Source organism: Strigops habroptila, chromosome 16, assembly GCF_004027225.2.
Source record: "Strigops habroptila isolate Jane chromosome 16, bStrHab1.2.pri, whole genome shotgun sequence".
Lineage (NCBI taxonomy): Eukaryota > Metazoa > Chordata > Aves > Psittaciformes > Psittacidae > Strigops > Strigops habroptila.
The window spans coordinates 7,757,473-8,044,831 of NC_044292.2; the positions used below are offsets into that span (position 1 = coordinate 7,757,473).

The 287,359-nt window shown below is 42.3% G+C and overlaps 9 protein-coding genes and 2 long non-coding RNA genes across 25 annotated transcripts; 6 read left to right on the forward strand and 5 right to left on the reverse strand.

The window, feature by feature from the left end:
• The first annotated feature begins 5,700 nt into the window (after positions 1-5,700).
• TTC34 (tetratricopeptide repeat domain 34) lies at positions 5,701-19,662 on the forward strand. Its single transcript, XM_030507792.1, has 7 exons — positions 5,701-7,317; positions 7,918-8,141; positions 10,226-10,418; positions 12,913-13,079; positions 13,940-14,207; positions 14,467-14,681; positions 18,826-19,662. The coding sequence occupies exons 1-7, from the start codon at positions 5,739-5,741 to the stop codon at positions 19,342-19,344; spliced, it is 3,165 nt and encodes a 1,054-aa protein (XP_030363652.1). The 5' UTR covers positions 5,701-5,738; the 3' UTR covers positions 19,345-19,662.
• Positions 19,663-26,932: 7,270 nt separating this feature from the next.
• Positions 26,933-54,927, forward strand: MMEL1 (membrane metalloendopeptidase like 1). Of its 4 annotated transcripts, none has more exons than XM_030507795.1 (23): positions 26,933-27,044; positions 27,991-28,046; positions 33,367-33,530; positions 38,126-38,185; positions 38,630-38,791; positions 39,208-39,288; positions 39,762-39,857; positions 40,120-40,238; positions 40,914-40,979; positions 42,834-42,968; positions 43,146-43,235; positions 43,502-43,638; positions 44,093-44,186; positions 44,424-44,552; positions 44,837-44,935; positions 45,256-45,339; positions 45,610-45,713; positions 47,655-47,713; positions 49,720-49,839; positions 49,972-50,105; positions 52,794-52,889; positions 53,418-53,494; positions 53,884-54,927. In XM_030507795.1, the coding sequence occupies exons 1-23, from the start codon at positions 27,036-27,038 to the stop codon at positions 53,981-53,983; spliced, it is 2,271 nt and encodes a 756-aa protein (XP_030363655.1). In that variant the 5' UTR covers positions 26,933-27,035; the 3' UTR covers positions 53,984-54,927. The 4 variants fall into 4 exon arrangements, with proteins under 4 accessions (XP_030363655.1, XP_030363653.1, XP_030363656.1 ...); XM_030507793.1 differs by lacking the exon at positions 26,933-27,044 and adding an exon at positions 50,630-50,695; XM_030507794.1 differs by lacking the exons at positions 26,933-27,044; positions 27,991-28,046 and adding exons at positions 32,643-33,232; positions 50,630-50,695 and having other exon boundaries at positions 53,884-54,922.
• A 2,540-nt stretch (positions 54,928-57,467) lies between these two features.
• On the reverse strand, positions 57,468-59,978 carry LOC115617536 (transcription factor HES-5-like). Its single transcript, XM_030508176.1, has 3 exons — positions 59,059-59,978; positions 58,704-58,884; positions 57,468-58,577 (listed from the first exon to the last, which is right to left on the reverse strand). The coding sequence occupies exons 1-3, from the start codon at positions 59,302-59,304 to the stop codon at positions 58,336-58,338; spliced, it is 669 nt and encodes a 222-aa protein (XP_030364036.1). The 5' UTR covers positions 59,305-59,978; the 3' UTR covers positions 57,468-58,335.
• A 4,100-nt stretch (positions 59,979-64,078) lies between these two features.
• On the reverse strand, positions 64,079-66,118 carry LOC115617539. The gene is made up of 2 exons (XR_003994626.1): positions 65,291-66,118; positions 64,079-65,174 (listed from the first exon to the last, which is right to left on the reverse strand). It is a non-coding gene; the product is annotated as an uncharacterized LOC115617539 (long non-coding RNA).
• A 3,598-nt stretch (positions 66,119-69,716) lies between these two features.
• Positions 69,717-71,580, forward strand: LOC115617537 (transcription factor HES-5-like). The gene is made up of 3 exons (XM_030508177.1): positions 69,717-69,856; positions 70,164-70,344; positions 70,517-71,580. The coding sequence occupies exons 1-3, from the start codon at positions 69,791-69,793 to the stop codon at positions 70,780-70,782; spliced, it is 513 nt and encodes a 170-aa protein (XP_030364037.1). The 5' UTR covers positions 69,717-69,790; the 3' UTR covers positions 70,783-71,580.
• A 6,624-nt stretch (positions 71,581-78,204) lies between these two features.
• Positions 78,205-79,905, forward strand: LOC115617538. The gene is made up of 3 exons (XR_003994625.2): positions 78,205-78,335; positions 78,466-78,623; positions 78,716-79,905. It is a non-coding gene; the product is annotated as an uncharacterized LOC115617538 (long non-coding RNA).
• A 1,283-nt stretch (positions 79,906-81,188) lies between these two features.
• On the forward strand, positions 81,189-109,626 carry PANK4 (pantothenate kinase 4 (inactive)). Of its 5 annotated transcripts, none has more exons than XR_003994628.1 (19): positions 81,189-81,421; positions 83,775-83,857; positions 84,213-84,421; positions 86,413-86,596; positions 87,101-87,193; positions 88,402-88,555; positions 89,483-89,664; positions 91,188-91,269; positions 92,368-92,468; positions 94,338-94,493; positions 95,270-95,382; positions 95,906-95,993; positions 96,818-96,969; positions 98,074-98,129; positions 98,644-98,693; positions 99,976-100,046; positions 100,493-100,593; positions 101,080-101,148; positions 101,701-104,053. XR_003994628.1 is itself a non-coding variant. In XM_030508183.1 (19 exons), the coding sequence occupies exons 1-19, from the start codon at positions 81,217-81,219 to the stop codon at positions 101,912-101,914; spliced, it is 2,400 nt and encodes a 799-aa protein (XP_030364043.1). In that variant the 5' UTR covers positions 81,190-81,216; the 3' UTR covers positions 101,915-104,053. The 5 variants fall into 5 exon arrangements, 3 of the variants coding, with proteins under 3 accessions (XP_030364046.1, XP_030364043.1, XP_030364045.1); XM_030508183.1 differs by having other exon boundaries at positions 81,190-81,421; positions 99,939-100,046; XM_030508185.1 differs by lacking the exon at positions 99,976-100,046 and having other exon boundaries at positions 81,190-81,421.
• Positions 103,752-115,952, reverse strand: LOC115617543 (probable glutamate receptor). The gene is made up of 12 exons (XM_030508187.1): positions 114,869-115,952; positions 113,594-113,784; positions 111,436-111,543; positions 108,906-108,937; positions 108,284-108,343; positions 107,786-107,965; positions 106,967-107,193; positions 106,270-106,367; positions 105,556-105,773; positions 105,039-105,264; positions 104,385-104,632; positions 103,752-103,856 (listed from the first exon to the last, which is right to left on the reverse strand). The coding sequence occupies exons 3-12, from the start codon at positions 111,506-111,508 to the stop codon at positions 103,755-103,757; spliced, it is 1,464 nt and encodes a 487-aa protein (XP_030364047.1). The 5' UTR covers positions 111,509-111,543; positions 113,594-113,784; positions 114,869-115,952; the 3' UTR covers positions 103,752-103,754.
• A 326-nt stretch (positions 115,953-116,278) lies between these two features.
• Positions 116,279-198,445, reverse strand: PLCH2 (phospholipase C eta 2). 5 transcript variants are annotated; one of them, XM_030508180.1, is made up of 25 exons: positions 198,337-198,445; positions 195,583-196,706; positions 193,923-194,008; positions 186,168-186,647; positions 150,784-150,930; positions 150,195-150,438; positions 149,506-149,635; positions 146,813-146,983; positions 144,654-144,747; positions 141,093-141,296; positions 139,963-140,083; positions 138,036-138,207; positions 137,676-137,783; positions 136,656-136,811; positions 134,708-134,800; positions 134,381-134,481; positions 133,485-133,582; positions 132,959-133,141; positions 132,395-132,502; positions 132,083-132,207; positions 131,160-131,244; positions 130,486-130,632; positions 129,474-129,553; positions 122,936-124,007; positions 116,279-119,395 (listed from the first exon to the last, which is right to left on the reverse strand). In XM_030508180.1, the coding sequence occupies exons 4-25, from the start codon at positions 186,277-186,279 to the stop codon at positions 117,669-117,671; spliced, it is 5,478 nt and encodes a 1,825-aa protein (XP_030364040.1). In that variant the 5' UTR covers positions 186,280-186,647; positions 193,923-194,008; positions 195,583-196,706; positions 198,337-198,445; the 3' UTR covers positions 116,279-117,668. The 5 variants fall into 5 exon arrangements, with proteins under 5 accessions (XP_030364040.1, XP_030364039.1, XP_030364041.1 ...); XM_030508179.1 differs by having other exon boundaries at positions 198,268-198,445; XM_030508181.1 differs by lacking the exon at positions 198,337-198,445 and adding an exon at positions 197,932-198,015.
• A 61-nt stretch (positions 198,446-198,506) lies between these two features.
• Positions 198,507-202,077, forward strand: PEX10 (peroxisomal biogenesis factor 10). Its single transcript, XM_030508189.1, has 6 exons — positions 198,507-198,735; positions 198,916-198,996; positions 199,468-199,874; positions 200,664-200,839; positions 201,140-201,275; positions 201,838-202,077. The coding sequence occupies exons 1-6, from the start codon at positions 198,624-198,626 to the stop codon at positions 201,907-201,909; spliced, it is 984 nt and encodes a 327-aa protein (XP_030364049.1). The 5' UTR covers positions 198,507-198,623; the 3' UTR covers positions 201,910-202,077.
• A 734-nt stretch (positions 202,078-202,811) lies between these two features.
• Positions 202,812-212,301, reverse strand: RER1 (retention in endoplasmic reticulum sorting receptor 1). 4 transcript variants are annotated; one of them, XM_030508191.1, is made up of 8 exons: positions 212,219-212,292; positions 209,446-209,525; positions 209,047-209,132; positions 208,380-208,484; positions 207,153-207,252; positions 206,589-206,667; positions 206,351-206,486; positions 202,812-205,478 (listed from the first exon to the last, which is right to left on the reverse strand). In XM_030508191.1, the coding sequence occupies exons 3-8, from the start codon at positions 209,125-209,127 to the stop codon at positions 205,389-205,391; spliced, it is 591 nt and encodes a 196-aa protein (XP_030364051.1). In that variant the 5' UTR covers positions 209,128-209,132; positions 209,446-209,525; positions 212,219-212,292; the 3' UTR covers positions 202,812-205,388. The 4 variants fall into 4 exon arrangements, with proteins under 4 accessions (XP_030364051.1, XP_030364053.1, XP_030364054.1 ...); XM_030508193.1 differs by having other exon boundaries at positions 209,410-209,525; XM_030508194.1 differs by lacking the exon at positions 212,219-212,292 and adding an exon at positions 209,830-211,000.
• Between the last annotated feature and the right edge of the window lie 75,058 nt (positions 212,302-287,359).

A 287,359-nucleotide genomic window follows, 5' to 3' on the forward strand; every position in this document is an offset into this window, starting at 1 on the left:
AACAGGGTGAGCCTCATCTGGATAGCTTAACCATCAAGGATCTCGGAACAGACACAGAAATCCAAAGTCCACACACATCAGTGCCCGTTTCCACCGCATGCCTGCCGCCAGACATGCTGGGCACCACCAGCTATAAACCACAGTTTGCATTTCTCCCTCTTATAATGATTAAAGGCAGGAAAATATTAATGTCTTTTGTAGTAATAAATGGAATCAGTCTTAACTCCTAAATGTAATAAAAAGAAGTCTTAAAAAAGAAAAGCAAGAAGCCACCTTCAAAATGCATGTGAGCTAGCTAGTACTTATTGTCATGTACATTGGGGAATGGAAGCATAAGCTTAAAAAAAAAAATATCTCAAATTGCACCTAATTTTTCCATTAAATCATCAAAAAGTTTCTGCCAAAAAGAAACAAAACAAAACAAAAAAAAAAAAGCTAAGAAAAAAGAGAAAGCAAATTCTTTTTTTCTTATAAACTTCAGAATCACTTAAGACATTCACAGCGAATGCTGATCAGGAAAACAAGCTTGTGCCTCGACTATAAGCCTAGCCAAAAATGCAAAAGCCCTACCTGGAGTAACACCAGCATCAGCGAGCCTGAACACTTACACTGCTTGAAGCTGGGACCGACTGACACTGCACGGACTACAGGTGGAACCAAATCACAGCAGAAGCCCTAAAACCAACAGGATTAAACAAGAGTTGTTATCAAAACATGCCTCACAGCAGTTTGGTTGATGATGCTGAATCCTAGTGTCTATTTAAGATAACTATTTGCTACCAGACATATGAGAGAAGGGTAGTTCCTTTCAGAACGATGACAGAGCCTTCTGCAGAAGCAATACCCACTTCTACACGGAAGGACAGACACCTGAAGCCTGAGTGTGTGCACACTCCTGTGCACGCATCCGTTAGCCACACAGTGCCCAAGCACAAGCATAGTGCTGCAGCAGGAACAGCACGGAAAAGCCACGCTCATCTGACTTCATTAATCTAACTCTTGCTCATGTATCAAAGTGCAGCACGTTTTCTTGTAAAAATGATTAAGCTGCTAATTAAGCTGTTTATAACTTGTTTCCCTGGTTGCTAATGATAATTAACATGCAAATTAGCTGAGGGAAGAGAGGCGCAGGGGTCCTCAGTTCATTACCAAGTTAATTACTGTTTGCATACTTAAACATAACAGTTATAAATGGTGGCATTTAATGTAATGGCCAAGATGATAATTATACCAACGACATTTTGAAAAGTCATTTCACCGTGTGCTATTTTTCTGGGTGATTAATGTTTCCATGGCTGGTTGATAAACTTAGTTCAAACCAATGAGAGTTGGAAACCAAATAAGTTATCCCTTAACAACATTTTCTTATCCCTGTTTGTTTGAAAAGGGAAGAGGAAATAAAAGCAGTAAGTTTCAATATCAACAGAGGAGGAATAAAGTGGGCTGGTTAACACTGTTTAATTTGAGTTGGCAGCATATCTACTGAGATATTGTAATAGTTTCATTTTTTATACTTCACTGTTTGTTATTCTTCATGTTACAGCACTGCTGGAGATCCCTTTCGAGATTCAGCCCATCACATCGGGCACTATCCCTGGCCTCAAAAGGGCAAATCACATATCCCAAAAAAGAAATCTGATAACGGCCATTTTGCACCGGGAAGAATGGAAGCAGAGAGTGTAACCTGGGGAGGAGGAGGAAGGGGGAGGACAGGACTGCCACTTGCTTGGCATATTGAGGACTTTGTTCAAGTGACCCTGTTCTGACGACTTCCCAAGTGGACACAAAGGTGCTGAGCAAGCTGAAGAGTCAGCCTGGCTGGCTCATTGTTAGGGTGCAAGAGAAATGAAGTTTAAAATGTTGAAATGCCTTCCTAGTTAGAGGCTAGTCTTGCTCTCCAATTATACATGGTGCAACTGCTATTGATTTCAGCAGTCGCCATCTACAGCTGCTTCAGGACAGTCAAACACTCAAGTCCAGAAGCTCTGGTGATGTGCTAAAAAAGCCTGCATCCCAAATAAATAAAAATGGCAAATAATGTATCAGAAAAAAGAACTGATTAAATTATGCAACTGCATTACTGAATCCCACAGTTAAATCACAGACAATGAGCCAGCAAAGGATGTGTGAGGTGACCTCAGTGTTTTCTGCTGTTACTGGTTCAATCTCAAGAATATAAACAAAGGGATTATTTCTTTCTCTAATGGAGCGACAACATTTTTCTTGTAATCTTTCTCAAGTGCATCTTAATCCTGCTGTCCACAAGAGAGCCCTGCAATCCTTTGTGTTATCATTCTCATTCGGGTGAGTGCAGATGAAAATACTCCAGTGCATAAAGTGATCATTTTGGTTCTTCTGGTTTTGATTTAATCACCTTCTAGTTTTCCTAGGACGCGTTATACTTCTGTGATTATCTGGCATGCAGAAAAGTTCGACCAAGCAGCAGTCTATCATATTGCACAAGAGCACATAAAAGGCTGACCGAGAATTTGAATATCCTGAAGTGTTCCATGTACACTTTCCTACCAGACAATGTTAGGAAGTAGATCTGTCAATAACAAAGCTTAGAGGTCTCCATTTGAAATCTGCTGTTCTAACCCAAAGGAACAGCAGCAGCTGTGGTCATGGGGATACAGTGCCAAAGGTGCAATTTTCCTTCATGAGAGAAGGATATCCTAACTCAGTTTGACAACAGTTACAGCAGCCTAACTCTCCTGGCAGACTGCGGGTGTGGAACTAAATATGCCTAGGGATGAAATTTCATCCTGTGGCTTAGCACATCACCAGAGCTTCTTGACTTCAATGCTGCAGACGTTCAGTCACCCAGCCTGTATAATTTAGTACAAGCCACCTTCGTTCCCTGGCCTGCATGCTTACACCAGCCTAAATGAGAGCAAAGTTGGCACTTGCACTCCAAGCCAGGTACAGCTCAGAGTGAAGCAAGTCAGTCAACAAATCAAAGATTTTAAACTTTTGAAGTTGCTAATGCCCCACCCCATTGCACTCCTTTCCATCAAAGAAAGTTAATTTTATTCTCTTTTTTTTTTTTAGCCAAATTTTCTGTACCAAATGCCCGTATTTCTAGTTTCTCACCCTCAGTCCTAGCTACACCTAGCACTTAAAAACCCTGAGGAGAAGAACTTGTTACATGCACTGCAGGCATGGAGAGCCTTTAAAAGAAAGAAAGAAGCGCAAGATTTCTTAGCACATGTTAGTGCACCTCCTGCTTTGCAAAGCCCTCTACTTGTGCTGTGTTTACCCCCTCTCCACCCACCTCCCTTTAAAGATTTATCAGTAATCAGAGACATCATGAGGAGCTACCGTAGGATACTTAATATTTAATGTGTGTAGCACACTTAATATTTAATGTTTAGAAAAACATCTCCACAGGTTTTTTCCTTCCCTGTGCTTTTTTGATCCTAAAAAACAGGGCTTGCCATATCTACCCTACAGACAAACATCAAATTGTCTGTGGCTTGAGAGAACTGTTAGGAGCCTCTAAGTCAAATTGCTGGTTCTACCACTTATAATAACGGGTTTTCACACTGGGCTCTGTTCAGACACCTCACGTATGAAAGGCCACAGTCCCTTCCATCAGAAATGTTCTCTTCTTCCATCAGCATCGAGCTTTTGTAAATGCTGTTTCTCTTATTCCTTTGAGGACCAAAGTTAAGGACCTAAATGAATCTAAGCTTAAGTTTGATGCACAACTTAAAATTGGCTGTATGCATACCACCTATTATATAACCCTAAGTCAAAAAAATAACCTCTTTGTGTTGCTGCTACCTTTCTGGCCAACTCTAGAGGTTTAACAACGTCCCTTAACCCCTACACACATAGCAGTGAGGAAACTGGACTGTGAACTAAACCAGGACGCTTTATGCTAGAAATGATGGATGGAGGACACTGGCATCCTCCACGTTCTTTGTATCTACAAGGCAAAATGTGGCTGGAAGCAACTTCCACACCACTCAGTCATGCAGCAAAGTCAAATTATGGGTAATGATTTTTGCAGCCTGGCCCACAGCCCGTTGAAGGCACCGGGCTCAGCTCTATTCCCACAAGCTGTGCTTGAACCTCGGCGGAGGAGCAAAGAGGCACATGGGTTTGATCAGCCCAGCTCCTTTTAATGGGATTTCTATTTTAGACCTGCTCCTTTTTATGCCCTCAAGTCTTTCTTGGTAATATCACCTGTGGCCTAATGTGACAGCAATGCTAAATTATACCTTGATGGCTAATTAGGGTAATTAAAGTGAAAATAATCAAATCAAAGTAATGGGCAAACTCTTAATAAAATGTCAAAAAATCTCTATTCATCATAGAGAGGTGTTTTTTTTTTCTCTTTTGAATGTCAAAGATGCAGATAAGGGAAAACGTGCAGTTCAGAAATGGCCGCGGCTTAAAGGAACATCATCAGTCTACGCACTCTGGAAAACATAATTGATTTACCACTAAAATATATTTTATTCTTGAACAGTAAGATCAGAAACGTAGACTTCATCCCCGAGCTTGCTGGTTTGCAACTAATTCACTTCATTAGCGCCACCGAGGGCCACGGGCCTGGCACGCTTCTCCTCAGGTAACGGTTTCTGTTCCCGGCCACCCCCCGCCTCAGCCCGCCCAGCGCTCAGAGTAGCGAAACAGAAGCGCAACCCAAAGCGGCACATCCCGCCCTGCTCCGCGAAGCCCGACAGCGGGGCCGGGCCCTGCGCAGCGCCGCGCCCCGGGGCAGAGGCGCGAAAGGGTTGGCAGCCCGGTGCCCTCAGGCAGGCGGCATGGCGGCATGGCGCCCTGCGCTGCGCAGGCCTGCGGCGGCTGCCCGGCCCGCCCGCCAGCGCTTGCGGTCTCCAAGCAACAGGGAGCCCGGCCCCGTTCTCCGTCCCGTCCACGGCTGCCTCGCCTCGCCTCACCTCGGCTCGCTTCTCGTCGCTTCACCTCAGCTCTTGCCTCTCCCCGCCTCGCGTCGCACCGCTGCACCTCAGCTCTCGCCTCACGTCGAGTCGCCGCAGCAGGTTCTGGCGGAAGCAGGCCCCGGCCCCGGCCCCGGCCCCGGTCCAGCTCGCAGCGCCCGGCAGCCGCCCGCTCTCAGGTATTTGTGGTCCCCGCCCTTCGTGGCCGCGCCCCGCACGGGGCTTCCCTCGCCCCTGTAGGCCCCTCGCCTCATGAAGGGCTCGAGGTGTGCGGGGCGGAGCGCCCGGTTGTGGGGTGGGCTCTTTGCACCTTCCCCCGGCTCCTGGGGCAGAAAGATGCGAATTTCCTTCCCCTTTCCTTGCCTCTTCAAGGCAAAGGAGAAAAGGCAAATGGTGGGCAAAGCGTGAGGGTGATCTTGTGTGTCCTCCGTGTCCACCATCAGCACTGACGTACCGTTTGATAACTAAACACTTACCAAAGCGGCATCTCAGCCAGGGAGGACAAAGCCCAGCCCCTCACCCTGGGCAGTCGGTGTAGGGAACCCTGGCACAGTTGTGGGGCTGCTTTTCAGCCAGTGTTTCATGGCTGTGGACTGAGAACCTCTGTCATGTTCCTTCTCGTGGCTGCGCTTCCCAGCAAGCCTGCCAGTGACAAAGCTCTGGCTTTTTACAGCCTGGCTTTTTACTGCTTATGGCTGTCAGTTAGAAAGCTGCCCCTCAAGCAAAAAAACCCTTCTCCGCAGCCCCTCACATTGCTGGTTTTGTGTTTCACAGGCCCTGGCCACATGGCCCATGTGATGCTGCTTGGTGAAGATACAAGCACAGAACATGGCGGCTCAGGAGCTTGCTGCACTGCTCTGCAGAGAAGGGGACCACCATCTCGCCCAGCAAGAGTTACCAACAGCCACTGCTTTCTACATGGCTGCCTTCAGCTGCAGTGCTCCCACAGCAGTACAGAAAGTGAACTCTTTAGACAAAGGCCTCTGGGAGAAAGTGATAGCCACTCTGGAGATGTGGTGCGAAGGCAAGAATCAGATTCCCAAGATCCAGAGCAAGAACTTGGCCGTTGTCTCCCTCAGTGTAGGAATAGCAGCCATCTTCCTCTCCACCCTAAGTCCCAACAATGTTGTATCCTCAATATACAAACTAGAGACCCTGCTCAGGCGAGGATGCTCAGAGGAGGTGGTAAGTAAATGCAATACCCTGCTCAAGGCTAACCCGAAGTACTCAATGGAACTGCTGCTGCTGAGGGCATTGGCATGGGTGCTGTCAGGGACACAAGTCAGGAAGGGAGTTGTGGATTATATCCAAGCCTTTGTGGTTCATCGGGCTGAGGCAGTGGCCTATGTGTGCACTAGGCAAAGGGATCACGTGCCACAGGTCATCCAGGCCTTCCGTAATTATCTCTCAACATACCAGGACGAAAGCCCAGGCAGCAGTTCCTTGGACCAGTGGCTGGGCAACTGCTGTGACTTCCTGTCTGCACTGGCACCGGATGATATTTGGGTGTGCAGGGTGCAGGCAGCTTACCTCTTTAAGAAAAGCAAATTTGAGGAGTGTGTGGCAGTGTGTAGCAAGGGCCTCAAGGGCTTCTCATCTGATGATAATCTCAGAGGTGAGAAAGCTTTGGGTCTGCTCTTGGAACGGGCTGCTGCTTATTTCTTCTTGGGTGGACGGGTGCAAGAAATGGTGCAGGATTTAGCAGAAGCCTTTGCAGCAGCCCCTGCCCAAGCAATGAAACACTTTGAAGAGCTTTTTTCACCACACAACACTGAGAGGATAGAAAGACAGGCTAGAACTGTCCTGGAGGTGAAGTTTGCAGCCTACAGGGAGGCTGTGCGTACTCGGACTGAACTCAGAGACAATCATGGCACTGAACTGCTCCCTTCTGTCATCCAGACAGTCCAGTTCCTCCTTCAGATCTCCCCAGGGTCCAAACGCGAGCTCAGTGTTCGGCTAGCAGACTGCCACTTCCTGCATGGACACATCGGGGCTGCCCGGGATATCTGTGACCACCTCTTGGCAGCAGAGCAGAAAACTTACTACAATACTCTCTTAGCATTGCGAGGATTCTGCTCCCTCCACGCTCATGACCACCAGCAAGCCCTGCAGGACTTTCAGAAGGTCATTGGACATGATTCCCCACATCCTAACAGCTGTATTAAAGCCTTATGCGGGCGTGGACTTACCCGGATTTCTGGTGGCAGCAATTACTTGACAGCCCTGGATTACATCACAGCTTGCCAGTTAAAGCTGGAGGAAACCATCTTCACGATCAAGTCCTATGTGCCGTGGAACCAAAGAGGACTGCTGCTGAAAGTCCTCCAAGAAGAAGGACAGAAGATGCTCCAGATGAAGAGGTACTCAGGAAGTAGTTCAGCCTGCGGGCAGAAAAAAGAACAGGGCTGTGTAGATTCTTAACAAACAGAGAGCAGCTGGAGTAGTAGAGAGAGTACTTGCTTCAGCTGAGAAGAGGATATAGACCCTTTTAAAGTTCCTAACTAACATAACAGGTTGAAATAAAGTTACATGGGTGTGGTTATTCCAGCAAAATATTGTGATAGGATCCACATAGCCAAATCAGCTCAATCTTTCTATGGAAGCTAATCCATGATACACCAATTGGCCTAAGCTAGGAAAGTGCAAAATTCTAGTGGGAATATGACAGATTTCTCCTCCAAAGTTGTAGCTAAACCCATAATAAAACAAGTTTGTTGGTCACTCTCAGCTCTGAACTGAAGGATTTGGTGGCCATGAAGCACCAAGCCCCTAGAAAGTGTCCTTCCAACACAGAGCTGAGATGCTGCTGTGCACATACTTGGTGCTGGCAATCCAAATGCTTTTTTCAGTGCTAACTCTATTAATGTCATATTTAAGGCTGGGAGATCTGAGATGGGAACTCCAAACTATTCCAGCTAAATCCATTAAAGCCTGAGTTTTAAAAATAGTGAGTTTTTTCCTTGAAAGTGACCTTTCCCTTCTTCTTCTTTTGCTTTTTCCTCCAGAGATGCCCCTGGGGTTTACCAGCTGGCTTCTCTCTTGGTGGAGCTGGACACTTCTGATGAAGCATCACGGATCCTTTGTGCTGATGCCCTGTACCAGATGGGCCGTGCAGAAGAAGCTCACAAGCTCCTCTTGGTAGCACTCTCCAGAAATCCACAGCGGTCTCCCATCCTGGCTAGACTCGCACTTCTGCAATTGAAGAAAGGTTTCATGTATGATGGCAACCAGGTAGGGAGCTCCTGGCTAGCAGAGAGAATGACAGAGTGGTGAGTGAGCAGTGAAGAGGGTTAACAACCCTTTTGGCTGATGCAGAAGATGCATGATAGAACTTAAGAGGGATCACTTTAGAGATGTAGTCTTGCCAGAGAGTGTTCCAAGAGCTTTCAGTTGAGCTGAAATGCTCTCACAATGCTCTGCTTGTCTCCTGCTCCTCAGTGTTACATGACAACTGTAAGGCTCCAGGTACAAACTGCACTGTGAGGCCGCCTCATCACATGCTGCAGAGTTGGAACCCACCCCATGACACAACCTGTGATGGGTTTTCCAGGGGCTGTACCTACCCCGAAATGTGCTTCAAAACATTTTTCAGGAATGTTGGTGAACTGGGCAGAGCTCTTTGAAAAGGACAGGAAATGCTGAGAAAATGTGGTCACCCATGGAGGGCTTCACCTTCAGGGTCAAAATAGCTGATTTGACCTGACTTGATACTGCTTTTACCCAGACTGCAATGAAATTACTAATTACACTATCATGCTCAGTGATTCTTATGCATTTCCATCTTAAAACTGAACAGTTTGCTGTTAGAAGCTCCAGGAATAGCAACAGTGAGGGCTGTCGACAGAGTGAAACTTGAAGCTCAGGTGAGGTTCAACCTCTAGCAGAACCTTTAAGATCTAAATACAGGCCACGTAAGTAGGACTTTCTGTCTGTAGCACAGGCCACACAGGACTCCTAGCTAAATACAGCCCATTTATCATATGCTATTTAATGGCACTTTTCATCAGAGACTTTAACTAGGCAAAGCATGACTGAGCATCCTGCCCCTGGTGACAATATTGATGGGATTGGTAATTTTCCCCTAGAGAAAAGAAGGCAGAACTACTCTCTGACTGATTATCCTAATGGAGCATTGTAGAGGAGGGGCGGAGAAAGAAAAAAAACAGAAGCTCAAATATCAGTCTGCAGTTTTCTTTCTTTAGTGCCTAATGACTTGTGCTTCAAACCGTGAAAGAGATTCCGCCCAAGGATTACAAAGCTGAATTACCGGGTTCTGCCATCAGAGGGAACTATTGCATTTTTTAAAATCCCATATCAATTCTGCTGGCACAAATAAAGGTTTTATTGTCACCACTTCACTTCTTTCTGTGAAAAACAAAAGTTCTGTACAATTTGCTGCCTTTGGGAAGGCTGTAAATGGATGATATGACTTTATTAGAGTCCATACATTGCCCCTGGAAGTTGGATTCCTGTCTGCAGCTTCTGCTACAAGTTCTAGATGGAGCATCTGTCACCGAAAATTTGTCTCCAGAACGTTTTTGTGCCACCTGCCTGTCAGCACCCAGACACTTGTCTCTGTTAATAAAAATAATGAGCTCAGTGCATGTGTCTGGTGCATCAAGATAACTTTGTTCTTGTCCTGCTTCAGATTTGAATATTGAGAACCTGCTAAGCACATCTGCTTTACTGGAGGAAACACCTTTTGATTCTTTTCTTTAGGAAATCTAATAAGAAAATGCTTGGTGACTTTCACTCTAGTGAATGGAGACAAAGATACCATATGTCAGGCAAGATTCTTTTCACACTTTCTCCAGGTTCCCCATAGCAATACTAAAAGAAAGGCACAGCACTGGTTTTCCATTATTTCACGGGTTTCAATTTTACAGTCAAAAGGGGTCACTGGAATGCTTCTGTTCCACAGAAACTGTCTCTCTTTGGGGCAATCATCCTGTGGTTCAGGTGTATTTATAAGAGCAGCTAACCGCCAGGCCGGAGCAGATGCTGCCCTAGGTAAGCAAGGCAGCATTCCGTATTTCCCCAGAATGATTTCCACAACTGCAGTGGTGGTAAGAGAAGAGAAGAATTAATCTTTTCTCCAACATGCATTTACACTGGGGCCAGCTGAGACGTTAAGTAAAAGAGATCCATGATCCCTGGCTGGACTGTGGCTGGCTGAAGCCCCAGTGAAAGGTGGGGATGCGTTGGGTAAAAGCATACTTGGCTCACTGGACAGTAATATTTCCAGCTTTAGCATAGCTTAATTTCTCCTTTCATGACAGTCTTTCTCTTCTGCCTTCTTCTCTTCCTTTGTTAAGCTGCTGAAGAAAGTGATCAGAATTGGAGATACCTCCTGCCTCCTGCCAATCATGGACATTTTCAAAGATGAAGACAGGAAGCTGATGCAAACTCACTGCCATTTCAGAGCACTGTCCATCCTGAAGAACAAACAGGAGGATGCTGACCTCAAAGAGGCCATTGCCTACCTTTCCTTTGCCATCATTGCTTCAGGTAGGGTTATCAAGATACTGATAGGAAAAACAATGTATGTCTTCTTTACACTTTACTGCATGTCTTCCCAGAGCTGTTTTATGTGCCATGCTTTCCTTCTTTACTGTGGTTTAAAAAAGACCCTTTTAGGATAAGCAGTGTAATGCTGTTCTTCTGTTGGTAAAGGAAAAGCAGAGTGGCAGGGGGATTCTTCTGTACTTAACGTGGGAAGGCTGTTTATCACAGGAACAGATATGTGCTCAAAATACAGGGAAGAGTCTCAAGAAATTGCTAGAGAATTATTATTCCTTCTATAAAACTTGATTTTTCAGTAAGTGACTGCACACAGATGACTGAGGTAAGCCTGAAGCCTGGTAATGTCAAGATGCTGGTGTCCAACTGCTAGGTTGCACTACTATAACTTTGGAAATGTTTCCCCAGAAAATTAAACTTGGTCTAGAAAGAGATTAAAGCTTCTTTGAAAACACAGTATAATTGTTTCTTAAAGAGATCAAAGCCAAACTGGTGATAAATGAGTGGAGAATTTTGTCCCCTGAAAACCTTCCTACCAATGAAATTCATGTGGTACCTCCTGTTTCATCAGAATGAACATGCTGTAAATACAGTCACTGCAGCAAACAACCTGCATTCTTGTTCCAACATCATGCATCATTATCCTAGCTTTTCCTAAGGAGAGAGATCAGGCTAACATGGAAATGCTCCTGGCATGTTCCAAGTAAAACCATGTTCGTATGGAAATGTGCCTCTCACTCCAAGCAAATGTTATGACAGCAGCATTGAGAAGAAAAAGAGATTGGTTTATGAAAATGGAAAAGAAGCTGTGAATTGCTTTGAGCTGGTTCCATTTCACAGCCCAGGCATTCCAGCTTATCCACTCCCCACCTGCTAGAGCAGATGCTTGTTAAGAAATAGATATTGTCTTTATAGGAGCCAATTGGTGGAGCTCCAGAGTGATAATAACCTGTGGTACAGAAGTTTGGGAGGGAGTAAAAGCCTCATTACTGTAAAAGCATTGCTAGGAGCCTGTCTGCTGGCTCCTCTCTGCAGGCAGCTGTGCAAGAGGCTGCATTTGCTGACCTCCCTCTGAAAAAATATTTACAATGGCACTGATGATTAATCATCCAGTATTGGCATGCCACAGGCACTGACTGCAACCCTGGGCATAGGAAGATCCTTAGCAAATTGCCTTGAAAGGAAGGAGCATGTGGATGGCAGAAAGATGTATGCTCTGCAACCAGTGTCCTTGTGCCTCCATCCTTACGTCTTCCTCTTGGAGCTTTCTTTTCTCATTTGTGCTGTTCCTATTCCATCATAATAAAATCTCCAAGGGTTCCTTCTAACTAACTGGATCCTAATCCAGTTCAGATCCTGAGGTGATGGTCATGTCATTGGTAGGTTGTCTCCAGTTGCACATTAATGATATCTTTGGAGAAAGGTATGGTGGAGGGATAGATGTGGAGATGAGAAAATGTTCCCTCATTTTCCTTTTGCTGCTTTCCAGAGCAGCATCACAACATTGTTTTTTAGAGGTCCCCTAAAATGCATGGAAGACCTTACGGCAGAATCACAAAGGACAAAGCTTTGCAGACCTCAAAAATTCACAGTAGTTTTGTGACAACTGGCAAACAAGGAATTCTCTGCACTGTCAGCTACCTGAGTCAGGTAGGCGAGACTAGGTAGAAGAAGCTGGCCTACAGGGAAAGTTTGAGTGTTTAGCAACTGCATCCCACTCCTTTTGCTTCCGTTGACTGTTCCTGAGGAGACCCACTCTTGCTGAGACCTTGAGGCAATCAGAAAAGCAGTCACGGATGTTTGAGGAGAGAGTGTTGATGGACATATGTATTTGTTTTTATTAGAAACCAGGAAGCTTTAGAGCAATGGGATTTTATGACTTTCATTCTGTTACCTTTTCCACTCATTCAATTTTTTATTACAATGTTCTTTTGGCATGTTTAACTAGACTGAAGACTCTTTGAAGTGGGGCCTGTGTTTTTGGTGTGCCTGGCACAGTATAGTTCCTGTCTGGAAAGTTAGAGTTGAGTCACAGTAGGACAGTTACAGTTATAGTATGCATTAGGAATTCCACTGGCAACAGAAACAAAGGAAACTACCACTCAAGTACTCTCATACACTTCCTTAGGCAAAGTGGCATTTTTCTACAGCTTCATCCGGATAACCTTGGATATCCTCTCCAACACCCTCCTTATTCTTCTTCCTGTCACATCTGTGGACTGTAGTTCCTTACCAGAGCACACTTGCCTCCACCCAGCACATATCTCTTATTCCACCACAGCTCTGAACAAAGTGGTATTTACTTTTCCCTCCTACAGTCACCATAACACAACATGCAAGTCTACCACAGCATTTGCACTTGGCCACTTTGAGGCCCTTCAGTGGGGTTTATAGTTGTCACACACTGGGATTTACTGCGGCCTGGTTTAGAGCAGTAGACTTGAGACCTTCAAGTAAGCATGGCTGCATTTCTCTCCTCCAGGGGGTTATGCTGAAGATTGCCTTCTCATCAGGGCTCGATGTTATGGGCACCTTGGTCAGAAGAAAACTGCTATTTTTGATTTCAATGCCATCCTAAAGGAGGACCCTAGGAATGTGCAAGCTCTGAGTGGACGAGGATTCATATACCTTGCTCTGAAGCAGCAGAAGGTACTATCATGTATTGATTTGATGGTGATATTTCTCATGGTATTAAGCAGTATTAGTGTAAGGTACCACAGGTTTTGTCATGGACTCACTGAAATCAGAAGAGCTTATCACAGACTTTGGGGAGTGAAAGGCTCTTGCTTTGGCTGGTGGATCAGTAGTCCACCTGACATTATTGATTTGCTTTTCCAAGTTTAGAGAGAGGAAGACTAAACCTTAATCATAGCTCTTACTGGCACTACCTTGCATTGATTTGCAATGCAGCAAACTCTCCCTTGTATTTGATATCACATTTTCAGGACATGATGTTGCATTAGATGAAATGTAGCAACAACAAGAGGAAAAAGAAAGAACAGTTTCAAGATTCGCTGAGTCCCTCTCCATCATCTATGAAAACCTTATGTGTACAATTAATTTTACAGCGGACTTTGGAGATTGCAGTATATCACTGCCTGGAAATCATGTCGGATGTCTGCATGGTTTATCTGCTTCTAATATGGTCAACAGCCTTACACTTTACCTTCATATCACACCACTGAGTGTGTGTGTTTGTGCTGGTTTATCCTGGCTGACCCAAATCCTGCACTTATTCACAGCATCTCCTTCTTGTTGCTGTAAGATTTTGTTTCAGTGATAATCTGAGTTCAAAACACTTTGCAAATAGTCATTCAAACCTGTCCTTGTGCTCTTATAGCAGGTTTGCAAATGAAAATGATGCACCACAAGGACAGAGAAGAGCAAGGAGCTTCCAGAGGTGTGCAGATGACTTGTGGGACAACAAAAAACTGGAAACACCTAAAAGAACAAATTATCAAGTCATAGTTATTGCCGCTATTTCATTTTTTGGTCTTGTTTTCACACAGGAAGCAGTGCAAGATTTGCTCTCAGCACTGAAGGTAGAGGCAGGAGCTGTGATCCCAGCAATCCTGGCTTTAAAGCATGAAGCCCAAAGTTTGATCACTCAGTGGCTCCTTCAGCATGGCAGGGCTGTGTTAACTGAGCTTGTCGCTACTAAAGACCTTTCAAAAGAAGAAACCCTCAGGGATCTTCTCATGCTTGCAAAAGCACTCATTAAAATTGGCAAGGATGCACCATATCACATCTTCTACACAGATGTTTTGATTGCAGATGGTAAGTTCCAATTCTTTTACATTGCTGCTCAAAGCAAGGGCATGAGCAGTATATTGAAAGAAAGCCAATGTTAAATAGCGAGAGTACTGCTGTATAGTACTTTTCAAGAGAAGTTTGCAAATGTTTTGGGAAAGGGTATGAAGTAATTAATACCCTTGGATGTGGACAGGCTACTTAAATCCTGCTTTAGTAAGTTTTCTTGATGTCTCTTTCTCCACATGGAATGGCTTATATAGCTTGTGCTGGTGTTAACCCACAGGAAGGTATGAAGAGGCCCTCAATCACCTTCAGGAAGCATTTGGCTGCTCTCTTGCTGATGACTTTGCTAGTGCAAGGCTAGCTGTGCTGCAGCTGAAGAGGAGGAACGTGACAGCAGCAGCTCGCTCACTCAGTGTCCTAGCTAAGAGAGATGAAAGGGAGCTGGGGTTTCTCCTGAACTTCGTAGACACTAAGCAACGGCAGCATCTTGCTCAGGTACAATCCGTTTTTGATGCCACATCAGTGGCTTCAGTGAGGAAAGAAATGGGAAGCAATCCTGCAAGGCTGCAGGGATTTTCCCTGCCTTGTCTTGAACAGAAGTGTGTGGGAAGACCATTTATCAGAGGAACGAGGAACAAATTGGCTTCTTCCTCCAGCCTTCACTCCAGCCAGCTCAGGGAGTTGAATCCAAACTTCTTTCATTGCAGTGACCTTGCTTCAGTCTCTAATAATTCATCATTACCACTTCTTGCCACTTGGGGGAATTTCTCCTTGGTCTCCCTGGTATGAGACCTGGTTAATCCCAACACTGAAATGCAGGGGATGTGAGGGGCAGCAGCTAGACATTTAACACGATCATTGCTCGACTGTTCTCTGGATGAGTTACACAGTGCTCATAGCTGCCTTCTGGGGAAGGGGAATTTATCTTTGTTTATTTTCTTGCTGAAATTAAGCTCAAGGTTCTGATTCAGTCACATTAAATGCTTCAATTCTTTTTGTTCTTTTGTGTAACATTTAGAAATGTAAATATACTCATATTTGTATAAAATGATGACCCTTTGAGGCTGGTATCGGTTTTCTCAGCTGAAACTGTGTCACACAAAAATGGCACATTGTTCTAGCCCACAAAGTATGTATTTTTCAGTATTTTTTTTAAGTTTCTCCCCGAAAGTACATCCAGCTCTGAGAAAACACCTCCAGTAATACAACAGGACAAGGTCAGATTGATGGTGAGGAGTTTTAACATTCACTCAAGCATCTGCAATTCTGATTACTCAGAAGCTCCGTGTTCTGAGAAGCAGTTTGCTTCCTTTTACTCAATTTGTAGATTGTGTGCACCCTGGTGAGAAGCTATATTGTTATGCTTTCTCCCAGGTTATAAAACAAACAACATGCTGCTATACTTAATGTATCTTGAGAGGAGTACTTTGTGAGTATTTTAGCAAAACAGCAGGAGGATATAAGTAAACAAGTATTAATTTGCTGGTCCCTAGATAAACCCCATCACATAGAAAAGAGCCCCTCTCTTCTGAATAATGTAAAAAGTTCAGTCTTATGGGGAAGAGTTTTAAGATTTCGGAGCCAATTTGCAATCTTTCACTACATAAAGTTGATAAAGATACAATCAAGAATGTGTTCAAAGAGGCCCTAAGGAGGTGTCTATAAGTGAAGATACATTTTACAGCTGAATTTCCCTTGCTGCCGCATGACTCGTTCTGTGTGGAAGTCACAGCTCAGTCCATCTGTGCTGCTTTCTGAGCAAACACAGGAGGGATGTTCTTATGCTGTCAGGAAAAAAAAAAAGAGAAGAAAAAGCCCCAAACAAACTAATTTTTGTATGGTTAAACTGCACGGATGGTGCCACAGAGTACTGAAACCTTTAGAAGGGCAGAGGCACTTTATTTCTGTCTTTTCAGCAGCTGTGGAATAGGGTTGGAATAAACCCTTTTGCTGGTGGCTCATTTATCATGACAGATCTCTCTCCTGCTTGGGAGGATAAGGGTGGCTGGAACTCAATACCAGTGCTGGAAGTAAATTAGAGTCATTTTAATTTTTTAATCTTTAATCTTGTGCTTTTGCTCAGCTGAGTAAACACTTGGATTGAGCAGCAGGAGCCTGTTCATGTTCTCTAATCTTTAAAGAGTTAATGGCTGTGATTACTTTTATAGCTGATCAGCCCACAATCACAAATCTCTTTATATGTGTACTTTGTGACCAGGGGATACTTTGTGACCACCATGGACCTTGCTGGGGTGGGGAAGGAATTGGTTAATTCACCTGCCCAGGGTCTCAGAGGATTTCCCAGTAGCACTTCCTTCTGCCTGTGAGGTTGTTCCAGTTTGTGTGCGAAAGGAAGATCTCAGGATCTAAAGGAAGAAAAAGCTTACAGACAGAATTAGTGCCCAAGGATGGCCTGACTGCCAGGGCTCCTGACAACACTCCAGGGGAGGTGGTTCTCTCTGTTCCCTCCAGGTCGCAAATAGGGAGACTGAAGCAAAGAAGAGTTTAGTGGTTTACGCTCAGCCCTTCATCTCAGCACTCCCTGTACAAAAGCATTACTGCCACATTGTTCTAGAGTGTTTGGAGATTACAGGCATTATAGAAATGTGTCATCATTATCCTGGAGTCTGCTCTGAAAAGCTAAAAATAGTTCTCCAAGAGCCGAATAGGAAAGGGTGGAGGAAGGAGAGCTCCTTCATGTACTCACGTTTTTTTCATGAAAAACAAAGCAATGAAACATTTGCATTATTTATAGTTGAAGGGGTCCCATGCTAAGAAATTTGTAAACAACTGGGAGAGCCCCATGGGAATAGGAGTCTGAAAGATTTATTAAGCTGCAAAAGGTCAGAGGAAGGGAGTTTGCTTGCTGCTAGTGCAGCTTCAACCCTTCGGTTTCCTATGTCAGAGGTTAAATGCATGACTGATGGCTAGCTCCTTGCACAGATCCTCAGAGCTGTGCTCTCTCTTGGCTGTTGACATGCCATAGGGTACTCAGAGCTGCTTCCTACAAAAGCTATATATGGTGTGTGACAGAATTAGGCCCTCAGCCCAATGTAGAAGTTGCCATTCCATGTGCCTTCATGGGATGTGGACCCCAAACAAGGTCTGCAGATAAAGAAGGAAAGACTTGCTCCAAACTGTTCTGAAAACATCCAGGCACTTCCAAAGCTCAATGCTTATCAGTCCGTCTTCTGGAATTTACTGCCCAGAGACTAAATCTTGGCCATAATTCCATGTCCATTAAACTCCTCACTCCTCATTCTCTTTCTAAGGAGGTGAACCATGGCCAATTTCAACACAAGATTAGTCACTAGGGACTGGAACCACAAATGCACCAAATAGGGGTATTTTCAGTTCTTGATTACACAGTGAGGTAACTAGATGGTAGAAAGGAACACAGAGACCTAATCCAGGAAGCAGCCCAATGCCCAGTCACTGATGGCCCTTTCCAGATGGCACCAGAATTATTTCAGTCTGGAAGTCATCATCAGTGTGAGGGTGGACTACAGCTCACCCCTGAATGGACTACACAGCCCGCTCTTGGCCTTCCAAAGTCGCCTGCAATGAGGCTGGTGGCAAAGTGCTTCTCAAAAGCCGCATGCAGAGAGCAGCTAAACTCAGTTGTGTAATAACCTTCTGGCTTTCTATGCCCTTCCTATTTTCCTTTCCACAAGTCTTCTGTTCATATTTATCTTTGTTCAGAAGATGATGAGCAAGGAAGATGCTAATTAATCTGTGTTACACACCAGAACTGGGTCCCAGCTCAGTCCCTTTAAATCAGGAATGAGACTGAACTTGAAGTCTTGGCTTGTTTGGCTCAGCCTTCTGCAAGAAGTCTTGGCTTGTTTGGCTCAGCCTTCTGCAAGACCTAAGCTGCTGGTGGCAGCCTTGTTTATAGCTTAAATATTCCCTCTGCTGCAGCATGTTAAAAGCTTTATTTATTACCAATAAAGAGAAATAATGAAAAATCCATTTGAGGCAAATAGTTCTAAGGGAGTTTTCTTTGACCTTCATGAACCTGAATTGTTGTGGCTTTTTCTCCCTTCTCTATTTTCTTGTTGTTTTCCCCTTCAGATAAGGGCAGACAGTTCACTTGCACTTGAGATTCACGATTAGCAAAGCCATCAACTGACTATTTTTTCCTATAGCTTGGGGAAACTTCAGTAGAGACCAGCCTTCATTATCAGCACATGCAAATGTCTGTGGGCAGTACATGGGGCTCACTATCAATGGAGCAGAAGATGCAATTTCCATCTAGTCACCTTTAGAGCAGAGCGTGGCAGAAAGGTGGTTTCATGAAGAGAACACTGCCGACTTTTAGAGTTTGGTGCATTCAGTTTTCAGTTCACATTCAATCCTAAGGAATGATAACTTCAGAATAAAGCACTCTGAGAACCTTTTAGCAAAACATGCACAAAGAGTGGTTCAGAAACTCTTGAGATAAAAGAAAGTGCCCGTAAAGCCAAGAGTTATCTGCATGCAAAGAAATACGCCGATTATATGTTCTCCAACGAGATGGAACTTCAACATTTGAAAAGGTATCCACAATTTCTTAGTGTCTGTCTGTGGCCAGTCCAGACTACACATTTCAGGGAGTTTCACTTTTAGTAACTAATACTAAGTTACTTTCTGTCCACAGGTAGCAGCCCAGCAAGGAAACATGCTGCTTAAAGAACATCGCTATGAGAAGGCTCTTGGTTATTATACCCTTGCTGTCTTGGCAAGCAAAGATAGCCCAAGGTATCTTCGAGAGAGGGCTGCTTGCCTTATGCACCTGAAAAGATATGACAGAGCTTTACAAGACCTGGAGAAAGTGATCCAGCAGCACGGCCGGAGCAGTCTGCAAACACGCGCTGAGGACCACTGCTCCAAAGGACACCTCCTCTTGTCAGTGGCTGAGGAAGAAGCAGCAGTTAAACAGTATATCGAGGCACTGAAGTTGGATGAACCTGTGGCATTATGCAGCATCATGAATGGCCCTGGCAGTGAAACGTTAACCAAAACATTTCATAGGGTTGCCCAAAATCACTTTGAAACGCAGCATTACGAGGTGGCCTGGGAAATCACAGCCTATGGGCTTAAAATTGATAAAAATGCCGAACTGAAGAAGCTGAAAACAAGACTTAAGCGAGAGGCATCAAGTTGTAGAATACATTAATGTGTGTGTTTGGGCATGTGTCTGATTGCTTTCCAGTTTATGAGGCTGCAAGAAGAAGGGAAAGATGCTAAACATGCAATGGACATGCCACTGAACATGGTACAGCAAGATCAGAAGAGAGAGTTTCAGGCAGTGAAATGGAACTGACCAGGAGAGCACTAAGAAAAAGACAAATTGCAGTATTCAGTAGTCTTTAAAACTGCTGTGGGTGTATGTAAAGTCCCCCCTGGGAAGAAAGTGTTTTGTCTAGATAAAGTGATCTAATTCTAACACATGGGTTCCAACCATAGTGAAGGAAAATAAACAGCTTGCAGCTTATGAATAATCACCATGCATTTCCTTGCTATTTGATTCATTTTACACATACTGTTCTATTAAGAATCCCCATTTTTATGGGCCAGTCAAAAAGATCTGTCAAAACTAACTTTTGTAATGTAATTGTGAAGGACCGTATGTGTTACACCACTCAGCTGACCTACTCCTGAATGGAACTGCCCTTGTCATCATCCAGTGGATTTGCAGTGATCAGCACCAATACAGGGGAATGGAGCAGTACAAATGCCAAGTAAACTGTTTTTCTGTCCCAGGGAATGCAGATAATATGAAGGATGAGACTCAGAGATTAAATATCCAATCCAGTGACTAATGCATTGTTATATGGGATATACAAGCAGCTACACTCCAGGCTTCACCTTGGACTTGCAGATCCCTGTGTCTCAGTTACCCTGGTCTCCCAGCAGGGGTGTCTACAAGAGCCTGCCCAATATCATCTGCCCCGTCCTGGATAGTGATGCAGAAAGGACAGCACTGCAGCATGGGCTAATCGAGAAGTGATCAATGTACAAGGAGGAGGTGGGGTTGGAGGCAGCAGCCAAGATGGTAATGTGATTTCTGCAGTGATTCAGCATTCATCCTTCACTATCCATGCTGCACAGCATGGGCATCAGCATCTCATGTGCTCTGGAGGGTTCTGCCTGCCATAGCTTCACCACCTATAAGGACAGTGGGACTCAGGGGGCAGAGAGATGGTGCTGATACACCCATGGGGTTTCATCTGTGCAAAGGGAGCCCACAGCTTCAGTTGGAAGCAGTGTGCCTGTGCTGTGCAAAAAGGAAACAACGAGGTGGGGCCCAGAGCAACAGACTCATATATTTGTTTTGACTGCTCCAACTGAATTCTCCCGATGTTTATGGAGTGTGATAATAGAACCATGGAGAAAAATAGAAACTACTATTGAAAACAAAGATTAAAGCAATGCAGAGAACTGCTCTCCTGCTTTGATTGGGATGAAAAGGAAAGGGAACATTTTCTTTTTTGTTGCATTGTTTTCTGAAAGGCAACATTCCAGAGGGAAACTTCATCCAGCAGCCATGCAGTCAACCCAACAGGCAATGATACCATCTCTACCCTTGCATCTTCTTTCCTTCTCTGCATGCTCCTTTGTTTTTTTCTTCCCTAAGAGCACAGGTAAGGCTGGGCTTCTTTTCCTCTCAAATTCAAGGAAACGTACTCTGATTTAATCCTAGTGACACTGATGCTCCTAACTTCTTCCTTTTTGCTCCTAACTGGCATCAAGATGCTACTAGATAGTTTCTTTCCAAGCATGAAATGTTATCCTTAAACAACTGTTGGCTACATTTACAAGCTGAAAGAAATAACTTTGCTCATTTTTCTTCAAATAGAAATCAACAGATAGAAATGTCTCTGTCTCATGCTGGAACTGTTCAGAAGCAGTTCTTTAGGGCTTTGAATTATGGTTTGGGGTTTCAACCTTCTGTAGCTTTTAAAATGGAGTAGTTACAGTTGGAAGTCCAACTGCCTGACCCCTTCAGGGCTGGTCAAAAGTTAAATCATGTTACAAAGGGCATTGACCAGTTGCCTCTTAAGCACTGACAGACTCAGGGTATCGACCACCTTTAGGAAGATTGTTCCAGTGTTTTACCACCCTCTCAGTAAAGAAACTTTCCTAATATCTAGTCTGAGATATGTAGTCAGAGAAACCATGAATCTGGTTCTCCTTCCACTTGTCCATGCTGATAAATAGGAATAATATCAGTACAAGTGTATGAAGAAAGAACCTGCTGGGTTAGTACTTCTGCTGAGAGCAGCAGCACCAACCTCTTTCTTTTCTTCTCTGTCCTCTTTCTATACCCACGAAACTACTGTGATCAAAGTCCTTATCTTTGCCTGTGCCCAAGCTTCTGATTTTTCTTTATTTTTCCCTTATGTGCTTGCTCCTCCAACTAATTTCTTGGAATATCCAATAGATTTTTGTGATTAGTCACAGAGAGAGGGGTCTGATGAGCAGCATTATGCATGCCTAGCACAATTTCACACTCACCACAACCTGTTCTGACACGCATTTCCCAGAGTCCTGGGGAGCAGACAGGATTAAATGTGACCCATCTACTCCTATTATACCGTGCTTTGCCAGAAGATGGTATCTCCCAAAAAACCAACATGCTGCACTTTGCAGGAATCCTGAGTACCCACCATTTCTAATAGAAGTGGCCAGCACTGGCTTTGGTTATAACTCAGGCTAATTGTGATCTTCCATGCAGTGCCATGAAGACCATCTAAGATGCCTTAACAGGATCACTGCACTTGAGCCTGGCTCTAGCACAGTGCTGCTCTGTGGAACGAGCTATCACAGCAATCAGCAGAGAGGCCATTGCTCTCACTAGGGAGCTTTGGCTGCTTTCCTTTCAGCCTACTCTCCCCTGCCAGCAATAGTTACGCACCAGAGATCTATCAGTATTCATCAACAAACATCTCCCTCCCCTCCAGGCTGATAAATCTCATCCTTATCTGTTGCCATACCCATATCAAGGTCTGGGACCCCTCAGCTGGATCACCTACTTCACTATATACATGCCATTTTCTAACAGGGTATTGTTTCCACTTCTTCCAGATTGAAGAATCTGGGTAGGAAAACTGCAGTGGTTATTTCTGTAGGTTTCTTTAACATTAAGCTGCAATTCATCAAGACTATGGAGCTGTTCCCAACTGCTTTGAGACACATCACTCATTCTGTGCACACAGCCAGCGGTTGAGGTTACTTCAAAAAGGAACTCTCTTGTAATGCTCCTTGCAAGTTTCTTGTGCAATGTGCTTTAGGACATATTCTCGTGGCATGCTGCTGTAAATGTTAGATAACCGTGAAGAATTCAAGTGTGTTTATGTGAATCAACACCAGTGTAATCAAGAAGAGAGTATGGCCTGATAACCTATGTAAATAGTGGAACTGGATACCCCTTTATTTGTAATCCGGATTGAAGCTACATTCATCCCAAGGAAAGATTAAATGTCTTTAGTTTATTCAGCTCTGAGCTGTATCCAGACACTACCGACTACTTCCTTGCTCCCTATGAATTTTGTTCTTTAAAGTATTCTGCAACCTTAGTACCACACATCAGGCTGCGGTCACTGCAGAGCAACCACCTTGATGCACAGTGACCCAGGTGATGAATAATGAAAGAAAACTTTGAAATCACGATTGAGAATGTTTCCACACAAACAGCCACCAGCCAGCCCTGCCTCTGTGAAGTGTTCAACCTTCCTTACAAGAATATAAAGGGAAACATCAGATGTGAGAATATCTACATCACAAATACAGTCACACAAGGGAAGTTTTCTGACCTTATGCTCTGCAGTCCAGCAGGCAAAGAACAGCTTAGAAATGATGGCAAATTGGTTGGAATTAAACAGTCAACTGGAAGCTTTTGCTCAAAGTTCAGACAGAGCTAAACTTTGAACTTCTGTCATCTCAGAAAGTTTTATTTCCTTTACAGCCCTATCACTCCCATTTATTTTTCCTGTCTCAGTTACGTGCTCCCAGGTACTAAGAGAATCTAAACAAACACATCAGCCAACTTCACCAAATGCTCAAATGCATTTCTGAGGCTGACATATTGCCTGGGAAGTCATCTTCCACCTTCCAGTCGAATTCATTGTGCTTCCCAAATTTAGCTCCTGGTGGAAATTTGGCTGTGGCTCACAGCCATGCAAACCCAGTAACTTTAATGAGCTTCCGTGTGCATAAGTGAGGACATTCCACTGCCTTGCAGAGGCAGATGTTTCACTTTAATGACAGCTAATCTAAAAGCCATTTCTTTCACTATCATTCCCCTGCAGAAGATTAACTGTGTTATCATTGTCCTGCTCCTGCATCAAGCAATTGCCAATTTGCCAGCGCTCTGAGGAGTCGCTGTCACCGTACAGTTAATGTGGTACATTAAATTATCACTGGCATTACAGCCAGGACTCAAAGGCAGACTATTCCCATCATGTGCCAGCTAAACTCATCTGCGTTGGAATCTGTTGGTGCAGTCAGCCACTGCTGAATGACACCTTAAGAGACTCATTACTCAGACGGGGCAGCACTCCAAAGCTGGGATCTGGGAGGCTCCTTCACCTCCTGCAGGTTCCAGGAATGACTTTTTCATATTCCTTGGCATCCTACAGACCAAAAGAACACTGCAGACCTGCACCTGCCTCAGAGACGGCTACAACTGACACCCCAAGCACAGGATCAGTGGTTTATTTGGTCACAAGAGTGCTGTGGGGACAGGAGACAAATACCTGATGATGTTGCTGATTGTAGCATTCAGCGCTTCAGAACTTAGAGCGACAAGGAGGGAACAATTCTGAACATTCTGGTCACTGCCATTGCCCAGTCTTGGCCTTCCCTTTTGTCATAGCCTGGTGCCACTGACCCTCTGGGTCCCACACCTCAATACAGAGATAACCTGTGCATCTAAGACAAGTGCAGCTATTTAATTCTCAATTAATTTCATTTCCAAAGTATATTTCAGGCATATGATACATGGCTAAAAGCTCCTTGAGACCTTGGCAAGTATACTCTGTGCTCATGAGAACCACCAAGTACTTGTTCTGCATGTTCTGCACTGTTCTGTGATGCAAGACTGAGTTTAACCTGCCAGATTAGCTGTACCTTTAGATGTCTTGCCATCCAACCCGATCATTTTTCTATTTCTGTGTTTCCTATATGGTTCCAAGAAGTCCAGAGTTACAGAACATAAACTGGCATGAGGATTCCCCCACAGACTGTAAGGGAAATTAAGAACACTATCTGATGATACGTTTGCATGTCTCATTCCTGAACTGCATCACAGTAAATGAGAAAATTTAGCTGTAAAGCCAGAGGGGGAGCGGAGCAGGGAGCAGAACACACAGGGGGACGTTAACAATTCCTTTCCATTCCCAGTTTGCATTTTGTTATGCCCCTCAGTTGCACTTTCATCTCCAGGTCAGTGCTGCATACGTCTAATGCAACCTAGCAAATATGCTTCCTGGGTGTCACATAGCGTGCTGGCTGCGCGCCTGGTGTCACGAGGGAGCCACAGTTTTAGATCCAGTTCAGTAGTGGATGAAATGAGAAACTGACAGTGATTAGTATGTTCCCACTTAAAATGACCATCTCATGGAGCATCTTCATTGCTTGGAAACCTCAGATGTCATATTATTCAAGCACTGGTAAAACACTTGATGTTTTTCTCTAAAAGTCACATTATAATCTTACAATATTAGGAACACTCTGAGTGCTGGTAATGGTGGAGGGTTTGTTCTTCTAGTACAGAGCTTTAACAACAGAAACATTTATTCCTTGCCATTTGCTCTTTATTGCAACCTTGCCAACAGGATTTTTGCAATGCTCTTTCTTTTCTTCTCATGCATCATTTGTCCATTCTTGGGCAATAAAACCTACTTACTGGAGGAAACAGGTAACCAGCCATCTACACAAACTGCCCTGTGTCTACACCATTAATGTGTGTGGATGTTTTAACTGATTGTATTCTCAGCTGGTTTGGATGGCTTCAATGCCAGCTAATGCAATCCAATTCAACCTCCTAATAAACCTGACTGATGCACTGCCATATAATCACACATCAAGTAGAGATATAGAGGGAAATGCCACAGAACTGACGGTTCAGAACAGACCGTGGCATTTTGAAAGACCCAAATCACTTCTCAACAGGGAAACTTGTAATTGAGTGTAGCTGGGGGTGGATTTGGTACCCAAGACCTGATTCAACACACCTTTCAGTGCACACCTAAGTCAGTTCCTACCCACAAAACATTTTTCATAGAATCATTGAACAGCCCAGGTTGAGGGACCTCAAAAGACCACCCGAGCCAACCTCTCATGGGAAGGGGAACCCGGATGAGATCATCTGGCTCCCTGTCCAGCTGCATCTTGAAAACCGCCAGTGGTGGGCACTCTACTGCGTCCTTGGGGAGGCTGTTCCATTACATGTGTGTTACATTACACACAAATAGCAATGCACATAGACCTTATTAAGGAAGGCTCTAATTCTACAAATCCTGGACCACTCATATTACCAAAGGTTCTCATACTACAGGCATTGCAAGAGGGGCAAAGAATTAAAAAAGAGAAGTAAAGCAGACAAGGTGGGAGAGAAGTTAAATATTATGGACACTTCCTAAAATCCATCCATTATCTTCTTACATTTTGAAGAGTCCTGTTCCCTGAAAGAATGAGCTAAGGCCATGTGTAGGCTAAAGGAATACAGACAGTGCTGTTGGCTTGCCCTGGAGAAGGCAGCAGCTTGGGAATCATTAGCAGGTAACAGAATGCAGAGGAGGTTTTAGACAATATAGGGGCAACTTTAAAAAAAATACTGTTCAAACCAAACTAAATGAGGGAGGTAGAAGTTAAACAAACTCATATTGGAATATGATGTGAGCTTCCAATAGTGCCCTGCAGGCGACTCACTTAAAGATGGCAGTGTCTTCATGTCAGCTCTGGAGGTCTTTTTCTAAGCCCAAACAAAGGTTATAGATTTAATGGAGTAATCTGTGTGAAATTCTCTGCTCTGTGCTGCCAGATGCCAGACAAGACATAATAGCTCCTCTGGCATCAATGTCTATTAATCTAATCTTGACTGATGCTCTGTGTGACTTTCTTTCATCTGAAAAGTGGGGCTAATGCTCTCTCTCAGATGCCTGTCAGTGTCGCTTAGTTCTGGGTACAAAGTGCTTTGAAGATGACCTTATTTTTACATTTCACATTATCATAAGAGCTGCGGGTTGTCAGCAAGCCCTTGCCCCAGTCAGTGATGCTGGTAAAGGTCACCCGTCTGTCTGTGCCTGATACCCACTTGTTTATTTGTACAACTGTCTCTGGCACAAGCAAAGGCAGAGTCTCAGCCCTCAGTGGGAGCAAGAAAGCATCCTGGAAGCATCTCGGGCGTCCCACAGTGTGCAGCCCACTGGTACAGGTTGCGTCTTCACTTCTTTGGCAAGGGTTAAGGAACAATAAAAACATTTAGATACCTTCCTCTAGGCATGATGCTGCCTAAGTTGTAGCACCAGAGCCTTTGGTGTGGGTTGGAACCCACATGCCAACCAACAAGTATCTAGTGGGAAACTAACGAGAGGCACATCTAGAATCCAAATCCTTTTCTAGTGGGCAGTCAGGTACCTCTGTGCATCTCCAGAACCCGGGTCCATTTCTAGTGTAAGGCACCTCCAGCAGTTACTACACGAAAGAACTGACCAGACCTCTCTACCTTCTTCTGTCCCGCAGGTCCTGGTATTGCCACAGCCACTTGCCACCAGTGGTTCATTCAGGTTGCAAGTTCAGTGTGTCTTCAGGCTGGAAGATGCAAACCTTCCAGCTTCCACGAGTGTCCTACCATCAGTGAGCATGCAAGAGGTGAGGTGTGGGTGAAAAGGGGAGGTTTGCTAAAAGCTAAGCATATTTATAAGCATTTTGATAATCCAGGACTTTACACCCGGATTGTCTTACCAAAACCATGTAATGATTTGTTGAAGAGGAGCTTATGGTTTGGTCTTCCATGTTCCATTAAATGGGTGGTGTTTAAATGACTATGACTCATTTTTTCAACTGGTCTGAATATCTTTTCTTGGGAAAGTGAACTATCTTCTAGCATTTGTAAGATATAAACAGGACATTTAATGGATATTACAGCTGAAATGTGTTTGTGCTTCATAGCTGAAAATAACTTCAAGTAAAATACCTTAAATTCATTTTGTTTGTAATTCATCTTCCCATGCAGCAAAACAATGCAAAAATACCTTTTAAGTCATGCACATAGAATTTTAAAGCATTGTGTCATTAAAAATGTAATTGCAGCAATCATCACTGTGCTGACATTAAGTGTATGGAAAATGAGACACTGCCTTCCAACAGGAGCCTTCCCGCTACAGATACTTGCAAAATCTCTTGGGAAGTGAAGCATGTTGCATAAAATAAGAACTTTCCTAAGAATTAATTACTGTAATAGGAGAGACCTTTCTAAATGCTTCCAAGCTGGAAATCACCTTGACCACCTCAGGACAGCATTGCTCGTGTTGCTGCACAATCTGCTCTCCAGTCTAGATAGAGAATCAACTGATTTCAGATATGTGGAAGGGGTTAATTCTCCCTGACAAGTCTGAGCAGAGCATTTAATTCATTGGGCATTCTCAGCCACCTGTGGGGGAGAGTGAGTGTGCAGGGGAAAGAGAGAGGGAGATTTAGGCACAGTTCTCAGCAAGAGCATTACTGGGGAGAGCCGGTTACAGACATCAGTGCTGGTAACAGGAATTAGCTTTTGGTTCTGACTGCCAGACAAGGTAAACATGCGAATTCCACCCAGGAACTGCACCAGGCTCCTGACCCCTGCAGCTGGAAAACGTTCTCCACAAGGCAGAGGTAAGACAACTTTACATTTTCACCTGCTTCTCTGTGCAGAGTGCATGCATTTACAGACCACTGCAGCAACCACTGCACACCTTTGATGCAGAATACACTCATGTCTGCTGGGTTTTTTCCTGCTTCTGATGATCAAAAGATCCTTGTCTTTAAAGGGAGGGGGAGTGAAGAGTTCTGAAACATCATCTGAACTTCAAGGTTTTCCCAATTGTTGTGCATCTACCAGGACTTATTGACACTCCACATACCTGGAGCCAACCAGCTATAAGAAGATATTTGAGTAGTGATTTCTGTAATTTTTTAAGCTAGTTGACAGATGACAGGTTTATACTGGCTCCCAAAGACAAACCCATTCTTTTCGAGCACAATGAGTTATCCTCAGTAGTCAGCATCCCTGCTACAATAAATCAAAGGGGAGCATCCAGCCATTGTCCTGGAGTCAGTCATTGTGCTGATTTACTGGGGGCTCTTTGGTGGTTTGGTTTTTTTAATGTCGCCCTATAGCTTCAGATTGTCTTCTGTATTTAATGTGTAATATCAGACTCATTTCTAGCACAGTTTCTTACATACTCCTTTCACTCTTGAGAAAGCGACTGCTTAGACTGGAACATACTGGTTTGGTTACTGAACAAAACTGGTGATGTTGCTAGCAAATCTGGCAGTTTTAGACATGCATTATAAGTCTTGGTTCAGATGAGTTTTCCTATTTAGCTTAGGAAAACTCAGAAGAAATACATCTTTGCATCTGTCTAACCTGCACACTGAAACCCAGGTCACAGCAGAGATTAACTATCTTTACTGCACTAAAGACAAAGAGGTAAGCAACAGATTTAAGCAGCCTCTTGGAAGAGTTTTGAAGCTACTCTCCATACCTCTGCCTTACACATACAAGGAGATGGTAATTTGTAATCTGCACTAAAATCTTTCACATGCAGGTGATTTCAGCTCTGGCACTGCACTCCTGCTGGGATATGGGGACAGATGCAGTTGCTGGGTTGTACCTGTTGAATAAAACTGACTGAAAGAGAGAAAAAGGAAGATTTCTGCTCTTAACTGACCCATCTGAGTGGGAAATACTTGTTATCCATCAGGAGAAGCCAAAGCAATCAACGTGAAATGCAAAGCTGCAGTGCAAGGTAGCATAAGGATGTGCTTTGCCTATTAACACATTCATTTATATTCTTTACTGTGCCCCCACTAGAATTACAGTGTCACCCTAAAACTCTCCTAAGCTAAATAGAACACAATTCCCCATATTGCTGGTTTCCCTCTATTGAAAAAGAGAAAGGCTCAGAAAGAAATTGGAAAGGAAAATTGCAGGCACTTGGGACAAAAAAAGTGTGACTTTCATTGGGGAACTACTTGTCTGTGTTTCCTCACCTATGGATGACTTTTCGAAAAGAGGTGCTTTTGCTGTTTGTATTGGAGACAAGGAAAATACCTTTCCACAGAGCAATTCTTGTTGCTCTTGATTTGTATGTGACTTTCTCCATGGGCAAAGTATTCAGGGCAAAGTACAAGCTCCAGAAGTATGTGGTTTTCTCTCACATCTTGGTACGGATCAGTTTATAAGGAGACACAAAGTGTAACAGATAGAGATGGTTGTTTCCATAGTAACAATATTTCAGACACATCATACTAAAGATGTCAGTACTGTGTCCTGTTTGGTTCCAATTGCTTTAGGACACTAAAGGAGCTGCTTATACATCTGGTGTGGCTGTTTCATACCTGCAGGAGAACCCCAGAGCACTGGCTGGGAAATAACCACCTGGCTGTTCATGCAGCCCCTGATTTTGTTGGAGCATGCAGAGAGCAACCACTAGAACGTCTGTTCAGATGACCCAGCACATCCACTTACATCAACACTAAACACAAGACACTGTCTTAGTGCAACCTGAGTAAGTTGTTGGGAGAAGTTCAGTCAGCACTGAGGAAAGACTGTGCAAAGCCTCAGGATGGCAGGGAACTAGAGCAGGCAATAGATTCCCATATGATCCTAGCACTGGGGTTTTGATGTACACATCACCTCATTTAATCACCTGATTAAAGCAAACATATGCATGGGGGAAAAAAGGTATAACCCTTCACCATTTTTATCTTTAGAATCAGTTCCTTCTAAATGAAGCGTTGAAGGTCAATTTGACATTGTAGGCAACTAAGACACAGCAACCAAACTTCTGAGGAAGGTGGTAGTATCCTTGAATACATCTTCTCCCAGTGCCGTGTCCGAGGTATAGCCAGGGTTATGCCAGCTTCTCCCAGGGAAAAGGAAAGCTCCTAAATTCCTCCCAGACTTGAGAAACTTTCCCAAGAAAAGAGCATTGTATAACAGCTCCAGGGCAGCTCCCTCCCTCTGACCAGCACCGCAGTAGCTGTGGGTGGTTTGGGATGCCTGCGGAAGCACCTCTTCAGTAAAGTCATAGGTGGGGTCTTGAAGTGCACAGTAAAAGCATCCAGAAGAGGCAGCCATCCAGAGTGGCTGCTCAGGTCCCACCCCTCCAGCACCCAGTGTAAAAATCAACCATTTGAGGCTTTTCCAGAGCTGTAACCCTGCCATTGCAAACTCCACAACTCCAAATGCCAGTAACAGAACTTCCTTTAGTTACAGAGCAAGCAAAACAGGGAAAATCCTTTCAAAGCAGCCCAATACAAACAGCAAATGCCTCACTGCTTCATATGGTTTTTGTCTACATTGCTTTGTGGAAAAGGCATGTTTTCCAACAGCTGAAATCCCTACTGAGTCTCAGTTTCTGGAAGAAGAAATCCCCAGATCAGTGATCACCTTCACATTATTGTAAGTAGAGATTACACTTTTTAAGCTAATGTGTAAAATAAGAGTCTAGTGGGTCATGAACTAGACCAGCAGATGGAAGACTGGGGCAGGAAAGTTTCTGCAGTCAGCTATTGCCATTGTAACTCTGACAAGTCACAACACTTCCCTGTGCCTCAGTTTCCCCATTGGAGTATAAAGGAACTGAACTTCTTTTAACACTTTCTGGTTGCAATACACTGCAGAAAGAAAACAGTTTCTGAATAACTTGGTCAAATATGGGATTTAGGGAAAAAGAATAACAAGGAAAAAAACATTTCCACTTTGTATCATCAAATCTCCTTTGCCAGAAATAAAATAGGTCTTTCTCCTTAGAAGCAATGAAGGGAACAGGGACCTCACTGCACTGGTGGGAAGTGTCAGAATGACAGATCACTCTATTTCAGTGAGCACACAGAGTTGCTCAAGACAATCAAAATTAATGATTCTGCAAACGCGTCCTTTACAGCCACTGAAACCGGCCCGAGAATGGACAATGGAAGGACTTTTGTGTAAGCAGTTTATTTCGGAGCTAAACTGCAAGAGTAAAAGAAATACAAACTACTTCTCTCTGCTGACTTTCCAGCCCAATGCTCAGATCAGCCTCAACTGAGCTGCTTTGGGCCACATTCAAACCATTTATTGATTCTCCACCTGTGAAATGGTCACAATAATACCCTGCAGGATCTTACAGCCATATTACAAGAATAACTACATGAAATCCTGTGCAGTGCTTGTTTATGGCAGTATTGTGGACCATAATTAAGTCCTCAGAGCCACACTGTAACACCACCACTCTTCTGCAGTAAGGAACATGGACATACATAGGAAACTAATCTTTCGTGAGCTTCCTGCAAACAGAAATAAGAGATCACTTAACTCATCATTAAAAGTAGAGCTTTGTCCTTAAAAGCAGCCTTCCCTCTGTAGCTAATTTTCACAGATGGACACCAGGATCTGCAAATGCATGCATTTTTTTCAGCTCTTTGTGTTCTTATACTCCTCTTCAGATGGTGGGATGGGAATAGCTGCCTTCACACTTGACAGAGCCTGAGATAACATAACTCGGAGAAATGAGGCAAATCCTCATAGGGGCTTTGAGGCGGAACACAGACTAGAAGAGGAGACTCAGACTCCAGCAGAAGAAACTGGCACTCATTGTTTCCTACCCCATCCACAGAAACAGGTCTGAGTCCCCATTCTTGGAACACTCTGTGTGTACGTTCCCAGTAAACGGGGCTGCCTCAGAGCAATCCCTGCTTTGCTCTCAGCACTTCCTCCTGAGCACACACACAACTTGGAGCGCTGGGGAAGCGCTCGGGTCATAAGAGGTACCAGCCTGAGAATTTATATAGTGTGAACTTTGGCTGCGACTTACACGAGCTCCATAAAGCAGCCTCCGAGGGGAAAAGAACCCAAACAAACCGGCTTCTCTCTCCTTCCAAAGTCAGTTCTGGAAAAGAATAAACCCCAAGGGAAATCACATGCCTATCCTGCCCTTCTCTTACTCTCCTTCCCAGTTGTTACCAGACAGATTTCCAAGCAGGAGCTTAAAATAATTCTGTTCCATAACCTGCAAGAACCTATAAATCAGTGCGTTTCAAACCAGGAGCTGTTCGCACACACTGCACCCGAACGCCGCCAGCACTGCCGGAGCCAGAGGGACTCGGTAGGTTTGCACCTCCTGACTGCACGGGAGCAGCCGCCAAACAACCTGGCGGCAGAGCTCAGGGAAGCTACAGCAAACTCGGGAGAAGCCGCCGCGGAGCCGGTGCTGCCGGTGCGGCGTGGCCAGAGCCGGCTGCGCTGCGCTCCCTCCTCCCGCTGCGGCGCCGGAGCGCTGCCGCGGCGCTGGGAGCCGCACACGGATGAGCGCGGGGCTTGGAGCATGGCCCTGACACACCGGCGGTCACCGACTCCTGCAGACCCGGCTTCTAGGAGGTTTCTACCTGCCAAACTCTCCATCTGTGCCAAAGGCGGAGCAGACAGAGCTCAGAGGCACTCGCACCTGGAAGAAGCTCTGCTTGGATTCTGCTGCTGCTAACAGAGCCCGACAGACCTGCTTACAGCCACTGAAGGAGGAGGAGGAAGATTCTTCGAAACAGCAAGAGACTTTTCCAAATGGGGAGTGGAAGGAGGCAGTTTTTCCCCCTCCTTCCCTGTTTGGGAGAAAGGAGTTGCCCAACCTGGTCATGAGACTTTTCCATACTTCCCAAAGCAGGCTCCTGAAGTTATGACACTGCACCACGGAGAGGCTGGGGTAGTGCAGTCCCGAACGGCCCCCCAGCAGCACACCCCGAGTGCTGGCAGCCTGGCAGGCACAGGAGATGGAGAATGAGGTTGGCAAAGCTGTGGACAATCAGATGGACAAATACATGTAATAATTTGGAAGTTTTCTTTATCTTTGCTTTGATTCTGCTGCCTTTTCCCTCCCTGATTTGTCGTGCATTTATCCCTATATTGCTTTAGCTGTGCTGTTAATTCTTTCTTATCATTCCCTCCTCCATTTAGAGTTACAATAATGGGGAAATCAGAAAGTCAAATGGATATTGTGGAAAAATCAACAAAATCTGGGAAGAAATCATGGAGCTTCGTTTCCATCGGTCTGGCTGTCTCACTGCTCCTCATGACCTGTGCAGTGGTCGCCCTGGTGATCCTCTATGCCAGCAGCAGAGGTAAGGAACCTGGGAATAAAGAATTCCCCTCTTCCCTCTGCAAACAACAGAAAGTGTTTTTGCAGAGCTACAGGGAGACAGCGAGGTCACCCCTGTGAGGGACGTGGCTGCCTCTGCCTTGTGCCAAGTCAGGCACAGAGAGGGTTAGCTTGGATTTTATTTCATTTTTAAATTCTGTGATGTAACATTCTATGTGTTTAATTCATTTTATGCATTTGATTGAGTTCTGCATTGTTTTGACAACAGTTCTTGTGCTGTTTTAGAGGGAAGGCGTGTGTCTGTGTGTTGACATTTCCTTATCTTGTAGAAGCCTAAGTCAAGGTTCATTATTGCCAGGAGTTGTAAAGCTCCAGCTGCTTAGCTGGAGCAGGGAGGATTGATTATTACAATGGTGTGCTGCTGAGGAAAGGGAGACTACTTTAATATCACATCAGGCAGTTTGATCCCTAGGCGAGATTTCAGTGACTTGCATGCAAGAGTCTTGCCAGGAACCTGACAGTGAGGCACATGAAGGTGCTGTGCCTGAATACACCAGCAGCAGAGCATGCTTACTCTCAAAACCAAGTTTCCCCACTAGCACACCAAATGCAGAGTCCTATTTAAAACCCCTGTGAAGCAGAAGTGGTAGCAGCAGCTGCCTCATGTTCCTCATTTCCACCAGTGCCTCTTGGATTCAGAGCTTTGCTAAAACACTAGGGAATAAAACTAAGAAGTATGAATAGCAAAACTGAAGCGAGGCATTGCTTTCTCCTCACCTTGCCACTGCATCCCCTGCCTGCAGTGAACTGCTTTCCTCAGCACTGGTAAGTAAAACACTGCACAATGCTGAATAATATTCATGGGAGAAGCCTTTTTATTGCTTACTCCTTTTGCTGCCAGCAATTCAGTGTTACCAGCACTTGTTCCAGTGTTAGATTAAATCTCAGAGCATTTGGTATTGATAATACTCATCAGTTCCAAAATCCAAATGTTCTGCAGGCTCCTGTCAGCAGCTAAACTTCCATTGGCAATGTTTCCCAGATTCAGACATCCCTGTGCACAATGTGAGTGCAAGGTGATTGCAGAGCTGATGTGCTGCTTGTCCTGTACAGCAGGCAGCCCCTCCAGGCTATTCTCTCTTGCCTGCAAGGAGTGTTTGCAGCACTGACCTAGAGGCAGCTTCTGCCTGTTTATGTTTGGGTGTGCACAGCTGAACTACTTACAGCAGTTAATGCCTGCAATACATGTTAATACTGACTGGGATGTTCAGCTATGTACCTAGCCAACAGACACACTGAAGCTCTCACAGCAATACAGTTACATAGTTCTAGAAGCAGTTTGGGGATTTTTTTGACATCTAGAGAAGTTTCCATACCCATAAAACCTCGTCTAAATAAGCTAAAGGAAAATACAGTAAGAATATCAGAGTAATATTTGGGTGATCATGGAAAGGGAAGCAGACAGAACTGAAGTCATTTGGTTTTGACTCTGAACGCACCATGCTCTCAATCTTTCCATCACACCCACACGTACATCTCTGCAGCCTTTTCACAGCTCTCAGCTCTGTTCTACAAATATTTACTAACCTCCAGGTCTTATCACTTGTTGGAAAGGTTACAGGCTGAAGAGCATTTCTACACGTATTGTAGCTGACACATGTCACCATCAGCACCTTCTCCAGCCAACTTAGTTACACACAACTGCCACTCTCACCTCATTGCTGGTCCTGACTGCTCAAAAGTCATGTTAATGTAACTGATATTTTATTCACTTTCTGGCTTCCAAGTTTGTAGGGTTTCTCAGAAGCAAGATTCACAGATGTTGGGGGTTTGCTTGTGTCTGCATCCCCACGGGTTTGAAGACAGTGACATCTGGTACAGCCCTCAGATGAAGAGCAGCTAAATTTGGCAGTTACATTATTTGTGGCAAACAATTCACTGCTATAATAGCAACAGAGGCAGTCTGCAGTGCTGACAGCACTCATGCAGATGAGATCTGTGTGATAAATGGAGAAGGTGCTGAAAGGTAAAGCTCACACTTGACTGCCTGATGGCAACTGTGGATCTAATTGTTTCAATGTGTGCCATCCCCAGCCATCTGTGGCCCTCAAAATGCAGTGGGAAAACACTAAACACAAACTGTGCTTGTACAGAATGATTTGCTTCACTTTTGTTGTCTAAAAAGGAACTTCAGTAACACTGTGAAAAGCAACTTGTGTTTTAAAAAATGGTCGTGCAAGAGATGAACTGCTGGAGAAGGGCTGCAGGGCTCTACAGAGCTCAGAAATTATTCTTCAGTCCGCAGAGTGCTCAACGATTCTTTTCTACTTACAAGACAATTGACAGAGCAAGAGTGTGACCTCCTTAATGAAGTAAATGCAAGGGTAATGCTGCAGAGGTCCTGAATTTCAAGAGCCAGGAACAAACTTAGTCCTGCACAAAGTAGCTCCAGTGATGGAATATTTCTGTTCCATTTCTGTTCCTTTGACATCCCTCTCTGATTGTTCAAGGTGTACAGGGAGAAAGGTGTCTCAGGAGGAAGAGGCGGGGAAATGGAGTGATTAATTTTAAAAGAGGAAAAAAGCCGATAAGGATCTGGATGAACATGGCTGTGGGAGAAGCCAAGTGGGAGGTGCAGTTTGATGGGAGAAGAGACAAGAATTGATTCCCTGCAAACCCTTCCACTGATGTCTCTACTGCCTCTGCAGCAGGGGGAACATGGGATTCAGAGCTGAACAATCTGTGCCAATCTTCCTCTGCTACAAATCACTATCTTCATGCCTTATATTACTGTCAAACATGAGGCCATGTCCCACTTAAGATCCCACTCACAACTTTGTGTTCAGTAATTTCCCATTACATCCATCTAAATCCTGTTAGACATTTGCTTTGTTTCAACTTTCAGGCTTTGAAGAACGTTAACCCGAGTTGTCCCTCCCACACCTGTATTGCAGCAGCTTTTGTCCATGGATGTCAAAGCAGGAGTCTTTATGTCATAGCTCAACCTGTCAGCAATATTTAACTAGGGAGGAAAAACAAGTGTATAGAGAAATAGAGGTATTTATACTAATATTTGGGCAGTTATTTTTAGCAAAGTAGTTTGAGAAAATGCAGTGCAGAGAGTTGCCTGGCTTGGGCTTCAGAAGGTGTGGTTTATGTTTGTTTCTAGTGGTTTGGAGTTCCAGAGGTGCAGCAGGCAGAGCATCAGTGACGGGAGCAGAGACCAGTGAACACATTGTGAAGTAGAACAGGGCAGTGTTCGTCACCTCTCATACAGAGTCAGGTTGGCTTGGTTCTTTGTCAGGAGTGCTGCTGAGCCATGAGAGAGAATTGATAGAAAAACAAAGGAGCCCCTTTCAGAAGTAAGCTGAGAGCCCCTCCCCAGCCGTTTCTGGGGTTGTGGCAGAGTTTCAGAGCCCTGAGCGTGCAACCAAGGTTTCAGAAGAGATTTGGCTTCCCTGTTACACAGCTCAGTTACATTTCCACAATCACAAGGGCTCTGTGAATGTGGGGAGTTAGAATCTTGTTGAAAGCAGTTGGGTTCCAGAAACTGAAGTGAGACATTGTCAGGTTACATTAAAGCAGCTAACCCCCTCAGTTTGAAGCTTCACATTGTTACCCGTGCTTTGCTCATCCCATGTTCAGATTGCCAGACACTGAACTGTAATAAGGCATGCAGTTATTCTAATGCAGATCTGCTCCCACGCAGCACGACAGCTCGCAGCTGAACCCTGAATGGTACATTCCCAATCACAGTGGGGGCTTTTTATGTTGCTTCCACTGATGAACTTCAAAGCCCTCTTCTCCTCCCCACTGTTTTATTTCTCTCTGAATTACTGTAATCTTGTTTGCTGTCACGTAAAACACTTCCATTGGAAGGATTTTTTAGTAGCTCTTTTCTGCAAACATCCTAGTGTAAGGGTCAAACAAAAGTTTAAAACCACAGCTAATGCTGCTGGAAAGGAAGGGCACCAAGTTTTCCTTTTCCAGTGTGGAATCAAGTAGCTCTCTGTTCAACACCAGGAGGTACTGAGCTAGTCCAGGTTCACAGATGGGAAATGAAACCAGCAAAATTAATTAGTTTGTGCCCAGGGCAAAGGCTGCTTATGAGGGTGGGTGCTTGGATACCCCCTGCTCCAGTGCCACAGTGAACAGCACCGAGTGGCATGACCAGCACCACAAGCACATTCACTCCAGTACTCAGCATGAAAAATTACATGTTCATGTACAAAGGCTTCAGTGTGAGTCGACGGCAGAACTTTGAAGGTCATGAAAGAGCTCAGGTGCCTAAAGCGTCTCAGTCCAGAAAGGGATCTGATATGTTCATATGTGTCAGGAAGACTGTGCAGGCAGTGAATAGGTATTCTCCTTCCAAGAGAGTTAAAACTCACTGTCAGGACTGTTGTAATACTGCTTCCAATAAATTCCTCATAAATCTGCAGGTAAGAGATGTCTTCACAGCTGACAGTTGGTACCATTTACTGGCACTAACATCCACTCACTTGCTCTAAAACTGAACAGGGCTGTCACTGGGGTTGGGCTGCTGGCAAGTGACATTGGCAGCTATTTCTTTCCAAAACAACTAATTTATCCCCTTCCTCATTCCTCTTCCTGCAGGCACTCACTATGGCACCAATTCAGGCAGTATATGCACCACCCCTGGATGTGTTACAGCAGGTAATGATTGTTACTATGAGTGATTATTGCGAACTTTCCCACAAAGAAAATGCATTCTACACATGGGGATATTCACCTGCTTGTTTTTGGCACATGCTTGTACACCTCAAGGCAGCAAAGACTCCAGCACAGATGTTCCCATCACTGCCTTCATTGGTGGGTACCTAAGCAAGGGCCGCCCTAGAGCACCGGAGCACTGGGGGAGAACTGATCTGCCATTCAGAGGCTCCCTCTGGAAAGCAGGACAGTTGCGGTGCAACTGTCAGAGGCTTCCTTGCATTGCATGAGAAAATAGGATCCTTTGAGTCATAATGCACGAGTCTTATCCTCTATAAGCAGCATTAGCAAGGTGGCTTCTTGCCAAGCAGCTTCTTGACAGCTTTTGGTGGTCCCAGAGATTACCGGGCAGCCTCTGGAATTCGCCTCTCCAATTTTGATACCCAGCTGCTAGAATAATCCAGAACATGGACCCAACCGCTGACCCTTGCAAGGATTTCTACCAGTACGCCTGCGGGGGCTGGCTGAACCGGCACATCATCCCAGAGACCAGCTCCAGGTACAGCATTTTTGACATCCTGAGAGACGAGCTGGAGATCATCCTAAAAGGTAGGAATGAGGTTCCTCTCCCCTTGGCTATGCACTTGTGGTTAGCCTCACATGTTATTTACTGCACATTTGACAGAGAAATAAACTGCCATAGAAGGGTTGTGTTGATTGGGATTTTTTCTCTAGTCCTTTAATCTCTACATCTCTTACTACCGCCATTTTGCGGGAACATCCTGTTCCCACTAAAAATTAGCCATAGGTGCTGCGGTACTAACTTCAAAAGGAGCAGGACAAGCTGTAGCATGTCCTTCCTGACACTTTTTCCATTAATAGCCTCTTTAAAAAGCACTCTAGTTGCACAGTGATTGAAGCCTATAATAACAGGTGCTTATCATAGCCCTGAACTCTCAGGGATTTCTATGAAAAGATCAAAGCTCTCCGGAGCAAAACTCTCACTGCAGTGCTTCCTTCCCCAGGTGTGCTGGAGACTTCAGATCAAGGGGACAGAGAAGCATTTCAGAAAGCAAAAATACTTTACAAATCATGCATGAATGAGAGTGAGTCTCTTCTTATTCCATTGAATCTCTTGTTCAATACCAGATGTACAAAAGTACCAACGTACTCTTAAGCAAAAGTCCAGTCAATATCCATCTAATCTGCATGGCTTTGCCTGGAAAGCTAATCTTCAGGTGAAGATGCCTTGGCACATTATTAAGGCTTTAAAGACACATTCTGGGAGGTAGAAAGGACAGATATTGGTTGCCTACCTCTAGTATTAATACAAAGTCTTCCCTTCTGAATGCAAAAATGTGTCCCATTTCATCCTTTCCAAACTAATTCAGTTAAAATCAGTACTGAAGTCAACAGAAGTACTTCCATTAGTTTTCTGAAGACTAATGTAGGATGATTTAATGATATCGCTTATGTTCTGCTATGACAAATACAGTTTCAGATTTAAACTGTCAGGCCTGATACCTGTTTTAATTCATCCCCCATGAAAACAACATAATAGTTGGTTTTCCACTCTCAGGTCTTATAGAGCAACGAGATTCATTGCCTCTGCTAGAAGCCTTAAGGATGGTTGGAGATTGGCCAGTGGCTTCTGCAGACTGGAATAAGACCAAAGGTAATGCTGTGCCTCGAAGAGCTCAGGAGTGTTAAGTCAGAATTAGAACTACTGTCACTGAATTAGATCCTTCATTTTAACTTTTTCTTCATTAATAAAAATCAGGATATCACACATATTGAGGACAGTGTCCTGTACAGGTATTCCCACATCATGTCCACGCTGGTTCTAAACAGTTTCAGCAATAAGCTTGAAACTATACAACTGAATCAGTCCTGATACATACTGATAAATGATGTATATTTTCCCTTTTATCTCCCAGAGGCAAACTGGAGCATGGAAGAAAAACTCTCCATAATGAATTCCAGATTTAACAAACGTGTCCTCATCGACATGTTTGTGTGGAATGACGACCGGGATTCCAGCAGACACATCATTTATGTAAGGAAAACATTGCAGGGAATTATTTACATGCCAGAATCATAATGGATGGTTATTGACACTGCCTAGAGATCAGCTTCCCTTAGTCAGTGGGTGTGCACAATGTTGGCAAAGTCCGTGCACCAGTTCTGAACCCCAAGTGCCAGATCTGCCTCAAAGTCCTGTTGGGAAACATTTGATGGTAGCGTAATTTTTGTTGCAGTTAAAGAAATAAAATAATCAATGGACCTTTGCTGATTTACAGCATTTAAGGGTTGTAAATCCTTGTCTCCTACAAAGTGAGGTTTAATACATGGCAGGAAACCATGGTTTTCAAATACGTAGGTAATATTTCAGAGCCCGCTCATGCAGGCTCATGCAGGAAGCGCAGCCCTCAAGTCAAACAACTTCTTTTCTAAGTTGCTTAAGTTTATTCTTAGATCCCAAAGGTTATTGAAAGATTTGGTTCTGACCTACACCAAGCATCCATCCTGCCCTTATCGAAAATCCAGAGACAAAAGATGTACTTTTCATCTCACCCCAGTTCCTAAAGGTCTTTGATTAAAGAGTGTACTAGTGCCATTCCAACACTGAAAGGATGGCACAGGAAGCATTTTGGGTTGCCTTTCAAGGCTACTTTTGGACAACACCAGTTCCTGTTCACCACTAACTAAAGAAATGTCTGATTTCCTCCAGATTGACCAGCCAAGCTTAGGAATGCCATCCAGGGATTACTACTTCAATGGGGGCAACTATCAAAGAGTAAGTATTCCTTCTAATTTATTTACAGTGTGCTACTAAAACGACTTTATTACTTACCTCTCTGTGTTGGAAACCTCAAACACGTGAATCATTATGACATGTGACAATCAGAATCAGACTGCGATGCTCATTGCTACAGTTTTTCCTAATTACACCAAAGTTTTGGGAGTTTGCTAAAAGACTGAACAAATATGAAATATCAAACCTCCCAGACCTGGCCACTACATACAGATGAGGAGGTTCTGGGAAAATAAAATCATCTTTATGATAGTTTAGACCTTCAAACAGTCTCTAATTTTGAAGGGTAGGTTCATATTTTCAGTGTAGGTTATATTGGATTCACTTATATCTTCTTCTAAAGCCACTAGTTCTGGCTACTACTCTACAAGCTACTGTAAAGATGTACTATAGATATGGGAGAACTATTGTCATATTGGATCATATTTGAACATTTAATACCCCAAAATACATTTAGTTGAACACCAAAATATTCAGATTTTTTATGTGTTCATTTGGGGGAAGAAGAGTTTAAGGACAATGTTTTACTTGAAGCAGCAAAAGCTGTATGAATGGAACAGATCCTCAGCTAGGAAGAATCTGCTGCCATTTACCCCCCCTTCTCTCCCAGATTGCATGAAAATACAAAACAAACTCCATGCAGTTGTGTTGGGAACTGGAGATAGCTGCTGGAACTGGGATTCTGTTCCGCAAGTTTCACCTCTATAGTGCCGGATACAGCAGAAAGAGGGATATTTGTGCATCATCACATGAAAGTCAGACTTAGATTGACTCGTAGGAGGTAGAAAATCAAGTACAGAACATAGACAATCCTAAATTAGCAAAAGAAAACCAGTACTGCTCAATACAGTTTTAATTTGAAGCTATAAAGAAGAAGGACTGGGGCTGTGGTTTTAACCTTCACGAATAAGGAGGAGACACGACCCCTTTCTGTCTGGTATTTAACAGCTCACTTCCCCCAGACAATGAGCCAAACTCTGATGACCCAAACCCCCCCTGTGCTTAGTCCAGCATCTTTTGGCAGAGCTCCTGCTGAGGCCTGTGGGAGCCTGGCCTGATTAAGGCTCAGCATTCAGCCTCAAAACACAAATCATCCTCATCATGGAAGTGCCCAGACTCCATTTCGCAACAGTTCCTGTATTTATCTGGTTTCCAAGGTCTAGGGAGGAGGAAAAGGATGCAAGAATAGGTAGTATTAAGCCTTCCTGTATCAGAGATCAGTACTCCCTCAGCAGCCAAGTATTTTTTCAAGGTCCATTCTGAGGCATAAATCACAGCTATACCCTCCTACTAGAAATAAAGCAAAGGTATCACCAGGAACCATCTGAGACAGAACTTTTCTTTCAGACAATAAAAACAGAGTTTAGAAGATTTATGGTATTACTTTCAGAGAACTTAAAACCCTCCGTGTTTACCCTGGTATTTTGGCTAGTAGGGATCTCTGTTCCCACAGCGTAACTCAAAGCACAGAGCTTTCTTTTTGCTCCAGTAGTAATTCTAACTCAGAATGCCAGAGTTGGATTGCACAGGGAAGCAAAAGTGTTGCTTTCACTGTGTATTTTGAGACTGCAGGCTGCCCTGTAAGGTATTCCAGGATGAACTAAGGTCCTAGGTATTGCAGCAGTATCTATAACAGTGGTGGTTGTGGGGGAAACGGGAAAACTGGAGTGGGGAGGGTTGCACTGGAGGCAAGGGCAAAGGCTGTGACCCTGGGCCCAGCTCTTTCACAGCACACCTTAAAGCTAAAGTAACAAGAAGAGTGGTTGCTGAGTGAGAGATGACAGACGGCAAACCTTTCCTTCACAATGCTACACACGTGCTGTTTCTTGTGTGCAGGTGAGAGAAGCTTACCTGCAGTTCATGATCACCATTGCCAAGATGATCCGGGAAGACAAGAATATGTCTAAAGAAGATTCCTTTGTCCAAGAGGAAATGGCAAAAGTCATGGAGCTTGAAACAGAGATTGCAAATGTGAGTACAGAAATCAGGACCTTCTCTGGATATTGGGGAGGGAACAAGGGGTGAGAGGGAGAATCTGGTTTATTTGCATATTGCCTGAATGTGTGTATGTGCACCTGCATGTGTGTGACTTCAGCCACTGTCACTTGTGCCAGCTGATTCTAGTAATAACCTTGTGAATGTCTTCAGGCAACCACCCCAGCAGAAGAAAGGCATGATGTAACCCTGCTGTACAACAAAATGACCTTAAAAGAACTACAGGAAAAGTTTGCATTGAATGTAAGTGTTTAACGAGCAGTCTGATACTTTCAGCCTCCTGTTATTGCCATGCCCATTGGAAATGGCTTTGTGAATTGATCAGTGATGCCACAAAGAGAGGTAGAAAATCATTCCCATTCTTAATCTTGTCTTCAGAGTCTCTTACAAATCATTTTTCTACTGAACACCACTACAATTACATTGAATCCCGTAGACTGTAATAAGTCCAGACAGCTACTAAGGCACTGAAACATCTGGTATTAGCACATGTCTTTCTGTCTGCCTAGGAATTTAACTGGACCTTCTTCATCCAAGGTGTCATGTCTTCAGTAAGTGTTCAGGTGGACCAAGAAGAAGAGGTTGTTGTATATGGCATGCCCTATTTGCAAAAGCTGAAAGCAATTATCTCCAAGTACTCAGCAAGGTAAAGAAACTGGAGAATATCCAAGGCAAAAGTCATGGAAGTATTGTGGGAATGTAAATGATTGCTAGTTCTGCTAGAGCCTCTGAGAAAAATGACATCACTTCACTGTATAACATGAGTAATGTCTTCAAAGGTCCTCGGGTCCCAAAGTACTGTGGCACTGAGTGTCTCCCTGCTCAGAAAAGGGTAAATGGGAAGAAAAAAATACATCACAGGCTTATAGCTTGTGTTGTACTGTAGAAAGAAAATACTTCATTAATCCTTAACAGACATGGTAGTGCAGTCCTCAGCCTGAAGGCCTCTACAGCAGGTTAGATAAGAACAGTCACCTGCAGGTGACTGGCAGCAATCATTTGCTTTCTTATCTCCCTTCAGAATTAAAATCCTCCTCTGCCTGCCTGCACTAGTGTTGCTCTTTCCAGGGGATTAAGCTCAGCTTTGCTTTCCCACACAGCACCATCCAGAACTACCTCATTTGGCGACTGGTGATTGATCGGGTCAGCAGCTTGAGCCGGCGTTTCAAGGATGCTCGGGCCAGCTACAGGAAGGTATTTCCTCTCTTCCTAAAGAGACCACGGAGCCTAGTACTAGAAGAGAGTCCCAGAGTCACCAGATGAAGTCCTTGTCAACACAATGACATCTTTATGTCAGGTCATCCCCACAGAAATCCAAGAACAACAATCACAGCAATGGAAACCCTTGTCTTAAGTTAGCCTCCTCTTCAGGCAATGCCTTAGGGAAGAGCTGCACAGGCAGAATTAATCCTGTGGTGCTTTGTGTGGCAGGCACTTTACGGGACAACACTGGAGGAAGCCCGCTGGAGGGAGTGTGTGAGTTATGTCAACAACAACATGGAGAACGCAGTGGGAGCAATGTATGTCAGGGAGACATTTGCTGGTGAGAGCAAGAGGATGGTATGTAGTTTACCCTTCATACTACTGTACAACCACAATGTCTGCAGTGCCCATTCCCCTCCACCTGATCTCCCAACCTATTTTGTCTGTTAAAGATGTCAATCAGCCAAGAGTCAGAAGGCACAAGGACTCATTTTTATGATGCTCTTTTAAATGCTGAGTACTATGTTTTAGAGCACAGAATGTGGGGACATCATCTGTCAGTAGGAAGCTTTTCACTCCTCCTTAGCTCTGCCTGGGAAAAGCAGCATGGAAATGATTAGTTTCTTACTGCCTCTCTTTAGGTCCGAGATTTAATAGACAACATTCGTGAAGTGTTCATCGAGACTTTAGATGAGTTACAGTGGATGGATGAGGCATCTAAAGAGAAAGCTCGTGAGAAGGTCAGAGAGAACAAGGAACTTCAGTATTCCATCATGAATATGTAATCTTTGGAATTTTGTAGCATCACTATTCCCAGTTCCTCTACAAATCACAGGAAAAGACTTCGATGTTCACTATCATGTCATCCATTATTCTGTTACATTGTCCTTTTCTTTTTAATCCTTTGTTAGCTCACATACATTTTTATTTCCTTTAACGAGTCTTGTGAACCACGTTAAGTCTCACTAGGCAATAGGGAGCATTTGAACAAGGTCTTTAAATATTTGCTGCCAGTTTCTCACAAACAATTAAGAGGAAACATTAAACTCTTTTCTTCTAGGCAATGGCAATTAAAGAACAAATTGGCTATCCAGATTATATTTTGGAAGATCAGAATGAAAAACTGGATCAGGAATATGCCAACGTAAGAATGCTGTGCATGCCTCTGTGTATGACAGCCTACACTTATTTTCTTGCCACTTGGAATACCTAAACCTGTGCAACTGTCATTTCCAAGTGACTGGACAGCATACAGAATTGATTGTGTTGACCATTCTAACAAATAAATGCATGCAAAAAGCTAACTAGTGATACCTGTAATCAAAACATTCTTTAGGAGATACACTTAGTGGTATGAGGAATCCCTCTTTCCCCACAGCTTACTAATAAATACACTTGGTGTCTGTTTCTTTAGTTAAACTTCAGTGAACACAGTTACTTTGAAAATATTCTGGAAAACCTGAGAGCTGGAGCCCAAAAGAGCTTGAGAAAACTTCGCGAGAGAGTTGACCAGGATATGTAAGTCACAGCCACAACTGACTTCTGAGATAAGGGCGATGGTGGTTAAGTCCTACACTGTGGATAGCAGAGAATGCTTGTGTCTGAGAATGTCTTGAGACAAAAGTATGTCAAACACCTCTTTACAAAACCTAAAATATCACACAGTTATTAATAAGCAAGCAAACAAAAACTCCCCAGAGAGAAGCAGCAGTCAAATTAATTGTTGCAAAGCCTATTCATTTCTTCTGTCCCTCTTCCTGTTAAGTGGTTTTAACTCAAAATGCAAGCACACAATGCAGACACTTTAGAAACCTTCAGGGAATTACTGGTGAATTACCAAGGGAGTCTTCTCATCAGTCAGCTAAATAACAGCATTTTCTGCTTCCTCATTTCTGGAGGAATCAATCATGGTGCTCTTCATAGCAAGAATTCTTGCACAGCACTGATGTCCTTAATCCACACACTGTTATTGATCACTGCTGCCTTTTACAGTCTGCCCGCAGACAGATGGTAGCCCTTCAGCCAGAATTCCCAACACCCCTGCTCATTCAAGGCATGGTTTAAAGCACGTTGGTGGAAACCCTTTCATGGATTCATGAATTAGGCCTTTTTTGCCTGGTAGTTTGACAACGTATTAAATACTTGGCACTTCTTCCATGTAATGAACTACATCTTACTAGTAATCTCTCTCCAGCAGCTTGAAGGGTTTCCCCAAGGAGACATAAAACCACTTATCCCTCCAGATCACCGTTTAATTACACTGAAGGAAAGTATCTAACTACTGGCTGGTATCATTAGCTAATCATTGCAGTTAAGAAAATTAGCCATTCCTCATAGAGCCTTCTGGGGAGGGTGGGGGTTAGTTGCTACAGGCTACCTGGCCAGCCGCAAGCATTTCACGTCAGGCACGCCAAGGAGAAGCTTATGGACCAAGAACACGTTTTCACAACAGACTGGCCTTCAGAGAAAAACTGCTCTGAAAAACTCCAGTACTCCCTTGAATTCAGGAACAGATTCCTCCTCCCTCTTTATGCATGTGTTACACACAGGTTAGTGCCATACCAGCATCTCTACCACTTACTCCTGTTCCCAGGCTGAGATGAGCAGTCCCCTCTATTTCGTTAGTTCAGAATAACCAACTTGTCAAGAACTGGAAGATACAGACACGTGCTGTATTTCTTAAGCAGGAAATTTCATACCATCCCACAGCAGCCCACAAGCAGTTATGTCAAAACACTGGCACCTGGGGCATCACAAGATACTATAAGGACAAGAGCTGTGGGAAGAAGAATATCTCAGGCTGCTGCTGCTGAATACTTGTCATGAGTTTATGGCTTCAGACTGTTACTGCATGGTTCATGACAGCAGTGCATGTCAGAAGTAGAAGAGAAGGGGAGGAGAAAGAAAAATACAAAGACTAAAAAGTTATCAAGGTATCGAAGGAAGTTTCCAGAAGCAGCCTACTCATCAATTCTTCTAAAAGTTAACACTCATTATCTATGAGATACTGGACTCCAAATACAGACATTTAAAACTGAATAATCACAATCCAATATATAATTTTTCAATAAACCAATTTGGCCTTAACTTACTGAGTAACTGCCTTCTGCTGCTCAAAGTGTCCTCTAGATGCCAGTTGTCTTTTGAATGTAAACTGTTAGTTTCTTCTAAAGCTCAGTGTTGAGATGAGCTGGTACCACATTCTGCCCCAATGTGACTGTTCAACACTCAAGAGAAAAAGCATTTCTCACTTTAACTTGGCATTGTTTTGGGTAAAAAGTGCTCATAAATGAGACACCAGTTATTCCTGTATTAGTATTTCTTTAAGCTGTGTTCAATGGCTCCTTTCTTCCTACCTCAATCGTTCCCCTATATGCAGCCTGCATTTTTTAATCAATAACTACTCAATAAAAACGATGCCTAAATCAGGACTAACTTTAGTGCAATGTTTGTTTTCAGATGGATAATTGGAGCTGCAGTGGTCAATGCGTTCTATTCCCCCAACCGGAACCAGATCGGTAGGTTTACAGCAGCTTCAAACAGCTCTGTGGAACTGATTCATCAGTCTGTTATCCAGAGGCAAACCTGCCTGTGTCTGTGTGGGAATTCTGGGCAAGGTAGACAGACTGTTCATTTCAAGCAATCACTTTGTTGATGAATATTCAGCTCCCTGCTTGGCAGACGTAGTTTATAGACTGTAATTGGAACAGCTTTAAGTTTGAAAGCCTGAGACAGTAACTGCTACTATATGAGTGCCAGCTTCAGAGACCAGAGAATGCTCACAGTGTGTGCTGGGCTGTTTGTACTCATGTTTCCACATTCCTGATAAACATATGGGCAGCTCTCCAGTTTGCCATCTGTACAGATGATACTGAAGTCATATCGATAAGAGGCATACCAGGCTAGAGAAACCTGCCCCTGCTTGGAGAATGTCAGAGCTGGGAGCTTTTGCAGAGCTGCTAGGCTGCCCTTCCTTGTTCCTAGCAGAGAAGATCTACAGACTTAAGACACAGCAAATGTGTCTGGCTCCCCATGCTCCCTGAGCTACTGCAGATGGCCTGAAACTCAGGTTAAGCCTGCAGATGCTGTAGAGTCTTTGGTGACTTCTGAGCACCCCAAAAGGGAAAGGAACCAAGTAATTCCTAGAAAGCAGTGCTTATTCAAATTCCCAGGCTGCCAGGAAGATCTGCTATCCAAGTACTGCCAAATACCATACAAGGAAAAATCCATGCCTTTTTTAGGCCAGACACCAACTGCATCCTGCTCACAGGGCAAAGGCCAGAAATGGAAAACAACCCAACCAACAGTCACAAGGGAAAACTTAGATAATTGCTAAAAGCAGAAACATCCAAAGTGCTCGTAACTTAGCACTCCAGCCTCATGAGAAGGAGCCATTTTCCATTTGTGCAGCTTCCACTTACCTGCATACTGCAGTTACAGTAGAAGCTGTGACCAGTCCCATAACCTGTGAGTATGCACCACCCTGTAGCCAAGCTCAGGCTCTCTGTTTTATGCTGATGGTAATCAGCTGTCAGCCAGCTTTGCAGGCAGGGAACTTGGTTCTTAAAGAAGCCTGGTTCCTCTACAACTTTGCCTTTTAAGTAATATGGAAGTTACTGGTTTAAGCAACCTGAAGATGAATATATAAGCCAAAAATCCAAGCACAGCTACCCACAATAGTGTAGATGTCGGTTAAGTGCTGCCTCTTCCTGTCTCTAGTTTGAGTGATTTTCCACACTACTTCAGTTTCCTGCCTCTTACTCCTGTCTTACATATTTCTCCCTGAAATTGTATGGATTAAACTTTCTATATAGTCCAAAAGGGGTTTGTGTCTAAATGAAATACTTGCGATATGATTTCAGTATCTCACTTCTCACAAAGTATCTTACTAGAATTAATTGCTCCTAGAATTCCTCTAGAAGCGTATGTGCTTTTCATCTTACGTAGATGGGACGAAGACTAAATCCCACTGATGCTATACAAGGTTTTTGCCAGTAGACTGGAGAAGGACAGACCTCCCACTGCTCCTACCCCAGACTGGCTTCCAAGTGCACTCGGTGGTCTGCAGGAATTATCACCCAGTGTTGCTGGTAATCAGCATGCGATTGCCAGCCTTTCTTTAACGAAAATAAAGCAATAAAACATCCATTAGTTCCCCTATAAAATGGCTCTATAATACAAACTGTACCTATCTCTAACAGACAGTTACTGAACATGCTGTTCTTGACTTACTGCAGCATACATTATGGCCCAAATTAGGCTAAAGTTGAAATGTAAATGATGCTTGGTTCTCAAACAAGGAGATACTGTAGTTGCAGATGTGCTAAATTAAACCTTCATTAACTTGTCATTTTCCACTTACCAAGAGAGAAACAATTTCACATGAGGAGGCATGATGTTGTTCCTAATCACTTTATATTTTATGTTCCTTCCTGATCCTTAAACCAAGCAAACAATCTGTCTGCAAAGTACCCAGAACTAACTCTGCCTTACAGCATCTCCCTCTCTCCTCCCCTCTGTGCAGTTTTTCCTGCTGGGATTCTACAGCCCCCCTTCTTCAGCAAACGCCAACCACAAGCCCTGAACTTCGGCGGGATTGGGATGGTCATTGGCCATGAAATTACTCACGGGTTTGATGACAATGGTGAGAAGATAACTGGGAACATATTATTCCTTCGGTTGCCCTCATTACCCTGTAAGAAATGAGTTACACACTGCTGTGGTTGCACACAGGATCACACTCAAAACTTTCCTTTTGTCTTGGATTTTCACGCAGGGAGGAATTTTGATAAAGATGGGAATATGTTTGACTGGTGGAGCAATTTCTCAGCTATGCATTTCAAGGAGCAGTCCCGTTGCATGGTTTATCAGTACGGGAACTACACATGGGAGCTCGCGGGGGGACAAAATGTAAGTGAAACCAACCACTGCCATAACATTGGGTTTGATACCAAAATGAATGTAAATGGAGAATCTCTACAGATCATAAGCATAAACCCACATCCTATAGGCTAGTTGTTCTGGAAGCTGGGGATGCTGGTGTAGCCTAGAAAACCAGCAGTATCTGTGCGCAGTGGGTTAATGGTGAGCTGGGCCCGCGTGTGCTTTTGCTTCCAGACCCTACAAGGTGCTTTTAGCAAGGGGAAGGAAATCTGGTGTTTGCTGCTGTGTTTTGCCATCCTGCTAGCATACGTTCTGCCCTGCGGCCCATTCCTGTTATATTCCTGTATATTCTCTCTGTTCTAATCTACAGCTTTTACCTTATTAAGTTTTTATTTCCATTCTCTCCTTTCTTTGCCCTAGCACAAAGTCACTGCTTCCTTCTGTTCCAGACACAACTGTCTGCCTGTGATGTATGACTGTGCTCAGCTCACGGTTCTGAGCTTTGCTAATGCTACTGACTACAGAGTAAATGAATGATTATTCTTTTATAGGTCAGTGGAATAAGCACATTAGGAGAAAATATAGCAGATAATGGAGGAGTCCGACAGGCTTATAAGGTAACCTCCAAATACACTGTGAGGTAACTTTACCCCTGGGCTTCAGCAATGGCATTATTCTGTCAATAAAACATTGACAATTAATGTTATTACCATATTCAAAAACTTAAAGCCTCAATTATATATCTAGCAGCTTACATCCCAGTCACAGTGTGGGACTGCTGCATTCTTGCACCCAGGAGACCACCACCTAATTCTCCTGGCTATACTTTGATGTGCCACAGACGCTGCACGCTTCTGTCTCAGGTAATCAAGGGCTACACTCATCAATAGGCACAGTATCAGCTTGGAAGAAGGTAAAACACCCTCCATTTCTTAAAGCCCTTGGTTCTGAAAATGGCAGCTACAGCTTCAAAGAGCTTCTCACATGGCAACAGAGCACTGATTTCTTGGCAGCACAGTTTGGTGATATTGTGAAGCAGAGCAACTGTTTCTCCCAAGTTCATTTCTCTCACACCTTTCATCTTTGATCTCAACAGTGACATGTCAGGTAGGACAGGAAAAGAACAGATGGAAATACCATGTCTTTCCCAAGAGGGATACAGACCATATCTACCAAAATGCCTGTCTCCGAAAGCCTAGCTCCTTTTGTTGCTTTATGTATTTTATAAACCTCAGGAAAATAACACATAGAAGTCCCTTCAACGTGCTGCTGTTTATTGTCCATGCAGCTAGAAAGCAGACTAAACCAGCAAGGATTGATAATCTCAGAACTGCCTGCCCCTTTCCAAGGTAAAACATGGCTTCAACCAGCCAGTTGTTTTCCAAACTGGTATTTCAGAGCACTACCTCCATGCTGTGGTTGAAAAACTATTTTGTTCAGCATGGTTTAGGTGCTGTTAACACTATTGCACATCACCTTATTTCTCCTGCTCTACCAGGGGAAGTCAGCTTCCAGAATCGGGGAAGTCCAGTGTCTTTAACCCTCCAGGTTCACAAACCATCGTTATGAATAGGACACAGTAGTTACCTGCACAAAGGCTCTTTCCACCTGGAGCTCAGGAACGTTCTTTCCTCTGAATAATCCTAACATGGCATGGTAGAACTTTTTCTCTCTGGTGTTTGGAATCTGGCAGTTAAGGGTGTTTATGGAAGAACATCCTGGATTTTCAGAAGTCTCAGCTGATGATTCTGACTCTGAGGGATACCATTCAAATTAATGACTTGGTTCTAAAAGCTGTCCAAACGTGGCAGGGTGCTGTGGGGTGGCAGGAGCTGCCTGCACACAGAATCCTCCAATGTAAATGTATTTTCACCCTCAGCTCTACCTTTGCCGGTTTGTGTGCTTTGAGACTATCAGCAGCAAAGAGGATCAGGTACTAGAACGTTTGAAGTCAGCCAGTGTGAGGACACATTAACTTGTCTCCATTATGTCAATAGACCTAAAAAAAGAAAATTGGCCAATTAATGTGTAACAATACCAGGTAATGGATTTAACATTGAGCAAGGTTATTATCTTCTATTTTATGAGCAGCTACCTGAAGAGAGAAAAATCGTCACCACAGAACTTAACACTTTATTTCCAGATGCAAATTCCTATAGAATCAGTCAGTGGAAGGTGATGATTTTACTTCGAGCTGCAGTCATGGGTGTTCAGGCTCCGCAGCATGAGTGGTTGTACATGCATCACCAGTGGCATGCCTTTCCCTAAAGCAGCATGTGCCACCTTCCTGGAGAAAGGCAGGGTACATCTCCAGGTGACTCTGCAAAGAACACACACAGCTCCTTGCAGTGACGGTCACCTGGCCAACTGCTACTCTAAAACAACACTTCCATGTAAGAGTCTGCTATTTTTTCCCATTTTATAACAGCTCAGTTCAGAGATTGCTGTACTTGAGAAGCTGAATGCAAATTCTCTTTGTTACATGGTTTTTACCAGAATAGCCAACAGAGTCCTTCTGTGTCAGCTTTGTCATAAAATTAGCTGTACTATTTGTATTAGAAAGATAAAAACTATGAAAATACAGAAGGGCAGATGTGTTGGGTTCATATACATTGTGACTACAATCTCTCACCCCCAAATAACATTCAGAATACCCATCATGCCTGAATAGACCACCCTGCTGCTGCTCTGAACTGCATCTATGATCATTTCTAGGCCTACTTAAAATGGCTGGAACAGGAAGGGAAGGAGCCAAAGTTGCCAGGACTGAATCTGTCCCACAAACAGCTTTTCTTCCTCAACTTTGCCCAGGTAAGAACACTTGGTTGCAGCCACTACATGCCTCATGGAAGTATAAATTAGGTTATCTTAGAGGTTAGGGAGAAGATCCGTCCCAAGCTCCACTTGGACAGTGATTCACCTTTGCACTCATCAAAAGGTCCTCAAGACAGACATGAAAAAGATGGCCTGGATGAGAAACTCCCATGTATTTACACTCTTAGAGTAACACATGTAACGCAGTAGGTCAAATATTTGACAGCGGGCCAACACACTTAGTGGTGTGCTTCAGACTCTGAGCCTCCAGATCATCTGAGGAAACCCATGAGTGAAATCAAGAGCTAATATATCTATCCCGAAGCATCAGATCTTCATCCAAGAACTTGATAACACAGAAAGTAATTAGTTAATAATTATTCTGGTTCCTCTGTACAACATATTCCAACTATACTGTAACAAACTGGGATGGCTCTTAGGAAAAACTTGGAGAACCAGTGAGCAGATCCCCAAACTGAATTCCCTTTAATACTGACCCACTAATGATTAATCCTCCTTCTCTAGGTTTGGTGTGGTTCCTACAGACCAGAATATGCTAGCCAGTCCATAAAGACAGATGTTCACAGCCCTCTGAAATACAGGTGGGTTTTACTAACTGATTTACTAACTGAGAACTGACTTGTTCAACCCATTGTGCCAATACGGCGCAGGAGGAGAGAGAGGCTCATTGCTCTGAGTTATATTCTAACAGACAAGATCAATCTGGACTAACTTTAAGAGCTTCTCCCATAGCTCATAGGACACTGCTGGAGAGCACATTCCTTTGCTTGACCTGGTGAATTTGCCAGTCTGTAGAGAATGGGCCAGAATGCTCTGTCTGTTCCAGCATTTCATGAGTCCTATCAGCTGTATTTTTATTGCATAAAGTATCCTGTCTTCTGAGACTGGAATTCCAACACGGTTTTCCGTTTTCAAAGCAACAATCTCCGTGCACTGTATCCATGTAAATATGTTCCTTCTCTTTGTGTAGGGTGATGGGGTCTTTGCAGAACTTCGAAGCGTTCTCAGAGGTGTTCCACTGTAAGAAAGGCACAGCCATGCATCCTGCAGAGAAGTGCAGGGTCTGGTAACCAAAAAGGACACTGGTGAGAATGTCACATACTCTGTGACACAAACAAACGATGTGCCTGATGTTCTCCCCTTCAGTCACAGCCAAGGCTCATGGTGCAGCTACTGTAGTGAGAATCCAGGAACCTACAGCCCTCGAGCTCTTACAGTCCCACTGGGAAGCACACAGCTATCCCAGTGACTGATGGGCTGTGCTGGAAGCCACGGCATGCTCCAGAACAGGAACAACTGTTTCAATGACATCCTGACTGTTATTAAGATACTGCATCAGGGTTACAAAGACTAATTCTTAGATAAAAGCAAAACCAACAAACAACTATACATCTATTTTTCAGAAAGGAACAATAATTTTAGTATCTCTCACAACCACCCCTTCTGAGACTCAGCAAACCAGTGTGAAATGCTTCACTGAACTGTTTCCCAGTGTTCTGAGCCAGTTTCTGGTGCGTTCTTCCCAAATCCAGGTTAGAGCTAGTTTAAACTCCCATGCTGCCTGTATACTTGCACTCTGATCCCTGCTTTGCTGTAAGAGACACTGCTATTTGTCTTGGTGTGTTACAAAGTGAGCTCTATGTTAAGATGCCTGTCGGCTGCTATCGTAATGCAAAGCTGCACTCTCCTGCTGCACTCGAGTTCCTCTGCTCCAAAGAACAACTGTGACATGACCTTAAAGTGAGGTAAAGAGATCACATTTTTAGGAGTACAAATTCTGGTGTCATGGTTAAAAGTACAGGGTCCCTCCCTTCAGAGATATATTTAAAATTATGCTTATTCTTGTAGAAAGTGTATAAAATACTCTTTGCCAAATAGCAAACATGTATCCATGGAAACAATGAAGCTGGTTTTAATCCTGTGCCTTTTCATTTTGCCATAGGCTATTTTTCAGTATTTACACTTGAAAATGTAACAAAGATGGGGTTTTAATAAAAAAAATAAAACCACAGTGGCCAATGCAGCAGTTTACTATAGGGTGAGGGTTTGGGTGGCTCTCCTCAGTAAGCATGCTAATATAATGATAGTACCTTAAACTGCCAACACTTTATGGTCAATTTTAAATACTCTTCTAGCAAAAGCTTTTCTTTCCAGCACAGAAATCACTGGAAAGCAGGAATGTAACTTAGCTCAGGAAGTGCTTTGGAACATAGCATGACAGCACATAGGTTCTGAAGCACCAACTCACACCATTCATGCGCCTCATGGAGTTCAGCACACCACTAGCAGAAAGTTTGATTATTGAAACAACAGGGAAGGGAATGGAAATCACTCAGCAGAAGCAGCTTTGCCATAGGAGATGACCCAGACTTATTCTGGCCACTTGACAGTCAGAGCTAAATCACTGACTGAACCCGGATCTTTGTGTGATTTCTACCTGCTGAAGTGCTATCACTATATTTCATACTCCTGGTTTTGGTTATCAGATGCAGAGCTCTTCACTGCACTGTAAGGAACACAGAAGTAATTCGGGTTGGGGAGCAGGCGTTCTGCCCAGCACGTTCCCAACTTGCTGGAAAGGTCCCTTGCTCACAGGACAGACCACAGAGTTCCACACAGGAACAGAAGCATGAAATTACAGAAGAGTCAAAGTTGTAAACACCAATTCAGCCCTGTTAACTGTTTTAATTGGACTACAACAACTACAAGTATACTACAAATAGTACAGTCATATTAACTTAGCATGCACTCTGCACATAACATAAGTGGTCCTAGGGCTGGTCAGATTTGCGTATAATCCTTCTCTAAAAGCACCAGTTCCTGTTCTTTGTATTCTGTGCCATATTCCTAGGACAGTTTTGGCCTCGAGAACTGCATTTGTAGGTATTTGCTCAGTGAATCTCAGCAGAGGGACTGTGGGACTGTCTGACTGCTGGGCAGCCGCTGCCTGCTGCGAGGGACCTCGGGGAGGCGGCAGCAGCCTGTGCTGCCAAGGAAGGGGAATGGCACAACCCTGCGAGGTCAGGTGGAGGAGGTTCACAGGGCTGACAGTTTAATAACTGCAAAACCATGAAGCTCTGGAGCTGTGCCATTGGGAGTGCTGGCACATGCAACCGCAAAAGGGATAATTAAAATGTGCCTGGGAGGTTTGATTCCAAGTTATTATTCTAGCACATGGAAGTTACTTTACTTTTTCATGTAAATTTATTACGCCTCCCACCTGCAGAAGCCTCTTTCCATCTGTCACTTTGTGTCTGTACCAGCACAACCCAAGTGCACAGGCTACAACCTCCCTTTGCCGCCCCTCACACGTCCCTGTATCTTATCCCTACGGCATTTGCACCATCCCTGTGCGGTTACAGCCCCCTGCATCGCACTGGTACCAATGACCTTGAGGAAACAAGAACAGAGATAAGAGAGGCTCAAAACAACTAGGAAATGGCACTCCCTACTGAGCACCACATTACTCTTCCACAGTCACTGGCACATTGTCCAGAGAAGCCGTGGTAGTGACAGGGCACAGCTTTACAAGTACCATATATCCGTATGCCTCAGTCAGAGGCTCTGGTGAACAGTCCTGCTACAACAGAACACCTTCATCAGTAACTCAGCAGATAAACACATGGAACCAGACACAACTTAAAAGATGCTGCAGAAAATACTTCAGCCTAGTGGAAGATTCTCTACCCAGAGCTGTTTTGCTGCAGATCTGCTTCCATTTTAGACCTGTAGGCAATTGAGTGTCAGGGAAGCTCTATTACATACTTGGGAAAATAAGAAAGATTCAGGAGTTTCCCAGGATGAGAGGAAAGTGAAGTCTTTCCTTCTCCCATGCTGCCACCTGGTGACAAATCGAGCTACAACTCCTAAATCAGACCAAAAGACATCTGAACATTACTGCTGGCTCAGGCAACCTCCCAGAAACTCTGATGTGCTCGAGGAGTCCTAATTCAGGTAAGTGCAACAGCGGCAAAAGGCCTTACCCAGGTTCGTGTGTCCCCATCAGGGTAGCACTCACCCCTCCACCTCTGCAAGGAGATCTACCACCGCTGCTTCGTGCTGCTGCAGGGAGAGCTGCAGCTTTGTGGGACACTTTATTCACCTCCCTGAGGTCTCAAGAGAAGAAATTGTGGGAAGGCATTAAAGCATACAGAGCACCGCAGTGATTGAGTCTGCTTCCTCTCAGTATGAGCGGCAAAAAAGGTGTGAAAGGAGGACTCAGATTCCAAGTGCTACCTGCAGGGAAACCAGATGGCTGGTTCGAGGCCTTACTACTCAGGTGAGAAGGTTTTGTGTGCGTAGGAGAGGCAGTGACTAAGGACACGCTCAATATGATTCAGCTGAGAGAATCTGTGTGATAGTAGCACTTGCTTAACTCTTGGGGTTAAGGGTGTAAGGTACTCACGTGATAGGAGGCATGAGAATATATAGATGAGAATACAGGCTCCTTTTGCTGTACAAAAAGCCCCAGCTCTTTAGAAGACTGACATGTTAGACTGTTTCAGGGGTGCAGGTGGCTGCATATCCCTCAGAGAGAGAGAACCCAGACAGCAGTTGCACACAAATGCATTTTATTGCTCTCTACAAACACAGAGACGCATACACAGTATGCAGGTAGCCATAGGGCTGTCCCAGTTGTGGGAGAAACACTATCCACCATGAATTAAACCACTCAATACAGACAAAAATCATTATTATAATGAAAATGCTAGAAAAAGCATAGCTTACACACAAAATGTATAACATTGACAAATCAAGCCTTTTACCCACTACCTTTTCTTTAACATAAAGCAGTACCATCCTCTTTTTCTAAATTGAAAAAAGCAGCAAAGTAGTAGAAATATTCCACATAGTTTCCTAGTTTCTGTCCTTTATATACTAGGACTATGAAGGGCCATGGGGGGAAAATCCAAAACCAAACCAAACCCATCTCTGATCCTGTACAAGTTATAAGCAAACAGAGAGAAACTGATTTTAATCAAGCGTGCATGAACCAAAGGGTAGTAAATTTATCCTCTGGGGTGACTGAGCAAACAAGTGTTGCTGGTCAAGCCAGAGCAAAGCTGATGCCTCTTACAAGCAATATTAGAGAAAACTCTCCTACAGCAATTCGTGTCCATCACAACTGTAACACTTACAAAACACCCCCCTTCATTTTGAAGGCATTCACCCCTGGCTGGCAGCACGCTGTGTACTGTTACCAGCAGTGTCTACACAGCTCCAGGAACACACAACAGAATGCCTGAACTTTTGCCAAAGGATCCCAAAGCCAAAAGTATGCCATTCTTTGCACAGATAAATAAAATACACGGGGAAATAACATTCCCTACAGAAGAGAGGATCGGAGCTGGACTATCAGATGCAGTCAGATCCTTCCTCTGGACTGTAAAAGGCAAAGGTCCATGAAATAAGGACTCCTGGACTACCAGGGCCTCCAGAGGGTGCTGGCGTCTTTCGGAGATGCTGGCTTCAGGGTGCTGGGGTTCCCGGGGGAAAAGGGGACCTCCGTGGCAGCCGACTGGCTCTTCTGGAAGTGGCTTAAAAGTTTGGTCTGTGTTTCAGTTCGGACTTTGTGAAGAGAGAGGAAATGGAAAGCTTCTTGCAAACACCTGGAATAGCCCTCTCTGAAGTCAAACTGAGAGCTCTTATGGAAGGGCCCTGCAACTAGAGAAGGGAAGAAAAGAGGAGGGGAAGAAAGAATAGATTAGAGCAGTTGTTCATGGCTAGAGGTTCATACAACTGTCACAGATTTGCAGTAAGCCATAGACCGAAACAAAATTCAATACTCACCCTTCATCTGCAGCTGGCTCTGCTGCTTCAGGTAGCTGACAGTCATCTCCAGGATGTCGGCTTTCTCCAGCTTGGAGTTGGGCTGGTGTCTCTGGAACTCCTTCTCCAGGAGCAGTTTCAGCTGCTCGATGCTGCTGTTAATCCGGTCACGACGCATTTTCTCCACCACCGGCTTCCTCAGCTGTAAAAAGCAAAGGAAAAGAGACCTGTTATGAGAAGGATCCTCTCCCTGCCATTTGACAGCATGTTTGTTGCCCACTGCTGTTCCTAAACAATGTGGACCAGTTTCTCAGGTGGTTTAAACTGCTCTGAGAACAGCTGAGTGTGGCTCAAGCCTTGCTGTGCCTGGACTTACTTTGTTTTTCTCCTTTGGTGTCAGCAGGTTGTCGGGCTCCATGAAAACAGTGCTGGGAGCCATCTGTCCTGGGAAAGGAGGGAAGGTCTCAGAGTGGAAGTCCAAGAGAAGCGTGTCACTGGAGGCTGGCTCTGCCTGGTATTTATACTGTACAACCTCTCTGAGAGTCTGTGGGTCTCCGGCTTGGTGGCGTTTCCCACACTCCACAGCCAATCCGGGAGACGGGCAGCACAATAGGAGAAGCATCTATTCTTGCATGCTCCATTGCCAGTGAATAGCCTGGGGATAATGACCTTCTCCCAGATGAGCAGGTGGGGAGTGTGTGGTACGTGAAAGGCCGGGATCAGAATTACGTGTCAGAAGCTGGGAAAGAGCTGGCCTTCAACGGGAAAAGGCTGCTGACTAATGCCGCCGATCAATAGCATTCCCAGCGCAGCCTGGCGCTCCCACGGGGCAGGAAGGAGCAGGTCAGCTGCCGGTGGCGGGAAAGGACCCGCTGCGGGCGGCGGCGCGGGGACACGGGAGGCACACGCTGGAGCACGCACCGAGGCACACGCACAGCCCAGCACGTTCTGCCTGCCCGGGCACAGAGCAGGGGCTCTGCAACTCCGCTCACCCTGTTTTCTCTCTAGGCCGGAGCCAGTTGTTCTCCCCCAGGGACTGTGACACCAGCCCTGCCCGTGTGAAACAGAACACAGCGCTTGCCATTTGGCTTACCGCAAATCAATACATTCAATTGCAAGTGCACAGTTATTGAAAAAGTTTCCTGTTTTGTTCTCTTCCCTTGGTATCTTATGCACCTCTGCAGAATGCTCTCAAGCCCTGTCACAAGCACTTTATGTGTCTGTTTTCAAATACCTGCAAGATAAATCCAGGAGGAGAAGGATTTGGGAGTTCAGTCTCACCTGCCGCTTGCTCACTTCCTCCCAAGAACGCAATTTACTCTCCTTGTTTTCATTTAGGCTACGCACAAAGGAAAACTGAGTGCAAAAGGAATCTGTATGGCCATAAACTTATTAGAAATCAAATTCCTGATTGCTCATTAATCTCCACTGGGCCAATAGCTCTTGCTATTTGTATCCTATAAACACATGGTGGAGATGCATGATGGAAAACTTGAACCAGATCTGCCTGCATTTATCCTGCCTTCTGCCCATGCAAGTACTGCCTTCTTTTATGGGCTCTAAAAGAAGGACACGGCAGCAGAGAGTTTTCTGCATCCCCTGGACACACACCCTGGACCATGTGGAGCAAGGCTGGCAGCGATGTTGTTGCCCTGTTATACTACAGGCAGGGCACAGTGGGCAGGCAGCAGCACTAACCCCATGTCTAGAACCACATGTTCTGGTCCCAGGTTTACCCCAAATGGGCTGTGACCTAATCAATTCAACGCTCTTGTCCGTGAGCATCGGTATCTCCCTCTGCAAGATTCAATACAGAAGTAATAATAATAGTAGTAATAAATTAGTGTCAAGTAATGTTAGGCCTTATGTTTGGGCATCTCTTCCTGTAGTAATTAACTACTGTTTGTGTTTACATTAATGAATGTGCATTTATGTGTATATTAACACTTGTGCGTGGTCACACATGTCTTTCAATGTGAATACATATACCCATGGACACACTTCTCTCTCCCTCTGCAACGCCTTCTTCGTAAGAGCAGGTAAGGTTTAAATGACCTCTTCCAGGATCTGCTTTTCCATCCCTATTGTACTGCTCTTGAATAGGCTCCTTCTTTTTGTACAGAGCAGCAGCTGTTGAGCTCGGAGTCTTTTATGTCAAGTTGTGGGAAAGCTTTTGTGACACCATTTCACATGTTCTCCTCAAAGCTTGTGGATTATCTTTGACCCCATGTAATGCCACCTCTGAAACCAATCTTTTGCTCTGTGCATCCCTCTTGGGGAGATTCTCTGAAACAGAAACTCCTGAGTAGTAACTCATTTCTTGAGCTCGTTAATCAAGTGCATGAAGAAGAAATGTGCCAGTCCCGTGATCAGCAGGGCCCGCTGGCACTTTTACTAGAGAGTTTCTGGTTCCCAGACTAACTCACTAATAAGCAGCCATAAGAACAGCAATGATTTCCCCTTCCAGAACAATTCTCATCAACAGGTACGCCAGGTTTAGTCCAACAGAGCTGTTTAAAGTCTCAGATGCCTCCCCTGGAATTACCCACAGTACACAACAAGAAGCTAAGTCTAATTCTCAGGAATCTGTGCATTATTGCATTCCTGCATCATAGGACTTTTATCTGGGAGGAGGACTAACTTTCCATGATAAAGCTGTAGCAGAGCCGACGCATGACTTGAGCGACTTGGTCTGCCTTTGGCTTTCTTCTGTCACATCTGTGGGCTCTGGCTGGGTCTGGGCTTTGCCCAGTGGTCCTGCAGATGTGCAGGAGGGAGGAAAGAGCTCGGCGTGGTGGTTGCTGCAGCCCCTCAGCTGCTCCAGAGCAGGCTCAGCCCATCACCTCCTACACATCTGCCACCGCTCATTCCGCCTGGGAGCTCTGCAGCAGGATTTTACACACGAACCTCTTATTTCTCTACTCAGTACCCAGGGGATTACTGAGTTAACTCCACAGGAATAGTCATGCTAGCTGAAATAAAAACATAGTTAAAATAGCTTTTTCTTTTCTCTTTGGTTTCATAGTCTGTAAGGGGAAAAATGAGCCAATTACTGACTATCTTGGAAGAGTTACTCAGATTAGATGCTCAATTATCCAAAATAGATGCTTTGCTTCTGCTTTGGTTGGAAATCCTAAAGGAAACTGGTAACAAAAATTCTTCCCCATTATAAAGTTAGCAGAGTCACTGGACTTTACACTAAGGATAATGAATTCTGAATTACACACCTTCTACTATAGTTCCAAATATACACAATATTGCACAGAAAACTTAATAGGATCCCAAGATACTGGATGTGGATAACATGTTTGAGCTATGGCATTAGCAATAGCCTCCCGCCAGAATCTCTGCCAGATGTTAGCTCTTTAGGAAGACATAAAGATGCTGCTGCTTTCCCAAGTCTTGAGAGATGCTCATTGCTCCCGTTGCTTCTCTCCCGATATGTGCTGCCCAGATGGCCTTTTGGGAGCAGGGTTTCCCACTGAACACAATGCAGAGGCAAGCACCGTTGCTAATGTGGTTTGTAGTCAGGCACACTTCCTTTGTGACAGGAATGAATATAGTTAAGAAATGGTGTGGGAAACTCAGAAGTACACAAACTTCCATAGCCTTACGTTAGTAAGTCATGCAGAAAGCTAAAAAGCTTGGGAGCAGGGACAGAGCAAAGCTTTGAAATAGAAAATGGGAAAGACAGCAAGATGTAGGAGACTCAATTACTGCCGAGTCCTAGAGACCATCCTGAGGTGACAAATAAAATGGGTCCAACTCTACAGGCGTTACTTGGGTCTTCACTGAAACCAGCAGGAACTTTGGATTCCATGAAGAGTGGAGCAGGCTGCTGGATTTGGCCTGCAGCTTTTGTACCTCCAGAGCTACCTCCTGACCTCCTGTAAACTGGCCTAAATACAAATTCCCTCTACACCTCCTGTGGAGTTTATCAAAATCCTAACCAGCAAAATCTGAACCTGGATTTTCTCCTGCCAAATACCAATACCAGAATCTAGGCTAGTGTTTTCCATTTCTTTCATGCAAGCAGCAGAGAATAGTTTAGAAGTATTAATGAAGAGAAAGGCTTTCCCAGAGCATTACTAGTACAAAATCTGATCTAATTTTCTTAAAAGCCGAGCTCAGCATGTATAGGTCTATATGGGTTATACAAAAATATCATGATACCTTCACAGACCATAGGAGTTATCTTTTCTCTTAGCATTGTGCAGCAAAGAGGCACAAAACTCCCATTGCAAAACTATAATGAATGCTGCCCTAACGTGGCCTTTGCTGGTTGTGTTTTAAAGCTTGGTATTTCCAAGTTTCCCAAGGAAAGCTCAGCAACTGACATGTAGAGCTAGGGAATCAATGCCCTCCTGTACCATTACAGGTGATGTGCCACAATGGTTGCCATCATATTTGGGCAGGTCAGCCTTAGATATAAAGAACAGCAAGAATGAGGTACTGAGCAACATGGGGTACAGGCACTCTGACACCTGGGAGCAAAGTCTCTCAGTGTCTGTCAGTGTCTCTCCTCATGGAGAGTTCTAGCAAAACCCCAGCTATGCTGCTGGGCAAAGCTGAGCTGAGCAATGCCTCACCTGCAGCAGAGCATCTCCAACCTGGCAGGAGGAAATCAGTCCTGTATTTAGCCCCCATGTTTAAATTACAGCAAACAGCAATTCAGGTTAACACACCTGGGCAATTAAGGGTTGGAGAAGCTTCTGTATCTGTTTGCAACAGTTTGCATAAGCTTACAGCAGCTTGACTAATATCCGGGGTCTGTGTTTCCCAGGACAGACTAATCAAATCTGGGGAATTAAAGAAGCAAACAGAATACATGGCTCAGAAGTCTTCATGTGGGCTGAAACCACCTCTGCCACCTTCACTGGGACAATTTTCTTTGGCCTTTCTGGTGGATGAGCAGGATTCTGCTGCTGCAGCTCCATTCCCTGTCATTTCCTCCTAGCTCTTCCTTGCTCTGCTGCTGGTTTGAGCCTGGTGCAATTTCTGTATGCCTGCAGAGCTTCCTTCACTTCTTCCTTTTTACCCGGGGTCCATCTTCTCTTCATGCAGTTTTTATAATCTGATTTTTCGTTCTGTCACTCTTTTCCCTCTGTCTGTCACAGGCAGATGTGGCTGGAGGACAGGAGTGTCTCACAGCCCCGCACACTCTGTGAGTTTGGAGTTCCTTCCAGTTTCCCACACTGCTCTCCTATTCACTGCATTCAGGCAGAGGATAAAGGAAGTGTGCCATGCTACAAGCTGAATTAGAAATGGTGTTTGACTTCCCTTTGTACTTCACAGAAACCTTGCTCTGGGCAGACCATCTGCATAGCACTCACTGTGGAGAAAACCATTGATCAAGGCCTGTCAGCCCAGCTGGGGGAACTTGGGAAAGTAATTCCTTGTGCCACTTCAGTTCTTTAGGGCTTAACATCTGGCTGGAGGGGGAGGCGACAGTTGATGGTTTAACAGTCTTGCTTCCTTTCAAGTTTGGGATGCTGTTTTGATCCCCGATAAGCCTTTCTGAAATCCTGATTTTAATAACGTGGAAAGCATCCAGAAGACTAGGAATAATGCACTGGCTTTGCATTTTCAAAGTGCTTTACAAATACAGCTAATGAATTCTCAGCAACCTCCTCTCTGAGATAAGGACGTATTATTAGCAATGTTTTACAAAGGAAGAAAAACGAGGCAGACAGGGGAAACCCCAAATTTCAGTATTTCCAATAGCCTACTGGGTACAGTGCTCCTATTGCAAGTGCCTGTTTGAGACATCTGGTTTACAATGATGCTCAGCACCCACTTTTCTTTTAATCAGCTTTGGCATCTGTGAAAGGAGCCACCTCCCCAGCTTGTGGGAGAATGTGGATTACCAGCCTGGACCACACTCGCAGCCAGGCACCACCCAGATAAGCAGATGCCAAAGTTCTCCTTTGTACATAAGTTCAGCAGTGGGTTTTGAAAATGCTATTTAGTACAATTTTAAGCCCATGAAATGGCTACAAAGGAAGATGCACTCAAATCCTTGGTCAGGAAATACACAGTGATCTACTCAACAGAAAATAACTTGATCTTTCCAGAAAGTAAACCAAATTTTAACTTGTTTATTCATGTTACTACCCAAACCTCAGGCTTAGCAGCTGTCATTACTCCTTGTGCACATCTGTCTGTCAGCACCATCGAATTCGTGTCAGCTGCCTCCCAGTGGTTATGGTTATTCTGGGATTGGAGCTCTTAGGAGGGGAGGATGCAGTGTGCCCTGAATTACGTGAACTCTGAGTTTCTAAGGGAATTTCAGGCCCTAGACTCTTGGCTTGGATAAAACCAGTGACTCAGAAATGAGGAAGGAGCCATACTGGTCCAAGGTAGGGAACAATCAGATGAGGCTCAGGGGATGCCAGGCAAGTCTGTCACTATTACCTCCCCTCTCCACCGCTGCCCTCGTTAGAGCTGAGAGATTCAATATCTGATACCTGCAGATAAGATCAATTGCTGCTCCTGTAAGGGAAGAGGTGACTTCGCTCCTATCTGGCACGAACACTCCATTCCCATCCTGTCAATGATAGCAAGTGGCTGTTGGGGCCAGACCTCGGGAACCACACTCCCAACTCAACCTGCTATTCTCTCCGCAGGACACCTTCCCCTTGGCCAAAATGCTTGGCAGCACTAGTTGGTAAGTCTTGTGATTTTTATCATGAGACACACAGTACTTATGGCCTTCATTAAGACTTCATGTCCAAGCCTCATGGTTCTATAGAGAAAATGAAAAGTATCAACCTGAACAAAGTCCAAATGCTCAATAATCAAAAAGTAAGGAAAAAAGGCATCACTATAGAGCATGGTGTAGCCAAGTCCCCTAGCAAAAGCAGGAGAGGATATATTCTGTGGTTGGTTTATACAGGTTTTTGAAGGAGGAGGGTGGTAAACACATAACATGGTGGTTCCTGCAAAGCCTGCTCCCAGGGCAATGTGTTCCTTTGAGACATAATTGATTCCTGCCATCAGGCACCAGCCTGCTCTCCCCCAGGGTCAGCGCTTTCCCACATCCAACCCCATTATCCCACAGACCATGCCTTTTGTACAACACACTCCAGCTATTCATGTGCAAAGCAGCTGTAATCCCCAGACCTTTCAGAGTCAATATACCAGGAAATAATAAATCCCTCTTGTGCACTCCTGAATATGCTGAGAGGTGACTTGTGGGAATTTCAGCTGGGCAGAAAAATAATAAATTCTCCTTAATTTTTAATTATTTGTAATACTCACTGTAGGAAGGCTGTGTCAGTGGTGCATGACTATTTCTGGGTCACCCACACAAGCAGCTATAGAAATTGCTTTGGCCTCTAACAAATGCAGATCAAATTGTCTCATATGTTTCTTAATGATCAAAGTCCACTTGCCTGCAGTTGGGCACCTGGGAATGGCAGTACATGGAGCATTCTGGATCTAAAGAAAACTAATTAAAAAAGGTTCAACCTGTGAAGAATGTATTTTACAATAATAAAAGAGCCCTTTCTGCCAGGGTGCTAGTGTCCAAAGGACGCAAGATAATGCCACGCTAATGACATTTAATGGAATATTTTATACAAAAGCCTAACAACACAACCCTTTCCCCTGAGAGAGGCAGATTGCACTACACTTCCCCTCCATCGGTTCACTTGGCTTGTGCGAGCGGGAGAGGCTAATCCCGAATAGCAAGTTTTGCAGGATAATTTCTTTATAGATTTCCTCCCATGCCAAGCAATTTTTTAAAGTATGTACTGTGTAGAATGCAATAGCACTGAAACACCTGAGCAGAACAGGGTGCACGTGTGGGCTGGGAGAAGGGATTGTCATCTGGGACACCAAAGGAAGCAGTTGCTTGTAAATTACAACCACCAGAGGCTCATTGGGGTTCACCTCAGGCAGCACTCTGCCTTTTGAAACCTTACCCAGAAACCTCCACAGAGCAAGTCATAAGAGCATGAGGATGATGAAGGGATGTGGTAATACTGCCAGGATTTGTGGTGCTATATTTCAGGAATCTGAAACACTAGGACATGTCCCCCCAGCAGCAGTATGGTGTGTGGCACAGGATGCAGAGCCAATAGCTTCACCAAGCATTCGAAGATAGCTATTCCCATGCAGATGTGTCAGCACTTGGGACCAGATGGGTGTTCTCATTGCTACTGTCTTCCTCAGGGATGCTGCCACTAGCCCATTACCCACGAAAGTGAGACCAGAGCTAGCTTGGTCCTAAAAAGCCTTCTATTTTATCTGTGTAAGTAAGCCTTTAGCAATGCTAGAGCTGGGAATCCATGGGCTGGCCTGAGGAAGAGACAAAAGCCAACAGGAGATCAGACTGCACGCAGGACAGACCTGCTGGTCCTGCTCTCCAGGCAGCTGTGATGACAAGGGGTGTCCAAGGGAAGAAGCGTCACTGCCAGGCTCCCAACAAATGGAGGGAAAAGAAACTCCTCTGCAGGACAGCAAGAGGAGGCCACCCTCTGAGTTTACAAGGGAGCCCAGCTCTTCAATTTGTTGTCATGGACGCTGAGCAGTACCCCCATGTGCTGCCAGAAAGGCATGAGGACCACTTCAGCCCTGTCCCTACTGCCACCACAGACACAGGCTCAGCTCCTGATTCTAAAAGGTCTCCAAAAGAGTTTAGCAACACCGCTCCCATTTCCCAGCAGAGCAAACTGAGGCAAGGTGAAGCAAACAGCAGCCCCCAGGCCAGCCGGTGCTACTGCTGAGCTGGGTATTCCTGCCAGGCACCCCCTTGTTGCCCCTTCCTCCTATAAACACACACCTCTGAGAAGCCTCCCGCACAGCGAAACACGTGCTTTTCAGCCTCGCTTTCTGCAAGAGCCATGTGAGTTCATCGTGCCTTGACAGAAGCGCAGGCTCCACAAAGGGGTTATTAGCACCAGGCTCTGTGGGTTTGAATTTCCCTGCCTTTCCCATACTTTTCCCCTATTGATAACATTTCTTGTTGGGACAATAGAAGTGTGCCTTGCAACTACTCACAACATTAGTGACGGTGCTTGAGCCTGAATAATTTAAAGGGAAAGAATCCAACTCCCAAAAGACCATCTGGCTATCAGTTATAATACAGCAATAAAGGTCAGGGCTGCTTCTCTGGAGTTGGGAAAAAGATGGTTTTTGACACTGAAGAGCCTCTTCAACCAGCTTGGTACATGCCTACCTGTCAGCTCCTAGCTTCTGCCACCATTGCTCCCTTGCTAGAAAAGGGATAATGCAGGATACCAACTTCTGGAAGGAAGGCCAGCCAAAGAACAGAGGAGAAAGGGCAACACCTTATTATAGCTGGAAAAAGCTAGGGCATGGTGTCTGAGCTGTATCTTATTTTGTATCATAATCTTTTGACTGCTTCAAAGTGTTCATGAGATGTCTTGTCTCCTGGCTTTCCCACAACGCAGGGAATAAAAGGGCTCCAAGGACAACATCTGCCCTTCACAAAGAGTTAAGCCCATTCAGGCCCATACAATGAAAACCACGATGCTGGCTGGTTCAGCGACACCTCCCTCCTTCCTGTCAACTGCCCATTAAACTCAGGCTTCACTTCAGGATTTCCAAGTAAGAAATTGTCTTTGGCTTTCTTACCTCACTGCACACTTCCCTCCGCCATTTCCATTCCAAGATTCCCAGCCACACTCCCGTGCACAAGCAGTGCAGCGGGAAAAGACGAGCACACGTCTGCCTTGGGCACAACAGGCTAGACCCTTGGATGGCAGGATGCAGCACAGCTCTTCTCAGGTAGGTTCTGGCTACTTTTGGTGCTGCCTCAAGGGCTGTATCCAGGCAGAGATTTGTCTCATAAGACAAAATGACAACTGACCTAAAATGTCCACCTAAAATGTCATGCTTTTTCTTGCCTTTACCACAAAAGAAATAATGTTTGCTTAATTTTTATTGAAATTTTACTGTAAATGCAAGCAAGCAGCACTATCCCCATGTTCTGGATAAGAACAGTGTACACAGGGACGCAGTTATGGTCTCTGAGATCTCATGTTTGCTCTCTGAGATCCCAAACTGTGGCAGGTCCTGTCTGCAGTGGGACAGTGTCTGCAGTGTGCTGCTCCTTGGTCAGATGGGAACAGAGCACACCAGAAATCTCAGGCACTAAATCCCGTTCACGACCCACCTCTGACTTCCCAAGGCCTAAGGCTTCTGGGTTGAATCTGATGCTATTCTTTAGCTCATCTTAACCATCATTCTCATAAATGTCTGTATGAAAGAGAGTAGAAAAGGGAAAAGAAAGAGCTACAGGGGTCACGAGGCATGGGCCCAGTTCTGCTAGGAGGTGTGTGCTGTCCTTAATGAAGGCAATGGGAATACTGGTGCAACGGCCTCACAGACCCCACTGTGTTAAGGGGAAGAGAGAAACAGAGGTTATCATTTTCATTTGCTTCGTATTCCCTATTTATTCACCCTGTCTATCCAATATCCCGCCATCCTGACTGTCAGTTCTCCACAGCATTCAGAAGTGTCATGAAACAAGCCTGTCCTTTCACACTGATAACACTTTGCCTCACCTATTAGAAGTGTAATAACTGCATGGACCAACACAAATACACCCACACTCTGGCAAAGGGCACCCAGGATGCTGGCTGTGAAGTGCCCTCTCCAGCAAGAGCAGAGATGTCCTTGGTGCTGTTGATTTTAACCCTAACAGTGCTCCCTTCTTCTTTTCCCGCCTTCCCCCAAAAGCGTGCCTCCTCCACGCTGCAAATGTGACTGGCACATGCAGGGACTCAGGAATGCCATTGATCCCAGACAACCAGCTGGAGGGTCAGTGTTTTCCCAGATCCCTGGGCAGCCCTGAAGAGCCACGCTGCACACTCCACCAGTCAGCGTGGGCAGAAGGTTATTCTCTGCAGGGCATTTGCAATCAATGTACCATGCACTAATAGATGCTTCCTCTATTGTTCGGCTGTGCGCCTGGATTGGCTGCATGGCTGTGGGAAACACCAGTGATCCCGAGACTCACGTATCTGCTGAAGCTCCCTGATGTATAAATAGAGGCAGCTGATAGCTGCCAAAGCATAGCCTGAATACTCAGCACAGCAGCCCAGCCTGGGGGTCTGTGCCCAGGACTCAGAGCGCTAAGAATGGCTCCCAGTAACACTCTCATGATGCACATGGAGGAGAAGCTGCTGCCAAAAGAAAAGAATAAAGTAAGTAAGGCCCTTGACAGGATTGGAAAGGCTGCCCTGTGCTCTGTGCAATGAGCTGCCTCTATCAAGTAAATACTACATGGGAAAATGTGAGATAAAGAAGGAGAAAGTGGTCTGGGGCGAGGCAAATAGGTTAAAGAGAGACAGAGGAGACTACATAGGTTTTTGTTAAATGAAACTGAGTAGGGAATAGGCAGGCAGCATCACAAAGCTCTCCTACCAAAAGAAAGTGTCTTTGAACATGTGCGAGGGGAGATTAGGTCAGGTCTCAGAAAATCCCTAACTCTCTGCTCCATCTCTGTCACAGCTGAGGAAGCCGGTGGTGGAGAAAATGCGTCGTGACCGGATTAACAGCAGCATCGAGCAGCTGAAACTGCTCCTGGAGAAGGAGTTCCAGAGACACCAGCCCAACTCCAAGCTGGAGAAAGCCGACATCCTGGAAGTGGCTGTCAGCTACCTGAAGCAGCAGAACCAGCTGCAAGACCATGGTGAGTGCAGAGCATGTCTTGCACACCCCTAAAGTCCACTCCTGCAGGCCTTTGCCCTCCTGTATAGCCCTGGTCCTGAAGCAAGCAGGGGCTGTAGCAAAAAAGTCACCACTGTCCCATGTTTTGGTCATGATCTTAACCCTTTGCATTTGCTTCTTTCTTTCTTTTCTAGCATTCATGCACAAGAACCTAGAGCAGGACTTCAATAGTGGATACCTGCGGTGCCTCAAGGAAGCTATGCATTTTCTGTCCTATTATGAACCCAAGAAGGAAACTCAGGTGCAGCTGATCAAGCACTTCTGCAAAGCTCAGATGGGTGCAGATGTCGTGTACTCTCCTGCCCCGCGCAGTTCGCCTCTATCACCATGTCTGTTTGCTAGAAAGCAGCCTGCCCAGAAGACTGTGGCTGCTGCTCCTACCATCTGGAGACCCTGGTAGACCTGCTGAACTTTGGTTTATTCCTCTGTTTTGCTACAAAAACTAGAGGGACCTGTGCTTGAATAGTTCCTCTTTAAAGTAGGAAACATTGCTTTCCAAAGGTGGGAGGGGGCGGTTATTGTTTTTCTGTCACAAGAAATGAGGGTTGCTGAGTAGTTTCCCTTCATAGTGAAGGACCGTGTGTGTAACTTGCAGCAAATTTGCTGCTTTTATTGGTGGCTCTTAGCCAAAGAGAGGACCAAGTTCTGAGGTGATTTAGAGAGCCAAAGGCCCTTCAGTTTCCATCACACTTTTGCTTGGCAAGCCTGTCAGTGCAAATCTTTCTACTAATTCCCTGGGTCACTGGTGCAAGTGCTCCATTGTCTCCTGACGATGTACTGACCTTCCTGAAGAAGGAGCACTTTGAAGAATGTATTTTGTATCATAAAGAGAGTATTGAGCCTTTATCTTTTGCATTAAAGCTGTTATTAAGAAATGCTGATTCTTCTGCGGTTCCTACGCTATTGTTAGTCTATCTTCTTTCAGAGTTATGATGACAACAGAGAGCTCTAGGGAAAATTCTCTTCATGTCAGCATGTGCTGCTCTCAGCTGAGGGATAATTGATGCCTTTTGTAAAGGAAATACCTGTGATATACCTTAAGGAAGAAGGGGAGGAAGGGAGGCAATAAGTGCTTTATAATCATTCACTGAACATGCTAAAGAGCTTAAAAAGCTTTTATAAAGTTGTGTTGTATTCATCCTGTGTGATGTTCAACTCTGGCATCTTTACTACACAATAAAATGGTTTTAGTCATTAATCCTTTGGTTTGAAATGATTAAACTGGCTGGACTGAGTGTTGCATGTAGACTCCTTCTGCAGTGGGGGAGCTTCAGGTCATGTCATATTTTTGAGCCCTTCATTCCACTACATAGCTGATATTTGTGAAATTTATTTGGCAGAACGGGATTTCAGATCCTGCCAAGAAGCAACCTCTGGAAAAGTTATCAACAATTAAAATGGAGGTGAAACTAAAGTGAGATGCTGAGAGGTGTAGGCCCAGATACTTCATAGCAACCTATTCAGACCTCAACAAATCACTGATTTCACAGCGAGTTTATTTCACCCCACTCCCCATTCATTTGCCCGCCAGCCTGAGGTCAGCCGTATGCTTTCTGACAATTTAGGGGGCAGCAACATGCAGAACTCCTAATAACTTCCAAAGAGTTTGGCACCTGACTCTGCTTGGGGAATCTCACCCTCTTCTGTGAAACTAGTTTTTGTGAACTAGTTTTTGTTGTCTTTTAATTTAGCACCTTCTGTTACTGAAACGTGAATTCTGTTAGGCAGGAACAGAATTTCTTTACTGACGTGAAATATGCCTGTATATGGCTAAAAGTCTACATAATTTGATAGTAAACAGATTGAAAAAGCATTTTCTCTCCTAAATTATTTCCCTTTTTTTTGTCAAACATTTTATTCTTTTTCTCTGACATCCACCTAAGGGTCCAAAACGTGCCCTGAATAGGACCTGTGCCTCAGAGTTGACAAGCCACCACACTCCACCAGACTTTGAAGGTTGTTGCAGAGACGGTCTCTCTGCCAAGCATCTTTTAAATGATCCTCCCTTGATTTTTTCACCCCACCTCAACTCAGAAAACAGATCTAGCAATCCTCTTATGTGGGGATTTACAGCAGCCTACCTGGCCTGCACCAGCTGAGGAAGAGAAGTGTGAGAAGGGGATCTTAAAGCCACCTTAAATACCAAGTCTCTCAAAAGGCAGCACTTTCCCCAATAACATTCACTCACTTTTCCTTAGAAGAATTCTCATTCCTTGCTAAGCAGGGACTATTCACTTTTTATTTTCCCTTCTCTTCAAAGTAAAATAAGTCTGCACAAATAATCAGTTCACAAAAGTATTATCTAATCACAGTAACACACTGATTTGGATATATGCATAACCTCTCATTCTTCCAGAGATACAGTAACAGTGTGAAACACCACTGGTCAACAGTTCCAACTCTCCTCAGATATCCTGGGAGAGACGCCCTGGAAAAGCTTTGTTTCTACCTTATGCTTTTCTTCCTTAAACAAAAGGAACCCTGGAATATCTGATCTTGTCAAATGGCTGCCTATTTAAGCACTAAGCAAACCCAGATCTGCTAAACTGGCAAGATCAAATGTCATTCAGGCACTGCCAGTGGTACCTGGCCAGTCCTCGCTTGATTTGTGACTAAACCCTCTGCTACACATATGGAAACAACCAAAAAGCCATCTACCTGGGTCAAGAACATATTCCTCTACCTCGTCACAGTTGCATGGATCATTTTGCTTATTATTTTACCCTGAATGCACAAGCTGATGGAGTGCTCTTCATCTATCTGCCAGTGCAATACAAGGTGGGGTTTTGGTACAGTTCTGCAATTCATCAGGAGCTGATACCAATGCTGCAGATGAAGTTGTTCCTCCTAATGAACCACTAAATAATTCAGAGAAGATATTTTTAGGTTTTGTGGTTGCTTAGTGATCTTGCAAAAGTCACTTCACCTTGCTGTGCTCAACTTGTCTGCATCAGTTAGTACAAGCTTCTGAATCCCAGCAGAATGCAAGCTGTGCATTGTTCAATCAAGCCTAATCAAGGCAGTTGCAGATAGGAAGTTTGGTTTGGGGGGAGCTCAGACTCAGTCAAAATGCAACGTGCCCCAACGTGCCCCAACCTGACCGTGCACCACAGGGAATGGGAATGGAGTCACACATGGCGTGGAGAAGTGTGGATGGGCATCCTCTGCAGCTAACATTTTACCACCCAAGTAAACCCCATTGTGAGTGTCACAGTTGGCAGCATCCCTGCAGTTTGTTTAAAACTGACAGCATCAATGGAAAAGAGAAAAAGAAACCAGAGAAGAGCTGCACAAACTGGAGATGACTGCTGGAGTTGAACCCAGCCCCTCTAGTTCTAGCCTAACACAGGAACACACTGTAGAAATGATAACTGTGCAAAACTCATGTGAGATTACAGCCAGACTTCCAAGCCCAAAACTCCTACCACCCATGTTGGCATAAATCTGGAGACATGGCTCCTGTCATTCGAACCACAAGCTCTGATTCTCATTTACACTGAGGCGATATTATATTGCTCTGGCTGCAGCAGGGGAGGGGGTTGATCGTGTGTAGCTGTCAGTGTACCTGAGAATCAGACCTACCGTTTGCAGAGTGGTGTAAAGGAGAGAAAGAGTAAGCACCTCCTTTCTGGGCAGGGGGAAGAAACCAAACCCCACCAGAACGCCTCCCCTTGCTCCAGGGATGCGTGGCTGATGCAATTGCACTGCTTCTGGTTTTTGCCAGCCAAAGTCTTGGCCTCTGGGCTTTAGTGTAGCGATTACCTGAATGCTAAAAGCCAGACCTCTGGTTTCCTCAGTCCCAGCACAGCAAAGGTTATGTTTACAATTTATTAATTATTATCACTTATAATAATTGAACGCAAAGCTTCTTATTGCTCCTGTGTCCCCTGGGGTGACTCTCCCCTGCTCCAACACATTCCCACCCTTAGGGAAGATGTTGTTTATTATGCTGATCCCACAGCCCAGGAATACTCTCCTGACAAAGCCCCTATTAACCTCAGAGTGTGGGCCTGAGTTTCTCAGAGTTTCCCACACTTTCTTCCCTATTTATGACATTCAAAGGGACCACAAAGGAAGCGTGCCTCACAACAGCCCACATTAGTGACGCTCTTTGGCTCTGCATTGTGATGACCAGCAATTCCTGTCCCGATAGACCATCTGGAGAGCTATTTTCCCAAGGAGTGCATTGATCGATCAGTATTATGCCAGAGTCCTTTTAAAACTTGGGAACGTTATGCTCTTTGACACTAAATAGGTGTCTCGAGAAGCGTTGTCAGAAAGATTTTAAACCATTTAAGGAAGGCACACAGAAAAAATAAAAATCATAATTACTTCTTTAAAAACACCATCAATAGCATTTGTGAGAGAAGCTGACGTGAATGTAGGAATTGGTCTCAAATAAAAATGCTCTGAAAGTGATACAAAATGCTTTAAGCCATCATGTTGTGTGCTTTAAGTACAGCCATAGACATACAGGAGCACTGCTTTTTAAATCTGCATAACATAGACAATGAAATTCTGGATTTCTGTACTCTCTTCTGTCAGCCCACCTTCCGCCAGGCCTGTTGCTACACTGCAATATGCTGGGTTCCCCTTGATGGAAAGCTAAGTATCAGATGGGTTAAGGAAGCTGTCAATTGGTATTACAAGTAGTAGCATCTTTTGTGGAAACAGTGTGTAGTAAGCTTGCCCTTGGGCTGAGATCACCACCTACAAACCAGCAGCAGAAAGCTCCATGGCCCAGTACCCATTCCCTATGCTAGCAGTCCTCCAGCTGATTTATGGACTGTAATGAACACAAGCCTAGTGATGATAGCCTTGGTGTGGGTTGGTTGGTTTGCTACCTTTCCCGGATCCTTTGTGGTTGTCTCTCAACTCAAAGCAAGCTATGGTGCACAGCTTGCACACCATAGCACGGGGTCAAATGGTGAGCATCTGCAGTTGGAGACAATTAATCCTCAGGAAAAGCCAGGACTCCTGCCTGACAGCAAGTCTGCAAGTACAGCCACTGACAATTGTTTGCAGATTTCTGTTTCCCCTTACACTCTTCAATATCCACAGCAAGTGAGAGTGGAGACATATCCTTGTTTTCATGCATGATTTTGAAGGCTGCATCTTCACAAGGCAGCTCATGGGTGATGTGATCTACAGAGAAACAAGGCCACTGAGAAAGCAAGCCTCTGTCCACAGCAGAGCTGTCATCTCTCAGGAGCAGGGCCAGATTTCTCACCATCCTCCAAAGAAGGGAATTATTGTGTCCCATCATATAGTCAACACCACATGTTTGGCAATTTTGGGAGTTTGTTTCTTTTAACCAGGGAAATCCTTGCTTCTGAGCCTAGACAATCAATCTTTCCCTTCATTCCGGCTCTGCAGTGACAGCCAGAGAGGCACAAACTCCTCCCGTGGAGATGATGCACAGTGACAAGGATTTGGATCACAAATGTGTCTCAGTGGGACAGATGATTGTGCTACCAGCTGAATTCCTAAAAAAGCCCAAATTGAGCAAACTAGTTACAGACTTTTAACAAAGAGCAACTGGACTGCTTACCACACAGGATTTTTTTCCTTACTGAAATCCTTGCAGAAAGTGCACACTGTGCCCAGTTCCATAAGGAATATACACCACGGACTGCCTAAACCTAGGCAATTTATTATCCTGAAGCAATTGGGAAATATCATTGCCGTTAAGTTTTCAGGCGTTAATAATCAAAATGTCTTTCTCTTTTATCCATCAACATTCTACAGAGGGGAGGTGAAGCAGGCACAGGGGGACCTGAGGATTTGCTAACTAACAGAGAGGGGGAGAGAAGCTGGGAGTTGGTGAGCACAGAGGGCTGTGGGATTTGTGCTGGCTGCCTGGTTCACCATTCACATCAGATGGTGCGAGGCTGTAGTTCCGAGGATTTCCCACATTGCCCCATTCACAGTGTTAAACTGCCAACAAAAGAAGTGTGCCTCTGTGGGTCCTGCGAAGAAAGCTGGCGCCTGCTGCACCATCTGCCCAGCACTTAAAGGAAGGGATAATGCTTTAATCAGTGGGAGTTGGTTTAGCTCTTTGGAGTCCAGGGCCATTGTGCCGGGATAGGATGGCATTATTTAAAACCACTCATTTCATATTTCCAGGGCTGAAAATTGGGTCAAAGCTTCCCTCCCATCTCCCTGTGCCCACTGCTGCCGCTAACATACTCCTTCCCATACGGTGCGTGGCAGGACCTGCTGTCCGTTCCATCCCACGTGACCCCAGGGAGAGATCCCGGAGGGAGATCCACAAAGCCCTGTGCTTGGCCTCAAGCTCCAATAGCAGCACAAGTACATGCAGCAAGTAACACTGCTGGTAACGAGCTGACAAAGTAACTCAGGGAACTGATTCTGAGCAGGACTCTTACTCCCTGTTCAACTACAGATTTTTGACAACCCTTAACAATTAAAATTGCTACAATTAAAATTGTCTAGATGGATCCCTAAGTGCTTCATCTAAATGTAAAACATCCTTGGGCTGGGAAGGGAGAATGGCTGACCTATGAGGAGCACCACCATGAGAAGCCTATTAAAAGGAAGTTAAAAGGGGCTTTGTAAGCTTCAGGTTAACTAGTTACAGGATCATCCTTTGCAGGATCATATCCTTTTATGCAATAGCCCTACGTGTGCTGGAACATGTTGCTGTCTGTGTACTCAGAGACACAGATTTGCAGAAAAATAAAATTATGCCCATGCATGATTCCCCTTAAACCTGTGAAGCTCCACCTAGGGCTGAAGAAGATGCACCATATAGCGCAGCTGGGAATCTGTCAATACAAGGCCTCACGTGCCTGACTGACAGATCTTAAATGTGACTAGCTTTGGATTGGATTGTGCTTGGGATATCTCAGGAAGGTGGCTTTAATCTTGGACCCTATCTGGTCCTTTCCACTTCATTACCTGTGTTCATGGCACATATACTGAGAAAACCTGAGACTGAACAGTCACAGGATATCGTAGGACCTGTATTTACATTCTGCAAGTGGATAATAAAAAGTAATAGGCAAGAATTGACTTTCCCCTGCATCTCAGTTGTCTGTAAAGGGAAAATACATTTAGGTGCTTTACATGGAGACTCAGGACCAAGGGAACAGCGAGGCATTTACACAGTGGCATCAAATTAGATAGGACGTGTTTGAGAAAGGCATCATAATCGTTACATGCCACGGGCTGCCACAGGAAAGCATAGATTACCCAAACAAAAGTAAGGAAGAGCTCTGAATATAACTTATAGAGGGACTTTAAGTATTTAAACAACGGAGAGGGAAACATCTCAAGCTAACTGTTTAGCACAAATTGTTTTAAGGGTTTTTCCCCTCGATTTTAGCCTCTAGCTGCCCAAAAATTATCTGGTACTGTATTCATCTAAGCATGGTTTAATGTCATTGAAAGGGTTTAGTCCCTCTAATTCTGCATTTTTTCCTTTTCAAGCTCTCTTTCGGTCATGGGCACAGAGCATTATCTTTTCCTGGGATCAGTCTCCTATGCTTAATTTCCCCACAGCCTGGGAAAAGGCAGCACATTGAGGTGTTGACATTCCCAACATCAGGCAGAAGTTTGATTATAATGTGGGCGAACGCTTTCCCACGTCCCTACCCCAGCGCCGCAATGCCGAGCCCCATTGTGTCACACACTCCCCAGTCCACCTGCTCCTTTGGGAGCAGGGTATTATCCCCAGGCAATTCACAGTCAATTTGCCATGCTGTAATAGATGCTTTCCCTATTGTCCCGGGGCACACATGGATTGGCTACCGACTGTGGGAAACTCAGAGTCGCTTAGGACCCATACATTTGTATGCAGCCACTGTGTATAAATACAGCGACTCCTGCTCCCTTCTCCACTCGCTAACCAGCAAGTGCCGAGCTGAAACCAGCACTTGGGTTAATGGCACCCAGTGCCTGGAAATCCCAACACTCAAAGAGAAGAATAGAGTAAGTATCTGCTGTCTGTGACCACAAGGGCAAAGAGCTGAGAAGGGCTGAACTCCTGTAGCAGCAGTTATATAGAGATGGGGAAGGAAAGCCTCACTGCTAACCGTCCTCTTCCCATTTTATGTTACAGCTCAGGAAACCCATTGCAGAGAAACTGTCATGATCGGAATAACCGCAGCATTGAGTAGCTGAAACTGCTCCTGGGGAAGGAGTTTCAGAGACACCAGCCCAACTCCAAGCTGGAGGAGTCAACAACCTGGAGATGTCAGCTACCGAAATATAGCCGAGGTGAGTACATCACACTTGCTGCCCTTACTTTTAGACAAACCCTCAGCCCGAGTCTCCCTGTGTAACACTTCTCTCCTTCTCTGCCCTTTCAGCTTTTGCAGCATCTGCCAAAAGCCTACAGCAGGATATTTGTGAAGGGGATGCCTGTTGCCTGAGAAGGAGCTCTGCAATTCCTGAATCTCCACGCAGCAAACATTGAAACCCGGCTGAAGCTGATCTGCTGTTTCCAGAGGTCACAAGTGGTGCCTAAGGACTCTGGTGCTTCTTCTGCACCTGCTTCCAGCAGCACCGAAACCCTCCTGCAGCCTCGGGAGGCCTTGGTAGACCAAGAGTACCTGTATGTGCTTCCTGGACATTTGCTCGTATTCCAGAGGAGATCGTGACTTGCTGTACAAGTCCCCCCACTCCTCTCATGAGTAGGAAGAATGTTTTCCTTTAGCAGAGCGTTACTATGCTCGGATGTCTGCTTCCCTTCTTCCAGAAGGACTGAAATGATCCCACCATGTGGAGAGAAAGTTATTCTAAAAGAATGTGAGCTGTAATCCTCCTGCGAGGATGGCTGAGGAGTTGTTCAGAGAGGAACACCGACTGTTCTTAACCTTAGTGAGGTTGTACGTGTAGATCTGTTGAGAAAGCAGTAACTTCTAAGATGTTCAGGCTAGCTTTTTCAAAAGTGTCCATTCAGGAGGAGCCTATTCCTCTGACCTGCTCCACTTGAGACTCCCATATCCCAGGCTACTGCGCCGCCTGGTTGTGGGGACCCAAGGTGGCTCAAGCAGAGCAGCAGGTCTAACTGGACACCTTTGAAAACCTAGCTTCCCTACGGGGGCCATAATGGGCTCTACAATATTTGTAGACTGTACTGAGCATGCTCTGGAAAGGGTTAAACCATAACTCAAACTATGTAGAGGAAATTCCTCAGGATGTCTTGCTCACAGAGTCAGAGTACTGCTTGTGAGATGCAGGATATGTGCGCCTTTTATAAAGGCAAAAGCTCATTTATATCCTTGTAGGAAAGAAAGTTATGGCTGTGTTGTCGATTTTACAAGATATGTTTATCAAAGTCTTTCATTAAAGGCAGGTGTACAAATTGTATTTACTCTGTGGTACCCTACCCCCAGGGGAGAATATGAATCATTACTGTCCTTGGAGGATGCTGTGACATGTTATGTGTGAGCTGCACCAAGTGTATATAACCTGTGCCAGGAACTACCTTGGATTTCAGAAACTGCAGAAACTTTTACCAGTACAAAAATAAATAAAAATCTAGTTAACAAATACAGCAAGTTATTATTTCTTGAGTAGTTCACATAGCTGATTTCCCTGGGGTCCCTGGGTTAAAGGGCACGAGACAAAGACTTCAGTAATAGCAAGGATATTCCAAGTTGGTATTTCATTGCCTCGCCAGTTTCGCGTCCACTTGGAACCCCTGCAATGCTGCTTTTCACAGCAATACCAAACCTTCACTGTCCCCATGTGAGACAAAGCCAGAGGTGTGCCTTAGCCACAAGTTATTTGGAAATTTAGAGCCAAGAGACTTGGCAGCAGAGGTCACCATGAGGGTGAACTCTGAATTGATGCTGACTCCCAAATATAGGAAGTAGTTTTGATTAATGAAGTTTGCCAAGGCCCTTAGAATCATGGAATCCCAGACTGGTTTGGGTTGGAAAGGCCTTAAAGCTCATTCAGTTCCAACCCCCTGCCACGCGCAGGGACACCTTCCACCAGAGCAGGTTGCTCCAAGCCCCTGTGTCCAACCTGGCCTTGAACACTGCCAGGGATGGGGCAGCCACAGCTTCTCTGGGCACCCTGTGCCAGCGCCTCAGCACCCTCACAGGGAAGAGCTTCTGCCTCAGAGCTCATCTCAGTCTCCCCTCTGGCAGGTTAAAGCCATTCCCCTTGGCCTGACCCTAGATGGTCTTATAAAAAGTACCTCTCCAGGTTTCCTGTAGCCCCTTTAGGCACTGGAGCTGCTCTAAGGTCTAAGTCGTCTCTTCTCCAGGCTGCCCCAGCCCAGCTCTCTCAGCCTGGCTCCAGAGCAGAGCTGCTCCAGCCCTCGCAGCAGCTCCGTGACCTCCTCTGCACTTGCTCCAGCGGCTCCACGTCCCTCTTGTGTCGTGTTCATGTTACATTTCGTGTTCCTGTGGCGTGCATCAAGTTTCTAAACCCCGTGAAACGCCGGGGAACCCAGCTCTACGGGTTTGCCCCGCGGGGACACACGTTCGAGGGCTCTGCTGCAGGGGTGCGTGAGGCGGGAGCCAGCGCAGCGCATGTCACAGCGGCGGGTGCGGGGGTATGAGGCAGCCCCAGCGGGTGTGGCAGGCCCTGAGCTGCCCGGTGGGGCGCGATACTGTCCAAGCCCCGGACGGTGGGTGCCCACGGGCCGCGCCGGTACCCTCCTGCCGCCGCTCTGGATCCGCTCTTCCCTCGGGCACACCCCGGCCCCGCTCCCTGCGCGCCACCGCCTCTCACCGCCCATCGCTGTGGTAACGCCTCGCGCCGGTGGGCGGGGCCCGCGCGCGCAAGGCGGGGGGGTGGGGTGGGGCGAGGCCCCCGCAGGCGCCTGCCGGCTCGCTCCTCATCCGCATAATCTATGCGGCGGCCTCGTTATCATGCAAATTTATGCGCATACGTTTGCATACCGATGAGGCCGGGCGAGGAGTGGGTCGCGTTCAAAATGGCGGAGCGGGGCGGGCGAGGTAGCGGCGGTCACGGCAGTTTGGACAAGAGCATCACCCTCCCGCCAGACGAAATCTTCCGCAACCTGGAGAACGCCAAGCGCTTCGCCATAGACATCGGTAACCGGCCGGGAGACGGCGGGGAACGGCGGGTGGGGGGCGATGGTCGAGGAACGGGCGGCGGCTCTCGCCTGCTGAGGGGACTCGCGGGCCGGGCTGCCGGCGGGCGCGGGGCACGCTGGGAGATGGAGTCCCCTGAGGCGGACGGGTCGGTGCGGGTCGCGGCGGCCGAACTACAGCTACCGGCGGGCAGCGCGGCGAGCGGGCGGCGCGGGGCACGACGGGACCGGGAGTCCCGGCGGGCGGCGGCGGCACGGCGGAGGCGCGGAGCGGCACTACAAGGCCCAGCATGCCGGCCGGCGGCGGGGCAGGGGCAGCCGGGGCTGTCCTTGGCGGCCCCGGGAGAGGCAACGCCGGCGGGCCGGGGCGGCCGCCCTGAAGGAGCGATGCGCTGTCCTGTCAGAAGGGCAACGGGGCCCCGAGCTGGCGGCCCTGGTGCGGACCGCCTGTGGACCTCGCTGCTGGCCGCGGCGAGCAGGGCCCGTCACACGTTCCTCCGTGCTCCCGAAACACACCTTGAAGAAGGAGCTGGCAAAGCCGGGCGGCTGCGGAGCGGGTTGGGGGCTGTGACAGGAGCTGTCTGCACTTGGTCCTTCAGTCACCCCCTGAAGCACCCCATGTCCTGTGCATAACCGAAGAGCACAGTGCTCCTGGTGTACAACAACCTGCACCAAGGGACAGCTGGAGAAATGCACATCCGAGCGACACCCCAGCACCGCAGCAGGGAGCTGTGCTGGGGTGGGGGCTGGCCTGGCCACCCTGAGCTAAGCCTCTTAAGAAATTTCACCTGTGTAGGGATTAGCATTCGTTCTGTGGAGAGCTGCAAAGCCAGGTTCAGTTTTTTTGCTTCTGTTTTACACTTACTCGGTTTGTGGAGCTATTTACTAGGAAAGCCAGAAAAGTGCTTTTCAGCCGCAGTACACTGTGGTACTGCTGTGAGCCTCCATTAGTCCTCCAATTAACATTGCTCTGGGTGGTGTAGACTTACTGTATAGTGGGAAGAATATATTCAACATAATATACTATCTTATATCACAAGTCTACCAGCTCCTTCAAAAGCTACTTGTTTCATGCCTGAATAAAATAACAGCTGGAATTGGTCCTTTCTGTGGGTCAGAGTGGAATTAGAGTTGTGGGATTAGTTATAAAGCCTAGTCACATCTCTCAGCTGGTGTTGGGAAGGGATTTAAATGTTCAAAAACTGCAAGAGGAAGGGGAGGATGTGTAAAGCTGTGCTTTACATAGCATTTACCTGGTAATAAATAAATACTGATGCACCTGCATCATTATCAGTGTTGTACAGTGAGACATTCCAGCACAAGCTTCACAATTCCTATAGTTAGAGGTTTGGAAGGAAGTTTTTTCTCATATCACAGAGCTATTTAGTTTTCTTAAAAAACAAGCTAAGAAAACCCTCACCCTCAAGCAATGACCTAGAACAGAGTTTGGATTTTGTTAACCACAGTCTTTAAAGCATTGGCTAGTACGCTGATGTAAGATCTGAGATCAGGAAAGCTTTACTGCTTTTCATGCTATCAGTGTCTGTCAGTAATCACTCTTAAGTTGACCTCACTTAAATTTTGCTGGAGAAAGCCACCTGCTTTTCTCCTACAGAATGCAGAAATTTGTGTTTATTTGAGCGCTATGTAAGAGCTGAGAGTACTGTTAAGGGCAAAGCTATAAGCACTATCTGATTGTCAACATGCCCATGCTGCATTTCTTGATGGCACTTGTCTACAAGGCAGTGTTGGGCCACTGAATTTACTCATCATATTATGATGTTATTTACTGTTGGGACTTCAATTTTAACCCAGTGATTGGTCATAATTACTTCGTGTCTTGTACAAAGCATGTTCTACAAGATGCATGGCAAACTTGCCAGGAGGGGTAACATGCCAAAGACTTGGCAAGAGACAAGTAATGCACACAGACTTAAATGCAACTACAAGTTAGGCCTGTAACACCAAGAGATATGGACTGCCTGACTGCCTTGTGCTCCTGTTCCAAGAGCAGAGATGCCAAGTTAGAACTGACTTTCTGTACAGATAAGGGTGGTTATGGTCTAGCAGCCTGGGGTATTTTTTATGCAGAGTTAAAATTAAGGGCTTTTCTCCAACAGAGGAAAAAGCAGAGCTTTTCCCATAGGAAGTGCATTCAGAGTTAACCATGCCAAATCAATTTCTAGACCGGGGTTCTTTGGCTCACTGCATTATGCATTTAGCTTAATTATATCTGGCTTTAGCTGATGAGATTTTTAGAACCAAGAACCCTTAGGTAAGGCAAACAAACATAAATTATATTGTTTGCTCTGAGGTGAGGCATTAATCATAACTTGTCATCTTCTTATTGACAGGTGGCTCATTAACCAAATTGGCTTATTATTCAACAGTGCAGCACAAAGTGGCAAGAGTGAGATCCTTTGATCATTCTGGAAAGGTGAGAACTGTATCATTCATCAGTTGCATGGGGTTGGATCATGCGAGTGAAGTACTGGACTGGCTTCTCACAGTAGAATACAAGTTTCGTCTGAAACTCATCCTGTAACTTGCTCTGTATGAAGCTTTATCTAGAACTTTCTTATGGTTTAAGTATGGTCTTTCATAATGTTTGTTATTTAGCTTAAGGAGAATTAATCTCTGTTGAAACAGCTTGGGATGTTATGGTTTTAATAGCATTAGCAGTTTCAAGACAAAGGAAGTACAGGAATTGATGTTCAGTAGTTTATCATATAACCTTGTTTCTCAAGGAAAGCTTCTGAATGGTCTATAATAAACTTTTTTCTCTCTTAAAGGACATAGAAAATGAACCTTTGTATGAAATAACTGTTCAGGAGGAAATTACAGCTCGACTTCACTTCATTAAATTTGAAAACACTTATATTGAAACCTGCCTAGATTTCATCAAAGACCATCTTGTCAATACAGAGACAAAAGTCATCAAAGCTACAGGTGGTGGTGCCTATAAATTCAAAGATCTTATTGAGAAGAAATTGGGGTTGAAGTAAGTGGAACTATCTAAACTTAGTTATAGGAGTGTATGATTTCTTTGAGTTTTTAGAAGGCTAACTTGCCACTTTCCCATCCACCCTCAGAAGCCACCCGCGCCACAAGATAACTCTATCACGAGCTGACACAGCAGAGGTGCAGGCAGAGAGCCAACAGGCAGGAGCACAGGGTTCAGGAAAAAGTAAAAACAGGAAAGCAGGTTCTTATCATAGCTTTTTTTCTATAAAGAATCCATTTTTAAGTTAGTCTATTCTGATAACAGTTTTTAGTTGTCACCTCTTAACTTTAGTAGCATTTCATTGATAGTATCCTGACTATCAGGTGTATGCTTTGGACATGCTGTTAGACTCTAATGGAGTAGAGGTCCAAATACACAAAGCTCACAATGGTATACAAACCGGAGTAATACTGGAAATCAAGTAGTTAGTAAACTTACTAGTAACAAGAATTTTCACTGGGAATCCCTGATCCGTTACTGAAGTTTAAGTGTGTCAGCCCTTCTACTTAAATTTTAAGGATGAAATCCACTTGATAGCTATTACCACAAGCCAAAATATTACTAGCAAACACTTCTTTTTTCCCCTCATATACCTAATCTCTGTAGTTGCCTAAGATCTCAGGTTAAGAGTTCCAAAAGCTTCTAACACTTTTCTGTGCATGCTCAGAAGTAATTAATAGATATAGCAACTTACTACATAGCTCCTAAGATAAACTTCTTGCAGAAGCATAGGCTTGCAGGAGACTAAAGGGCAGTCTCATGAATCTACAACCTCATAAATTTACTGTTCACACAACTTTATCAAACACCACATGCTAAAAAGGTACTGTGGGTACAGATAAAAATGTCATTAATTTGTGCCAATATAAAACATTACCTGATGGTACTAGAGAGATCTCCAAGGCCCCTCTCCTGCTGCAAGTCTTTGAGGTACTATGGTCATCTTCTTTTATACTACTTTCCCAAATCACTTTCTTCTGATAGGCAGGATTCTGTTAACTCTTTCTCAAACCAGCCTACATCAGTACCTTACTGGCTGGTGCTAAGTATCAGCTAATCAAGACAAGGAGGCAGTTCCCACTTCTCATGTCTTGCACCTGGTCTTTGTTTCTTTGGTTTTTGTTTGATTATGGCATACTTAATTGCTCCACAGACACAAAAAGCAGTATCTTCTCCATTCTGACAAACATTCTGTATTAGTTGAGGTGTATACCTGTGCTTGGTTTGTGTTTTCAACAAGTCTTATGATATTTCACGTAAGAAATTTAGCCAATTTCATGTAAGAAATTTACCATAAATCAGTAACAATACATAAGATATAGAACTTTACTGAAGTCAGTAAGTGTTAGCTGACTTAACTACATCATTCATCTTACCTAAATTATGTATCATGTTCCCAGGCTCCATATGCAGGATATATACTGTTGTGTATCCTATTATTCTTGAGAGAAGTCCTTTTTTCCTGTGTTCAGCAGTCCCAATAGTAGGCCCCTCACAGTCACTTCAATCTGTCACAGACAAGTGCTGAAATGTTTTTTCCTCTATTGAGAAGGCGGAGGAAGAGTGATAGAAAATTATTCTGTGTTAGGAAATCGTTTTGTTAGGCTAATTTCCAGATAAGTCTCCTGACCTACTTTATTGCAGGGGTGCAAATATGCTTGTGCTAGCACCAGGGCACTAAGGAGGCGGTGTAAACAAGCAAACAGGGGAGCAGGATTATTTTTAATGACAGCATGATTAATGTAAGATTGCAGTTACTGTGTAACTACAGTCTAACTTTGGCCTGTGTGTTCTGGCATGGAGGATGAACATCAGAATGTATGCAGAAGTGCGTTTCATGTTTTAAGAGAGCTGGACTTTTGCCATGCAGTGTGGGTTACTATCTCCTCTTTGTAAAGCCTTTAAAAACTGCTGTTCTAAAAGCAGACTTCCTTATCAACAGGACTGTGACATGTATGTAAGGGTTTTTTTCTCCCCTTTCCCCTCAGAGTAGATAAAGAAGATGTAATGACCTGCCTAATTAAAGGATGCAACTTCGTGCTAAGGAACATACCCCACGAAGTGTTTGCATACCAGAAAGATTCAGATACAGAATTCCGATTTCAGACGAATGACCCAAACATTTTCCCTTATTTACTGGTGAATATTGGCTCTGGGGTTTCTATAGTGAAGGTGAGTGGTTGCTAAAATGTTTTATTGTAGAATTTGATAAACGTGATCTGAAACATCTCACTTTTTTAGAGCAGTAGTTGTTTCTAACAAAGTTTAGAAAGAAAATTTCCCAATTTCCCTTTCTTACAGATTTATGAATGCTTTTTCACTCACTCCCATAGTTTCTTTTTAATCACATGTAATTTGGTGTTTAAAGAAGTTGTTACATTAACTGATGAGGACAAAGGCTGTCAGATCAAAGTGGGTTTAATATTTGTTTGGTTTGGTACACTATGGAGAGGATCAAGTTTCTTTCCTGTATTTAGGATTATTGGCCAAGAATTAGATACAGAGATTTCAGAAACTGCTTGGGGTATGAGAAACATGCACTTCTCACCTGATAGTTACACAGTTAAAGAGTTCCACCTACATGAATTCCACTGTTCAAAAAAACCCACGTGTTCTCATATCTAACTGTGTTTATAGTTAGACTTTCTAGACAAATCTGCCTTGTTTTATTAACAGGTAGAAACAGAAGACAAATTTGAATGGATCGGAGGGAGCTCAATTGGAGGTGGAACCTTCTGGGGTCTTGGAGCACTGCTCACAAAAACAAAGGTATCAAAGTGTCAGTTGTAAGGGGCGTGGGATTAAATGAGATACTAAGAGGAAGCTTGAAATGTTGGAATGCCAACCTCTTTAAATAGGGAGAAATAATTATTTTAAGTTATGTTTCTGTGGGAAACCAGAAGTCCAACATTGGAGTACTTACTAAAAGATGAAAAAGATTATGTTTGTCTCTTGGGGTGTTTTACTTTTTATTCAAAGATTTGCTGTCTTGGTGCAGAAACAGAGCAGGCAGCTCTGCAACCTCAGGACAATTTCAATACTCCATAGGTGCTTGTGGTCCCATACTGTTAGATAACAAGGCTGAGTCCTTGACTTATGTTCATATTTTCAACACTTCTGATGCATAAAAGGAACTTTTAAATGCAAAAAGCTACTAGTAGAATGAAGGGACAAAAATGATATGATCATCAGTGGCAAAATAATTATTCTGTTTGGGACTCAGGGAGTTTGCAAGGATGAACACTGCAGGGATGAACACTGTCTGTAGTGCAGAGAATAGCCTCCTCAGAGTGGCCTGTCAATTTTCTGTGCTCTTTTTTGACATGAAATGCCCACCTGGTTCCTTCCACATGATCTGCAGAAGCAAAGCAGAGAGGACCCAATTACTGCAAAATGTCTGGGAACAGGGAGAAGGAATTCTAACTCTCTGTTTCATATTACGGTTTCAGGGGTTCATCACTTAAATCCCAGGTTGGTGATCTGCCAGAATAAGGCCTGGTTTAGTACTGCTCCACCTAACTCAGCTCTTAAATCATGCTGCTTTCTCCTGTCTCAAAGATCCATGTGGTTTAAATAGGTGTTCCTAAATGTCAGCAGTGTACAAAAAGCTAGAGTTACATACGCACCAAATAAGAAAATGTCAAAGGGAAGACCCATATTTGTAATATTTTGTTTGGTGCTTTTAAAAATTAGTCTTAGAACATGACAATGTGTGCTCTTAATGCTTCCTGATTTTGTAGAAGAAGAGGACAGTTATGCTTTTCATCATTAAAGGAGCTTCACTTAAGACCAGTCTGTCTGATAAGATATGGACTTAATTATTATTAGAAATAAGGCATCTTTTGTTGCCAGATTGATTCTAAGACAAGCCCAAACCCTCAGTTTTGGTCAGTAAAGATGCTGCAGAACTTTGGGTTTATGGGCAAGGTTCTCTGTCTGTCCAGGAATGCTGGTGTAACTCTGCTTCTCATCCTCAGAAATTTGATGAATTGCTGCAACTTGCTTCAAAGGGACAGCACACAAATGTAGACATGCTGGTGAAAGATGTGTATGGAGGAGCCTACCAGACCCTGGGCCTAAGTGGAAATCTGATCGCTAGCAGCTTTGGGAAATCTACCACAGCAGATAAAGGTATTGGTGTATAAAAGATCTACCCAAGATTTGCTATAGATTTATTACTTTATATTTCCTGTCAGCATGGATTTGCTGCTTGTGCTAGGTTCGACACTTAAATGGACGGAAAAATAGTTGCCAGCTTCGTCAGCATAAACATAACTTGCCTCAGCCATTTCCTCATGCTGGGCTGAGAGGGGACTTGGAGCACTGCTTGAGTTGCTCCAGTTACTTGGAGTCATTGTTCGAAACTAATGAGGAGAAGAAATGCCACCATCTCCTCTGGCCCTTGGGAATCTGCTGTTTATAATGATCTAACAAGTAGAGCTGGGAAATAACCACCACTCCTTTTCATCATCTTGCCTACATGTGTTTTGCCTGCACAATATTTTATTGGCTAAAAATATTATATAATGCAGGCATTCACATTTCAGTTTGGGATTGCATAATTTTAGGCAAACAAGAAAAATAGATGTCTAGTTAGCTCAATGTGAATTCATTCCTGTGGGAAATATATATGGCTTTCTTGGTCCAGAAAAGGACCCATGGCAGTGATTTACTATAATTTGCAATTTTATCTGCAGTATTATATGCTGCAGTGCATCTCAGGTCAAGCTGGATGGATGAACCATCATCTGTGGTTCCTAGAGAGAAGAAATGCCATTTGCTGTTGGCCTTCCAAGCAGGTTTCTTTCAAGCAATATTTAACAGAGGCTTAGAGAGAGTCTTTTTCGTTATATCTTTGCTCAAATACACACTCCTTGTTGTTTGCAGTACTTCTTAATAAGAGGTTTTTTGGGCACAGGAACATCTTTCTTCTACACACATAGAGACTGGTCACACTGGATATTTTTTTCTCTAGCTGTAGGCTGTCTGTTAGAGAAGCACAGTCTACCTGAGGATTCTTCATCTGTTTCAATTGGTTTACTATTTCTTTCCTTTAAGAATTTTCCAAAGAAGATATGGCAAAAAGTTTACTACATATGATCAGCAATGACATCGGTCAGCTCGCCTGCCTCTATGCCAAACTCCATAACTTAGAGAAGATATATTTTGGAGGATTCTTTATTCGAGGTCATCCTGTTACCATGCGCACAATAACCTACAGTATCAACTTCTTCTCCAAGGTAATGAAGCAGAGATTTACCTGATAGCAAAGTCACGTGTTTAGTTATCTTTCCAGGTTGTTGGGGGACTTTAGTAAATGTAATTGCACATAAAGTAAGCTTAGAGGGCTGCTGGTTAGGTAGGCAAGGCAGGGCTATAAAGATCTGTTGTGGGAGGGGTAAAATCAATGTGAAATGTCTGGGAGTTCTGTCTGGCCTCTCTTTCTCTCTCCCTCGCTCCCTCCCTCCCTCCCTCCCTCCCTCCCTCCCTCCCTCTCTTTATTATTAGTTTTTGATTGACATTCTGTCTTGTAGCTGCCAAGTAGTGAGTTTTCACTATTCTCGTGGAAAGCTACCATTGTTATTCAATTCCTCTTGCTGACTTGCATCTATTTCTTTTCACCCTCTAGGCTATGCAATGTGGGATTGTTCTGCTGAGATAGTAGCGGGGGTGGGGGGGTGTTTGTTGTTTAAAAAAATACCCCAAACCCCCCAGAACAACCAAGCTGTAGTTCTTTGCAGGTTTTGAAGCTGTGGAAAATACTGAAGATTTTTCACTAGAAAAACTGTCAAGTGCAAAAGCTCACTTAGTGGTTGTTACAGGGAGATTAGTTCTGCACTTTTGTAATTTTATAGAATAGGCAGCACCATTGTTTTTCTCTTCTCAATGCTTTGGGCAAGAGACTCCTTTATGCTGCTTCCCCCCTGCCTTTATTTTACCGTTGTGGTCCCTTTCTGTAAAACTGTTGGGTTTCAAGAAAACTATTGCAAAACTGCAGCTCTAGGTTCTTGTAAGAATAGCTTTATCTATTTAGTGATTCAAATCCCAGTCTCTCCATGAATTGTAGCTGACCTCAGTGTGAGCTGTTGTTAAGGTGGCTGCTGCAGATGTAGGTGGCTCTACTGTAGAGAAGACAATGCCTCACCCAGCCCTGTCTTCGAAAGCTAAGGGACCCTGCTGCTAGGATGAAGGGTGTTCTTATTCTCCCTAGCATTCATGTATTATATTAACAATTAAATGAATTTGATGGGGGAAATGCTTCTCTATGGATAATATACAGAGTGTCTGCATGTTGTTGAACAGCAGTGTAATGAAACCAAGGTAATGAGCAATGTCTCGAATGCGTAGGGTGCACAGTGGCACACACTTAGGTTGGTGACCTAGGAATCAGATGACCTTATATTGCCAGCCTGTTCAAGCAAGAGGAGTTGAATATTCATGGAATGATGCAGTGGTCTTTTCTAGTGAAGGCCCTGGCTTCCCTCTGCTTCTGTGGTTGTGCAGGCTTAGAATACACACCACTTCTGCATGTATTTTTTTTTCCCCAGCTGTTTAATAACTGTGGAATGATGTTTGTAAGCAGTTCCTCCTGAAGCTGTGTTTCAGAAGCACCATTAAAGTTACTGAATGTATTAGAATGTAGCACAAATGAATATTACCATCTTCTAGTTGTTTCTGTTAAATTTAAGTGTAAAACTAGTGACAAAGAAGTACATACTAGCCAGCAGGGACCATCCAATTGCAATGTTTCATATTGTGGCAGGGAGAGGTTCAGGCATTGTTCCTGAGACATGAAGGCTACCTGGGAGCCATTGGGGCATTTTTAAAAGGAGCTGAACAAGACAGTAAGTACAGCACTGCTCTGTTCTGTATATGCTGTGTTCTGAAATGTCAGTGTAATGTCCAAGTATCTCTTAAGAGGCTGCATGTAAGTTGTTGCCCAAATAAATACATTTGGCACTAATAAACACAGATGCTGGGCTTTGGTTTTATGTATTCTGGCAGGGACATCTTAATTTCTCACCGTTTTTCCTGCTCAGCTTTGAGAAGCCAGCGGGATTTCTGCAAAGAGCACGCATAACTCTAAATCAAATTGGGGAAGTGTGGTTTCTGAGAACTTTCCTCCTCTTTAAGAAGCCAGCTTCTGAATTCAGTTAATGTGCTGAAGAAGACTGTGTTCCTTTGGGAGAGAAAATCCTCACACATTTATGAAGGATGAGACACTTCTGTCCAGCATTCTTTGGGTGTAGGGTGGTTTGGTTGAATTCTGCTATTTGTCTTTTCTTTTATTCTTGCTGATGCTCAAGCAAGCCAGCCAGTCTATTAGTTAGAGTGAAACACATAGAGAGGTTGTTAATGGTACTTAGTAAGTATCAAATATACCTTAGAATAATGGATGTGGAATCATTTTCATACCCATTTCGTAGATATGGGCAAGGAACCAGCTACTGAGGAATTGCAGACGTTGCTTCTGCAGCATGTACTGTACATCTCAACTTGATTAAACTTTTTCTCATTTCTAGAAACTTTCTAGAAGTAACTTTAGTGTTTATTTGGAACTTAGATTGTGCTTTAGTCATTATGTTTTGTTAATACTGGATCTAGATTTAGAAATAAGAAGTCATGATCAGTGATAGCGCTTTGCAGGCAAGCTGGTTATAGCCCTTAATGGGAAGGGAAGGGGGTTAAAAAAGAGAATGATTTTACAACTATTGTCTTATGTCTCATTCAGGTTGAAGCTCTTCAGAGATAAGTAATTCCCTGAGTGGTTGAAATGTTTCTTTTGGGGGTTAGAGGGGAAACTGTTTACTTACAAAGACAAGGGAAGATGGTTTTGGTAGTGAAGCACCTTCTCTGAAGGGATGCTAACTCTAGGCTCGCTCAAGGGAGTATTCTCAGTTTTATTTTCAGATTATGTGTGTCTCTGTCTTTCTCTTTTCTAGATCCAAATCAGTATAGCTGGGGAGAGAATTATGCTGGGAGTTCTGGTCTTATGAGCACATCCCCTGATGTTTACCCTATGCAGAGAACAAGGAGTGGTACAGTATGTGGTTGTCTTTTCTAGAACTAAAAGTGCCTTCTCTTAGTAATGGTGATCTGAAAACAGACGGTTATTCTCAAGCTGGTTGCTTCCTGCCCCTGGGACTCCTGCTTACCAAAAGAAGTGATTAATAGGGTGTCTTGTGTTGTGTGATGTTGTCTTGTGTCCTGTGTCTTGTGTGATGGTTTGATGTAATGTCTCATAAAAACAGATGGTGGCTGCTACTTTGTCTTAGTGTCCTTCAGCAAAGTGGGGTGGGGGGAACATACATCTCTTACTGTTTCTCTGAAGTAGCTGAAATATTGTGCTTCAGAATTTTGAATCCAATGTTCCCCTGTCTTTAAGCAGCATTTATTTACTGCCTATGAGAAGAGAAATATCTAATTGGACAGAAGAGCATGAGCCCAGTCATCTCTTAAATACACTGACAATACAGTAATTCCGATTGCACAGTGAAACTGGCATCCAGTAAGCACCCAGAAAATACCCTCAGGTTCTTAAACTATTCTAATACTGCATCTACTGAAGTGCTTTCGAAAAAAGCTAGAATAGTGGAGCTCATTATGTTTTACTGTGTTAACCAGTCTGCATGTCAGTGTTTTTCATGTCAAGTTTGCTTAAATCTCCTCCATCATTGATTTATCTCCTTCCAGTTTTCAGGAATTGGTTTCCTTGCTATAGGGAATGGGGTGGGAGAGGCAGGTCTTGGCTTTGGTTCATTGTTTTCTGTTGGTTGCTCAGCTTTTTTAGGCCTGAAGATGAGGTGCAGAGCTCCTACTGAGTGGTTTCCCATATAAGCCCACTATGAGGTGCAGATGATGGATTTCGTGGGTTGTGGCTCTATGTAAAAAGCATCTAATTTTCAGCTCTGCCGTAACTGAAATTGGGTGAATGAAATTGTGGATTAGAAGTGTGACCAAAAAATAACACCACCATCCCCCTTAATCAGAAAATGTATTAAAGATTTTAAAAGCATTTATGCAGATGTAATGATCTGTTGTTTGTCAACCTTTTACTCTGTGTGAGATAATCTTTTTTCATGCTGGCAGTGGTACAAGAGTGTCAAACCAGCTGTAATGTGCTGTCCACAGCTGCTCCATTTTGAATTCTTCTATTGCTCAGCACTCACTTTGTTCACATGAAGTGAGATCTCTTTGCAACAGTCACAGTTCAGAAATGTCCACTTTACAGCAGTGGAATTAATACTGAAGACACTTGTTCTATAACAGCCACTTTAGTTTGTGTGTGCAAAGACCTGTCACTTTGTGGGCTTTAATCTTTACTTAGGCTGAGCGTTTCTGTTGGCAGATGCAATGTGATTAGGTATTTGTACAAAATACAGATAAACGTGCTCAGGTTTTTTCAGGCACAAGAAATAAGGCACACTTTATGTACAGAGCTGTGTAACTACACATATTTCACATTAATTTAATCTCTGTCCTTAGAAATCTGAGCCCAAGCGTTGTTTTCACAAGACATGAGGAAAAGTTTTGGAGACTTGATCAGGACTCTAAAAGGGAAGTTGTGAAGCAACATAGCAGCATTCCTTTACAAATAATCCTGTGCTCAACTCTTTGTGCTCCTTGAACCTGATAGCCCAGCAGATCTGGGGAGGAAGGGAAGGAAAATAATAAACTAGAGGGCCTGTAGTAAGTTTTCAACATGAAGCTTTGATAATCTCCATCTGCAGGATGGGTGCAGATAAATAATCCATGCAGGGGAGTGGATTATTTATGGTGACATAAAGTTGTCTGCAAACTTGTCACTCTCAGCTCTGGATGGAATTCTGTAGCCCTTTTACTAGTTTAATCTGTTATGAGTCACTTTCTGAGTAAGTAAGTCCTAACAAATCTGTTTCATTTTTTCACCTAGTTTGACATGCTTGAAATGGATAGGTTGGAGAGACCGCTTGTGAACCTGCCACTGCTGAAAGACCCATCAACTTATATTCCGGACACTGTTGACCTCACAGATGATGCCATGGCCAGAAAATACTGGCTCACCTGCTTTGAGGAGGCTCTGGATGGGGTAAATGTCACAAACAGTCATATGTGTGAGTGACACAAATATTTATTACATAAATCTTCCGTGGACCAACAAGTTAACCCTACAAAATACACCTGCTGTGTCAAACCTGTTGTGTATAGGTTTGTATTCTCTGGTGGTGCTCTTAAAGCATCTTCTCTCTTAAATGGCACTTGCCACCTCTTCATACAGAGTGGGCAAGCAGGATGGTCAGACCATCAAACGCCAGAAAGGCCAAGGGTCAGGGTTTAATCAGACATGAGCTATTTCTTCTGCACTGTAAAACAGATTCAGTCAGTGCCTGCTAGAATTTAAGAGCTGTGTATACTTAGCAAGCAAATCCAAATCAGAAACTTCATGAGTGAGTGTAAGGAGGAAAAGAGCTGGGAAAAACACAGGGGCCACACATTGGCTTGACTGTAGCATAGTAAAGAAGAAGAACACAATGGGCTGATGCAGACTGTTAAATTCCTGCCTGGATTTCTCCTTTTATGTATGGGTGCACATGTTATTTTTCCCCCCCCTCATGTAAGTAGTTGCGTTTAATTTCTGAAAGTACAGTCTTGAAGATAAAGTTGAAATCCTTTGGGAAGACAGGAGGTATTTAAAATTAATTGAGTAAAGAAAAGCTGGGAGATGCTGTGTGGGAGGGACTAGATATAAGCAGGCACTGAAGAGCATAGCAGATGGAGGTGTTCTTTCTCAGGATGAACTTCAGATCAGTTACATGGAAGAAGAATTCATGTGGTAACTTGTGTCTTGCCTCGTTCCCCTACCAGGTGGCAAAGCGTGCTGCAGCCAGCCAGCCAGACTCCATGGATGCTCTGGAGAGAGCGGAAAAGTTCCGGCAGAAGTACTGGAACAAGCTGCAGACGCTCAGGCAGCAGCCCTTGTAAGTGTCTCTGTGTTCTCTTTTCATCACTTGCTGCTTGTGTTGAGCAGAGCGAACTAAAAGCTAATTGAAAACTAACTGAAACCTAACTGAAAGCTGATCAGGTTACGAAGCAGAGCAAGCTGAAAGCTGGGTAGGCTGAAGGCTTTAGCAAGGTGATGTGCCAAATGTCAAGTCCTCTGCACAGAACTTTTGGGTCTTGTGTACTGGAATGTAATGGGGAAATTATATGGTTTTATATCTAAAACTTATTGTTTATTATTTAAAATTGTTACCTGCTTATTGAACATGGCAGCATGTTAATTCAAGTATCCAGCTTTCCTCTGAACATCTTCCCTCTCTGTATTTAAATAAACTGTACAGTAGATTTGCCACTTAGAGGCAGTGTTTAGCACGTGTGGAATGTAAAGACTTTTGTGCTTGTGTGATATGCTGTGACTTATGGAGGAAAGAGAAGGGAAAATAACTTCTTTCTGTATAAGTAGTTGATCTCTTTTTTCCCTCCCCTTCTCCCCTTTTAAAGTGCATATGGTACCTTAACAGTTAGAAGCCTTTTGGACACAAGGGAACACTGTTTAAATGAGTTCAATTTTCCGGATCCCTATTCAAAGGTAAGTTGTTCCTGCTTTACAGGGTGGACAACATATGAGTTCAAGACACTTTTTCCATACTCCGAAACTTTGTCTAAGTCATGGTTTGTGGGGGGGGTCAGTAACTGGCTACCTTGCAGCAGCAGCTTCAATCAGTTGGTGATTGTCATTGAGGAGAAGCAATGGTAATGGGATATAACACCCTGGGCTTCCAATATGCGCATGGTGAGGGTAAATAAATATTACCAGCTTCCATTGTCTGACACTTCTGAAAAGAATTGGTGTTGGTGCTGTTCTGATGAGTGTGTGGTGTCTGTCAGCTACCAGTGTAAGCAGCTCCTCCCAGAGGAGGTGTTTCCATCAGTTTAGAACTGGGGAAGCTGGGAAGGTAACTGGCTGTGTAACCCTGATCCCACTGGAGGAAAAATGCAAGAGCTTCTTAACATCTGGGATGATGAAACTCTTGATGCAGAAATCAAAGAGATCAGCCATTGCTGAGCCTGCTCGTGATAATTACCTGGGTTTGATGGGTCATGGCACTACCAAAAATCCCTTGTGTGCCCACTCTCCCAGTCCCCAACCTGCTCAAGATCTATTGCACCTGTACTTATTAAGCAAAGTAATTTATGGGCTGCAGATCATATCCTAGCACTAACAAAGCTTTTTATTAGAATCCCAGGAAACTTTTTTCTTGATACTAAGCATGCTGATAACAGTAACTTGTTGGTCCATTAGAGGCCATGATCGTAGAAGAGAATGCTTGAACGTGGTCTTGGGACTGAGACAACCAGTGATGGGTAAGAAGTTCTTGTCTATAAAGCCACTGTTTCCTGTCTTTCTTACAGATAAAGCAGAAAGAAAATGGCATAGCCTTAAAATGTTTCCACAGCGTAATCGAGTCTTTGGATTCATTAGACTGGGAGGAGAGGCAGTTTGCTCTGGTGAAAGGACTTCTTGCAGGGAATGTCTTTGACTGGGGAGCAAAAGCAGTCTCAGAGTAGGTGTTCAATGTTTTAAAATGTCTTAAAAGCACCCTTTAAGATACAGAATATCCAATTGTTCTTTTTTTGATAAAGAGTTAAGTGCACCAGTCTAATTGTAGCTTGTATTTCACCTGCATCAAGTGTTGGCTGTTTCTTTACAAGCATTGTTGTGTGAGGAATTTCACATTTCCACGCTTTAAATGTGGCAGAGATGTCCCTGTGAATGTTTGGCAGCATTTGCTGGTCTGGCTGCTTTGCTGTAGCTCTGTTACTAGCACTGCGTTTGGGGATGTGTGGTACCATGTTCCTAGAGTGGATAATAGGTGATTTTTCTGCACCCTCCAGTTATCCTGCTACCACAGCACATACTCATTTGTTCCTTATATCTTCTCAGCAGCCATGAACTCATGTAAGGATATTAATGCCAACAGGCTGCAAATACATTTTTAAATTCTAGAACTTTCCTTTTGGAGGGCTGGTAGTGCAGATCCAAGAGCCTTTAAGGAAAGAATCAAGAGATACAGACCGAGTTAAATGTCACTTAGTGCTGGATTTAAGGAACTTTTTGAGACTCAACTGAGAAGCAATGCCCACGTGCTGTAAGGTTTGTATTGACAGCTTAGAACCCAGCCACCTCACTGTGTAAATCCTCCTCACCACCCACACGTCTGGGGCCACTTTACTATCAGTTATTGGCAGTAACTTTGAAAACCTGTATCTGGTTATTCCAATGCCTTTTTGTGCCACACAGGTACAACTTCAAGAAACTTCTGTAGTCCAACCTTCAAGTGAGACTGTTTCACTGGTATTTTAGACCATGACTCCGTTTTATGGTGGTCTGCAGACCAAAAGGCGTCTTTTGTGCCTGTAGTCTAGTGCCTGCAGGCATCTGTGTGCTAAATTAGAGTTCTTATGCCAAAAGAAAACAGCTTCAGTAATATACATCTGAGCCTTGTGTTTTTAACCCAAGCACAAACTATCTGTTTCTCACTCACTGGACCTGTCCACGGTCCCCATTATAACCAGTAAGATTGCTGACCACCTGCTAAAGAAATGTTTGAGCTATACTTGAGATGAAGCTGCTTAACTGTGTACCCTTTATTTCTCCTCTGATGCAGCGTTCTGGAATCTGAGCCACAGTTTGGATTTGAAGAAGCCAAGTCAAAACTACAAGGTAAGGGGAGATGTGTGGTGGTGGCTGGGACTGGATATTGTGTGAACTGTGTGGCAGGAAACCATCAGCACTCGCTGGGGTGACCTGAAGTACAGGCTGCAGAGTGTAACATTCCTGTCTGTGTTCCAAAGGAATTGCAATCTGAAAAGCTCTCCTTGAACAGAGGTCTGAGCTGCGCAGATACTCAGAATGTCTCGCTATTTTCATAACTGTTCTAACCCACTCGAGGGGATGGTGTCCTGGGAGGCACAACACCATCCATCTGGGATGAGTCCTTACATAGCCAACTTGCGTGACTTCATTGCTTTGTTATGAGAATTCCCTTTCAAGACTGCTCTAATTGAGCTATTCCCTTAATTCAGAGCTCTGGAACTCTTTGTTTAACATTCAGAAGCCTGAGCTCAAATGCTTTAATGCTTAAACACCTGGAAAGAGCCACCTCCTGCTTTTCATAGCATACAGAATTCCTCTTTGCCTGAAAGCCCGCACTAACATGATCTTGTCTGTGACACAGAACGTCCCTGGCTACAAGATTCCTACAACCAGTGGCTGGAGCGACTGAAGGTACAACCCACAATTGTTACTAACCATGAGTAATTAAATACATTCATCATAAACCCGCCTTATTAATCTTGGGCTTTAACAGAACTCTCTTCAGACAACTCAGAATACATTCAGGTAACCCAGTACCAGTAACTCAGCAGCCATTACCATAAAGAAAGGAATAAAAGGAATTATTCTGACACTTTATCACTTACCAAGTTTCTTAGCTGAATTCCTTCAGGATCTGCAGCATTTGGAACCCAGCTGCTCCACAGGAACCATATTGTGCCCCTGCTTTATAAAGACATTTATTTCTATACAACTAGACCCAAAACTTGGAACACTGGGCCCAAAGGTAACATTTGGCTTGTTCCAGCCTAAAGCCAACAGTAATGTAGGAGCTTGCTGAAGGCAGTTAACTTGCCAATTAGCAAAGCTCTTTCTGCCCTGTGTGATCTCTATTGGTACTTCATTAAGGTTAATTGAAAAGCTTTTGTGTCTTTGTGTAAATGCCTGTTGGCAGTGGGAGCCAAAGCTTTGCTGTGAGTAGATCATTCAAACTCATTACATCTTAACCCAGAGCCTGTCAGCTCATCCCGTGTAACAGTGATCACTGAGGAATGTCAGGCACTGTCCTGACAACGTTTTAGTAAGAATTAAGCATTGTTCACTATAAAACTTCTGCTGCTGGTGTGGAGGGAGCCGAGTTTCATAACATCAGATTTAGAACAAATGAAAAGGTTAATGGAGAGGAGGAAATCTCTTCATTTTAGGATGTCACTGCCCCCAGCAGCCCATCCTGCTTTTTCCTGGCAGAGGGAATCCTGTTCACCTACAGCAGGCTAGCTTAAAACAGCCACCGAGCTAGGTGCACCCTGATGACCACCATGCTCACACCAGCAGCTGCCCATGCTGCTGCTCCTCCTCGAGCCTCCAAGGATGCTCCTGTTCAGAGCTGCTGGTCAGGCCTGTATTTAATTCCCACAGCAGGTTTTCTTAATGGAGTTTGAAGGGTCTCAAAGAAAGCAAAGTCACTAAAGGCTGCTTTAAATAACTGTGCAGAGACAACATCAGGGAACTTAATTTCCCCTAAGACTGAAGGTAGGTGGTGTTCTGATGAGTTGTGCTGCTACTAGAGAACTAAAATGGCCAAGTGTTTGAGGCTATAAAATGCGGGGTCTTAAAGTGAGTAGTTGTAAATAACACAAACTGTGCACTGAAATGAACTGCGAACTCAATCCTGAATACATTGGTTTTCTCTTACAGGAGGGTCCCCCTCATAAATGTGCCTTAATTTTCACAGATAACAGTGGAATAGACATAATTTTAGGAGTCTTTCCTTTTGTCAGAGAGCTCCTTTCTAGAGGGACAGAGGTAAGCGGGTTTCATTGTGAATTCACTGTGTAACGGAGCTTTGGTAATTGCTAACTATCCACCTGCGGTACCCTTGACCAGACTGGCTCCTGGCATCAAAACGGGGAGTAATCCCAACCCCTGGAACTCCAAAGCCTACAAGAAAGCAGGAGAGGGGCTTTGGACAAGGGCCTGTAGGGACAGGACAAGGGGAGTGGCTTTAACCTGCCAGAGGGGAGATTGAGGTGAGCTCTGAGGAAGAAGTTCTTTCCTGTGCGGGTGTGGAGGGTCATAAGACCCAGAATAGCAGTTAATGAGGGAGAATGAGCACTGGGCCTCCAGCCTTCCTCTTTGCATTTTTTCCCTCTATAAAGTAAGTCAGGGCATGGTGATTTAAACAGACAAGCAGCTCTGCCACCACACGTGCACTGCATGAACCAGTGGACTCTTTTGTACCTTTACCACAGGTTATATTGGCCTGTAACTCTGGCCCTGCCCTGAACGACGTCACCTACAGTGAATCCCTGATCGTGACTGAGCGGATAGCAGCCATGGATCCCATCATTCAGTAAGCATATTCCCAGTCTTCATCATGTATTGTACAGTACAGAGAAGGAAAAGGCAACTTCCTTGTTACATATTTAACTGTGTTTATTAGTGTCTGAAATCTGGAACCTGGAAGCAAGCTAAGGCAGATCATGTACTTTCATTAAGGTGAATGATTTACAGATGAGATCTTTATTAACAATCCATAATTGTATTTGTTTTCTGTGTCTTCCCTGATGAGCACTCGAGCTGCTGAAACATAAAGCTATGTTCGAAAGAACAGAGGAAAATACAGAGATGTCACATACAGAGTAGCCCTGGGGAGGACATGCAGCTGACCAAATAATGCTTTTGTTGAAGGAAGCGTTGTGTTCCCTGGTGGAATCCTAGTAGGAAAAAAAGCCTTTGCAAAGCAGACGTAGATAGTTGTTGTCATTGGTTTAGTGCCAGATTTACATGACCCTAAAGAAGCCGTTTAATGTTTTTGTCTTTTTCTTTCTTTTTCAAGATCTGCACTGAAGGAGGAGAAGCTGCTCTTGGTTCAGACGGGTTCGAGTTCTCCATGTCTAGATCTCAGGTATGTTGGCACAGTACCCATCTGTTCTTTGTCTCCATCAGCCGCGGAATGTTTTGACAGCACTGGAGGATCTCAGCCACCCTTCCTGATAGGAATCATTTCCACGTAACCAGTAATGTTGCTTAGTCTGGATTTACAGACTTGTGATACTCATCAGCCCTTCCTCATTGTTGGGTGTCTGCCTTATCAAGGTGTGTTGAGCAGTGACGCTGCCATGGTCAGGAGCAGCTTAGTTAAATCCTGCACGTGACCAGGAAATCCCCTTGAGCCCAGGCAGCGTTTCATGTTGTTAACCTGGATATTCTTACTTCAGTTCCCTGGTGGAACAGAACTTACCCGCGTGTTTCCTGGGAAATCCCAAGTGTGCTCGGGATGGAGATTCTGAAACTGCAATTCAATGTCATTTCCTTTAAGTGTTCCTGTTTACTGGCATCAGTGATTCCAGCTGAAAAGCCGTATCCCACCACATTTTATGTCCAAAGCCCTTAGAACCACCCATCTTTCACCTGTGGCATGTGTAAGGACTGTTCCTAACCAGAGCTCTCCTTCCAGCCGTCTGGACAAAGGCTTGGCTGTGCTGGTGCGGGAGCGGAAGACAGACCTGGTCATCATCGAGGGCATGGGCCGCGCCATCCACACCAACTACTACGCGGCTTTCAAGTGCGAGAGCCTCAAGCTGGCTGTGATCAAGAACTCGTGGCTCGCTGACCGCCTGGGGGGGAAGATCTTCAGCGTCATCTTTAAGTATGAAGTGCCGTGTCAATGATGGGAGCTGGCCCGCAGGGGGAGCAGCAGCAGCAGAACGGACTTGCACTAGTTTTACTTTAACTGTAAAGAATGTATTTTTATTACAACAGGGAAAAGAGTTCACAGGAAATTCCGTATTTATATTGTGCTTTTGTGACTTAAAAAGCAACAATATGATTCACTCTATAGTATACACACCCAAATATATATATGTATATCACTCATTGTTTATTTTGGTAAGTGTTTATTTTAATGCTGCAGTATTTGTGATGAAAAGACTTTATTTTTTTGTTCTGTGAGACATTCATATAGAAATATATTTAAATGTCAATGAAACCTTTTTTTATACATCTCTGCCTACTCTGCCAGCAAGGACATGGCACATACTAAATAGTTCTAAAGTGCTAAGTCAGTCTGACACTGCATTTTCTATGTCAGCTTTTAAACTTACCTAAAGTGTTTCATGCTCTTTGCAGTTAATTTGATTGAAGGACTGATCCACCTTCTAACCTAAGAAGCATCACTTAAGCTGTGTCTAAAACAGAACTGTCCTGATCTGGGCTAACTGGACAGCACTGGTTTACCAGCAGTTGGAAGAACCCGTAACTCCTGTTGCTTTCCCTGTTTGTTCTTGTTACCAGTTGGGTTGGGAGAGGATTGCTTCAACTATATGAAATTACTCAGCCATAGTTTGAAGTTGAGTCTTACTAAGTTACTCTCAAAGTGAACGTGAAGTGCTCTGTTGAGGAGCACCCAGCTATTCTCCTGTTGCAGGCATGTTAGGTTCTGTTGCCTTCAGTTATTTAATGCTGGGATGGGTAGGAGTTAGTCTCTTGGTTCCTGCAGTGCAGTTAAAGCCATTCCCAAGTAACTGAATTTGCCTTTTGATGTGCAGTACCAAAATGGAGTAATTTAACCATGAACTTTGCATCAGTCATTCCAGCTCTGAAATGAAAAACAGCTCAAGTGGAGAACTGGTTAATACACAGCTGAGCCACCTGCTCCCCTTGAGTCCCAAAGATTCTTCTTTGCAAGCAAGAGGCTAATGCCCAGTGCCCGCAGCCTCACCCTTGCCTGGTGAACTAGACCCATAACCAGACTTCACACTCTGGTACTGCTGGACTTCAACCTTCAATCTTCCTCCTCAGTAGTTCTTGATCAGGTTAACTATTAACCCTCTATGGCTGAGCGGTGAGACCTGTCCCTGATGGGAACCTGGCAAGGACAAGTCCACATCTTGCATTTCTTATGTCCAGTAATTCCTTAGTTGCATGGGCTCCCCGTCAGGTCTCAGGGCACTGCAGGGGATTCAGTTAAGTCCTACAGTTGGGGGTTTACGCCTCAGCACCGTCATTCCTGATTCAGAACCAATCTTCCTGGTGACCAGCATCTGCTCAGAATGGGGGGAGTTTGTAACTGGCACGTTTCAGCAGCAGTTCTTGATGAGAACAGTCAGCTGAGAGAGAGCTTTACGTTTTCAAGGTTGTACCTCAGACTGTCACTAGTAAGCAGAGGCTCCATATTAACTGTCCCAAGTCACTTACTCCTACAGGCGTTCATGTACTTACACAGTGAACTTCTAAACTAAACACAGACTCACCACTGTAGCCATCTCAGCTGTATTTCCCCATTGTTAACCTCCCTTATTGTTCAGTTACACTTATGGATTTAATTTCTTCCAAGTCACTTAATTTTCTTCTGCATCCAGCTCCACCAATCCAGAAGTGCTCTGTGTGTGTTTGTAATTAGAAAACTAACACTCTAGACTTGCAGAAAAACATCTTTCTACATCGATGTAGTTCCTATGAAATACATGTGGTATGAACCTAACACAGGCCCGTTCCTTAAGGACAGAACTGTTAAGCGTTAGCCCTCCCCAAGGTCTCCTGGCTCTGTCTTGTGTTTTTCTTTATATGCAGACGAGTGCAGATTTCTTCTGTGAAAACAGCACAGCAAGATTTCTGGAAGACAAAACAGGAGGAAACACAGGGATGAGTCTTTCTGTGTCATGGAAAAGGGTGCACAATCCACCCCTGGAACAGGTGGGAAACAGGGACACACACTCAGATTCTAGCGCAGTTTCATTTACATATGTTTTCCTGCTTGTCAAATGACTTGAGAAGAGCCATACTTGAGAATAAACTTGCTATTGATGATCTATTGTCCTCTGTACACACTCAGCACACCGCCATGCAGTTTGGCTGCTCAGGATTCGAGTAGATGTTTCTACTTAATATTTTGGCGGGGGGGGTGTGTGTGTGTGTGTGTGTGTGTGTGTTATTTTATTATTGTTGCCCTGTCCAGGCTAGAAAACTGTCACCCAGCCCAAGCTATGAAATTCCAGCTCTTTAAAGAGTAAATAGGTAGGATGGCCTCCCCTGTCACTGCACTGCTTTCCTTAGAAAAAGCAGGATCAGGCTGGTACTGAGCTTGTCCATGCTAATCCGGTGGGATACAGGGACACAGGACGAGATAAAACCATCACCCACCTTGGCATGTCCAGCAGCGTGTCTGCTCTTATTTGAGAGCTCGGCCACAGCTGCGATCACGCCCAGGGCCAGGCCGATGGCCAGGGTGAGGAAGAGGCCCCCCAGTGCCTGGGGCTGCAGCGGGCTCCACCGCTCCCTGCTCCTGTGGAGGCAGCTGCTCTCCCACCACTTGTTGCGCAGGTAGTCGAGGTCTCCAGACTCGCGCAGCTTGAGGACGGCGACTGAGAGCTGCTTCGTCCACGGGGATGCTGGTGGGGGCAGAATGAGAGCGTGAGGAGACACGGGACAGCTCACAGCACATCTGAGCAATCCTCTGCTATGCGCCAAGAAACCCTTGGGTCTGAAGCAGGAGATTGACAGGACGAGGGGTGATGGTTTGAAACTAAAAAAAGGGAGATTCAAGCTGGACGTGAGGAAGAAATATTTTACACTGAGGGTGGTAAAACACTGGCACAGGTTGCCCAGAGAGGTGGTGGATGCCCCATCCCTGGCCATTCCAGGCCGGGCTGGATGTGGTTCTGAGCAACCTGGTCTGGTTGAAGATGTCCCTGCCCATTGCAGGGGTCTGCTGGGTGAGCTGTGAAGGTCCCTTCCAACTCAAACCATTCCATGATTCCAAGTGGAGAGTGGGGCAGGAGCAGCGCACACACTAACCCTGGGTGGTGGCGATGCCAAATCCTCTGGCTCCGATAACTTCGGGGGCCCTGATGAGGTTGCAGTGCCGGGCGGCGGCGAGGTCCTGGGAGATGGATTCCCCAATGAAGGCGTAGTTCGACTCCATCACCCGCTGAACTGCCTCTTGGTAGGTCTTGACTAAAACGTGGTCTCGTCTCTTGTCCATGTATTCATAGATCATCTGATGGATGGGATTCTTGGAGTTCTGCAGCCCAAAAATCCAAGTGTCAACTGAAGTGCAAAACCATCACATAAAATCTGCCTCTATGTGCAGTGGATGCAAAATAATTTGGAGACTAAGAGTACTTACACCACTGTCTGTCTAGTTAATGTATCCAGACATGACCTACATCAACCCTGTGTTCAAGGCACACAAGGACAACCCCTGCAGACTAGACTGCTTGCTTGTAAAGGAATGCACTGTAAAAACACAGTCCTCTACATGCTTTTCTCTCTGAGAAATGGTGGAGGAAGAGACGAACAAAATAACAGATACCTTGAAGAAGTAGAAGGTAGAGGAGCCCTCCAGTGTCCCAAACTCCAGCTTCCTTTGCTTCACAAGATCCTCAAAGGTCTGGATGGGGAGCTGCTCGCTGCCGGAGCTCAGCAGGGCGGTGAAGTTGGCGATGTAGGCAGCCAGCAGGGAAATGGTGAAGAGCCACCAGACAGCAGCAACGACCCGCACAGAGAGAGCCTTGGGTCGAGGGGTGACACCTGCATGAGCGGGGCCGATAAAACACATGGGAGGGATGCACAGAGACACAAAGAACTTTAGACCATGAGCCTGAGTTAAAGGCTGCCCTTTACGTAAAGGCCAAACTGCAAAACTTGCCCTGCAGCTACTGAATGCGTGAGCCTGAATAGAGCTGCGATGGCTGGTCTGACCTGCACCAACATGCAGAGCAGAGCTGGAGCAACATCAGCAGCCAAAAGCAACAACAAAACACTCCCCACTACAAAGCACCAGTGCAGTGGTTACCTTGACATTCCCCAGAAAACACACATTCCTCGAGTGAAGCCAGCCATCTGTACAGTTTCAACAGGTCTGTAGCCAGAACTCCCCAAACCGGGAGTTTTAGTGCTGCCAAGTGTCCCTATTGGAACATCCTTTCCCCAGCAGGGTGGCACAGCAGTATCACAGACAGACCAGAGCTGGATATATAGACCCATACCCCTGCCAGAGCCCCTTCGTGGCTGTTTTCCAGCTCACCTTGCAGGGCAAGGGCTCCTGCTCCAAACCAGAGGCTGTTTAAGAAGGTGAAGTGGTTCTCTTCATTCTTTGGCTCATTCCATTCACAGGGGCTCAGCCTGTGGGAAAATGACAGGATAAAAAAAGACATTTGGGGGGGGAAACAGATATAAACCATCCTGCAGCATGAGTGCAGCAGTGCTGATTAGCCTGAAAATGACCCTTCTGTGCATGGTAGCTCCTCTTGAGATTGAGGAGGACAGTGCTCCAGCAACACAGCTCCTGTTCAAAACTGCAGCTGCAAAGAGCATTGGTGCAGCCTAAGCAGTGGTGGGAAGCTGAATCCCCTGGGAAGGAGTGGAGGGGTGGCAGAGAGAATCTTCCTCCAGTCAGTGTAGGGGACAGAGCATAAAAATACAGGAGATGTGCACATAGGAGCATGGTCACAGTTCAAAACAAGCTATGATAAAGGTGAGAAAGCAGAGCTGAAGTACAAACACACAGTCCTTTTAGCAACCCTACGTAGCCCACATCAAGAGATCTCGTGCTCCTCATGCTGTCTTAACCTGACATAAGCTTTGTTCGCCCTGGTTCTGGACCTGGCCAGAAGATTCCTCAAAGCAAAATGCACCCGGGGACTTCCTTTAGAACTGAGATCTCTCCACAGCTGAGAAAGGAGCTGACTTGAACAAAATCTGGGAAACAAATTCATTCATACCTGGCAACAAGAAAGAGGCAGAAGCACGTCAGCACGTAGGCAAATAAAAGGCCGGTCCAGGTCTCCTTGCTGAAGGGAGCCAGGAAGTGGAAGAATGACATCTCCTGAGAGAAGGTTTCTTTGCGGAGCAAGATTCCGATCCCAGTCTGCAGGAATGGAGTGGTGAAGGAGACCACCTCTTCCCTCGCTGATGTGACGGTCAGTGGAGCCACCGCAATGTCTGCTTCCTGAGAGGGGGGGAGGAAAAACAATCGGCCCTCAACCTACCTGAAGATCCTGCAACTGAGAGACCTTCTGAAGCTGAGCAGCAGATCCGCAGCGCAGGTCACGGCTCTGTGCCACAGACAGCTCTGACAAACAGCTTTCCATTTTGCACTGATCACTGCAGGGTGTGGGTCGGAATCTGGGGCTTCTGGTTTCCTACATCACACACAGGCTGAGGCCCAAGTTTCATTCAGGGCTTAGGTTCAAGGTAAGTTTTCCTGACAGCCGTTACCTTTGTTTCATTAGTAAGCTGAGGTGTCTGTGCAGCCTCACACCTCAAAGAAACTCTGGGTGGCCTCTGAGACAAGACCAGCACTGCACCAGGAGTGCCTCATTGTAACAGTGAGTTCTCGCTGACCATCATCTCCTTGTTCCTTAGTTTCCGTGCACACAGGCCAAACCCAGTCATAAGCCTTACTATTCATTAGCTCTATGCCACAGGCAGGATGACCCTGAGCTGCTCAGTCCCTGCGCAGATCCCAACAGATCCCAGAGCTGCCAGCGCTGCTCTGCCCTCCTGAAGCCCACTTTGGAACAGCACAAATGGAAAATTACCCGTCTCAGGACTTCACCGATCATCCCGGTCCAGTTCCCGCTGGGAGAGACGGCTCCGTACTGCCCATCGCCCACCACCTTCACCCTGTAGCGGAACCGGAGCATTGCAGCCAGAGCCCTCAGCAGGTCGATGCAGTACCCCTCCAGTTCTGCGCTCCTCACCATGACGTAAGGATCTTCCTGCATGTTGGGGGAGAAACACACAGTTCCGGGCTCCCAGAGCCTGCAGAGACCTTGGAACAGTCTTTCAGTGCCTAAAGGGGCTACAGGAAACCTGGAGAGGGGCTTTGGACAAGGGCCTGTAGGGACAGGACAAGGGGAATGGCTTTAACCTGCCAGAGGGGAGATTGAGATGAGCTCTGAGGCAGAAGTTCTTCCCTGTGAAGGGGATGAGGTGCCGTCACAAAAACCCACTTGCAAATATATGGGTGGAAAGAAAAGGCAAAGTGTGACCCCAGCTACCCCCCAGCCACCGCCAGAGCTGTGCCACTGCCTCACCAGGATCGTTGTGACAGTCAGAGTTGGAAGAGCCTCTTCCGGTCCCCTCGAGTCAATGCCCTGCAAATTAAGAAATGGAGAAGAAACAAGTGGATTGCTAAATCCCAGACAGGGCCCTCAGCTGGGGGAGAAGGGGTCGGTGTCGGGGGCCTTGTGTGTTAAACCAGCTGTAAATCTGTCCCTGTGAGCTGCAGCAATCCCACCACCGTGGTTCCCCAACAGGAACTGAGCCATCACAAGCATCTCCCTTTATTGCCTGTTCTCAGGATTCTTTGCCTGAATAAAAGTCACTTTAAATGTTGTCACAAGTCACACAGTGCACACAGGCTCCCAAAGAAATCAGTGCGTGTTGCAGACAAAACAGTCAGTGGCTGGAGGCAGGTTCTTCCCTGGGGCATGGCTGAGTTTTGAATTCTGGACAAAAGATAAGTAAAAACCCAGCACAGACACACACAGACTCAGACATGGCCAGCACCAGCCATGACAATATATTTAAAACGATAATCCTTCACAGATTAAAAGCATTGCACACTGTGACCACGTCTGTTTCTGAGGTTAAAATGTAAGATCTTTTGCACATACACCTTCACTGGCAGCTCTGCTCCAGGGAACTCAAACATACCTGACTCAGAGCGTCGTCATTCCTTGAAGTTCCTGAAAAAATACAACATCATCAGCTTCTTGCAGGGCTTTTATTTACAGCTCCTCAAAAGTGACGTTTCACACCCTCATTCATATTGCACTTCAATAGCAGAATGACTGTCCTGGACTCACCAGCTCACGGTGCAGTTGACCTGCAGCAGTTCAAGTTTGTTTCCTCAGTCACCGCACAGTGTTAGTGTGAAACAGAAGCAGGAACAGCCACAGCCAGGTTCAGGCTACAAAAGGTTCTAATTGTAACTCGGTGATGAGGGCTGTCGCTCACACACTGAGCAACGGATTCTGCAGAATCGGCTGCCTTATTTCCTTACTGCCCTCCCCGATGAGGTGAAAAGCCAGTTCTGCTGCATCACACAACTGAGATTTCCCTCTAACTCCAGCAAACCCCTGTCTCTATCCCTAAGCAAAAGCCGTGTAAACAGCCAGCAGTTCATTGCTATCAAGTTCCAAGACATGAGGAGTTGCACCCACTGGGATACAAACCTTTCTCCACTATGTCCTGCTCTGTTCCACCCTCAAATTCTAAGCACCCTGACTTTTCAATCCTCTGAAAACTAAAGCCTCCAAAAGGGCCACGTCCAAAACCAGGAATCTACAATGGCAGTGCTGCAGGAAGAGGGACCAGGAAGCCTGTCTGGGGTTGCCTGTTCTCTGTGTCCCATCAAGGAACAGAAAGCAAGGGAAGTCCACAAAACTTACAGACTTTAAGTATGATGGGAGCCAGGAACAACCCTGTGAACAGCACAGAGTGAAGACCAAATGCCAAATCCACTATTGACCTTTTTGGTATTACTTCTTCTTCCTCTACCTTAGTTTCCCATTTGTAAAACCAAGGTAATACTCCTCTCTTTGGTAAAAACACCAAGTACTTTTACTGGGGTTAGTCTTGCTTCTGGGTTCTACTCTCTGCTCTGCTGGGTGACTTTCAACAAGTCCTGTTCAATTATTTGATCCACAGCTTCTCTTTCACAATACTCAGGAGAATCCCCCAATCTCAACCCAGCTGCAAAAGAGCAAAACTACAGTGACTGAGACGCAGAACTAAAACCACAGTTGTGTCAATATACAACTCACTAATTGCCCAGGACGCTTTTTCTAGAACATGCACAGCTTTGCTCCTGGGAATCAAAGCATTCACAGTGGAAAAGCCAAAAATCCCTCAAAATAATGCCAAAAATTGAGGGTGTTTTCACTCTTTCAAGCAAAAGCTGTGAGTTTTTCATTAAATATAACAACATATTCATTCATTATGTATTCTTCATCCTTTGGTTTTGCAATTTTTGGCCTTGTGCTGAACTCTACATTATGGTGAAACAAAACCTGTTTTTTCCCTCTCCACTACAGTTCTCCATGGGAGCTGGAAATCTTCACAAAGGAGTTCTCTTGTCTCCCTTTAGAAACTCATTAAAGCCACTAAAGGCTTTTTGAGGCTTCTTTTTGAAGACCTGCTAGGGTTTCTTGGAAGAAAACAGCTTGTACTGAGGGCCTCAGCTCCCCCACAGTGGCACTGGATGCAGCTGTTCAAAGCCCCATTGTAAGAACTCCTGAAAGGACCATAAGTAACCAAGTTGGAGCACTTGCTCACAGTTCATGGCAGTGACACTTCCCAGAAGCCAAGTCCTCACTGTGAGAGTCTGTGAAAAACAGAAGACAAAGAGAAGAGGCTCATCCCTCCACTCTTGTTCCGCACAGGCTGGTGGCTGCAGGAAATGACTGCAGTGGCAAAAGTCAGCCTCATCCTTATCCCTTCTCCTCTGACACGCCCAGCCTTCCAGTGGGAGCTGGCTGCCTGCTTAGCTTCCTGTGGAAAAGCTCGTAGCACTGTTAAGCACTGGCCACCTCACCTCAGTTTTCCACCCCATGCTCTTTCTAGGCTGGAAGCATTGCCTTTGCATCCTTTCCCAGCATTTATCTCCCCTCCTGCAGGTTGTGACCAGGAGGGACAGCCGGACTAAAAGAAGAAGTGATGGGTCAGATGGATTCCAGTTCCGGAGCACACTGGCACGTTCAGGATGAGAGAATTCTCAGTGTGAGCGATTTTGACCATTGTCACAGAAGCAAATTGCTTAAGCATCTGGCTTTAAGAACAAGTTAATCTTGCAATTCAAGGGGCCATAGACTCAAAAGAGTGCAGCTTTAACCACAATAATGGTGTTCAAGAACACCTAAACACCCTTTTTCCAGGCTTTTTAACCTTCCCTTGTCTCTGTCATCTGATTTATAACTGCAGCACCAAAGGTACTAAGAGCACCCATAACATGATACAGGCACAATCACAAGCTGCAACAACAAGTTAGGCCCTGGTGGTATCTTAATAACCAGTTCAAAAGCAAAATCGTATGCTGATATAACCAGCAGAATAAGCTGATGAAGAATAAGAAAAATCAGGCCAAATAAACACTAGCAGTTAAAGACTGAAAGAATTAACACTCTGTAAGGAACAATGAACCCAGATTTGGATGCAAGCAGCAGTTTTGAACCATTTTTCTCACCTGTCCGGCTTGATTCTCCCAGGAGCAGCATGGCTGTAATCACACAGAGCAGGAAGGGAAGACCTTTGTCCATTGTAGCACAAATATCTTCTGTCTAAAGAAGACTTCCTGCTGGAGATGAAAGGCAAGTAGTTAAAGTTGGGTTTAGAGATCCTCACTGCTGGGTTAAAATCAGTATATCCTGGATTTTCTGCAACCCATTCTGAAGAGTCCCAAGCCAAGCAAAGGTCTCCAGGTGAAAACAGAGTCACCTCTGAGACCAGCCATACAAGTATTAGAGGAAAGAGTCTGGTGAGCAGCGTACTGCAGCAAAAAGGATGTGACCAACCTGTAGAGTGGATTTATCACAGATGGTGTGCTGTGTCTCTGCTGACCAGCTCTCCATGAAGGAGAGGTGTGCCACCATGAGCGTGCAGGCTCTGGAGAGGGGCAGATGTAGGTGTGTGCCCTGGCAGTGGACACAAACCCATGGATGTAGGAAAGGAGAGGACACACACCCATGGGTTCCCAGGGAAATGAGGGGAAGCAGCAGAAGTGCTCCTGAGAGCCAGGTCCTTGTGCTCGGGGAAAGGGAAGGGGCTGTCACAGAAGTTTTAGAATATGAAGAGGCATTAATTAAAGAAACTAAAGAGGCACCAATGGAACCACCTCCTCCAGGGGGCTTAAAAGCAAAACCTGAATTGTGTGTTCCATTTAGGTTGCAGAAAACAAAGGTGTTTATTTCATTTATACTGAAACAAAGCTGTTTCCCCCACATCTAGAGACAAGAGAAATTGCTTCTGAAGCCCTCTTTCATCTCAACCTCCTGCCTTTAACTGAACAAGGAAAAAGGGACAGGGAGAGGAGGGCTGAAACCAGCATATTTTCAATTAACTTTTTTCGATTCAAACTCTGCAACAAAACTTCTGCATGGCTTGAAACAGTTGTACATTTGTCATTGTAAAACAGCAACAGAACTATGAAAAACCATCAACGCCAGGTTACAGTAAGTCTTAAGCTGCAGCAATATTTTGGATTGCATGTGCTGTCATAGTGTCAAACAAGGTTCAGGACACCATTATCACAGAAACTACAAAAATCATATTAAAAAAAAAGAAAACTTACCATTTAGGAGACTGTAGACAAAAAAAAAAAAAATCCTACACTACATACAGTGTTAGTTGTTTCTGTTGCTGCTCAGAAACACTGGCTTCAGTCCATCTTACCTCCTCATGAATGTTTCCCCAAACCTGGAAAGCTCTTGGCATTACAGCTCAAGAGTTTCCCTCCCTCCGTTTCTCTACATTTTTCATCTAATGAGAGGGGTGAATAAAACGAACACAGACGATTCTTTCTGGGTTCAACTTAAATGCTGTCTTTGTTGTGAAAAATACTTCAATGGGAATATTTTGATCCTTGTGAAAGGATCAAAGGAGGGGACTGGCATTTGAGTTATGGATCAGCCTGCTTGTTTTCTGGTAGATGTAACCTGTAAATTACTGCTACTTTCTCCATACAGTTCAGTACATACTATAAAATGAGCTTTATTTCAAGTGGCCTCTGTCATTAAAAAGCTAATTAGAGCTGATAACGTATTGCTTGCATCCCTTGAAAAGAGAGCGCAGTAATACACTGCTGCTGCTGTCTGAAAGAACAAATACAGTGTAAATATGTGCAAAAATAATTAAAAAAAGACTTTTAGCAAAGGCTGATACACTTCCCTGGCTCTGATTTATACTGGAGTCATTCAGGGACAAACAGAATCACTTAGAATAAAGAGAGAGCAGAGGGGCTTAGTGCCTCCCAGTGTGCAGAGTTCCTTAGTTACTGCTTAAATTAACCACTGCAATATCCATTCACCATCTACCTGAGGAGGTGCTACAACGTGCCCTCATGCTGGCTTTACAGCAAAACAAACTAAGGATTTAAACAGTTGCTTTGCTAGAATTAGCTCTCACTCCTCAGAAGATTTTCAGTCTTCGAAAACATAACCAAAGATGACACCATGACTCCTCAGCCAGTCTTCTGTCTGCAGTGCTGCCAGTAGGCATCTGTATGAACACGGCAGTGGAAAGGTGAACAGCCACCAGCTAGGAAGGAGACAGCCTGCTGCACACAGGCATTGGTCCTTGCCATCTAGAACAACAACAGCAGTGACTGAAGGTAGTAGCTCACTTACAGCGGTTCCTTTCTCCTCTCTTAGTCCGTTTCCTGACTGGGCACTGGAGCAGCAACTCGATGAGCAGGCACCAGAGAACTGCTGGGACACTGCGCTCGCAGCCAACGCTGTTATAATGAGAGAAGAGAGGGAGGAGCCAGGCTGAGGGGCTTCTGCAGAACATGCGGGGGCTGCCGCACACCCTGGGGCACCTGGGGTGGGGAAAGAGGAGGAGACTACACTCAGCAAGAAGACAATGGTTGGGAGCAGTTTGGTCCAGCAGCTGAATACTACATTGAGGCTCAGAAAATCCTATTACTGCCCTGATGTGTGGTCCTGTGAAAGTCCTCTCTCTTTTCAAGTGTCCTGCCAAGCTGTGCCCATCTCTCCTGCCTACTGCTAGTGTGAGCTGCTCCAGACTTTCTCCACTCTGTGACTGTCTCAGAAGATCAGCTGGGGACTCATGTGTAACACCAAAAACCCCCCAAACCATTACATACATCTAGTATTTCCTCGCAATGCCTGGACAGCTGAAGGAAGGCCTGAGCTTTCAAGATAAACCATTGCATTCCTCTCTGGATTGTACAGTTCTGTTTAACACACAGGCACAGAAATTAATTCCCTATCCCCTTCATCCTCCCATTTACCAGTTTCACTTCAAAAGTGAGCTGAAGCACAATGCTGCCAAGTAGCTGCTCTGCTGGGCCAGGTCATTTATAAATACACACATCAAGGCGCTGTAATAACAAAGAAGCGCCTTCACAGGAATTCAGCAGAGTAAACTACTACAACTCATCCTGCAGGGGAGTTGGAACATGTCCACACTTAAGGAAGAAACAATTTACTCCCTACTTGACTTTAAGATCATGAAAAAATGAAGATGGAAAACTATCCAGCAGCGTGCACATCCTGGCCTTCTTCCCTGAGCTTTCTGTATACGTGCCACTGAGGAAATCAATTATTAAATATCAACACAGCTTGATCTGTGGAGTCAAAAATTGCTTACACTTCAACTTAAAAGGCTGCAGCTGGTGAAGCTTGCCCCTAACAGAGTTCAAGGGCTTGCCTCATAGCTCACTGCAATTAAGGAGAGTCCTTAGATCACTTTTAGTGCACTTCAGACCCCAGATGGTGTAAATCATTCTTGCAATATAAATTATGGCAAGATGCTAAGATCTGTTATAATGATAATTATAATTATAATGTTATAATGACAATTTTTTTTGTCTATAGAACAAAACAGAAAAGGAACCCAGAAATAACTCTTCAGCTTGGATTCCTCTTGGAGGCTCCGACCTGCTCACGGGTTCATCTCCAGGTGCTGTCTTAGGTAGCTTGAAGGTGACTGCGCAACAGTGTGGGTACCACGAAATGAATTCTGTTCCTAGGAATAAATGGACGCATCATTAATGGTCGTGTGTAGTGTAACAAAACAAGCTGTAAAGGTAGCTACTGTTAGTTTAGAAGCAGGAGGGCAAAATTCAACTGTACCCTACTAAGTTAAATCCAGACACCGCTTTTTAAAACCTTCAACAAAGATAAATGTTTTGAAGTGCTACAAGGCACTGCCTTCTGTGAGGTGCATTAATTTAGCAAGTATCAATCAAAGACAATCTGATTGTGAAACTTGGTCTTTGAAAAGATGCAAATAGGCCTTTTAAGCATAAACTTTTCTGAAGCTGTCAAGTTGTGGGTGCTTTCCTGCTTTAAAGATAAAAAAGCAGCAACTCCCTGCAGCTTCTCAGCCTCAAACCGAAGTATTACAGAATGACTTTTCATCCAGAGAATGCTAATGACATTTGCTTTGTGTTAAGACACAATGTGAGACTAATCTTGGCAGATTTACCTTTTTTTCCTTCAGAAATGATATTGTAGGGTTACTTCAGGGCTCTGCTGCACAAACCTCAAGGGCTTCTCGTCCAAATTATGAAGTCAAACAATGAGGATCTGAGCCAGGATGGAAAACTGAGAGAATATTTTTAGGCAAAACATACTGAAGACCATTTAAAAAGATTTAATTAGAGAATTTACCCCCTCCCAGCCCCATCTCCATGTCATGATGATATCATTACCTATAGGTAGCGTTACATTTTGAAACCTCAGAGGTTAACTGCTTGTGGCCAAATGATACTAAAATTAGGAACCAAGAACTTCTTTCTAGCCCTGCAAACCACAAGTAAGCCAAGGACCTTCCAGGAGAGAGCATGAACTAACACACTTTTACTGTGCAATCTGTGGGGACAGGAAGAGATTTTTGAATGAGACAGGTGAAGACCAAAGTTTTGCTGCAGTATTTTCAGCCAGACTTCAAACAACCCCAGTGATGGAAAAGCGCTGACTATGTTACTTGGAGAGCTTAACAGAGTAATTTAGGTCCTTGGGTTATATGTCTGTTTGGCTACTAATTACATGAGTTCCCCTAGAATGTTCATCTACACAGGCATCATGGAGTGCCAAGCAAAGACATCACTTTGAGACAATCCATGTGCTTTGCATCACACCAGAACAGAATGTCAGTCTCTATCAGTACTTGCACGTGGTTTGGTGGACCTGAGAAAATTTGAGCTGGACCTGAAACAGAATGAATAAGAATTAAATGTTATCCACTAAAGATAAAACAAGGCAGATGGGATTAACCATGTTTGCATAGCACGGACTTCTGGACAGCACAGAACAAGTGTTATGTTACAGCTAAAGAGTCACAGCTGGAGGGTTAAATATGTTTATTTTAGTAGTGTAAGGTGGTTTTACAAACAGGTCTTTAGATTTTGCAATATACACAAAGGTATCATTACAAACAAAAAGCAAAATATCCTTTCAATAATACAGCCTCTATGCAGCTGAAATAAAATTAAACCTCTGCTTCTCTTTAAAATGCATCTCAGTAAACATTCTTCTCCATCACTGGTAAAATGTACATCTATAATAAATGACATAATCATGGGGGGGGGGATGGGGACAGGAGGACAACGATGACATCCCTAAAAATAAAAAGTAAAAAAAATGGGGAGGAAAGATTATTCTCGTGTTTCGGTTGGGTTTTAATTCTGAATATGTCCATGTACAAAAAATTAAATAGCTCTTCTTTTTAAAACATATCATTGAAACTTTTGCATGGCAGTGCAATACAGAAATAGTAAAATTCATCCAAAAAGTGCTATGTACAGCAGCATTGTTAAAGTTCCGGGAGGAAGGGATGGTCTGTTTCCAAGCAAAGACTAACATGCTTTTGAGCCATTTCTGAATCAAAGTCAGAAGATCTTTTCAGTCTATTTTTAGCAATTCCCTTCTCTCTCCTGTCTCATTCCCACAGATGATGCTTTGAGACAAGGAACAGTCACAGTTCAGTTAAAGTGTGTGCATGTGCACATATATGTGCAGACATATATTTGCATACACACAGATGTGTATATATATATTTTTTTATATATATATGTATAAAAACAAGCTTGGTTTAAAAAAGCATTGCTTTGGAACATAATGAGAGCTCTTCTTCAGAGTGAGACAATCTGCAATAAACAGGTCCGCGATGGAAGATGGACTTTATCTACCACATTATTAATTCATGAAACAATTTCACTGCAATTTTGAATATTTCCCAGAGAAGACACCCTCAGATGCCTCAAAAAATAAACCAGGACTGGGAGCATGATTTGAAACCCAGCCTCTTTTTGTGGATCCACAATTTGTAAGAGAAAAATTTACCTTTAGCTGTCGTTAGCATCGCATTTACCCATTAAACATCAGCTTTAGCTATTTTAAGAAGCAGTATGAAATTTGTAAAGAACATGAGATTTGCATGGAGCCAAATGCAAATGCAAGAAGTGGTTACACACAACAGAGGCCAAATTTGAGGCTGGGGAAAGTATCATTAGAAAAAAGGAGGTCAGATCATTAGGACTGTAAAAATACAAGTGTCTGATTTCACTTGATGGTTCTATTTCTACAAGCTGACAAATTTAACACTCATCTATTCTTTTGGAGTCATGATATCAAGGGCCCTTACAATGAAGGGAAGGCCAGGAAGCACTAAGCCAGATGAGGGTGTTTTGTTTGCTAGGAATGTAAACATCACCTTCTTCAGCGCTCCCCAGTACTACAGTTTCAGCATAAAGAAGACTTCTGTGTCAGTGTTATAATCAGTCTGGTTCTTAGGCTGGGATGTAAACATGGTAGGAGAACCTGTATCCATACAAACTGCTTTTGCAACACTGCAGGCTCCCTCTGGATTCCCCCTCTCCTCGATGGGGCTGGCACCGAGCTGGCCCAGGCTCTGCAGCCGTTGCCTCTCCTGTGCCTGCTTAGCCCTGTTGGCGATGTAGCGCACCCGGCTCTGGCTGCGGGACGATGAGCGGCGCAGGAGCCCCACGCTCTCCCCTTCCTCCTCAGATTCACTTGGATCGAGACTGATAGGAGAAGTGATATCATTTTCCTGCTGAAAGGCTGTCAGCTTCTTCAGCTGCTCCATCAGTTCGTCCTGGGATTTGGCTGAGGATCTCAGGCCTGAAGAGCGGCGCTGCTCCCGCATTGACCGAGTGACAAAGCTCCTGCTGATGCTACGGTATTTGCTTTCAAAAGTGCACACAATATCATCAGAGGTAAGGTCTCCAAGACTTTTGGATTTTGCCTGGTTATTTCCAACCATGTCATGCGCTTTGGATTTGTTAGAAGACTGTCTGAGACTTTCTATGTAGAGCCTGCTCCAGGTATGCCTTCTAGGAATGGATGAGAATGCATCTTGAGGACTCCTGGCAAGAGGACGGGGGCACAGTTCATCTGCTGGCAGCTGGCCAGACCTCAGGTTAGGGTTGGATTTGCTCTTGCTCACCACTGGCATCTCATTACTGGAGGCTGTGGCCGATCGTGGGCGCATACCCTTCCTTATGGCAAGGGGCTCAAAATTCTCACAATGGATGCCAAGATCTGGGAGGCTTTTGCGAGCTAGGTTAGGGAGAGAGAGATCTATCACAGTGTCATTGGAGGACATGCTGGAAGAGGAAGACATGCTGTCACGATGATTGCTGCAATCTAGCTTGCTCCAGATCCGGTCATTAACAGTGGCATCAAAGTATACTTCTGCTGCTGGAGACAGGCTACTTGGAATTTTTATTAAGGCTGAGGAGTCCGACATCTTCAGTCCTTCACTCTTTGGCCTTCGTACTAACATGTAAGAGCCTTTCTGAGAAACAGGTAGAGCCTGTGCAGTCTGGGCTTTCTGGAGAGTATCTGAAGGCAAAGTTGTCTGCGTGCTGTGAATCACATTGTTTTGCTGCCGTACAACAGCTGCTGCACCAAGTTTTTGCCCTTTGGATTCAATGGTGCTTTTCATGCCTGATTGGTCATTTTGGTTCTGGCAGTTCTTAACAGGTTGTCCATCAGGCTTACCTGCTGCCAGTACCAGCCAGGCTTTCTGAGGGTGCACTGCCATTCCATACTGGTCTTCAGCTTTACTGCATGCCTGTGTCCAACCATTTTCTTCTTTAAGACATCCTGCCATGCTTGTCCTCTCATCCTCTTGAACTACTAAACTTGTGTCAGCTGCTCGTGTGATGACCTGCACTTGGTCTTCTGCAGCCAGATTTGTTCTTTGTTCTCTATTGAGTAGAGATTCTTGAGGCTGGTTGGATGTGCTGCTTGCTTCTGATCGAGATTCAGTGGAATGATCAGACACAGACGCTTCTTCAGAATCACTGTAAGGAGCAACGGGTAGAGAGAAGAAAAGGCTGGTATGATGGTTTTCATTGGCAATAACAGGCTCTTCAGTGATAGTTTCTAGGCTGCATAAAGAAGTGACTGACCTCTGTATCGAGAAATGGCAGACATCTACTTGGGAGACATGAAAAGACAGGAAAAAGAAAGAAAGAAAGAAAAAACAGAGGTAAGGGTTAATGCCTATTACAAATGACACTTCAGCTGAAGATTTATTCTTCTGTTATTTTGTTTTCAGGTAGTAGCTGCAGATATTAATCATGATTTTTATAATAACTTATGATTTCAAATAGCTGGCTAACTCATTCAGTTTTACCTCCCCCAAAGCCCTGTTGCTTTCAGAAAATCTCAGTCCATGCATGGTAGCACCACACTGCTTTTCTGATTATCTTATTTAAACTACCCATCCATTTCTTTGTGTCCTTTGTGTCACTTCTCATAAAGTAACTTTTCTTCCTCCACCTCCCAGCACCACTTGAATTGCTCTTTTCCTTCCTTCCAGCACTCAAATGTGTCAATGTATCAGATCATCAGCAGACCATGTACCATAATCAGAACACCACTGCCCAAACAACAGACATGATCCCAGGGATCAATCACACAGAAGAGAAGCAGCGTTGGATTTCTGGAGCAGATGACAAATAGAACAAGGGGTACACATACAATGGAGTGTAGTCAGTGTGCCTTTTAAAACCAAAACTAAACTTGGGTAACTTGGTTTTCCTAACGAAGTTTATCGTTTCTTTTGCAAAAAAAATACACAGACACATGGCTCACAAGCACCAGCTGACAGCACAATCCTGAAGGATCCCTATGGCCACCAACTACCTGAAGGGAACTCTCCATCTGCCTGCAGCATTTATAACCTGTATCCCAGGGGCCAAAGCAATCACGCCCAACAGTCTATTTCCCACATCTCCAAACCACAATGCAAACATGCACTTGAGAACTAGCAAAGCGCCACTGAGCCAGACAACAACCTTAAGAACATAGGAGCAGGTAATTAGAAGGCAGGAAACAAACAAAAACTGGGACTACAGGCAACAGGGTGCTTGAATCAGTGACGCTCAGGAGACAGTTACCTTTGGCTTGCTTGTCCTTTCAGTTCTTAACTAGAAAGAGAGAGTGTGCATGTGGAATAATAGGACAGAACAGAGGAAAAATCCAGTTAATGTAGGGAAGGCAAGTGCAGGTAACGGGATAAATTAGTGCTAAGGGATGGAAGGGAAACAGACAGAAATATTCACACATTCTTGTAGGATCCTAAGAATTTCTGATCAACCAGAGCACTCAGTGGGATCCATAAATGGATGGATATTAAATCCATTTTTTAGTGATAGAAAAATAAAGAGCAATTTTTGCTGTTGTTCAAGAAATGCACTCTGCTGGGCTGGAGAATGGAATCCAGCCTCCCCTTCTCCAAAGCCCGTTCCTAATGCTATGGGAAAAAATCACCTGCATTACCAAAAAATTCCAAGGAAATATTGGGCCTTTCCCTTCAGCAGCAGTATTCCCACTCCAGCGCAGAGACAAGACACTTAATGATGGAGAAAGCTGCTCAATGGCCCATATGAGATCAGCTGGGAGTGTTCAAAGGGAAGGCATCACATGTGTCCATAAGCAAAACCTACCATTCATAACATGACAGAACTTGTCGGGATCTGGAGGAGTACTGGGAAGAGTTTTGAGCTGATCAGGCCAACGAGCCCTCCTCCTCATCCATCAGCATGGGGAGAATCTCGGGCCATCAGCATAGTTTACAGCACAATTACAAGGCCCAATACTGGGAACTGCAATGCTGCTGCCATAAAGGGAACAATGAGAGACTATAGTTTCCTGTCTTATCCCAGTGGCACTTCCCACCAACAGACTGTTAATTATGAAATGCACCCATATTAGGCTGATGTTACCGGTTTCCCTGGTTTCTTGGCACAAGGCACTAAACAGAGGGCAGATGGGGAGAGCACACTGTGCAAGCACAGTGTTTGTCACTGGATCAGCAGCAGCCACTCCAAGTGACTGCTTCACCATTTTAAAGGCTTGCTGATTCCATGCTTGGGAAGTCAGATGGATTTAATCAGATTTCAAGCATACCACAGTATTTATTTAGTGACTTGGGGGGCTGGCGGGGGAGCTGGCACTGATAATGGGAAAGAGTTTCATATGTCACACTACTCAGAGCTTATGAAAAACCTAATGCCAATAATTTAGGCATAGAAAGAGTTCTGCTGCTTTGGATTCACTTCAAGGCATGGGAACGGGCAAACTTCTCCCCTCTGCTCCCATTGTCCTGCGAGTTTCCTGAAAGCCTCAAAGCAGATATTGGAAAAAAAACATAAAAAGTAGAATAAGAGAGAGAAATACAGAAAAATCGTAGGCACCGAACCCAGATCAAACAGAGAGAGTATTTTACATTCCTGTATGAGGCTCTCAGAGAAGCCCTCTGTAGGTGGCCAGCCAGAATCTGTTACTAAAAAAGGAACTGCATCCTAAGAAGCACCAAAGTCCCTTTACTGTTCCCAAAAATGTAACCACCAGTGTCCAAATTCCTTGGACAATTAAGGGGGAGGGATTGGAAGAGAAGCTTTTGTAGTCACAGACAAAAGCTGTATTTCTCTACTTCCTCTTCATAATTTTATGAAACAGAAAATCTTGCCAAAATTTCTTCCTTACCTCCCCTCTTTGCCACATCAGGATGGAAAAGAAAAAGTCAGTTCCCTTATTAAAATATAAACCTTGATCACCTCTGTTCCTATTCTCCATCTCTGCAAACATCCAGTTCATGAGTATAGACACAGCCGCATGACCCCAGGGACCACGTGCATATTTCTGGTTGGGCACAGCTATAAAATGCTGTAGCTTAAGCAGCTGTCCTTTAAACAGACACATTTTACTTTGCAATTGGGAAATGCCAACAGTCCACCTAGCTTGGCTGGTGTCAAGTAACATCACATCACATACCTCACTCCTTTATATTGTGCAGCTGTGCCCTCAGGTCACAGTCAAATCACATACATAACATTAAGCACATCTATAAATGGGGGTTTAGACATTTAGAATGGTACGCTGTGTTCATTAAATGTGATCTCCAGAATAATCCAGAGCACAGAATTCCATCCAGTAATCCCCGAACTGATGGCAGTAAGTTTGCAAGTTCTTTGAGAAACGAACTAGTGTTACTGTTAGTAGAGTGCATCATTTCTGGTGTGGTTACCCTTCAGTGAAACACAAATACTGACAATGGAAATATTGTTTGTTAATACAGGTTTTCAATATTCAAGCTCTACTTAATGCTCTGGTTTGGATCTTAAAATTCACTTAGTATCATACCACATTCACTAAAAAAACCAAAACATACAAGGAAACAAAACCCCCTAAACAAGCAATCCAAGCACTGATGGGCCATAGACAGTTTCACTACTGCAGATGGTCAGCTAGGCATGGGAAGGACTAATCTAGACCAGACACCTCTAGGAAATAAAGTAAAATAAAAACATTTATGCAGACTTCTTTTTTCAGTCATTGCCAACAATAAAGAAAAAGAGCTCTTGACAACAAAACAACAGACAGGAGCTTCTAAGTAAAGCTGCTACGCAGAAGCTGAGACAATGATGTGATCTACGGTGGAGAAGGGTGAAGAAAATCTGGTCTTACCAGTAAAGAATATAGGGGATTTACTTCGAATTTCTTCCAACTTTTGAACGAACAAGGCGTTCATTTCCCTCTGCAGGGTGCCCACTTGCCTTCGAGAAGTTTCAGAACAGCGCTTGGGGAATTCTGGGCTTCCAAGGCTTTCTAAACTGCTGGAGTTGGAGGATATCGAGCCATTGCTGGCTGCAACCAAGTTGACAGTGCTTCCATACTTGCCACCTGATTGGCACTGCCACCGCTGCCGGGAATGAGCCTTTATTCCATGACTTAAAGATTCAACAGTTTTCTTCCCTGGGGTCACAAAAGACTGGGTGCTCCTTGTTAGATCATCACCAGTTCCAGGGCTGCCGCAAGACTGCAAATCTGCTGCTTGCCGCCTGGGCTGACCTTTCACAGGTTTAACACCCCAGGTTTTTAGCTCTAACCCCTCTTCTCCAGTTATACTGCTATACTGGTCATGGTGAAGTATATCTTTAGCAATAGGCCTGGTAGGATGGTCACTCCACTGGCATTCTAGATCTGGGCTTTCTTTGGAACCAATCATGCATTTTATGCAATTGGTGGCCACTCCAATCCTACCAGAGCTGTTGATGGCACAGCGTGCAAAGACGCTTTGCTTCTCACTCTGGTGCTCCTGAAGCCGGACCCTGTCAGACCTCTGGATGGGTTCACTGAAAGCAGCACCCTCTTGAGCACAACTTCGGCTTTTGGCTTTACGGGAACCATGGGCCTTACCTTTCAACCCCTTGCCATGTACCTCCCCACTGGCACCATCTCGGGGAGCTGGTGTCAGAGAAGCACTTTCTGGCTCTTGCTCAAAGCGAGGCTCTGAGGCAGCGTCCACTTCATGGTCTTCACTGACCCCTTCAGAGCTGTTGTCTTTAGTGTCAAACGCAATTTCAGGAAAGCCCTTCTTGTTCTTCTTCTGGCTTTTGATGGGTGCACTGGCTGTCCTTCTCAAGATGTGGCTGCTAAAGGAATGTTTGCGATGGAGCTGACCAGCAGCATGACTGTCCAGAGAGGCCTGCTTTGGATTTCTGAGAAACAGACCTTTTAGACCTAGAGCCTGTTTGGCCTGGAAAATTAAAACAAAACAAAACAAAATGTCCTTAATAGGAAAAGCAAGTCTCTTCCTTTGGCCACAGGAACTTATGTACAGGTCACATATGCACCCATGTACAGAGTCTCCTGCCATATTCCTACCATCAGCATAAGAACTGAACCAGAAATAGGACAGAGGTGAAAAATGAAACAAATTGGTAACAGCAGCTTTGCAAAACATGATATCTTTCTTTGCTCAACTATGTTTTTAAGATAAACTTTTCCAACCAGGCTTATCTCTGTATCCGTCATCATTTTCTTACTGTAGAACTGATGGTAATTTTAAAAAGTTACTTTAAAATCACTTTACTTGTCCTGCAGCATGATGTGGTTACAGAATTTAGTTGGTAGTGACCTCTTAAGCTAAAGAATATTCTTGACTTAAAACAGGTAATAAGAAATTGGATGTTCAAATGGAGATTTACATTCTTTAGGAGCTGTTGGAAAATAAACCGTGGACTAAGAATATCAGATTTTTTCCATATAAAGGAGATCTACACTTCAATTGAATTGAGCACTGCTATGAACAGCAGCTGAACTACCAGCATGAGAAATGACCATCAAATACTTCAATTTCTACCTGTGTGATTACATTTTGGTAAGTTCCTACCACACAACACTTATCCAAAGACACTCAGGTATGTTTGCATCACTGAAGAAACACACTATAAACAAGCCAAGTTAGTCAGGGTGATAATACAGTACTTTGTAAACTTCAGTATTATTTAAGCATCAAACGTACATATCCACCATCATAGATCTCCCACCATCATACAGTTGATTTACATGTCAGTGGAACAGAGAGGTTCAGCATTCCTGTAGACATTCCAGGTGTATTTGCCAACTTTTAAAGCAACCGGCTGATGCCTGATAAGGACCATGTTGGGTGTGCTCTGTACATAGAGCCTCATACGCATAAATCACTTAAAGTAGAGACATGGTATTTTTCTTCTTGATGTCCTAGTTAGATCAGACTCTTTAGTAGCTGTAGCACAAAGAATGTATAAAACCAGAGTACATAAGCCTGCAACTGAAATGCATGATAAGAAGCCCATGATAAAATGTGATCAGTGTCCATGCTTGTTGGCACTTGCTGCCAGTTCAAGTTGTACCCTGTGATGCCATGTGAGGTCACATTCCTGCAGTGCCAATCAACAGCACACAAATTTCTCATTTAAATTACAATGGTCTCTCTTTCACCTCAAAATACTCAAGTGCATGCTCATGTGTTTCAGATTTTGCTTTGCAGGACTTCATGGATAGATATGAGCTGCACTGTACACTAAGCCTGGGTTAAAAGCTGCTTTTATTCCTAAGTGTCCTGTGCAATCTGCCATATGGGATCAAGGTTTATTTGTCTGCCACAATTCTTATAACTAACTGAAGTTTAGTTACCACATGCCAAGACCCAGTATGAGGAGGAGATGATTAATGAGACCCAAAATGGCCTTTAAAAGTATATACAGGATAAGATAAAGAAGGTAGGGATTGATTTTTCCCATACAAGGCAAAGAAAATGTAATTTACATATTGATAAACCTCTGTGAGAGCCAGACTAATGAACAGGCCACCTGGATCTTTTTGGATTTCACTGGAAAGCTTCAAATTGAGTTTGTGCAGTTGTTGAGGAGTGAAAGGAAAAAAGCATTCTGCTCCAATGGAGACAAGTTGGCAAGTACATGGATTTAGTGCTATAAGAAACAGACAATGTAAGGATTTGCAAAACCCAGAAGAAATTGTCATACGTACACCACCCCCCCCGAATAATATCCAACAAAAAGAAAGCACTGATGGAATGGGTGACAGCAGTGCAGGGCTCAGTCAGGTATCAGTCTAGCTTATTTGGTGCATCTTTCTTAAGCTAGCAACTACTGCTTGAATCAGTGGAGTGATTCAAGAACCCAAAACCAAATCTGATCAACTCAGGGGAAAAAAAAAGTTTGAAAAAAGAAAAAAACAAAAAAGAAAAAAAGAAAAAAAGAGGAGAGCCATTCTGACGGAGATCCAGAACTTGGGCTTTCAGCTCCAGTCCAGCTTTGACAGGGCTACTGCATGCTTTAAAGCAGACTTGGAAAACAGCACAAGAGGCTTTCCCACAATTTAGCAAACCATTCACTGTAAATCACAGAATCACAGACTGGTTTGGGTTTTAGTGGAAGGGACACCTTCCACTAAACCAGGTTGCCCAAAGCCCCATCCAACCTGGCCTCTTACTGTTCTCTTCCATGTGAAAGAGTGGTTTGAATCACACCAGAAAAACAACAGTACAGGTAGAGCCTCAAAGAAGATAGAAAAGGAGGATATGGAAGGACTTGTATCCTGGATCTGCTTCATTCATGGAGGGCTCTCTGATCAATGACCCCACAGAACTGACCAAGTCAAATGTCGCAATTCACATTACATGAGTTGAGGAGTTTCAAAATATTACTAAGGAAACACTGATGCTAATGAAGCAGCTAGTCAGAGGCATGCAGGTGTGTGGTGGTGGTCACTGCACCTCCCTGAGGCAGGAGGGGGTACCTTCATGGCGTCTAAAAACGCTCTGCTTCTAAAAGTAGACTTTTTGACATAGAGAAGCCCACTGCAATCACAAACAGACAGAGTAAAGGCAAAACAACAGTGAGGGAGGATCTCAGAGAGATGCACATCTAGAAAACCAGAAGAAATTCTACGGTACATGAATAGGCTACAGAAGAGACAGGGACAAAGAAAAGCATCTCCAGGAAATAGAGCAATCTAAAAGAGATTTCAGTTAAATACAAGCTAAGGTGAAAAAAAAAAATCTAAGACTATGCTTCAGTAACACCAAGCTACAGAGCAGGTGCAGTATCTACATTCAGGAAAAGCCCCTAAAGGTTAATGCTTGGATTAGAATATCTGGATTTATAAAGGCTAAAGCCAGGCTGATAACCATGGTGATTTTTCTGCCCATAATTAACAAAGGGGAAGCAGAGAAATAATTCTAGTTTCAACAGAACTCTGTTAACTGAGAAACCAAAGCAGAGCATGATTCCAAGACACCAATCCAGGAAGGGCTGTGTAATATTCGCTCCATATTTTCAGCAGTTTTTAATAAAAATGATAAACAAATTAAAAAACACATACGAGCTTTCTTTCCAATTCCTTGTATTTCAATCCCATCAGTGCACAGTACCAGCATCTTAACACCAGCAAAGCCAAAGAGACTGCAGTGATAATGAGATGCAGTAAGGGATGTCTGATAGACACAGAACATGAAAAGGGAAAAAAGCAATCAAAAAAGCAAATCAGGATGGAAGCCAGTGAATAAGGACAGAAAGGAGACACCGTGACACACAGAGGTCCTTCAGTTGTTTAAAACACTTCTAAGAAAATCTGAAGTCCTTGAAATAGCTGCCAAAGTTTAAATGGACATTGCACTACTGCAAATTATAACTGTCACCAGCCAGTTACTCATGAAGCAGCCAATAGGAGCAAATGATTATGAAAGGCTGGGTAAAGTAAGGATTTAAAGGGAGATAATGCTGTGCAATATTGCCAAAGAAAATTTGAGGTGAAAACTGTTAAAGACCGTGAACATTGTCTCTTCATGAAACCCTGCTATCAAGAGCAGTGACTTGGAAGCTCATGAAGTTACTAGTCAGTGATGAAGGCAGGCAGGCCCAGCTTTGGCTTTCACTTAAAAATCCCATTATCAGTGGGTACTGAGTTAAAGAATTGGACTTACAATGAAGGATACCGAAACATTTGCTATCCTTCCAATAGTACTGCAAAAGCAGTGCAGAGGACATCACCTGAAAGTAGCAAACAACTGGAGGATCATGAATGCACACAACACAGGGAGAAGGAGGAGAATCTGCTTATTCTCCATCATTTTGAATAAGAACAGAACAGAAAGGAAGAACTGACAAAAGGATGAGTGGGGCTGGCCAGGGCAGTCACCTTCCCTGCTGGATGCATACAGCATATAGATGCCTCCTTTCATTAAAGAACATAGGTGAGGAATGCAGGCACTGATCAGACCAGTTCCATTCCCTCTGGCCTCATGCCCAAGGCTGAGCTATCTCACAGGAACTCCAAAGAAGTTCATGATAAAATTTAAAGCTGGTTGAATGGGTGCTGATGGATGCACCCAGCAAGTGTCTGTAAGGCTCCTGAGACAATGGCATCCCCACCCACACCAAAACAGGCATGACTTACATCCTATACAGTTCCCTTCGATCCAAAAATATAGTCAGGAAAGATCTTAGCATTGAAATGTTCAGCCTGCACCACTTTTCCCTGAAGGCTGGGACTAAATGACCATTTAGTGCCTGTGACAGGCCCTACAGTCCAAAATTAAACACCGCTCACTTGCATTGTCCTGCTCAGACTGACACCAACCGCCTTTCTTTCACCTAAATCTCCTAATGTCTCTTTGCTTAACACAGCTAAATTCAAACTGATCCATAATGCCATCACAGGGAGTTCCGGGCAGGACCCCTATCCTGTCAGGATGAAGCTGCATCTGCCTAAAGGTCTGGCATTAGACATAAAATAAAAAAAGCAGGAACTGAGCTAAAATGTCTAAAGAGACATTCTTTCCTGAAACAGCCCTTCTTCCTGTAAATACAAAACGAAGCTTTCCTGGGATTTATCTCTGTTTCATCCCATAAAAGTCTGGATTAAAATCGAGCAGTTTAAAAAGCTGCTTTCCTTTTAAAGGGTTGTTTTCATTCCTCTTACATCAACAGCAGCACAAGAAAGGGAACTAGGAATTCCCAGCCTGTTCAATGCTGCCCTCTGCTGTCAAGATGCTGATATTGCAGTTTGGTACCACAAAACAGCCTGTCATTAGGCGTGGATACAAACTGTCAAAGCACTGTGAGATACTCAGCTTCCTGAATTTCATTGAAATTAATACCATGGAATGAACTAAATCCAGTGCATTGAGAGGAAAGAAGCTATCTCATTCTCGGGTGGCCTAGGAAAAGTTTGAAGTTAGGGCTTTACTTTCAGCTTGGAGTTATTCATGTGAATTTAGATACAGTACCCAGATAGTTTAACCCTTAAGAATTTAATTGAAGTGTGAAAGCATCAGGCAGGCAGAGTCTTTATAGAATAAGCTTTACAGGCAACAAGCAGTCAGGGTTCAGGTGTGTAACCCTTTGTTCAGCAAGGTGCACTTACTGTGTTGGATACAATCATCATACAAATGTGTGCAGGCTGCAATGAAACAACCTTCCTCTATGGCTCCCACAAAAAGGCACTGCAAAAACCTCTTTTTACAGCTTCCCCTGTGATTTGCCTTTATCTCCATGTATATTCAGAAAGATCTCAGGCTACCATGACAATCACAGAGATGAAGTTTACTCTGGTTGAACACATTAGCTTGGACCTTCAATCACTGGGCTTGCCCAGTGTGATACAAAATCCTGTCAGTTCACTTATGTACATATTCTACCCCACTGAAGGCACTCACCTTACCACAGATGTCATTAATTGCCACGTGAACAAAGATGGATGCTTCTTCTATACCCTCCAGGTACACATGTCGGTAACCTGAAACAGATGATAGGAAGAGGATCTAGAGACTCTGCTTTTGTAAAGAGTAAAAGAAACGCACCATTTTATTCCCAGGTCCTCCCTGCAATAAGCATCCAGGCTTGTGCATCGCCCAGCCACACTTAGTTATCCAAGAGCCACACCACTTACAAACCTCACTGCCACCTCTTCTTGTCGCTGTAAGTTTAGAAAAAAGCCATGTCCTGTTTTCTCCAGTGTCCATTATTGCTGCTGTCAGACCGTGACTTAAACTTGAGTACTGGTACTTACAGTGTGTGATTTAAACTACCTTGGGGGCTTACAGTCTATTATTAATACCGCGAACATTTCAACCAAGTTCGTTTCCTTGAGATGTTTGTTTTCTTGGCTGTTTGTTTTCAATCTTAAACAGAATCTTTTTTATTTACTTTGAAAGAAAAGAAAAAGTTACATAGAAGAAGCTTTAATGTGAAAGAAGACTGAAATGAAAATCGAACTAGGAAACTGACAGAAAATGGCATTTAATAACCTGGATCCCATCACTGGAATGGGTAATTAGTGGTTCTATATTAAACTATTACTGATTGTAATAAGGCCAATCAAAGCTCCAGTGTCTCTCAAAAACTGATGTGCAGAAAATGGAGGGAAAAGCAGTGTGAGGTAACAGTGGTAAAGATTCTGTATGTTAGTCTTCCAAACCTACAAGATTTAGCCATCCTGCTTAACAATCTTACCCATTTTTTGCAAACCTAGTCCCATAGAATTGATTTAGTCTTCAGCATTATATGTCAGGATTGGACCAAGGGAGAGAACTCAGGGTCCAAACTCCCGGTCTCTTGTTCAAACTAGAAATTCCCACAGTGCACACACGAATGCAGCATTTGCAGTTTCAGTTATCGCAGCAGAAAGTCCCAGCCAAGCAATTTGGGATTTCACCATTTCAGTCTTACCTGGCATCATGCTGCTGAAAGCTATTGTCCTCTGTCCAATGAAATCACGCCCAATTGGATCGTGATCCCACACGAGGAACCGAATCAGTGCGATCTCTGGCATGTGCACTGTGAACACCAACGTTTCCTCCCACATGGGGTTAAAACCTTGGAATAAAGGAATCAGCTTTTAGATATTTCGTTCACAAGATGCAAGAAGAAACAAGACTTATGCCTACATAAGGAATGCCTAAACTGCAATGCCATTCTTGTTTTCCTAATAGTTCGATCATTGTTCTTGGAAAATCCAGTACTCCCACTGACTTCAGCAGGAGGCACAACAGCACAAGACTCTGAAAGAAACAGAGTTGGATCTGACTTACATTTGCCCATGATTTCAGCACGTATTTGGACAAGCTGCTTGCTTTTGACCACAGCAAGCTCAAAACACCCTTCTCATACACAATGAGAAGTCAGACAAACGCCTTGTTCCACACCAAGACCTTCACAACATTATACCAACTCAGTTGAACAATTCACGACCCAAGATGATGAACATCAAGAATGCTCAAATCAATTTTTCAGTGCTTTGTCATAATAGGCACCAAATTTCATCTACTCATATCTTTATGAACAAAACTTGCCTGAAAGAGAATGTTTCAGCCATAAGAAAACTAAGTCCCACATAATCTTACCATTATCATCAACTACTCTAGTTTGTTCTTTGAAGCAGTCGACAGGTAAGCCTATGACTTCTACTTCAACAAATGGATCAATGATCTGGAAAACAGAAAGTAGCAGATATTGAAGAGAAAGAGTGACAAAACTGAGATTCCAGAATGTGGCTTTTACAGTGTGGGCATTGTATGTTATTGTCTTAATAATTTTTGGTCCTGAGCCTTTCTGTAAAGCATTATTATGCTGATGAGAGATCTCTGGCTAACTCATCTAAGAGCATAATTTGGAATCATCATGTTGTATGCATTGGTGATCATTTTTCTGTTCTATTCTATGGATCATTTCTCTGTTCTATTCTCTTCTTTCTGTACAGAAAGAGTAAATAGAAGATGATTGCAACATTCATATAAGAATCAGGCTTGTAAGAACTTGCTTGAGAGGTTTGATTCTAATTGCAAAAGGCTAAAAGGAAATCTTGATTCTGGCAAAACTTCATCCTAGCATTCATTAAAGACTATTCTTTAATAAAGTCATGTGGATGACATTGTGACACCAACAAACAGCACAAGAAATGAAGAAGAAAGCCTCTTTAAAAAGTTGCCAAGAGGTAACGCATCTGGCTCTATTGGCAAGGGGGTTTTAGAGGAAGGAGGAAATTTAGAATACTATGGTGAGTAGAAGCTCACTATGATGAGCTTAGTGGCCCCTTTTTGCTCCTGCTGGAGGCACTGTATTGACAACTGGAGGAAAAACATCAGATTATGTGATGCTTAGAAGTGAAGAAAACCACCTACAGATCCAGAATGCTAATGACCTGATTTAGTCACGTCCTATGTCTCCCAACAGATAACTGCAGGAAGTTAAATCCTCGTCCTTAGCCCAGGCAAAATGGAAATAAACCTTCTCCAACATGCAAGAACGATCACAGATTGTCCCATACCTCTCCTCTGTCTCCCAACATGGAATCACGTGGTTTGGGGAGTTGTTGACCACTAATAATTCTTAGAACTAGCTGTTTCTTCAACTGACCAGGCAGCGGGTCTTCAGAATTCGGGTTAAACACACCTGTAAGAATGAGAAGTCACATAATGTGAAAGAAGTGCAACTTGGGTCTGTCTTTAGCTATAGATACTTTCTGGCTCATTTGCTTCGAGCATCAGAAATGCATTTTTAAACAAACTGTAGTATGGATCCACACCCACTCTTCTCATGCAATAAGTGATCCACTCATTTTGCTCATTTGCTTTCTTACCTTGACACATGCAGTTTGGTTTGAGGACATAGCCACAATTCCCATTGGCACTAAATTTGGCCCGGTTCAGTTGCAGCATTCTCCCCTCTGACTGGTAGTTTAGTGCAACTAGTTGAAAAAAACAACACAAAAACTGGTGATATTACTTACTGAATACATTAACAACGTTCTGTTTTGTAGAACCAAGTTAAAGCAAGGACACCTAAACACATTTTCACATTTGACTTCTTGGATGCAAAACCCCATGTGTTTTATGAAAAAGAATTATTTTATATATCACAGCTTCAGAGAGAGCAGCTCTCCAAAAGAGCCTGAACTCTGAAGTCCTCTTGCATTTCAGAAGTTCATTTATTTCCATTTATCAGACAACTACTTGCACATGTAAGACACATGTTTGAGGTTATCTGTCTAGGTAATAATATAGACAGTAACGAGGAGGACTCAATTATCAGTAAAGTTCCATGAGCAGAGAACTCCGAGTGTTCTAAGGGATGATTCTAGAGCTCCTACTAAAACACCCCTCCCAAAAGAAATCAAAAATAAACAGGTTTCCTGTCTGCTCACCAAGTTGGCAGCCAGCATTCCAGAATGGCTGGGGATTGTAGTTGCTAGAGTCCACACGGTAGGAAGATGGGTAGATGCGGGACAACTGATGCTGGTTGAAACGTAGATACTGTGCTGGCTTTTGCTGCAGTATTTGGTGGGCTTTTGTTTCACTGAAAGATGAAACCTGCCAGCTGGAAGAGACTACAAAGAAGAGATTAGAGGTAATCTCCTTATTATTTATTTATTATCTAGCTAAAGCATTCAAACCTACAGAGCACCAGTTCCTTATAAGTATCAAGCATCATTTGAACAGAACTCACTCAGAAGGAACTAAGCTTTCCTTTTATTACAGCAAAATCATTGTACTTATTGGAGGAGTTCTGGCTGGGAAATGAAGTTGGATATAATGAATGACCAGAATCTTCATTAAAAAGTTTTAAAAAATTACCCTAGATTTTTGGGATGTAAGAAGAAAGGTAAGAACATAAACCTTTCATTTTCTTTGTATAATAATTATTTTCAGCAGACTTTTAGTTCAACCTACTTTCAGTTTCAATATCATGGATGCCAACAGACTTTGTGTACTTCACCAGGTCAGAGAGTGCCCTGGACAACTTCATTGTTTTCTTCTGCCGGTTTATCCTAGAAAGATAAAACAAATTAATTTCCCATTAATTAAGGAGTAAATTTTATCTTTCCTATTTAAAAATCAGTGAGGATAAAGAAATACAAGAAGGTGGGAGACACTACTAAGATCTGGTGGGGAGGACTCTCAGATGCTTTGACCAAAGGGTGGAATAGTTATTCACATATATATTTTACTTGTCAAGTCAAGTACTAAAAGAGAAACTTTTTAAATCCCAAAGAAACAGTATGAAAGTCGTGCTCTGCTCCTCTTTTGCTTCAGGTTATCACCAACAGCATATCTACTAACCTCCCAAAGAAAACTCCAAAGTATCCTAGAGAACTTCTTGATCTAATTTCATACTTTTGAAGCCTGAAGCTTAAGCAACCATTCTGCAAAGGATCTTTGATGTCAGCGTTCTTGAAGAGGCAATTTCAAAAGAAAAATCAAAATCATCACCTGAATGTTGATGCAACTTCATTTAGCAAATTCTAAAAAATTCAGCTGGGGATCTGATACTCCGCAAATTCACCTTAATGGATGCACTGGGCCACCAGCTAAGCGGCATGTATGTCAGCTGGATGAGATGGTAAGAGCTCAAAACACATACAAGGTCCACTGTACTTTGCCGATTAGTCTGAACAGCACCAGGAGATCATTCTGATGATCCAGTGGCAGATATCCTTATACCGGATTCCCATCATGTGCCTGCAGCCTTCAACAAATCGGCTTCTAGGCCTGGTATCTATTTAGTGGGTACAATTATGTAGTTATCTTCTTTAGAAACAAAATTGTCAAATCACTTGTTAACAAACCTGCTGTAATGTACAGAGCTCCTGGCTACAGTTCCTTGAGAATCCGAATCATCTTCCCCTTCTTCCAGACTTGCTGCCTTTTTCAATTTGCTTCCTTTTTTCTGTGCCACAAGGAAATAAAACCATCATGTCATAACTGTCTGAAGAATCTGTTATGCAGTGTTATAACCAGAGGCAGTTATGCAGCCTCTCTATTCAGTGAACAGTCTGATAGCAAGCCTCTGCCCGACAATGCAATTACAATGCTCCTCTCCACCTCTGTGTGCAACGGAAAAACTATCCAAGAATATAACATTTAGTGCAGACCAAATGTACCAAGTGGCTCACCTTGCGCTTGGAGAAGCTGCCCATCAACAACCGGCCGTGCCTCTTACCGGTGCTGAAATCTTCCCCAGATTCCACATCATCCTCAAGTTTATTCTAAAGCAACCAAACAGAAAGAATAATGTAGCAGAACCAAGAGAGTGCCACGGACAGCATATTTGAACAACAGAACTGGACCAGGCTGATGCAGGCTTTATTTTTCAAGACAAGCTGAGTACAGGACTTTGTATCCCAGCAATAACTGCATCATTTTCATCCATGGGAACTTCCAGAGCAGACAAATATCACACAAATACCTAACCCCAACTTTATTTTCATCCAGGCAGAGTTTGAATGCCCCCATACCATGTACATTCATTGAGACGAGACTGGTTTGTAGCTTAACATTTGGAAATCATCGTTTAACAGGACTTACTGCTGCCAATCACACAGTTTTACTAGGATACTCCATGATAAGAAAGAAGAAATATTCTCATAATCCCTAAAAATGTATATACTTCCTTGGTGCCCCCAGTTTTTAATATGACCTTGCAGTTTCATTGCTTTCTAGACTAATACAACACAGACAGTTCTGGTTAACACCTACACAACAGGATTCTTGAAGAGGATCTTACAAGAATAACTGCCTCATGTGAATCATTAGGCTTGAAAGTAGCTACAAAACTCATGCCACAGAAAGTTTTGGGAGGCTGTTTTTAGTTCTCATCTAGTTTTAATCCCTAGTTAGTACCTCTGCTTATTATTGACATATCTCCAATGTTTTTCATTTGCATGCAACATTCTTCCTAAGCTTTTTGGGACTTATTACAAATTCTAAGATGACAAAGCCTCAAGTTCCTGAAGTGGAGTCGTGGGGTCAGCACATTTTTATAAATAAGCATTAGTGTAAAATTAAAATGCAAATGTAAATGCACAGAACATAGAGAACCGAGGGGGAAAAGCCCAACTTTCCTGTGCACTTTGTGTAATTGCAAATAAAGTTCTTCCTGTTGAGAAGTCATTTCATGTGTACATTTCATGCCCCAATTGCTGTGTGAGCAAGAAAAAAAGCTTTGTGTATCTGACAGTGATGTTCACCTGGCATCAGCAGTAACAGAATGAATTCAGCTGTGAATCCCAAGTCAGCAATATAGGATTTATTTAGTAAGCTAATAAAACACAACAAATTGAAATGCTAAACACCTCTTTCTCTCAAGTCACTGCTGAAAGTCCTTGCACTTTGGATTTCAGTTTGTATCTTGAAGGACTGCCATATTTCACTATTCATCTGCAACAACAGACTACCCCTTTGCATAAAGTGTGAATCATAAAACCAGCTAAAATTAAAATCTCATGATCAGCAAATGAAAAAGAAGCTTCTACTACGTGAACATAAGTGCAAAAAGTATTCTTCCTTATATCATAGCTTTTGTAAGCAACACAAGCTGTTAATAAGATGTCATGACAAAATATTATGCAAAATATTAAAGAAGGGAACATGTTTTCTCACATATTGAAATAGTCAAATAAGCGATGGTCAGGGTGAGCATCCAAGAATGGAAAACATAGCTTCAAAATCCCAGTTCTGCCTAAGTCTGACTGGGGACATTAACCTGGATCTCCCACATCCCTGGAAAATGTTTTGGCCATATGGCCATGTTGTATTATCCAAGATAACCTAGAGGGGTCCCAATGGCAAATAGGCTCCACAAAAATCACTGTGGGACTCACACCATCATGCATTCAGGGAAATGCTGAGCATTCTTTAGTTTCACTACTTCTAGCTCAGAACTGCAGATAGGTAAACTGAGCTATCTTTACCAGGGAGTCTCAAAACAGATTTAAAAGCCCAACTGTAGACATCCACCTATGAAAGAACAAGCATTATTGTTATGAAATAATAATACCATGTAGCTACAGAGAAAAACATAACAACAATCAGGTCTACTGAAGTACAATAAAACATGTTCACCTTCTTACTCTCTGATTTTAGGCCAGACTTTCCTGATGGTAGAGTGGTAACTGTAAAATTGTTTGGATCTTCACAGTCACGGATTTTGGATTCTTTTATCAGTGAGTCAAGTTTTTTCTTTGCTATATTCTCCACTCTTTTCCTATTCATAGATGCCTATAAACGAAACAGAATCATTAAATTAGGTACTGATGAAGAAAGTCTTCGTAATTCCAGGCAGGATTAATGCAAGCTAAAATGTTGTATGCAAGAAAAAAAAGAGAATAAAAGAGAGGTTCTTCACGTGCATAATGTGCAGCAGGCACCCGCAGCTTGGTATCAGATTTAATGTAAGGTATGGAAGCACAGGGGGCCCTGAAGTAGATGTTACATCTAAACAGGTTATCTGAAGTGACGAGAGAGTAAGACTAATTAATACAGTTCTAATTTAATACTTTAAAAACCCCAAATAAATTAGTTTTCCCCTTTGGTAGACTTATACATGAAGAAGTTTCTTTTTCAGTTCTAGATGAAAATCCATAATTCAAAATGAGGAAAGGCCCTAAGGACTGAAAAAGCAATCCTGCTCCAAGGCAATCTAGTTTATGTTATTAAATGGTTTTACTGTGCATTTTATATTGTTTCTGTAAGATGCAATGTCACTTGCCAGAAGATTAAAGTGACAAAAAATTTAACCTGTTAAAAGGATGAAAAATAAGGCATTTTCAGATGGAGGCAAGCAGAGATTAACATGTTCTCCTTTTCATCATCTCCTTGCAGTGAAAATCAACTAAACCCAGCATTCAGCAAACCAAAGTAGTGCTCTGCAACAATGACCATAATTTGACATAAGCAGAATTTTTTCCTTTCCCTTTTTGCATTTGAGGGGAAGAACTCCATGAAGGTTTAGAACCTAAAAGACTTGTAATGAATCCCAAAGATTAGACCACATCCACATTCCAAAGAGCTCATAAAAGGTTTCTTCTCACTGGGATGGGAAAACCTGACTTACATTTACATTCAAATGGTCACTTAACTTACATCTCCATTCATTAGTTTACAGTCATCGTCAATCTCATCAGCACTGTCCTCATCAGAAACTTCGCCCTCCTCTGCATCATCACTGATGTTGGCTGGAAGTTTCTTCCCCTAGAAGATAAAGTGGTTACACAGGCAGGTTAGCATGCAGCTCTGGCTAGCACACATGAAAAGAAAAAGTATTCCAAGCATGCAACCAGGTTCTTACTGATTGAGAAAGCATTTGTTCAGAACCTGAAGCACCAGGTCCTTAAAGACTGCTTTTTGTAAACTGATTTATGTTAGGGTATAAGCGACAACCAGGCAGAAACCATAATAGTCACAAACAAAAAGAGGGATGGAACAAATGAAGCAGGTTTTTACCTTAACCAGGATCTTTCCTTTAAGACTTGCTGGTGAAGGGAGCGTGGTAGAATCATCATTATGCACAGAAGACAGATCCAGTTTGTCTCCCAGGATTTCTGTAAGATATTGAGCCATCTTCTTCTGCTGAATGACACTGCAATGGTTCTCAATTGACAAAATAACAGGGTACCTGGGAGAGACATAAGCAAGTATTATTAACTGCAAATTCAGTTTTTATAGCATTAAGATGATAAGGGTTATTACTGTCTGAGCCATTTCTGTAACAGGCATCACCACCAATTATGCCATTTATGAGGAAAACCTAAACAGCCAGTGCCTTCTACTGTCCTTTCCAATCCTTGTTCCAGCCCTTTTGTACTCTCACAGGTAAAAGTAAATAAAGGTTCCAAGAACTGAACCCGAAGGGGCTTTGTCTTTACCTTCCCACTTTCAATAACCAAGTGATAAACCTTCCGTTAGTTCTTGCCCGAAACCTTTCCTAGCTGGCAGCAGAGCAGTGTCATACAAACAAGCCTGCAATAAAGCCTCTTCTAAAAGACAGGAAGTATTACTTCTAGGTTTAGTTTTATCGTTGCCATTTATTGTTGATTCTCCAGCTGAGGCTAAAAAATAACAATGCCTGGTTGTTCGAAAGGCATCAAGATAGGAATTGTTGAACATTGATTCCAGCGTGGTTGGTGCCATATAAAAGCACACTGAAGATGAATTTGTGTTTAGAGATGATGTACTTCTAGGATGAGCACAAAAGTCAGCACACAGTGCAGTGTGTAGGGCTGAATTATGAGGGATTCATTAACTAAAACCTGATTCTGAATAAAAGATGTCTATCCTGACATCTGGCTCCCATTAGCTCCTCATCAAGAAGAATGAGGCTTCCAGCCAGACAATGCCTGCAGGACACAACTTCCCCAGCTGATGACTGCAGTTAAATTCCTAGCTCTGCCTGAAGCCAGCACCTGAGCTGAACGGGCAGCCTACCAACACCTATGCCCCCAGCCTAGCCCGGGAAAGAAAACACCTGCAGGTCTCATGAATATTTCATTCACTACCAAATTCTGACTGAGCATCAATGCCTATAAGGAAAAAACCCCACCACAAATAGTTAAGTTGTAACATGGTCCCATTGGATCTTTCTGTAAAGCTTTTCAGAACTGCGGGAATTCCAGAAGTTCATGTATTTCACTGGCCAGCTTTCCTTCCTTTTATTTACCATGTCTTCAGGCAAACTCCAGAGATTTCAGGCTCACAGGAAGTTTACCCAGGCTGAAATTTCAGAGCAAGCTCAGCTTTACTACTAATGAAGGCAGATGGGCTGCTCTGGGGAAGCTGTGGGAAACTTTTACACACACAAATTCATTTATCTTAAAAAAAGTATTAATAACTATTTTGACACATCTATTTTGAGTCTGAGGAGGAGGAGGACAGTACTGCCAAGGTACATGAAGCTTCCCATTCTCTGATTTCCTGAGGAATATACAGGTAGGGAAAATAACCTATTTCTGTTGAACAGTCTGCTTTCTCCACAATTGGGCTCCTGTCTCTTTGTATTCCTTTGTTGTCTGACTTACTCCCTGTCCCTGAAGCAACCAAGTGTAACCTTGGCATCACTGGAGTGCACATGCAGAGAGAGACGTGGTTAAACAGTCAGCCATTTACTACATCATTCACTGTCAAAACATGTTGATCTTCTGGTCTACAAATGTGATAAATACAGCCCTACAACTATGTACAGAATGTCCCTACTCTGTCAGTTGTGCCTTGGTTACTCCTTTCTGAAGGCTTTCTCCCCACAATAAACTACTCGGAATTCTGCCTGGCATATGCAGGAACAGGTCAGATTTTCACCATCTGCCTTTAGGAGGATGCCAGGGAACACTCCAGTTCATAGCCCTCAGACTCACAGGCTGGCACACTGTATACATACTCATTCTTGGTAAAGGCATATTTGTTGATCGTTTCAATCACATCTTTGAAGAGAATTTTCGAAGTCAAAGTGTATCCATGGTGGACAATTGGTTCACCGTCCGGCCCGTCCCAGCAGTCAACTGTAGAATAGAAACAATGACACTCATCAGACAAGTAACATCTGGGGCCACCATCTGTGGAAATCTGTGAGACCCTGCAATGCCCTTCAGCAACCCAGCCAGACATGTACGCAACAAAGCGGGGAATAGGCTCATTCCCAGCCTTCACCTGCATCTCCCTCCTCACTGTCCTGAACATCCTTAGTCTGAAGAAACTTCCTGGCCTTGCTGTGTACAGATAACTCTTCCCATGGTTTGAGAAAGTCCCAAACAAAAAAGATCTCCTTTTAACAAGTGCTGAGGAGCATTAGGACGGGAGGAGAAATGACATAGCATAGCATTACTTTCATTATGCTACTGTTGAACCCGAAAAAGAAAGCAGAGAATCCTAGCCAAGCTTCTCACACCACAAGCAAAGCCAAGATGTAGTCATCTCAAGCCCTCCTTGGATTTGCCTAACCTTGTACTTGTTTACAACCATATTTCCATGCAATATTTTACTCCTTTGAAGCCCCCATGGGCATGTCCACAATCTAACCTTGGCAAAACATAGCATTGGCCTTCTGAGAAATTGTGAGAACACTTCAATGGTCAGGATATTAAAGCTGATTACCAGGTACTGCCTCAGAAAGGCATCACAAACATCAGAAGGGATTTCACATAAAGGCATCCTTTGAGATGCAGAGACTGCCAGCATTTCACATAACTGAACCTTACTTCCCTGATCAGAAATATCATCTTTCCTCTCATGTGTACCAGGAATTCTGCTATATTTACCAGTTTGGTCGTCATACACTTGGCTAGAAAGTATAGACATCAACAGAGTCTACTGAACGTTAGTATTCAGTCTATGAAATATGCCACGATCAAGAAAATTTGTCCATTTTATGGCAACATTATTTTGTTGTTCCGTTTTACTTGGCTTTTTCTTTTACCCAATTACCACGTCTTCTGCAGAAGTCATGAGTCTTCCTTTACAGAGGAGAAACAAAACTATGGAGTCTACTGATGATTCCTTTTTGACCTTTACCTTCTACGCACCGACAGCCAGATTGCAGCACCCATGCATACATGTCCACCCTAGACTGGGACATCAGCTGATCTCCCATGAGGTAGGTATTATGTGAAGAGGTAATGAAATAGTGACTCAATGGATAACTCATGTCCTGATTCACTTGGTAGTGTTCTGGGTTGAATATGTCCCCTGACGGGCTCCGCATGTAATTGGTGAAACCTGTAAACAAACGATACTATAAATAATACAGTTTTGTCCTTTTTGTTGCTACAGCCTTCCTGAAACCAGCCAAAAAACGTATCCTACATGCACCAACACAGTCATGAACATGTAAGATAAATAAATAAATAGCACCACTACATCCCCACTGTCACAATGACCAATTGCAATTATTGCTTTCAAGAAATTTCTAGTTGCTTTGTACCTTTCCCTGCTCTGCCTTTCCTGAAATAAATATGACTATTTAATCCAAACCTGACATTTGAGGCTTACAATTTTTGTCAAAAGACTCTGCTGGGACATTAAGTTGCATGGTGTACAAAAGCCTCTAGAGAGCTGCAGTCATATCCTGCAACTGCTCCTCAGTGAAATGAGTTGAAAGATACATAGTGTTGCACTGCCTAGAAACGATTTCTAGTGGCCCAACACAGTCTGAAGCAATGGAGATACTTTCCCCTCCTCTATTTCTCCTGAAAATACCAGAAGAACGTCAACACACACTGGCTTGTGCAAGCAACAGTCTCTACTGCTGATATGACACCACATGCACAAACACGCATGTGGATGGGAGAGATCTGCTGTGCTGCATCCCTGCCACATTGTGAGGCTGAGGTTCACTCCAGACTTACCCAAAAGAATCAATTCCCTCTAGTACTTGAGTGATGCTACTAGGAGAAATTATTTGCTGAAGTAGTGGGCTGCAGACAACATCCCCTGTACAACTTCTGTATTGCAATCAGCACTCTTGTTCAGAAGTGAAGTGTTAGCAAGTTATGGGTTTTATCTTTGTATGAAATTGCTGCTCTCAGGTCACCAGCATACATTTGTGCCAGTATTCACAGACACTTTCACAAGACAAACATTAAAAACCGTAACTTACATTTCAAGTCTCCCTAAAATCCTTTAATTTGCCACGAATGAAAGATTAAGATTTCCATCCAGATCCTGGTTGCAACAGCTACTGACAGTGATGATGCCTTTATTCAAAAGGTCTTTGCCTCAAGACTTCTAATTCTCTTGACATTTCAATCATTATTTCATAAATAACATAGTGCCTTTATAAAAATTCTGCCAAACTTCTAAAGGTCTTAACGCCCTTTCTGTGACTGTGACAGACTGGTGCTTTGTTTCACTAAAGGCAAAAGAACTCCAGTCCTCAAAATCAGTCTGGTCTACTGAAGGGAAATTGAGCTTCAATAGAGTCTAAGATAAAATGTCCTTTATGATGGTTCTTATAGGCTTTATATTTCATGATGATGAAAGTTATATTAAAGGAAAAGAGATGATAAATACAAAGAGCAGCCAAAACTTTTTGAACAGTATTTGAGTCTCTGGAGGCACATATCATTATCAACTAGCAAACCTGTTATATAGCTAGAATAGAAACAAAAAAGTAACCAAGTCAGAGCAGATACTATGAAAAATGGACAGGGCACAGTGTCTGGCAGCAAACATACAGCTGATCACTCTTGGCAAATTAGCCATTTCATCTCACTACAAACCAATCAGCTGCTACAAGATTAATTCCATACAGCACTGTTAAAGCCCCTGAAACAACACCAGTGTTTGCTTTAAGCATTTGTGAAGATATAATACCAAAATTGTTATTTGAGTTCACAGCAACTGGATCTATCAGCCCTTGGATGAAGAAACATGAGTGAATCAAGATATTCTTGGCAGTGTGAACTGTAGATCTCTGGTATTCTCACTCTCAGGAAAAGCACAGTGACACAGTGCTCTGTTCTGATCAACAGAGGAAGGTAAGAGGGGTTTTGCAGGACTATGTTGAGTGAGTGAATTGGCACAGGCCAGTCCACGGTGCTTCATGACAAAAGCCATCACAGCTGAGGAAGCAAGGCAATACAGACACATGAATGGATATGAATGGGTCAAGTACACTGTACTATTACTTTACTACTAGTGAAGTCCTGCTATGTGTGGCCAGGATGCTCTTCTCTGGGCTCTACCAATGTAAGGAATAAACACAGAGCTTCAGTTTCCATAGCTGCTTTATTTCAGCCTCCCCCGGCAACACTCGATTTAGCAGACCAGAGGGATCTAAAGTCAGCTTCCCAGTCACCTCTGTCCAGATGTTATCATCATATGCTTCATTAGTTAAGCTCTAGCCTAGGCATGTTCTGTTGCACTTCCAGCAAGATACTGAAGTGGTTAAAGTCTCCCATAAAAGGAGCAGAGCCTGTTAATGGGAAGCTTTTTCCAGTTGTCTCAAAACAATCTCATCTCCTACCTCCTCCTGACCAGGAGACCTGTAGCTGACACCCAGCAGAATGTCACCCATTAGAGAGTTGGACTGCTCTCTAATCCTAACCCATAAACCCTCCACTGTTTTATTATCCATTCTTAGACCAGGCTAGGTTTTTAAAAGGTTTTCTTTCCAGTATGGAAAGCTACAGTTGTTTGAAGCCTAGTCTTGCTTTTCGAGCTATGAGGAAGGCAGGATAATGAACCTGACTATTTGTTATTTATGTGACTGCCGCTGACTGTAGAGCACCAGAAAATAAAAGCATGATTATGTCAACTGCTACACTCACTTGGCATTGGAATGAGATTTAAAATAAATAGAAAATTTAGTCTGAAAGTAGAACAGACTTGAATCCATTCTAAGCAACCCTCATTACTTGACAGTTCTTATGTTCTTACACAACGTAAGAGAAACTATCCACTTCCTCATGCAGCAAACCAAACTGAACTTATATTTTGCCACCTTTCTCTACAACCACATGCTCACAGAAATGGATAAGACAACTTTTGCACGGTGTCTAATTCCTGAGGCATGTACTCTGTCCTTGGAGTTGATAAGATCTAGCAGACTGTTTGCTATTTAAGGGAAAGGATTTAGAATCAGTCCTCAGAATAACAACAACCATCATGACGGCACAGCATCATTGTATTCAGAGTGAAGGCTCTAGCGGCAGAGGTCATGAAAGCATGCTTCAGGACAAATTTCATCTATCATCTCACTTCGCATGTTTATTCCGGATCAGATCACTCCTCTTATTAAAACTTAAAGGGTTTCCAAGAATACCTGCAGGAATGATGCAACTCAATTCTACTGTATTTTTCAAAAGCACAAATAAAGACACATCCAGCTCCAGCTCAACTTTAATGACTGCTGTGCTGCTTCATGACATGTACCTTTAAAAAACAATCTTTCAAAGAGTAGCAATTTCCCTTTAGGTTCCTCAGCAAACAATAGGTGTTTTAAAAAGTACTGAACAGCATACTCTGTACAACCTGACAGAATTGTATGACTATATATTCTGCAAATGGATGCAATATTCTCATAAGCATTAAACAGTTGCCTCTTCCCTGCAAAAGCTATGCCAGCCCGCTTACCATCAATCCCCAGAGCTCCCTCCTTCTTGTTCTCCAGGCATGGTTCAAACTTGTTGACGATCTCCAGGCAGTGCTCTTTAGTCACATTCGTCATCTGTAAAAGTAGCAAAAATGGTGTTAACTGGTAATCACAGCTTCTCTGAGCTCTTGTCTCTGTACATAGTTCAACAGCTGACCAGATTATCCACAGTGGTAGTAGGGATTTCCAGTTACCCAGTGTGATTCCCACTCCTGTCAATCAGTGTCAGGCCAGATAAGAACTAGTCTGCTCTAGGGAATGTTTCTGCCCTATTGGCAGCTGCCTGATCTTGGCCAATAGAGAGTTCTGTTTTGTAGGTCATATCTGGTTAGAGCGTTATTAGGCACCCAGAGCATCCAAACAGAACAAGCTTTGTACCAAACCAATGGGATTTCTTCTCTTGTAGGATTAAAGGATTAGTTTGCATTATCAAGGGGTTTTTACTTTAAAATAAACAAGAAAATGGCTCATCTCTATGCAGCAGGCAGAAAAATCAGTTAGTGGCAGGGTAACAGAGAATCAGAAAGCTCCATGAGGAAATCTGCTAACTTCAATGTTGTTTTGCATTCTCAACTGAAAATGAAAGAGTACAAAGGGAAACATATGTTTGTAAGTGCTGTCATTTATTAAAAAAGGGCCATGTATGATAAGCTGTAGCTTTTTTTACCTTGCAAGGTTTCCATAATTCAGTTTTAACACTATTATTTAATATTCCTATTTACTGTTGACTTATCCTATAATTATTATCCCTGCTATTATTTAATATTCCTCAGTGGTCCAGAAAATCCTTTCCATGAGATGCTGTACATGCCACATGAAAATACAGCCCTTGTCAGCAGACAGGATGGCCAATAAAGTGACCAAGACAATGACTGGCTTGGCAACATGGAATCTTTGCTCAGGGGGAAATGAAACCACCAGCGTATCTGCTACCAGATCAATGCCTTTTCTGGGGGTCATTTAAAACCTAATAAATACAAGTGAAATAAGAGGAAGAAAAAAATCCTAATCCTATCTTTGCCCATACATCATTGGTTTGCTGGGTTCAAAAGATAAAGCTCTGGAACAAAAGAAAGTTTTTCTCATGGAGCTTCAAAGCACAGAATGAACATTTGTTTTCCATGTACATATTGTATGAGTAAGGGCAAGGGAGAGAAGCCCCACAGGCCTGAGTTGTCCACATCAGTGATTAACTAATCTCACTGTGGTGTGTTCATTTTCCTCTCACCATCTGGAGGATCAATTGACCAATGAAATGGAAACATACCCCACTAATCTAAAACCATAGCTGCCAGAGAGATGGCTTTTTTATTCATTCATTTCTTAGACAACGTTTGAAACTGATGGAGCTTCATGACTTAGAGACGAGCAGCTTCAAAAGAGGTCATGAGAGGAAAAAGGCAAAGACAAGTCAATGCATTTGTTCCTGCACTGACTGCATCTTGCTGTCCAATTATTCTTCCTCACTTCGGAGCCTTCCACAAGTTTCTAGATGAAAGATATTAGGATCATTCAGGGACTCCATGAAGTCATCCAGCTCAAAACCCTACTCCAAGCAGGGTCAATGATAAGGTCACATCAGTTAGCGTACACCAAAAACAGTCTGTAAGACCCTCTCCAGCAGTGGAGCTAAAGCACTACAAGACAAGGGAATACATGCTACTACAGATCCTCAGAAAACTATCCTCTCAACAGCTCTTTAAAAAATAATCTTACACTTAACAAACTGAGGTAGTGTGACAAAGCAATTCGGTGTCTTATCATGGACTGTGCACTGAGTCAAAAGCAGAGCCAGAAACACCAGGGTACTGAATACTGGGAAAAGACAGATATGGATAGAACTGTCCTAAAATAACACATGAAGAAGAAAGAAACTGTAGAGACTATATTCAGCAGCACAACAAAAGAGCCTACAGAAAAAAAGAGGTAGTGAGAGCAAGAAGATTCAAGATGTAGTCATGCCAGCCTGCACGATAAAAATCAAGAGGCAACCAGCTGTCTGGATATTGCCATGCGTATTTGTCACACGCGTATTTGTCACATGCATGACAACAAAGCTCCCACCCTTTAGAAGGTGATATATCCCCAAGGGCACACAGGATGGCATGAGGACTGCAGGTCTTCTCCTGCTTGGCCCTACCTTCTGTTCAGTCTCCAGAAAGCGTCTCAGGTCATCTGCATCTAGGTGGTCCTTGTGGTTGCTGTAGGTGAGCATCAGCAGGTAGAGATCACGGCGTGTCGACATCATCTTATAGAAGGCGCAGAACTCATCGAAGCCCAGCGTGCCCTGGTTATCATCTGTGTCAGCCTCCTGCATTGCACAGCAATAAGGCAATGAGATCCTGAGCAATAGCCAGAACAAACCTTAAATAAACAAACTCCTGCATGGGAATAAAGCAACATGGAAATTAAATGCAGGTTGATAGTGCCTGACCAGGCCATTCTCTGTACGGCCTCCTAGAACAGACTGATTTATCAGGCTGATGCTTGCCATGTGAATGCTTTGCGCAGCTTTCCCCTTTGAACCTCTTGAATGTATGCATTAGTGCACGAGCCAAGAAACAACTTTCATTGTTCCACAGGGAACTCCACTTGAAGGATTTCTTCTACCTATGGCAATGAAGTAAGACAGCATAGAAAGAACGTGCATATGCCTGGCAGAATTACCCATTTATATTTTCTTGAAAAGATCATTAGAACTCAAGTCATATTGAAACTAATTTTATATCCAGGATTTGGGAGGATCTCTCTTAAATCCATGGCCATAAACTAGTAAGATCTGCAAGAATGCTAATTTTGCAAGTAAACAAATAATCATCAGTGAATGACACAATAATCTAGTATATCTACCCCCTACAATATGTATGTTTCTTGGTTCTTTACTTTTTGAGCTCGGTGCCCCAGCCTGTGATCTGAACCACCCTCAGTTGTATCAGCAGTGGTACTTACTGTTTGCACACAGTGGAGAAAAAATTTCTTCCAAGAAATCTTGTGATTGTCTGATCACAATGGGATCTACCCAATGATATAACTATTTAGAGATTATGGAATTATTGTGTTTCCTAGAAGCCTGTTCCTAGAAGCATGAAAAAATGAAGGAGAAATTCTGCCAGGGGGAAGTATGAAAAAGGAAAGCTGCAATGTTTCATGTAAGAAAGCTTATCCAGCACTCCCTACTTTGTTCTCAGTAAAAGAGTGGTCAGTTTATTGCTTTGCTCACCTTCACTTTGAACAAGTTTAAACACATTTAAGACCACAAAATTGAAAAATAAATAAATTAGACAAGTTTTCACCGAATCTTCATATTTTTCACTGTATTTCCTTCACATAGTGCCATGCACATGCACTTGTACCAGTTGAGGAAAATAAACACTCTTAACCACAGACAGCAGTATGAGCAGCCTTCACAAAGCACTTCTGACCTGGAAAGCTGACACCAGTTCAGTTACTTGCCCAAGACCAAAGTACTGCCCCAACACTGCAATGTATTCTAATGCACCCATAGGGATTGTTAAAGCCTTACACACACAGCCTCCTCTTCCCTTGTTCCCTGCACTTGCTCCCTACTTTAATTAACATTCAAGGAAACTTTCTTCAAGACCTACATCTAATCTACTCTATTATATCTTAAAATACTTGGTGTAGCTATTTCATTAACCAAGAGATTTGATTTTTAATTTCAAGGCTGCTTAATATTCTAAGCTATCAAATAGCAATTGTATTTTCAGTTGAGGCCAGCTCAGTTTCAATTATGGATTGCATGTGGAAAAAAGAAACCTATTCCTCTCTGTTAATAGCATTTCTAAAGCACCCCTATGTGTAGTAATGGTCGCTGATTACAAGCAGTAAAACCAGAACACAACATACAATAAGTGCAATTTTTTTTCCCCAGGAAATATTTCCCCAGCCTCTTCTATTCAGTTTGCATCAAACCTAATGGCTCATCCTGTAAAGAGTCACTTTAATCTACTAATTTTAATGAGTTTTTAAATTCAGGTCTTCACTGAATTACTAAGCATTCATAAGCTTAGTGTTTGCTGGTATGAAAGAAAAAGATAAAGAGAAAAAGAAGTGATGAGTGAAACCCCTCAGATTTCTCTGTCTGTTCATGCACAATTCTCAAAGGGGTTTGAGCCTGGAGTCCGTCCCAGAACTGAATTACTGAAAATCCAGTGATTACCAGGCATGACTTTGCAGAAAACATGAAGCAGTGCTGAGATGTCCCTGACTCAGTGGAGCACAAAAGTCAAGGTAGTTCACTATGCTGAGAACTGTGGATTCAACTTCTGCTTAGGTCCTTCACACAACAGACTTTCGGGTTACAAAAGCACACACAACACATCTCTGTGGTTCAGCTGCCCAGTAAATTAGGTCAAGGTCAGCAGAATGCAATGGTAATCAAACAACTGATAGCAGTGAAAACCCATGACAGATACAGGAGCCTGTATGCTGGATATTTTATTGGTACCAGTTATTGGAGGATACTAGATACTTTATTAGACAATATTTATTAGAGAGAAGGTAATCAGAGGAAGTGCGACTGAAATTCAGATCAAGAAGTATAGCAAAGAAGCAATCTCTGTACTGTGTGTCTCAATGTTATGCAGCACCAGAAAGTACCTGGTGTAATGCCTTTTCCTATGAATAACATTTACCTATGATGTGTTTCTGGAGCTCTTTTCAATTTATCAAACGGACTGTGTAGTATCTTTCAGCAGAGTGGAAACAAAACAGCTGCTGAGAGATTTACAATCTCTCCTATTAGGTTTAATGTGAAATCTCCAGCAACTGCATCCTTGTTCTTTTAGAAAACAATACATTTTTATTTCTTACCTTAAACATTTGCTTGACTTTCTGTCGGGGTAGGTTCACATTCAGTTTGTGCATTAGCTGGAGCACTTCATTAATACTCAGACTGCCATCACCATTCTTATCTGCCTCATCAAATGTCTGCTTCAACCACGTTGAACAGGAGTTAAGGAACAGCATGGACTAGTAAGGGATATTACTGATATAATAATAGTAAAGAATACTATGTATATATGATATTTTTCATGTTAGGAAAGACTGTGTATGAAATTGAGGATGAAAGAGAGTTCACGGTAACATTAACTCTACTCAAGCTATTTCAGTAACAGTTTCTAGACTTGCTATGCTCAACATGCAACACATGCTATTGACCCATACTACAGCACAGAAGAACTAACTTCTGAGAGCTGCAAGGCTGCATCACACTGTCCTGCACAACCAAATGAAATAGACACCTTCACACAGGGAGTAACAGATGAAAGAATATACCTGTATGTTTTTCAGTCCACTCCAGTCATTCCCCTCCAAATCTTGCCCAGAAAAATCCTCTTCAAGGACTCCTCTGTCTCCAGAAACAGGGAGTATAATGGGAACCACTTTGAAGCTTTGAGCCTAGTGCTTACTTTTAGCAAAACAAATACGTGAAGGAATCCCTATGCTACTGATAGCTCTCCACCTCCAGGAATTACTCTCAGATAGTATAAGAAGGATATTGGTCTCTGGTCCTTTGGCGTTTTGAGAGGCTGTCTTCATCGCTGATCCCTGCCATCAGGTATTTTAGCCCTGTGATCCAGGTGCGTGCTTCCTCTCCACTGGAAGATACCAGGTCGAGAGATTCCATATGGTCTCCATAGTAGATGCTGAAGCAGCAGTTGGGATCAAAACTGCCATCGGCATAGCGCTGAAAGATCTCTGACTGTTTCCCCTCGCAAACCTCCTGAATAGAGTCGATGGAAACTAGAATGACAAAAGCATGTAGTTCATTAGTGACTGTGCACCTGCCCTAGGCCACAGGGTGTGTTTATCCTGTAGAGAAATCCTGCAGAGAAAGGGCCCAAACCACACACTGCAGCGTCTCCAATTCACACAGGTTTTGCCTGCAATTCATTTACAACATACTACAGTACTGCAACCTGCAGAGCTAACAATGACCACTTCATCTTCATAAAGTATTAATCAAATTTAAATTCAAATACAACATTCTTCTTGGTCACCTATCAATGAGCTAAATCCTTTATGCTTGTTTGGTTGTAGGAGGGCAAGACCCTAGGAGGAATCAGAAGCTCTGGAGTTGAAACTCACTTTTGGCTTTCTCATTCTTCCGAGAGGGTCTCCAGCGAATACACGACTTGTGCTCATCCAGGTAATAGAAGCGGACCAACCCTTTGGAACTGCCACGGAGTTTGATCATTTGGGTACCAGTTTGCATGGAACTCATACATCTTTCCACTGCAGAGAGAAAAAAAGTGATATCAGTAAGTCAGAACTATTAGCAACACACTTTTTTGGGGGGATTTAGCTGAATGAATAAGATCCACCTTCTGATCACACTCTAAATCTAGCTACTCTCAAGTATCAGTTACAAGAATAAGCACAAGGAAATTCAGACAATATTCCTGAGTTGATTGGTAACACCTCAGTTGATTGGCAGTCTTCCTGCAAAAGAAAACCAGATTTGGGCACCATGTGTGCACACATATGTGCACAGAAACACGCACCCTGGCCTGTCTGTGTGACTGGAGGCACAGAGCGCTAGAGAGGGGCAGAAAAACCTGCAGGAAGAACTCAGTGGTACTTCTTTCAAAGAAAAAGGTAAAACTTTTTGTTCTGAGGTTTTTCACCGCATGGAAATGAGCAGAGCACACTGATGGGAAGACAACTCTAACTGCTACCTACCATTATTCAGGTACCTGCTTTAAGGATTCATTTCTATACATCAAACAAAAACCCTTCAGTCTTGCAATGAATCATGTTTTTGAAGAAATAGCTGCTAACTCTTCAGTTCAGGCTGAAGTTTTCTTTGTGCTTACATAATATTTTGCACTTCAATAGAACCTTTTCACAGAATTCAGCTGAGGTTCAGCTCTCTTCTGATCTAATGAGTCGCCTCAATTTGCATCTGGACAAAACAGAGTCATGGAGAGCAGATGCATCTCTATACTGCAGCAAAAAGCAGTGTCAGAGCAGAGCAGGAGAGAGGAGCAAAGAACACTCAGTTCTGTGCTTGTGTTCTCATAAAGTGGCACTGGTCTGATGCAGTGAAAAGGATCAAAGTGATGTTTCACAGCTCATAGTAACGTTTACAGTTTCTATTAAAAGTTCAAAAGTAATGATAAATAACAAAACTATGCAAATCATAAATCACTACACCTTGCCCTGCTACAGGAATAAAAAATAAGAGCCCAATTTCCTGCTTATTGTTACAAAGATGTTCTGATGCCTGTTAATTAATGATTTCTGGCTCAGCAGCATTATTGTCCTTTAGGAGTTTCTGGGTTTGATGTATATGTGTGAAGGAGTGGGAGTATTTTAGCATGTGGGGATGAAAAGAAGTTAGAAGGATTGAGTCACAGAGTATTTTTATACAGGGACCAGCTTTGTCAAAAGCTTCACGTCCCAGGTTCAGCACAGCTCCAGGTTATGTTGTACCACATTGACCCTCCCCAGGCTCTTTGGAGAAGTCAGGCTCAGCTCTGACCTGATAACAGACCCTGACAAGATGCATCCTGACTCTGTGCTTCAAAACAACCCCTCTTCCAAACACTGTGAGGAGAGGGAAAGAAATTTCAGAGGCTTATTTCTCTCCAGGGCCTCCAGAAGACACAACATGTTTGTTTAAAGCCCTCCAGTACGTGTGCACTGTAAGGGCAAGCCGTTCCCCTAAAATACCACCAAACCACAACAGCTTTCCCCCATGCAGACGAGGACTCCCACACTTGTCCTGCATCCAGCACTGCCAATCCATTGAAGAGATAATACTTGCTATGGGTTTTAGAAGTCTCACTAGAAATGGGTTTGCAGCTGTAAGTGGTGCATCAATAGGTAAAGCAAAGAACTGACTGGCTCCAAGTCTTCCTGCCAGGAATATCATGAATCATAGAATGGTTTGTACATGGAATATCACAGACCCATAGAATGGTTTGGGTTGGAAGAAACCTTAAAGATCAATTTCAACCTAGAGAGGAGGCATCAAATCCTTTTAAAAATCAATACATAATAAAAGCATATACAATATGTTCTCTCTATACAATACATCCAGTAGAGCCGTGGGAATTCTGTTCAGCTGAGAAGTCTTGAAATCAGAAGATATTCTGAAAATTCTGCATGTGAACTGTACCACTGATGTCTGTGAGCTTGGGGAATCTCCATGGCAGCTCATGGGACCACTTAATAAGGGCTCCCAGAATGTCACTTCTGACCCTGAAGACATTCACTCAAGTAAGGGTCTTCTTACAGAAGCTTTTACATTAATTGCTGGCTACAGCAACCTGAGTTTGCTTCTTGTTCTTTGAAAATAAAATATCTGTATAATTCTGCCAGCAATGACAAGGACAGTGTTTGCTGCACCCCAAAGATAATGAAAATAGGACAAGAAAGTGCTTATAGCAGGCAGTTCTGGCCAAGGCCACTGCAGGTTTCCTCATTGCACATGAGTCGCTCAGGAAGCCTGCTATTAAAATGCAGTTAATAGAAGAGGAAACGTCTCATTTCTATAGCAAATTCCAACTGGGTTTGCTGGGCTTATTACCTGTTTAAAAGAAAGGCTGCTACGAAGCAAAAAGAGACCCTGCTCAGCTGGCTCGTGAAGCTTTAGAAACTTTGTCAGTATTTAGAAAACAACCTTGCAAGAGTCCAGTGACCTACTGTGGAAGACATCAGAGATGCTTCTAAACACTCGTTTCAAAGACTGAAAACTACAAATACTGCATGAAAAATCAAAAGGTAAGAGGTGTACAAATCCTGGCAGATGGCAAGGCTATCTTACTGATGGTACTGAGGGGGAGATTGATTCTATCTCTGCAACACAACATGCCAAAAGATCTACACATGTCAAAGTGTACAGCTTTGCATTTGCTTTTCCAGAATAATGTGAAGAAATCAGTAATGGAATTATAACTGAGAGGTTCTTGAAAACCAAGCAAATCGCACTAGTAAGCATGCAATGTAATGTAGGACTAAGGCTGCGTCTCAAGTTCTTCCTTCTTTTCTGCCCCCCGCCTCCCCACCCCCCCACTGCTAGACAAAGCTGTCCCTAAATAAGGTTTCAACGCAACAGCTTTCAAGGTGATACCATCGTGTTCAGTGAAGTGGCAGGTATTCAGTCTGCATCTTACCAATATGGCCCATTTTCCATCTCGGAGAAGCTACGATGCTGCCACCAACCCAGAAAAACTCTTCAGCCAGACGGGCCACTGAGAACTTATTCTGAAGCAAGGGAGTTTTTGAGGCATCCATCTCTGAGACAAAGAGAAGCTTCAGAACTGAATGCAAGCACTCATGGCCTTAGTAGATATCAAGATTCTGCAGGACACATTTTCAATGTAATAGCATAAAAATATTAGCAGAAAAATCCAAGATAATCAGTGATTTCCAAAATCCAGTGGTATTTTCAGGTTGTTACAGAGCAGTTTCACAGTAAATTTAGGCCTTCTTCCAGATTTAGGCCTAGATTTAGAGTATTAAAATCCTAGCAAATTCCTTTTTCGTCTCTATGTGTCTATTTTTGAGGACTGGGTGGGTTTCAGTTCCACATTTTCAAGAAGACACATGATGGCACATGAGGCAGGATGACAGATAGGCGACTCCATTTCTGGACAGAAAGGCTGCCCCATGATATCCTTTGTCCTTTGCTACTTTACCAGCTGCTGAGCATCCACCAAGACATCACACCAATTTACAGTTGTTGGCTTCTCCATGCCGCTTCCTCCTTCCGACACAGAGGTACCTCTTTTATACAATTACTAACAGATTTGCAAGTCCCACTCTTGCTAAGGGCTCTGTTTGCTCTTCAAAACCAAGCAACAATATCCACTGCAGTAAGGAAGTGTGAAGTTAGGAGCACAATCCATTCCCGTCCCTGCCCTCCTAAGCCACCCTTGCCTTCCACTGTGAATCTGTCTGAGTGCTGAAGTTCTTCAGTCTCTTTCCAGCTCTGAATAAAAAGAATCACATTTTCTTCTCTTACAGCTCTTCAAAATATCACTGTATCAGTCTTCATCTTCTCTCAGAAGGTTCTCCTCAGTATTTTAATGGACCTGCCTGACAAAAGACAGAACCTTTCTCTCTAGACAGTGAACACTAGATATGATGCAAACACAGCAACACATGTTTGCTTCAAATCCTAAATCCATCATACGCACTAATCCTAAAGCTGGGGTTCTGCTCTATCCAGTCAAGGGATTTAGGTGACATGTTACAGCTGTAGGGAAAAAAAAAGGAGGTTTAAAAAAAGTGCTTTCTTCTTCTTCTTTGCCTCTGTTGGCAGCATCTTTCCATCTCTGAGCCCATTTAGGAATGTCTTTGCAAACTGACACAACCCCACAGAAGATGCTTGCTTAGGACACATCCAGGCAGCTACCCTGTACAGAGCAAATGCTGCACACAGAGACCAGGAATGCGAAGGGTGCTCAAAAAATGACAGAGATAAAAGCAGGTAAGGATTAATTTTTAAAAAGCTCTAAGTCACTGCCTCATTCCATTTGAAATGCATCCATTAAACTCCAAACACAGAAATCTGTCATTTATGTTATCGCAACTCTTAATCTACATCAAGTTTCAAGCACAATATACAATTGCTCTTGCCATCTGTGATCCGTACAAGGAGCCTAATATGCTTCTAGCTTGATGAGCTAAACACAAATTGCCCGTTTAAAAACACATTCATTAAGTGCTTCCTACTCCTCCTTTCACAGTTTGAAAAAGCTTTTGAGTAGTTAATTCTAGAGATGATTCACTCTCAGTGTTGTTTATTTCACCACCTCTGCCCAGAGTTCTTCTATTAGGCTGGGCTCAGAATTTAATCAATTTTCCAAAGCAAAACCAAACTGGGTCTGTGCTAAGGGTCAGCGGTGGCAAAAATGCTGCGTGCACTCTTGTCACATTCTGCTATTTATTCAAACACTTCAGGAATAGCCTTCCCCTGTCCTAAGGCATCTTTCAAGAGTAATTAAGTGAGATGACTGCAAACTAATTGTCATCAGAGAAGGAACAACTTCTTCTGTAAAGAAACACATATTCGTACAACAGAAAATGGCTCCACAGAAGGCAAGAACTGTTCCGAGCACTGTTCCGAAAATCCTAATCCTCCCTTCTGATAAACCAAGACCTAGGATGGGCCAGAACAAGACCTGAGAAACGTGAGCTTCACTGCCTGCTCGACTGCACGCTCTGGATTTCTTAGATATATCAGTAAACTTCTTTGTGGGTAATTTCCATGCTATAGAAAGAACATCTTAAATGGGGAGGATGACATTGTTGTACCTCACAAGGGAGAAGACACCACTAAACTTAAAGGCAATAGAGTTAAGACAGAGTTTTGCAATAAACCAGCAGTACTGTGGTGGTTTAGCTCCTTTTTTTTCCTCTTGCAGCACTAATCAGGACAATTCCTTGCAGTCTCCCAGGTTGTACATGCACCAAAACCTCAGCAGCTGGCACTCTGTGTGCTGGGCACCAAAGGGCACCTTTTACAATTCAAAAATGGATTCTGTGAGGACATCCTAGGTTCTGCATTAACCGTTTATGTGTTATCAACCTGGGGATAAAAGGGAGGAGGTGAAAAAGAGTGAAACCTAACTCCTATTACAGCACTGCTCAAGGTATTAGTTTCATAGTTCAGAATTAGAATTCTGCACAAGGAGGACTCTGAATGTGGATTTGGTTTTATTCGAGGACAGAGAAATGTCAGTGATTTATAGCACCAGAAAAGAAGAACTAGTTCAGCGTTCAAGTTAAAGTTAGATCTGTAATCCAAAGACCACCCAGAGAAGGTTAATTTAAATCCTTTACTTGGCACTATCAATCCATCCTTCAGGCCTCCTAAGAAAATGATCACAAACAGAACCTTTCCAAAAGCCTCTCTATTCCCTGATTGTGCTGGATAATAGCTAACAGTGCGGAAAAGCAACAGGAAATAACAAAGGGTTAAATGTGACATAATCCCTCTCCCAACTCTTAAGCTACTGAGCTGAGTACTTAGGACATAAGCCTATTGAAATGGGTTTCTATTCTTGCCTCACTTGACATCCTCAGAAGAACCTTGCTCACCTGACACAACATGCAGATTACAGACTTCTTTCCATGGCACTTCAGAAACTTACTGTTCTCTGAGTATAACAAAGGCTTTTCATGCCACAAAAAGCTTTGGAAACCAACAATGTCAGAGTCTGCAGGCTGGCCCTGGCTCTGCTAAAAGTAGAACTCGGAACACTTAAACAATGCTAGAAAGTCAAAAGTCTGGAGAAGGAAGAAATTCACTTCAAAAATGGTGGAAAAGCCAGAGTTCATCATATGGAGAAAGAGCATCCTGCAGAAGACACAGGAGCACAGCATATATATGGTTTGGAAGACGGAGAAAAGTGAGCAAAAGGGAGATCCTCCTGAGACCAATGGGTTTATCATTAGTGCAATCCATCGTGGGGATGATTCCCTTCCAATACACCTGCTTTACTGTTGAGGGAAGGAAAAAGCATTAATAATTATTTCATACAGAGAGAAACAGCTGTAACCCTCAAAAAAAGACAAAACTAAACATTTCAATGCAGGAAACTTCGCTATAGGGGCCAGACTCTGCCTCTCATTTGTCTTCTGCACATCAGGACTCAAGCCGAAGAAAAAGCAAAGACCCTACACCAGAGGTAGATAAGGCTTGAGCGTAGCAAGAAGCTCGAGCACGTCAGGTAACAGCATGCAGACACAACTGCTAACCTGCAGCTCGCTGCCAGTTGAAGTTACCACAGAAAATACTCCAGATGTACTTTATAAACTGATTTTAGTTTCAAGTTCATCTTTCGATTGCCAGAGACATCAAATATTACAGATACTGTAACTGACCTGTAAACCCACAAGGATTACACTTGCAACTTTACAGCTCTGCATTCCGTTTATCCTCGCATGAACACACTACAGACCCACTTTACCAGATTAACAAACTAACCTCATCACCAGGGCTGATTCTAACATACTTAGCAGCACATAGGCAGCAATTACACCTATTAACTTTAGTACAGGTATCACTATTTCCCCCTTCCTACCCAGGGAAATCTTGCTCCTGATGGCTGTAGAATAAAAAGAAAGTGATTGCCAACCCACAGCACAGGTCATAAAATAAAAGAAGGAAACAAAAGGTTTTAATGTTACCAGGCACACTGCTGTTACGAGTATGCTTGCTCTCTCACACTTCTATCCTCCCCATTGCACTTTCAGCTGTAAACACCAGTGAAAAAGCCCTGGAAAACCAGCAGAAATTACAGGTACAGATACATCTCTGATACCCCATAGGGCTTCCTATGAGTTAGCAGGACTGTTACTGTCTTCTGAAGTACTAAATGCTGAGAGCTTTCCAAGGAAAATAACAAAAGCAAAGAAACCTCACTGAAAGGCACATCACTAAATACAGTTTAGAAATACATATGCATTACAGTAAAGGTTCAAAATCCAACATACATAAGCACGAACAGCAGGTGCACACAAAGCTTGACTTGATGAACCGAAGTCATGCTGCTCATTCACTGCTTCTAAATGTGTGATTTATGCTTATTCCCTTTCCACCAGAAATGCTGCTTCCTGAAGGGCTAAAGTAGCCCGATCTACACAGCAAGACCAGTTAATTCAGCTTCAGTTTCTCCTCTCCTGGAGCCATTTGCCTTCAGGTTCTCATGTTGCTCTCTGCTCTTTTACTGCTGTGTGTCCATATGCAAGAGCTGTTTCTGGTACAAGCTCTTCCCAAAGAGTGAGATGGAGCGTATATGCTGAAGAGTGTTATATTTTCTATTATTGTCTGATGACTAAAAACTTCCGCATTAGTTATATTAAGAATTCCCTAAAAACAATCACTTTTAGATGGTTTTGGTAACTCCCACGGAAGGCAAAAATTCAGCTACACGGAGAGTTACAATCAAATTGCCTGCACTCATTCCATCACCCATTCACGGGCTCAGAAAGGCCGGAGCACTGGCTGGGCCACAGCATTATCCCAACTGCCTATAAGCTGCCTTTTCCTTAATTCTAACATAACTGCACTCTGCTGACCTTTGGCATGGACACAGGCAGGGCTATAGACTACCACAGGCTGCAGGACCATCTGGACAGCAACTCTGAGCACAGTAATCCACACTCAAGATTAAAGCCACGCATCTTGCCTGTCGCACTGGGATCTGGGTTAGTTACTGGCTTCTGCTTCTCACCCCCATGCCCCAAAGCTCAGTATTTTTACACTGGTTCAGAATACATTCAAGTTGTTCAGTCTGACTGAAATACATCTGTCTTCAGTATGCATCAATTTACAAGGCCACTAATTCCACCGGGAGAAACAGGAATGGCTCTAACACTGCATGGCCCAGTGCACCCTCTCAGTACTGGAATTCCCAGTGGGTAAGCCCCAAGGCAGCTGCTTTAGCTGAGCAACCACACATAGGAATGTTTCCAGGGCTTTCCAAAACTGTTTAGAAAGTTACATTATTAAAACGATTTGATCCTGAAACTCCTTAAATTACTTTATTCCCACAAAGGAATATTTGTGGAACTGGGATCCATTAGCAGCAACAGCACAAACATAACTCCAAGAATTAGTCTGCCTCCTTCCATGGTGCTGAGTTCTCCTGAGCTCGTCTGACACAAATGAGGCAATTATTTTAATTAAGTGAGAATTGGCTCTGTGTTTTGAGCCCTGGAGTAGGTTTTGCATTAAGGAATACTGTGTCTTTAATAAACATAGTAAGATTTTTCTGCCAAGCTTTCTCAGTGAAACTGTAGAAATATTATTAACCCTTTTCCACTTCAGACATGTACCATCTTGGAGATATTTCTACAGTTTTTGCCTTCAGTGATTAAAATCTAATAACAATAACCAAGTCCTGAACTCTACTAAGAATTCTGATGCTGGTTTTGGCAAAGGAAATTCAATTTCCAAGATATCTTCAGTAAAAAGGAATTAAAGCTATTAGAACCTTTTTCTTTGCAAAGCTGTAATAATGAAATTTTGTTGACTGTAGAAAATGTCAGCATAAAATAAAGATTTTGAGACTACAAATGGAGCTCTAAGGTCACCTTGTTTCCAGCCTCTGACTTGCATAAGAAAATGTCCCTACACACTTCATTGAAGTAAGATTGTAAACTCTTTATATTTAAAGATCTTTCAGCACTTTGCCATCTGTTCAGTGACATGGGTCATAAACACTGACAGGGAGATTAAGGCAGGTTGGGAGGGAAGAAATCCATCAGTATGATTGAATGCCTTCTATGAAAACACTTCTAAAATTCAAAAATCCGCAGCAAAACTGGTCAGGAAAACAAGACATTGAGAGGCATTGAGAGGAGTCATCTGCTACTGAATGCATCACCACAAATTGGTTTTAACTCACAACTTTGCTTCCGTATTTGGGGTGAATTTTAATACATTCGACCTGTAACAGACTCAGAACTCTTCTGGAACTTCCTTTTGTGCCACGTACAATTTAAAATATGTGAGAGACTTCTTATTTCTCCAAATACACACCAAACACATGCAGCTTCATGAAACAGGATAAAACCAGAGCTGCACCATCTCCAGGAATAACCCAGTGTCTGCCTCCACAGTTACACAGCAAGTGCAGGCTACTGAGTTGAAGTCCACAGCAGGGTCAGTGACTACAAGTCACTGCAGCTTATTGCCTTTTTTCTTTTAAGTCTCGGATGCAATATAGTTGGGGTAAAAGCACAGGAAGCAAAGTAATTGCTTCTGGGCTCCCAGAGGAAAAGTGTTTCCATCTCTATATGGTCTCCAATATCCACCTCAGTTTGAAACAAAGTCTGACCGATTTGCTTCCCGCAGGGTTTAGAGCCAGAAGATGAGCAGGGATTTGAGGGCTGCTGAGAGGCTCAGCTTGCTGGCTGCACTGTGAAATGGGCTCTCTGGAAAACACTGTACAGAGATCCACATCTAACAGTGCTTCTGGACAGGGCTGGTCCACACTCCTTCTGTGTCAGGTCACACCACACTGTAGAATTCAGTTGCTCTCTGCCACATTAATGCCTTTAGACCTGCAGAGGCCAATACTGATGATCCCTCCTATAATTCCCTAAAACTGGAAAGCTTTCCCTTTTAGCTGAACCAATTCCCTTCTATCTAGGGATAGAAGGGACATGAATTAAAGACTCCGCATGGGAGGCGTCAGGTTTAAGTTGTGCTCTCAGCATCAACACAGCTTTTTTTTTTTGACTCGAGCTGAAGATGAGGCATCTGTAACCGAGGGCAGAACAGCAGAAAGGGGTGTGCAACTGTAGTAACACGGCAAAATCCATAGAAACGAAGCTGGAGAAACAGAATACCTGTGTATTGATTTTTCTTTGGTGACCTACATTCCAAGAATAATCACTTGATTATAACAGTTCCCCAGCAGAAGACTTTTAAAGAACCTTTGCACATAGTGAAACAGAAATCGCATCCAAGAGGGTGGATCATACCTGTGTAAAGCACTTATTTATAAGCCACGTTAGTATTGGGAACTTAAAGCAAATTCTGGTTCCTTTTTTCTGCCTTTTTTTTTCAATTCATCAGAACATTCACAGTGACAACAGGACAAAGGAAATTATTTTGATAGAAAATCTAAAAAACTGTAACTTAAAAGCTAAACCATCTTCAATCAATAGACTTCAGAATAAGCTGATATTCAGCCCAAAGAGTGGCAATTATTTCAGAACTAAAATCCTTTTGGAACTCAGACAGAAAGAACCGTGGGGGCATATTTGAAGGAAATACCAACTGCCAGTTGCTGAGCATAAAAACCAGCATCAAATGCATCATCTCTTCTCCCTCACTTTAATCCCACCTGTGTCACACGAGAATAATACAGTGACAGGGCAACAACTCTGACTGAATTGAGACAAGAGCCACGTCATTACTGATGCTTATGATCCACTACCTTATTGTTTCCACCACCAACCTGCAGTGGGGCTTGGAGCTGCTGTTGCTATGGGACAATACAGAAGTGGTCGAAGTAAAATAAAGCCATACTATCATGGTAGTGGCCATGAAAATAGCTGTTTCAATGAATTTGTTTTGCTACAGTTTCCATGCCTGTCAAAATAAAGGATCCATCTTGATTTGTTTTATGTTGCTTTCACCATGAAGTTTGACCTGAGAAGAACTTGCAAGATGTCAAAACTGCCTGATATAAAAATTATGTGAAGCACATGAAGGAACAAACAACACACTGCGCTTTAGGTTTCAGACCTATGCTTGTTAAGCACCTCATCTTCATCATCACGCCCTAACATGGACTTCTTCTACTCTCCTACATCTTACCGAAGATAAAACCTGCTTTGATGTGTATACCAAGAACAATGCAATTTCTCAACTGAGAAATTAATTTGCAATCTTCAAATTAGACAAGGATTCACAGCAGCACGGTGTACCTTTCAAGAAGTGGTATGTTCTTCCTTATAGGAGGTAGATATTCATCAATTGCTTTTACATGATGAAGGCCTCTAATTAGTTGGATTAAAAAATCCAAACAAACCACAGTAAGAAAAAGATAGTTATTCACAGAATATTTTATGCTATTTTGCTTCTAAGCAGTTCCTGTGAAATGAACAAATTCCTGCAACACAAATATGTGTTCAACAGCAGTCCCATGAGATATGCTGTTGTCATTGACCAAATTCAATATTCCTTGAGATTTAATTTCTGGTGCAGTGCTCATTTCCATAGTGCACTTGTTTCTCCCTCATATAGGTAAATGTAAATGAAGAGAAAAATTTAATCCTGTATTCAAGAAACCCTGTGCAGAGTTCTCAATGAAGTTATTTATACTGAAAGTTCTGGGGGTTTCTGCTGATCAGAAACAAAAATGTAATTTATTTATCTGCTTAAGATTTCTAGTATTGCTGTGGAACTAAATCCAAAAACGATCTTTGCTTGATAAATTCAACTGAGAAATGCAGCTGGGAACATTAGTTTGTGCTAAGAAACAGGGAAGCTATTTCTGGAGGCATTATTTTTTGCAGGCTCCTTCCTCAGTTCAACTAATGGGACACTGCATGACAGAGTGTAGCCTTTCAGTCACCTTCAAAATAATCATTCTGCTATAACAGGGTGATAGGTCTGAGTCAGCAGCATTTCACTGTGTCTGATGTCTATTGGACTTCATATCTTTTAATCTGTAACACCAGTAATACCTCATATACTCACCATCAAGGACTGAATACATCAGAAAACAGGCAAAGTTCATTCTTTGGACCAGAACATCAACTTCTGACAGGAGAGGAGGATGGGTGGCAGCACAGTTTTCTCCAGCACACTGATTTTCACTTAGTTTCACATTAATAGCACTGATCTTTACTACACCTTATGAAGACTTCTAGAGGCATGCATATACTCTGGAATTATCACCTTTGGTGCATTACCACTGTTTTACACCTGAGATGAGGATCACATTGTTGTCTAATGCTACAGGTGACAGCAAGAAGGCGGCCACCCTTTAAAAAGAAACTTCATTGCACTGCCTTGCCTGTAGCTTCAGCTCCTGAAACCTCCAATCTTTTAAGTTATCCCATTTGTTTTCAAGGTGCTTCCATGAGCTGGCTTAGAACGACACCATCTGGCAGAAACCCTGTGTTGGTGAGCATCCTTCAATCTCAGCCTGGGCATTTTCTACCTGGGAACAAGGAATGAACCTCAATAACTGCTACATTCAGATCCTCAAGTGAGAGCACCCCCCCTCCATTTTCAGAAGTTGGAGGCTGAACCTAGTAAGAAGAAGTCAAAAGGACTTTGGGTGACAAAACTCCTGCTCCATCATACCTTCCTTGAGGACCTTGTCTGTGCAAACAAATCCACAATGGTACATCAGGTTTCAGAGAACAATAATTAGATGAGGAATACTCAGGCTGTCCCATCATGACATATTTAAGACCAAAATATTTTGGTTTTCAGTCCTGGAACACCTCTGCTACAAAATGCAATCAATGAAAGTACGTTAAATGAAAAGGTTTCAAACTGTACCATTTCAATCAACTCATCCCAAAACTTGGGGATTTACAGCTTATGAAGATATAAGAAAATCACCTTTTTTTCTTTAGAACAACTCTTGCACATAGGAAACAGTTTCTCACCATTCTCTCTATTTAGCATCTTCTTAAATTAAACCTTGCATCCTCCAAATCTCTACACTCTATGCACAACATGGCACAGGTAAATAAACCCTTATGCCAAGTTCTAAAACATGTTTCAAGTTTTGTAGTGTTTAAATAAATACTGACAATGCCTAAATGCATCCCATCATTTCTGCTTCATTCTTAAAACTTTCAAAGGAAAATATTCGTTAATGTTTTTCCTATTCTTCTGATGCAGACTGAGACTCTTTCTTTATTTACCCGAGTTTTTTACATAGTTCTCACAACCATTAAATCTATCATAGACTAGAACCCATATTCTTAGATTTGATATTATTTTTGTTAATAAAGAATATCATTACCAAAATGGTCATAAAATACAGAAAAAAATCCCAACATTCTATTTCCATTTACAATAGAATTTTCTATGTGATGTTCTATGGACATCCTCTTTTTTGCATCTAATTCTGCTCTATGATGAGACTCTTCCAAGTCAATTTGCTCTAATTTTCACATCCATATTCTTCCTCAGTTACTGGAATAGTATTTGCTGCAGTGATCAGTGACACATAGGTACCCACACCTGCCTGCATTACCTGCTCTCACTTTCTCAATGAAGAGCATTGCTTTAGCTTATTTTTGGTATACTAATAATAAAGACACAGAAGAGTCAAAGTGAGAGTTAATGGATACCAGGTTTGGTTCCAACACCTAGATCCAAGCATTTTTCCACTTTGGTAAAGTTTTAATCTAGATATGATTTTTACAGCCAATGTTACAAAGAAAAGTAACCTTTAATAAGTGCATCCTTCAAAAGATATGGCAAAATATTCATGAATGTGAGAGTAAGTATTCTATTAGTCGCAAATACAGGGACTCAGGCCTGCCTTCCCAAGAGATGAAGGTGTTAGGCCGGTATCCAGAGCACCCAGAGTAGCTACTCTGAACACACAGAAGTCACACTTCTTTACCTGTTGCATAACTATGGTAAAACCAGATGCCTAGCAGGCATAAAGCATACAATGCAAAGACAAGCGACTGAACATTTTATTTGATTAAAATATATCACAGGTAGGGGTTTCTCTCTCTGTGCTTTTCCCAAATAAATCAATGAGATATAAGACTTCTGAAAAATAAAACCTGGGGTTTTGAGAATTGGTTTGAATGAACATGATTTTTTAAGATGCTGCCAGTGCAGCTCAACCTCCAACTTCAAACTGCAGGAAACTGCAGCGTAGTTTTAACAGCTTGAGGCAGCTCTCAGCCAGGATGGAATCCATCCCTGGGAGAACTCCACCAGGACAAGCACAACCCAAACCGATGCTGCGCACTCTTGTTTGATGGGTATAAAGAAACAATACCTAATTAGAAGCAAATCACCTATTCCAAGAAATTAAAACAATACAGCTGACTCACAATAGTACTGGAGTCTCTTTTCTCTCTTCTACTGTGGGTAGCAGAAGGTCTATGGTTAAAAATAGAAAGCCTGTCTTTTCGGTCACAGTTAGCTTCTTCAGCGGGCAGAAAAGGGACCGGAATATCGCTGGTGCACTCCTCCTGTGTGCTCCTCATGCAGGGGGAAGCAGCCATTAGACACACATGTATTATTTAAGGTTTGGTGCTAACGGGAGGCAAAGGTAGGGTACAGCAAAGGCTGCCTTAAGAAACTGCTATATATGTGTTTGAAGCATTTAAGTTTGAATAACAGAGAACAAGTGTCCAAGAAAGCTCTGTAAACTCTACTTTCCTCTATAGCAAAACTAATTTCCCTTAAAAAGGTGGTTAAAATAAACATTTCCCCTTACCTTTATCTGGGCTGAGGCATTTAATGGTGCTTGCATCATCCATATTCCAGTGAGAGTATCAAGTGAACAAAACACCAGAGGAAGCAGCAAAAACCATACGTACATCACTGGTATTTCCAAAGACTCTTTTAAATAATGAGAAAAATACCATTGCATGGAGGTCTCTAACGTAACATCAGAGGGTTCCTGAGGATGCTTGCAGCTTCTGCTCTGAGCAGGCTCATTTTTTCCCTCTGTACCGTAGTGTATCAGGAGCTGCTGACAGGTAGAGACCAGCACAGGAGCTCAATGAATGTTACCAGCCTTTCACTGCAACCCAAGTGTTCAGCCACCTGGGATAATCGTTTCTTAACTCTTTGTTTCCCCACTCTCAGACAGGACATATGGATGTCTTTTGCTTCGCTCCTTCAAAAAAGAATGGGAGGAAAACTTGTGGGTGTTAGGAAATAAGTACAAAAGACAACTCACTTTTAACTCCTCTGGGATGTATTTCATTCAGTAGCAATAAACATCAATGGGGTGCTACTTCATTTTAGAAGGAAAAAGAATTCTTTTTTATTTTACTGCCTCCCGTATGTCCGTACAGCATCCCACATATTGTTAAGGTATCCTCCCATACTTGCTTGATTGAGAAAGCAAGTCTATGATTACTTATTAAAATAGACAAGCTGTTCTCTCTGGACTCTTGACCGACTCCTTTTCTTGGCAAAGACCAGATATTTCCCTCCTTTTTAACTTGCAAAGAAATATTAATGGAAAATGGCTAGCAAACAATGCATATTACTGTACGCTGTGTCCCAGAACACAATGCATGGGAAGACAGATGCAGAGCTTTGATGTCTGCTTACATTCTGGAGAAGAATTTCAGCATCTTTATGTGATGGTGCTGCCTGAAAGTTCCAATCAGAAGAAGTTCCTGCCCGTCTACATGCCACTGAAATACACAGGATAAGGCAATTTGTGTCTCTGAGAACTCGAAATCTAAATAAACAGGATTGATAAATGAATGGAAAGTCTCTCCTTTAGAAAAGGAAAACTGATAGATGGAGGCAGGATAATGAGGATGACAGTGCTCAAAACACAAGGTGTATCTACCACAGAACCCCGCAGGCATTCACCCCACACAGATTTAGCAGGCACCGTTGCTCTTGATCCTCTCCCACCATGTCTGCAGTAAATGAAGTCAATCCATTTGCATGTTTGACATTGCTCTGCTGCCTCATTGCAATCTCAGCCTCCTTAAACATGGAGGTGCGGTGCTGGGTAATGCTCACAATTACCTTTCTCCCACCCCCTTCAGACTTTCCGAGCTAGAAATGCTGAGTCTCATTCATAGTTTCAGTTGTTACAGTGAGATTGTCCTGCTGTTTTCATTCCACATCCTCTGCATTTTAGGCATCAGTCAGCGTTCCAGACAGATCAAGATCTTTGCAAGACCTGACACAATCCCCTACAATTTTCCTTCAGGCCTGAACCCCACTGTCCCTGCCCCTAAGGAATGATTTCAGAATTTGTCTAATGTCTGTTTTCAGCAAATCATCACCCTGTTTGCTTCTTCCTTTTCAGCACTACCTGTGCCCCTGAGATACCAGCTCCTGAGCAACCCAGTTCAGGAGCACTTGTTTCGAGAGCCTCTTGGGGCATCCTGTGTTTACACCACATTACATTTGGGTTATTCCTATTGCATCCACTGTGTTTTTAATACATGCTTATCAGGGCAAATACTCATATCAAGTATCAATACTGTTATCACAAAGTCTCTCTATAAAATTACTTTTCAGATTGCATTTTTGTCTGTCCTGAAATAAATCTTGGAGTCACAGGACCAACAAGCCCCTTCTCTTAACAGTGACAACCGTTCAACAACGTATCATGCAATGCAGTTAATAGAATGTTCCAGCTTTATCCCAAAAGTAGCTGGCATTTCTGTGCCACTGTTCTTATTTCCTGTAGACAAGTACAGAAATCTTGGAGTCACAGGACCAACAAGCCCCTTCTCTTAACAGTGACAACCGTTCAGCAACGTATCATGCAATGCAGTTAATAGAATGTTCCAGCTTTATCCCAAAAGTAGCTGGCATTTCTGTGCCACTGTTCTTATTTCCTGTAGACAAGTACAGGTTATCAGCAAATCCCTGTCCTGCATCCTAAGGGAAGAGCTGGGCACGTGCTGAAGCCCAGAAAACGTCTCCAAGACAACTTCTGTGGGGAATACAGGGTCAGGAAGCTGTCACACCACAGGCTGGGCTCAGCGCATCACCTGGAGACAAACCTTGCATTCAACATCATTTATTCCTCACACCTTGACCAAGACACAGAGCAAATGAAAAGATCACAGTTACGATTGATCAACTAATTCACTGCTTAGTCACTCGAAATGATCCTTTTGGTTTTTAATAAGAAATGATAGTCTCCCATCTGAGGCTGTGGCAGACTTGGAAGTAGTGTTTAGTTACTCTGTCATACCCATTTCATAAACTAAACTGTTTAATTTCTCTGGGAGTGTTTTGCTGTGCAGTTAGAACAGGGTCACACAATGAGCGTCAGAAACATCTGAATGCTTTCGCAATACATGCACAGTTTTTGAAGTAAGGAAAACACAGACTGTGCTATCACAGAGACCACAGCATTTTACAGCTAAGAGATGCTCTCACTCTCAGTGACATGCAGGCTAAGTCACAGGATGTTTCTATATGGAAAGCCAATCGCTCACTCCTGACGTTCATGGCCTCCGTGAACATGGCAGGGGATGGTCACCAGCACTCCAATCTGGCAAGTACAATGCTGGCATGGAACACATCTATGCCATTGGTAGTTCCTCATTGGACAAAGCACTAATTCCTTCATTCTCCATCCCAAGCCATCCAGTCCTACTAACCAGAGCAGAAGAGTGACTTGTGGTGTGGTGCTATCATATCCCAAAGATTTAAGTCCTAAGAAGGGGCTGAAAGGGGACAAGAATTCTCTCAGTTCCTATTTTCCCAAGGATGCAGAGAAAGTGCAATGTAATGCTACTGTGCTCTCATTGAAAGCCATCGAACTCCACACCAGATAGTTCCGTATCTCATAATTCATGGCATCACTTCAAGACCTTCTATAAATCAACTTCAACACGCGTGGGTGTCTGTTCTTAAGTTTTTGTTCCCATAGCTACCGATGTTCTTTACCACAGGAGAACGCAGCAGGTGGCCAGGCACAGAACACCACCACCATTCTTCATGGCGTGAGCAGTCAGTAAGTTTCAAATTCAGGTTTTATCACCAAATGTTTACACACAGTTACCAGGACTGACACAACCAGATCAGCAAACAAGAGGATCCTTCGACACCTTTATTACTCAGTCAACGGTAAATTCAACAACATCCTGTAAGATGATGACTTTCCAGCCTTGCACCCAAGGGTGCAGTGGGGCTGCACAATCTAGGGCAGAAATACAATTGCCTCCTTTTTGTTGTAATTTGAAATACTCCCCAGGTCCCCTTGATGCCTTTACACAAGCTTTCTGCAGAAAGAAGGTAAAGAACCCAGCACACCATGTACCAGAGAGATTTCTCGCAATAAACCTATCTTTGAGGGACAGAACCAGTAAAACCAAACACCAACAGTCTGTTCAACCGAAACAACTATTTACTTGAAGGCTCCTATCAGAACTATCACAGCTTGCAAGGCAATACCTTCTCCATTTTCAACTGAAATAGAGGGGAAAAGGCACTGGCATTTTTCTGGCATTGAATGTGCTGCAAATAACAATGTGATGCTTTGCATTAATGTTCGGTGCTTTGCATTAATGTTCAGTGCTTTGCATTAACATGTTTTGTGACTTTTTGTACAATAAATTAAGATGCTGTGGTTGTGTTCTACCCATTACCTTTTGCTTTAAGGCAGATGAACAAAGCTACTGCTGTTCATATGCCCAATGCCCACAGCTTCACTTCCTGTCGTGTTAGCACCCTCTGTGCAGTACTCTGCTACACCCAGTTCTAATGTGACATGTAAAAGCTTCATCAAACTTCATTGAAAACTTCCAAGTGTTAGCAACATATCACAATCTGATTTCATAAACGCAATACTAGAGGCCCACAGAGACTACACCTCTTGCCCAAAGATACCAGAAGCCAACAGGATTTTCTGAGAGTGGGCTCTGCTACAAGTTCTGACTCATTTAGAACTGAGTGAGCAGGAAGTTGAATATGGATCTCCTCAGTCCCATTTCATCACACACCCCAAAATTATCATCTTCTCAGGCCCATTTCATCACAGAAAACAAAACCACCTTTCCCTTCTGCAGGCACGACAGGGCAAATTCTCTTCTTGAATCCCACCAGCATAGACACAAAGCAGACTGACTGACTTCCATTTGTGCCACCAGCATTCCAGGTGAAGCAACAATATGTAAAATCACCATAAGGGCTGCAGTAGCTTTATGTCAGCATTTGGTATTTTGCAAGCTGCTCATCATTGTTTTTTATCTAAGGTGTGAGCATCCACTGGAAGCTGTTTGGTCTTTCCTCTGGAGCTCCAATATCTTTATTACTGAAGAGGTTCTGTCTTTCTAGACTCATGATGACATGGGCTTCTAAGACAATATTTATCAGCTCCTCACTCTGCTGATCTCAGAACACAGTTCGCTGCTTTGTCAATTAAGACTGAATAAAAAGCAGTTCTCAACAATTCCTGCTGCAAGTGTATTTTCTCCATTATACCGGCTGATGTCAAAACTAACCTTTCTAAACCCGATGTTGTTTACTGCAGGCCACAAAGCAGTTTTTAAATTTAACTTGAGGTCACTAGTAAAACACTGGATTATTGACCAGTTTCCCCAGCAAATGATACTGTTACAGTAAGCATTTGGTCTCCTGCAGCTTCTCAGAACCCCCACTGCTGGGCTGGCAATTGCAACGAGATAAGGAATACGACACACAAAGCAAAAAGATGACAGCATCGGCAGGGAGAGATTGGGAACAGAGACAAGTAATATCGGGCTTTGTGATAAATTGCATCTTTGTTGTGTGCTGGGACAAGATACAATGTACCCAAAGACAGGAATGGAGCAAAGAAACCGTTCATATTTGCATTTTTGAGAAGAGAGCAGGCAGAACATGTGACATATATGACACAATGTGCGTAGTGAGGATTTGGAAGTGAAACCTATCCTGAGCGAATTCTGCCCCCAACATCAAAACTTGTAACTCTTTCAGTGACAACCATGACCTGGATTTCTGAACCGATCTGTGCTTCTAAGGCAGCTTAAAACCACAGTGAGCCAGTCTTGATTAATACTTAGCAATAGAACACATGTTTGCATATAGAAAAAGCAGCTGTGTTGCACTCTGCTCCCCTGTTCCAAATAAACTCAAAGAGATAGATGCATTGCTCTGTATAAGCACCAAGTAGATGGAGCATTCATGCTTTGTTAAACTTTCCAGACACTTGAGGGTGTTTGAAATTATGATACAATTTAAGCAGATTTATTATCCACGTGCTCTGAACATTTCACTGCCTCACGTTTCCTGCCTACAAAAGAGCAAGTTTTCTAAACAGAACACACATGTGTCTTGTGGAGGTCAAACAGAAAACCTTTACTAACACAGATACTCTGAAGTAACAATTAATGGCTAATTTTAAACATTTTCCTATAGCTTTATTTATGCACACATAGCTTCAAGTGCCCACAAGTGCAGTAACAACAGAACAAGCTTCCAAAAGTGCTGCGCATTTATGAGCCAAAGGGAACTTTGGGTACTTTGCACTGGAAAGTCTTAAATAAATCAAGTTTCATCATGAAAATTCTAGCTCAGATCACTCTTATCTGCTGCCAAAATGGGAATAAAACACTTTTCATTATAAGGCCTCATATTTAGATAGTTGCAGCTCTAACGCATTTGGGTTTGGAGAAATACTTTCAAAACTTTCTTTTCACACACCAGTTTGAAGCAGAGGATGAAGATGCACTGCACAAGGAAACCAGTATAGAGTGTGGAAATTAGAGTTCATCAACTGCACTAATTTGGATTCTGGATATTTAGTAAGATACAGTAACACACCTTTTTGCACTGTAAAAAGACATTTTAAAACAGAAGTTATTCTCATGTACTTTAGAAGATTCTCATGTACTTTAGAAGATTCTCATGTAATCTATAATAAACTCCCTCCGATACTATGTGGAGAAGGGTGCAATTTCCATATATAGAGCTCAAGACCCAAAAGAGATATCCAAACCCTAGATGAAAATTTAGGGCTTGTTTCTTTACTTCTAAGTGCTGCTCCTATGCAATGCTTTAATTTAGACTATCCTGAGTACTGGTGCAGAATTAATCAGGTCAGTGAAAGGAGGCTGTAGCCCTCCTTACTACACCTTTACATACTCCTTTGTTCAACTGTTAACTCTTCTATTTTTAAAATGGTTTCAAGCTCAGGACCCACAGGCAAGGGACAAGCCCTTCCCCAAAAACGCCACTGACAAGAGGCCAGCACCCTCAGCTTTTGAGGTTATTCCCCTTGTTCCCACAGCCTGTTTACTGGATTGTTAAGCATCCTGGCAGCAAATGGAAGGGGGTGGGGAAGGAGACGAGCTGCCACGTTTCTAAAATTAGCATCTTCTGTCTCTGGGAAGCCTGTGGAGATTTAAAAAATTAGGTTTCTCTGCAAGCTGCAGAGGTGTGGAATCTCAGCTGCATAACACAGCTCCAGCCTCGAGCTCCGCTTCGCTCCAGACAGCTACAGCTCCCCTTCCCTTTCCCCCTGCTCCCGGCTGTCAGTCAGAGACTGTTACCACAAAATACCAAGCCCATTTTATTATAGAAAGTAATTGCATTCATTTCCCCTGTCAGCCATAAGCAGCTCCATGACAGCTTCCACATGAGCTTGTCTATAACCTCAGAGGCTCACTCCCTTCTGCAGGTCACTCCTGCTGTGCCGGAGGGAAGGCATTGTGAGGATGGCAATTCCCTGCTCAGGGTGGTTGTCTCCCCTCAGCTGTAACTTTCTGGTGCTCAGGTACCAGGTAATGCCCTGCTCAGAGAATGTGTTGTGTTCTCCTTCAGTCTTTAAAAGGCAAACCCTGATAACAGAAGATGCTGCTCTTAACTGCTGTAGCACATAGCCTATGCGCAGATATAGCCATTACTGTACTAGTTCTATTTCCAGAGTAAAATTAGACAGCAACATGTTGTTTTTAACACACATACTGTCATCAAACAATTAAAGTGGCAATATTTTAATCTTTGTTATTTATTAATAGAACCCAGCACTAAAAAAAAAATCCCTGATTGTGCCTCAGTTCCTGTCAGTCAGACTCGTGCTACCAGTACCATTTGCTCTGTACAAAAATATCAGAGGTAGAAATAGACCTGTGCTGCAGCTCTTAACTCTGAATGCTGCTTCTCACAGATGGGCTTACACTTGGAAATGGAAGAGACTCAGGAATGAAACTCAGGTTCCTTTCCGAGAACCAGTAAGTGTGCCAAAGCCTGACTGTGGTTCACCTCCTGAAAGGGACCAAAGGCTCAGCCATGGAACAATGCAGGCCAGCACAGGCCGATGCAAAACATGGGCCTGGACATTTCTGTTCCAAAATTCCGTTTCTTTAAAGCAACTATATTTATTCTGCTCTGGTTACAAGCCTCAGTTCATGCCTTGTAACAACTGTATTTGCTTAGGTCATCTCACACCACTTCTTGCAGGTATCCGAAACCAGTGGACAGCAGATACAGCAGTGAATTGTGAAATTGGGCAGGTTAATATGAATTATAATACTTTAGGTCAAAGTGTTTTCTTTCATCAAAATAGTTACTGACTTAAAAAGCACATGAGAGGAGTATATAGTATATATTACATATATATACACAAGCTTAAATGAGATGAGATGTTTCAAAACAACCAAAACATGCACATTTCGCTCTCAAACTGAAAAAACAGGCTTATTTGAGCATTTTTAATCTGACATGAAAAACAAACCAAAAAATATTCAATTTTACAAAACATTTCACATCTGGGGAAGCTCCATAGAGCCAAAGTTAGTGATTTCATTTGGGTTACTCCAGCCATCTCCAGTTTAGATGTTTACTATAAATTCTTCTGGAGCTGCTTTGAGTCTTGAAGTTAAAATACGGTCTTTTCAAGTACTTCCTGACCGGAGACAGAAACATCTGCATACACCTGAACCAAGATGCAACAGAGCTAATAGGAGGGTTCCACAGACAGTTCAGGCTCTGTCACGCCCCATGCATTCAGGCTGCCCTCCAAATGTCAGAGATGCTATAATTCATAGCTTGACACAGGAACTTGCTGCAAATTAAGCCTCTACATACATATCTGTACATATCGCTGCTAAATTAAAACTCCCAAATTAAAACTCCCATCACCCCTTTTAGCTATTTCCTGCTAATTAGATGAAAGCAGAGTTCCATTTATTTTAGTAGGCAGCCTGAGCACCCAAACCCAGCCTGCACGCAGCAGCTTCGCTGTTCTGAGTGACATCCCTATCCACTTTGTTTGCTCCAACCTCTCAGGCACACCCCTTGGAAGTTCCCAGGATCAGCCTGTTACTAAAAGTTGAGCTTAAGATGACCAATGGCCCAATGCATCAAAAAGCCTGACTATTTCTTTAAGGAACCTGCCACCCCCAACATGCCAATGAATTTAGCCTGTCCTCACTTCCACAGGCCATGGCTTGTTCATTCTTGGCAATCAATTATGAATGCCCCCCCATTTGCATCTGTTACTCAAATCACCAGCTAAATAATGTATGAATAAGCGAAGGGACTCCTCGGAGGGGAGAGAACTGTGGGGGACTAAACTTTGAACCATGTGCTAGAGCAGCAAGCATCAAAGCTTTACTATCATGTGTGACCGCAACTGAGTTTTATTTTTTTAAAAGGGTTAGAACTAACCTCCTATGAACATGAATGGCTAAACAGCAGGGGCATGGCATGAAAGCTGGCCCAGAAACGCAGGGAAAGAATGAAATCCCAAATGCAAGACTTGCTAGAAGCACAGGGGTATCAAAGGTCTTTGCTATCTTGTATCAGTCTGAACTGGGACAGAAGGTCGCAAAGGAAGTGATAGTTTTCACCAGAAATGCATTGGCAGTTAATTCCCACTGACAAAGAGTGCTCTGGTGCAATTGGAAAATGCAAAGCCTGCAAATAAAGCAAGAGGTGAAGAAGGGCTGCTCAAGGAAGTTCCTACGCTTATAATAAGCTTAGAATGATAGGAAACGAGAATAAAGACAAGCAACAGCGCTTGACAGTATCCACCTCATCAACCCACAGCCACGCCTCATGAGATCATAAACTTCATTATTCTTAGTTCATTATGAGGCAAATTTCTGATCACATGTGCAAATAATTCACAGTTTCTGTTATGCAGAGCTCCTACTGCTGCTTCAAGCAAAAAATCTGCATTAAAATACATCTGCAAAACCGTACTTCAAAACAAGACCTTTGGAAAGGGGAAAAAGGGAATTATCAGACTGCATTAGGTTGCATCTCCACATAAGACAGCCAAGGTTTATTCCTTGAACATCCAATTTAAGCCTGTTAAATGAATGTTTGAATGAATTTGAAACGAGCCAAAACTTCCTTAACAGATCAAAGGATGAAGGAAGTGTCCTAGTGTCATGAAGAGAAGGAAGGGGGAATAAGTTTCATCCTTGGATGAAATCAAACCAGTTTGCCTCCAAGACAGACATGGGAAGGCACTGAAAGTGCCTACCACCTGTAAACATTGGTCCAGACAGAAGCAAACCCAGAAAGAATCACTGGGACTTCGGGGAGAGGGTTTATCAGCAGATGAAAAAGCTTTACCCACTGTGCATCTCCAGCATCAGTTCCAGAAGAAAACAAGGTAACCATGAACATTTCCCTCCTACTGCCTGGCCTGCCTGGTTTGGAAAATATGGCAAAAAAATACCAAATGATGTTAAACCTGCCCGTGTACCTTATTCAGCCACTGTCTACAAATATTTGTAGATTAATAAAGCAAGACTTGCCATTCCTCCAGTTCTCAAACAGAAGGGAAAACTGGTTTCTACTATTACCATGTAACTGGCAGAAGCCAAAGCTGTAGGAGGCATCTGAACAACAGCACTGCCAAGATGACCCCTTAATCTAAAAGGTTTGCAGCCTGACAGAGTCTAGCTTGTGTTTTGTTGTGCAATTAAATCAATGACATCCAATCTTGGTGCCCCAGCTCCTCAGCAACGTACCAATTGCCCATGAACTTCATAATGCAATCCCTGAGCTACACCTGGGAGCTGCTCTTTCCCACACACTGGGTGGAAGAGTAAGGAGAGTTACGACACTGCAGGTTGCATCTGTTGATAAATATTGCATCACTCACTAGAGATGTAGCAGAGACAATGTGTTTAATGGCCACTATTCCTGATTTAGTTTAAAAACAAGTAGTCACAAATACAGGCACACTGCAGGCTAAACATGAAAGCAGCTGTAGGATGCAAACTCGGTGTAGTTAAACTTCACAAGAGCTGTAACATCTAAGAGTTGTTGTCAAACCTACAGAGAAATTCCCATGGCATTTCCCATGGCATCCCAGGAAACTTGTAGGTTTCCTGAATCATTGTGCAGCAGAGATGCAATATACAAGTTAGAAAATAGGGTTCCAGGGCTTACTTTATAATTTCTACTGTAATGTCAACTTTGGGGTATAAGTTAAAAGCATGACCTTACAGTACTGTTCTTCAGAAACGCTGAACTAAGATGAGGTCGGATAATGCGGTGCTCACAGCAGGGCGAACGGGCCAGCTTTCTATCAGCTTGCTCTGCACTTGCTCTGCTGCCTTCCGGAGATTTCACACCTTCTTCAGGCGGCTCCGTGCGGGACTTAACAGCTCATTAAGGTCCCTCTCCGCCCCGTCCCCACCCAGCCAGGTTCAAGGTTCTCCTGCTGCAACCTGTGACTTTTGCTTCTTGCCTTTTCACTGCGTACCTTCGAGAAGAGCCAGAATCCACCTTCCCCCTAAGCACCCACTGACAACAGAAAAACGCGATTACATCCCCTCCTCTCCATTATAAAAATGAATGGAACAACTGCCACTGCATCGTCTCTCGTCACTAAATTATCAGCTACACGGCATGTTTCACAACAACTAAGTAGCACGAGACCTTCACAACTTTCTCGCAGTTCTAACTTTTGCTATTGCCTCAAACTTTGTTCTGATCAAAGTGGGAAATCTGCAGGGTGAATGTTACTTGAAGTCAGCTCACAGCTTTCACTGAGACGTAAACAGCAAACTGCACCAACTTACCTAATTCACAACAGGAAAGAAAAACAGGTTCTAAACCAGACAGTAAAGGACCCAGCGCACACTCTGGTGACAGTTACTGGCAAAGTCACTCTAAAAACAAAACATTTGTGGGACATCATGGCCATGACACACCATGCAGAGAATAGAGACTTCATCCCTACCCCACCTGTCCACAGGAAGCTTGAATCTGGTACCTGTACTATTAAAGAAGCTTTTCCAGTGGAGGATGAATCACAAGCATCTCAATAGCACTGTGGCAAATGCATGTGAGAAGAGTGGGGAAGGTTATATAAAGCCCACAGAGAGAAGAAAATGCAAGAACGGAACTGTTCCACTGGAAGAATATCCCTGAGGTCACTGTCCTGTGGGCACAGAACATACAAGAAGGTAGCACTGCAGCCTGCAAGACAGCAAAGTGGTTGGGCAATAGAGCTCAGAATAAACTCTAATCTTCCCATTCAACATTTTCTGACCTGGCTTGCACAGCACCCGAGTTGCCTGCAGGTGCTTTTAACAGATGTGTTCCATGTGTTAGCTGTAATTTACCTGTCAGTCATTTACCTGACTAATTATCTACTCAAAATGGCTCATCACACAGGATATCTGAAGTGTTACAACCATCATTAAAGATGCAATAGCTTAATCCTCAAACAGAACAAAGTTACAAGTAACACCATCCTCTATACAAACATGCTTTGACATAAAACATGGCATTGACATAGGCATATACAGAACCACAAAACACACCACTGGAGAATAGATTTGAGATCTGCGCAATTTAATGGCGCAAGTGAGCTATGTACCACAAAGGTAAGAGCAACTGCACAACTAGAACTGATCAGCATAACCTACAAGAGCAGAACTACTGATAATCACTGAAAGAATGCAGGTACATCTGAGCTGTGTGGCAGTTTGCATAAATGATTCTATTCTAGATAGCAATAATGACACTAAGAAATGATGCTTGTGCATTGTGGCATAGTCCCTCTTATTTAATAGCCAACTTTCATTTCCTCCGTCAGTAAAGTTTGCAAGGTACACTTAAATGCGATGCCTGCAGCTAATGAAACTGCTCTGAAGACATTTGCCAGAGACTCTTGAATTGCTCTATCTTTAGCATGACCATTTCCCTGAAGCAGTACATATTTCATTCACAGTAAGCAAAATGGATTTTCATTTACTTAACAGTCTTTTTATTCCTCTAGGTACTATGGCCATAATTAATAAAACATGCCTGCTCAGACATTAAAGAGCTTTAGAAATGACAATGTGCTGATAAGGTCTGAACAAATATTATCTTCTAAACAAACGGGATCAAACAGGTAAATAAATATCTCTGAACAAGCGGCAAAAAAGGAAGAGTGATGTGATGTTATCATAGTACTAAAACCCCCACTGTGCTCAGAAGCAAGAGCACAATTAATCCTCTAGCTGAAATTCTAGGGAATATGGTAAAAAAATAAATCCACCTACTGTGCTCCCGCGGTGGGCTTCCTACATCCATTGTCTTGTAGAAACAAGAATATTTCTTTTCAAGTGCTATGTTAGAATGCAAAAACACTCAGCATTTCTCCTCTGTCTTGCTCCCTCTTCTGTAAGTCCTTCTTTCTGGTCATGTGCGAAGGCAGTTTAAATTTCATCCCATCTATTAGCTCAGTCAATCACTGAGGAATCACTGTCAGTGTTCTGATGGTACAAGCTCCTTTACTGTACACAACACCCGAGGAAGCGGGGGAGAGAAAAGAGGTAGGATTTTATCTGAACTACTTTTTGCTGCAACAATTAACTCCTCATTGACTGACATCTCCTCCCGGGTATCTCCAGTGTCAGTTGACGCTGAAATGTCTGTTCCTCTAAGGCAACAGGGAATTCTTTGTGACAGCTGTTTAATGCTCGTGTTCCTTCTTTCATGATTTCCTCTGCTTTTCTCTTCCACTGCTTAACAAGGAACTACAGTCAGTCACTGCCACAGCCATGATTTCTTACAACCATGTGAAGTGTCTTTTTTCAGTCATGCCACAGCGATTAAGGATCACAAATCCTATGAACTTTCTAAGTTTACTGTGATCCCCAGTCACTCGCTAACAGCTTCTAAAACTTCTAGAGATCTCCAATAGCGATTTATTCTCCCCAACTAATGCTTGCTTCTTCAGGTAACATATTTAAAACCTCTAACCCTCAACATCCAAAATAACAGAACAAAATTATTTGCAAAGAAAACAAATTCACTGCCTCTAGAAAAATAAACTGTGGATGCACCTGTATGAATCACCTTCATTCCTAAACACTCCAGAGTTTCAAGGGAGCAGAACACAATCATGTTCATTCCTTTGCTCTTTCGCTTCTCTTTTCCCAGTCACCTGTTCTAATAACAGAATACAGTTTAGTAATAGCACCCCATGGCCAGCTCAGTATCATCAACAGGGACTGCAAAGGTTTTCACCAGTGTAGCGGTTTCCTGGGAAAACTACCTGCTCTGCAGGTATCTGCATCTCTTCAGAGTTTTAACACAGAATAAAAGTAGAATATTCTCATTTTTAACTATATAGCCAGTGATGCAGCTGAAGAACCCTGGATTTGCTAGAAGATAGCGGCAACCACGCATAAAGCAGTTCCTCATAGTTAATTAACTGTAGAAAACCACTACACTTCCCTTGAGAAGACAACTGAGTTATTTGTTCTCTCCAGAAACAAAGCATTCCTCTCTGAAGAAGTTTAGCCTCAGATGAAACTGGCAGATAAGATTCTGATGTGAACAAAGATAAGAAGAAAACTGCTTGTAGATGAAGGGCATTTACATGTTCTGGAAGGCAAGCAGTATCTAAAGCCAGGCAGGCTTCACAGTATCACACAGTCAGGGATGGCTGGGATTTTAAAAAAGCCTTTTGCCAAACTCCAAATGCAGCTCAAAGCCACTGCTGTAAGACTCTGGCTACGAGCAGCCACTTGGTTGTATCTGCATTTGGTGCCTTTCAGGGGGATTAACATTACCAGAACTATCAGCAGATACAAATCATTTACTTGTGAGAAGATGTATGAGGGAGAGACCCAACTTTACTTTACAGTGCTTAAGAGAACAGCGTCCCCCTGAGCTGCTTTGATTGACAGACTTATTCACAACTAGTGTCTGTATCTTGGGAACTTCCCACAGATAATGCCAATATCGTTGAACTCTTGAGGAATACTGGATCCCCCCCTCCCATGTGACACACAAGCTAAGCACCCATCTAAATGAATGAAAGGAACATATTTTCCCCCTCACAGCATTATAAAGACACTATTTTTGATTGTTCCGGCACTGGTTCAGTCAACACAGGCCTTAGTTTATTACATCTAAACATACTGCACTTACTCTGACCATCTGGTTGAGCATTGGTTTTACCTATTTCACTAGTTTGATTCTTAGAAACTAGTGAGAGAAGTAAAACCAACACTCAGCAGGTTCGGTTTGTGCTCCCGCTGCCAATTTAGCATTTGTGCATTCCCCCAGTAGATGGCAACAGCGATACAGACAGACCAGTGCATCAGCAAGGTTCCTATCCTGGACTCTGGAATGTGTGTGCAAACAGGACTATTCATTCTGCTTGAAGTGTCCCGTTTCCCACTACATGCTTCCAAAATCTTTACAGGCAGCAATATATATACAAGAGAAAGAGCAAGAAAACGTGAGAGGGGAAATTTTGGTGGAAGTGGAAGAAGAAACAGAAGGTAATACTCAGGTGATCTAGTTTCTAACCCACGTTCAGCCGCAAAAGCTCTTAACACCAGCACACCAAAAACTTCGTATACCTCAGGCTTTACTTCAGCAAAATAATTTTACTTCTTCTGCAAGTGACACAAAAGAAGATCCATTCACATCACAGCAGCAGCTTGGATCAGGCAATACCATCATGAGTTGAACTCCTGCTCACTGGAAAGACAACCCACCAAACCTGCCAGTTGTTACTTTCCTTTTCAAACTTTAAAGTCAAGGTCTGATGATTTGAAGTTACAGAAACTGAAATCCGAGATGCACATTTCTACTGTAAAGCTAACTTCTGGCTGTACCTACAGGTGTACTACACTGCTTTTTTTTTCCCCCCCCCTAGTACATATAATACACTGATTCTGTCACACAGGTCAGCCAGTACCTTTCACCTTATTTTCACTAGGCGACTGCTGCAGGAGAAGCAGAGCTAGCATGTAAATTGACTATCCAAGTAACTCTCCCCTTTTTACTACAGTCGCATGATTTCAGTAGCGCACAGCAAAGAAAGGTGAGGCCAAACCACAATATTCCTACTGACAACAGAGAATGACCAAATAGATGCCTGCCTTAAGTACCTTCATGGTCCCCATTGCTATTTCTGACAGTTTCACAACCTTCCTCACATTTATCCTGATAAAACTCCATTAGGACAAAGACAGGTAGTTATTAGTATTCCATGATTCTAACCCAAAATCACTATCCAGGGTCAAAGGGTATGTGCAGACAAACTGGATACCTCCCCGCCCCCTCGCAGGCATCAAATTCCATAGCATAAGGCTCCTAACTGCCAAGAGATTTCAGTGGGAATGTCGGTGCCTAGACAGGAGTTGGGAGACTAAACACCTTCAGGCATCTTGGCACAGCGCCTCCAAGAACGCCATGACAATAGACTTTACTAAAAAACCAGCAAACAAAGCCCCGATCAAACACCACCAACAAGGAAATGAATCTAGAAAACTTGACAGGTTTTTAGTGCCCATTCAAGCCATTTGGGATAAATGGGAATGCTTAAAAAGCTCATTCGATCCAAACTAATATCCTTAAGAAAGCAAATACACATTCCTCAGGCAGGGAAAAGGAATATATGAATCACACCTATGGATCACATTGAGAACACCGCTGCCCTCTAGTGTCAAGCTACACTCAACTATCACCTGCTGCATTGCACAATGACCTGAGGACTGGAAGCTGCTCTTATCAAGTGATTCAAGATACTTTCTCCTTTACAACACAAACTACATTACATAAATGGCACAATTTCTTACAAATTTGTCTGTCTTAATGCGAGATAAACCAGCTCAAAGACCAAATTCTTTCCAACTATTTTTCTTCTAAGGCTTTAACAGTATTAAAGAGCACTACATGAGCCTGGACAACAGAAAACAGCCCTTTCACAAGCTGAAAAGTTATTCCATTTCACTGTTCCACCAGCCCTCAGAGCCACTCCTGAGCAGCACCACCCGAGACAAAAATACACCAGAGTTTGTGATCTCTCAGGCAAAACACTCTCCTAAATGTTTGGCTGCTTATTTGCAGGTATATGCCTCCAAATAGAACAAATTTTTGTTTACAAACCAAGAAGTCTGGCTAGAGATTGCCAGTCACATTCTGCATCTGCAGCTGGAAGCAGTAAAAGCCTAAACTCAGAGAAATTCTAGGCTGAAACTGGCTCAAGCAATAATGTGGAAATACATCCCAATCTATTCAGCACTACTGTTTCGAATCTAATATTATGTCATTTAATCTATTACATCCACTCTCAGGTGCCGAGGGCTGGACAGAGTACTAAACCTCCCAGTTGCAGATAACATGTTACAGTTGCAGCATAAGTCTCCAACACTAATGAATGTCTAAATGTTCTCATCTCTTCTGCAAATGAGGTGAATACTGTTAATGTTACTCACCCAGAAGCCTCAATAGAAAACTCATCCAGTACAGGACACACAGAAACACTTCTGACCCCTCTTTCTTTAAATTTGTGTGTTCTAGAACAAATTCTTCTCCTCGGATACACAAAAATTTCCTTCCAAGGAATTATTATCTTACATCCAGGGCACAGGATTTACTAACACACACAGAACTATTAGAACCACATCACCAGTTCACATTTCACTGATAATAATGGTCAGTTTCACACAAATCCAGCTTGAATTCAAGTTACTTTCCGACAGCTGATGCCAATTCATGCAATACCACTTGCGTGCCTGCTCTCCAGCTAAACCTGTAACACAGACTGGGTTGGGCTGGAAGGGACCTTTAAAGATCAGGTAGTCCATGGCCCTGCCAGGACAGAAGCGCTGCTCCTGCAGCCAGGCAGCAGGTTGGAGCCACAGCCTGAAGGCCATCTGAAGCACTTCTCCAGGCTAATCTGATGCACGATATATCTAAGCAAACAGGATTTTGCATGTCTGTGCACAACACACTTTCATCAGATTACAAGGGAAAAGTGAGTCTAGACATGCCAGAACCTATTTGAAAAATAGAGGATTACTGAATTTGCCATATACCTCCTTGATTTCGGACTTTTCCCAATGCTGCTGTAATAATGTTTAATCACATTATACAGCAAAATTATGTAAAAGTTAACTGCATTCCACTCAGATTTCCTTTGCACACAGCAATCTCATTCCTCATCCATACACAGCTACACAGAAAAGCAGAGGTTTTATTCTAAAAACAGCAAGTCCTGAAAACTGCCTCAACTGATGAAACAAATCAGAGAGCTGCAGAAGAGCACTAAAAGTTCCAGGCTGTCTAAGATTAGTAAGTGTGGTACAAAAGTAGATCATAAGTAGCAATGATACTATGGGACCAAATGATGAATTAAGGAAGATTTATTTAACTGCATGGATTTATTCCAACTAGTGATTTCACTCTCTGGCTCAATCCTTTCTGAATCCTTTATTGCAGATATATTCACCCAAATGAGAAAGCTGGAATGTTATGTTTGACAGCATGGGGTTGATCAAGCTGAGGCATCATATTTGAGAGCAAGGGGTACTTACCACAATGCTCAACAGCACTGTGATCTCTTCTGTGCAGGTTGCTCAGCATTTATTATAACACAAAGGCAAAACAAGGTAAGAGCTGTCAGTCACTCACAGCATTTACACTGACTCATGTAAGGAGTTAATGTAGGGAGTTAAGAACAAACACAAGTGGGTGTTCTGCACAAGTCTGCAAAGGATTTCTGAGCTGCAGACCAGCTTTTGTTTGGGGGCAGACCCACTCACACTGGAATGCTGGAACTGCTGCACAGGCACAAAGACGACTTTCTCTCCCTCCAGCTATTTCTGCTATTTCCTAGCGCTTTGTCCTACGCACACGCTCTGAGAGAGCTTTATTGTACAAAAGTATATAATGGACAATGCTTGTTCAGGAGGCAACAAACTACAGTTCATCTTGCAAATAAAAAGCAGTGCCCTAAAAGTCAGTTTATGATATAGCACTAACCAGAACACACCATCCTATTTTGTAGTGCCGGAACACACACAAATGATGTAATACACTTATGTCACCTCTAAACTCCCGCACTTTTCTTTGTCAACCCCCTGCAAGCCAATTTATGAGAAAGAGCTGGGGAAAAAAAAAAAAAAAAAAAAAAGATGATCATTGTTGGTTCTGCAGGCGAGGAGCAGGAACATATCTTGTAAATACTTCTCTCTCTCTATTGACTATATAAAATATAAAATATAACTATGGGTTATACTTTCACTGACAAGCCATTTTTAATACAACTACAATGCAAATATATTCAGTCCCATTAATGCTAGTAAAAAAAAAATATACATATCAGCCCAAATTGTAAGCCAGAAAAAAGCTAAACTGATTTGCTGGAGATTTGGCCAAAATGATCAAATTAGTTCATTTGAGAGCCCAGCAAAAACTTTTAGTGTTGTCTGCTTCATGAGAATAGGCAGTAAAGGAGAATGTCTTTCAAGCAAATGAGTCCTGTGTTGAATACATAAAGTTCCAACTGCAATCTTGGGCTAAATAAATTTTTTAATTTTACTTTAAATGCAACAAACCAGCTCCTCCTCCTCCAGATCTCTCCTGTAGCACAAATTCATCTGCCACAGACATCAGTTACACAATTCCCTTCCTCCTACCCCATCTCCAGTCAACACCTGATGTGCAAAATCACATCTGTAATCTCCAGAGCTTCCTGAGAGAAGAGCTCATTCTCCTCTGCACAAGCTGTCAACACTCAGAAAAGAGCAAGAGCCAACAATAGTGATTCTGTGAGCTCTGGATCTCTCGGCTCCATCCAGACAACACCATGGCACAGAGCCACAACCTGAGGCACTATAAATCCCGGGCTCATCAACCTCAAGATTTTCCAGAAGCACTTGAAAGAATCAAGGACAAAAACTTGCAATTGGTTTTGACAGTCTCATCCTATGATATTAACTTATATATTTTAAGTATGTGGCCCAAAATGTTCTGCTTTGAGAAAGCGGTTGGGTTTTCCTGCTGCTCCTATGGCCTTCATAGCTGCACACCACTGCAAGGGTTCCTCCCAGTCTTCTCAGAATTTTGCTTTCCCACTAGAATATATCTGGTCAAGATCAAACAATAAAGTATTTCGGAGCACGTGGTGCTGCTGAATAAAGAAGTCTGGGTGAAAGCCAAAGAGTAGTTGATGGGCAACTGCAGTAGAACCACCCACAAAAAAAGAGAATGCTCAGACACAGAGCTACCACCATTGCTTTCTTATTGGGATGAATTGTTTTGACAAGAAAAAGAATTGTTGGTCTCACAAAGATTCAGCAGACCTCACTCCTTCTGAAAAGCAATGCAGCAGACACAGAAGGAAGACCAAATGCTGTAATTCTTACAAGTTGTCCCTTCTCCTACAGTCCTCCTCCCCCTCTAATCCACTTCAGAACATCATTTCAATCTAAAGACTTCCTCTATTTTAGGATCAATGACCAGCATGGGGTGCTTCAGAGATCTATGGAAATAGAACTTGTAATGCCAGATATAAAAATACATCTCTCTTTCCTCCTGCTAGACAATCCTGATCTCTTCTAGCTCCTGGATTAAACCCTAAAAACAAAGCTTAACTGGGATACAATTGAGCATAATTTAATAAATGGCAGATCTCATTTCTACTTACATTCATACCTACACTTTTGGCCACCTTCTGCCTACCTGTCTTGCAAAGACTACTCAGACACATTCCTTTTAAATTCCAGTGCCTACCTCAAAACACCAAGACTTTAAGAGTTCTATTCCTTTTCTCTTTCATCTGTGTTTACACATCTTGTCAGCTTCATTTTTACACGCACTGTTTCCAGCCTATATTAATTGCAAAAGGAGCTACAAGCCATCAAACTACTATCGACTGAAAATATTCAATAGTCAATTCACCTCACAGAAAAACATCTCTGCTAACCAGCATTGGGAGGCAGCTAAAAACACAGTGGTCAAGTTTAAAACATGCAGGCTTGCATTCTTTCAGCAGAGTGTTAACTTTTATTAACTAGAAGTCCCATATGAAATCTCAGTGCAATAAAAGTAAATTGGGAGAAAGAGATGGTAACCTTTCACTTACCTATTGAGATGACATTTGCAGAGAGGAAATGGAGACAGTTTCCATCGTGGAGCATGAGTTCTTCTCTATGTGCCAAATCCCCTGCTACAGATCTTGGAGAAGTCAGAGCCATCTCAAGCTTTCAGAGCAGCCCAGCAACAGTGCTTGCTCCAAGTCAAAGTACTTCAGAACAGATATCTGCAGAAAGATTCAGTCCAGTAATAAAAGTGTCTGAGACAAAGCCACAATTTCAGGATGTGGCTGGTTTACTTCAGAAGTCACAGCAAGGGCCTTCTTCGGAATCCCACATTCAGGAAAGTCTCCTGGTTTAATCCTGCTGACACATATTCCATGCATTGAAGAATAGAATTTATGGTATCAGTGTGGAGAAAACAACCGCTGAGCTCAGTCTTGATGGAAAGGATGCGATGGCCCTCCCCAGAAGCAAGGCAGTCACAAGTCCTCAGCACATCTCCCCAGGGGCTCTTGCATGTTGCAAACCTGAAGATAACAATTCTTTTTTACACAGTGGAAGTTGCTTTAAGTGTTTATTATACAATATTTACTAGAACATAGCGAGATGCCATACAATGGCCTGACCTCAGCAGTTGCCTATATCCGAGAGCCCCTCACATAGAAGGCATCGATTCTTCTTTCCCTCACCCCAGCATTTTCTATAATCATAGAAAATTATGCTTTTGATCCAGAAGCCAAACTACTCATGCTGAGTATAATATCTATACATACACACACACACACACTCTTAACTCAAACATTCTCCATAATAAGTGAACATATCAGCTATATTTCCAAAGGACAGCTTTGAGAACTATCTGCTGTGATATTGGCTTGGTGATTCAGTCATGTCTCTTGCCCTTTAAAGCTCTCTTCTCCTCTTACATGCTGTCAACTGTCTCCACACTATCTCTTCATCATTGTCTGGCATTCTCCTTTCCTTTTCTTACCTATCTCCTGCCCACTGGATACTGAAAACTCACCTTTCCAACACTTTCATCTGGATACCTTCCACAGAAAAAGAAGGTCAAAGCCTCCCTTCAAAACAGCAATCAGACAAGACAGAAACTGAGGATCCTACCTTGTGCTGGTAACTGTTTGAATCTTTGGGAGTCTCCTTAAGTTTGTAATTACAAGTTGAGCTCTGCAACATTGCCCTAACATGTTTTGTTGTGAAAGCACAGAGCCAGTTTGACATTATTTTAAAAGAGAGGGCAATGAGGCATCACAATTCATTTACAGTGAGTAGAAACAGGGGGGGCTTGAGCTATTTGTAGGAAAAAAATTACTAAGTGTCCCTGCTAGAGCATTTGCCAGTCTGAAGCTGTACCTCTTACTGTCCCTGGCCCTCATTCAGCTTCTTTGGGAAGTCATTTCCTCTCCACAACTCTCCACCAAGCCCCACCTTCTCCATTCTCTATCCTGTCAAAACCTCCTCTGTGGAGAGGGAGCATGTCAGTCAAAGAAGTAATACCCGCGCATGGAGCCAAATGCACAGCAGCTTCATATATGGGACAGTAGTGCTTAGCAATATTAATCCTGTAGAAATTCACTATTGATAAAATCACCTTTTCCCACATTTAAACCTGAAATATCTCAAAGGGTATCCTATGGCTCAAATAATTTTGGGCACATGAGAGGGTGAAATTCGTTCAGTGAAGAATGTGTTTATCACCAAGCACATCTAGAGTCACCAAAACCAAAATTACAAGCTTAGGACAGATTTCACAAACTGTCTGGATCGAAAGGGGAGGGAGGTGATACGTTATCAGAGATACTCACTGTACCCCCTGGATATACATCCTTGTACGTGCTGTCATCTCCCTCCATAACCGTATCCCTGTCATCACTGTCTGACACATACGGAATTAGTTAAAAGAATACAGGACTAGACATTAGAAGCTCTCTCAGGAGTTAAGTAAACTGTGTCCACTGAAAAACCCCAAACTGCACTCAAGAGCATTTCCCTCAGCCAGTCCTTGAGCAGAGGAGAGGCAGGGCCCCACAGCAGGTGAGTTATCCTCTGCTTTGGTCAGCTGGGCACTTCTCCTCCTAACCACAATTTTATAGCCGCTAGCCACAAAGTGCCATTGCTGGAACGTGTGCATTAAATGTTTAACCCTGACATTAATCCAGGAAGCCACAGCTCAAAGGACAGATGAAACTGTTCTAACACTGAGACAAGATCTCCCCATTTCCAGGCCCTCTCACCTCTTTGCTTTAGGGGTTTTTTGAGAGGTCATTTCCTTTGTAGGAAGTTCAATCACTGTGACTCATTATACACCAAAGAACATATCCATGAGAGTGAGGAAGACTGGGCACAGATGCTCATCCTGGTATATACTGGCATCATTTCAGTGAAAGCAGATGAGCTGCAATACTTCATGTTGTATGAGGACGCGCTCACAATATTTTAGTGTCTTGAGTCATGTCAAACCTTCTTTACTCTTTTTTCTGATCTGAAAGTGAAGCTATTGCGACTCAGCTGATCTGTGTCTTCTGTTTTCATGCAAAAGATGTTCTTTCTTCAGTCAGTCGCACCTTTTAGAGCCCAGCCCCTCTCCCCAAAACACCAAGCTGGAGTGCCCATAAACCCTAGACAGCCAACGGAAAACCACACAACCCTTAAAAATACCGCAGGATTCAAACTGGAATCTCAGAGCGAGACGCTGGGGCCAGACATTGAAGTCAATGACAGCAGCTCAGTTGGTTTCCCTGGAAAATTTTTTGTGAGGATGGTCTGATGAAATATATCAGTTACATTCTTTGAAAACATTTCACCTGTTTAGTAGGAACCACTCTGGCCTCTGAGAGCAGCACTGCTCATTGACAAGAGCCACAAAATAGCCAAAAGAGAGCAACTGCATCAGTTCAGACTGCATGAACAAGATTTAAACTGACTGCTGATTTAAGAGCCCTACCTAAGTATTATTGTGTGAGGTTCTGCATTCCCTTAGAAAACAGGACTTAAACCCCTGGAGGCAGGATAGATATCACTTACAGACAAAAGAAGCTGTGTACACCATTAACAATCCTTTAGCCATTTTTATAATCACTGTAGTATTTCAAGTTTAACCCCAAAGACCTGCTTTTGTGTTCAGCGAGGTATCATGTGCCAGCCACCAGAACTCACACAAGCTCTGATATCCTTCCAGAACAGATACACTGACATTGCAGATCAAACATACAGAACCTAAATCATCACTTCAACCCAAACAGCTTGATCAGGAAGCAGATCAATTGTAAAAAGATCAAAGTGCTACCAAATGCGAAGAAAAACCCCCCACTTTAAAGCATTTGAATCTGAAAGCTGGGATTTGCTTTTCAACCCTGCTGCGGTTCACTGTGACATGCTGTTCATTTTAAAGAATGCAACTCCATTCACCAGGCAATTCCATCTGAGATAACTTGCACGCCCAGGCATGTTACTTCACATCCAAAGCAAGTACAAAATGAAAGAAGTGTGTTTCAGTACTACGGAACAAGGGGGTAAGCCCACACCTTAGGGTGTGATACAACATTCTTTTTCCAAAGGGACAGAACATGCACAGAACAAACTGGCGTGAGATGGTCTCCTCTGGCACACGATTTGGTGAAACATGTAAGGGGGAAACGGAGAAAAGGCAGTCAAGAAGAGAGGACATCAAGATGTCTTTCTGGCAGCCTGATGCATTCATCTTACACCCAGAACACAGTCATCCCACTTAAAAGGAACATTTAACATTTGTCAGCTTTTCCTCACCCACCCCTTACAGCTTGAACTAGGGCTGCACACACAGGAGAGCTCTGCATTTTTGCTGAGTGATGTCACTGAATATTTCTTACGCAAGTAAGGAGACTTACTAAACCCAAATAATTTATTTCAGGCTTATATTGACTGGGTTGTATGATTTTAGCATTTCCTTTACAAAACAAAACTCGAAATTTGCAACAATTTCTATGTAGAGCAGATAGAGTGTTTGTTATCCCCTTCCCTACTGATCCTAAGCTGTCAAAACCCCTCTCAGTTTCATAATCCTCACTTGTTGCTAGCCAGTTCCCAGAACTATCTGAAATCACAATGGAAACACAGCACACGGCAGCCTCTTGCCTCTTAAGAACATTTGCATTTCTTATTAGCAAGGGAGAACTGGATACTTTCATTAGAAGAGCAAAGAGAACTAAGCAAGGCTCTAGATCTCATCCAATAGCTTGGTTCCATAGTACATTGAAAATGCAAGTTTCATACTACAGACCACAAAACCCAAAAAGCCTCAGAGAAGGAATGGGGAAAGGAAGGTCTCCTTCTTAGGAGACAGACAGGAAGTGACTACTGCTGGAAAAGCTAAGCCTTTCCTGCACACAGGAATTTGTGAGTCACGCTAAAGAGGAGATGCAGATTCTGGGCTCCAATGCCATTTGTAATCAACAAACCTATAATCCTAATGCTGTTAATATTCTCAATTATGTTAGCAGTCTTGGTCACTCTCCAGAAGCCTGACTTTTTTCCTTCACCCTCATGTAAAGAGGCAGGAATTTATTTTAGGAATAATGCCTACGACCTTTAACCAAGCAGCTTTAGCTCTGTACAGCAGAGCTAATTATTATTCTTCTCCAGTAGAGGAAGGGGTCTGGGAACCATTCCATCCATTCTCATGTTGTCAAACACGGCGCAGTGACATACATAAACACAAGCTAATGGACTTGCTACGAGGATGCAAGTCTCTAGGCCCCAATCCAATAAATGTCAAAGTACAGCTCTGCTTTGCTCACCACCTCCTTGTGGACTTTAGTACCTTGTTAGTCAATAAATAACATGACTTCAATATCCTCAGCTCATTCAGAATCTGTCTAAACTCACAGGACAGGAAGAAAGAAGTAGGATAGGTCACCTTACGCTGTAGTAGGCAAAAAAAACTATTAAGTTGTTTAACCAAGGATGATCCAAAACCAAAATCATAGACCGCAGTCTCACTATCCAAGTCATACAGCACCAAATCCACCAAGTGGTTTCCAAGTGGAAACAAAGCACACACACAACCCAAATCCACACACCAGAGACCAGCTCTAAGTGGGTTTACAACAACAGGTAAACCCCATTTTTATCAAAGACTCACTTCAAAGCCAAAGGAGTTCATGCAAGTCTTTCTGGCAATTCAGGCACCTGACAACCTGTCCCTAGCCCCACTCACACCAGTTTCCTCTGCACAACCCCGTGTGTGCTCACATCCTTGCCACAAGCACAATATACTTCACTCAGTTCTTGCAGCAATCCCACTAAAAAATACCAGCACGTAACACATCCCAAAGTTCTGTTCTTCACTTTCTCCTCTGCAGGCTATGTGGCTCCTTCCAGGAGGAAGCACCTACATCTTCCATTGTCTCCCCAGGCTCCCCTCCTTGCTCTGTTTTTTTTTTTTAATAAATAGAACATGAATTACATGTTTTCAGTTAAAGGCAGAGAAAACTTCCAGAAAATATGCTCCAGCACTAGGAAATCTGGAATAACAAGCTGGGAGGGTGTCACATTGAAGGGGAAAAGAGGCAGGGAGGAGCTTCTTTTAAGTTATTTCATAGTAACTAGTCCTGCAAGGAGAGCTCTGGAGACACATCCTCTTCACATCACATTCAACACAAAAAAGTGGTATTGCAAGTTTCTGCATAACGGCCTTTGGCAAACAGGACCTGGAGGGGATGGGAACTACAGAGGTTTTGCAGCACTTTCAGTCTCTCCCAGGAATGTTAACATGTAAAACTCCTTCACCTTCCCACCTGATTTCCCTCTTAATTTCTGAAGCAATCTAGTTTCTCCCTAGCAACTATTAGGATGTCAGAAGATGCTCCAGGAGCCATTTGTTAATTAAATGCAGACGAGTGAGGCTGTGATAAACAGTGAAAACTGCAGGGCCACACCAGAACCAGGTGTACAAAAAACCCCAAACCAAGATGTGCACCGTACTTCTGAATCAAGTCTTCTGAAAACCTCACTCAGCTAAAGCATTCAGGTCCGTGTATATGGGGAAACTGCAATTCTAAGGTTATCCAAGCGCTTATTTTAACTTTTACCTCATGTCTGCTTGAACTCCAACCTCAGGTGGCTCAGACAACTCTAACAAATGAGACCCAGAGGCCTGCAGGCTCCCTTCAAGCACCCAGAGGCCTAGCTACAAAATTATCCTATCGGTCTTCTCATCCACAGAGCCTGATGTACCTGACTCAGTGTATTTTATCATGGCCATTTTGCACCTGAGGAAGTTATTCATGACACATAGCCCGAAGCCTAAAACATCACCTCCCCATCCAGAGCCCTATCCTTTTCATTTTCTCATCTCTTCAGTGAACACTTCAGGATTTTGGTTCAATTCCTATTTGAAAATCAAGTAATTTTTCTAGTATAGACTCCAGTTACCACGGCTCCCTTGTTAGCCATGATGCCTCCTGCAGAACAACAGAAACCAAGAGTCTCAAAACACTGAAGCATTAGACCATCTTGTTTAGGCAGTCTGCTGGATGGTGATGTACAGGAAAACAACAGGAAGGAAAGTCAGAACTTTGCCCCAGCATGTGTAAAGCTTTGTCACAGCCTGCACTTTTACAGGTACTGATCCAATGACTTTACTGTGCAGTTACATGTGCTGAAGGCAAGTGCTCCACCCCCATAAAATGAAGGCAGATTAAACAGTGATTAAAAGGTTTGGAAATTCCCTACAGATTTAGAGCCTAAGCAGTAATGTGGAAGTCCAGAACTTCATACTGATTTGTAGCAAACACTAGGCTGAGATGCTCTACAAAGTGGTCATGTACATAATTAGTTCAGTGGCCAGGTAGGGAGAATAGCTGGCCCTTTGGAACAGGACTTGGTTTGTGTTATACATGCCTTTTCTTCACCATTACCTGGTCCTGAATGCATGGCCTATGCCAAGTACTCATTTCACATATGCCATTAAGAATTATGCACAATGAGTGATATCCAGGAAGGTTTACTGTCATTTACCAAGGCCAGCAGTACCAATGGGAGCAAAGGGTAACTCAAACAAGGCCAACGCGGCGGAAGTAAGTGAAAGAAACTTCAGATATAACACTGGAAAAGGTACGTCAATAGTAAGATCAGATTATTTTAAGTCTACCATGTGAAGCAGCAGGTCATTTTATAGATAACTAATGCAGAACTAAGATACCTCGACGCATGATAAATGTATTGCACTAATTCAGATGATCCTTACTAACGGTCTTTACCAAAAAATCTCTTCAGCCTCATCCTATTGACCATTCAGATTTATTTATACAGTCATTTTCTCAGCTCTGGACAAATTAACAGGACTAACAAGAACAAATTCCAATAGTATTCACAAATAAGTTGGTCCCTTTGAATTATATTTAGGAACTGAGTGCTTAACCAAGGGTAAAGATTCTTTCACAAACAAATTTCAGTGTTTCACCTCTACAGCTTTTTAGAGCATGAATGTTACCAACAAGCTCTCAGTCGGAAAGACTTCCTGCAGTAACATTCACTTAGGTGCTCTCAGACAATTTAGGGCAAGTATGGAACAGTGTTTAATTCAGCACAAATTACAGAAATGATGAATGCCACAAAAGAACAAAAGCCTTTTCAGATAATGTAAAGGAGCTTGGCCACAAATTGCAAAAATGATGATAACTTTCTAAATCCAGAACGAAGGCCAACTACAAGCAAGGAATGACTGAAAATTTTGCAGTGGTCTCTAGGGCATGAATTTAACACATTTCACACAAATTTACAGGCAAGACATTCCATTTACTTACCAATGACAAGGCACGAGTTCACAAACAATCCATCTATCTGTGGCCCTGAAAAACTTGTGGTTTTATAAGATGAGAACGTCCATGAGCTGCAAGGACAGAGAAAAAATTAACTTTCCAAAAGTAACACAAGGATTAGACAAACTAATAAAAAATATTCAGATTAAAGTTCTCCTGGCTTTAGACAGGAAGCCATACCTGCAGAGGATCAGAATGACACATTCTTTGGGCTGAGAAGGATCAAATTATGATGCATTATAGAAGCTGATCTTCCCAACATAGTCATTAAATACAAGAATCAGCAACCCATTAGCATTTCAAGATTCAGTACTGCAAGGTCTCTAGTCTATCTATAATCAACCCTTGGTATCCAGAAGCAGACAATCTCAAACAAGTTGCCACCTACCAAAGATACTGAAGAGCTCAGAGACAAGATGGCATTTATTCATCTGTTCTTCACACACTGTACTGAGGTCATTTGAATGCTATAACTGACACCATCCAGTCGAGCCCACAGTTAGATAACTGATAGCACATTTCACGAGTAGTCACTGACCTTCCCTCACAAACTCTGTCCTTCTTCTGGACTAAACAGTTCCTTCACACCTAATCTAACTAGGCAAAAAAGACTTCTTCCCAGCTAAAGATTTTTTTCCCCTCAGGAAGAACAGAAAAAGCTCCCTTGATAGACAAAACTTCGACTGCTTTCTTCCGAACAAGAAACAATTTAACTTTGAGCTAGATTCTGAAGGCGGCATCAATCTCCTGACTCAAACTTACCACAGTCAGCAGCGAATCTTACTCCCTTCTATCTTATTTTTTAACAGTTGAACCTACCTCTGACATGAAACAAAACAGGATTCTAGGGATTATCACCCTTTGGATTTGGGAATATGATCAAGACCTACATCTAAACTCCGGAGCCCAAGGCACTTGAATGCACTAGCAATTTGGCATCCTTATTATTTGCCGTATCTCTGCCATCATAACCCACATTTTTATGCTGGGAAAGAACAGAAAATTCCTTCTCCACAGCCCAAAACAACGACTCCCAAAAAAAACCAAACAATGCACACCCTTTCAAAGGATCATGTGAAGACTTCCCAACAGTGCAGTCACAGAGCCAGCCAGGTTAGATTACCTAAATGGTATTTTATTTAACTTTCTAAAGCTTATTTTACATTCAACTTCTCTTATCCAAGTCGAGTTTAGTTCTGGCTTAGGATACCTGTGAAAGCTCCAGGCTCAGGTTATCGTTTCCGAACGAATGTGCAAGCCCTGAAGAAAGCAGTTGTCCAGCTAGACAAGTCTAAACTTAGATCACAAATGCAGTTTGCTTCATCCCTACAAAGCTCAGAGAAACTAAAAACTTATGACTAACAGAACCCCAAGGCTCCTGAACATTTTCATCAACAAAAGAAGACATTACCAAATAAAACAAGCATTAGACATCATGCCCTTTCCATTCTCTCTCTTCCTTAAAGACAAAAGCAAAAGTAGCAAATTCTGTTGCAATCACAAAGATATATATATATATATTCCTGTGGTAGCATATTATAGAATTTGTTACTAACTTCTAAGAGTGAGCAAAAGTGTTAAAAGTACACCAAAATGATTTCTGAAAGAGAAAGTAGCAAATGAAAGTAAAGCAAACCCCACACACCTTTGTGTCTCCTCTCTGGACAGTGCAGACGAGCTGTCCGAGCTTCTCTGCACGGTGCATCGGAACCTTCATAAGGGTGGAAAAAAAAGGGGGGGGGGAGGGAACTGCCAAGTCTGAGAGCGAAGGCTCCGCCCTGCATTTTACATGTTAAGGGCTCTCAGCTCACTGATCACAAAGCAGCTTTTACCGTCCTTATTCAAACAGTTCAGCTCCAGGGTAACAAGTTCAAAGTGGGAGGAGGCAAAAGGAATCAGAGGGTGGTAACAATCCTGAACAGGCATTTCGCTCCTTTTACATCTCAGAACCTGTTCTTCAGGTTGGAAACTGAAACATCTGCCTCTTGCCGTGTTTGAAAGCTGCACTCCAAACCTCTTCCACACTAACAGGTCTGCAGAGCTAAAACCATATTTAATAATGCACAGACAAGCTACATGTGGGAGGAAAAGTTAATCATTACTGTGCATCGAGTTTGTTTTACATTTTGGACTTCCTTATGTTAACGTCAGCGAAGCAACTCCCTTATTGGGTCTGTTAGCAGGAAAAGTAGAGAACCATGCAAGGGAAATAAGACTGCATAGAAATTTGTCTTGCAAAAGCTTAAATAAAACACAGCAGCTGAATTTTGAGATTTGGCAGTTTTCTGTAGTTCCAATATCAATCAGATACAAAGTAGAACAAACAGATTTTTCTCACAGATCACTGTGTAACAACTAACATTAGTCTGGTTTGGCTGAATAGGATGAAGGGAACGATTAGCCGTCTCGACCCCAGGGGTTTTACTGTATTGCCTCCAGTTTCAGTTGAACCATTATATTGGTAAAGGATCATACTGGGCCAATAATCAACAATCCTCATGATACAGTGTAATCAAGAGACTTTCATCAGGCTAGCAGGCAACACTGAAAGGTACTAGAGCCTCAAGCCCTTGAGGGATGGCTGCTGTGATTTTTCAGCTTAATACACTGAACTGCCTCGTATTAGGTTAGGAAAAAGTGCCAAGTTATTGTTTTAGTAAATACAGCTTCAGCTTTAGAAATGGTTTCCAATCTAATAACGAAATGCTCATGAGCCAGTATTTCAGCTTTGCAAAAAAGGTCTCTTCAGCTCTTCTTTGGTTTCTTGACCTATAAAACAAGAAAACAATATTTACCCACTTCAGTAAAATGGCAACACACATTTACCCTGCACACTTTGTAAAACATGTATCTAACACAGAGCACTAGTGAGAAATTATTATACCTGGAACCTAATCAGCTTCTCTAACAGCTCTTCACAACCAAGCAGTTATCACCCTAAGCCAAATTAGTAGCTCTAACAAGACATCATTGTTTGCTCCCAACTCCCTCCAGGTCTCTTATATTCCAATTTTCTCAGGTGCAGCTGATTTAAGAGACATTAAGCTCTTGATCGCTGAAGGAATCACAGGACACAAGACAAAGGAGATATGACCTATCACTATCAGTAGAAAGATTAAACTATGGTTAAGATGCACTTGCTGCACTGCCTGTGGGAGACTTGCCAAGTCCCCCAGTTTTGAACACAGTTTCCCACATTTGGTATTTTTCCTGACAACTGAGCTGCTGAACACACAAGACAGCATGGACAACATAGCTCTTTCTTTACACAAATATCAAAATTGGAATTCTGAACAATTCTGAACAAAGCAATCCAGAGACTGGTCAACTGGTTTTAGTTTCGTATTTTTAAAAAATGCTATAATTTAGGGTAGCAGCTTCACGTTTCTTCACTTGGGACACAGCAGCTCACCACAATACATCAATATTTAAGTGGGAAGTGCACACTAGATGTGAAAACTTCACAGTCCATGTCCCGTTTCCCACGGGACATTGTCTTATGCAGGTGCTCCACCTACTGTTTGACGAAATAAAACGTTCTAATGAAGCCCTTAATCACATTGATTTTATAGCGGCAGCTCGAACATCTGCAGTTTCATTTATGTTACCCTTCCATGCACTAGCAAATAAAATTTGAGTTTCACCTGGGGCAAGGAGGGAGGGGACAGGAACGCATTACTGTGTAAGACTCCACAGCTTTACTTAGAGTTTACAACTTTTGGTCCAGTTAAATTAGAACTTTGATGTCACAAGCTGTGTCACTAATCATAGCCTGCTGACAACGAAAGGACTACAAACCTCCAGCTTAGCTGTGGTTGTATTTGGCAGTAGGAAGTCTTTCCTTCTGCTTCTCAGCACTGAGAAGGAACAAGCACAAGCTCCTGCTCTTTCACATTACCTTCAGGTGAGTTACTGCAGTATTGGTTTGTAAACTGCTCTGGAAAACATCTATTCTAATCCAGGTGCAAGTAGTTCTGTCAAATAAGTCAGTTACCTTGCAGAACGGCTTCACTTCACTTGAGCATGGCGCAAACCTGAATTTGTGACCACACGTTAAAATCTGCTAAGAAAAAACCCCACTAAGAAAAAAGGAACACATCAGACTTGAAGACGCACGTGGGTACCACACGTTTTCAGAGCGCTGCTACCGTTGTTAAAAGGCCGCTGTTTGCAGGGAGCAACCACAAAGATTTCCTTTTTTCCCCCTTTTTTAAGTAGCAGTCGCAGGTGGCAGTGGGATTCTGGCCATCTCCAGAGGGCAATAAGCTTTACAACAACAGTCACTAGACGAGTCCACCCTAAATAAAACCGCAGCTAGACACAACATTACCAGAAGCTCTGCTAAATTCTTAACGCCTCCGTGCGCGCATCCTTCTCTCCCAGTCCCGCCTCCATTTACCTCAGCCAGCCGCGGCCCCGCTCTGCGGGTCGCCGCCCCTCAGGGCGGAGGGGGCGAGCCCGGGCCAGCCTGCTCGGCGGCCGCAGCCAGAGCCGCGCTGGGGAAGGCAGCAGGAGAGCGGAGCCGCCGCCAGCCGAGCCCCGCAGCGGAAGCGGAGCCCGCCCGCACGCGGCGGCCCCGGAGCGGGGCGGTGCTGAGGTGGCGAGGGGGCGCTGTGACCCCCGCCCCTCAGTAGGCTCCTCCCCGCGGGCGGTCCGCGATGACGCCACACGGCTGCGCCGCCCGCGATGGCGGTGTCGGTGGCGGGCCCGGCGCGGCTGGTGCGGGGCGGACAGAAGGACGAGCTGTACCGGAGCGGGCTGCGGAGCGCGGCCGGCACCGCGCTGCACGGGGTCGCGGGTAACGCCTCCCATCCGCTCGATCCCGAGCCCTGCCGAGGGGCCGGGCCGGGCGTGATCCGAGCTGCCCCCCCCACCCCGCTCCCTCACGGCTGCAGCTTTGGAAGGGCGGGAAATGCACGGAGCAGGGCCTAGACCGGCGCGAATTGCGGTAAAGTAACGCAGTGATCCCGTCCCGTAGGTGCCAAGAAGTGGCTGCAGTGGAGGAAGGAGGTGGAACTGCTCTCTGATGTAGCCTACTTCGTCCTCACCACTCTGTCAGGTAACGCGCTCCCAACTTCCCATTTAGCGTTTCTCCTGAATGCTAAACGTCTGTTGGTGACTACCAACGGGAATGACACTGGCCGACAGTGGTTCTCTTACACGTGGGGGTTTTGTTTGGTTTGCTTTTCTGTAAATGCCTTTTAGTAAATACAAAGCCACACAACTGCCAGAACTTGGAGATCAAATGCAGCAGTTTATCAGCCCAGATAGATGTTCTTTTAAATAAGGATGTCCTTTAACAGCAAAAAGATCTTTTTTAAAAAGGGATGCATGACACTGTGAAGCAGCATCCCTGCTTTAAGCCTAAACCCACTGCAGACAGGGCTACTGCAGATGCTGAGGTAACCACAGCGCTCACCTCATTGAGCACTTCAGCAACTCCAAACCCCGATGGTTCTGACCTGAGCAGCCTGTCTCCACTGCAGTTGCCATCTTACCCTGCGTGTTCTCTGTTGCACACATTATTCAGGTTACCAGACACTGGGTGAAGAGTACGTTAACATTGTTCAAGTTGACTCAAGCAAGAAAAGGGTACCTGCCTTTCTTCGACGGGCTGTCTTTGTTGCTCTTCACACTGTAGTACCTTATTGCTTAGAAAAGGGATTACAGCACCTGGAACACGAGCTGCAGACAGAAGCTGATGTGTCCAGCACCTTGCAGAGCAACCCAGCACTTGGCTTATCCAGTAGGACCTTAATACGAAACTGGATACGGAGACAAGTTGGGGAGCTTACAGAGCAGCAGAAGAAGAGAGTCTTACAGATCGTGTATGTTCTTAAACAAAGCATTCCTTTACTTCATCGACTGCATCTGGCAGTGTTCTACATAAGTGGCACTTTTTATCACCTGTCTAAAAGAATCACAGGAATCACGTATGTAAGTACTTCTTGTTTGAAGACAGCATCCACTGCAGTATTTTGGTCTCTTTTGGGATGCTGTGTGCGTAAAAGTGATACAGAATTTGGCTGTAGCCAATTGCAATAGGGGTGAGAGGGCATTTTTAATACCATGTAGAGGGGTTGTGAGTCCCGGCAGCCAAAAGGTTATGGCTAGTAAACGTGAGTGCAGTCAGAACTTAACACCCTGTGTAACTTTAGAACATTAGCTCAGTGTGGCTTCTGCAAATACACAGAAAGCGAGAAGTCACCTTAATAACTCCATGGGAAATACTTAAATATAGTTTTGAACAAAAATTAGCACATTTAGCTAGCAGTTCTCTATATGAGTAGCCTAATTTCACATGGTCTTTTCAATCAGCATCCTTTCAAAAAAACATCAGCCACTGGCCCAGAAATGTGTGTAGACACAAGACTCCTCAATGATTGCCAGTGTTAATGTGGAAAAAGAAGTGTCTGTTTCTCTGAGCTACATACTGAAAACAAACTCATCAAAGCAGCAGTTCTGATGGACAGACAGACAAATCAAGTCAACTGATCCTTGCACAAATGGCAGTTAAGTGTTGCCTGACTAAGATGCATCCAGGACACATTAGACTTCCTGGGAGACAAGGGTTCGATAACTCCTAGAAAGGAGCAATTTATTGGACGGCAATTTATTGGACAGAAGTGACAATCCCAAATCATGGCTATTGATAGGGGGGTGTGTGTGTTTATGGTTTCATCAAATCACAGTAACAAAACATTTCTATTTCTGTGAATTATGTAGCTGCATTTTGGAGGACCGCAAGGAGAAGACAAGAGCATTCGATCAAGTTACAAGTTTCTTGGAATCATTTCACTCTTCCATCTTCTTCTAACAATCGGTGTTCAGATGTACAGCTTCAAACAGAAGCAGAGAGCAAGGCAGGAATGGAAACTACACCGCAACCTAGCTCATCAGAAGTATGATGGTTTTTACTTACTAGGGAAGACGGGAAGCAATGGTGGGAAACGTAGCAGCCTTCCTGAACAGGGAGCTACTGTCACTCCTTAACTGGAGTGACAACTTTGGCTAGGTTAGAACCTGATAGAACAGTTGAAGAATTCCTCACTGGTTGAAGCATCTCTTTGCTTTCATGTTTTCTGAGATCTTCACAAAAAAGAGTTAATACTTGAAGAGAGGGTTTACTTCAGGATGTGTTATTAAATATTTCTTACAAGCAGGCTAAATAAAACTGAGCAATATATAACTATGTTAACTAGAAATATGACCAAGGAAAAGACTCCTGGGCGCCACTCCCGCTGCACGCTGTGTTTGGAAGAACGGAGACATACAACAGCCACTCCTTGTGGCCACCTCTTCTGCTGGGAATGCATCACGGAGTGGTGTAACACCAGAGTAAGTACTGAGGGACAGCTGGAGGCTGGAAGGGGTAAACGTGATGAAATTTCTATTTGAAAATGCCTCTCAGCCTGGGTGTTAAAGTAACACCCTTTCTCTCACTAAGGCACCCAAAAGCCCACATGAGAGTCTACCAGGGCCTACAGATTTTGTTAGAACATAGACTATACATTACATAGATGAGGTAAATAAGGTGAGCAGTTTTCTGTCCCAACCACTGAAATGCAATCAGACTACTGTGGAAGCCAGACATGGAGGCAATTCCTTCATCTACAGACCTAGGCTGTAATTTGACTTTAAAGAAACAAGAGTGATAATGTTCTGAAGCCACCTTCACCTAATTTCCAGTAAAAGGCATAAGTGAGTTACAACCAGACTGAGCTAGCTCTTATGCATGGTATTTTAAACTTGGATTTTTCTCTGGATTAATGAAATACAACAATTTTAATCCATTAAGGATTTTATAGACACTGTGAAATAAGACATATCTAAACAGTTGTATTTTTTCCCTAAACTTTTAAACAGAGCAATTCAGAATGTCTAATTTTTCTTCTTGCAGACAGAATGTCCATTGTGCAGAGAGAAGTTTCATCCTCAGAAACTGATCTACCTACGTCACTATCAACTCTAAAGGAAATAATCTGCTGTTTGATGACAACGGCCTCAACTCTCATACCCTTTATAAAGTTGTCATACAGTTTGAGTTAGTCCAAGAAAAAGACTTTATTAAAACTGGTAACTGCCTGTGCAAAGTGGCACTTCATTCCTGTTGTACAGAATAAATGTATTTCTGCCTCTACCCTTCTGTTTCTTCTAACATGGTTCTTGACTGTATTAAAAATACATCTCTCTAAAAAGTGCTTAACACAAATGTAATAGTTTTCTTCACTTTGGACAATGAACAATTTCAATCAGATTCTCACTCTCTAAAGTGTAGATAATGAGTCTTCCAACCTTTCATAGCATGCCTAAGGTATTAGTAAAGTTCTGTGATTTGCAAGATTCCCTTTCTCCTCTAACATGAGGATTCCATGCTGTAGGCTTCAGGGGAAAAGGACAAGAGCTGAACAGATCCTTAGTTTAACTGCAGTGGAAGTTCTGATGATAAATGTACATGTACCATTCTGTTTTCGTAACAGGTTAATAGTAAGGCAGGTTTCCTTGATGTGACAAACTATGACTTAGATCAACAGAAGCAAGAAATGCAAACCCACAGTAAGACAGACAAATTTGCACACTCATCAATTAACATTCAGCTTCCAAACTCAAAGCTCTTCTACCACTATTAGATATCAGACTTCTCATCAAGTAGTCTAGACACTTAGACTATAGCAATGTAACAAGTGTTCTTTCAAAAAAGCCCTAGCATGTACACTAAGCTCAACTATAAAATGTTAAGTTTGTAACACAGCTTAAGTTTGTCTAGTCTAACATGGGGAAGAAGCTGATTTCAGCCACGAGATGCCCTCTGCTCCTTATGGCAATAAGGGCAATTTAGCTAAGCCAGTATTTCAGAGTATAAAGGAGGAGGGATTCGGCAGCACCACCTCATCAAGGTTTATTCCCATAAGTTAATATTAATTCAGTTTTACAGGTATCTCAGCAGCAGGGAAAAAGATGATTGTTAGTTAACATCCTGTCATTCCTGCATGACAGATAATGTGCAAGATTGATTTATTTGTATTCTTCAAATACAGATGGGGAGAAAACACCAGATGATCCACTCCGTGGATTGTGAGTTACAGTTTCAGTAAGTCTTTCACAAATGGCACTAGATGTGGACTTGGGGTAGCAGGGGAAGGTGTGCTATAGTAAAAGCACTTCTTTTAAGATGGTTATTTGTACTGCAGAGATCTTGGTCAGCTAGTTAACAATTAAATCTCCAAGGGTTATCACAAAAACACCCCAAAATTACTTAACTTTTCATCATAGCTATAAATGGAATAAAAAAACCAGTTGCTGGTATCTATGCAAACACTTCATCATTATTGTACAAAAGTGATCTTCAGAGCTGCAATACCATCCCTTTTGTGCACCAGAAAACTTCCAGGCATCCCTCACCTATCTAAAACAGTCAAGGCAACAGTGGGAGAAAAATGCTCCTTAGCGCAAATCAAAACATGACTACCTAAGGAAAACCACTGCCTGATCTCCCTACTAAGAGAATGGTAAGAAAACACATTCAGTTGCACTGTAAACAAAATAGGAAACAACTGATGACTGGGAAGCATCTGTGAAGTTGTCAAGCCAAGCTTTTTGTGCATTCTATAAGGGTAATTTAGCACTTGTAAGCAATAAAAACAGAGCAAATTTTAACAGAATGCCATCAAACTTGTCTGGCCGTTGCATGCTGAGTCAGCCAGGGAACTATGCCCTTGTGCCAGCACCACCTACAATCACTACTTGAAAAGTGTAAATCCCTCTGAATGCAGAGCACCTTCGCCTACCTGAGAATGAGCAGGCATTCATCTCAACTGCCACTAACGTTCAAAATCCAGTGGAGGTAAAAATGTCTAATTTGCAATGGATGGTGTTAACTGAACGTAGGAGTCATCCCAGTTGCTAATATCAATCAACATAATATACGTATTTTTATCCCCGATTTGGCCATATTATTCAGAACTCCAGCAACCCTAAGACAGCTTCTCCAAGTCAGGGCTTTCAGATTTTTAGGCAACAAGCTCCAAGCACCCGTGACTGGTACCTTCATAAGGCCCTTTCTGGTAATGTTTTTCCATAATTTTTAAGTTTTAACATTACTGGTTTCCACACTGCTAATGAAACACATGAAAACAAACAAAAAACAACAGGTCAATGTGAACTAAAACTACCTGTCGTTTCCCCAGGATTACTGAACACTGAATTCCAGAGCTCCGTAACAAATACATTTGACAAAATCAGATGAAAGGGTTCCTACATACATTTTCCACTTTGGTGTCTGTTGAAGTTGCCACTATTCTCCACGCAAAATCTTCAACGAGCTAATCTTTTCCTACTTTCTGCCACTGAATACTCCCTGAAGAGTTGAAAAAGGCATTTCATGAAGATAAATTAAGGGTAAGGATTATTGAGAAGGAGCCATAAATACTGTTAGGTCAATATATGTATATAAAGATAGAACAAGTAAAGGGGGACACTGTCTTTTAATAAATTTTGGAATTAAAAATTCACTTAATAAAACTGCAGCTGTATCACATGAAAAAGTTTACATGCAGGTCATTTATCTCTGATTCTTTTTTTTTCCCCATAGAAAATGAAAAGCTGTGTTAAAACCCACACCATTTATCTGCTATGGCCAGTCTGGGTATATTCTCAAGGGGCTGCATGAAGTCAGCTTAAATTAACCAAGAAATTCTGAAGTATGAAAGAAACTCCAACTAGTAACAATTAAAATATATATTCTTATAATTCCAGGTCCTCAAAGGAAGTTATGATTTTGAACAAAATTTGAGTCATCATGAAAGAGCCCAATTTTAGCATCTGCTAGGAGACATCATGGTGAAACTGGCATTAAAACCCAACACAAACGAGTGTATCTTTTCCCTACTGCAAACCCCATAATTTAGTAGATTTCTTATTCCTATCTATATTTGTTTGGTTATAACTCTGTAGTACCATGCATTTAGGAAACTGGCTTAAGTTCTGCATCTATTTAGGTCTGCTGAATTTGTCTATGAAAATAGCACACGACCATGAAGCAGAAAACAGCATCACGTGTGCCACTGTACATTTTTCCTCTGCATACGTCCACAGCACTTCAGGGTGATACTGAGCAGGAGAACTATGTAAAAATACACAACTCTAAGCCATCAATCGCTCCAGTGCAATGGATCTTGAAAGGAATACATGATCCCAAATTCATGGGATTATCCAAAGTTTCTCCAACTGCTTACAAAAGATAATAAACTCAATGCAATTTGGTTAGAATGCCAGTTTCTTCCAGAAACTGATATTTCAGATAAAAATAGCACAATCCTTTAAAACGAAAATGCAACTGTTTTGTCACCACTCTGTTAATCATTTTTTATGAAGAAAAAAGGCATTGTTACAATGGCTCAAAATCGTTCCTTTAGTTAGAAGTAGAATTGGTCAACAGGTTGATTGCATCTTTTAGCTAGCAAAGGTCTTTCCAACATCATCTTTCCCTTTGTATTTCCTCTTGCCATGTGTGAAGGGTATATATCTGTACTTTATCATGTGCTGTAAAGAGAAAAGATCAATCTTTTAGGCAAGAAACTTATATAATATTTACAAAAATGTTTTATACTACACACTGTAAACTACAAAGCCCTCTGGAAAGACAGTTCTTCAGTATTGTGAAAGGTAAAGAATTATCTAATTGTATACCAGTTTACACCCAAAGAGGGGTATGAGCCCAGTCTTATAAACCTCAAACTTGGGTATACCAGTTTTACAGTACGATGAAGATTACTCATTGGGTGAATCACAGGAAACTGGAGAGAGCACAAAGGTATTCATTCTTTACGACCCTTTAATTTGTAACTTTGAAGAACAGTACCTAGCCAAAATTCTGAGTGTCTGGGAAGGAAATTGATTCTTTTTAAAATGCCAACAAACCATAAGTAATTTGTTAAAACTGGTGTGAATGAGTTGCCTATGTTCTTCTTCCCCTTTTCTTCACCTACCCTCTTGCACCAATTTGTCAGAACTTCCCTTTTCACCCATCAGAGATCCTACAAGACCTCTATATTAAAACCAGCCACAGTTAACTGAAGAAAGGAAGTGGGTGGGAAACTAAGACTCATTGTGCATAAAAACCAGATATTGAATTCTACGACCGAAACCTTCTGAAAGCAAGCATTACATTTTGTAAGGTGGTGTATGAAAACTATTTCTACCAAGCATTTTTGTTTCCCATTGTCAATATTTGCTCAAACTTGCAAATATCCAACACTTGAGCTAATGTTCAACTGTTAATTGTTCAAGTTCCTCTAGTAAAAGAAGCACGTGCAATACATCTTATACCTCTAACATGCTCAACTGGATGGACAGTTTGGAACAATACTGTAAATTCTGACATCACAAATGCTACTCTATTTTCAGAAAGTTACCTTGATTTGCCTTTTCATAGTGATACAAAAAAGCATAATGAAGTACATCACAAGGATTGGCCAAAAAACAGGAACGTTGAAAGCCTCGAAGAATGTACATGCCATAGCAACCAGGATTCCTTTAGTGGCAGAGTGCCTTAAAAATAATATTAACAATTAATACTTCAATCACAGCTATCACTGATTTGATGCAGATATTTCTATTTTTCAGAAACAGAGCATGGACAGATACACTCACCAGAATTTAAACTCTGGGAGCCTTCTAATGAAAGGCCGAAATTCTTCATTTTGCCTTGTAGGTAAGGAAGGACCATCATCTGAAAAAATCCAGAAAAGAAACAAACCACAAATCCCCTCACACTCATTTTCCACACTCCTCAGACTCCAGATTTTCTTTACTTTTCATCTTAAAAAAAAGAAAGAAAAACTTTCACTGTTACACACAGATTCCAGTTACAGTTACAGAAAATAGGTACCAGAAAGGAGCACCAGGTCACTTGAGTTACTATGGGTATAACTTAAGTCACATAAACTTTCCTTCAAGACATAGAAAACTAACACAGTATGGAATACGTTCAAGTCCTGAAAATAATAATATTGATAATAATAATGATGATAATAATACTACTAATAATACATATTTTATAGTAACTCCTGATGTCAAGCTCTATAGATATTTTGCAAGTCTAAAAATACGTCATGCTTCTAATGTAATGCACATCTTTACTGTATCAGGCAAAAAAAGCTGGAAGTTTGACTAAGTACAAAATTACAGCAAAATGAACTGAACTATTCGTCATACCTGAATCTTCCATTAAAGAGGGGTCTACCTTTGGCGACAAGAAAGCTATGAAGAGATTTAGGTGGTAGATTCCCAAGGCATATGTCACAATGTACCAACCCTGAAGCAGGGAGGAAAAAAGAGTGTCTTTCTGAAAACCATTTTCAGGTACTGGTTTTTCAACAAGATTAAACAATCTGGTTTTTTGCTTCCTTGAGAAGTGCTTTTCTACATCCACACATTAACACAAAAAGTTTTCTGGACTTTTAAATATAAATACTAGAAATTCTCACTGTATAAAATAAGCATTCTGACTCTATGAAAAGATGAACTCACCTTTATGAATCTATTTATTTAATTTGTGCACCGACAGAAACGCATGTAAGAGTTTTCACTTAAAGCTACCTAAATGACGACTGAACTTAATGTAATATAAATCAGCAAGATTTTTTAAAAAATCCATTAGCCTTTTAAGCTACATGTTTTCTAAGGTATACTACTGCAAGCCTAATATATTAATCGAAACAAGCCTCAGAATATGAGAGTAGTACGAATCTATCAATAATGAGGGCAGCTTTTCTCAGGCATCTGGGCTCTATGTTCAAAATGTAGACATCATAAAAGCAGCATAAAAGTAGTAACCAGCATAAAACCATCACTTTTAAAATCATCTTTGCAGGCTTCAATCTCCTAACTGTTTCTATTACTACCACTTGTAGAGTTTTCACATTCAATTTGCATTCTTCAGGTTTCGGGAATAACAAGTCTCAAGTTCATAACTGAATTGCAGGTTGGCATGAAAAAGAGGCATCTGATTAGTAGAGAAGTGGTCTGTTGCTGGCCTGTACTGATGAAAATGCTTAAAAGCAGTTCTTTATGGTTTGCACGACAGAAAGTAACCACTGGTTCCTGAACATGTTGTTACACAGCTTTAATATTAAAGTAAAAATTAATTGCAACAGAGTTACAGACGTTTATTACATAATTCCATCACAACTAATGGAGTACTTCCACTTTCTGTAGCCATCAGATGAATACGCTCAGGCATTCGCACATTTTCCATTCTGAAGTAGGAAGTTTTAACACCAACAAGATGTATTCTTTCTTCAGACTATCTAATTTACCTTCGACTGTGTGTTGAATGGCACAATATGTAATTCTGGAGTAATGCCATGCTTCAAAAACCCTTAACAAAAAATAAAACAGTAGTATCTAAATCTACTTTAGCAGTAAATCTAGTTTTCTTACCTGCAGTAAATAAACTCTAATCATGTAGATAAAACTCAGACCCAAAGTTACAATCCATCGCACTGCAGTATATGGAGTAGATTTGTCTAACCAGGATTGGTAGATCTAGGAAGAAATATAAAGTGTACATCTGTAAAATACATGATGCACAGTGAATAAAGTTTAGTACAGGCTAGCAATTCGAAATAGCAAGAATTTGTGAGGAGTATTTTGGGAAGGAGAGTAACATGAAACACTTGTATTCTTCCTTACAAATAAACTGAATCACACAAATATACCTACAAGCATTTGAAAAGTTCTGTATCTTCACAAAGGCACACACAAAAAATTCCTCATGCTGGGGGCATCATAAAGCAATTTATTTTTCCAATATTTTATGCAAGTTTACTTTCCTTAAGATGAATCTGACACGAAAACTGAAGTCGTCACTCCTCATTTTTGACAATAACAATATATATTTTCACTGTGCAATATCACACATAAGTCCATTAATTATTCCATTAAGCCAGGTAGCATAATATTTATCTATTTTTAAAAGGCTTCAAAATAAGTATTTCATACAGATGTTAGTATTTGAACAACTCATCCAAAAAGTAACGAGTTTAATTAAGAAGCTGCATTGAGACCTGCTTCTAATGAATTCAGAAAAGCCTTACAGAAAACCAACCTGTCCGAGTCTTGAGAAAAATCTATAGACCACAGAAGGCTTTCCATGCACAGACTCACCAATACTGTCCCCTTCTGACATGGTTGCTGTGGAAACAAAACATGATACATAGATAACATTTAAAACAAAAATCTAAGCTCAGCAAAGCTTTACAGTACATTTTCTGAACCAGCATTTACATGTGATATTCTTTTGGATTGCCCTGTCTGAAACACATTATTTTTAAGGAAGTGTTCTTAAAAGAATTCCAAAAAGAAACTAATTTCCAAAAGAAACTGTCAAGAAAGCAAAGCAAAGGGTATTTTACAAAGGCTAAACAGGATCCTGGCCATTTTAGGGAGGAGTGAAAAAAAAAGTCCATACAGAACTGCAGGAATGAGCCTTGTTAGACATCTTCACCTTGAGCAGGCAGGAGCTGAGTTACAACATCTAAGCACTGAGATATGAACTGCAGCACCACCCTCCTGTCTCCTCAGTTTCTAAAGGCAAAGAACAAAACCAAAATAAATACTTTTTTAAAAGCTGCTTAGGATTTTTAAATACTGAGTGACTAGATAGTGAAGTTCAGGATTCTGTACACCAGTGGCTACAGACAAAAAGCTCTACCACAACCACCTAAACCAAAACCCTCCCCACTTTCTTCAATGAATTTCTCTCTCTCTTGAACATTAAGAGCTTAGCAGTGACAGAAAAGTTGCATGCACGAGCAAAGCTGTATAAGGGCCAGGATTCTGAACTCAGGATAAAAAAAAAAAACCAAGGGAATTCTTTTTTAGTACGTACTTCTGCTACCAGTTTAAGAGCTTTACTTTTCTTCTCAGTTAACCTCAACCAAGTTTTACAGCTCCCTTCAAGATAGAAAACAAACAAAATAAAACTGATTCGAAACAAAAACATTTTTGCCACATCACCAAAAGCAATCCCTGACATTACTTCCTGGAGTCCTCATCTGTGGGTGGGACTACATAACTCTGGGATAGTGGGAGTTCTTTCAGCCCTCTATTAATATCTCAAGGGCCTCAGATGATAATAAAGATTTATGAAACCTTACTAAATTAGAAAATTCTTTGTAAATTATCTCAGATGCTGCCATACAGTGACTGCTGCAAAAAATAATTACAGGCCAAGGCCAATGTGGGGAGGCACAGAACCTTAAAGCTGTGCATTTTTTCTGTAAACATCTAAAAGCTACATCCTATAATTAGGAATAATTAGTAAGGAGAAAAAAGGAGTCCTGTTATACTTCAAAAGATAAAGGGATTCATTATGAGGCTTCAGGAGCTGCAGTCCCCTTTAATTCAAACTAGAGCAAAAAGAAAAAAGACCAAATAGAAACTCATACAATAGAGATACAGACTTTCTCAGTACAGGCAAAAGGAAGTAATTCTTATTCTCCCCCTTCACTGCACTGCAGGAGAAAGAAGTTACTCAGCATTATTAGCTGAGCATGATTTTGTGCCCCCTCCCCCCTTCTTTTTAAATGTCCTGAAGTATATAAGCCATATCAAAAAGATAATCCCTCTATTGATCAGAGAGCAATTCTCTAAAGACCACAGATATAAAACCTCCCATATCCTCAACATTAATTTCACAGATACATCCATAGCAAATCTGGGCTATAAGCAGAACTAACATTACAATCTTGTAACCGTTAACCTCTGCAGATCAAGTGATGAATCCTGTATGTAAGGTTACTGATGGCTTTGTGATGGAGCAGGCATTTTGCTTGGTGTAAAAATTACATTATTTGTGATTATGTGTGATTGTTCATTATACATAGAGTTCTTTCACAGCAGACCAAGAAATACAACCAGCTAACACTGCCTGTTTTACTGAAAAGAAACCGCTCACTGGCCCAGTTTACGTAGCACGGACTGAACTATATCACATGACACAGTTTAGAATTTAAGTTAACACTTCTTATCACACCAAAACTTTACTGAAAGAACATTTATAGTTAGATAATTACCAAGAAAAGCAGTCTTTGCCATTGCTTCGAAGGTAGTTTAGTCAAGAACACAGGTCAGAGCTCATTGGTTTAAGACAGTATTTAAATATAACCAGTAGCAATCTCTCTTTCATAACATAACATAAGACTTTACCACTCAGCATCATGAATTACAATAATCCTTCAGCCATTCCAGTAAAGCAAATAATCAGACAGATATACAAAGATAATATAATAAACAAGTGAATGGTTGGCTACTAGCAGAATACAAACTGCTACCAAAACTAAACCGTATTAGAACATTTTTCTCTGCTGGAAAACACTAAGTAGGCGAATGTGTGACCTCCAACGACTAATCTTTTCAGCACAACTATTATGGTAATATCACTACAAATAGCACTACATCGCTGAGCTCTTAAATATTGCAGAACCTGAGGCAGTAAAGACATTCAATTCTTGCCTCACATCATCACATACAGAGACGCACAGTCTTCAGACAACTCTCTGCTCCTGATATGGATTTTTCTTAAATTTGGTATACAAATGAAGCCCGTAACTAGCAAAACCACATTACCGCTCATACAAGCTTCTTTATCTCATAGAGAAAACATCTTGGAGGAACACCACACTGAAGCGATTTATTAACAATGGGATGAATGGACAACCACAGCAAAACAACCCACCGGTTGCATAAACTGCTTTTAACCCTAAAGCCCACATTATTTAATTGTGGTCTGTCAGAATTAGGTCTGGTCTGTCAGACGCTCAGGACTGTGCAACCAGCAGCAGCTGCACAGCACCCGTGCTCCCAGCGTTTCCCTGGGACCCGCGTACCCTTAGCACTAATTAAACCCAACACAAAACACTTCGGGAGGAGCCAGCGGGCGGGCAGGCTGGCTGGCGCTGCTGCGGCGCGGGCAGCCGAACAGGCGGCCCGCAGGCAGGAGCAGGGCCCGCTGAGGCGAGGAGGGCCCGGGAACGGGCGAGGACGGAGAGCGCCTCGGCAAGAGCGAAACGGAGCCCGCGGCAGGCCCCGGGCGGCCACCCTGCAGAGCCCGCAGCTCGGGGGAGCGCCTGGGCCGCGGCACTGCCGAGCACAAAGAATCCCTCGCGCTCGCCGGAGGATCCTTAACCAGGCCGTCCCAGCCGCGACCCGCCAGCCCGGAGGTGCCAGTCCCCCCCCCGGCCGGGCCCAGGGCACAACGCGGGGCAGCGGCTACTCACAGGCGGGCGAGCCGCGCTCCTCTGCCGCTGCCCCCGCCCGCTTCCTCAGAATCCAATATGGCGGCACAGCCGGAAGACACCTGCTTCCGCCACCGGGGCAAAGGGACGGGGCAAAGACTCGCTACTGCCCCGCCATTGGCCCCGGCGAGGGAAGTGGGCGTTCCCGCGGTTATAAGGAGGGAGGTGGCGTGTATGAGGGCGGGCCGCAGAAGCGGAGCGGGCGAGAGCGCGCCGGTCCCGGCTGCGGGCACCCGTGCCCTGCGGCGGGCGGACACAGCCAGCGGGGCTGAGCGCGGGACCGGCACCGCTTGCACGCACCTTTAGCGTCCGCGCATGCGTGGGGAGCGCCCCGCCCCTCGCTCCCGCGCAGCCAATGAGAGCGAGGAGGGTGGTGCGCGGGCGGTGTGTGCGCGAGGCCGGCGGTGGCGGCGGGTGCGTGAGGGAGCGCGCGAGGGGCGGCTGAGGTAGACGCCGAGGTAAAGAGCGGGGCCCGGGCCGCGCCGTCCTGCCCCGCGCGGCAGCGGTGGAGACGGGTCTCCTGCGGCCGCGAAGAGACGCTAAACCCGCGCTGCTCGTTTTAGGCTGATGTAAATGCAATCGCTTTTCTTTTGGTCCTAACGCTGTCGCTCGTGGCTGTTTCTGTGTCATGTCTGTAATGCTGTAATGACCTTTAGGTATTTACGAGCCCGGGTTCCCATTGCAGTGTAAAGTCAATATAAATAGCAAACAAAGAAATAAATTTCTCCTTACAGTTGTTGATACTGAAGTTGTGAAATAGGTATCCCTGAGGAAAATTAGCGCTTTAACTTCGGTATTACTAGTTACTCAATTCGATTTAGTGTTTGTGAGTTATTTAATTTCGATTGTTTTCTCTAACCACGGCGGGCAGGGTGGGTGTGGGAGCCTCAGGTGGGTCTGGTCAGAGGAATTAAGGCCTTTTGGTTGTGCCCAGGGTGCTGCCCTGAGGAGCATAAATCGAGTCTGCAACAATCCTTTTAGTTTCACCTTTTCTTCTGAAAAATGATGTCATTTGTAGTCTTTAAACCTTTTTGTATGTTGTAAGGCAGAACCAGAAGGCAAAAGGATCCCCTTTTTACATGTACATGATCGTTACCTCTAGAACCAACACAGCTGGAGAGCTTGCAACTGTGAAAGTCAGATCCTTGACTTCAGGTTTTAATAACTGTGATTCTATTCTGTTCTATTAGAGCCAATAGGGAAAAACTTGATTTAATGGATTCAGTATTTCTGCCTTGTATATACTTTGTAGATCCCTTCAGTTGGGGTCGGTGTTTAGATGCTGAGGTAGTGAGAGAAGTCTGAAGTGTGTGAAGGCGCCAACAATGCATAGAGATAAGTTTAATCCTATAAAGGAGAAAAAACACAAGAAAGTTTCAACTTTCTCCTTGAGCTGGAAACAGGGGTGGACATTTCTGTGTTAATAGGGATTAGAAGTATTGTTTCCTAGGTCAGGACAAGGTGTTCTTCAAAGACGGAAGTTACTATGAGGGCAAATGTGTCAATGGAGGAATTATGAGGAATGGATTTCAATACTGGACATCAGCAGGTAAGCCTGTAACTATTAAAAAAACCCCAAACCTTATCTGCTCAAAATCTGTGATGTAAATATGTATCATAAGCAGCCAAACTGATTTAGTCCAAGTTGTCCTACTTTCATGATGTTTATTGAAGAGTTCTGTTTTACGTATTTTCTGTTGGCCTCTCAAGTTAGGCTGCATTAACATTCAGTCAGTTCAGAAAGCTAATCACATATGTTAATGGTAGAAACTGGAAACGTATATCATCAATTTTTGATAACAGCTTCAGAGACGCACACTTATACAGACATGTGCTCGTATGAAGTGTTCCATAAGATCAGGCCAAACATGTTAAAGGGTTTAAAGAATATATTGTCCATTATGGAGGGAGGGATGTCTCATGCTTGATTTACCGAGGGAATATTTAATTGAATTCACTCTCTCCTAGCATCCTGAGCAGAAGGAAGTTCTTTGATTAAAGATCTGTCCTAGTAGGTTGCTCCAGAAAAGAATTGCTTCTGTTTATTCCTGTCCAGGTAAGTCAGTGACTTCCCCAGCTGCCCAAACCCCTTTAGTCAACAATCTGTAAGGCTGAGAGAAAATAAAGGGTGACCACATAGAATACAGTGTATTATATAAATGATTCTGGTAAATACTTGACAGAAAAAGTTACCTGTCATTCTAAGATTGCACATACATCAGGAAATTCACAGTATGGTACTTCTAGTGCTGAACAGCTGATTTTTCAGGCTTTGACAAAGATTTGAATGATTACATGCCGTGAAAAAGCTGTTCAGGTGACTGAAATTCAGGTACTACGTTTATACATTCCTAAACCATAAAAGAACACAATACAGATCTTTTTAACACATCACTGTTGGTTTTAAAGACCAGAAGGAATATGATTCGTTAGTTTCAAAATAAAGACTATGTTTGTAGGCTTCATTAGACAGCAGTAATAACAAGTATTTGTTAATTATAAACTTCAAGGCTTTTATAATGTCTTATATTCTGAGTACAGTATCACTTATTGTTGAGCCTTAAATATATTAAGAAATTAAAGCTTGTTTGGCACATCTGTTTCTTGCTGTAGTTAACTTTCTTGTATATTTCAGTCAGTTTGTGTGCACACACCGTTTTGTGCCACTGTGTGTCTCTCTAGCATCTGTTTTGAGACTGATTTGGTAAATTCTACAGGCTTACACTTGTTTGGTAACTGGTCTGCTCTGCAGGGTTGTAAGCATTTAGTACTATGTTTAAGTTTACACTTTGTATGTGCTCAAAAGTGACAAGATACTCTGTCTTCCCCTAGTCCCCCCAGATAAAATCCTGACAATACTGATGAGTGTCTTGTCAACCGATTATTTATATCATGCAGAAAACATGATATAAATTAAAAGGCAACCACTTAATGCAAGTGTTCACTCTGCATATGATGAATTCAAACTATATAACTTAACATGAAACAGTAAAAGCATATAAGTAATTTTCTTCAGGCAAAATAATAGGTTAAAGTTTTTTTGGTTGGGTTTTTTTTTGATCTGTTACTGTAGAGTTATGAAACAGCAGCTTGGACATACTGAAGAAATCTGCTAGAACAGAAAGAGCATGGGCAAATATTTGAAGCTGCAAAGCATTCTAGATTTACTTCTATGTGATCTATGTGAATAGATTGGGTAACGGCAGGAATGTTGAATTTGTCTGTTTTTCCTCTTCGGTTTTAACTGTAGTAATGTCAGGGATAGATTTTTAGATCAATCTCTTGCAAGTGATAAATTTTTAGTAAGTAGATGTTGTCAATTAATAGCATATTGTAGGCTGTGAACCTTCAGAGATTCAGATTGATTGAATGTCCAGTAAACAGGTAATAATTGTAACTATATCAACAGAGGAGTCCAATAATGACCAACAGCTGTGATTTATCTACTGCTTAAACATAAAACTGATTTTCACAATGGGTAAAAATGTTGTCAAGAGATGCCAGATAGAAACTGTAACTGCAGTGGCCTGTCTGGCTTTCGTGCATTCATATGTGCACACATTTGAGAATGGAAGACGACAGTGAGATGCAAATGAAGTTTGCATAGGTTAATGAAGTAAACCGCTCATTTTCTTCATGCAAGTGTTTCCTTTCTGTGATTTCTCATTTCTGGCTGCTGCCTAGATCCCAGTAAGCAGATGCTGTGCTCCATTCTGTCCCTGTTGCTGCTTCTTTGTGTGTTTTGGCTGTGTTTGGTTTGTCGTCTTTCCCAGAGGAAGGCCTGCTGTTAGATACACCTGTTAACCACACAGAACAGGTGGCAAGCCTTATGGGCTTCTTCACCTGCAGGCCTGTGTTCCCCCCGAATCTGTCGGAGTTACCTGTTTGGAAGTGCCATAGTTTCAGTTCTGATGCAAATTATTCAAATTACTGGAATTTTGATTGCTCAGAACTATTTTGCATACTAGTGGGTAATATGAAATTGGAAGATACAATAGGTCTTCTTGAATCTTGATTGTGATTATAATTACATTTGTATATAAAAAAATCCAGCAAAACATTGTTCTCATTATTATTTCCTTATTATTCTCCTAATTATTTCCTTATTCAGGGATCAAAAGCAATTAGAAGTTATTGTCTTTTATGTATATTAAGCCAGTAAAACTATTTGAGTGTCAATAACTTTCTGAAATGATGTATAGAAACTCTTTGAAGTTTGAGGGAGAAATAAAACTTCATATGTCTTTTGACATAAACTGGTTTACATTTGAGAGTGTAGTTCTTGGGATAGACATAGATTCTCCCAAGTTCTAAAACCAGGCGATATAGTGTGAACTATCTGAACATTTTCAGCCAGATGAGTAGTCAGGAGATATGCATGAGTAACTCTGTGTATTTAAATATAGATCATAGAGTCATAGAATGGCTTGGGTTGGAAAGGACCTTAAGATCATCTAGCTCCAACCCCCTCTAGACACCTCCCAGTAGACCAATGTTTTTCTCAACTAACATCCCCTGAGGCTGTATGCTATAATGCCAAAGATTTTAATAAAGGAAAGCATGGTTCAGTCATTGCTTGAATCTGTCAAGTAATTTTGACATGGTATTTAAGATCAGGCCCATGCAAAAAAGTTTGATGAATGGTTGAACGCGAATAATGAAAATGACTGATGAAAGCCCAAATTAGAGCATGCAGAAATTGTTGAGTGTAGAGGCAGATGAGTTGAGCCTAGAGGCAGGCAAGCTTGAATTTGAAATAAACAGAATTAATTGCAATAAAAAATGTAGTAGCCAGTAACTGAAACATGGAAACCTCATCATGTAACTGAGCTACATGTGAATTTACTACTGTTTAAGTTGTTTTCTTAGAACTAGTTGTTTCAAAGTTATCTCTCATGATGAATAAATTCTTAACATCCCAGTGAGTCATGCTAACCTGTTTACACAGGCTGTTGCAGAAATGAATTAATATAATAATATGATCTTGTGAAATTACTACTGTTAATGTACTAAATGTTCTTATTTATTACCTGAAACATTTAATTGTGGTTTAAATAAATCCCATATAAACACATTTACATTAGAATTTAGAAACAATCCACCACTGCATTGTGCAGTTACTGGAATAAATTCCCTGTTACTGATTATTGGGATAGGAGGATTTCTGTGTTGATACCTAGCTGGTGATAAACATCTTTGTCTTCGTCGGTTACTGTTCTTCATGAACTACTTTATTTCTGTTTTGGTCTCTATGAGTAGGTTGCAGTGTCTTTGTGCATTGTAGGTCTCTGAATCACAGAAAACACAGGACCTTACGAAAACTCAAGGATTTAGTTTTGTTTAAAGCAGAATTTTGTGTTCTAGTTTAAAACCAAAGCCAACGCAAACAAGAAAACCACCACAGCACAATACAGTCCATCACTGGAAGCTTGTAGCTTTTTCTTCTTCTCTGTTTCCTGCTCTCCTTTGTTTGTGTACTAACTGGTAGCTCTTTTTCTGGAGGCCCCTGTGTCACTCTGGTTGTTCACGCCTTTGTTTCTCTGCATAAATGTGCAATGTATAGATAGTGCTTATGTGGACGTCAGCATTTCCAAACCTTGCATGTGTTGCATTGCTAAGCAACTTTTAGCAACACTTATCTCTCTTCCTTATGCCATCTGGAAAAGAGAATAAGACAAGGAAATGTGCCAGAGAAAGACAAAGGCACATCTAAGAAAGAGGTGGCTTAATTACTGAAGAGAATGAGTGACATTAATAGTAGGCAATCATCAGAATTGATTGAAAGCAAGTACAATGCCGTTACAGGTAGCGATAAGGAACCACTGAGAAAGGTTGCATATTTTATACTCCCTGTCCTTCTTCCTTCCCTAGAGGAAGCAGTACTCAGCCAAATCCTGTTGCGTGTTTACATGCAGTGGCGCAGGATGAAGGCCCCTGTGATTTCAGTACAAAATTTGGATACAATTCCAGTCACAGATTGTTTTTTCTAGACCTGGTTGTTACGTGTATTCAGGGGTACAACTAGCTGACTGCTGACTAGCCCTTCCACTGGGCAGAGAAGATTGTGAAAATGCTGGTGGAGCTTGGATCTTGAGTACATTAATTACTAACAGCACTGCTGTCTTTGGGATGACTGCTGAGATAGTGTTGTGTGCTTTGAAGTGATGGAAGGAATAGGCCAAAGCAAGTAGCATCAGAAGCATATTCCCAAAGAACTGCTTTGTCTTTGCTTCTACCTTCTAGCTTACATCTGTAATTGCTAAAGGTGTAAATAAAGTGCTGCCAAATCCGCCTGGAGTTTCAACTGGGTTCACGCAGTTTAGGGTTATAGTAGTTGCTTTACTTGGCCCCTCTTGCTTTACTTGGCCCCCCTTTGCTGTTACTGTACGGAAAGCCAGACATCCAACTTAATAGAAGAATGATCACTTTAGATTTTAAATCTCTAGTTCCTTATGTACTCTTAACCTTGAAAGAATGTTGTCTGATAGCTAAACAGGATTTAGTACCACGTAAAACAAGTGACATTTGTTACTGAGGTGTTTTAGTTCCCGTGCCTGGACTTTAGGCTGGAATTTGATCATTGTCTGATTATTTCGTTATCAGTTTCAACTCTATACTCCTCCCATGATATGGGAACAACTCAGACTAATTTTCAGTGCCAGCTCTGTGCTTCAAGATGCATACTACAGTGTACAGTACTATACATTCTTTTCACATCTGAAACTGAACCCAGTATTCCTGATTGTCTCCTTCCCTGTCATGTCAGCAAATACCTGTGAAATGTTTGACAAATTTTCCTATCCTTCCCTAGTATAGGACCACACGGAGGAATGTTTACTGTGCTGTCAGTTAATGTTAGTAAAATTGTGGCTGTGAACTAATCATCTCAAGATTATACTATGTTGAAAAGGGTACACTAGAAAAACTGCCCGTTCATCATGACGTAACACTCCATTGCATGCTTACATGTGCAAGTTTAACGTTGCTAGAAACTTTTAATTGGCTCATACCTAAGCTTCTGTGGTATTTGGCTTTGCAGCCTCAGGAATGTTTAAACTTTTATGTGAAGGGTATGGCTTGGGTGAAATGCAGTCCAGATTTAAATAACCGAAGCTTTTTGGAATTGAGTTTGGTACACTATTTCACTTTTCACCATCTTTAAAAAGCAAAATAATGTGTGATTCTGTATGTGACAAGGCAGTTATTCATTCTTGCCATGTAATTTAATGCGATGTAATATATGAACTGAAGGACCTCACATAATAGTATCCCACAGTAACAAACCTTGGGCAAGAAATGTTTGATTCTCCCCTCTTTCCCCTTTAGAGGAGTACATAATCCTTGGTGGTTGTGTGGTCTCCTATTCAACTTTTCACACAAGTGTTGGAAGGGTATTTATAAAAAGCCCTGAGGACCACCCACTCTGCTATTGAAAATTGGCTGAAATAATCCCTTCTTTATAATCTAGCTGTGGTGTTGTAGAAATTTAAAATCCGTGTGTATTCCTGTTTAAAGGGGCAGTAGAGAAATGACATGTTCAATGAGCGGGGAGCTATAGTTAATTGTTCTGGTGACATCTGTGATGGACTGTGGATCAATGGCTCCCCTGCTGGTACGTACATTCATTATGCTCTCCAGTTATTAACAAGTCTTTGGCATAATGCTTTGGTTGTCCCTCTTTCGATTAATATGATCTGACTATAGTGTTTTGCTTCCTCTGAGTACTCAGTTCTCCTAGAATGCATAGTTCTCTGGACAAGGGGGATGACTATTTGACTGAGACCTTTTCCAAAGGGAGGGAGCTGTTCTTTCAAATTAAACACATAGCTACAGTGAGGTATCAAATGTTCTTGTCATGGATTTTAATTCTTGCACAAGGGAGAGGTTTTTGGGTTTAATAATGTGGATTTTTAATTTTAAAGTAGAAGTATTTTGGAATTAGTAAGTTGGAAGGGTAGCAAAAGAAACAAACTCGGTGTGTGCATGGTGGGATGCATGTGTATAAGAGAGTAAGCCCAGATAGTTTAAATTATGTCATTGGATATTGTAAAGAAGTGCTCAGCAGGTTAAAATTTCTTAAGCACAGAGCAGAAATGAATCCTGTCATAATGCAAAGATGTGGACTCAATAGCTTAATAGAAAGCTTTTCTAATCCAATTGACTTCTGCATGAGGGGACTGTTTACACAGGGTATAGTACTTCCAACTGGAGTGTAGCTCATCAAGAGGTGCTCCCAAGTAAATTTTAGGGATGCCTCACTCAGATATGAATGTATCGCCACAAAAGAAGTGATCCAAAAAGTTTGACATGCAGTACATATGCATGTACTCTTGGTGTCAAGCAGCAAAACACATGGAATGGAACTAAGATCTGGGCAGCGGCCCATCTTAAGAATATTTGCATGTCAGAGTCTCTACTGTATGATGTTAATAATACTCTAAAAATGAAATATTTAATCAAAAAATCAGAAAAATGTAATTCACCTGATTGATTTCCATCTCTAATATTTGGCATACTTGTAATGCTAGGTCATCTTTTCTGAACCCAGAATGAAAATGTTCATTTTTGGAAGCATTTCCTCTAAAAGAATAAGTTGTTGTAGGTTTCCTAAGTCCCACAGTAAAAAGCTGCTTTAATCCAGTCAAAGTTGATAGTAATCAAAATTCATAGCTGTGTTGAAACCCTGTAAAATGTTGTGATGGTCTGTTTTGTGATTAGTTAGCAGATGTTAACTTTAACAGGCCTTTTTTTTCTGGCACTGTAAGCTGAACAATAAGGAATTGAATAGGTCTTAAAGAAATCACTACACAATCATGGAAGTATTCTCTTCAGATTACTATAAGGATATATTTGAAGAGAGAAAATTTGTTCCACTCCTGTTCATTGGGTGCTTAGAAGACTTAATTTTCCCTTTTCTCAGCAGTGCAATCATTTACATTCTGTATTAAGGAAGAGTGATATTCCTGTTTATCACTAAACCTTAATTGTTTTTTCAGTCTTTTTAAAATGCATTTTTGTGGAAGTCAAGGTTACTCTCAGGACTTCAGTTTAAAGAAAATGTCCAAAGAAGTAATTCAGACAGAATGATAGCTTGGCTTCTGTGAAGAAACAGCTTTCCTTTAAAGGAGTGATCCCCTTCCCCTCCTTCTAGCAGACAGGTTCATTTTAACATCGTGATTGTCCAAGCCAAGTACGGATGATATTGTTTGCTCTTTGTGAGACATTCATCTCCACAAGGACTGATGACTCCGGATGTCTCGGGCAGTATTTTAATTGGACAGTTTTTGCTAGCTTTCTGTTGGAACTTTGCAACAAATTTATCTACCAAACCTTCCAGTGATTCTTACTTATGTAAGTGAACTGTTTAGTTGTTGAGCTGCCTTTGTATTACTTTACCTTGAACATATGAGTGCTTTGAATTTCACAGTAGTTATGTTAGGAGAGACTCAAGATCATAATTTCCTTCACTTTCTCCTGTTCCCTGAAACTAAAGTGAGAGAATTTTACAGGTACTTAATGCCAGAACCTGCTGTCCTGTGTCCATTCTTAAATAAGCAATGTAAAGATAAAATTATGAGCAAAAAAATTTACTCTTCCCATAGAGACCGAGGTGTGTGAAGGAGGAGGGGGAAGCGGGTTCACCAGGTCTCAAAGTGGATATTTCTCCTGCAGCCTGTGGAAGTTCTGGAGGAAACCATGGTGGAGCAGGTGTTTCTGTGCAGAGGACCACAGCGGAACAGGTACTCACACTGCAGCCTATGAAGGACCCCATGCCAGAGCAGGTAAGTATTTCCTAGAGGAACTGCAGCCCATGGAACAGGTTCTACTGACAGGAGCTATGGCTTGTGGAGGACTGATGCTGGAGCAGGGGAAAAATGTGAGGAGAAAGGAGCAGGAGAGAAGGGCTGTTATGAACTCACCACAACTTCCCCATTCCTCATACATTTCATTGTAGTCATCAGCCATTTACTTTATTCAGCGCTGCTGGCCAAAATAGAGAGTTCTGTTACCTTTTTGAGTAAGAAGTACAGTGTTTTATACTCTTAATATTTACCAGAACTTGTAATGTTGTGACACAGTAACACTAAGAGATAGTTAATACATAATTGTGACATACTAACTACGCTTCTTGTTCTTTTGATGATCAGCTGTGAACAGTTGTCATCTGGAGATCTGGGAAACCACCAGACCCCATCAAGTTCTGCTACCAACTTATTTGAGTTGATTGAAGAAACTGCGAGGAAAACAGTTAACTCCTGTGTATGTAGTCTGGGGAAGAGTCAATTTCATTGTATATTTCCCTTGATTAATATGTGCAGTAATCTAAACCTGGTAGTTAGTTTGCCAACTGCATAAATTACAGCAAAAGTACAAGTGTTATACACTAAAAATAGTAGCAAATACCTTTTTCTAGATGCTGGGGTGTTTTTGTGATTGTCAGATACACTTTTCTGGTGTAATATTTAGCCTTTGAAGAGTGCAAGTTGTTTGCTGCCCTCCTCTGCCCCAACTGGTGGCTTCTGACTATTCAAGGAAAGATTCTCTAATTGAGGAAATAATACAGCATACTCTGTCTTCAGTCTGGGAACATTAAAATCATCCTTCTAAATACAAATTTGTGATCCTTTAATAATTGATTTCTGAAGTATTGGTAAATCCACTCAAGTCTCTGGAAACCACTGAGTGTGTCAGTACTTCTAAAAGGCCAAGAACCTTTAAATCTCATTGAAATTTGTTAACAAAATCTCACCCAGCATTTGGTTTCTCTGCATATTTTTATAGCAACAATTTTCTTTTTTTTTAGTGTCAAGGATAATAGCTGATGTCAGAACTGTAAATACTCCACAGTAATTATTTGAAGTACAGTACCAGATGAAACAGAATCTACTGTGAAATGTTTCTTTGAAGCTGTGAAACTTGATTCTCTGTTTATTAGGGAAGTCACTGCTTGCAGTTTGTGCAGCATTTCAACAGAACTGGGAAAATAGAAGGGGTAACCTAGATGAATTATATAGCCTCATTTGTCAGCTGTATCTTCAGCTTGACAAAATCTAATGAGGTTGTTGGAGAGGTAGTTCTTAATGTATGTTTTCTGCTGTGTACCCAACTTGAAATTTATATACTGAGTACCTGATGGTTGTCATGGTGAATTTATTCTTGTATTTGCACTTAAGATTTAAAAACCTATCAGCATAAACAAACAAAAATGTCTAAACTATTTTCTTTCACTGGGTCTGAGTGTATAAGGTGTCTTGACATATGTGCATCTGGAAACTGGGAACTGAAATCCACTGTTTCTGTCACTAGCAATTCCGGATTTCACTGGCCAATTTACCAGTCCCTAAGGGACATAGAGCCAGAACCTGGATCTGACACCTATATGGAGCAGGAGGTGCTTCGAGCAGCCAGCATGGTAAGTAAAGATGATGCAGTTGACTGCTCAGCTTCTCAGTTAACTAAAAAATGAAGGAGTATCTTTCCATAGCAGTAAAATAACTCTAGAGTATAAAAAAATGCCTTGCTAATACAAACAGGCAGTTCTTAAATGATTTTTTTCATCACAGAGTGCTGAATTTCTCATAATAAATAGAAACAAAATAATTTAATGACACTGATTCCGTTTTGTAGGAGAAATCTGTCCCTCCCTCCTAGGGTTTCTTTTCAGTTATTTTAATCAGGTGGAATGTACGGGTGTGCAGCAAGATCAAAAGCATTCAAGTAAGTTTCTACAGTCTTAATTCATTCACCAAGAATGAAACAGGGCCTGAAATTTGAATCTGGAGTCCAGATTCACTAATATTTAGAAATGCTGTCAGTACTTGCTTCTAGTGACAACTTTGACTCGTGTGTGAAACATCAGAATTGAAACATCAGAATTGACGAAGTCTTACTCTGTATCAATAACACTAAAAGACACAACACTTTCTGTTGCTCTCCTAATTGCAACAAAAAGGTATAAGGAGGAAAAGAAACCCCGCAAAATACTTCCGGCCATGTCATAAAATCAGAAGAGTAGGTGACTTTGATTTTTGAAGCTTAAGGTTTGTTGCTTCTGAGGAGGCTTTTTGTTGGCTGCTTGGTAGCTGGGGCTCTAAAGGTAACTGTCCCAGCTGTGTGTTACATTGTGAAATTTGTGAAAAACAAGCAGTTGCTTTTGCAATCCGTGTGCAAATCCTGTCTGTGACTCATGCAGTTTAATCAATTAGAAACAAAATATCTTGTGACTCTCTGGATGGGGTGCCATATGTTGCAGCAGAAAAAAAAGAGCACTTTCAGAGGAGGCATTTCAGTGTTTTTGGAAAGATGACATCGCAGGGAAAACGTTGAAAATGTGTTCTGCTTTAAATATTAGGACTTTGAAACAAAACCCAGTAATTCTTTTACATAGTTCGCTGAGCTAAAGATAGTTTTGGGGATTCGAGGCATCCTGTTGTTACAGGCAGGCAGCCATTGTCCTTTACAGTGTCACAACTTGGCTATGCTGTTTGTGTGCATGTACTTGTCCTGGCTGATCCATTTCGCTGTGCCTTTCAGGAGGATGGAATAGTTGTATGTACAAATGACTGCTATATTTTCATAATTTTGCAATGTTTTTCTGTCCTGTGAAAAGATGGAACAACAAAGTGACTTGAACAGCCTCACACACGTTCACCCTCAGCATCCCTTGTCTCCTGCTGTCCCACCTTGATTATTTTGGTTCGCACTGGCATGCATAATTTGCAAAAAATTACTAGTTCATGCAGTTCTACTTTGTCCTTTTTCAGTTGTTTTTAACTTGGTAAGTGTGTTTCATTTATTTTGACACCTGAAATATTAAAGATATCCCCAAATTACCAGCATTAAATAAATACATCCTCCTTTTGGTTGGCTTATTGCAAGGGCATGTCCTTACCAGATCTCAGGGTCACACACAATGATAATGTTCTTCCTTTCATGGGACACTAAAACAGAAAGAGTGGTCAGAGTTCTGGCACAGTGTTTCCAGGTGTCCTCCTTCCACAAAAAGGAATTCTTAAATTGAGTTTTGAAGTGTTTCTATTGAAGTCATGCCCAGAGTGATTTCTTCATGAGGCAATGTGTCTTTCCAAGTGTTTGTGGCAGCCAAATGACTTTTCAGCGTTACCTAATCATCCCTGATTTCAGTGAACGGATTGTCTGGGACATGGCTATAATTGGTACTGGAGGGCGAGTTAGATGAATTGGGGCAGATGGAGTGGAAAGAGTGGGGAGAGATGCCAAGGAGACTAGAGAAAGGAAGGAGGGAAAAAAACTAGAAAGAGGAACACTTGAAGAGCTATTGAAAGATTCTTTTCTCAGGCCCTTGCTTTACTGCTTTCTCTTCTGATTCTTCCCATCTCTGCTTTTGGAGAGAAATGTTGGCTGGCTCTCAAAATACCTTGGGAATAACTTCTGCCGATGGGTAAATGATGAGATCCTTGAAGCTTTCATGCATCGCTGCCTATAGTATGGATATAATCATGCAGTGATGGAGAATCATCTACTTTTTATCCAATATTGATGAACTGTCAGTGAAAGAGTTACAAGAAGTTTTGTTGTTTAGTAATAACATATATATAGCTATTGTTTAAATATGGATGTTGTTCCATATTTCAAATAGGTAATGAGATCCACACCCAGGAAACATGTATTAGATGTCACTTGACTGGAAAGCCTCTTTAGTCACTAGTTAGTAACATATATCTTAGGCTTACAAATGAATTTCTAGTAGCTTCATGATGTTGGGCAAGTAACTAAGCTTGGTATCAATGCAGCTCTTTGGATTTGTTTTTTTCTTAGCGCTATTGATGTCTTTTTATGTTTTTTGTTTCAATATTATTTTCCAAGACACTTTGTAGCATAGATTATAATGGCTGTTTAAAAGCAAGCTTAGAAACTTTACTCAATGGACTTAGAGTTGCAATGTTACCTTGGTTGTTTGTTATGCTAATGGAAGCAATGCATGCATGTTGAAGGATGTTCACTATATTCTTGATGTTATTACAAGATGTCACAGTGTAATAAAGATTATATTTCTAGGCACTGATATCGGTGACGTAATGTTGCTCAATGTCCGGCTTGTTGTAAATCCTGCTGGTTTACGTTTGCTTCATATCATCACATTTCTGCTGCGTCAGCTAGAATATTTTTCATACTTCTCATTGAAGAAGGTTATTGTACTACATGTTGTAAATTTAGGGGGATTTACAAGGCTGAGTAACAAGCTTTCAGTTGAAACCAGGGCTAGGAATGTACAGAGCCTTCATATGAAGTCAACTCAAATGTATGGCTGCTTCGTTGTTCGGAAGATTGGAGCTGTAAGAAGTTCAGGTTTTGACTCCTACTGTTTTTAAGTGCTTAGCCTTAAGTGTTCCGCCATCAAGGTTATCACTATTAGATACTTTTTCTTCCTTCACCCACTAGTTCCACTGACTTCCACTAAAAGTTAAATTAGTTAAAGTTAATTTAGACTTCCACTAAAGTAGTTAATGAAGATACTTTTCTGAAGGTTCATTGTGGCTGAATGGATTCCCTTCTTATTTTACCATTGTGAGTATTCAATTGATAACACTGGATTTGAATGAGGAACAAAACACAGTCATAATAAAACACAGTGAAGTCATAACTGATAATTTTAGTTGGTAGTTTAAGCAGAAAGATCATAGAGGGGAAAAATTATTTTGTGCCACTGCATGTTTAAAATGTTTTGTTTGTAATAGTGCTAAAGTTTTCCTTATGGCCTTGGTAATTCAGGAGAATACGTATTAACCTGTAACAAAAATAATTTGAACATAAATGTTTTGGGATTGTCCTTTAATTGGCAGCACTCAACTTGATTCATGGAAGTTTTAGATTCATCAATAGCAAGAAAGTTTGTGATGAGAGAGATTTATCTCTTGCAGGAATTTATACATTGAAACTTACCAAAGGGGAGGGTAAATATGATGATTTATCTCTGGAGCATGCAGGAGGGCTAAGCCAAACCTTCATCTTTTCATATGTCCTTGGACATGTTACAGTGTAAGGATTTGGAGCAGATTTATGCTTGCTAAAGCAGGGTGCCTGGGAAAAACGTTCTGTTTTCTCCCCGCTATTTCTTATCCAAAAGCCCTTTTTAGGCTGTTTGACAAAAGTGAATATGTAACTTAATGCAGGAACAGCATCAGATAACACACAGGCTGTCATATGTTAGTTAAAAAAGGGAAAAACCCCCCAGTTACCATAACAACTGACTCACCACTTGTATTTCCAAGAGAGATAATACCTTAAAAGAAAATGGAATAGGTCAGTCACATGCAAGTTAGTAGTGTTTCCAGTGAAAAAGCATGAAATGCTTTTTCCTGGTTGCAAGAATGTTTGGGGTTTTTTTTTCCTTATTCAAGGCGGGGTTTGATATCAGAAATAAGATTATGGTCTCAGATGGTCGTCTCCATTACTGGAAGCAGCAGCAAGTATGTTTAAAATCAAACCCAAACCCTGAATATTTGACTTGTAATCGTATTAGGGAATCCTCTGGAGACCCGACCAGACAGAATGTGTATTAAACAGCGGAACACCACCGCTCTCAGGTGCCTTTCTTTTTTTTAGATTTACTCTTTTGGTTTGGTTTTTTAAACTTGAAGACTCAGAACAATCTTTATTTTGATTCCTTGTTGATGACCTGATTCTGCTCATGTTTGAAGTCAGTAGTTTTACCTTTGACATCTGTCTTTGCATGATCAAGTCTGAACATGATCTGTGTTTTATTTTGTGCCAGCTTCTGAGCTAACTTCAAAGCCCATTTCCCCTCCTTGTTTCCTTCTTCTTCACTGAAGGCCTTAGTGCTAAAACTCTTGACATCATCAAATAGAGGTAGCCTGAGGATCACCAAAGACTTCTTTGAAGACTTGTTAGCAATTTCCATTGCAGGCAAATATTCTGCTGAAGAAAAGGTTTTGAGCCTACCCCCTCTTTCCTATGGGCAGTGACAAATACAGTTTCTGCGAAATCAGATTATTCTTAATCTGGCATTTGATAAGTTCTCCTGGGTGGGGGCAGAGGGAAACTGCAGCTGAGGTTTCTCTTCTGCTTTCTTTTTTAGTTTTGTTTTTATCTGGCATGTGTTTCTAAGTGTTGGTGTGCAGAAGTTTTGGGAATTTAAAAGTACATGTTTAATTTGAGACAAGTGTCAGGACAAGAGACCCAATATAACTACATGGCCAGAGCGCACTTTCTCAGGGTTGTCTGTAGTATCTCGAGATCTCTGTTGTATTTGCTGGAACAAAGTGTGGTTTTGTACTGTTTTGCTGTTTGTCTCGTGAGGTTTTGAAGTAATGCTAGTAACAGAATTGCAGAGTCTGCCTTTGCCACTGCAGTTTCTTTTAATATTGCCCAAAATGACACTGTTCAGGTCCATAAATCCACAGATTGACCAATCTTAGTATTTTAAAAGTGATAGGGGAACTCTGCATTCTAAATATATGCATGATTTTAAATCTACTACTGAAATAATAATGAAAAGATTATTTTAATAGACCTAAAAGAAAGAGGTTGAATGGTTCGTCAGCTGCCTCTGTAGCAGCTGGAATAGAATATTATTAATGTTCATCCCAGACCTTTGTTTTGTATTGCCATGGTTTTAAGTGAACATTTAACAGAAATTGCCATCTGAAGCACTGTTACAGGTACCTATAGAAATAACTGTGTTCATTTTGAGTATATGCTATATTTGCAGAGTGGTCACTAAAATTTTGTAATCTTAGTATTAAGGTATTCATTAATATTCATTAACGTGCTATAATATTAGGAAATATTGGGGGGGGAGGATAAGTCCTGTTTGTACTAGAATGTGTGTAAAACTTGGTAACCTGGCTCACCTTTTAGACACTTTAGTACACAGACTTACAGAAATATATCTAAAAAGAAGTAATTATGAAAAACATCTTCCAGTACTGTGTTGAAATAGCTACATTTGTTCCATTCCTCTCTGTAATCTCATTTCACAACAATGGGGCAACAAGGTGATGATTAGCATGTTTGCTGATTCTGCAATTAGGAGCCTTGGGCTGGTCCGAAGCATGCTGATTCCATTAGACTTGCGAGGAGTGCTGGAGATGGTGCACTAATTGTGATAAAAGGGGTCCCAGCATGTGTCAAGCACATCCACGGTAACTCAGTTTAATGAGGCATCAATTTGGAGTTAGAATCTCACTGTACAAGTCTGCTTTACTACAGTCTATAGCCTATGATGTCTTTCCCAGGTAATTACTTTATTCTGAGACTTGTTAATTCTATTTTTTAAAGATAAATTGTTGGGTGGGAAAGGAATTAAGCTTTCTTGTCAAAGTTCTTTGAATTTATCTAGATCCAAAGTTCCTGTGTGACCATTTATCTTGTCAAGAAAAACCAAAAGACACAGAGGACAACTAGATAAAACTTCAGACTTATCAAGCTTGTATTTTTCCTGAAGATGCTTCTTGCTGACGTGCTCCTTCTCTGTTCTCATCAAATTCAGTGTCATGATTTAGTACTTTTAGTGAGCAGAATTTCTTTGTTTTCACCTGTTCTGCTTGTAACTTCAGACCAAACCAAACTCTGCTCCGAAGCATTATGAAAGCCAGATTATTTTACTATTATTTTTGAACTTCCCCTGGTAGCCATACAGAAGTAGAAGCCACTTCTGAGATTATATTGGTGGTGATGTAGTGATGACCTTTTGAGAAAAATGTTAGCTGGTAGAATTCAGTTGAGTCCAGAAACTTCCAGCACACTGGATTTTGACCTCTCTAAATATTGCCCTAAATTTTGAATCTGACCATAGCAAAGGATCATTCTGAGCCCTCATCAGAGGAGTGTTCATTTTGGTGTGAAGCTTAAGAAAATAATAATAAAAAAAATGTGAAATGCTTTCCTTTCTTTGGGTCTTGGGTCTGTTTTATTTTAAACTTTCAGATTGGCTGCTTGGCATTTTGCTTAAAAGAAAAGCCAAGCTCACACGTGTGGAAGATTGCCAGATCCTCTAATCCCTATTTTGGTTAAATTACAGTACCCAGATTTCGGTAACAAAGCGCATTGATTTTATATTCAAAAAGATTTTGATATTTAGTCTGTTAACCTTTTGTAATTCCCACCCACAGCTTTGAACTGCAGAACATTTTGATGCTAATTGTTGTCAGGAGGGTATCTGCCATGGCCCCTTGGCAATTGAAACCCATTGAATTGTGATGCAGGTGCCGGTAATTGCACAACTGTTCTGGTCTGGCTCCAGCGTGTGTGTCTCAAACAATTCCTTTCAAATTGGATTTGAGAACACTTAAAAAGAAAAAAAATCCCATATTTGAAGATAGCCTTCCATCAGAGTTACAATAAGGAAAAATATAGGAAGAATTTTTCCTCTCATTTCTAAGAATTTTACATACTTACAGTTTTAAAGCAGCCTTCACTGTGGCAGAATCTAAGGTTCAACAGCTATTGTGGAGTGTTTAAAATGTTAGTGCCTTTGGGTTTGGATATTTATAGGAATTTTTGTCTAGTAGTTTCTGAAAGTATGGCTGGTTGCAGTAACATCATAATCCAGTGAGTATGACATGGGAATGGGAGGGCAAAAGAGGGTTTGTGATCATCTGAGTGATATCAGACAGATTACTTCCTTCTAGCTTTGCTTTTCTCAGTATAGAATAATGATGCTTTTCCTTTAAACATCTCAAAACATTGTGAACTATGTTATAGCCAGCAAAAATCTGTCCCTACGATCTTCATGTGCATCTGTGTGTGTGGTTTCTACCCTTAAGGAAAACTTAATATTCTTTATTTTACTAGAATCTTCATTCCATTCTTCATAAGATCTACGTAGTGCAGAGTTAATGATTATGCAATAGCACTTTGTTTGGAATACACAATATGCTAAAGGGCTGCCTGGGAAAATATTTTAAATACAGAGTAGTCATTACTTTTATTAAATGATTATAATTTTAGTGGGTTTGATGAACCCTCCCTCTGAGTGAAGTCTTTGTTTCCACAGAGTGCTTTAATATGGATGAGAGTCATTCTCATGAGAAAAATCTTTGCTTAACTGAAGTTAGTATACACAGAAAGAAGGTAAATTTAGGGTCAAAAATAGGAGCTTTTTGTAGCCTTCACTGTAAGGCAGGGGGGTGGGTGTTTGTTTTCTAATTAAAATCATTTTCATTCAATATTAATTTCCAAAGATTGAATTAAAAAGGTGTTCTAACAGTTTAAAGGTGGTGACCAGTGGTGGTGAATAGTCATTGTTGGAAGTTGGAGCTCCAGGTTCCTGCCTGGGAGCATGGCTCTTAAAGCAAGACAGGATTCAGGATTTGGGATGGGCTGGCTGGTTTTGGCTTTGACTTTGTCATTGCTGTAGAAGCTTTGCTGTGGTGATGTAGCTACGTAACTGCTGTGGTAAGAGTGATTAACCCCAGTGGGTTTGCAGTTAGAGTGCAAGATTCACTGCTGTTTCTTCATGCCCCTTTATAGCTGCTTGTCTGGACCCTAGTTACTGAAGTTCTAGGGATCTGGACACTTTTAGCTTTGCCCTGAAATGGTTGATTTGGCCTATTTTGAAGCAAAATGAATGGATTTTGCAAATGCAAGAAAAAATTCTGTGGAGGTTACATTACCTAGAGTGTAATATTTCACATCTCTTAGGTTAATTCTGGGGAGTGAACCCTGACTGGAGCTATAAACTTGGAATTCTTCTTGGCTCAGCCTTAGTGGTTCAGGATTTTGGGGATTCTGTTTACTCATACCACAGTTATACAAGTGCTAATAGCAGTTCTTTTTTCTTACTTCTTGAAGAATTACAATACAGGAGTATGCTGAAAAGGTCTGTGGCAAGAGAACTCAGGCTCAACAGCATGAACTAAGAATAACATGGAACCTTTGCCTCTGAAATGCTTTGGGTTTTGTCAAATTAACCTAAAACCTTGCTCTGACATACTAGCGGGTTTTCGTTAATAGAAGTTAGCTTTGCAAGATACTCATGGAACAGGATTTTCTCAGCTAACAATTGATTTCAGTCTTGGTGCCCTTGTGGTTTCATGTTTTTCACTCAGCAGTAAAAGCAAACTATTTGTTAACTGTGTTGTCTGTGTTTTACATCAGGGAAGTTTGGGGTTTGCTGTTGGAAACACACAATGCATTTTTCCTTATAGAAGCTGGCAGTCTAGCTGTGTGTGGTTGATTTTTATTACAGGTAATTTGAACACCATTTTCTAACATTGGCTGTATTTTTAAAGCAGCACTGAGAAATAAATTCAGTAATTGTTTTACTAGTAATTGTTTTACAGTGTGTGTGTCTAAAAAAGGGGGGTTGATACAATACCTGTTTTGGAATGTTAGTTTCCCAGACAGGATTTATGATGAAAAAGAACAAAACCATTTAAGCAGTATCAACAGGCAAGGCACAGATTCCAACCTACTATGCTGTATTATAATACTGCGTGTGCAGTTTACACCTGATAGAGGCCTTTCAAGGGACAGAAATAGACAACTTAGCCATGAGATGTGCCAGCTATAAATTTTATTCTGGTGGCATCATATTAGGTTGATATAAAATGTAGTGTTCTAAAAAAAGTTGTAACCCAAATGACAACAGCCTTTCATGTGTTAGCAGCCAGGTGTACCACAGAAATTGTTTAACATTAGTTTAAGAAGGAAGGTTTATGTAAAATATGAATATCAACTTATATTTATGTCATGTACATAATTCATCTCATGCGTAAGCCTTTCACTGCTGTTGTTACCGTACTGGCAAGGGAGATTGAAGTGGTTTGCTACAAAGATGTTGTCAGTTATGCTATGGCCACACTGTGAGAGTTTTAGCATCACAGTTACTGTGAAGTGCTTCACTTCTGCAACTTCCAGATATTTTTTTATACTTTAAATTCTGTCCATTGGGCAACTTGTGCCAGGGTCTCACCGTCCTCATAGTGAAGAACTTCTAAGATCTCAGTCTCCCCTCTGGCAGGTTAAAGCCATTCCCCCTTGTCCAAAGCCCGCCTCCAGGTTTCTTATAGCCCCTTTAGGCACTGGAGCGGCTCTGAGGTCTTCCGGGTTCCTTCTCTTCTCCAGGCTGAACAACTTCCCGCACTTGATAATTTTCTTTGGGATCCGTATAGTAGCAAAATAGTCCTCAGTAGCTCGAGTTAATACCAGTTTACGTAACAGAAGTTAAATGTATTTTGCTTTCTGCCGCATAGATCATCTTTCCTCCTTTTCTTTTTCTTTTCCCCCCTTAATGAACAAAGCTCTTGGGTGAATGGATTCCAACACTAAAGACTAATGCAGTGTGTCTGGTCACCTTTGAATGAAATGGCTGGTACCCCTAGGACCAATAACTCTGTATTTTTAAAACAGTTCAGTTAGATGAGGATGATATTACAGCATTTGTTCTGCTACAAACAGCTAATAACTACTTGCGTGATGTTAACAAACGTGGGGTTACTGCCTTGTCATCCTTGCTGAAGGTGGTACTCTGCCAATGGTTTTTAATTCCTTTCCCCAAGCGCCCCCTGCCCCTAACTTCTGGCTTGATGTCCTACCCAAGTGATTAGAGTGCTCTAATTGAATTGGCTGTAAAAAGATAATTAATTGATATTTCACTCCCAGAGAGGTCAAGCTGCCCTATCTTGAATGTATGAAAGTAGTCATCCTGCTGGCGCTTAGCCCTTGAAGGTGGCACACTATCTCTGTCTTGCTGATAGTCATAATGGTTGTAATTAAAATTAACATGGATTTTTTGTTTCTGGTGCTTCCTCAGATCACATAACTAGCAGCTGTAGTCTTGTTACTGTGAGTATCTTGACAATCACTCTGCACATACATTGTGGGCAAACCTCTTGAAGGCTTGTGTCAAACGGAAAATGTTTGCACTAGAAATATTCATCTCCTTTCTTCCCTAAAGGGTCACTGATGTTCCTTCACTGTTCTGTTAAAGAAGAAAGGCTGAATTGGATCCTTTATATTCTTTGAACTAGATTTCCCACCCCTGATGACAGTTAAATAAGCCTTGTGACTGTAGTGCACTGCTGAAAGTATCTTTTTGGTGTTAAACATCTTCAAAGCTGTGTGGAACAAGAGCTATCAATTAATAATAATAATAAAAAAAAGGTTAAGTTTAGTGACAGAGGAACCTTTCTGACACTCTTAGTGCCTTAAGAACCTGGAGCTGTTCTGTAAGCGCCGTGGTTCTCACTCATTGCCCAGAGAATAAATACTGCTACTACAGCAAAAGCTAATGGAGAGAAAGATGTTATTTAATGTCCTTGCAGAGGCAAAGACTTAACTTTTTATCTTGCCATATAATGATAAAGTTACAGCGCTGTGGAGATAACTGCAGCATTCACAACTAGAAATTTCTTCTTTAAGGTATTCTAGCGAGTATGAAGTGTAACAGAATATTACCTTTCTTTCACACATCACCCCACAGAATTCGAGACAAATACTGCTATTTTTAGGTTTTGTCCTCAATTATTCAACAACAGCTTTCCAACACAAAGTATTCCAACCAGGATGGGAAATTAACTACCAAAGAATTCTCCTGTCTTCTGGTTTGTGTTATGAAATGCTTCTTCCAATTTCCACTCACCAAGAACATGACCAGAACAGCCTCCTTGCAGGTTTTGCAGGGAACAGAAGTTATTTAATAGTGAAATGCGAGTTCCTGCAGGGTGGGTTGGCATAAATTTATTATGAGGAATTGCAGTAGTAGGTAATTGTTCACTATGTTGGTTGTGACAAAACTAGATAACTATTTACTTCACTCCCACTAAGATTTTAGTTCAACAAAGAAAGAGCAGGTCAGAGTTTCAGGTCAGAAAATCTGATACAACTTCTGGTTTCAAATTCTTTTGGCTGTTGACTTGTACATTCTGGCTTTTATCTGTTTTATTTTTTGGCTCTGGAGGGAAGTGAATAGTTTAGTGACCAGGATCCAATTTTGTTCACACAAGTAAATAATGGGAAATCATGAGAGCACCTTAATATATGTAAATCAAAATCCAAGTTCAAGTGCTGATGATTTTTGCATTTGTTCTTAACTTATAATGCAAAGGAAAACACGAGCACATCATAAATTACACCGGGTTTGGCACTTAAGCACTACAGAAATACCTTTTTTTTTTTTTCCCCCTGTAGAAAGGAGGCAAAAAGCCAAGTGGCAGAATATCTGCTGAGAAAGCTGAGAAGATGACAGTCTCACAGGAGAAAATGGAAGACAGCAGGTATGTGTGAATCAGTATTCCTGCTGCTCAGCTGGAGAATGCTGTCTGCCGAAAGCAGTTCTGATCCCTTTGCAATGCACCTCTTCTAATTGGTGTTACTCTCTTGGAGAAATGGCCCTGTCTCTTCCTTAGCTGGCCACTGTAACATAAATACTGCCTTTCACATTTTATGCCAATACATCTTTTCCTTCCTTATAACCTGGGCTTGTGCTTGCAAGAACAATGTTTCTCAGTCATTCAATTTGGTGTTGGGGTTTTTTGACTGTTTGGAGGTTTTTAAAGTGCTTTTCTTGTTTTATTAGAGCTTTTCCCCCCTTTTCCAAACGAAGGCAGGGGGGTGTGTGTGTTCACTGCACCTTTAAAATTTTCGTCAGATCTACTGCCTTTTTTTTGTTCTTCAGCCAGGTTTTGCAATCTGCTCTGATTCCTGCATGCCTGTGATTACACTGAGTAATTACATCTAACCTTGCTAGTTTAAAACTGGTGTGTTTAAACGAACCTCCATAATTGCATTCTATCCGATGGAGACCGAATTACATATAGAAGAAAAACTCCTCTGCTTACTGGCCAGTGCAGAGTTCGATTCGTTTCATAAAAACCTTTGTAACATCTTGCAGGTAGCTTCCTGTTTCAACCCCCAGTAGTACACTGACTGTAGTGGGGGGGGGGGGAGTTAATCATGACAATGTGTAAAGAGAAACTCTGGCTTTCAACAAAGAGAATATGAGAACTACTGCTTCCTTAGACCGAGGTGGTCTATCCTGACACAGCTGATTTCCAGAGTTGTACCAAAGCTAAACTGGGCTGACTGTGTGTAAATGGCTTCATATGTTAAAAAGAATAGTAGAAGTATTTTTGGAACAGCTTTATTTCCCAAAACAATGTAATCGGTTTCAATATATATTTTTAATTCACATCTAAGTAACATTTTTAGCTTTTGGATAGCTTTAGGCTTTTCTATTGCTTTGTGAGAGAATGCATATGCAAGTAGACCTCCTATCCCGCTTTCTATGACCAGTATTCTCATTCAAATATTTGTGCTAGGTGACAAACTGGAAGAACTAACTGTCATTTCAAGTACAGTGAAAAACCTTCCTTTTTATAAGTACCATATGAGAACATAGTAAATAAAAACTGGTTTCTTGTAACTGTTTAATCGATATGCAGCTCTGAAAGCAATACTGAGTCTTTTCCATGATCCAGCCACAGATGTGCTTGCATTAAGGCTGTGGTATGAGATGACAGTAAATGAAACTGCAGCTACAGCAGCAAGTATTAGGGGGAAATGAAAATCCCTGACTCAGAGGAGCAGGGCAATGACAGAAAGACTCCTCATTATAGATCTTTTCATATGGAGAAGAATGACTAGTAAATGAGGTTTCTGTGACACAAAGAGGATGGAAATACAGTTGGACGTTGATGCAGAAATTGCACTCACTGTACAAAACAAACAGAAGAATAGGGGATATCTAATCTGCATTTCTTAACTGACAAAATGAGTATGGAGAGATCCTCTCAGACGACTGGCAGTTGCACCAGTTAGGAGAAAGGTATTGTTTAACTTTCCCATTATTTGGGTTGTGATGAAAGTGACTTTTTCTATACCTGATTATTGGTAACTTCTCCAGTGTTTGCTTTATTTACTGTACAATAGGTTACAAGCTATTTAAAATACTGACTTGAGCAAATCTGCCATAATGACTAATTCTCCACCTTTTTCACTAGTTCAGCTAACAGCAAAGCATAAAATAAATATAATGGAACTTGCTGACATGAGCTGGCACAGCGATTCCAGTGTGTCTAGTCACTTTGGTCCCGCTGATTTGCAGTAGCTTCTCTGAAGCAGACAAGGTGTTTTTTCATCTTTAACCGGCTTGAGAAGTCATGTTTATGTCAAAATGGACAGGACAGTGTGCACTATTAGTAGAAATCAGAGGTACCCAACTACTTAAAGCACTTTCAAAAATGCTTCATTTACCCCATGCAGCAACTGTCTCCCTCATTTTTACAGTGTGACCAGGGAATTTAGTGTAGACTGGAGGGATTTTTCTTTTGTTGTTTTTCCTTAAATGGCTTCCCTTGGCTGCATTCCAGCCCCTTAGTCTGAACCTATCTTGCTTTATCCTATTTAGCGGCCCAGAGAGTTCCAGATTCCCAGATTTCTGGCTCTAGAATAGCTGGAGCTGCCTTCACATGGGATGCCGTCTCTCTTCTGTGGTCTATCTTTGGACATAAGATACCTGAATATGTTTTATTAGATGACGAAATAAGAAAGGCTGAAGCCTGTCTTCAGTCAAACTCAGTTGGACTTCTATATTATGATGTGAAGGGTATGTACTTGTGTGCTGAGAAGGGAGTCTAACCTTTCAGGTAGTTGAGAGGCATTTGAAATGCTTGACTTTGTCTTCAATAATTTATACGGTCAAAGATGAGGAATAGCCTGTATTATCAATGTATGTAGAAAAAAGTGCTGAGGTTTCAGATGGGTCACTTCATGTGCTTGCGGCTGGCTCACGCATTGATCTTCACCTCAGTCTAGTAATTCCTTCAAACCTACAGTAAGTCATACACGGAGTCATTAATTACCTGCACCTAGAAGTCAGTCGCTGCCTACAGTGGCAGCCACTCCATTATCATCTGGTGTATTTCAAACAATAGGAATGATTGAAACAGGAACTCCTACATTTCTGTGCAGATGAAGAGTGGCACACCACCCTGTAATTTAGGTACTTGTGCAAGTTTTCATTTGCATTAGCAGAAAAGTGCAGGTCGTTGAATTATTCCATAAAAATGTTTTCAGATTTTGAAAGATTTAATGTGCCATATGTATGTTGCTTGTTTTGAAGTGTTCTGGTTTGGTGGTGATGGATTTTGTGGTTGTTTTAAATGTATGTGTCTTCAAGCGAAGATGAAACTAAGATTCATTAATTCTCTGGAAGCCCAGCAAGTGGCACATTTGAGTCTCAATGCTGAGAGCCACCTTAAAACTCGGAGTTACATTTATAGAATAGCTGAATTTAATTTTAAATCCATCAGTCAATCCCATTTCCTTTATTAGTAAAATGAGCTTCTTTCATATGTGACACTGACAGTTACTGCAAGCAGAGATTTGTTGTCACATATTTTTGTTTTCTTCAGTTATGTGGTAAGGAGGGTCAAGTTTGTGTTATAATTAACTCAAACTAATTGAAATTGGAATTTACTTGAAATCTGGATGAAGCTGCCTGATGTAGATTTACATATATTTTTCTGTGACTTGCTTGTCTTTGCATGGTTTAGACAGGAGAATACTAAATCGTGCTGAAAGTGTAACTGGACGTTACATAATCATGACTTAAGATTCTTTTAATCTTTTTTTGTCCTTTAAGCTTCTCCATCCCTATTTTGAGCACTGTTTTTAATCAGTTGGGTATGCTTTAAAGCAACACACTGTACCTTCACAGGAGGATGTCCATTTTCAGTGTTACTGGAGAGATCTCTTTAATCAGGATTGCTGGTCAGAATACTTCTGTGTAGGAAAAAGGCAATGATAATTGAAGAAACTTAGTTATTTTAGAAGAGCTGGAACTTCCTTGGCACCTAACTCTGTAGCTAACTCCCATCAGCGCTGCACATCTGAATTCAGAATTTTGAATGTTTACAGAGTTGGACAGAAGCTGATAATAGCGGCAGGCTACATCAACTTTTTTTGTTCCCTCTTAAGGCAGACTTAATTCTAGTTTTATAAAAACATTGCTTTATAGGTGATTGTCAGCTGGCATGTGCGGAGTTGTTGCAGCTCATGATGTGGCAGAGTGACTGTGGCTGGAAATTTCAGGACAGCCATGATCAAACAATATTTTCTGTGTTACAATTTATACTTTGGACTAGAACATTTTATACACAACGTTTCATCAAAAGTGTAGGTCCTACGTATGAGTTACATGCGAGTGGAAACTTGGTTTATCTAATCTCAAGAAGCTCTTTTTTATTCCATTGCTCATTTTAATACATTGTTTTAAATAGTCTCAGCTGTTAGGTAGAGGCAGCTTGTTGTTTTTCCATAGCAGAGGTCACTATGCATCAGGTGGCAAATAAAACTTAAAATAAATTTTATACTGACATCTTTCTTTACTTGGAAAGGATTCTCTTAATTGCCCGTTGGGTTGATTCATGCGGGAAAAATTCCTGGCATGTCACAGAATCGCACTGTGAGATCCTGTCAATCCATGGAGAATATTGACTAGCCGTGGGCTTGGTTTAACAGAGGAGGTGTGGGACTTTACCCAGCAACGGAGGAACGCTGTGTATCAGTCTTTGACTGGGTTGGCTGGGGTGAAGATGGAAGAGGAAATGTCAGCTTCCTTTATTATTTACTCTGAGCAATATTAATTACCTGGTTTGTGATTGGGAAAAGGCAGCCACAGGCAGAACCTAGCCAAGCACCAAGCTTAATCCAATCAGCCTGATGGATGCCGAAAGTTTACAGAATGACCTTGTGCGTAATTACTCTTTTGATGGCTGTTAGTAAATGGCACAAATGGAATCTGACATACATTATAACACATTAATGATTGCCTTCCTCCCTCCATCCTCTTCTGTACAGAAAAATGATTTTAATTAAGACTTCCGTGATTAGTCATTTAATCAGTCATTAGGCCAATACAGATGGAGTCAATTAATTTTTTTACACTTGAATAGAGACTTGATGCTACTGCAAACTGTAGAATCTTTTTTTTTTTAACATTGTATCATGGGCAATTGCCTTGATGTCTGTCTAGGAAGTGTACATTGCTCCTCCAAAAGCTGGATAGTATTTACAGCATGTCACTATTATGGCAACTATGGGTATGTTTTATTACAAGCTAACCAAAATTTAACGAATCGGCTTGGTTCTGAAGTCTTTGATTGTTCCTGGTATGGACTAGCCTTTATTTTTCAAAGAGTGGTGGGGCAGAGTTGCCTTTTAAAGCAAGTGTATTCAGCACCTCCTCATGTATTTTATTACAAATAATAGTACTATGTGTTTCATGCAGGAATTTCAAATGTTTTATGAACTTAAGGGCTTGTTTCATTTGATGTGGGAAGACTTTCTACCTGCTTGGCAGGTTCAAAAATGAGGTGTATACATCTATGAAATGACTTCCTAAAACTAGTAAGAGGAGTTGAGTGATCACCATCCATGTTAGATCAGCAATATCTGAAATGACTCTTTGGCTGTAGATCAAAGTCATATCCTCATTTATAGGACAGGAGGAGAACAGAAGTGGAGATCCCACTGCATAAAGTACTACATGAGTTAGTTTAATTCACTGCCACCCAAACCTCTTGAGTCCTTTTCCAATGTAAATTACAAACAAGGCAATAAAATCTATGGGAGTAAATGGGGTTGAGAGTCTGCTAACATCCAACTGCTGTCATTCCTGTTCCATTTGGCCATGGTGTCCCCATGCTGGGATGAGGGAGCTGTCCAGCCCCAGCACTTAAGTGGCTTCCACTAGGTCAGGTCCTCACCATGTAAGCAGTTGGTTTTAATGTTGTCTTGGTGGGCCCTTGCAGAGGCAAAAGGGAAGGGGATAGATTGATTTGTGTCTTTCTTCAGAAAGTTTTTAAAGATTGAAAAATGAGCCTGGTCTTGTCTAGCCCAGGACTAATAAATAAAAGCAGGTGTGAGGTGTTGGAATTGAAAGCAGCTGGATATGACGGATGTGTTCTGACTGCTCCAGAGCTTCAGTCTTTAATCCCTGTGGCTCAGTGTGAATATTTCCCTCCTGATGCAATGCAGAAATAATAAATAGAACACAGCATATGGAAGGGTTCCTAGCCTGAGAAAGGAGGGTACAAACCACAGTTAACTCTCTTTATGCACACTTTTCCTTGCATACCTATACCTCAGCAACCTTTCTTAATGCATTCTAATAATCCTTATTGGCCATGTCTCAGTGTTTGCAGCAGGGCAAGTCATGCCAAGATGGAAAAAAAAAAAAAAAAGCCTTTGGAAGTTCGTTTTGCAACTGGAATCTACCTTAATTCAGAGCTACATTTTTGAAGATGTATAATGATTATTTTTGAAGATGTATAATGATTCCCTTCCCATTTCTGCTGTAGCTTTTGCACATAAATGCTTCTTCCCGATTAAACACTCAACCATCACTAGAAATTGCAAGTAAATACCCCTCTGTACCATGAAAATGATCTGATATTCGGTTAAAATGTAGAGTCACCCAGCCTTGTTCTGTAGCTTAATCTCGTCAAATCCTGATCCTTGTAGTCTGCCAGAGGATGGGTTTGTCCACGGGAAAAACTCTGCCATCTAATTTAGAGAGTTCCATACAAGGAGTGGATAGGAAGAGCAATTCCCTTGATTAGAGCAACATGGTAATTGAGATGACATCAAATGATTCATTACACTTGCCTGAGACAGCAGGATTCAAAAATAGGCATAGTGCAATTCTATCCTACCCACTAATGGTTTTTTATTTAACCTGGGTTTAAAATGCTTTCTGTGTTGGAATGAATGCTTTGGCATGGATGTAAAGTAGCATGTAAAAGAAACAAAGAAATGCTTAAGCAAATGATATGGGGTTCTTTCTTTCATGTTTGTTCCGTTCTGAGAGTAATAAGGCTCATCAGGGTCGCACTTGGAAGCTGTCTTGCGAAGTAGATCATTTAGAAAACCGTTTTGGCACCCTGCTGTTTTGTCATGTATTCCAAGCAGGTTGTGCCAAAAGAAAATTGTAGAAACTGCTGTTGTAGAGTACAAAATCATTGGATTTATAATAGGGAGCCAGTGGCGAGAATTCATTATACATTCACACCTGCAGATAAAGAGCAGCTAAAATTGGAAGTTTTATTCCACTCATCTTTGATCCTGATATTATTAGATGATATTAGCATCATCCTACACTAGATTCTGGAGTTGGAGCAGATATGATATTCCAGCCATTAATTTTTTCATATAAGTCATTCCTTCGGTACAGCAAGTGTATCCTGTATTTAGAGCAGCAGTTCTGTAATCTGAGACTCCTGGTTTCTGTTGTTATATTGTATGGTCCTAGGCTCCTATACGTCATTTACATTTACAAAGTGATAATATGAAAATCACTCAAATCATTCCACTATCCTAAATAGAAACTTTTTCATACTTCTGAAGTATTTGGCATCATTTCATCACGTTCTAGACATAAAGTGATATCTTTACATGGAAGCTGCTAATTTAGGCTCTTTATTTTTATTTGTAAATACATAGCTCTGTGTCACAATACCACTTAAACGGTAACACATACCAGGACTAGGACTTCTCCTTAACCTCAGCCTAACCTTGGGAGCCCAGATTCTCTGTTTCAGCTGAAGAATCGGGATTCTAGTATCCCAATTCAGATCTTCCAGCCCAGTTTTAGAGATTAAACCCCGAATTCTACATGTGCTGGTTCCTTTCCTCACCCTGCAATAGGTAAATTGTTATTTTACATTTGTCATCCAGAGCTATTTCAAACAGAACTACAAAATTTGGGCCATACTTGTATCGTGTGTAAAATAGCCATAGTAATAACTGAAATTACTTTTACTGCTTGTTAACAGCTGAGTGTTTCACCACTTGAGTCTGGTTAAAGATGAACATTCTTTGCTGTGAAGAATGATCACAGCCAGTGGCTCGTGCATTTCTGGATGGCTCAGAGCTCAGTTTTCAGAGCTTGTACAGGGAATTTGTGCACAGCTCCAGTTCCCTGTGTAATGGCTGGAGATAAACACTTAAGTATTCCAGTAGCCATCATCTGTGACAACTTGCATTGCCATAAAGAGAGTTTATGGCCAAATAAAGTAAAGATCTGCCACCTGAAAGTTTTAATTTGTACCCTGGGGAAAGTTAAAATAGGAATGCAGATTTTTGTCTATTGTTGTAAGGGAATTGATAGTTTACTCAGATGAATAAAGGCAATATTATCTAAAGCTTTATAGACAAATACTGTACAAACATTGTGAAGGCAATTAAATATCTACCCACAATCCAATTGAGTTATTTTCATGGCTGGATGATGAGTTACTGGTAGTTCATTTGTAGGCAGCAATTTAAGTAAATCCTAAGGGTTATCTGCTGCGCTAAAGAATCTAAATAATTCAAGGTCCTGAAGACCTTTGTTGTAATGAATCATTCAGTCTGGACAATTGTTAACCAAATAGACTTTGTATTCAGGTAAGAAATCAGCACTCCATTGAATTTTTCTGATTTTAACTGATGGGGAAAATGGAATAAGAGTTAATTATCCAGAATTAATTCTACTTGCTATAAAAAGACACAGGAGTGTGTAGATTTACCTGTTTGTGATTTTCATCCTAAAAATTTAGAGAAATTAAGCCCATATCTGTTGAATGACATGCTTTTCAAGTAGAGTATAAGATAAAACAAGCAGTAGTGACCCTGTCCCCTGAACATCGGTCCTATGGCAGTATCCACCAAGAATCATAGAATCCCAGCCTGGTTTAGGTTGGAAGGAACCTTAAAGCTCATCCAGTCCTAACCCCCTGCCATGGGCAGGGACACCTTCCACTAGAGCAGGTTGCTCCAAGCCCCTGTGTCCAACCTGGCCTTGAACACTGCCAGGGATGGGGCAGCCACAGCTTCTCTGGGCACCCTGTGCCAGCGCCTCAGCACCCTCACAGGGAAGAACTTCTGCCTAAGAGCTAATCATTACTAATTAGTATTAGTAATAAGAAGCTTTCCTTTCTGAGGCCTTTCCTAAGCAGCAGTGTGTTGGAGTGCCTTCCTATGGGGGGATGGACCCATTTCCTTCCCCACCCTAAGTGCTCATTTATACAACTTTGAATGATTAACTATGAAGACTTTTAAATCAAACTAGGTGGCAGATTCTGCAACCCCTCCCATGATGTATTTGATCTGTGGCTGCTGAAGTTCTAACAAAGAAAAGAGAAAATGATACTCCATTTCTAATTAAAGAAGTAATTTTCCTTTGCAAATAGACTTTTTATCTCAGCTGCAGTGTTAAGGATCAGTGGGTTGTCACATGTATGTCTTTTTAATAAATGCCAACAGAGATGACATTAAAGTGATAGACTGATCACTGTAATCAATGCAATTCAAAATTGCTTTATGTCTTAAATGAACTTGGTTCCTTTCTGTGATTCTCCTACAGTTAACATTGTCTGAGCAGTGAAGTACAAGGTTACATCTTAGTTTGAAGTAAAACGTGATGATGATATAGTATTAATTTTTTTATAGCTGCAGGTATTGCAGTTTAACTCTTGCTTTTATGGGATTCAAAGGCCCTTGCTGGATATTCTTATTGCAATTCAAACAATAAGAGCAAAAAATTAATTTTAAGATAGAAGAGAATAGTGTGAATCTTCCCCTTTCTTCCTCCCTGCACTACCCGCCTCCACAAAGAGTGGCCAAGGCTTACAGAGATCTTTATTTGCTTAGTTGTCTTATGTTCAGCCATGAATATTGATACCACAAAGCACAGAAATTACTCAACTCCAAGCCATCGGAATTGGTCTTTAAGCATGAAAATATGTACAGTGCCTGTACATTTAATGCCAAGCACAGGCTTAGCCGTATCATTTAAAATGATACTGATATGTCTTGGTCTCCCATAAACATCTTCCCTGGCTTCTGACAAGGTGATGCCTCTGAAAAGAGACAGGCAGCCCTGCTGGTGATGCAGCTGGTGATGATACAGGAGGACAAAAGTAATGCCAGAGAACAGTCTGATTTTGAACTAAAGGAATCTTTCCGTGCCATTATTCTCAGAGTCTAATCAGTGTCTTTAAAAGCTATTTATGTGGCATACTTCAGAACTCTTGTTCTGGATTTATTTTTTCAACTCCCCGGAGGTTTTGTAAAAACTCTCAGGATCCTTGTAAACCTTTTTATTTCTCTTAAAGTTGGCAGACTGACAGCCTTTAGTTATGCTTAGTGCTAAGTTATTTATCTTCCTCTTCCTTCCTAGCCCTGACTTCTGAATCTTTAACTTGACTCTTGGGACATGTGGGGTTTTTTGGGGCTTGGAGTTTTTTCCTTTTTAAAGTGAAGCCATTTTTATCTTTTGTCTTTAGTGTTTTACCATAAAAATGTACATGTAAAATTGGAACGTGTAACTATGTTTAAGGTGCAGTATCTGATTTTTTTGTAATTGTAGTTCTAAGTATAACAAGGTAAGGAGGTGACGTAAACCATTTTATGTTTCCTTGTGGATGGTTCTTGTCATCTGCAGTCAGTAGTGGATCTCAAATTGATTTCTATTTTTTTTTTACATGCCATTCCTGTATTATATCATATGTTGTAGAATAGTCTTGAGGCTTTCTCAAGATCTTTTAATTGCCAAGCGTTTTTCAGTGCTGATGTTGAAATGCTGCGAAAATAAGTTAAGCACTTGATCTCCTTTAAATCCAGCATCCTACAATGTAGTGTCGCTTATGAGTCTCTTTTTGATGGGACATAAGCACACTATTAAATGCCTTCCTAATAATCGTGTTGTTGTGTGCTTTAAGTTATGTATGTCTTAATGATTTTCAAGCAGGAAATAAAGGATTACTGGGTAGAAGAGCTAAACTTTCTCATTTTCATTGCTCATCAGTAGTGAGAAGGGTTTATTTTTACCAAATACAAGAATGACTATTTAAATGCTAGCTTTTTTCAATATGCTTTAAACTTTATGTGCAAGGAGTTTCATATGCTAAAATATTAACATGTATGCTACAAAATGTGAATATGTCCACTATTTTAATATCAGTAGCTTTGTAGTTTACAGTGTTACATGGCTGTGACTTGGGTAGTACCTGTTAAACACTTCCTTGTTCACAATTTTCAAAGTTTAACTTTTTTATCTCACAAATACCTTAATCTTTTTAAATTGCTACATCAATTGGTAATATTTGCCTTATTTTGACAAAGAAGACAATGTGATTTCAGGATGCTGAATGCTTTTGAAAATCAATTTAAAGGTTCTGAAGCTTTTATATTGTTTTGAAAGTGGCTGAGTAGCTCACATTAAAGTGAACAGTACAAAATGTTTTACAAGAGGAAGAGTCTTGATCTGTCTTACGAACTAATAACAGCAAGTTCTCATCAACATATAAATAACTATCGTTGTTAGTTGTAACAATATGTTTATTCTGATCTTTAGATCTCACATGATGTCCGAAGAATACAAGCTACAAAAGGATCAGCACCTCAAGGAATTCTAAGGCATTACAAGGTAAAGATCCTCTTTTTTTTCCTTGCCTGTGTTATCATATTCATTAACTAAAGAGCTGTAGAAGCTGGTTTATAGTATAATTTCAGGACTGAACATATTGATCATGAAGAGTGTGTCAATTGATAAATTACTTCTAGGATAGTAAAGAAAGCCAGTAAAATTTTCCTGGAACTTTTTCTTTCAAAACATTTATCTTTAGTGTCTTCATTGTGTCTAATATGTGACATATCTGACAATTTTGGGTGCTACTTTTAATTAGGATTCTGCTGTTTCTGATATTCTCTAAAGCCAGTATATTTGTCTTGTCCATGATTATAAATAAGATTGTGGGAGCCTTCAGTCTCCTCCTGTTACAACACCAAAAACCAAAGTCGCATATGGAAGGAAGCTTTCGTTGAATTTTACTTTGAAAATAAGTGGTAATAGCATGAGAAAGTGTGAATAAATGCTTGTTTTTAAGGCCACAATACAAGGAGCAGTGCAACATGCTGTCCACTGGGTCCAGCGCATCAGTTCATGTCAGATAGTGTCAGTGAATTATGCCAGTGAGATTGCACCTATTTGTTTAAGTCACAAAGTTGGCCATTACTGTTCAAGGGGAAATATGATCATCTCCAGACTGGAGGGAAAAGATTAAAAACCCCAAACTTTTATTCCCTTAAGGTGGCTGATGTATACTTGTTTCCTGTGCTGCAGGGAGTTCTATTAGTCATTTCAAAACATCAGGTGTTTGCATTTCTTTAAAACACGTGACTGACAAAACCAAAGGCCAGTGTTACTGCAGGAGTCATGCTTCCTTGACATTTTTGTTGATGAGAGCTTGAAGCATCCCATGCATACAGCATAAGCGTAATGGAATGGGATATCAGCTTTATTTGTGGGTGTCAAAATGCACGTTCTTGACAATAACCTTTTTTGGAACCTATTTCCGAGGGGTAAGGTGAATTTCTCCATGACTTGGTGTCTAGAAGGCCTGATCCTAACTTTCCCTTCTAGCTTAAAGCTATGACTCTGGGTAGTTGTGAATTTAAAATATGCAGAGAGTGTTCAAAATGCACCTTATTTATCTTGAATATTCTAGTTTTGCTTCCTCCATTCCAAGTTGGTGACAAGGTAGATTTCCTTATCTTGTTTTGCTGGGCTGTTGCAATTGCTACGCATGATACTTGCTATAATACTTCTGTTTCATTTTTACTCACATTAGTATTAAACAGTAGCTTTCTATTCTATGTTTGAAGTTGGTGACCTCTGAAGGATTTGGAACTCTGAAAGTTTCATTGGTGGAAAAATATCTGAGATCATATTCTGGAAAGCCTATGGCTCATTAACTTATGTCTATTAGTGACTGCAAAATTCATAAACCTTTACATAATAATTTTCTTTAACTGTAGTACTATTAATTTTTATGGTAATTTTAGAGTTATTTATGATCGTCAAAAGAGTCTGTTGGAAAAAGAGATAATGGCACAGGGCTTCCAATTTGTAGATCCTCTATGCCTAATAGTAATTGTTGCAGGCTCTAGTAAAGATTAAGGAGGTTACAAGCTTTGACTTTATAAGGTGAAAGTAATTCTTTGAAGAGAAAGTTATATTATTAATAGTGATTGGAACTGATTACTCAAAGAGCTGTAGTAATTCATTCGTGAATTCCATTCAGTTTCACCTCTTTAAGGGTTTAAAACATTTCTGCCTAATCTGAGGGATCCCAATTTCTTTTCATCTGTCTGCTTACCAGTTATAGGAGCTTTTACACTCTTAAAGATACCCACAAACGAAGGAACACACACACGCACAAACAAAACCCCAGCAAAACCCTGTAGTTAGTGCAGATTAAAAAGTTAAGTTACAATGTTATCTTTAAAAAACACTGGAGACAAAAGAATCTGCACTTATCTTTATCTCTCTGAATATACCAAATGTATCGGAGTTCAAGATCTGTGCTGTACGTGGTGTGCAGATATTTAAAAAGGCTGTTGTCTGGTTAATGTGATACACCACAAATAGAGCAAAGAGTATTTTTTTCGTACTTTGTTTTAATACTTGCTGTGATTATAAATTTGTTTTCTTGTCACTTCCCCCTGTTTGTGTACTGAAACTGTCTTGTCTGGGGGAGATTTTGCTTTGTTCTCTTACCATTCAAAATGCTTAATTCCCAACTTTCCTTATCTTTTTCAGGCCAGTGTGTGCTTTTGGTCCATGAGGTGACCATGCCCCTATTCTTGGGCCACACTCTCTCATCTGCCTTCAAACTCTTGAATTTTTCCAGAGAAAACCAAAACCAAGAACAAAGATTCTTTCAAAGTCTCCAGCAAGTAAAAAGGATCAGGGCCCACAGCCAAGGCTGTTATCCAAGGCACACTGACCTGGCAGTGGAAGCTGGGTTCAGTCTTTGCACCCGAGTCACCCTTCTAAGGAGTTTCATGCAGGAGTGGGGCTTCGGTTTTGAAAATTATAGTCTTCTAATAGCCAAGAAAAGAATTGACTTAGAGATCCATTCCATGGTTGTCATCTTACTATTAACACTTTAGAAGAAAAAGAGTTATTCTCTGTAGAGATTTCTTATATTGTTTTATTGGACCTGTTTGTTCTGAAGAATTTTGCTCAAATAATACAGTAAATTAATTTGAGAATTTTCATCACATCTCTAATGACGTGTTGAGATTGTTTCATGCAATTCTCGTTCACGAAGTACTTCTACTGCATGAGGCCAGCCAAGTAACTCCTCTCAACCTGACAGAATCTACCAGCTTCAACCGACCAGTTTTCCAAATAATTTTCAACTCTAAATCTTACTGCTTTTTGTGCAATTTTATCTTGTGCTTACAAGCAGCAGAGAACAGTTTCATTAGGAGAATTATGCCGATGTACTTATCTGCTCATACACATTGATGTCCACGTATTCACTGTATGAAGAAATTTTCACTTGAATTAAAGTAGGAATCCTCTGAAAGCCTACTAAAGTCCAGTGCTTTTGCATGTGGACCAGAGGTTGGTATCATCTGTTCACAGGCTAGAGTCAGTTCACATCACTGAATCACTAGGCCTTATCTTAAATGCCCATTGTTGAAGCAAGTAGAAAAATTCAAAGTGAAAGAAGATAAAGCTCCTTAAATCCAACTCATTCTCCCTCAAGAGCATCTTAGGGTAGAAATCAGCTTTGGAGATGCAGATATGGCATTGCAAGGCATGCCTACAGCATTCCATAACTTGTAATATCTTGACTATTTAACCTTCAGAACACATCTGATTTCATCATCATCTTCTTTGCTCCTTCTTTGGTGATGAACTTTATTTCCTTCACATTTTCTTACAATGCAATAATTTTGTTTGCATAGTATTAGTAGTTACAAACAGCAGTAGTATTTGGCAGAATCTCAGACCTTCTATTCCTTAAAGTTATGGCCACGGTTTCACACCAGGATCCACCAGTTCACTGCTCACTTGGTGATTTTCTGAAAATTACTAACAATTACAGCGACAAGATTTGGATTTTGTTTTAATGTAAAGCTTTGGTGCTTTGCTTGAAGTAATGTCCCAAGAGAGTCCCCGGTGAGAAACAATTGCAACCTCTTAGTCTTGTATCAAGAGAAAGTTTTACATTTCAATTTCTGAATCTCCTGCTGACTTTCTTGAGATGGCCAGTACTTACAAAGAGCAAGTCTCTCCTTAGTGTGGCGGAGTGGATCATTATCACACAGTATACTGTAAATCCAGGTTAGACGGGGCTTGGAGCAACCTGCTCTAGTGGAAGGTGTCCCTGCCCATGGCAGGGGGTTGGAACTGGATGAGCTTTAAGGTCCCTTCCAACCCAAATCATTCCAGGATTCTGTGATTTCTAAGACTCAGTAGGAAACAGGAGAAAGAACTCAATGTTGCTAGTGAAGATACATAGGAGACTCAGCTACATCCAGCTTTAAAATGTCCTTTAGAGCAGCATAATGCAAACAGTCAACGTGTCTTTTAGCTTCAATATACATTTTAAAATGTAAAACGAAGTATTGGTTTTATTCCTCCTCCTTTTAGTTTGTCATAATTGAATGCAAAGTTGGGACTTGCGAGGTTATACAGCAAACGGTCTGTGATCTTTAAAAATAAATGTCCTTCCTATTTTATAGTGATTTTATAGGGTTGCAGAATGTGGGATGGAAGCCAAAGCCTCTCTCCATGTACACGCCCCAGTGGTGGCAAACAACAATCCCCAGCTGTGAGAAAATCATTTATTCTGATCTTGTAAAACACCCATGGGCTGTGGTGATCCAGACATCCTAGGTCCTATTAGCTGCATTTTTATACTTCCAAAAGAAAGTTTATTGCATTGTCTAGTGTGTTTGATACAAATTCTTCAGACAACAATTGCTGTGTGGACTGTAGAGTATGTTTGTAGTTTATTAAAAGGTATTGAGCCAAAACCTGATGTCAATGAAATCTGTTAAATTCCTCCCAGATCTATTTTTTAAATACATAATGTAAAACATCTGCTTTCTAAGTAGTCTTTCTCATGTCAGTAATTCTATTTGTATAGACACAGGTGAAATCTCCACTATGCAGTCCTCAAGGAGCTAGTGTATTTTAGAGACAACTTAAATGACCTTTCATCTCACTGGTTTTGCTTTTTGTTCTCGTTGTCCACTCAGAATTCTGTATTTCTATATATGATTATGCTATTTAAAAGGAGATCTTCATTCTTCATTTGAGTCTTTAAATGCTACAGTATTACAAACTGTTTGACTGTTTTACTATTTCTTCTACTCTTTTTACCAACATAAATTGTACTCTTAATGTGAAGAGTGCTCTTCAGTGTACTCAAATATAACTCTGTTCCCATTCTGTCCCACAAACACTCCTTACAGATGACTTTTCAAAGATTTTGAAGAGAATTGGTAATTTCAGTGTGCACACTTTGAACAGATACTTATTGTGATAAATCAAAAAAAAACCCTATACATTCCATATTGACCAAATATTGAAGTAGGCATAAGGAATTCCGGTGTCAATGCATGTGCTTCCTCAGTTGATTAAACTGCCCACAGAAACCACCACTCTTTCTTTTCTGTTCCTTTTCTGCTTCTATGAAGAAGATCAAAAAAAGGGACAAATGTGTAACAGAGAAAAGCAATGAATAATGTTCCATAGTGATCAATGGTGACTATGTGCTTGGAAACCGGGAAACAAACTGTTCCTGAAGCATGATTTGCTTAGTGCTATTCTGTAGGGCAATGCTTTCTGTCTGGGGTTGCCATGGTAAGGTAAGGTACGTGGTTTGTTATGAGTGTTTGAAGTAGTCACATCATTGGCCAAAAGCAGAAGTGAAGATCCTGCTCTGGTCATGTTTATAGTGAGTTTTGATCATGGTCACAAGGACTTATGTTATGATTTACGTGGTAAAGTACATGGGCATGAAGACAGCCATCTTGGTGTGTTTCTGTGATGGAAGTATCTACCACATCTGTAGTCTGTAAGTACTTCTGATAAGAAATTCCGTAAATACACAATCTTTTCTCATTTACACCACCTTTAATTCAGAAGCAACTCTGTTGTCTGTCTGTCATTTAGTATCAGAGAGCACGGTCCAGAATTGTAGGAGGCAAGTTAAGGCAACTGGAGCTTTGTGTGATTCCTGGGGACCTTGGTGAAGGAAAAGGGTGAGATAATTAGCAGCTACATCAGAAAAGCCTTGCTGAGGCCAGAGCAGCATAGATGTAATGGTTCTGAAGCATTCATCAGCGCTCGCTTTTCAGCTGGGTGAATTTTTCTAGGGATGTTTCTCAATCTGCTGAAAATTTGCAGCAATACCCATCACACAATTCTGTTAGTCCTTTGGCTAGTGGGACCTAAGTTGACCTTCTGTCTCCTTTAATTCTGTGGCTGTCAATGGCAGTTCCCTTTCTAACACAGGTGGAAGGAATGCATAGGCATTACAAGTTTAGGAGCTTCACAAACTTGGACCATCATCCTTCTGCCACAGTTATTACTCTGGCCCGCATCCCCTTTTTCCGTCATGCAGAAAGAGTGTATCATGTAGAACAGGCTGTAGCTGAAGGCTTTCTGTTTAAGAAGGAGATTTATGTACTACTTCTAATATTAAGCCAGAGAATGAGAAGCTTTGGGAAATGTTACAGCTGTGATACTAGTATTTTGAGAAGCGCAATGAAAGCTTTATCCATAACACTTCAAATATTGCCATTGTTAATAGATTCTGAGGGAGAGCTGGATGCAGAGAGAAAACATTCCTTGGGTGTGCAGCAGTAGAAATGTGATGTCTGTCTGGTTTTCATTCTTCGCAGACAGGATGAGCAGTTGCTGAAGCAGTTGCTTTAAAAACTGAGTTACCAGTCAGCCTATCTGGAACATATTTTTCAAAAGTTTGGAGTATTTCCATTAGTATGCAAGTACCAAGAAATAGATCATAAAAGCCAGTTGGCCTCACAACCTTTGAATCTAATACCAATTAATTGTATCAAGTTGCAGTTATTTTAATGTTTTCTATGTAAGGGGTCAGAGTTCCAGCAAACATGTTTCTGGAGTTGTTGGCAGCTAAAAGAGAAGGGCTGCTTTATGGCTCTTTCATAACCGTTCTGATTCCCATAGCCAAGAAAGCACCATTAGAGGTTTTATTATTTTTAATTTTAAAAATGCTTTAGAAAATACATTGTACAAGGACACCTGCAGGAGCAGAGACATTCTGAAATGTTGGAAACGAATTCTGCTTCGGAAGAGACATTTTCTTTTATATGCTAAAGAAAACACAAGATTTCAAAACCCTTATTTGTGGCTTTGTAGCAGTGCTAAACTTAATAAGCCATCTTTCTGCTTAATATCATCTGGTCACATCTTTGCTGTGCTTTTAAACCAAGACCAGTCTTTGCTGTCATTGCATCCTCATTCCCATTTGTAGCTTTTAAGAAGTATTATTAACCCAAATTGGATACACACCCTCAATTCCTAGTGCACATGTGATGTTTTCCCCTTAAATATTTTATCTGCTCCATGGGAAGAGTCAATAGCTTCAGGAGGGACTGCAGATGTAACTGTCAGTTCCTCTGGTCTCATATCAAGGTGGAATTACACAATCACAGAAATCACACATGGAATAAACCTATTAGGTCATCCTGTCCATCCCTTCTGCCAGTTCATAATGACTCCCTGCAGTTTGTTCTCCAGTGAGTTGTTGAGCTTAGTTCTGGGCAGTTCTGAAAGGACTGCAAAGCCTTTCCTATGACTCTCAGTATCCTCCACTTGTCTGTTTTCAGTCTTAAATGACAGGGCCCAATTGTATCCACATCACTCCTGAGATGCAAATATTAATAACAACAAAAGCAGTTGGCATTGTTGGATAAATTATTTGGTTTCAGCACCATTGTCTCATTGTTAACCCTGGCCACACTATTGGATCGTAATTTCATCTCTTTGTGCCTCAGCTTGCCATATGTGAGCACTGTCAGAAGATGAAGTGAGAGGGAAGTTACCTTTCTCAGTCAGACTTTGTGAAGGTATGGGAGATATTGACATTCCTGGATAGATGGTGCTAAAGAGCAGCAGTGAGAACCTTTGTAAGGATTATTTAATAACTTAATCTGAATTGGAGTTGAAAATTTCATCTCGTCATTCCACTCTGCTGCTTAAGTGCCAAATGAAACATTTTATGATCTTTCCTAATCAGTTGTGTGAGTTTTGCTGCTCCCCAGACTGCCAAGTGATAGGTGCCTGTTATGCACATGCTCCCTGGTATCTCTTTGCATTAAGCAACTTGTTTGCGTTATTGTGTTGTGTTGATCATGCATTGGTCAGAGAGCAGACTATAGAATTGCACAGTCCCTCCCATGCACTGGAAAGGAAAGCGAGAGGCCGGTGAAGGACCCCCATTCAAACAGCTTGACATTGTTAAATCAGGCTTTGCAATACTTGACAGCTCTCCCTGCAAATATATAGGGCACTGTGCTCAAGCAAGAACTGATAGCATTTTGTAGAGCTTAGTTCCAGTGTAGCAATTGCATATTAGTAACAAGCAGACGGTGTGAGAAGACTCAACTGGAGCAGATTTCTGCAAGACATGGAGGAGTTGGGTTTTGTGACTTGGAGAAAACAGCCCCATGAGTTCCCTTGTTCCAATCTGTAGCCATATGTTAATTTTCACATATGCTGGGAGTAGGGCAGAAATGCCTCCTCCATAGGGTATGCTAATTTCCTTCCTAGGGATCTTCTGTGAATGTAGGGCTCATCTGTCAGAATATTTCAGAAAGGAAAAAAGTATAGCTTATGTTTTGGAGAGGCAATGGACACAAACTGACATACTTTTTTCTTATGTTTGAGTAGAATTTCCTGGATTTTTACCATGTCACTGAACAGTGGAACAGTTTGCCCAGAGAGCTTCTTATGAAGTCTCAGTCCTTGGAGATACTGAAAATATGACTGGGCAATGCCCTGAGCAACCTCCCCAGTTTGATCTTGCTTTGAGTGGGGACGTTAGACTAGAATCCCAGAGGCTCTTTCCAACTGCAATGTTCCTATGACTTTGTCATTAGCAGAAAGGCCCCAAATTTTGAAAAACTTCGGAAAACACAGGTTTTTATCTTGGAAAGGGACAGAATTATCTAAATTGTGAACTGATAAATAAGTAGGTGAGATCTTGCTCCAGGAGCTTACTTAGTTTCTGATTGGGCTTAGTGCAATAGTCTGCAACAGGAAGCAGGTTTTTCCTATAATGAGCATTTTTCCAGTAGGAAGAAAGTAAGACAAGTCTCAATCTTAGGAACACATGTAAACTTTTATGGCCTTTCCTTTGTTTTCCCTAAATGTCTAATTTAAATAGCATTGTTCTGAGAGGTAGTAAAGTACATATGTGATGAATGGAAGAACTCCAAATGAGCACTGGTAGTTCACCCCAGAGAACGGAGCAGCTGATTTACTTTAGCCATTTTCCAAAGCCCATGAAGAGTTAACTAACTGTAATCACATTAACTAACTGTACAAAGGACCAAGATATTTGTCTTCACTATGACTGCAGTGTCTTCTCTTGAAGAACTTATATTTTAACCCCGTCTATGCCTTCTGAGGTACCTCTGGATCTCAGTCAGAGACAGTGTCCTAAAAAGGATGTAAAGAAGAAATTGTGTGGGAATTGTGAAGAAAAATAGGTGGTTCTGCTTTTTCCTACTATAACTTTAATTCTGATTTATTTCTATGTTTACCTAATAATGAAATCAGAAAGGATATAAAGAATTGATGGGGTTAAACTGGAAACACTCTAATTACTGCCTGAAGGGGGAAGAATAGACTGGTGTGAGTGCTATCCAGGGTTTGGCTGCATCCCAGCATGAGAGGGTACAAGGCTCTGGCTGCGGTGCCGCCCAGGGCAGGGTCACCTCACATGCCTTCTCTCTCTTCCACTTTCCCTTTCTCTTGATATTGCTGTCAGTTAACATCTGGAACTTTTTTTCCTAATCAACATCACTTCCTCAGCTAGAGCAGAGCATTTTCGTGATTGGGGAATTCCTATGGTTGAGAGCAGCCAGAAACAAGTCAGTGAGGTTTTGGCTTCGCTTCCCTTCTGTCTTTTTTTTCCTAGCATGTGAAGAAGTGTGTCTGAAATCTGTGTAATGCCTAAGCTTACTCCAGTGAAAAAATTAAAATTCCTTAAAAGGAATACAGCAAGTTCAAGGTTTTACTAGAACCTTTGATTATCTTTGGGACTCTGAAAGCTATTGCACCATGCAGTCACAGTAATACAGTTTAGCATCCGTAGCAATTCAGGTCTGAAAGCATGAAGTGTGTTGTGAACTCCACTTGTGGTTCACAACTCCCCTAGGAAAGTGCACAGAGGTGGGCAGGGATCATCCAGCACTGAAGAGGAAGGGAAACACTTAACTTCAAATACAAATGCTTGAAATGGAGTCTGTAGACTTTGGAATTTCCATGGGAATGTAGGAAATGGAAGATGTTGATCACATTTGGAGTTGAATACTGAGCTGGAAACCCAGACTTTTCATGCTGTCACTTCTTTAATAACATCAGTGGCAATGAATTTTGTATTCTGTGTTGCACCCAGAAGGAAGCCTTTCCTCACCTTAGTTCCTGTGGGTATGACATACCACAGCAAGGAAGAGCAGCCTCTATTTAATAATGCTGTGTCTTGTTCAGGCTAAACACACTTTTCGTGCCTTCTCTGCGAAGCACAAGCTGGTGTTCCCTTAGTTGTGGTTACTCAGTTGTTCTCAGAGTGCAACATACTGTACTGGTTCTTGGTAACAATCAAGATGTATTTGATTTAACAAATCCTATTGCTAGTACCTTGAAAAAAATCTATTGCTCTCATTTTCTCCTTCACTTACAAGTGGTTGTGAATACTTCTACCCATAGTACCAGTGGGAGTACTGGTACACTTGTTCCTGGTTCTGAGCAACTCTACTTTGATACTGTTGGTACTTTGACACTCTAAATCTTACAAGTAACTTAATAAATACCTGCACATTTCTAAAAGGAAATCAAATTCCTCTTGCTTCAGTGATCCTTTTCCTAAGAGTGAAATGATCTTCACATTTCTTTCCAAATGCTTTTTAGACTGTTCCTCCTTGGCTTCCCTTCATTGTGAAAAGCTGTTTCTGGTTTCTTGGCCTGATTTTTCACTCACATAGTTAATCTTCTTCTAGCTTCTGATAAGCTGCCAAATGTTTAAAATGTGCTTTGGTATTCCCTTGTAAAAGAGGTTGGATTTACCAGAGTTCATCACTGTAAGCTATTTCTCAGTGTTCAGTGTTTACTTTGCTTAATGATCTTTCTAGTGAACTAACGAACAAACAAAACCCCCATTTTACTGGTTACTCATTGTAAGGAATATGAACTGTCATTGCACTTCTAATTAATTCCATCGTTTCCTCTAGCGCAAACACTGCTGTCCTCCTTGTAATGGTTTTGTCGAGACTCAGTGGGACTCCGGTCTCTGCGCTGTTGCAGATAGTGGCTGGTTTTGGAGCTCTTCAGATGATGTTAGGCTACATGCTTTATGTAGATCATTCTGGAAGTACTTCAAGTGAGCTTGCTTCGTGTATCAGTCAATACTCACAGTTTCCACACTGGAAGGTGTGGTTTCTACTCCTTTTACTGTGCTGTCGCACTGCTCATCCATCACAAGCAGACACAGTTTACCCACTGTACATTAATTAGTGCCTTGCCTTTTGCTGTAGTAAATGTGGCTCTGAAACTCAAATTCATAGATCTGTACCTACAGGACACATTTATCATAATCTGGTCTGACTTTGTGCAAAGTACAGGCTGGAGATTTTTACACCTAGGTACAGAATCAATTACGAAGATACTTGAGGAATAGAAATCTGGGCAAGAGGAGTAGATCCTTTCATCAGATTTCATTAAAAAGCTTGTCATTTGTCACTTGGCATTTTGCAATAGGACTGATTTATAAGGAAAGTACTCTTGGTGGGATGATAGATTTTTGGTGTTCTCTGTGAATTGAAAGACTTTCCTGAAGCATATTCATCAGTATGGTAGGTGAATATAGAATCATAGTCACAAACTGGTTTGGGTTGAGGGGACCTTAAAGCTCATCCATTTCCAACCCCCTGCCATGGGCAGGGACACCTTCCACTAGAGCAGGTTGCTTCAAGCCCCCATGTCCAACCTGGCCTTGAACACTGCCAGGGATGGGGATTTTTTTTGCCTATTAGTTTGTCAAGGAGCATTTTGAGGAGGCTCAGAGCAAAAAGAGAGTTGTGTGTAGGTAGAAGAAAAATTGCTCAGGATTTTCCTTGCTGTTTAAACCTGTGAGACCTTTGAAGTTCGTATGGGTGTCATTACTCTGGATACTTACAAACACTAACTAATACTTTTTCACCAAGTGCCTGATCCATGAGACATGTTGATCGTGCCATCTAACAAGAAATAAGTGCTTATTAAGGGAATCTGCAAGATCCCCTAAAGTACAGAAAAGTTTGAACTGATGCATAGGGTGTTGTGTTGATTCCTTTACATAAATGTCAAATTCAATCCATGCCCTTTTTTATCACCAAAAAGCTAAACTGCTAATGGGAAAAATAGAGCCCATGCAACAGTCTCATTCTTTATTTATGATTTAAGAACAGCTTTATCAAATAGCCATGCCTCACAATACAGAACATCTGGTTGGCAGAAGTGCCCTGTCAGCAGACAGCAGCAATTACACCGAGGTCAAACAACATCTCGGTTACAAGGCAGGGCAAGTGACAGAGAGGGGAGCTGCTCAGAGTTAAACAGACCTCAGGCTAAATTAATCATTTTATTTAATACACACAACCCCTGTTTTGGGGTGGGTTTTTTCTTTAATTTCAATCTCAGACCAGACAGGAGATGTTGATCTGAATTAACATTTTTGCTTTTAATTTATCTTGCCATAACATATGCAGCAAGCCTGAGCTATTTGAATGGGTTTTGATGAGGAGCACTAATGGGGTGACAAATGAGACTGCTTAAGCAAAAGGCTACTTTCTTCCCCAAAAATCTTTCTATTCTCCTTTACTGTTAATACCTAATATTTGTGGAAGAACTTCCAAGCTTGTTTGGCTTTTTCTCCAACTTACTGCTTCATGCCACAGGTCTCTATATGTACAGTCTAACTGCAGTTGTGTCAGAACACGGTTAGGTCTGAGATGGCTTTTTTCTTTGTTATGTCTCTGTCAGAACTCGCTGAGCACCTTCCACAAAGTCACTTGGGATCTCTGTGACAAAAACATGGTTTTGGAACCACAAGCTGGGATGCAAACCAATGAATACTCTCCTCTCTTCATGGGGTGGCATCATCTTATTCTGTTATTTTTTACATATATATATATATCATATCATATATGTGTCAAAGATGAGAAGACCCAGAGGGGCTTGACACATTCATCCCCATTGCCAAATTTCATCTTCAACAAACCCAGCAGGATTGCTGCACACAGCACACAGGGTGGGTTGCCAGCCACCGTGTCCATCGAGTTGCTGACGCAGAGTCACAGATTTTATAGCTCATAGTGACTCTCTCTTTGGGTCTGCTTCATCCAGCAAGAGAGTTGTAAAAGCTGTGGGAGTTTCTCCTCCTCTGGAATTGTAATATGTTCTGTACTTTCTGTTAGTACCAATGTTGGCCTGATAATGAGTAGAGTGTTTTGTTCATGCTGCTAAGGCCCATCTTCTTATAATAATTCAGATATCTAATTCATAGATATTTCAATTCACATTAAGACAGACTGACCTAGATGTGGCTGGATCATCCAGAGGCTCTGTAATGCAAAAATTAATCAGAAGTGATACACAGAAACCTAATCTGCTTTCTGATTCTGCTGATTCCAGCATATATGAATGTAATGCAGTGACAGCTAGGAAATGTGTAGTCATGAGTTTATGATTGTTGCATGCTAGAGGAAGCCTGGTTCTCCAGTAACAACACAAAGCATCACTCCCTGCAGTACGTACGTGTGTCTGCTGGTGTTCCAAGTGGCACTGGGTGGGGCCATGAGGAAAACCAAGAGCAGCTGTGGTGGTGAAACAGGGTCAATAAAAGCTTGAATTATTGTTAACATATGTACCACTGTAATAAACCCCAGTTTGATCACTTACATGAGCAGCATATTGCTGAATAAACCCCCTCTGGATACGTCTGTAGTCCAAAGCATGTCATAAGGAAAGATTAACAGTTTTGGAAAGGGATCTTTTCCTTGAGATGAAGATTTCGTTTCCTTGCCTGGTACTTTTGGAAACCTTTCAGAAAGCTGAAAGCAAAATCAAAAAATCATAAGCTGGTGTGTTAAACCTGACCAGTGTCTTGTTTAGCACAGTGATCCAGCCCAAAGGATCCTGGGGTCTTGGGAAGGCCAACTGCTCTCTGATAATTAGGCTAAAAAGAATTGCAAAGTTATTCTGAGGTTGTCTTTGTTATTCTTAAGGTTTCTAAAAAAAGTTTTGCTATAAGAAAATGGTCTAAAACTATGTTCTCAGAAGAGATGTGTTTCTGTTATACAGGATTGAAAGAATTTCACATCTGCCTTCTGCCCTTTCATGGCAATTCCTACATAAATGTTTAGGTCTTTCTGGTTTCACCTCTTGGTAATATCCCACTGCCAAAATCCCACCCCAGCACTCACCTTGCCAGCCGTGAAGACAAATCTGCATTTAGTGACAACAGCCTGGATGATTTCAGGAGGTGAATAAATGAGTCTTATCATTGGTTTTGCCACAGTGAAATTCTCCACTTTAAAGCAGCAAGTATGCGTAGTATTGATTCAGCCTTTTTTCTCAAAACAGATACAATCGAATAATATTCTGACACCACTAATTTTTTATTAAATAAATCATGTGTTTTCACTTCTCAGAACTTCCACGGCGCCACATGCAATAGCTTTTGAGGTGCCATATGTAATAGCTTTTGAGGGAGAAATGATTGGTGTCATTTGGAACCAGGAACCATTTTTGTTTGTGTGTTTGTGGCAGCCTGAAACCCCCAGCAGTCAGCACACGGGTAGTACAGATTTCACTCTTGTACGTTTTTCCTGCACAATTCAGACGAATGTCTAAGAAGAGGACATTTATTTCTGTGGTGTGAGGAACTCTGAGTTCTCTGCTGTGGGGAAAGAAGATGTATGGGATAACAATTCAAATACGTTATGATGAGAAGGTGATTCTAGAACTCAGTGATGGGATCCTGTATAACAGCTCCTCCCTCAGGTCAGAAATGGGATTGAGCTCTTCAGCTTCAGAGCTGAAAACCTACATCTTTACCTTCGGAATTAAAGAATTCCTGCCTCCATTATCAGCAGCAAAATCTTACCCCCCATCAGCAAAGCAACAGTAAGGTGACTACAGATGCATGCAGTACTGGAGCAGGGAGCATTTACACAAACAAGATGCTGTATTTTTTGTTCATGAGTAGAAAATAGGAATCTGTTCAAAACAGAAGAGCAATTCAAAACTGAGCTATGACATTGAGAAATGAAAGACAGAGAAGACAAAGGAATGTGCAATGTGCATTATTTGTCATACAGCTAAATATTCAGAGCAGGCACTTAACTATTAGTTAAGTCCAGACTGGGCAATAGAGGAAACTGAGGAGAAACAGAGAAACACTTCAGGGTGAGTGGTGGAGCTGGGAATTGCTGTCGTATAAGACAGGAAGATAATATGAAAATGTGAGTTCAGAATTGGTGTCACAGTGGGTAAGCTTTGAAAATGACCTAATAGCAGTGGATAATATTCTGAACAGAGAAAGGGTATGGGGCTTAGCTGGTGGAGCAGGTGAATGGAATGGGTAAAGGGAGGAGCAGCACACTGCATACAGCATGTAAGCAGCAACTGGGAGAGGAAGACAATAGCAAGGGTAAGGTTGAGGCGAAGGACTAGCAGCAGGGGAGGGCGACACATGGCTGATCTATAGGCTAGTGGAGCATGTGTTATGTGCTGCTCCATGAGCACTGAGCTGTCCCTGTGCTTGGAAACAACTCGGTGTATTTGAAAGAGAAAAAGAGATCCTAGGCTGGCCAGTCCCTGAGAAAACAGTGTTCGTGTTGTTTTTGTTCTATTCTGAGGAGCAGTCTGTAAGTTCTCTTGAAATAAAAAAGAAGTGGCCTTTTAATTGACCAGCAGCTCTTCCTCTACGCTTGGTTTTCTCAGAACAATTTAGGCTACAGGCTGCAGTGAAGTGTAAACACTCTGTGCTTGTAAATAAGTGAGTTTAGGTACTGAAAGACATGGAATCACATTACCACAGCGTTCCACATGGGTTCATTTTCCTGCCTTCTCCACGCTGTGCTTGTACACTCAGCTCCAGGGGACTGGTTTGGGAGCAGTGTATTTCCTAATCAGCAGCACCAATGTCCTGAAATTGGAATAATTAGAAAATCGTGTTGGACCTCATCAGTTCGTCGATGAGAAAAGAACCTTGAAGGGAAACTGCAGATATTATTGATAATGGTGAAACTCTTCCCTCCAAGGTTATCAAGTAGTCAGTGCCCCAACAAATTTGGGGGAGTTTGGGGCAGACTAGTACATGGTATAGCTGAGTGCTGTTAAAAGCTTCTGCCCCAGAGGAACTAAATATCAGTAATGAGAGAAACGATACGTCAGGTTAATAAAGCATGGGGTCTTCTTTTGGAATCAGAAAAACCCGTGAAATGCAATGCTTTTTCTTGGTCTATTTTTTCTTTTTATATTCTCTTTCCACATGTACTCATCCCCTCCTGCATCCATCTAAATTGCAGTGAGCTGTTTATCTGTGTCTGTACAGCTTTCTGAAGGGTACCAAACGTGCAGAATCTCCCTTGCAACACTGACCTTTCTGAAGGGGCTGGCAGTGGGGTTTTCACTTGGGAGTCTTTGAATCTGAACCTTGTGAGACAAGGAAGAGACAGCAAGCAGAAGCTTTCATGTGTCTCACAGCTGCCTTCCTATCCCAGTCAAGATCTGATTTCATTCTGAAAGGTCCTATTGTTTCCAGTAAGGACTGTGAAATAGTTACTCGCTGAGTGACAGTGAATGGAGGGGCAGCTGGGCGAGCAGGGGAGGTTCTCCCCAGCAACTCACAGCTGTGCACTGGGATGGCAGATGTGAGGATTTGACACCCCCTTTCCCCCTAGGACAGAGGATGGGAAGCTGCTGTTGTCAGGCTAGATGAGACTTTGCATGGCAAATACCTTTCCAGATCTGAATAACCCCCATTTTCCCAAAGAGATAGTCCAATTTTATACAAGTTATTCCCAAAAGGAATGTGTCAGATTTTTTGATTCAGGTTACTGACTAAAAAGAGAAATTTTATATAACATGGACAGTCTAATGCAAACAGTGTGCGAGAATGAATGCACACATCAGTTTTGATAGGCAAAGGGCACATGTAACTTCTGCTTGTTTTTCTTGACTCCAGGAGCCACACTTCTTGGACCTGGTTTTATGGAAGTAACTGCTGCACGCAGCTATACAATTTCTAGCATTTATTACTTTGTCCATAGTTGCTCAAGTGCCTGGTTCTTTGTCCTTTCCAATGGGAAACTATTCTACTAGTCTCAAATGCATTATTCCCACTAATCATACTGGGAATATTTTATATTCGTTTGTTTCATTCCGTTTTATCCTGTTATTTATCCTGTTATTCACCAAGCAATACCACTCCTTTTTTTAAGGTGTTACACACTTAATAAGCTTAAATTTTACAGTTTGTTTTCACATCTCTCATATTATTTATTGGTTGGCTGAATAGTGAGCCTGAAGTTAAAGTTTGGGGCTTTCTGAGGTTTAGACTACTTAGTAGAAGGGTAAATATGTTAATTCACAAAGTAAAAGAGCTTCAAATGTTACTCAAAACTCCTGCAACAAATAAGGAATAAATTTTAAGGGAACAGTTCACAGTTGAAAGGTCTTAGAATCAAAATTCAGATACAGGAATAGAAAAGAGACCAGAATTCATTTCACATCTGTTTTGGAAGCGACTGAAGTGGGCGACAGCTGAGGGCTTCCTTAAGTTGCACTCCTTATTTGTCTGGAGCTGGAGTTTGTGGGAAAACAAGAGTTAGAAGTTGAGCAGCTGCTAATGTCAGCCAAGGGCCTTTTGTCATGATCGTTGTGTTATACCCTACCGAGGGGTCTTGTGTTGGAAAATACAGGTGAAGATTGCACTGCCCATTACAGTGCAGTGGGCTCACAGTGGGGAAGATCACCAGATCTTTCTTTCCTGTAATGGCGTGTTCATATACTTCAGCAATGGGGTATTTAAGAATTGGGCTAAAGCAAAAAGCTCCTGCTGCTCTCTCCTAGACAGGAATGTTCCAGAAATACAGCCAGTAGGTGGCCCAGATTCTGTCACTTGTGGTACTGATGTGTTCAAGCAAGAGGCTGCACTGGCTCACGTATCGCCAGGTACATAAAGACACCACAGACAGCAAGCAGCCATCTCTAGACCTTGGGGGTTCAGGGGAACTGGCAGGAGCAGCACAAGCTGTCATTTGGCTGGGAGTGGGAACAATGGCATTTTCTGAAAGCTGGTCTTAGTCTTGCAGGGAGGGAGTTCCTGTTGGGAATGAATGCCATTTGCATGCTACTTTACCCTAGCCATCAACAGCCCCTGGTTATTGGAAGTCTATAAATAAAACAGGACAAAAGCAGCTACCTGCATGGAGTCTGTAAGTGCTTTTAGGAAGGAGGGTAATTGAACCTTTAGACAGGCAGACCTAACATCAATATTCATCGGCCCATCCATGTTCCCGAAGCCCTTGAGTCAAGTCATCCTCAGATTCCCTGCTGTCGTCCCAAGAGAGTTCTTGACATCAGGGGGTTTAGATTTAGAGAGACTGAGATTACATCAAGGCCAAACTTGGCTCTTCTTTTGAACCCAATTCTGAACTGCTTCTCGCAGTCCATTCTCTCCCTTCCTGGGCCTACAATGAAGGACATCAACTACTGCGGCCTAAGTAGCTGATTAGTTCAATGGCAGAACTTGAAGATCAGATGTATCATAGAATCATGGAAAGGTTTGGGTTGGAAGGGACCTTAGAGATCATCTAGTTCCACCCCCGTGCTGTGGGCAGGGCACCTTTCTCTAGGCCAGGTTGCTCAAAGCCTGTCCAACCTGAATAGGTAGAATAGGTGTCCATCAAAAAGCACAAGCCCGTTAACAGAAATAGTTCTACATCTACACACACATGCACACACTTCAGAATACTTGTCTCTACATAAACCTACGTGCAGCCATAATGCTAATTTTGCCCAAATAAACCCAAGTCTGTATCTGTAAATGAACAGACACCAACACACACCGTGCTGCATAAACATGTGCCTGAATCCAGGCGCACAGTCCACATTCTCACCTTCTTTCTGCAGAGCGACCTCCAGCACACAAATAACCAAGCTCAAACACTCAAACATGTGTGTTCATGTCAACAAAAAGACTTGCACAAATAAACTATATGGGCACATTCATATGTTGCAATAAAAATGCTCTTCAGCATATTTGCATACATAAAATCTTACCGCTTGCAGGAACAAAAACCCCACAAGCAGCACATACGCACACACACAAAAGACAGGAATCACTCGGCAGCTCCAGTGTTTATGCTGGCAGGAGGATGTCAGTCACTGAGCAGCCTGCCTCCAAACAGATGTTTGATTGTTTTTGGGTTGCGGTTTAGTTGTTGGATAGTGTTCCAGCACTCAGAGGGGATCGAAAATACTCCAGGTCTGCAGCTGCAGCAAATGCCAGCCTTGAAACAAGGCAGATTCTGAAATCATTGCTCGAGGGGAAACTGCTTGCACAGGAAACCTTAGCCAAACTCTGCATTAATACTGCTTTGAAGTCAGAAAATTAATCTCTGCCATTTAAAAAAGTGCTGTATTTTCAGGGCCTTTTGTAAGTTTATCTAAGACAAGCCAAGTCCTTCTGGGCAACTGTGACAGTTTATTGACTTGCCCAGGCTCAGAGTCTTTACTGGGCCTCTCTTCGTTTTCCAGAAAATCTTTCCTGGATTCTGTCCTGCACTTCAAGGTTCCTGGTGGAAGTGAGAAGCAACTTGTTAGTCAGTGTCTTAGTTGCCAATCACTTTTTATTTCACTAAAAGACTCACTTGATATAATTGACCTTTGTCGAGAAGAATGCGCATTGCAAGACTGCATCTCTACTTCTCCAGCCACCTAAAGTACCAGGTTGCATTATACCGATGTGCCACTGGAAACAGATGCCAGGACTTTAAGCTTGGTGGTAGGTGAAGGGCTGTATGGGATACATGCTCTACAGTTATTTTAGGTCTGTGGGAAGGAACAGAAGGGAACGTGTAGCTGTCCTCCTGAGCACTAGAAATGAGAGACATGGAGAGCTCAGTGATGTGTAAGGAGATATTCAGAGGATCCCCCAGAGAAAACTTTACTAAGGACAATCAAAATAAAAATCCCAAATGTGCGTTTAACAGCCATTTTGGATTCACTTGGAAGGATGGTTGCGTCGCTGACTCTTGACTCATAATATTGCTTGGGAACATTTTCTTGGAAGTAGACAGGACAGTGTTGGACCTGTCATTATGAGGATTGCTGGGATCCTTAAGGAGACCCTACGATCGCCTGCTGCAAGAAAAGCAGATGGGATCTGTATCCAGTAAGTGCTATGTCTTGCAAGTAGCTTGGGATTCTGAACACTGTGTAAGATCTCTGTTACCTACCATGCAAATGTAGAGCAGGTAACTGGGGGTGCCTTTGGGATGAGAGGCACTAAATACTTGCAAGTTCTTGTGACTGTTGTGAATATGAATGAGTCCTCTGTGTGGCCTTTTAATAATATAATCGTTGTAGAAATAAATATTTTTTCTCTACTATTTTGAAATTAAGAGGGACATTTCCTGCAAGACTGCAGAGGAAAACTGTAGGCCCAAGCCCAGAAAAGAGCTTTCCTAGTTTCATCTGGCATTAAACAGTACAGACAGAGGACGGATAGTAAATTGGCTCTGTAAACCAATCCTAGAACATGCACAGAAGAAAATATCCTGAAAAGACAACCAAGAAAAGAGCAAAGAGCTTCTGTGCAGGGTCTATCTCATTCCCAAAATTCCACATGGATTCTGTTAGTGTCCGATGCAGCACTACCTCGACAACTCCAAACTCAAACGCTGTAGATTTAATAGGTGTCAGGAGCAAGGACTGGAGCAACAAACTAATGTAATGACCTCATGGAAGCTGCGTGGCCAGCCCTAGGTTAGGTAAGCCTCAGCACAGCTGTCTCAACTACACTCTCCATTGCAGACTTCCTCGGCTCTGAAGTTTGGGCCCTGTATGGGTTTTTTTTCACTGACATTTTTCCATTTCCATTCCCTTCCTTCCCTTGGAAAAAAAGCACGACTGTAATTCCAACATTTGTTCCAGTTTCTGTAAACCAGCACTCCTGCTGAACTGACCTGTCCAGATGGTGTTCCTTTAGCTCACACATCCCAGTCAGGAAAGTAAAGAATCCGAAGCTTAAACCCTTTACAAATCCATATAGTACAATTTGGGGACAGATGAAAGCAGTGGTGGCCCTGCCTCAGAGCCATGTTATTTTCCTGCTGGATTTCTGCTATAGCTTGTTTTGTCTTCCTGTAGTCTGATCCTAGATGATAGCTTTTTAATCTTTTCTGAGGCAAACCCAAATTTCTTGTCACGTGCATGCACACTGTCACACACAGTGATATGTTCATTCCCGGACTCCAGTAGAATACAAAATAAATACTTTTCTAATCTCCTTCCACTTCACCCGGCATTCTTTCCAGACCTTGTGACTCTCCCATATCTTATTCTTGACCTCTCTCTTAAATCCTTGTTCTCTCTCTTTTCCTACAGCTTTTCAACTAGGTTGAAAGTGTCTCCTTTTGAGCATCCATTTGCTACCTAACACCAGTTTCAAGATTTTCGGCAGGGTGCTAAAGGCTCCTTGCTCGTTCCTTTCTCCTCAGACTATTTTCCATGTTGTGTTAATTCTTCTCTGACTTTCTGAAACCCTTTCAGAAGTACTCTACCATAGTACTTAAAACAGTCTCCTAAGCCTTACTCCTCTAACAGTCACAATCAATGTAAATCATCTGAGTTTACAAAATTAACTATATTAATCCATAAAAAATATTTCACTGATTCAATTTGCATGTGATGAGCTACCCTGGAATCACTCCAGTTTAGACAACAGGCTGCCTGGAGCTGAGACTACATGTTCTTCACTGCACTCTGTTGAACAGAACCCCTAATACAGTATTAAATTGAACAAAAGAGAAGTTTTGATTCAGGGAGTGTTGGATGGGATTTGATCCTTCTCCTGTTATGCAAATACTGTCAACTTTATCAACACTGGAGATTGCCCCAGTCTGAAAACAAGAGTCTTCTGGTCTGTACTAAATTAAAAGGCACTCAGCAAAAACTCTCAGACACCCCAGTTTCTGTGGTGGAATTCAAAGCACGCATTCAAAGTACTGATAACAGTGGGTTACACTTACTTCAGACCATGACTAAGCTCTTTAATAAGAGCATTTATCTATATAGGTAGATGCAGCTCCCAAAGAGAGATCTAAAGTAAGAAAGGTGTAAAACCAAACACATTAAAGCAGTCAAGTCATCTTAGTCTTACTGGAAAACTTGGGTAATGCAGAGATGGGACTTCAGAGGAAAGATAATCCATAACCAGGTAGAGTCAGTTATCTGCATGCAAGAACAGATGCTTGTGAGCTTCATCAAAAATCAAAGAGCTGTTCCGAGTCAAACAGCTTTCCTGTTCTGCAGGAAAGCCCCAAAGTACGATCCAGGGAGCCAGTTTCTCAATTTTTTTTAAATTTACCCTTAACAGTTTAATGGTGCCAAAACCCAGCAACAGATAAAGCTCAGAATGGAAAATTCCTGGCATAAGAAGAATAATTTGTTATCTCCTTTATACATTTCTGAGAGGAGATTTCAAAATGAAAATGAACAGTGAGGAAAGGCTATTCCTACTGCATTGTCCCTCCCGTGGGAAGAATAGGACCTCAGGAGTCCAGAATTACACTAACGCAGGATTCCAGAAGTCAGGTGGGTCTCAGCCCTGTTACCAGTATATTCGGTGATCACCTGGAAAAATATTATCGCTTCCTCTATCGATTTTCAGTAGGGCAATGTCCAATTGCTGCATACTAAAAGGCAAAGATCTAGATAGGTGGCTGGGTAGATTGAGGTTGAATGGTCCAATAAAGTCAAGCTTCACTCCTCCTGTTCTTCCAGATGGAACTAGGTTGAAGGAACCTGCCAGTGCTCAGCCTGCTCTATGTTCAGAAACTCCCTAAGGTTTTCAGTCTGTCACTTGCAGCAAACATTTAAAGCCTAATTAAGAAAATGTTGAAGGTAGTACAGGTTACCTAATTTAGTTCTATTCTGCTGCTTGAGCTAAGATAAAGCTGCTAAACCATGATCCTGATGTTGTTCAGGTGTTGGCTTTTGTTTAGTTAAACAAGTTCAACTGAGCTATAACTCTTGAAAAAAACACCTTTTTCCAAGTCTACACTAAACCTAAGGGCTTTGAACACCAAGCACAAAGGGACCATGTTAGGACAGGACCAAGTTAAGCAGAACAGCTGTGAATCAGACCTAACCACTGTGCTTCCAAGTGCCTGCATTAGAGCCTGCCTGAAGAATAGCAATGAAAAAAAAAGTCAAGCAACATATATGAGAATTCTGCTCTTTGCCTTTTCATGTGGCTGGCTGTTTTGTTAAGCTGATCTTTGAAAGGACAAATAGGAACAGCATTCTTTCCTGCACAAACTCTCCACAGGTAGCTTTCCAGGAGCATATACATTTTTAAACAATTACTTTTACTCCCAGACATGCTTTATGCTCTGAGAAGCCATTTCAGACACTATTCCCCACATAATCAGGATGCTTCTCCCCCTCCCACTACCTCCCTCCCCTCCACTACCTAGCTCAGCCGTGCAGCTCTGTTCTCACAAAGTTCTCCTGAGGGAGTCTCCTGCCTCCTCGCGCCAAGCGCTGCTCCGCTGCAGAACGGGATGGAGCATTAGTGCGATCCGCCGCTCATGCCAAAGGCTCGTCCAGAAGGGAGGTGGTGTGCATGTGCTGGCGGCAAGAGAGTTCAGGGAGGGGAAGAGCTGAATAATTTATGCCTTTTGCTTTCCAGCCCTATCCGAGGCCCTTTTAATTCTTTCCTGTTTGTTTTTCTCCCTCCTGTGGCAGCATTTAGTCATCTCCTCACCAGCGTGCCTTTGAGAAGGGAAGGGAAATGGAGTGTTTTCCAGGAAGACATACCATTCTTCCCAAAGTGGGTTGAACAAATTACAGTTTAAGCAGATCAAACCCATAGGTCTGGGCTACTGAGAATGTTGCTTGCAACCAGTGCTGCTGTTAGGGAAGGGAAAAAGTCTGAGCTAATCTCTGAGGCGTTGTTCAGAAAACATGGTGCCAGCACACACTTCTTTACTCCTCTGAGACACATTTCCTTCATTTTATCTAGAATTGACTGGAGACAAAGCAGTAATGCACAGAGATTTGGAGAACTGGGTGTAAACTGCAAAGAAAGGAGTAGGCATGAAGTAAACTTGGAGCAGACCAGCTCCAAGCATTCATCCTATCTAAAAAAATTACAACCACCCAGGCATGGGTGCTGTGTGCAGCTCTTACTAGTAGTGACTTCTGCCAGTAATATTAGGTCACATTCTTACTGCAGTGTGGGATCTGATCCTGCTTCTAGCGATACAAAGATTCCCCTTGACGTTTTAGTGTCCATCAGCTGAGGACTTCATCCAAACCTAGTAGCAAAACAGGTCCACATTGTGCTGGGATTCAGGTTCCTATCACTTTTCTCAACTCTTCTCATGCCATCCATGCCAGAACACCCAGTGCACCCGTGATGGCTCAGACTTGCTTTAAATCCACATTCCTAAACCACCATCTCTAGGGGAGACCAGTAAAACATTTTTTAAAACTAAACAAGAAATGTTCTCACTGATCTAAGATATAATTAACTGTGTTTGCCTTGATACAAACATTCTGTCAGATTTGAATGAATATAAATGGTTGTTCAAAAATAAAGGAAAGGATTCTTTTTTAAAAGAGCATAGTTTGCTCTAATGGGATCTAATAACTCTTAATAGTTCTCCATAAAAGTAATAGTGTACTTAAATCTCCACTTGGCAATAATCCGGGGCAGAAAAAAGTGCATTTTAAAAATGGGAACAGCTCAAGGCTGCACGTTCCCAGCCAGCAACGACAAGCTGAAACAATACAAAGAATCCAGATAATGAAGCCCATATGTCTTCCCAGTACCAGGCGAGTCAACAGCTTCCTCATTTACACAGTCAGAAGGGGGAAAACGGTCCCCTGTTAATCCCAGCACCTGAGGTGAAGGGGTGAGGGCTGCAGAACCGAATAGGCCCTCCTCACAGTGGTGACTAAGATTTACATAAGTGAGCTCGCTTTGTGCTTTGATTTCTTTTCTCTTTTTCCATCCCCTCTCTTTCTTCCTGGTATACACATTTTCAAACCTAGGGACTCTGGGAAAGCAGATTAAAGGCAGTCCTAAAGGTTTATATAAACTAAATGAGGCACATGGCAAGATGCCTGGCATGAAACATAGAGTCTGATTCATAAAACAGTTCAAAAGCATATATATAAAGTGTAAAATGGGGGGGTCTCTTGGCCATCAGTTGTAGCAGTTTCTCAGAGGAGCTGCTGTGGGACCGAGAGAAGCCCTTCAGGCTTCTATTTACAAGGCAAATGTCACATCTTGCACAGCTGAAAAGCCAGGCTGAAGTGACGGTGCGCTATATTAAGCAACAGAAGGAACCTGTGTTGGTGGTTCTTTCAGTACTTTGAAGTAACTCCCTCAAGGTCATTTGACCAGGGCCAGAGTTAGGGTCAGACCGCTTGGCTTGCAGCACCTGGCTGTAGCCATCGGAATGCGATGTACAGCACCACTGCCGAGGTGTGATCTTTGCCTACTGTTACAAATGGCTGTCAGACTGCATCTTCACTTGCTAGCTGTCTGTCACACTACACACTACCCTTTTTTACCCTGGATGTAAAGGGGAGGGATAAAAGCAAAGAAGCTGAGGGGAAAAAAGAATGTATTTTCAAGATATACTTGAATGAAACTGGCAGTTTTCATTTGGAGTTTTAAAGTAATTTGTAATCAACTCAAAAACACTTCCAAATCTACTAGTCTAAGACAAAAGAGTGGCAACTTGTGGTCCTGTGTTTAGAAAAATGAATTCCATTTGAATTCCAAGTGTTGTTTTGTTTTCATAGTGGGAGTAAGTAGTCCCCCCCAGACTAACTGAGAGCAGATCCCATTAACTGCAAAGGCCGAAGGGGGAATTGACAAGTTAGTGATTTGGCTATGAAATGAGGTGAACTAATTTGCAGAGGAATGAGGATTTCTGAGCATCTGGTGGCTGGCCTGCCTATGATAGCATGGAGAGACTGCATGCAAACATCAGGATTTGGCTTGCTGGGGAAAAGACAGTCATGGCCCCCGAGTTCTCTGGTGACTTGGAGCTTACAGAACTCCTCTGCATTACCAAAGACTTGGGGTTTTTTTAAACTAAGCTCTTCTTTCCTCCCCAAACGTGTTCCTCGTTCTGCTCAAAGCAGCACTGACCACACTACTTGGGCACACAGTCACAGCCGTGTCCCCGGTTTGTATGCGCCACGTGAAGCAGATGTTACTCTGTGCCATCTTATCTCAGAGATTAACAATGGACACATTTCCAAAGGTTTGAAATTTGCAAATAATTGATTTGGAGGAACTCCCACAAAAGTGAAGCTTCATTGGAGCTTATTGAAACTCTGTACATGAGGATCTGTATGAACAGCCAAAGATGACTGAAACAGCAAAGGGAGCCCTCACCCCCTGCCAGAGCAGAAGGGATCCAGGTTAGTTAAGCCCAGAAAGAGAAGGAAATCACTTCTATGAATTCTACAGAGGGAAGCTGTTTCAGAGCATTCTGTTCCCCAGGAACATGTGCTCATTTTCCAGAGTTAAGTTGGTTCTGATTTAGTGACTAAAAAATTGTAACTCAATCTTCTAAACATTGTCATTTTATTACCTGAAGTAGACTTGGATGACTCCTGAATTTTTCAGTGAGTGACCTTACCAAGAAGTCAGGGAAAATCTCTCTTTTCTATTGAGAAGATACAAGGAAATTGAGTGCAAATGTTGATACTTTTTAAATAAAAATCCTTCTTTGGAAAACTAATGTTTTTTTAACCAGTCATTTTGAAGTCAGTGTGTACAATACACCTGCCAAAGAGCTTTTCTTACCATCAGGGAATAAACCACATTTGAAAGTAATAAAACCATATGGAAAGGGAAGTTTACATAGTGAGAAGCGTGTAAAGAAGTGAACTGTGCGTGATTCTTACATATTTTTCAATCAGGAACTGCGCTGCATCATCAAAAGCGAAGATGCTTATGCAGTTTGTTTCTGTGTCAGGCTCTGGGCAGCCCTCCCTCTCTTCTTGCATGTTGACAGATCTGCTCTTGGAGCCTTTCAGAAGGGACCTTCTCTCCAAAAGTGGGAAATTACTTCCCTCTTTTCTGTGAAAACATCAGAAGGCCCTCGGCAGTGCTGATACTCACCCCAGCTGAAGGAGAGGGTGCTTCCTTCCGCTGCTCTGTGCCAGGTCAGAGAGCACATACCTCGAGTTCCATGAACCACAGCTGAGTTGATGACACTCAGCACAAAGAGTTGTTTTGTGATGACTCAAGGATAAGCGCAGAGAGAATTAGGGATAATGGTGCTGAGTGGCTCATCTCTGTGGCCATGCCACAAGAGCTGGGGTTTATAAGAACGAAGCCACATCACTGACACTGTTGTTTGGGAACAGACTGATGGGAATGTTTCGTTCCAATTCTTTGCAGCTCTCCATACCCTGACGTATGATTTAGAGTACATGCTAAATTCCATGATGAAGACAAGGGTAATTTCTCAAATAACACCTGGATATTCACTCTTTGTGCTCAGGGGGATTACTCCTTGCAGAACTTCAATGTAGATCATAGAATCACAGAGTTGTTTGGGTTGGAAAGGACCTAAAATCTCATCCAGTTCCAACCCCCTGCCGTGGGCAGGGACACCTTCCACTAGAGCAGGTTGCTCCAAGCCCCGTCCAGCATGGCCTTGAGCACTGCCAGGGATGGGGCAGCCACAACTTCCCTGGGCAGCCTGTTCCAGTGCCTCAGCACCCTCACAGTAGAGAATTCCTTCCTTTTATCCAACATGAATCTCCCCTGTTTCAGTTTGAACCCATCACCCCTTGTCCTAGCGCTACAGTGCCTGATGAAGAGTCCCTCTCCAGCATCCTTGTAGCCCCCTTCAGATACCAGAAGGCTGCCTGGACTTGAGCAGGGGCATAAAAATCTAACAGCAGAAGCTCTCCCAGAGGAATCTTTTAGAGATGTCCTTTGAATAACAAGGATGAGGACATGGAGCCTGCTAATTAGTTACACTGAAATGTTCTTCCTACATATTTTTGTTTTTGGAAAAGCAGTGGAGTGGAATTATGAAATGTGTAGTCTTGTTTGCTAGAATCAGCTGCCTTCTTTCTGAAAGCATTTTGTGAGAGAAGGGTTGAAGAACACGAGAAATAACAGGCTTTACTCCGGGAGTGTTAATTGCCATTTCTCATTTGTTGCTATTCTCCTGCTAAATCAGCTTGCATACATAAAATCATAAAATCCACAATTTTAAAAGTTGTTGCCATTAACTTCTTGTTTTGTGGAGGTAGCTAAATGGCAAAAGATAGAATTCTGAGATGCTGATAGAAGAGGGAAGCAAGGTCTTTGAGAACTCTTTTATAGACCCAAGTATTACAGTCAGAAGCAGCAGCCAAATGAGTTGGTACAAGAGGACAGAGAACTGATTTGGTATTTGTATGAAATGGAATAAAGGAGAGCCAGAGCAACTTCTCAGTGATGTAAAGCTGGAATAAACCTTTTGAGGCCAAGGAAGACACAGCAAAATGGAGATGAGAAGGAAGACCATAGGATGCTTTATTTCAGCCAATCAGTTACATTCATTATGACGTACTTTAATCTCTTCTTTCCATTAAAACAAACTGTTTTCTTTGTCTTCCATGATTATAGAGGACACATTGCTTGCTCAAACCCTTTTTTTGCCTTCCCTCCATCACTCTTCTGCTGTGAAATCTGCACAACACTGGGTTATTGCTGTTGGAGTGCTCGAAGGTGGTTTTTCCCCTTCTCCTTCTCAGTTGCATTGTGAACTGCCCTCTGGAACCATGCCAGAGGGAATTGCCCATTGCGTGATTCCTTTTGCCTTTCACCAGCAAGACTATGTGACAGTCTTCTCTCAACCAAACCTTGTCTGCAGCATCAGCACCCACCAGCCTCCATGAAAATCCTCCTTTTTTCCTACAGCAAAGAATCAGATTCTCCCGTTTATCGACACAGCGTCATCCGTCTATTTGCAGGCACCCAGCTGGATGAAAAGGTGGATCTTTCACTGTCACTAAACTCGATTACCAGTGGACCAACAGGAGGAATGAGCTACTTAATTGAAAATGCATTTCCAAAGACTAAGTGTATTAGGAAAATGAGTTTGTTTTGTTCAGCTGCTGTCATGAAGGAAAGCACTGTGTAGGAGGACAGGCAATGGCTTTGAAAACTGTTCAGCCTATTTATGGCCCCTGTCAAAGTCAGATTAATGATTTTATATCAAATGATACACAATAATTTTTCATCATCACTGTAGTTTGGTTAGAAATAATAAGCATAGCAAGCTCTGGGTTTGCATTTCCTGGAGTCTTCAAAGGGAATTAGTTGTGTGTCAGTGCCATGAGAGCTTTAGTAAAGCTTCATGGATTTAATCAAATGTTATGTTATAATTTTACAGTGTGTTTAAACTTCTGAGTTTCACAAAAATTCAGACCTCTAATCCCACTAATGCGAAAAGGAAGAACTTATTTTATGGCATAGCTTGTGTAGCCCAATTTTTTACTCAAACATATGCAAAATACCACTTCTAATATGAATTCACATTTGTATCATTAATTTTTTCTCTCCCTTTTGTGCAATTGAAAACAAACAAAGTGTATGACAAAATACTGTGCAACCACATAGTTGTGCCAGCCCAACAAAGCAAGTCTGCTCATTCCACACAGCTTTAGCCTATAGTAGAATGCTGTGGAGAGATCGGTACGATGAGGTGTGCCCTGTGACGGGAATGGAAGGCGAGTGGTACAGGCATGGTGATGCTCCGTCTCATCTGAAGCTGTTCCTGAATGTGTTTAAGAATCCCAGGATGCAGTTTTTACATAAATTGCAGAGGAAATAACAAGGGCCTAACCCCCTGTTGTATCTCCAGCAGTGAGTCCTGCAAGATCCATGATCCCAGGCTCCCCCCGAGGAACTGGGGAGACAACCGCTCCTCCTGATGGCCTCACTCCTTGTGCTCTTGGCAGCAGCACTGCTCAGGAAATTCTAACAAAGCAGAGACATAACATAGACGTTGCAAGGAGAACTGTTTACATTCCTGTAAAGAAAGCTGAGCAAGAGCTCTCAGGACCAATGAGTAACTCTCTACATAGCTCCTACATTTAAACTCTTGCACACCCTGTGCTGCTGTGGTGTTGCTTAGTGCTCGCAGTTCAAGCATCCCAGGTGATGTCTTTTCACTACTAACGCTGGGGTACATGCCAGACTTCTCAAGTTTTATGGGGCTCACTTTTGAGTTTAGCTTGGTGTCTTCTGGAAGTGGAGCCATCGGAACCAGGAAGACAATTCCTGAGACAACAACTAATTGAGGCGATGTCTGACTCTCATTATGGGATTTTACACACTGCACTTTTTATATATGAGAAGATATATGGCATCAGCTGTATGCATTTCAAAAGTCTGATGGGGCCGTGGCTTAGAAAAGAGTGTGGGTTGTTGTGTTTGTTCCTTGATACCAAAGATGCTATTTTAAATGGGAAGGAGCACACAGCAGAGAGAATTGTGGGATTTCTACTTGCCATTCAGTATACCAAATATAAGTTAAGTTTAGTTTAAGATAAAGAACAATTACTCTGAGGGGTTTTTTATGAATTACAAGTATGGGTTAGATTTTTATAATGCCTATCACAAGGAGGGCAGTCCACCAAGGACTGCTTCTATGGGTAGTTACAGCATAAGGCATCCCTTTCAATTGCTTTGTAATTTCTTTGTCAGCTTCTACCTGTTTATCGAAGTTATGGTGGAGACGGTGAAGAGGTTAAGATGAAATTGTGAGGGAATTCTGTCCTGATAGCTGATGCCTGTACATCACAGATAATCAGAGGAAAAATTTTGAAGCATTGAAAATTAGTAGCATGTAACTTACAGACTGCACCAAGTCTGTAACCTTGTTGTACTTACATAAAGTAATTTCATTTTGATTGCCTATTGAATAAGTCTGATTATTCTTTAAGAGTCACTTTGGAATGGAGCCTGAAGGTACAATATAAAATAATTGAATTGAGTGTAAAGTTCCAGCTGGTAACCTTGTCAGTAATCTGAACAAAGATCTTGTATCTGTAATTTAGAGAGCTGAAGCTGTGAATGTGAAGTGGATTCTCCTTGTACTTAGGAACTGCACCCCCTCCTTTTCCCCCCACCAATGGCACTTCTGTTCTTACCAACAAGCTCATTTTAATGGAATTAACATACCAGTTGATGGCAGCACGCTGGAATTAGAACTGTGTGGTTGGCTCAGATTTATTTCATGCTATATCACAGTATGAACTTGAGGAATGATTTCCAGGAGACTGATTATCACGTTACACTGAACTGCACCATAACTGCAACAAGTAGTGACAGGATTCTTTTTTCTTTCCTAAGCTATTTGTTGCAATTTTTGAGCCCCTTAGTGTCATTTTACAAAAGAGAACCCTGGAGCTGTAGGCAAATGTTCTTTAAGAAGTGACCAAAAGTGGTAAGACAGCTAAAGTTTTGTCTTCCCTGTAAATGTAATTCAGGGTTCTTCAACAATTGGTGGCACAAGCCCTTCAGCTTTGTCCTCACAAAACCCTCTCACTTCACAGGTTGTGTATTAAATCTGGACAAATTGGCCTCCAAGGATATAGGCAGGAGTTCAAGACTCCTCTTTATTAGGACAGCCTGTTTGTTTCAAAGATGAAATCACCTGGATGCTGTTATCCAGTATTTTCTTACAATTTTACTTTGTGCATAAAGGAATGAAACATTTCACTTGCAAATCCAAGCAGCTCCTTTTTCAAATTCTAAATTATTAATAACTGCAATAGTTACCTTGCAGAGAAAACAGAATCCTGAGGAACTGAAATGGAAGGCTATTTGGGGTATGAAATAATGCACAATTTGTTCTGTGTTGCTTAAAATCTGCATTCAGCTACAAATGAGTTTATCAATCTCTTTTCTAAATCTAAGATGTATTTCTTTTTCATTGCAGAGGCAGCTTCCTTGGTTAGACAAATCCAAACATGGAAATCAACTTTTTGCAAGCATCAGGATAAGTGGTATGTTACTATGGCATTTTGGATGCCTCCTTATTTACTAAGCTCTTTAGCCCTGTGTTGCTAAGATGCGAGGCTGATGCACAAAACAATAGGCCATCCTCGTCTCCAGATAATAAGGTCAAAGTACAAAGTCAGTAGGATGTAATTTTCCACAAAAGGAATGTGTTCTAATTAAAAAGATTTGATATTTAGGTACTATTTGAATAAGTGCTTTCTGATCCAAATAGTAGAGTAGTTATTAATAAAAACTAATTCACTGCTTTGATTTAATAACTGGTACCAGCTTGTGACATGCTAAGAACACACACACACATGTGTGTATGCCTTTGCACACTCCCCGTCCCTCTCCATGAGCTGTAACAGTGATACCAGCACCTTGGTTTACCATCTCTGAACAGCTACATCTCATTTCATGAAATGCTTTAAAGAAATGGTGCCAACCATTCCATGATGCTGTTATACCTCCCTCCTCTTTTGATAGCTCCCTTTTTATGTCCCAGCTGGTATTCCTTGGAGCTTTGCCTTTGGTAAACTGCCATATATTCTTTGCAAATATGCCACAGCTATTCACTTTTCCTTCTACAAATGACTCGCATTAGCTTCTATTGTTGTTGCATGTCAGTGAGAATATAGTTCCTCCAGCTCACTAGCCGCTATTATTTTTCTCTAGCTATTTTCCATTAAGATGTATTTTCTCCCAAATGTTATGAAAATATATTTCTTTTTCCGTTTACTTAGTTTGTAAAGCTTTTCCCACAGACAAATATCTCCCCCAGGATTAACTATAGAGAACCTGAGAGGTGGTGGTGGTTGTTCTTTTCCATTTGCAATGCATTTCCCCCCCTTAAATTTATGTACGTGCCTGCTCCCTCTTTATGGATACGTGTGGGAAGTAACTGGTATAGGAAAAAAAGGAGTGTCTAGTGACTGGTACATATGTGTTTGCAGAGAGAAGGGATAGCTTTGGGAATATCTGTGGATACTACATTGTGGAGAAAGATTTCTCTTTTTATATGAGCAATAGGAGTGGGTGAAAGTATGTGCATACCCATCGATTCTGGTCTATACTGGTCTGATTCTTACCTCAGTTAACATCCGTACCCTGTACACAATCATACAGGTTTCAGTTAGTTTACATTGTGCTTTGCAATGATGCTTCTTTTCTTATGTCTTCATATAATGCTTCAAATTGTATGGGGGGGACTTCAAATATCAGTGGTGATGTACTTTTAAATCTCCAGTAAGTTGGAGGTGCTTTCCATTGGGAGAGGACAAGTGTTCTCAGACAACCTTATTCAGTTTGACATAGCATCTGTACATTTGCACTGTGGTGTGAAGAATTTAACCCGTTTAAGTGTGCAAAACTGGAAACCTCACAAACCAGAACTGCAGCATTTGTCCTGCAGCATTTCTGCTATACCTTTAAAATTGTGTTCCAAGTTCTACACGTTTAGAATTTAGGCCATGGTATCAAAGCCAGAGTGGGAGATAGCAGATATCAAATAATACCATGATAGAGACACACAGCTGTAGCACTATAATCAGGTAATAACCTGACCCTCCCTCCTGCACAGCAAAGTCCAAGAAGTCTCAGCATTAATCTCTTCAATAGTATGAACAGGCACACTAGGAATTTTTCTTTAAGATTTGATTAAAGGCAATCCAGGCAGTTCTGCTAAAGATAAAAACCCTTCTGAGGCAGCGGGAGAGGTGAGTTCCACCAGGGAAGGACTCTGGGGATTTCTTCCAAGCTGCAGGTAATAGATGGTAACTGCATTAAAGCTGAGGGTGGTTTCTGTGCTGTGTGCTGTGGGGTGTGCCAGCAGAGCTCGGACCCTCTGCTGCTACCGATGACACACAAACACACCTCACACAAGAGTGTGTTCTGGGGTAGGGAAGCAAGTGAGAATTTTCAGAGCAACTTGTCTTAACACTAACAATGGAACATGCCTTTAGCCATGTGCAAATAAGCAGGGATATAATGTACGTGCTGTAACTTGGGCATAGGCTCTTGATTTAAAAACACAGTTTTCACAAGGCTTATGAAAACATTTGCATTTTGGAGGAAAGATAATGTTGTAGAGTGTTTTGCTGGAATATAGGAGCTCTTAGTGTCAACCTCAGTTCTGGCACATATTGCCTCTAGAACTGTATCAGATCAGTCTGCAGGAGCCATACAGCCTGTCTTTTGTATGTCATTTATGCTGTTCTGTAAAGTCAAAGGAAGATATGATGGAAATAGAAGGGTTGTTCTTGAAAGACTCATGCACTGAGACAGCAGAAACAGTGAAATCAGTGCATTAGGTGAGATTTCTACCATCCAGAGCCCCGAATTTTTTCACAGCAAATCACTGCTGGTTGAACATCAGCCCTGACAAAAAGACGTTGTAGCCAAACCCAGCCTTTGTAGCACAGCCTTGAGCAGAGAGCACGTGCACTGCACTCACAGCATAGAAATCCTACTGCCGTTTGGCTGCACTGATTGCCGATGCTTGTGCTGTGAGTCACCTCACTTCATGTTGTCGCAGCAGTTTGTATATTTTGGGGAGGTGGCAAAAAATAATAATAGCAAATATTTTATACAGATAGCATGATTTCAGTTCCTGTCTTGCATATTTGATCATTACATTGGTCAGGTAAGAGGCATTGTTATTGGGAAGGATAAATAGACCTACTGGTAATGTAGCAAAAAAGATATATTCTCTACTTAGATTAAGCAGGCACAAATTGGAAGGGAAGGAGATGGAATGATTTTTCACATAACCATAATTGTGTGCTAATTATATCATGGAATGAAAGCAATTGCCCAATTATAAGACAATGTATCACTCTATCACAGGCAGTGCTTTGAAGGTTTATGTACTTTAAATTACTGTGACATTCCCAAGGCTCCTCTGTTTACACATTTGTCTCAGCATCTTCTACCAACAGCAGTGCTATGACTAAAGCCATTAATTAATATATTCCCTGTGTCTTTGCAGAAGTTAGAGAGTCCTGTTCAGAATGAATTTATGCTGTTCTGTAAAGCAGCTTGATTTCCCCATTACACTGCTAATGACCACTCTGGGTCCACCACTCGAAAGACACCCCCTGTTTAAGTCATGTTGTATCTGCTAGTACACCTTTGCTGTACACCAGCCTCTGAGGCCTCAAAGAGAAGCTGTGGCTGCCCCATCCCTGGCAGTGTTCAAGGCCAGGTCGGACGGGGCCTGGAGCAACCTGCTCTAGTGGAAGGTGTCCCTGCCTGTGGCAGGGGGTTGGAACTGGGTGAGCATTAAAGTTTCTTCCAACCCAAACCAGTCTGGGATTCTATGATAGAAAATCAGTGAGGGCTTATCAGCACTGCTTCCTCACCCACTTTCATGCACCTTCTAATAACTAACCATATGACAAGTTAAACCTTACTCTACTCAGGATTGCAGCATGCCTGATAGGTCATTAATACCTATCCCTTTGGACCTTGGAAGAGGATGGATCCTTCCAGGGAGTGGCCACCCCCAGGGCACCCATATCTGTGGCCGCAGTGTATGAAGACAGGATCTCTCCCACACACAGAGATGAGGTTTTTCTACATACTGTTGGTCAAACCCAAATTGTCAAACCCCACATAGAAATCAATATGCTGTCAACCTAGATCTTGGCGTGCTGGGAACCAGTTAATAAACAGGCTGCTGCATTCTATAGCAGCTTCAGTTCATAGATAGATTGAAGGTGCAGCCCTAAGTACAGCACACTGCAATATGCCTTGCTGTCAAAGTAAAGACTAGGGAGTGTTGACTTATTCAGCAGTTTCACACAAGGACAGGCTTGACAGGTGGCACCAGAATGTGAGGTCTGTTTCAGATTCTTTCATTAATTTTTTGCAAACTTTAGGGGCTTTTGAAAGGAACCATATTGACAACAGTAGAGGCTGCACTCTGCTATTTATCCATAAAATATAAATGGAAAGGGATACTGCAAGCTTACCTGTTTGCTGATTTTCCTGGCTGAAAAGCATCAGCTCTTCTCTGTGATGTTTGGTGGGGCTGAGAATGCAGATGTCTCATTTACAAGGACATGTGTACAGAGCCATGTAGGGTAATAAAATGCCCTTTGATGGCCTGTAAGTGTTTCAGTGAGATACTATGGGTTGTGTGTCTCTATCTTTGTTCCACTTTTTTTTCCCTGGTATTATTTTTAAAGGCATTTGCCTAATTTTATAGTTACTTATTTTGGATGTTTACCAAAACCTGCTGGTTTCTTGCCATTTTTGCCATCTTTGTGAAATGAGGTTTATGAATCTTCATGCAGCATTAAATTGATGGCTGTCTGCATCTCAAAAGTCACCAGTCAGAGTGCTGGTTATTGGCGCCTCAACACATATTCCCAGCAGAGGCCAAGGACCAGATAGTTTCAGAGATGAAAGACCATCTGCCTCTTCTTGGTGGTTCCTCATGGTTGACTGAGCAATGTCAGGAAAGCTTGTCTGCTTTACCTTTTTTGGGGGGCAAGTCAAGGATTTCTCTACTACCCATCTGGTACCTGATCCTGGCATGGGTTATTTATTATTTTTAAGATAATTTGCCTTCCTCCCCCCTCTTCTCATGGCAAAGGGTTTTAATCCCCTGTCACTCGCATTTTTTGAAGTGGCACCTTAGATGCTGGGGACAGATCATGACCTGCTGTCCCCTGTGTTTTGCTCCCACAGGTGATGCTAGTGGGGAGCCCTCTTCCCTGGTGCGGTACAGCTGAGGTGTTTGGCATCTCTAAGTACCCAAGAACTTGGTATCTCCCTTGGTATCTCCCTTTCTTGCACTGTGCACATTAATGCTTTGGCACATAAAAAATGCCAACAGATGCCATCAAGTGTAAAGAGACAGGTGGTGTCAGTGCGTCAGAGGAGGGACTTCCTCCAGAAAGATGGCACTTGCTGAGTTCTGTAGGCTGCCCGTGCAAATCCGTCCCCACGTGGCACCCATCTCCTTGGGAGACAGGCCTGGTGTCCCTGCGAGCCGGCACAGCGCCATGTGCAGCCCAGGAGTGCACACGCAGTGGAGGTGCTTGGTAACAACCAGATTTTACACGGCAGGTTTGTGAGTGATGCTTCACGCTGCACCCGTATGTCACGCGGTCAGTGTGGCACAGTGGATGGGCTTGAAAAGGGAGGGAGGTAACGGTTTGGGCTTTGTCACTGCTTGGTGGCTGCATTTCAGGTGAGCGTCTGTAAAAAGGGTTGTGGCCAGATTGCATAAAACCTTCTTTATTGTATTATACAGCTATAGGGACACTGCATTGCGTCAGAGATATTAAATAAGAACACTAAAGACTTTATGCATTCAAGTTTACTGTTCTGCCACTATCTTGGTCACTCTTGCCTTCATGCGAGAAGTTTTCTGTATTTCCTCTTACCTCTTCCACATTCTGCTTCATATTTCCAGTCATACCATAACTCGCTGAGCAAGGAGCCCAGAGCTTTTTCTTTTGGCATCAAAACCTTTCAACAGATTATTATCTGGCTTAATTCCCTAATATGGGCAGACAGCTCAATGGAATACCTAATCCTCAGACACTGAAGAAAAATGTTTTGTCTGTTCTCTTTTGTTTGATGTCACTACTGAGCTTTTCTATAACTCACCATTATATCGTCTTTGCCATATGTTAGTCCAGGGTTCTGGAATCTAAGGTGGAAGGCATGGATCTCTGTCTTTTGTCTCTCTTATGGGCCCAAATGTCATCCTTTTAACAAAGCAACATAAATGTAGTTGACCATACTTCCCTTCTAATCCTGTAAGTTATTGCTATGTGGCTCCCTTCTGTCATCTAGAGAGCTCTTTCAGGATCAGGACTGAAAGATTACTGCAAACACAGAAGCATCAGCCTTGCTTCTGGAGAGCTCATGTCTAAAATGTACGACCTGCTGAAACTGACTGGGAGAAGGCTAACATCAAAGGGCTTTGCTTTTACACAAACATTTGCCTTTCTAATACTTTAAGGTGCCACTAAGCTCACCAGTCCATCAAGATGTAATTAATTTTCTGAACAGGATGTATCAAGCTCCATGACCTGCATGTCAGATAGGCTCTGCCAAATCAGCCTTTGTGTGTGCCACTATGCCTGCTGACTGAAATGCTTTTCTTCATAGGGTGGAGGGTTCATGACTTGGATTCCAGATGCATGAGCCGCTAGTGATGTGGCAGCAAAGGGCTGTGGTTTCCTTCCCTCTTGTACTTCCGTACGAGAGTTGTCCTGCCAGACATTTAGATACCAGTGGGTTGGTGTCTAAACACAATGTATTATTTACACTCCACCATAACTGAGTGCTCAAATACATGTCTGCACATTCTGTTTGGAAGGCAGCCTGCTCACAACCTTCCACTAACCCCACTTTGTCTTTTCTAAGTGTGAGGAGCAAACTCCGTGCTCAGGTTTTACATTCTTTCTTTCTAACTACTGATTGCTTCAAGCTAATGGGGGGCTTGCAGGAAACATAATTAAAGGCAGAACTTGCCTGCTGTAGCTTTTCAGGGAGATAAAGGGCACTCCTCCTCTCCAGAAGGTCTCTGTTCCTTTCCCAGTGATGCTGTAATCTGTTGCTAAGGCAGTGGCTGTGCTGTAACATTGTGTTCTCTCTCTCATTGTGTTTATGAGCAGGTGGAGCAGAAATTGCCTGGTTTCTACACAAATAGCTATAGAACAAATGTACCAGAGGAAATGGGGGGTGGGTGGAGAAGATCCACAACATGATTAACATGAAAATAAAAGACGTGTGAACAAGCCATTTTTGAGTGGTAAATATATAAATAAAGTTAATCGCTGAGCACCTTCTCAGTGTTAGGCAGCCCAATCCACAGAGGATCAGACTAAACATCAGGAAATCATATTATTCTTAGCTCCTCCACTAGACTGCAGAGTGGTTTTAGCCAAGGTATTTTCTGGTTCTGTGCTTCAGTTTTTCCATCCTCACAGAGGGTTGCTGATTCTTTGTAAAAGACGTGTGAAAACTGGTGTAGAAAAACACTGGTTGGCATCTGGGTTTTGCTGTCACGAGAAGTAGGAATTTGGTGAAGTACTGAGAAGGGCTATTGCTGAAGATGAGTTCAGAAGGAGACTAGTGAAAGAAAAAGAAAATAGTATGCACTGAATAACGATGATTCAGTGGGGAAGCTGTTTGTATTCCTGTTTTGTACAATTTTACAAGGCCAAAGAAGTGGAATCCAAACCCTCTCAAACCCATTTACATCACTGCGCTGTATCTGCAGACGTCGTTACCTTGACATTAATGTAAAACCATTGACAGTGCTGGCGTTAGCACAGCACGTTTTGCCATGTATCAGACACATTGCACTGCAGAAGAAAACAAAGGCAGATGAAGTGAGAAGTGGGAGTCATGAATCATTTAAAAAGAAACAGCACACACAGAGCCCTGTATAAGGAGTGACAACGGCACCTTCGGAGCGCTGCCAGCGGGCGCGAGTGCAGCCGCCCCGGCTCGGGGGGAGCAGGAGGGCGCCTGCTTCCTGGGGTTCAGACAGGCACCTTCCTTCAGAACCATCCTCACAGCTTGAAATCAGGACTTCTGGAACATGTTCGGGTTGTTTCTACCCACGCCTTTCCCAGATGCTGAGCTTGCACAGGTACACGTGCGCACACAGACTGTCCCCCCTGTGCTGGGGCTGGCCACACTGTTCCTGGGAGGTGAGAGAACCCTCCTCTGTTAATGTTTTCTATCATCTACTTTGCATGTTCTATGGAGGCCTGGTTCTCCCTTCACTCTCATGAGTTTTACACTGCTGTGACTTCGGTGATTTACACAGTTGCAACTGTCATTGCAAAAAATGGCTTTAGATGATGCTCTGAGCTGGATGAAACAGTGAGTCCTGATAAAAGTGGGTCACTAAAGTCAGTGGTTCTGTCCCCTCTCCTTTTGAAAGCTTGGGATATTAAAAAGTAATTCTTTCATCTATCATTAATGAAAGAATTTAAAGTTCTTGATAGTCTGGGATTTTGAACTTTGTTTTTTGCCCTTAAGTATTTCCTGGAGTTCCTGCTCATAGTACCGTGGCCTCTGCAGGTATCCTTTGGCTTTCCGCTCACATAAACACCTTCTCCTGGATGCTGAGTTACTCAGAGTTTGCAGGTGTTTGTAAAGCAAGTTCAGTGGTTTTTCAGAGGGTTTAGAGAACAGGAGCATAAAATGAGTATTTCTTGCATCATTAGTAGACTGTAAAGCTTTAGTCATTTAACGATTGTAATGAGTGAAAAGGTAAGTGGGTAAAAGATCATTTGAAAGAGCCTGATTTGAGTCATCACAGACCCTTATCTCACAGACTAAAGTCTAGGGGAACTCTTAGCCTCAAATCTTTCCTTCTCAGTAAATAAAACCTGTGTCCATCTTGCTTTTGCTTTTAATCCCACTTTAAAACAATTTAATTATGTTTTACCAGCGATGACTACAATTTTCAGCAAAAAACATGCTGAGTTTTGCAGAGTTTAGACAGTTAAAATATAATTACTCTCGGAATTCATAGGGTAAGTGTTGAGTATTATTTGAAGTGAAAGAAAAAAAGCAGGTTCAATTACTGAAGTGCTCCCGTTTCCTTGACATGCTGTAGGAGCAGAGAGGAAAAATCAAGTCACTTAATGCAAGAAAAAAAAACACCAAAAAAACCCCAACTGCCAAGACAACATTTTTAACACTTACAGCAGACAAACTGTTGGGTTTCAAATTGGCAAACAGTCTGTTATGACAGTCCTTTGATGGAGCA

Bases quoted from the DNA above. Each gene is read 5' to 3' on its own strand.
- TTC34 (XM_030507792.1), top strand. From the start codon at position 5,739: ATGGCGGCTCAGGAGCTTGCTGCACTGCTCTGCAGAGAAGGGGACCAC. The intron at 7,318-7,917 runs GTGTAGATTCTT...TTTCCTCCAGAG, and splicing joins GCAGAAAAAAGAACAGGGCT to ATGCCCCTGGGGTTTACCAG. The intron at 10,419-12,912 runs GTAGGGTTATCA...TCTCTCCTCCAG, and splicing joins CTTTGCCATCATTGCTTCAG to GGGGTTATGCTGAAGATTGC.
- MMEL1 (XM_030507794.1), top strand. From the start codon at position 33,183: ATGGAGAATGAGGTTGGCAAAGCTGTGGACAATCAGATGGACAAATAC. The intron at 39,289-39,761 runs GTGAGTCTCTTC...TTCCACTCTCAG, and splicing joins CAAATCATGCATGAATGAGA to GTCTTATAGAGCAACGAGAT. The intron at 39,858-40,119 runs GTAATGCTGTGC...TTTATCTCCCAG, and splicing joins AGACTGGAATAAGACCAAAG to AGGCAAACTGGAGCATGGAA.
- LOC115617536 (XM_030508176.1), bottom strand. From the start codon at position 59,304: ATGCTTCTCCTATTGTGCTGCCCGTCTCCCGGATTGGCTGTGGAGTGT. The intron at 58,885-59,058 runs GTAAGTCCAGGC...TGCTTTTTACAG, and splicing joins CACCAAAGGAGAAAAACAAA to CTGAGGAAGCCGGTGGTGGA. The intron at 58,578-58,703 runs GTGAGTATTGAA...TCCCTTCTCTAG, and splicing joins GAGCCAGCTGCAGATGAAGG to TTGCAGGGCCCTTCCATAAG.
- LOC115617537 (XM_030508177.1), top strand. From the start codon at position 69,791: ATGGCTCCCAGTAACACTCTCATGATGCACATGGAGGAGAAGCTGCTG. The intron at 69,857-70,163 runs GTAAGTAAGGCC...TCTCTGTCACAG, and splicing joins TGCCAAAAGAAAAGAATAAA to CTGAGGAAGCCGGTGGTGGA. The intron at 70,345-70,516 runs GTGAGTGCAGAG...TTTCTTTTCTAG, and splicing joins GAACCAGCTGCAAGACCATG to CATTCATGCACAAGAACCTA.
- PANK4 (XM_030508183.1), top strand. From the start codon at position 81,217: ATGCGGCGGCCTCGTTATCATGCAAATTTATGCGCATACGTTTGCATA. The intron at 91,270-92,367 runs GTAAGTACAGCA...TCTCTTTTCTAG, and splicing joins AAAAGGAGCTGAACAAGACA to ATCCAAATCAGTATAGCTGG. The intron at 95,994-96,817 runs GTAAGTTGTTCC...TCTTTCTTACAG, and splicing joins TTCCGGATCCCTATTCAAAG to ATAAAGCAGAAAGAAAATGG.
- LOC115617543 (XM_030508187.1), bottom strand. From the start codon at position 111,508: ATGGACAAAGGTCTTCCCTTCCTGCTCTGTGTGATTACAGCCATGCTG. The intron at 108,938-111,435 runs GTGAGAAAAATG...GTATTTTTTCAG, and splicing joins GGGAGAATCAAGCCGGACAG to GAACTTCAAGGAATGACGAC. The intron at 105,265-105,555 runs GTATCTGTTATT...TTTGGGCTGCAG, and splicing joins CTACCTTCTACTTCTTCAAG to AACTCCAAGAATCCCATCCA.
- PLCH2 (XM_030508180.1), bottom strand. From the start codon at position 186,279: ATGGCTCTGACTTCTCCAAGATCTGTAGCAGGGGATTTGGCACATAGA. The intron at 132,208-132,394 runs GTAAGAAAGCAA...TCATTCTTACAG, and splicing joins ACCAAACTGCATGTGTCAAG to GTGTGTTTAACCCGAATTCT. The intron at 130,633-131,159 runs GTAAGATTATGT...CTTTATTCCAAG, and splicing joins TAGAGTAGTTGATGATAATG to GTTTTAACCCCATGTGGGAG.
- PEX10 (XM_030508189.1), top strand. From the start codon at position 198,624: ATGGCGGTGTCGGTGGCGGGCCCGGCGCGGCTGGTGCGGGGCGGACAG. The intron at 200,840-201,139 runs GTATGATGGTTT...TATGTTAACTAG, and splicing joins CGCAACCTAGCTCATCAGAA to AAATATGACCAAGGAAAAGA. The intron at 201,276-201,837 runs GTAAGTACTGAG...TTCTTCTTGCAG, and splicing joins CGGAGTGGTGTAACACCAGA to ACAGAATGTCCATTGTGCAG.
- RER1 (XM_030508190.1), bottom strand. From the start codon at position 209,127: ATGTCAGAAGGGGACAGTATTGGTGAGTCTGTGCATGGAAAGCCTTCT. The intron at 206,487-206,588 runs GTGAGTGTATCT...ATTATTTTTAAG, and splicing joins CTCCCAGAGTTTAAATTCTG to GCACTCTGCCACTAAAGGAA. The intron at 205,479-206,350 runs GTAACTTTCTGA...TTCTCTTTACAG, and splicing joins CTATGAAAAGGCAAATCAAG to CACATGATAAAGTACAGATA.